Source organism: Martes martes (genome assembly GCF_963455335.1).
Source record: "Martes martes genome assembly, chromosome: 2".
NCBI classification, from domain to species: Eukaryota; Metazoa; Chordata; class Mammalia; order Carnivora; family Mustelidae; genus Martes; species Martes martes.
Genome location: NC_137889.1, coordinates 140,821,589 through 141,104,799, shown reverse-complemented (window position 1 = coordinate 141,104,799; position 283,211 = coordinate 140,821,589). Strand labels below are relative to the sequence as shown.

Genomic DNA, 283,211 nt, shown 5'->3' with positions numbered 1-283,211 from the left:
CCACACTTAAGAGGAGTCACAGAGTGCACAGCCTGCCTGATGAAGATGCGCTCTGTAGGGACATCTGGAGGGTTCAGTCTGTGACACGTCTGCCTTTGGCTCAGGTCAAGATCCTGGGGTCCTGAGATTAAGCCCCGCCTCGGGCTCCCTGCTCCATGGAGTCTGCGTCTCCCTTTCTCTCTGTTCCTCCCCCCTGCTGTTCTCTCGCTCCCTCTCTCTCTCAAATAGATAAATTTAAAATCTTAAAAAAAAAAAAAGTATTCCAAATATTATTTATGCCCCACCTCCAAACTGTTTTGGAAAAATGTGTGTTTATTATTTATTAGTTAATTATAAAGTCTTCAATGTGAAGGCTAGTTAAAAACTAAAAACTGTAAATGAACAAAACATTCACATCACAAGCAGAACCTCTCAGACTGGATCAATGAGCAGGACTCAAGCATAATAAGACGCTGACTCTGAACATCTTAAGAACACACACAGGCTGAACGTAAAGGACCAAAGAGCCAGGCCACGGAAATCGTAAATGGGAGAGAGCCGTAAGCGTTCTCAGTATGGGACATGAAAGGCACCTGGGGGCTCAGTCGGTTAAGCATCTGACTTTCGGCTCAGGTCACAATGTCAGCGTTGTGAGAATGGGCTCGTGCAGAACATGGAGACTGCTTGAGATTCTCTCTCCCCGTTGGCCCCAACCCTCTTCTCTAAAAAAACAAACATAAGACATCAAGACCAAAGCCCCATTCATCAGCAGAATCACCATCACCGATATGTGCGAACTTAATAACAGAGATTTGAACACGTGAACCAAACCAGAAAGGAGTAAAGGTAGAAAGAGACAAATACAAGCTGTTGGAGATTTGAGAAAACCTTTCTCAGGAACTGTTAGAACAACCCAAATCCCTACCACCCAAACAAAAGAAATAATACAGGAGATGTGAATGCTATATGGTGTTTCTTCTAGGTGCCAGGCATAATCTCAGGTGTTTGAAGTTAGCCATGAATAATATTGAGGGAAGAAAACTTGGTCTCATGGAGGATATAGCCTCATGAAAAGTAGAGGGAGGAAAATAAGAAAACAGAATAACAATTCAAAGTTATGTTTATTATCTTCTAAAAAATAAGATCTTGCATCTCTAAATGAAGAACAAGATTATATTTTTTAAAAAAGAAAAGGGAAATTGGGGGGCACCTGGGTGATGCAGTCAGTTAAGCATCCAAGTCTTGGTTCTGGCTCAGGTAATGAGTGATCTCAGGGCAATGCGATCGAGCCCCACGTCAGGCTCCCTGCTCAGTGCAGAGTCTGCTTAAGACTCTCTCTCCCTCTCCCTCGGCTTCCTCTTCCCACACATGCTCTCTCAAATAAATAAATCTTTTTCAAAAAGGAAAATCAAAAAAGAACGCTCAAAAACCGAAAAGGATAACAGAAATGAAACGACTAAAGGAAGAGCTGGAAGACATACACAGGTGTCTCCCAAGAGTCCAGCAAACATCTGTCTGAGACCAACAAGACTCAGGGATCAGTAGTTCAGCCAGGAGATCCAAACTCCAAATAAAGGGAGTTCCAGAAAGAGAACACAAGACAGAAAGCAAGGAATTCTCTCAGGAGTAACAGGGTCCCAGCATGTGCCCGGCACAGTGATGACAGCAAGCACTGTCAGAGGCTACTTCAGAGCACAGGGCCACGAGGGACATGCCTACGAGCTCCCTGGGGCCACATCATGGACAGAGAACTGAACTCAGAATGGCACCCGTGCTAGAAACCGAAGGCAGTGAAGCAACAGCTTCAAGATCCTGAGAAAATACTTTTCAGTATTTCAATATTCTATACCCAGCTAAACTAAAAGTAATTGAGAAGCAAAGATATTTTCAAAATAAAGACAAAAGGAATATCCACACTGGGGTGATTGGGTGGCTCAGTCAGTTAAGCATCTGACTCTTGGTTTCAGCTCAAGCCACAGTCTACAGGGTCATGGGCTTGAGCCCTGTGTTGGACTCCGTGCTCTGCTGGGAGCCTGCTTGAGATTCTCTTTCCCTCTGTCCTGCCCCCTTCAATAAATAACATCTTTTTTTAAAAAGCAGTATCCATGTAATACTTCTAGTCATCCAGACTCCGTTCTTCACCAAAACAAGCATCGAGCGCAGGCAGAGGAGAGGGGTCCAGAGCACAGGGACCAATACAGAGGGAGAGCAGTCCAGGTAACCTTGTGCAGCGGCTGGCCATGGGCCCCCCAGGACAGGAACAGACTGGGGCAGGATGCAGGACTCCGGGAGAAGAACAAGAAGCACAGCCACAATAGGGGTGCAGAGGGATGCGTGCTGGGTGTAAAGCAAGAGTCCTTCCATAGGCGGGTGACAGGGCTGGGCAGGACAGCGGCAGTATGGGGTGTCCGTGTGTCGGACTGGGGGCGGTGTGCTATGTGGGTGTGTCCATCTATAAATGACTGTGTAAACAAGAAAAAAGATGGGAAAGGATATATATTGGGGATCACCACAACTGCAGGGTTGGGGACAGCAAAACCACTGGACGGGAGATGGAATGAGAGCAGAAAGGACAAACTACACGTTTTCTTTGGGAAGGTTTAGACTTAAGAGCTCTGCCTGGAGCACAAGTCCGAATCAACCTTGTGAACCTGAGAACTTGGGCTGGATGTGGGGACATGGGGACAATCATGGGGAAACTCGCGTCCACGATAAAATCACGCATGTCTGCGTATAGGGTGCACTTCTCAAGAGAAACTAGTTTTTATCAGATGGGGAAGGGAGTAGGGGACCATCACCTCCCAAAAGGTAAAAGCAAGTCCTCTAGCAGCCTTGAACCCTGGGCAGGGCTTATCTTCTTTCCCAGGCCACCGAGAAAGGTACGGGAGATGGCTGCTCCTCAGCGAGAAGGGGGAAGACCCAGTCCTCCCAGAACTGAAGTCAGAAGCATGGTGGGAGGCTAGAATGGTCCCCTAAGACTCAGGTCCTAGCTCCCCAGACCGTGAATGTCACCTGAGAGGCCCCAGGGACTTGGAGGTGTGATTACATTCCGGGTCCTGTGACGGGAGAGGACCCCGGGTCTGAGTGCCATCATGGGGGTCCTCATGGGAAGGAGGCAGAAGGAGCTGGGGAGATGGGGGCAGGGGAGCAAGGACAGAGGATAGCCTCCAGGAAGCTGAATGGGTTCTCCCTGGCCCAAGCGCCACCTTGGTCTCAGCCCCGGGACACCCATGTCGGACTTCTGGCCTCCAGCAGCTTCCATCGCTAACTGTGTGGTCACTTGTCACAGCAGCCATGGGAAACTCAACTGCCAATTAGAAAGTAAAACATTTCTGGGCATCCCACCCAAGTCAAGGAAAGCATGAGCAGTGACACATACAAGGCAGGTCTGTCTATACTCCACTCCCTTCTGCACCCACCCGCCCCTAGCATGTGAACCACCCCCCCCCTCCACCAGCTCTGCTTTCCCTGCATCCTGACTGTTCAGCTTGGCCTGCTTCGGGCACAGACAGACAACTGAAGATGGTCACCAGAAAGCCAGCTCAAGATCACCTTCGTCCGGACCTCCCAGGGAAGCAGGCAGCGCTTCTGTCCCTCGCGTCCTGTAGCCTCTCCCGCAGCCCCTCCACTCCTCCTTTGCCTGGCCACTGGCCCCTACCCTTAATCTGGCAAGAGGGGAGGAGGAGGCCTGCCCTTGACCCCAGGGCCACCAGCCCACAGCCGCCTTCCTCTTTGCCACGCAGGCCAGCTCGGTGCCTCCCTCCTCACCCCAACCCGCCCCACAACACTGCCACCACAGTCACTCCCCACATCCAGCCTAAGTCCGTGGCCTTCCCTCCAGTCACCATGGCCTCCTCTGCCCCGTCCATCCCAGTGGTCCCAGACCTCATCGCCAGTCAGCTAGTGCTCTTGCTAAGGGCGCCCAGGCAATAGGCAGCCCGCCTGAGAAGCGTCCCTCCAGCCCGGGTCCTGAGCCAGGCCCTTGTGCCACCGTCTCTGGTCCTCAAACCCACTGGGTGAGGTGGCATTTTCATGAAACTGCACACGGTGACAATTATGTCTCTAAAGTGAAACCGTGACCACATTCTTCTACTCCTCGCCTTCCACCCACAGCATGTTCCAGACTCCAGGACCGCTCCCTGTGCCTCACCCCAGGCCAGGGTGGGGGTGCTACCCCCCTCCCCACTGTGCCCTTCCTCTCTGGAGCACACACTCCTGCAGGACCCCCGGCCTCACACAAGCCCCACTGCGACCACAGAATCACCGACACTGGCTGCTCCCAGGGCCTCAGACACACCCCTGAGAATCCTGAGGGGCCCACCAGCAGGCACCATTCCCACAGCCATCCACCATGAGCAACAGAGCAGGTAGCCACCTGCCCACCGGCTTATCCCAGGAGCATGGCCAGGCAGGGCACACGGGGGACCTCTGTCTATACCCCATGACTCCAGGGCTGCTCACTACCTACACCCGACAGTTCTGGGCCACTCTGTCTACACCCCACAATTCTGGGGCTCTAACTACACTCCACAACTCCAGCACAGCTGTCTACACTCCACAATTCTGGGCCACTCTGTCTATACCCTACAATTCTGGGGCTCTGCCTACACTCCATGACTCTGGGCCACTCTGTCTACTCCACAGCTCTGGCGCTGCTGTCTATACACCACAATTCTGGGCCACTCTGTCTACACTCTGGCGCTGCTGCCTACACCCTACCAACTCTGGGTCGCTCTGTCTATACTCCACAACTCTGGGTGGCTCTCTCTACCCCCAACTCTGTGGCTCTGTCCACACCCCACAACTTGGGAGTCGCTCTGCCCATGCCCCACAGCTCCGAGCCGCTCTGGATACACCCCACAACTCTGGGGCTCTGTCTAGGCCCCACAGCTCCAAGCCGCTCTGTCTACACCCCACAACTCTGGGGCTCTGTCTAGGCCCCACAGCTCCAAGCCGCTCTGCCTACACCCCACAACTCTGGGGCTCTGTCTACGCCAGGACCCCCGAGCTGGCAGCACAGCCGGGCCAGGGGAACCCGCAGGGCGGCGGCCCCGACGCTGCTGCAGTTAACCGCCGGAGTCGGGGTCTCCGGAAGCAGCTCTGTCCAAACAATGCGGCCGCCGGCCGGGGCGGCCAGGAAACTAGAGACCCCGCGCGGACTCGGGCCCCGCGGCGCTCCGGCTCCGGCCCAGAACGGGGCGAACGCGGCGGGGACAGAGGCCCGAACCCCCGGCCCGTCTGCGCCGCCCCGCGCCCCCCGGCCCGGGCCCTCGGGTCCAGCCAAAGAGCGACGGGCCCCTCGGCGACCCCACAACCCAGGCTCCGGGCGGAGTCCGCGCGCGCCGAGCCTACGACGAGTCCCGCCGGAGGCCCGGGAACAAAAGGAGAGCGGCCGGCGGCCCGGCGGCCAGGGGGCGCGGGGTTGAAGGGCCCAGACAAGTCGGACGCCGGCCGTACGCCCCCGGGCCCCCCCGGCCGTGCTGGGCGGGGGCGGGGCCGGCGGCCGGGCAGCGGAGGGCGCGAGCGCGCGCCCGGAGAAGAAAGAAACGGAGGCGGGGCGGCCCTGCGTCCGGCCCGCAACCTACCGGCCGCTCGCTCCGCGGGCGCGATCCGCTCCGCCCGCGCGCAACGGTCGCTCAGCCGCCACCGCCCGCCCGGGGGGCGGGGCTCGGGGGCGGGACCGACAGGGCGGGGCCTCCTGGGGGCGGGACCGGGAGGGCGGGGCCTGAGGGGCGGAGAGAAGGCGTGGTCTCTAGGAGCGTGGGCGAGTCTCGGGATAGAACCGGAGTCCTCTGTTTGTGGGGCGGAGCCTCAGTGGCGGGGCGGAGCCGCCGGGGGCGGGGCGGAGCCACCGTGGGTGGGGCGGGCCTACGGGGGCGGTGCCTACAAGGGCGAGATAGTGGGCACACAGCTGGGGCTTCCAGGGGAAGAGTGCGGAGAGAATGAGGGGCGAGGCCTCAGCCAAGGGCGGGGCCAGGGAGGCGGACATGGAGGGGCGAGGAGGGGCGGGGTCCCGGCTCCCCCGGCCCCCACTTCCATACCCTGGACGGGACTTCCGCTGCCGGAGCTGAGGTGGTGGGTAGTCCCCGCGGTGGAATCCTTCCAGATCCCCCGCTCGGGTCCTCTCCTTTCTCCCGGCCCCGGTCCCCTCACACCGGTGCCTGGGTCCCCTTCTGTCCCCTCGGGCCCTCCTGCGCCCCCGCCTCGAGGCCCTCCTGACCCCCTCACACCCGGGTCCCCCGCAGACCCGGTCCCTTCCTGCGCCCCCGCCCCGTGTCCCCTCCCGTCACCCAGCCCCGGGTCCCATAGAAGGTGAGCGGGCACTTCCGCCGCGCTGCTCTGGCCGCCCAGCACCAGGGATCTCACACCCTCGGAAGACCTTGATACGCATCTAGACCGTAATCCACCGAAATGCTTTTATTTTTAAGGCAGGAGAGCAGATGAGAAGTGTGGTGTCCCCTGCGGAGCACGGTCAGCCCCTAGTCCTCCCAACAGGTGTGACAGCCAGGCAGTTTCTCCCTGCTGTCCTGGAGGTCCCCTCCCCTCCTGTGGGGGACCGACGGAGTCCTTTGGAAATTACTTTCCCTGGAGTCACAGCGACCAGCTTGAAGAGTTTGGGGAAACTGTCCCCTGAGCATTTGCTATACTATCTAAGCCTAGAAATAAATCAAGTCCAAGACTCCTGACCTTCCATGACACAGCCAGCTCCCAAATGTGGCTGGAGCCCCTTGGGCTTTAACTCATCATGACAGATACACCAGCATCACGCAGCCAGCTCCCGCCCCCCAACCCGAATGGAAAAAGCAAAGAACGAAGTTAGGTTTCCTATTCCTTCCAGTACTCCCGGAGGATAGCAAGGGTGATCCTTCCCCTGGGGCGTGTGCATCTTCCCCTCACTGCAGATGAAACACCTGGAGAGTGGACTGCACTGTCAGCCTCACACAGATGATGCTGGGAGCCATCAGCGGGGGGCTCCCAGAGAGCCCCAAGGCCCTGGGCACCCTGGGGGCCGATCATTCCCACAACACTGCTACGGACTGAATGCGTACCCTGGAAATCCACACATTGAGGCCTGACCCCCAGTGCGAGGGTGTTAGCAGGTGGGGCCCTAGGGAGGTGATCAGGTCATAAGGGTAGAGCCCCCATGCATGGGATTAGTGCCCCATAGAAGATACCCCAGAGAGCCCCCTTGTCCTTCCACCATGTCCATGAATCAGGAAGCTCTCACCAGACACGGAAGCTGCTGATGCCTTGACCATGGACTTCCAGCCTCCAGAACTCTGTTGTTGATAAGCACCCCTGCCCAGTCTAGTATTTTAGTTATAGCAACCCAGAAGGACTGAGACAAGCACCCAAGCCCTCTCCTGCATCCAAGGGCCAGGGGCTGGAGAGCAGGGAAGCAGTGTCCTGCCCCATCGGAGGCCACAGCCCCTTTGGAGATGATCTTGTGTCCCTCCTGCCTCCTGAAAGTCTGCCTGCCTGGCCTGTCTCAGCAGCTTGCTTTGGGGGACTGGGTGGGCTGCTCCTTCCTGCTTGCCCTTGACTCCTCCTTCCTCTTAGGCCTTCTTTTCCTTCAAACCTGACCCTCACTGCCTGCCACCCTCCTGTCCGCTTCCTTTTCGGAATGGATCACCTGCTTTGTTTGGCTTCAGAAATACTTCTCTCCCCACTCCATGCCACCCCCTTCAAGTTTTCCTTTTCAGCAGCTCTTCCTTCCGAGTCCATGGAGGGAACCTTCTGGAGGCAGGGGCAGCCCAGCCTCCAGGCCCTGGGCACAAGGCAGAGGAGCGGAGAGCCGCTCTGCGAGGAGCTGCAGCCTCTCTCTTGTCTTCGGCTTGCTTCCCCACACTTGCTCAGGGCCCACGCGTGTGGCGGGCTTGGATGGGAAAGGAGGCAGCCGAGTGTGGGGTGGTGAGCCGGGGATGTCCAGGAGGCAGCACACGGGGAGGAGAGTGGATGCTGGTCCAGCAGGGGTGGTGCTGAGGGGCTGCTTCTGGGGTAGGCAGCATGCCTGCCCACCCCTGCGGAGTGATCGGGAAAAGTTGTGGGAGACAGACATGCGCCGTGTGTCAGGCTGAGTAGAGAGGTCAAAGGGGAAACTGAGTCCCAGTGTGAGCAGATATGTCTTCTCAATTAAGTGAGGTTCCTTCTGCCCATCCTGTTGTGGGCAAGGACAGGGTCTGCTCCTTGCTCTGGTCCCGCTGGCCCCAGGGCTCTCCTCTGAGCAGCCCTCACCCTCGGGATCTGGCTCCCAGCCTCTGTGGTCCCCACCTCTGTGGTCCCAGCCTCCAAGGTCCCAGCCTCCACGGCCTGATCCCAGGACAGCTGCACCTGCCCAGCAGCAGCCACACCCCGGCAGACACAGAAAGAAAAGATGTGGCCACAAATCTGGGTGCCCCGTGATCTAGGCTGGCTGACCTATAGTCCCCATTGCAGGTGCGCGGATGACCCTGTGTGGAGGGGCCCGGTCTGCTGACCCCGCCGTCATTCCCTAGCCCCTAAATGGAACATTGGGCAGACACCCTGCCCCACAGCTAGCGGGACACCCTGGCCACCCACTGCCCTGTGGGCTCAGGGATTCCAGGGCCGGAAGGTGCTGACTCCCTGCCTCCATCAGAGGCAAAGCCACACTCAGAAGGGCCACTGTGTGACCTGTGGTCCCCCAGGGACCCGGATGCTGCATGAGCCACATTCTATAGCCACCACATGGGAGGTGCTGGGGGAAGTGCTGGGGGGAGTCAGGCCACACGGCAGTGCTCCTGACCCTGTTCACCCTCCTTTCTGTCCCCTGGGATGAAGGCCCACAGGAGAGGATGCAGCCCCCGGGGTCACAGGGTCCAAGCCAGCAGAGGTTCAGTGAGACGATGGCCTCATCCAACTCTGGACGATGGCCCATCACCTACTCTGTGACACCTCTCACTGCCTGCTCCCACTGACCCCTTCACTGTCCCCCTTACTGTCCCTCCTGACTATCCCCTCACTGTCCCCCTCGCTGCTCCCTCACTGTCCCCCCTCACTGCCCCCTCATTGTTCTCTTCACTGTCCCCCTCACTGCTCACCTCACTGTCCCCCTGCCCCCTCACTGTCCCCCTTGCTGCCCCCTCACTGTCCCCCCTCACTGTCCCCTCTGCCTCACTGGCCACCACGAAATCGAGGTCAGTGTGCCCAGCTGTACTCAGCATTGCTCGCATCAGAACCGCCCACCTCCCTGTGCTCTGGGTGTGAGCACCAGCCCATTCTACAGACGGGGACTGAGGCTGGACAGGCTCTGCAAGAGGTCAGCACTACATGATACCCAAAGCCTGACACAGCTGCTCCCTTGCGCCTGGGTCACCGCCTGAGGCCAACCCCATGCGTGACCTGGCCCACCCCCCAAGCCCCCCTTTGCTGTGCAGTCCCTGCTGGCAGTCCCTGATCCCTACTCACAGTCCCATGGTGGCCTCGGCTGCAGGGAAGAAAGCTGACAGTCCAGTTCCCGAGGCCGGTGCTCCAGCTTCCCTGGCACGGGGCCCCTTTGCGCTTCCCAAGATGGGACTGTGGGGCCCTGGCTGGGACAGACGAGGCCGGATTGGGGGCCTGGGGTCCAGCACCCAGCAGACCAAGCTGAGCCCCAGGCCCAAGTTCTCTGCTCTGTCTCCAGCCGGGCTCTTCCTGTGGGCCTGTCCTCACGGGCCTGCTGGCCGCTCACCCCGGGGGCCTTCCTCCTCACCTGTTAGGGCTCACTTCAGGGGTGTCAGCCCCAACACCCCGCCCAGGGGGAAGGGAGGCCCATTCGTGCCCCCATCAGACCCCCACCCCACTTGTCATCATCCTGTCACTTCATAAAGAGGTCAAGCTCCCATCCGTCCCATGCCACCCCTGCCTCCAGTGCTCATGGATAGGGAAGACCACGGCCGACCATCCGAAGGGTAGACCCCCATCACCCAACTAACCCCGGGAGCTCGCCAGGCCTGGGGACACTGTCCAGAGCTGGAGAGCAGGACACTCCAGGACATCCCAGCAGACCAGCCCTGCAGGTGTGTCAGCCTGCAGGGCCACACACTCAGAGTTTGGGAACCATGCCTAGGAGACCGGGCAGATTTGCATTTCCAGAAGGGAGCGGCCCTGATGCTGGGAAACAGGGACAGTGACCGAGCCTCAGAACCGACTGCACCAGGGGGAGCAGCAGCAGGGGAGCTGGGGGCCAGGGAGAAGCAGGGCTCCCAGCACAGGAACCAAGGGGACAAGTAGAACCAGAGAAGGATAGGGCCCGTGCGGGAGCCTGAAGAGACACCAGGGAGATGCACGCAGAACTTTGGGGTCCCAGCCCAGCCCAACTCACACCTACCCCCCTGAATCACTCTGGCTCTAGGTCCCCACCAAGGCCCTCTCTGACCTTCTGGGGGGCAAGCCACCCCTTCCCAGAATGCCTGCCGACCCCGCCCGCGGCAGGCTGTGGAATTCATTAGGGCCAGTGAACAGGGGATAAGTCATAAGAAGCCTGATGTTTTTACCCAGAACACATGAAATTAATTAAATAAAGCATATTGTTACTAAATGGAACTCGTATTAATTAGGGACATTGTTACCAAATAGAATATGCATTAACTACGTAGGACCACATCGTTCCCAAACAGAACCCACACTAATGACCCAGAGCCCACTGTCCCTGCACGCACTGAACTTTATTTCCCTGGGGTTCCGGGGAGGACTGCACAGGGCCGCCGGGGGCTGGGGACAGGGAGGCCCCCCAGGGAGGCCCGCCTCCGGCACGGTCACGGGCAGGAAAGGGAGTCCCCAGAATGGTGTGAACACCGCCCTCTTGGACAGACCTGGCTTAGTGATGTCTCCTCTTCTTTGGGGGAAACGTGTCTTTGGAGAAAGAAAATAGTCATGAAGTAATTCAGGGAGCATCATCTCCAAATAGGATATTGACAGCGGGAGACATTTCTAAATGTTGCGCTTTGAGCCCTGCCCCTCAGCGACTCCACAGTGACCACAGGCTACTGGCACGTTACTCCCAGGGGATGCAGTGGCTGCTGCCTGTGGCTCGCTTTTTTCCCCTCACCATGAGCAGGCAGCACCCAGAGGTCAGCCTTCGGATGTGAACGTTTAGATGAGAAGAGATGAGCGTTCTTTTTAATAAAAATGGTGGATTCCTCTTTCTGAGTCACTGACACGGCAAGGTACCAGCCCGGCCTTCGCCCAGCAAGACCCAGGTCAAGGCCACGTCCTAGAGGAAAGGGCTCCAAGCTGGGCACAGAATGGCCTTCGGCCACAGCCGGTGAGGCGGCACTGGGTGCTTTCCCCATGGTGGCCTCCTCATCCCCACGCAGCCCTGCATATGCCCATTTACAGGTGTGGAGACTGAGGCCAGCCACGGATGTACCACTGCCCAGCCTTCCCCATAGCCGCCTCACCGGTGGCAGGCGGCAGGCAGGTGGGCAGGGGTCTCCCACCATCCCCCGCCCTCTCACGCACTGCTAAGGACAGAGGAAGGTTTGGGAGCTCTTAGGGGTGAAAGTGTGACCTTTCCCTTTTGGGGGGCCCCTTGTCCAGGTGTGGCTGGGCCTTGCTGGATTTGGGTGGTGGAAGTCCTGCGTCTCCAGAGCCTGCAGCCCAGGGCCCTGCCTCCGTGCCCTTCATGGCTAGCAGGACACCCGTCCTTCATGCCTGGAGGAAGCAGGACCCTTCTCCACACCCCCAGTCTTCTGCTCCCGATAAAGCCGCCCCAGCAGGCCACCTACCCAGCGCCTGGTGTGGACAGCCAGCATGGACGGCCGCAGTGCCAGTCCAGGCCCTACAGGACCCTTTCCGGCCTGGAACACATGGTCTCTGTCCAGGAAAGCTTCCATCCTCCTCCTGGGAGATTGGAGAATTCTACCAAGCCCTGGGCCCCAGTGCTCCCAAGAGCAGACCTCAAACACTTTCTGCCTCACCCCCTCTCGGATCTGCAATGAAAGGTGGGCTCCCAGGGGTGTTCCCTGGGCGGCAGGACCGCACTAGCTCCCGGCCCCAGGAGGGATGAGGCCTCAGGCGCAGGGTGCTGCTGGCCCTACACTCGGAACTTGCTCACCCGACCACCCGGCAGGATGGCCCCGGGAGGCCCCCGCTCCTCTGAGGTCTGTCCCAATGTCCCAAACTGAATAAGCTAGACAGTAAAATGTCCTGGACAAAAATTCCTATAAAACCACAAAATCGAAAAGACGAGCTAAGGCGACAAAGTCTTTTTCCCCAGTTATTTTTAATGTGGTAAAAGGGACACACAAAGTTTACCACAACTATTGTTAACTGGCTTTAAGTACATGCATAATAGGCAGCCGTCCCGCCCTCCAGCCCAGAACTCCCTCCGTCCCACAAAACTGAGCTTCTGTCCCCATTAACACACTCTCCATCCCTGTCCACGCCTGACACCACCATCGACCTCTCTGTGCTTTGATGGCGGGGGCCTCCTGTTCGCAGGGCCACCCAGCATTTGTCCCTAGGGGACTGGCTTCGTTCACTGAACATAATGTCTAATGTCCTCCAAGTTCATTCATGTGGCAGCAGGTGTCAGTGTCTCCCTCCCGGTTAGGGTTGACTAACCTTCCATCATGTGGATGGACCACGTTCTGCTTCCCATCCATCCGTCTGTCCTCAGACACTTTAACTACTGTGAATAATGCTGCTGGGAATATGGGTGGACCGACCCATGTCCCATTCCTGCATTCAATTCTTTTGGGGATGTACCCATGCAAGAGCATGAGCAGGTGAGAGGGGCAGAGGGAGAGGGAGAAGCAAGCTCCGCCCTGAGCAGAGAGCCTGACACAGGGCTCGATCCCAGGACGTTGAGATCAGGACCTGAGCCCCATCAGTGTGGTTCTGACTTGCAATTCCCTGAGGCAGAAGAAACCAGGGCCATCCATAAAATTCTTAGAGCAAATATTTATAGTGGGAAAAGAACCACAGATTTTATATATCATGTTCAAACATTGTTATGGGGTTGTACATGAAACGTTATCACAAAAAATTCGGCAAACTAATCTCATCGTAGAAATCACTGTTAACAGCAAGATTTTCACCAGACCTTAAAGCAATAGCTAAATTCATGCGGTATTTCTAAAGTTCTTCCTCCCAATTTGTTAACACTGAGACATTGTTTCAGAAATACCCAAATGAAGGGACGCCTGGGTGGCTCAGCTGGTTAAGCAGCTGCCTTCGGCTCAGGTCATGATCCCAGCGTCCTGGGATCGAGTCCCACATCGGGCTCCTTGCTCGGCGGGGAGCCTGCTTCTCCCTCTGCCTCTGCCTGCCACTCTGTCTGCCTGTGCTCGCTCTCTCTAACAAATAAATAAATTAAAAAAAATAAAAATAAAAAAAAGGAATACCCAAATGTTTTCCAGTTTATTCAAATCTCTCATCAATCAAGATCATATCTTCACCTAAACTGACAGTAACTATTCTCTATGGAATTGGTTGAGATTATTTTTAGGTGAATCATCTCCTTCAACTTCATGCAAATGATTTCATTTCCTTGTTCTGATTTCCTTACATTTTCTAGAACGCTATTTTTATTGCTTATTTCACAGATGGTTTGTTTTTGGTTTTTTGAGAGAAGTTATTATCTCTCCAATTTAATTTAAAAAAAGGCTTAATTTTTAAAAACATTAAGTGGTCAACCTGTTTTTTTTTCTTTTTTGGCAAGCTTTTCTTAATATTATCAATAGCGATGGACACACCAAATGACCGCGACAGAGCAAACAATTCACTTTCCTCTGAAGACCACGGTTCCTCCTCATCTGAGGTTAATCTGCTATTTTACTTAACTCTTCCACACAGCTGGAATCTTGGGTAAATTAAATCTAACTGTTTTAACAGCATCTAGTTGACATTCTTTTTGTGTTTCTGAGGGCGATTATAAGGTCAAATATGATACATGTCCCATCAAGCGTTTCCATCTTTGGGCAGATGCAGAAGCTATCAGCTAGGACCCTTGAATTATTCCAAAGCATATCATCATTGTTGGCATCCTCAAAGCCACGTATAACAAATTCAGATTCTGTGCCATAGCTGGCACAAAGAAGGCTTCTGGGTTTCTGGCCAAAATTTGAGCTTGTTTACCTTTTCCTTTATGCATTGTGATAGCACCATTATTAGTCTTCTCTTGGCAATTTTTAAAGTATTAAATGAAGGCAAAACTGTTTCATTTGATTTTTTAAAGTTTAATGGAATCTTCTTTAAGTAAAATGATTCACAACCTCCACATTCAATGCCAATGCCCAGTAGAGGTAGGCCACTTCACCATTCAGTCCAGCCCAACACACATGGGAATGGAAGAGTAGTATGAGTGCTCAATAGTGCAAAACCGATCCTCAGGTGCTATTGAAACTGTAATGAGTGTTCTCCTGATTTCTGAGAACCTCTGGAAACAGTCACAAATAGAAATATGAAGAAAGGCAAGATGAATGGCGCCATGCCGGAACAGTATTTTAGGTTATGAAAATCTATGACATTCACTCCACCTTAGAGGGAGGATTTAACAAATGTACTAATTTGTCTTTTCCATCAGCTGAAGCACTTTCAATGGGGAGCATAATGAATAAAAGAAAATGGGACGTCTCCTTCCACCTGGGGTGTGGATGCAAAAGACGTTCATTCCCATAGTGCAACGAAAGAAACAGGGGGAAAAAATTGTACTTTTCTATGGAGTTAGGAGGCCAATACAGACATTTTAATGAACTGAATTCCTGAGAAAGATAAGCTCTTCATAGAGAACAGAATGCAGTAGCAACATCCATGCCTGGAGCAGAAGTCTGGTTCTCACTCTGGTGGAAGAGGAGCAGAGAGGAAGAGAAGCAAACACAGTCTTAGATGATAAGTCAGCCCCATTAATCTACCTTCTCCCACTCAGACTCAGATTTTGCAAAGAAAGTAGAAAACAGAGTGAACAGTAAAGTGAGCACTTAGTCCTCCACATTCTGGAAGTGCTGAGACCCCAGGCCACACCAGGATTAACTCTAAGGTGAACTAAATGTATCTGAATTGGGCTTACGGATCAAATTCTGACAAGATCAAAAAGGTGCAGTGGAATAGAGGTAGAGGGCTGGGCTGAACATACATGAATGCAGTATAATTAAAGCTGTGTCCCAGCTCCAGAGTCAGCTTGACTCTTGGAAGAATCTGAATGGTAAGCCCCTTACCCAAACTCAGGAAATGGCTTGAATTTGGGGGAAATAGGAACAAAATAAAAATAAAACAGTACATAACAATCTCCACCATTCATTTACACATGATGTCTGGAATGGGATAAAAAATTACAAGACATGTGGGGGCATCTGGGTGACTCAGTCGGTTTAGCATCCAACTTTTGGTTTTGGCTCAGATCATGATCTCAGGGTTGTGGGATCAAACCCTGCATTGGGCTCCATCCTCAGTGGGGAGCCTACTTGAGATTCTCTCCTTTCCCTTTGCCCCTCCCCCTGCTTGCATAGGCATCCTCTCTCTCTCTCTCTCTGATAAATAAATAAATCTTTAAAAAAAGTGCAAGACACATGAAGAAGCAGAAAAATTTGACCCATGTCAAGAGAAAACACAATCAAAAGATATAGACCCTAGATGTTCAGCAACTGAAATTAGCAGACACACAATGTGAAAAATAATACAAATATGTAGAAGAATCTGCAGATAAGGATAGCTATAGTGGATAAAGGGATGGGATATTTTGGAAGATAAATGGGAACTCCAAAATTGCAAAGGAATTTCAAGAACTGAACATCACAATATCACATCTGAAATAAAAATATATTGGCTAGGTTTCTGGACACTGCAGAAGAAACTTCCAGTGAACTTGAAAGCAGATCAGTATGAATATTCCAAATTAAATCACAGAGAAGAAAAGATTGAATAAAATAAAAAGAGCACTTGTGACCTGTAGGATAACATCAAGGAATGTGACATATGTGTTAAGTCAAATCCCAGAAAAGTAACATGGGGAAAATATATTTGAAGAAATAGTGGCCAAATTTTTCTCAAATTTTATTTTAAAAAATCAATTCATAGAACCCCAAATTCAACAAACCCCAAGCAGGATAAATACAAAGAAAACATACCGAGTCACAAATTGTTGAAAACAAAAAACTAATATCTTAGAAGCAACCAAAGTGGAAAAGAGACATTATATACATTAGTATGATAATAAAAATGGCTGAGTTTTTATCAGGAATAATAGGGAACCAAAGACAAAAGAAAAACATCTTTAAAGGACTGGGAAGAAAAACTGTCAACTGTGAATTCTACATCCAGTGAAAATACACTTGAAAAGGAAAGGCAAAATAAAGGTAATTACGGATAAACAAAAGTTTATTTAATCCATTGCTAGTATATGCACACTGCAAGAAATGCCAAAAGAAGTTGTTTAAGCTGAAAGGAAATGACACCAGATGGAAACTTGGATCTATGCAAATGAATGAAGAGCACTAGAAATGGTAAATACATCTGTAAATATGGAAGACTACACTTCTATTTTCTTCATTTTTTTAAAGACAGTTGAACATTTTTTATTTTTTATTTTATTTTATTTGACAGTTGAACACTTTTTAAAGATTTATTTATTTGAGAGAGAGAGTGACCAATGGGGAGGGGAAGAGGGAGAGGATTAGAGAGTCTTAAGCAGACTCTGCACTGAGCATGGAGCCAAACTCAGGGCTTGATCTCATGACCCTGAGATCATGACCCAAGCTGAAACCCAAAGTCAGACATTTAACCAACTGTGCCACCCAGGAGCCCCAAGACATTTGAACATTGAAGCAAAAATAGTAACAATGGAGTCTATGTTTATTTTTATAAGTACATGTAAATTATAATTTCCATTTGGAAAGGTATTATATGTTGAAAGGTATTTATTTATACATGAAGTAGAATAGTGTGATTTCAAATAATTTTGAGGCAAATGATACATATTGGAACCCCCTGAATGAACTCTAGAAAATAGTAAAAGGGTATTGCAGCAAAAAACGCAATAGAGGAGATAAAACTTTAAAATTTAAAAATCAGTTAATCTAAAAGAAAGAGGGAAAGAAGGAACAAAAGAGCAAAGAACAAGCAGGACAAATAGAAAACAATTAGCAAGAATATAGGTAGAGGGGCACCTGGGTGGCTCAGTGGGTTAAAGCCTCTGCCTTTGGCTCAGGTCATGATCCTGGGGTCCTGGGATACAGCCCCACGTCGGGCTCTCTGCTCGGCAGGGAGCCTGCTTCCCTTCCTCTCTCTCTGCCTGCCTCTCTGCCTACTTGTGATCTCTGTCTGTCAAATAAATAAATAAAATCTTTAAAAAAAAAGAATATAGGTAGATATAGACCTAACTATATCAATTATTTTATATATATACACATATATATTTTTAAGGATTTTATTTATTTATTTGACAGAGAGAGACAGTGAGAGAGGGAACACAAGCAGGGGAAGAGAAAGAGGGAGAAGCAGGCTTCCTGCTGAGCAGGGAACTTGATGTGGGGCTCGATCCCAGGACCTTGGGATCATCACCTGAGCCAAAGGTAGACACTTAACCAACTGAGTCACCCAGGTGCCCCATATCAATTATTATATTACATATAAATGGGCTAAACACCCAAATTAAAAGGTAGAGCATGTCGGGCAGGATTTAAAATATATACTGTTATATTCTGTTTAACAAAGACACACTTTAAATATAAAAACATTTATGTTGGAAATAAAAGGATAGAAAAAGAAATACTGTGGGAAAAAATAACGTTAAGAAAGCTGGAGTGGGGTGCCTGTGTGGCTCAGTTGGTTAAGCAACTGTCTTCGGTTCAGGTCATCATCCTACAGTCCCGGGATCGAGTCATACATCGGGCTCCCTGTTCAGCAGGGAGTCTGCTTCTCTTGCTGACCTCTCTCATGTTCTCTCTTTCTCTCAAATAAATAAATAAATAAAATATTAAAAAAAAAAAGAAAGAAAGCTGGAGCAGCTGTATCTTCAAATATTTGAAACAAAAATTATGAGAACTAAAAGGAGACAAATAATAATAGACAAAAGCACACTTATAGTTGAATATTTTAACATTTTTATATCAAAGTTGATGAGAAAATCAGAAAAAATAACCAATAAGGATTTAAAAGATTTGAACATTATTAAACAATCTAACCTAATTAACATGAATAGAAGACCACATCCATCAACTACAAAATACAGACCCTTTTCAAGTGCACAGGGAATATTTACCAAGAGAGAACATATGCTGGGCCATGAAATAAATCTTATTAATTTTAAAGGATTGAAGTCATCCAATATAAGTTTTCTATCAACAATAGAAATCAATAGTGATATCTAGAAAAGCACTCAACTTTTGACAAGTAACATGCTTCTAAATAATTCACAAGTCAAATCACAAGGGGGAATTAGAAAAAAAAATTTTTTAAGATTTTATTTCTTTATTTGACAGAGATCACAAGTAGGCAGAGAGGCAGGCAGAGAGAGAGAGAGAGGGAAGCAGGCTCTCTGCTCAGCGGGGAGAGCAGAGAGCCCGATGTGGGGCTCGATCCCAGGACCCTGAGATCATGACCTGAGCTGAAGGCAGAGGCTTTAACCCACTGAGCCACCCAGGCACCCCAGAAAAATGTTTTTAATTGAATAGTAATAAAAATACAATATGTCAAAATTTGTGGAATATATAGTCTTATGGAAATAAATTTATAATTTGAAATGCTGATACTAGAGATGGTTTAAAATGATCTAAGCCGGGCACCTGGGTGGCTCAGTGGGTTAAGCCTCTGGCTTCGGCTCAGGTCATGGTCTCAGGGTCCTGGGATCGAGCCCCACATCGGGCTCTCTGCTCAGCAGGGAGCCTGCTTCCTCTTCTCTCTCTGCCTGCCTCTCTGCCTACTTGTGATCTCTGTCTGTCAAATAAATAAATAAAATCTTAAAAAAAAAAATAAAAAAATAAAAAAATAAAGTGATCTAAGCCTCCATATTAAGAAGCCAACAAATACAGAGCAAATTAAATAGAAGGAAGAAAATAGTAAAAGAGTGGAAATTAATGAAATAAAGAGGCAAACCATAGTAAAACACTGAGAGGTGAATGTTGGTTTTTCAAAACAAATTAATGAAATTTACCATCCCCTAGTAAGACCATCGAAAAGGAGACGGAAGAGACAAATGACCAATACCAGGAATATCATTATAGAGACCACAGATATTTAGGACATTAAGAAAATAATATGAATAACTTTGTTACAACAGATATGACAACACATAAAGTGGAAAATTTTCTTTAAGAACACAACAAAATTACATAAGAGGAAATAGAAAGTTTAGCCCTATATTGGTTAAAGAAATTGAATAATTAAGAACTTGAAGGAGAAAGTGCTGCTGTCTACAACTTCACTTTAGGAATGTACCAGAGTGTAAGATTGACTGATGGATACAGAGAAGGATATTTGATTAGGAAAGTATAACAACATGTTAATCTAGGAAATGGAAATGACTATCATTATCCAATTCTTTTTTTTCTGAGTGGTTTAAACTTTTCATAATGTAATTTTAGGTAAAAAAAAAAAAAAAAACCAACCAACATGTTCCATAAAGAAATTAACCCACAGGTAAATCCCCAGGACCATATGGTGTTGGAGTGAGTAAAACCACTTAAGAAAGAAACACCATCCTTAACACACTTTTTCTCAGAAAACAGAGAAAGATGTACTACTTTAGTACTCATTTAATGAGACCTGCATAACTCTGATACCAAAACCTGACAAGGACATCACGAGAAAAAGAAATCGTAGACTCATGTCCTCATTAACATGAGCACAACAATCCTTAGCAAAATATTACTACATTGAATAACACACCATGAACAAGTACGGTTTATCCCAGGAATGCAAGGTTGACTTAACATTTAAAAAGCAATTTTTGGGACACCTGGGTGGCTCAGCGGCTGAGCATCTGACTCTTGATTTCATCTCAGGTCATGGTCTCGGGGTCCTGAGGTCCAGCCCTGCATTGGGCTCCATGGTTAGTGCAGAGTCTGCTTGGGATTCTCTCTCTCCCTCTCCCTCTGCCCTTCCAATTTCTCTCTCTCTCTCTCTAAAATAAAATAAAATAAATAAAATGCAATTGTTCCTTGTTATTCATAATATCAACAAAATAAAAGAGTAAAATCTTGTACTTATCTCAGTTAATGCCGAGAGAGCATTTGTCAAAATTCAACACCCATTTATGATGAAAATTTCTAAACGAACAAACTAAAAATAGGAACTTCCTCAATTTGATAGATTGTGTCTGTGAAAAACCTACAGTTAACATTCTACTCAATGGCAAAAAACTGAGTATTTTCCCCTAAGATCAAGAACGTGGCAATGATGGGGCTCTCCTACCTTCTTTTGACGTGGTACTGGAGGTCCTAGCCAGAGGAATAAAACACAAAAAAGGAATCAAAGGCATACAAATTGAGAACAAGAAGTAAAGTCATGATTCACAGAAAACATGATTGTGAACCTAGGAAACACTAAGGAATTTATTTAAGAAGCTATGGGACTAATAAGTGAGTTTTAAGAGTTGTAGGTTACAGGGCACCTGGGTGGCTCAGTGAGTTAAAGCCTCTGCCTTCGGCTCAGGTCATGATCCCAGGGTCCTGGGATCGAGCCCCGCATCGGGCTCTCTGCTCAGCAGGGAGCCTGCTTCCTCCTCTCTCTCCTGCCTGCCTCTCTGCCTATTTGTGATCTCTGTCTGTCAAACAAATAAATAAAATATTTTAAAAAAAAGAGTTGTAGGTTACAGATCCAAACACCAACAAACAATTAAAAAAATAATATACTGAGGAATAAATTTAACAGAGGATGTACTAGACTTTGCCAAAGGAAGACATATCACCTGTTCATAATTGCAGGACTCAATATTAATTGGTAACCTATCAATTCTCTTCAAGTTGGTCTATAGATTCAATGCCATCTCAATAAAAATTTTAGCAGGTTTTTGAGGAGGGGTTTCAAATTGACATGCTGATTTAAAACTTATATGCAAAAGTAAGAGATCTGGGATAACCAAAGCAATTTTGGAAAAGAAGAACAAAGTTGGAAGATTTGCACTTTCTGACCTCAAGATTTTCTAGAAAGGAAAAGAGTCTACAGTCGTGAGGGGAACGTAGCCGTACAGACCAGTGGAACCGGGTCTAGAAACAGACCCTCTCTTGTTCAGTGAATTGATTTTTGACGATGGCCTCAGAGTAACTCAGTGGGGGAAAGGAAAGTCTTGTATCTAATCTTGGAGTAACTGTGTGATCATGGGGGAAATGATGACAGATTTGCCACTCTGCCCACTGCAAACTGAAAACCAGACAGAATGTGTCAAAAGGCTGTTTTCAGACTTGGGACTGTGCCTCCGAGACAGGACAGGAGGTCAGCACGGCCCCGAGGTGTGGTGTGGACACTCCAGACATGCAACCCCACTCCAAGGAAGGCTTCTGTGGGCACAGGCTGTGGGAGCCAGGGATGGGGGGGCTCTGACCCCCCCCAGGGAGTGTGGCAGCGGGAGAGCTCAGACCCAAGCAAGGAGGCTGCATCTCCAGGGGGACATGCGCTGGATGTGCGGTCCCCTGCTCCACAGGATTGAGGAGTCCCACAGCCTCTGAGTCTCACTCCCTTCCCCTTGGGTACCAGAACGCTCAGCAGGGACCGTCCCCCGCCCACACACACACACACACACACACACACACACCCGCCGCTCCTCCCAGAGGCCAGTGCTGCCCCGGGCTCTTGGATGCAGGCTGGGCACGGAGCTACTATTCTTGGCTGTAACCTAAGCCAGCTGCCCATTAAAATTCCATGAGTTTCGACGGCTTGAGCTGCAGTTGATATTTCCAATTATTGTGAAATTAAAATTGTCCCTGTGCTTTAAGGATGATTGCCGGCAACAGCAGCTGGCAACCCGGGGCCCCGCGCTGTTCCCAGGCAGAGCTTGGAAAGTCTCTGGAAAGTTCTCAGAACAGGAAAAGACAAAGGGCGGTCTGAAAATGAAGGAGGTGGGGGGTCATGCACGCGGTTGGAATCTGAATTTCCATGTTTCGGGCTTCTGGGACCAGAGCACCCGCAGCAGGCAGGCTGCTCCCAGCCCCACAGCCAGACTGAGGGGTGGTGCTCCCCGCAAGCATGGGCTAGACCTGGGGTTAATTTGGACGCTGACCCTGGGGGTTGAGGAACCCAGGCAGGTACAACAATTCAGGGGGTGTCTGGAGGTGGCAGAGAGAGGCGGGCTCGAGGGTATGTTGGGAAAGGGACCTGAGGTGACAGCTAGAACAGGAGGGCAGTGTGTCTGGGAGCCCAGGACAGCACTCCACAGTGCTCCCCTGTACGGGGTGGGGCGTGTTGCCCTCCCCCACCCCTGGAACAAGGCCTCGGAAGGTGCTGGCTGCCGACCACAGCCTCTGTGCCCAGCCCCGGCTCTAGAAGGACAGAGCCCAGGAGGGGTGGGGGGACTGTGGGCCTCCCCAGAGGAGGGGCAGAGCCAGTCTGGGGCTCCAGATCCCTGGCTTCTCCAGGGCTCTCCCCCACACCCGGTGGCCCTCCTGCCTCCCTTCTGCTTCGGGTTCCATGTATACAGGGTGTGGGGGCATTGGCCATCAGGTCCTGCACAACCCCCGCTCCTCTTCCCCTGTTGGGTCCTGACCTCTCCTGAGCACCCCCTGGCTGCCTCCCAGTACGCCCGCATCGCCCCTGCCCTGCCGGCGGGTACATGGGCCTCACGGCACCTCCCACACTGCCATGATTCTGTGAGGAGCCCCACAAAGCTCCAGGAAGAGCCCAGGTCCGCCTTCCCCTAGACACCCCCACTCCCAGGCCTCGAGGGCACAGAGGCTGGAGACCAAGGCCCAGGAGCAAGACCTGGGATCAGATCCATCAGGCCAGTGGGCACGTGGGTGAGCACTGGGGCCAGTGACCGCGGGCGTGCAGGGGAGGGAGGGTGCTTACATGGGGAGCCTCTCTCCCATCTGGGGGCTCTGAGCAACGTCCTCTTATCACAAATCTGTGACCCCACACACAACACACTCTCCCGGGCTCCATGAGCCCCTCCAGCCAACAGTCAAACCCGAGGAAGGGGCTGTGGGACCCCTAGATCCACGGGCAGGAGGTCAGAATGCGGGTGACTGTGGGGTCTGAAGTGGGGAGGCGGCCTCATGGGACTGAGCCCTTCCCCGTGGGGCCTGACGGCAACTCCAGGAGGAGCAGGTCAAGGCTGAATTAGACTGGGGGGGATCTCAGTTGGTGTCAGACACTTGTTTGATGATGTCTGGGGGGAAACACATCAGAATTGGGTGCAGGATCATACACTGAAACCCCTAACATCACACCCTTGATCCCCAGCCCTAACCACCCCACAATCCAGGCGACCCACAGCCCTGATTCCAGCCCTGACCCAGAGCCCTGGCCCCAGTCCTGACCCCCAGCCCTGACTCAGAGCCCTGACCCCCCGCCTAACCCCAGCTCTGATACCTGCCCTGATACCCAGCCCCTAACCACCTGCAGGCTTTAGCGCTACATGGTGTCTCCACCACTTCCACCTCCCAAGCCTCACTCGGAGCTCATCTTGGACCCCATCTATTCTGGAACCATGCAGGGAAGGATCCTGGGAAACATGGCTCCCAGCATAGAGAGCATGGATAGAACATTCCAGAACACACAGTGTCAGATATCCACCTTGGGCCCTTCGAGGAGCCTGCTGCAGAAAAGAGAGGGCAGGCCCTGAAAGAGATGGCCCTATCTGCTCTTGGGGGCAGAGGTGGACTTGGGGGGCTGGGGAGGAAGCCCAGCCCTTCCTGGGGTGAGTGGGGCTGCCCCTCCCGCACCCCTCCCCACCTGCGCCGCCCCCCAGCCTCAGCTGGCTGGGCCAGGCCCCCAGCCCCTGCACATGGGCTCACAAGGAGGGAGCTCCTTTGTCTGTCCTGCCTCCTAGAGGCCCCACCATCTATCGCACATCTCAAGAGTTTTTGAAGCTCTTTGTCATACACCATTTTGGAATTTTATTAATCAAATTCGGCCATTTTATCCTTTTATGGTTTGTCTCATCAGAGAGGTCTTGGCCCCAAGGTCATGTTCTTCCAAAATTTCTTCTAAAAGTTTTCCACTCTTAACATTTATATCTTTAATCCATCCAAGAAGACCCTTATGGGAGATCAGAAGATGATTGTCCCTGTCTCCTTGCCAGTCACAGACAACTATAGATCCCTGAATATTGGGTGCGCAGGTCTCGGCCCCTACATCTGTCAAATCCCAAGGCTGGATGAGTTGGCCCATTCTGGATCTTTCCCCACCAATACTGGTCTCTCCCCGAGGCAAGTCCACGTGGCCCTGAGTGCTTGGTTTTATCACGAAAAAATGAAATTCAGCTGAGTATGTTTGAAGATCTAACTGGCTTCACGTAATGATTCATGAACCAGACAGTGTCTCGTCTTAGGAAAGGGTCCAAGGAGATTCACAAAATGGAAGCTATCTGCAGGCCCAAGTGGGGAGACAGGAAAGAATGTGCTGTGTCAGGCAAGACTCCTGCCAGAGACATCCTCCCCCACCCAGGGATGTCCTCCCCCACCAAGGACATCGTCCCCCGCCCAGAGACATTCTCTCCTCCCAGGGATGTCCTCCCCCAAGGAACATCTCCTCTTCAGAAACATCCCCCTCACCAAGGGACATCCTCCAGAGAAACGTCCTACCCCCAGGGACATCTTAGTCCCCCTGGGACATCCCTCCCCCCAGGGACGTCCTTCCCCCTCCCTGGACATCCTCCCCAGCCAGGGGCGTCCTCCCCGCCAGGGACGTTCTTTCCCCCCCAACCCTGGGAGGATTTCGCCTCCCCCAGGGACACGGCCTCACACCTTTTGTCCGAGTGTTCCTCGTTCTTCACTCTGATTACAGTCCTCTCTGTTCCCATTTATCCATAAGCACTTCATAGCTTTGGTTGTTATGAATGTCAGTTTTCCTGTTTCTAACAAGTTATTAATAATGTAGAAAAAAGGAATCTTATGTACTAATTTTATATACTTCTCTCCTATTAACTTCGTAGGGTTTGTTACTGGTGTTACGATCATAGCATCGGCAAAAACAGATAATCGTTGCCTCTCCTTTTCCAACATTTGCACCATGATTTTGTCCCTGGCTGCTGATGACCCACAGTGACAGTCCTACTGGGTGTGGCTCTCACTTGTTTGCTGGTGGGCAGGGGGTAGTGTCACCTGTGTCCCTTTCCCGACAAGTCTTGTTACGCTGGGGGCTTTTCAAGGGACCATTTGCGCGCGGCAGTCTGATGGAGTCCCACGCCAACTTGGTGAATTTGGTAATTCTGCTGGAGGTTCTCTGACTGCGAAGGCCCTCACTTTTCTCAAAGAAGCCTTACTTGGTTGTGGTATCTTATGTTTGCTTGTATTTTATTTAGACTTTCACTTTATTTTGCTCTTCTTTTTTTTTTTTTTAAGAATCAGAATGGGGGCGCCTGGGTGGCTCAGTGTTGAGCCTCTGCCTTCGGCTCAGGTCATGATCTCAGGGTCCTGGGATCGAGCCCTGCATCGGGCTCTCTGCTCAGTGGGGAGTCTGCTTCCCCCTCTCTCTGTCTGCCTCTCTGCCGACTCTGCCTGATCTCTCTCTCTGTCAAATAAATAAATAAAATCTTAAAAAAAAAACTTAAAAAAATAAAGAATCAGGTTGGTATTAAGGCTTTGGCTGGTTCGGACATGAACTGGGATGTTTTCATCTTTTTTAGGGTTTGCAATATTTCAGACAGCATCTTGGGAAGGCATTTTGACAATTCCTATCCTGATCCTGCGATCCTGCACATAGGAATTGACTGCATAATATATACGAGCTAGTTACAACTCACATAGAAAAAAAAGCTAATTAAAAAATGGGCAGAGGGGGCATCTGGGTGGCTCAGTGGGTTAAAGCCTCTACCTTTGGCTCGGGTCATGATCCCAGGGTCTCAGCAGGGAGCCTGCTTCCCCCTCTCTCTCTGCCTGCCTCTCTGCCTACTTATGATCTCTGTCTGTCAAATAAATAAATAAAATCTTTTAAAAAAGAAAAACGAAAAAAAAAAAAACGGGCAGAGGATCTGAACAGATGTTTTTCCAAAGAAGACACACAGAGGTCAACATGAAAAGACACTCAGCAGCACTCACATCAGGGAAATGCCAACCAGAACCTCACCCCGTTAGGATGGCGCTCATCAGAAAGACCAGAAAGAACCAGTGTTGGCGAGGATGTGGGGAAAGGGGACCTACGTGCTGCGCTGGTGGGCACGTGGGCTGTTGGGTCTGTTGCCACACGGGTGAACGTGGAGGATGCGTCCAGACGTACGACCCTCTCATGACAGCCTGGCCTGGGAGAGTCGAGTGCCCGGAGGCAGAAAGTCAGGTACGGGGTGTCAAGGGCCAGGAGTGGAGAAGGGCAGGATGCTGCTCCCTGGGGACACAGGGTCAGTCGGGGAGGGTGGAGGGCAGGTGTGCTCGCCACCGTGGGAACAGACTTGCTGGTTCATGGAACTGGATCCTCAGAATGGTTAAAACAGTAGATTTTACGTTGTGTGTCGTTTACTATATTTAAAAAAATTATGTGGAAATGCTAAGGACTTAAAATATTCAAGCAATTTGTAAAAAGAATAACAAGGTTGAAAGATGGAAAACGTCAGATTTCAAGACTTACCGTAGTTAAGACAGTTATGTGTTGACACAAGAACAGAAATCATTGCTCACAGACAGAAGGCAGACTGTGGATGGAGACACACACATCTGGGGGCAATTTACTGGTTGATTTTTAAAGTTTATTTTTTAGTAATCTCTCCACCCAGTGTGGGGCTTGAACTCACAACCCCGAGATCAAGAGCCATTCACTCCACCCACTGATCCAGCCAGGGGTCCCTGGGCAACTTATTTTTAACAAGATTCCAAAACCATTCGGCAGTGGAGGGCCAGCCTTGTCCTCGGACAGTGCTGTGACACTGGACCCCTCCCTCACCTGGGAGCCATGGAGCATAACGTGGGGACTTTCCTGGTCAACTTTGAATTCCCCTAGACCTGTCTTATCTGTTTTAAGAACGTCTGCTAGCGAACACAGTTCACACAGAGATGTCCACCCTGGCACTCCCAAGAGCCCGGAAGGATCTGCCCCTCGGCAGGGGAGCGGCCCCACAGATGGTCCCCGGGGAAGGTGTCTGTGACCCTAGTCAGGGCGGGCACAGAGGCTCGGTGTGGAGACAGATGCACATGCCCACTCCCCGAGCGTGTCACACACACACACCAGGGTACCCAGGAAGGGCTCACTGGAGACCAGGAGATCCCTGGTCGCCTGAGGCCAGAAAGCCTGGCACCAAAGGCTGTTTTCCAAAAGGAGAGCGGTAACCTGCAAAGACGGCATAGCCCGCTCCCAAACGCGGGGTGTCCTCCACCTGTCCTGGCGAGGGTCAGTCAGCATCTCCTCCTGCCCCGCTCACTCGCAGCTGTGGTCAGAACATCCGCAGGATGTTCAATGAGGTGCATGTGGCTGCCCGGCCCACAGAGGCCAGCACACTCTCACCCTCGTCCCAGGGAGTGGCCGTGGCTCTGGAGGCTGCTGAAGTCCCACAACGCTCCTGGGGAGATGACCTCTGCATTTCCGGGATTCTCTCCTCCCTCCTCTTCCAACACACATGCATGGTTCACCTTGGGCCCCTGCACCTGCTCCCTCCTCTTCCCCTGCCCTGACTGGTGGCGGGGTCACCACTCTGGATAAACAGGACATGGTGGGGGGGTCCCTGAAGACCAGCAGTGGCACGGAGCAGTGATATCGCCTGGGAAGACAGCGGTGATGGTGACCTAGTGCCCTATGAGTTCCGTGGGGGACCGCTGCTCCCGGGGCCTGTGGGTCTGCTCCAGTAAACACACCTCGTGTGGGACAGTGGCTACAAATGGTGTCTCCCATCGACAGAGCTGGAGAGTCCCCCGTTGCTCTCAATGACGCATCTGTGTTTCGGAAGCCAAGCCGAGATGTGCCAGGAAACCACAATCCTGGAAGGGAAGGCATCTCCGGAGCCGTTCGGGGGATGGGACCATGCTTTGGTCTAGTTACACCTTCGGGAAGTAGGTAGGTGACCTGAGGGGGGCGTGTGGGGTCCCACTGGGCCCACCCGAGACGGACGGGGGCTAGGTGTGAGTGTCTGGACTCAGAGTCCTGGAGATGGCTGCTAGCGCAAGGTCGGTCAGCGCGGGGACTCCTGCTGGACACCAGGGAGCTCTTGTTGGACAGCGGGACACATTCTTCACGGGAACACACTTTTCACCTGAAGGGACTTGGGTGCCTCTTGGAAACAGACAGCTGTCCCCACCAGAAGAACAACTCATGTGGTCGTGGTGACCAGAGCCAAAATTCCCACTTTCGCGCGGAGATCAGAAGGAAACAAGCTGCCCCCACAGCCCCGAGCCTGACCACCTTCCCCAGCAACGGCTCTGCTGGTTAGCAGCCGGGAGAGTGATGAGAGCACATTTCTGTGGGAGACTGCCATGCCGTGGGCACAGAGACGGGCCTGACTCGGTGCAGTGCCCAGTGTATGGCGGGACTCCCCAGGGCACCATACGGACTGAGTTCACATGGCGACCTGCCTGCACGACTGGGGAGTCCTCCAGGAGGGGTGTGCACAGTGGCCCGCACGCGTCAGCAAAAGATCCCTTTTTTTTCCAAATACCTATCCGTGCGGCGTGGGATCTTCTGTGAACGGTTGCACATCCTGTGGCCCACGGAATCCAGAGCTGCTCAGGGCAGCACTGGGGGCAGCCTGCTGCCGTCTCTCCAGCCAGAGATTGGGGGGCGTGTAACACAACGCCCTTCTTCTCGCGAAAACCTTTTGTTTGAGAAAATGTACTTTTCATGCAGTTGTCGTTGATGTCAACATATAATGGGTTTATTATTATTTTGAAATGAGTACAATTTTTAAGTCTTAGGTTTAATTTCTCATATAGTCATCTGTTGGGCGTCAGTGTTGGTCGTGAGGGTACACAGGAACACAAGCAGTGACATCTTCAGTCCCCCCCAGAGCATGGAGGGGCTCTCCACCCTCCCGCTCACGACAGGGCCCACCGCCCCTCGCAGAGTCTGGGCTCCTGTCTCTTGACGTTTTTCTGGTTCAGACAGCACGGCCTTCCCAGTGCTACATGAGGTCTGGCTGATCTCCTTCCATCCTTTGGCCTCAGACTCTTTGCCCCATTCCTTTCTCATCTGAACTTACAAACACTTTCTTCAGGGCTCGCTGGGGCAGCTCAGTCCGTGAAGCACCTGACTTTTGATCTCAGCTCAGGTCATGATCTCAGGGTCGTGAGTTCAAGCCCCATGTTGAGCTGTGCGCTGGGTGTGGAGCCCACTTTAAAAAACAAAACAAAAAGCTTTCTTCCATTTTAAAACAAAAACCCACAATGTTACTGAGAATATTGTTGGAATTACATTAATAAAATGATGACACTACTTGGGAGCATTTAGGGGTATGTGGTTTCCACACACGCTCAGGAATTGTTTTAGATTTTACAGTAAAACCACAGTTTCCTTTGTGTCGATCCTGGACCATTCTGGTTAAACCTGTTCATAGATTCCCTGCAGTTCTCAATCATGACTATGAGTGGAATATTCCGTTCTCATAATCCACACGTTCAGGGTGGTTTAAAGAGCTCTTGATCTCTTGTGTATCTGCTTTCTGGGAATAGAAAAATATCATCTGAAAATAAAGGTAATTTTCATTTCTTTTATCCTGCTTGTCTTGTTTGTCTTAATGCATTAGCTAAAAATGCCAACGTTAAATAATAATAAAGGTGAAAGGATGCACGTTTGTCTGGTTCCTGATTTCAGTTTTTGGTATTACCAGGCGGTCTTGCTGGATCTTATCAAATAGCTTAGCATTTACCAATATGGCCACATCCCCCCACACAACATCCTTCTGTAACTACAGAAGAAATCATAGACTTGCGACGGATACAGTTTATGGAGGGCGCGACGTGGGCAGTTGCACTACTGACCTCCGCCAGACTGCGCCTGCCCTGCTCCAGCCCAATGGAGTGCGTGGCAGCACCGATTCAGCGAGACATGGACAGAGTGAGCATGGACCCCATGCTCAGAGAGACAGCCGGGAAAATAAAACAGTGCAAATGACCCCTAAGTACAAAGGCAGAAATGTTACATAACACATGTGCCTTCCGCAGCTATGGGAACACTGGTGCTCCACGGCCATGGCCCCAGGAGCGGTCTGTCCCCAGGCCGCAGTCTGTCGCCACCTAGGTGATACTCAGGCACAGCCTGAAACCAGCCCCCAGCTTGGGTCGGCAGCACACGACGCCCCTGAGGTCTCCGTTGCAGCGGTTGCTGAGGCTTGTCCTGTGCTCACCTCCCCAGCACGGGTTCACGGACGTGCTGGTAGCCAAGACTGGCCTTGGTGGGAACACTGGCTATTTCGGCAGAAATTGGCAAGTTCACACTTCAGCAGAACCACCGGTCACACTTTCACTGCACCACTGCCTTTGGTCCCAAAGCAGTGTGGTTGGAGTCCCTGGTGTGTGTGCCGGGGGGTCCCCAAGGTGGCCGAGCTGGGGGCGTCTGGCCCCTCTGGGCTCCATGGCTGCCTAGTCCCTTGCCCACCACCGCAGCCAGGCCTGGGGCTGGCCTCACCCCCTGGGTGACCACAGCAGCGTCAGATGAGCTGGCTGCTATCACACCGGGATGGCTGGGAAGGACTCCTGGCGGGACCTCTGCCTTCACCCAGAAGGCGCTTTCCTGGATCGTAAGTCAAACCACGTCACCTGCTGGGTCGTCTCAGAACCCTGCTGTGTGGGCAGCAATATGCCAGTCCCAGGCAGGGAGCCCTGCATCCCTGGCAGGTGGGAAACCAAAGCCCCAGTGGCCAACAAGACTTAGGAGGAAGCCAGCAGAGAACAGTCTGGAAAGGTTTTCCTCCTGGTGACAGAACAGAGGCGGGGAGGTGAGCTTGTCCCTTCTCATCCTGCTCTTCCCTCCTCGTGCGGCGCCGACCGCAGCCTGCTGTCATGACTTTGCCCTCTTTGCTCGGCTGCCTCCCCAACCAGAGTGTGAGTGCATGAGGCCAGGTCTCTGTCTCATCAGTGCCACCTCCCTGGGCCCAGAGGACCAAAACGCGGGCACTGGGCCTTGCTCTGTTAGTGTCCTCATGGGGAGGACTTCGGAGGACCTGGCACTCCAAGGAGAGGGCGGCGGGCTCTCTGGGCTTTGGCCCGGGGTCAGACGAGACCGCCGTCTCCCTCACGGGAGGCTTTCTGCTCCGGGCATGAAGCTGTCACCGGCCTGTCCCTGTTCGTGTTCGTGTTTGGAACAGACCAACCTGTGAGCTGAGAATGTGAGCTCTGCTTCCAGGGAGTCACGAGAAATCACACAGTGAGTATCAAAAGCCATTGTGAGTACCACCGATGGTGACGGTGTTGGAGGACAGACGCCAGGAGTTCTTCCGAAGGACCTGGCCGGAGTGAGACTTGCAGCCGCGGCCTCCCTTCCCCAGAGCAGCCCCAGGGTGGGTGGCAGGCCATCCGCTCCGACCCCGGACCCTGGCCTGGCGCAGCTGGCCTGCACGGTGTCGCTGGCCCTATGCGCTGGACTTAGCGATCATCTTCTCCAGCAGGCTCATCATGCGCTCCTGCAGCTGGAGGCTCTGCACCTGCAGCAGGTTCTGCTGGTCCAGCACACGGCGCACCTCGCGGCACGTCTCCTCCACGGCGCGGCTCAGCCTCCGCTGCTCCTCCAGCATGGCCTCCAGCAGCCGCAGCTTCTTCTTCTGCAAGTGGCCGCTCTGCACCTTGCGCTTTTTCACAGGCCGCTCATCCGACCTGGAAGGACAGTGCCGCGTGGGGATGGCGGGCCGCAGGGTCGTGGCTCCGCCCGCCTGACGTGCCCAGCACTGCCCTACCCCCACCCCACAGTGGCCCTGGGCCACAGGTGAGGAGGGACTGTGGGCACCGCCACCCTGTGGGACCCGAGGCAGTCAAGTGACCTGGGTCCTAGGGCCATCCAAACCCCCATAGCCCGGCTGGACGGGGTACACCTTGCCACAGGAGCAGCCCCAAACCCACGGACCGGGTAGGGGGGGCACAGGCCTGGTGTGGGGCTCAGTGGAAGGGGTGGGCAGTGGCCACACCAGGGGAGAGACGAGAAGGACTGGGTGGCCAGGGGTACTGTGGCTTCTCCCATGGGGACTGGAACCTCTGGCGGTTCCAGGGATGCGAAGGCAGCGGTTGCTACAGCCGGGCCCAGTGCTCTCTGCTGGGGGGCAGTGAGCACCCCAGTCTAATGGGCCACCTCCCACCAGGCCCCCCAAGGCCTTGGCCAGTCCCCTTCTCTGAGCCTTGTGCTTTGAAGCAGAGCAGCACCCCAGCCAACCTCAGAAGCAGGACAGCAGCTCCCATGTCCCAGCCCTGGTGCAGTGCCTGGGGGCAGCTGTGGGTCTGGGAACCCGGTCAGCCCATAGAAACACCTGGCCATAACCCTCAAGTTTCTAGCCGATTCCGTCTGGCCGTCGCAAAGGCATTTTTGTTTGGGGTCTTTGCTGAGAAATCTACCTCAGGGAAGGGGCGCCAGACAAAATGAGCGGCAGCCCCAGATTTCACACTCCCCAAGACCCTCCTCATCTCACCTCTGTCTGACATACCTACAGCCCACGGCTGAGGAATAAACAGGGCCACACTCAAATCTGCTCTGTGCCTTCTCTTCCCCAACCAGCCAACTCCTAGTCACCCCTGAAAGCCAGCTCCAAATGTCCCTCTGGTTCCCCAGGCCTCCACACCCCGGAGCTGTGCTTCCTGTGCACCTGTCTGTGGGCCTCCCAAGGGCAGGTTCATGCAGCTGGTGCTGGCCAAGCAGGACGTTTATGAAGGACAGCAGAGGGGACAGGCACGCCCACTGGTCTCAGCTGAGGAGCATGCTCTGGGGGTTAAGCCCAATTCCCCTCCCAGCTGGCCTTGCCAGGGCAGGGAGGAGGAGGACCCCAGGTCAGGGTCTGCTGGGGGTGACAGGGAGCCCAGGAGCCAGAAACTGGGGGGGTTGGTGGGGGAGCAATTGGTCTTCCTCCGTGTGCCAGGCCCCACCCTTCTCTCTCGTGACACTCCCAGCCATCCTCGGACTAAGTGCTGATTTATTCCCATTTTACAGAAGGAGACTGAGGCCCAGAGAGGTCAAGGACTTTCCACACAGCTAGAAAGTGATAGAGCCGGGAGACGAACCCAGACTATGGACATGACAGCCTGAACTTCAGTATCTCCTGCCTCCCAGTCTGACCAGCCTGTCCGAAACCTCTCTCTTTGAGGCTTCCCCCTCTGAGGCCCCCCGTCTGCAGTGCCCCCATCTGAGCTCCCCCTGTCTGAGGCCCCCCAATCTGAGGCCCCCCGTCTGAAGTCCCCTGTCTGAGCTCCCCCGTCTGAGGCCCCTCGTCTGATGGCCCCCACCTGAGGCCCCCCCGTCTGTGGCCCCTGTTCTGAGGTCCCCCCGTCTGAGGCCTCCTTCTGAGGTGCCCCATCTGTGGCACCCCATCTGTGGTACCCCCATCTGTGGCCCCCCGTTTGAAGGCCCCCATCTGAGGCCCCCCTTTGAGGCCCCCCATCTGAGGTCCCCCCGTCTGAGGCCTCCCCATCTGAGGCCCCCCGTCTGAGGCCTCCCCATCTGAGGCCCCCCCGTCTGAGGTCCCCCCATCTGAGGTCCCCCTGTCTGAGGGCCCCCTGTCTGCAGCACCCCCATCTGTGGCCCCCCATCTGAGGTCCCCCGTCTGAGGTTCCCCTCTGAGGCACCCCCTGTCTGAGGTCCCCTGTCTGAGGCCCCCCATCCGTGGCACCCCCATCTGAGGCTCCCCGTCTGAGGGCCCCCCACCCGTGGCGCCCCTGTCTGAGGGCCCCCTGTTTGAGGCCCCCCGTCTGTGGCCTCCCGTCTAAGGCCCTCTGGTCTGAGGGTCCCCTGTTTGAGGCCCCCCGCATCTGCATCCTCCCTGTCCTGGGTGCCCTTGCATACCACCTAGGCCTTGGCAGCCAGCCAGGGATGGCAGAGGATGCCACCGCCCCAGAGCCGCCGCCCCTCTCCTCTCCCAGCCCCCTCTGGCCGCCGGGCTCCTGGCCCTGCTGGAGATGGAGGCAGGGAAGGAAGACACACACTACCTGAACTTAAGGGACAGTAAGCTGGAGGAGCTGTCGGAGCGATCGTCTTGGAAGCGGCCTTCGTAGGAGCACTGGTTATACGGTAAGTACAGAGGGGTGGACTTAGCAGACGGCGACAGGGACGCCTCGGTCTGGGACGTGGAGGGCCCCGGCTGCTGGCCGTCCGGCAGTTTGCCATCACAGGACTCGGGGACCTTGGCCAGAATCCTATCAATGGCTAGGTAATAGGGCCAGTCGGGCGGGACGGACTCGCTATCTGTCATGCATTTTAATTTCCTGAAACGAGAGACACAAGAGCCAAGGGTGAGAAACGGAGCTGCTCCCGGCCTGTTCCACCTGGCCCTTGGCTGAGGGGTGCTTGGGGGCACTGGGGCCCCAGGGAACCACTCTTGGCCAGACAGCCTCCCCAGAAAAACTGGCCAGGCTCCAGGGCCAAGGTGACATGAGACAGGGAAAGAAGTCAGGCTGGGGACCTACCCCATGGTGGGCACTAGAATCACGCACCCCAAACATGAGTAAGGTCGTCTGTGAGCTCCGGGGCCCAGGGCTGTGCTGTACTGTTTCTGTCCTTGCTGGTCTGTAGTTTCTAAACTCCCTACAAGGAACAAATCCTGCTTTTAAGTTAACCAGCAATAATAAAATACATCATACAAACATAGGAATAAAATCTTCTGATAACTATCATATAAAGCAAACGTAAAACATGATAGAAAGAATGTGTTTTTCTAAAGAGAACGCCTGAGAAGTGAGATCCACAGAGTAAAGAACGCAGGCTTCAGTGTCCAACAGACCTGAGCTGTGGCTGATCTCCACCACTTTGCTGTGTGACCTTAGACAGGTTCATTAACCTCTCTGAGCCTCCATTTTCACATCAGTAAAATGGGCATGAGCAAAGTAAACTCCTCACAAGGTTTAGGGAGAATTTAATAAGACAATGCCCAGTTCTGGCAAACAGCAAACCGACCAGATAACATTCCTGACTGAAGGTACCAGGAGGCAGCAGGGCTGGGCCTGACATCCCCCATTCCTACTTAGACTCAGGGGCCAAGGGTATGCACAGCACAGCTCTGCCCATCGTAAGCTGGGCACCTACCCAGCCCTGCATCCTGCTCTTCCCTGCAGACAGACCTTGTAGGTCCCTGCGCCTTGGCTGAATTCTGGGAGCTCAGGGAAGGGAGATGCAGCTACAGGAGAGCTGGGCAGCCCTGGCCAGGCCTGGAAGGAGGCCACAAGTTGGGGGGGTGGTTTGCTGTCTGCCCCATCTGACCCAGCCTTAGTCTGTGGCCCTCCCAAGTAGGGAGGCCCTCAAGCTACAGAAACCCTTGTGGCCGGATGGCTCCTCCTCCTGATGTGGGGTTCCTGCCAGCATGGGCCCCTGGTCACACTGGTCACTGGAAATACTGAGCTGACCATCTGAACTAGTTGCTTTCTGTAAATGGACCCACCTGGACAGCATGGGGGTCTATGGCTCAGGGCAGTAAGCCAAGGCCAGCCACAGCAGGAGGTGGCCTTAGGAACAGCATCCACTGAGCAGAATGTCCTCAGCAGAAAGCCAAGCACAGGCCACAGAGGGAAAGGCATGGCTGCTTCGTCTCCTGACCCCAGGACCACCCATCACCCTGGAGGCCTACACAGATTCCAGGTGCAGGAAGTAGAGGACTGTGCCTGGGGCCCACATCCAGCCTCTGCCTAGGCTCCCCTCCAGCCCCTCCGGAGGCCCCCCTGTGCTTGTTCTGACCATGGGCCAGGCTACTCCCTGGAGAAATGAAGGAAGGCCTGCCTCTGACACAGGAGACCCCGGAAGGGTATTCCAAGAAACCATGCTTCAAGGAATGCAGCTACTCAGGTTTCCTTACCTTGACAACCTTAATATGTAAAGAGCTATAGTGAAAAAATAAGAAAAGACTTTGCTGTGGGAGGCTTTCTGGGTGTGGATGGGAGGAAAGAGATAAAGAACTAGTCAACCAATGAAAGCATCAGCCTGTTAAAGGCTTGGGCAAGTCCCTCCTCTGCTCTCGGCCTCAGTTTCCCCCTCAGGGAACGGGAAAATAAAGTGTTATATATGTGTGCAACCCTTACCCCCAGCAGCATCTGGAATGGAGCCCCACTGGAGGGCCCAGGCCCCAGCTCTGCTGCATCCTCCTCTCCTATGGCCTCCTTGGCCCACAGCCCCCACCTCTAGGAACGGAACACAACACCTCCCCTGAGACTCTGCAGAAGGCTCTCAGGATAAATAATTAATAACTCTGCCAGACACCAATCAGAGCCCATGAATTTGTGAGTCAGATGGGCAACCCCCCCACCAGGCATAGAGGGGTGCGCCGTGTGCTTGTAGGAGGGGGGAACGGGGACACACATGTCTACGGACAACTCAGCCCTCAAGCTGGTGGTTGGAACTGAACATTGTTTATGTTGTGACTGAGGCCTTCAGGCCCTTAGTGGCTGCCTCATTTCTGGCCCCTGGGCCTGCCTGGGAGCTGGGGCTGTAGGTAGAGATGGGCCTTCCAGCAGGCCCACACTCTGGAACTACTCCTTCAAGGGCCATGAAAAGTTAACAACTGAAAATGGCCAACTGGACGTCAGAGGCCCTGGGAAGCCTCTGCATGCATCCAGGCCCCAGACGGGCTGGGAGCTGCAGGCCAGGAGGGGCAAGGGGTGGCCCCCTGTCTACTGTTGGTAGGGCAGGTCCCCTCAAGGTGCCCAGGGCAAGCCTGCAGGCCCTGTCTACATCCAGCCCTGACAACGCCTCTGCCCTCTGCTCACAGCAGCCCATAGGAGCAGCAGGAGGACACTGGGGCTGGGAGCTGCTGGGTACTTGCTTGTGCTCCGGGGACAGCGCTCCTCTCAGGGACACTGACAGGTCCATCTCTGCCAGTATGCCCTAAGCGCCCCCCCCCACTCTCACTGCTGCTAGTTTCCCCCACAGCCCCTAGCTCTGGGGCAGCCTTCCTCCCAGCAGGACCCTGGCATGACCATGACCCTAGCCCTGCCCATGACCCTTGCCACGGCCATGACCCAGTCCACACCTGTGACCCTGGCCATGCCCAGGACCCTCTGTACACAGTGACTGCCTGCAGACAGACCTGGATCCCACCCCCACCCCCGAGGTGCTGGGCCTGTGGGGCCAGGGCTGTCTCCCCACGGGGTACCAGAGTGCACCCGCCTGGGAACCCTGTCCACAGCCCCGACCCAGCAGCCTCCCTCAGACTGCCAGGGCAAGGTGGCCACAGCAGGAAGGGTAGAGGCAGATATGGGGCCAGGCCAGGCTTCTTTCCACAAATAAGGCCCCTTCCACGAGTGGGGACCTGCTAGGTACCCCAGCATCAGCCCGACGACACACCTGGTTCACCAATCATGGACCATGCTGGCTGTGCTCACAGCTGGGCTTGGTGGCTGCCGGAAAGGACAGAGTGTGAGCACCGGGTGGGATCTGCAGGCCTGGGAGTGGAGCCTCCTTCTTGTCCCTGGCCTCAGTTTCCCTGCTTAGCCGAGCCATGCCTGGGTGGCCGGCACGCAGTCTCACCGAGTGGGAGCTGCCTGTGCGTGGCTTGGGCAGGGGCCTTGGGCGGGGTGCTGCCAGGCGACGTCCCGCCTTGCTGGGCCTCAGCTTCCCCACCTTGGCGACAGGAGGCAGCGGTTCACACAGGCCCCGTGTTGCGGCCAGGCTCTGCCCACACAGGGCCTTCCTGACTCAGCTCCGAGGGGCCTGTGGCAGCCCGCCGATGCGGGGCCAGGGCTGGGCCAGTGCGGGGCTGGGGCGCGGGGCGTGGGGCACGCAGGCACGCGGCGCGCAGAGCCCACCTGTACTGGAAGGTCATGTTGGTGATTTTGATCTTGATCTCCTCACCCAGCCGGCGCTCCCCCGTCATCTCCAGCAGCTTGCTGGCCATCTTCTCGTACACCTTGGCGTTGCGCTTGGTCTGCTTCAGCTCCTCGAAGAACTCCTCCCAGACGAGCATGAGGCCGCGCATCTCGGCGTCCGTCCAGTTGCGGGCGCGCCGGTGTTTCTCCGTCTGCGGGGACACCAGGTAGCTGGGCACTTCAGCCGCCGCCATGCTGGAGGCACCTGCGGGGTTAAAAGAGGGCGCTCAGGCGGGCCCGTGGCCTGCACACCAGGGCGGGAGCCCCACTCCTGGAAGGCAGCTCGGCACTCAAAATGGGGCCTACATCTGACAGGCAGGAATTTAGTTAAAAGCTTTTAAACGGGAAACGTCATTTTGATGTCACGTTTCCATAGCAACAGAGCAACTGCATAAGCTACAACAACAGAAACCTTTTAACTGAAAGCGCAGGAATCAGGGCTGCCCTGACGGGCCATCAATATTGCAGCAAGCGGGCCAGACCCAAATCTGGCGGCCCGGCGCCAGCCCCGCCTCCCAGCCCGGCCCGTCGGGAGCCTAGCGTGCAGTGGGCTCCCTGGATTCAGGGGCTGGGGACCAGGCCACGGCCCCCTGCCCCACCCCGCCCCACTCACACAGGCCAGGGACCCAGGAAGTGCCCATAATGGGGGGAGTCAGGGAGGGACAAAATGAGGGCCCGGGGCAAATGAAGAGGGAGATGCAGAGACAGAGAGGAGGATGGGCAGTGAGGCGGATGCCTAGGGGAGACATAGAGGAGCAGAAGCCGCCGGGCACCCGCAGCAACACACACACACACACACACACACACACACACAGACCCTCACCTACCCACAACATGCTCCATGCCCAGTGTGCCTCTGGCCAACGCACTCCCACTTCATTATGGGAAATGCACCAAGGCCAGGCCAGGCAGGATGGCCTGTCTCCCTCCGTGAAGGTGGGACTGGTAATGTGGGGTGAGTGGAGAAGCCAGGCAGTTCTCAAGGCCAGGGAGTGGTGGGCAGCAGGTGGCTGTGTCTATCTGTCCCTCCCATCCTGGGCAGCCCCAGCACAGCCCTAACCTCATCCTGCTCAGCGCCATCTGCCCTTGACTTGCTTCTGCCCAGTGGGTGGCGTGCTCCTTGCAACCCCAGTACCTCACGGAAAAGGGTTTGCTAAAGTCTTGCTGGGTAACTACATGAGCAAACAAAGGGACCAATCTCAGGTAGCCCCTCCCTTCCCAAGAGATCACCTAGACTTGGCCTTTGGACTTACCGGCAAACTCCTACTCATTCTTCAAAGCCCTATTCTGACATCACCTCCTCTCTGTAGTCTTCCTACTTGGTTTTGGTCTTTCTTCCCTTTTTCCCTCATGACAATTGGATCTACATCGAGCCAGGCCATTTTATTTTCTACTCTAGCTGTGTGATCCTGGGTTCAGAATACTTGCAAAAGTGAGAACATAATAATTTGAGTATTCTCTAGATCCTGGGCACTGTTTTAAGAGCTATAGACAGTATCTCCCATTTTGATCCTCATGGTTATTCCCATTTTACACATGAAAAGCCCAAGGGGTGGAGAGGTGAAGTCAGCCTGTGGGCAAGGGCCTGGCTTGGAACTGCGTCTCACCCTGTGCTGTGTTGTCTCCTGAAGGAGCCCAGGCTGGCAGGCTCCCAGTAAAAAACACCTGTCACCCCTCCTATGTGCCCACGGTCCTAGGCAGGGCACACAGGACGTAGCCAGTGCAAACTGCTGTGTGCCTGGCCAATTTCCCCACCATTTCCTGGGGTCTCCTGGGAGGCCCCCCAGTGCTGACAAGGTGGCTACTGGCCATGGCTGGGGTCCTTGGCCGTGGGACCCTCACCATCCCTCAGCAGGTCTCCACCAGGGCTTGACAGAAGCTCATCCCCATGTCTTGAGGGCTGGGGCCACAGATTGCCAGCATCAGCAGGGCTGGGAGGGCACACCACAGGACAAAAGTGAGCTCTGCATGGCGACACAGGGGTGCTCACCAGGGGCCTGGCTCACCAGGAAGGCAGAGGGCACTGTGGGAAAGAACCAGGCTCACATCCACAGCAAGGCCCGCTTGCAGGAGCACAAAGAGGAGCCGGCAGGGAGACAGCGTGACCATCCCTGGGGGAGTGTGGGGACAGGGATGGGAGTAAAGGTGGGCTTGAAAGCCAGGCAGGGGGTGGGCTGAGGTGCTCCCTGGGGCTGGCCAGCTGACGTCAGCGGGAGGGTCCACCAGGGCAGGAGACCAAGGCAACAAAACCCATGGGGACTATGGAGAAAAAGCGCCACCTAAAGGCACCAACATTCAAAATTAAAAGGTAAAACCCCAGTGGCTTATGTGCAGGCGCCTGCCGCACCTGCTGGACAGGCCCCAGCCCCGTCCCCCAGGCATAGGCGCCCAGCCAGTCTCTGGTATCCACGGGCCGTCAATGAGGCTGCTTGGCATTTGTGGGGTTCTGGCGATGGCCTGAACCCGGGGGAGGGACTCCTGAAGTCCAGGTTTTACGACGGCTAACAGAAGTCCTCCTCAGACCCAGCCATGCACCCAAGAGCTGAGGTTGGAATGGGAAACTGTCAGGTGGAAGGGCAGGAGGTGCCCAGGCTGGGTCAGAAATGGAAGTGCATTGGGCGAGGGCAGTAGGGGCACGTGTGTGGGCACAGAGGAGCCTCTGCCCCACCTTCAGCCGGTTCTTGGTTCAAGGCCTAGCCCTGCCATCAGCTCCCTGTAGGAGCTTCTTCCTCTCCGGGCTACTGGGGTCACCTGGGGCCATAGGGACACAGCTACCTTGCCAGGCAGCACCCCCCAGGAAGGCTCAGGGCTGCTGTACCCTCCAGGAAGCCCCCAGTGCTCAGGCAAAGGCTTTCAGCGCTCCCTCCCTTGAGGGCTTTCCCCCATGGCTCCCAGGGCTGAGCAGGGCTGCCTCCAGGCACCTCCTGAGACAGGGGTTGGGGGCCCGAGGGAGAGGCCAGCAGAGCACTGAAGAGGACAGAGACGAGCAAGCTGGCCTGGCTGGGGACAGTGAAGCCAAGTCAGAAAGCTGCTGCCCCGAGGCCCCCAGCCTGCAGGCTAGCTGGTCCCACTGCTGCTGAGGGGCAGCCGCTGGCACACAGGCATCACTGTGCTCAGTGCCCCGGCAAACAGGGGCCCCTGAGGAGGGGTTGGCGTGTCCTGCTTTCCCTCCAGCTAGTGTGTCCAGAGGGGTCGGGGCAAGAGGCTGGAGTCCAAATGTCTTTTCGGGTTTCAGGGCGCACTGAAGCCCCCAAAGAGGGGAGTGCTCAGGGGGGCCCCCAAGCACAGCCTTGGCTAGGTCGGGGGGGGGCCCTGTCTGTCCTGTGCTGGGAGGGGCTTCATACCTTGGCACAGCTGCATGGCCTCAGTCTCTGAGGGATGGGGAGGCAGAGGGCCGGGGGCTGGGCATCCGGCAGCACCTGCGGGAAGAAGGGTGGTCAAGCCTTAGCGGGAAGCCAGGGCACCTGTGTGGCCACACGCTGTGGGCCCTGTGAACTGTTGCTCGGTAGGAGTTTCTCCGCGTGCTGGGGGCCCAGCCGGGCAGGCCCAGGGTAGGAAGCAGGTGTGCCCACAAGAAGCCTCCGGCACCTGCCAGGAGCGGACACCTACGAGCTGAGCCCAGCCCATCACAGTGGGCAGGTTCGTTCAGCAGTGGAAACACTCCGTCCTGGGCAAAGGCAGGGAAGCTCGAGGAATGTGGCGGAAGTATGGTGGGGGGCGGGGAGGGCATGGTTGAGCCCTGGAGGGCAGGGCCAGAAGGTGGGGGCTGTCCCAGTGGAAGGGGGCAAAGATTGCCTTGGATGGCCCAGCTCACAGTGGGAGGAAGCTCCAAGCTGCGGCCCCAGCGCTGTGTGGGTGGGTGCGTTCTGTGTGTGTGGGGGGGTGGGCAGGGTGCTGCAGGCCCAGCTCACCAGACTAGCACCATTGCCCTTTTCCCTACATTCCTGGGGAGCCCAGACCCTTACCTGTCAGCCCTCTGCCTCGGTGGGCAGGCCCCAACCGTGAACCAGTGGCTCCCCTGGGCCCACCCAAATCCCAAGTGCCCCTTGGCCTGGGAGCCCCAGGCTCCCTAAAGGACATGGCCGGCAGGGAGCAGGCCATTGGGAGTGGCCTCCAGGCTTCCTGCTTGGGAGGCTGGTGGGGAAGTGCCATCCAGGCAGACAGGGGCCGGGCTATTGAAGCCTACTGCAGGAAACGTGCTCATGGCTTTCCAAGAGGAGTCGTGGGGATGCCACAAAGCAGGAGCACGTCTGCGCCCAGCGGCCCAGGTGGAATGCTTCCTCCCGCGGTGCTGCATCCCACGAGGCTGCCTCAGGGGCGAGGCCAGACACCTCCACCACGCCCAGCAGGGCTCCAGAGGCTTAGAGGAGGGTGCCTCTGCTACAGGGGTGTGGGCAGCAGCAAAGCCCACTCATGCCAGAGGCTCTGGGACCCTTCTTTCTGGAAAGAACAGTAGGTCAGGTGTGCTCAGGTGCCCCAGGCAGTGTCTGGCTGTCTGTGCTTGGACCAGGAAGGGGAAGAGTCTTGGAAGCTCATAGGGCCCGTCAGAGGCCTTGGAACTGATCACTGAGCAGTCAGATCTAGGGAGCTGAAGTTGTCCCATCAAATGTGTAGGGCCGCTGGAATGAGGAGCCAGCACCTGCTGCCCAGTGCTCCAGCACGGTCCCAGTGCAGGGCAAGGCAGTGCGTGGGGCTGCCACTGAGCCTGGGGAGGTCTGTGCATTCAGCCACACTGCCACCCTGAGGGCAGGGACTAAGCTGCCTGTGTTGCCCGTCTGGAACCCACTGTGGTGCAGGCTGTGGGACCACACTGCCGACGGGCAGGAACCTATGGGACTGGAGTGAACAAAGACGTGGTACCCTGCCAGATCAGCCTGCCGCCTGGGGGTGTGGTCAGTGCAGGCTGGGGGTAGGACAGCTGCACCCCAAGATTACAACACCCACTGCCATGGCTCCCGAGCAGGGGCCCATCCAGAGCTAAGAAGTGCGGCTCCCCACTCAGCGGAGTAGGCAAGACTTTGGGGACCTGTGAGGCCTTCCGAGGTGAGACTTCGAAGTGCAAATAGGCAGGCCAGGCAAATAGGCAGGCCAGGAGCTTGGGAGCCGACAGGGCCCTGAGGGGAGCTCAGCGGCCAGGTCCCAGCCCACGTGAGGGCTCCAGCCCTGTGCCAGCCCTGATGACCCCGCAGGGCCCCAGACACACGTGGAGTCAGATACAATGCCCAAGCCATGTGGCCCTGGGATGGCCAGATCGCAACATCCCAAGTGGCTCACATCTGCGGGGCCCTCCTGGACACACCCGGCCAGCCCGCACCCAGCCCACTCCCTCACCCCAGGCACGGGCCAGTGTCCCTGGCGGGGGTTCTCCACGAGCAAGCATGCCTCGCACAGCAGCATGTGGTGTTATTTCCCTTTAATTCAGATATACAACATTTGCAGCAGTTTAAAAAATTTTAAATACATATCGCATGTCAGTCCTTCCCTCTCTTCTTGGAAGCGGACAGTCAGGTCCAGGTCAGGGCTCCGGGACGTGCCCCTCACAGCCTTGCTGGCTCCCCACGTCAGGGGGATGGTGGTGGCGGCGTGGCAGGAGTGCACAGCCCGCTGACCGGCACCGCACCGTAGTGTGTAGCAGCGAGCGTGGACAGGGGGCTCAGCTCGGAGCTCAACCACCTGCATCCATGACAGCCACGATCCTCCAGCACCAGTGGTCACCACCCAGTTTGTACTGGGAAACAGCAGGGACTGTACAGGGCCAGGTGCTCCCAGAAGCACTCGGAGGAGGGGAGGGGGTTCCTTCGACTACATTGAAAGTGACGGGTGCACGGGGGAAAGTGACCCCTGAATCTTTCAGGCCAGCAGCAGCAGCACAGCCCTCCTGAGCTCTCCAGCAAGGCAGCTCCCCTGCTGCTGCCCCCTGCCCCCCACAAAGAACCACCCCACAGTCACCCTGGCCGGGAGCCATGGCTTCAAGGGCTCACTGCAGAGCGAAGGACACAATGGAAAGTGAGTACTGGGAAGGTGCTCACAGTATCTGAACTCCACTCCCCCCAATACCAGAGACACCCCCCCACCCCCACCCCTGCCAAAGAAAGCTTCGTCAGAGTCTGTTCCAAAAGAACCCACAACAAGGGCCCGTTGCAGCTCCCTGGGAAAAGCTGCCCTGGGGCCCTGGGGCCTTGGAAGTGACATCTGCAATGGAGGGGGGGGCCTGGGTGCGGTGGGGATCCTCTAAGAGGCAGGGCCTTCTGATGCTACATTTGGGGTGTCTGGAAGGGTCAGCTTCATTCTTCCTCCGGATCCATTTGCTGGCAAAAATAGGACAGGGCAGGAGACGTGGGCACTGGCAGCCCACAGTGGGGCAGCGGGGAGGGGAGGCACGTTTCTGGGGAAGGCATGCAGAAGGACATCGCCCTGGTTTCATTCGAGTCTGTGTTCAAAGTGTCAGCAGGAAAACAACTCCCCCACTGCAAACAGACCTGCCAAATTAGCATTTTCAACAACATCTGGATTGATGACTGTTGCTTGCCACAGACTTCTAGGAACTTGATAGAGTTTTAATTCCTTGTGCAGAGAGCTGGAAAGGCGGACCCTTTTCTCAGGATTTTAACAAGCAATGACACGGTTCCTAGATGTCTCAGCCATGCAGCCAACTCCACATGGCCAGCTAAGAAAAGCCAAATTCTGAGAACTGCCTCAGCCATCCTGGATAGCCTTGCACATTTGCATATGGAGACATACGTACAATCACAGGTCTGTGCAGGCACACACGTATCTACTCTCCACAGCTAAGAATTGTGCTCACCAATTCCTGTCTGTCTCTGAGCACACAGCCCAGTCTGGGTCGTCGCCCATGGCCAGAGCGGGGCTCCAGGCCCCCTTGTTAAGAGATGACAATCTTGGGGTCGATAACAAACAAGGGAAGATGGTGGCGCCCACAGGTGAGCCCAGTGATATGGGTCCTAAGGGGAACAGCTCCAAACCTCCTATTCACAGTGCTACCGCCTACAATGTCAACGCCTCAGCAGGAAGAGCACGTGGCCTGTGGTGCTCCCATCTCATTGCCACGGAGGTGATGGGGTGGGTGGGGGTGGGGGGACACTTTCCTGCACTCACAAACATCCCAGCAGGCTTTTTATGGGAAATGGCAGGTCAAGAAATGGGAGTCCAGTGGGGGCGGGGACAACGGTGACTTACTTTCCATTAAGGTTCCCTTCAGGTCCTGCTCAGCCATGGAACCCATTTCTACCACTCACGCACTGGCTCGGTGGGGCCTGTGTGGAGGCTGGTGGGAAAACCCTGCACCCCAGTAGGTCCCAAACCACAGCAGCAGGAAAGGGCAGAAGGAAATGGGAGCTCTGGGGCAGACGGTCAGCTCAGGAGTCTCTAGGCAGTTTGGCTGTGTGTTATGGTGGGACGTCAGGCCCGTGCTGGCCAGACATCAGGGTAAATAACCATGTACCAATACTCCTCCTCTGCAGACTCTGGAAAAGGGCTTCGCTGTTCTCTTCCACTTACCCCATGAAATACCCCAAACGCTGCCTGCACTTGAACTCACAACCAAGCTGAATGGCGTGGCAGTCACCACGTGACCATATGCCCATCTGGGGGCCAAGAGGGCAGAGAGCCCGCCAGCCTAGTCAGACAGCAAGCACGGGCCCACTAGTAGGCACACCACAGCTCTGTCCAGCAGAGGTCAACCCAAATGGCCAGGCCTCTTCTGCACTGGACAATTTGGCTACTTTGGGGCTAGAAACAGAAAGCTGGTCCTGTTGCCTGGGTCTGGGAAGAAGCAGTGGCTCTGAGGGGCCATGGGCCAGCCAACCGCTGCCCAGTCCTGTCTCCTTCCTGTTCCTTCCAATCGAGCCCCATCCTGGGTCCACTGGGCACAGATCTGCACCCTCCCAAAAGGAGGCCCAGTGTATAGGCTGAGCTGGGAAGGGTGCCGAGGAGGTGCTGGAGTCCTTCTTGAATGGCTGCCAAGGTGCCAAGCTTTGCCCTTGACCAAGAGCCTGAGCCCTAACACACAAGAGGGACTGCATGGGAACCAGACCCCAAGAACGGCCAGTCGGCCCCTGGGCAGACGGCCGCCCAGACTCCGCTCGGGACGGGACCGCAGGCCATCTGGGCCGGCATCACTGGACACGACAGACTGTCAGAGCCGGGTGGGCTGGCCTTGTCAGTGAGGGACCAGCACAGCGGTCCTTCACTGGGGTGGAAGCTCTGGAGCCGTCCAGGTGGGAGGAGAGGCCCCACCTGTGCACGGGACAGGGGCTGGCACTTTCCAATCCCCAGAGAGGCTGTGTGCGTTCCTGACGCAGACACCTCAACGTTAAACAGCCCTAAATTCTTACTAGATGTGAATGCGTGAGAAAGGGTGAAGTGCGCCACCGAGCGTGGCTGGCGTGTTAATAAGGAAGGCAGGTGTCCGGCAGGAGGAGCTGCGAGACGGAGAGCAGGTGGTGGCGGGAGCACCCCAGTTCAGGGAGGCCTCCGCTGGCGCTGCTCCGTGCGGCACAGACTTGGCAATGCACATATTCTACACGGGCAGAGAAAGTTACCTTAAAATTAATCTCTTTACTGATATAATTAAACTTTAAATCCTGAGAAGAAAACAGAGAAAGGGAAGTATGGCGCTGGGTGTCACGTCCCCAGCAACCCCCCCCCCGACCCGCACACACCGCAGAGCCCGGGGGAGTGCTCCCCACAGCCCGCTGGCACCACCTCCTGCCTGTGGGACAGCAGAGGGGCCCGGGCCACCCTGCAAGTGCAAGGACTCCGCCCTGGACACAAGAGCAGCTGTGGCCCGGCAGCCTCGAGCAGACTGGGCGCGGGGAGGACGGGAACGGCTGGTTAGCTGGCATCTCGCACTAGCCGCGGCACAGAGGGTTAGTGACACAGCTGCCCTGCCCTCCGCAAGGACTCAGGCTCAACCCCATGTTACTGCGTATGTTCCCTGCAAGCAGCCTCACTGCCACAGAGCTCCTCCATCACGTGGCAGAGCCGGACACCGCCTGCCCGGCCACAACGCGACATGGGGGAAGGGGGAGGCCTGTGTGCAGAGCTGTGCTGACGCGGGCGGGATCCCCAGTTCCAGGGCCACTACCCAGCGTGGGTGCTCAGCACGCAGCGACCTTGTGGACATTCCGCAAACAAGTCAGCAGTCGATGATACGGGTTTCCTGGTGCCGCGACCACCTCGAACACGGACTGGAAGGCCCGGCGGTCCAGCTCCTCTTCTATCTGGTGTCTGTAAAAGTCCGTGGCCACCAGGCAGAAGAGGTTAATGTCCACTTGCTCCAGCTTGCCCATCCTGCTGATGACGTGGGGAAGGCTGGCAGATGAGTCAAGGGAGCAAGGCTCAAGTGAGGGAAGAATGAATGGTCTCCCGTCCGAGCCTCTCCAGCCTCATCAGGCTGTACTTCCCCAACACAGGTCTACACAAAGGCCGCCCGGAGCAGAGGCAGGGCCCCTGGACAGCAGTAGCAGCTGCCTCCCACCTCAGTTCCTGCCAGCCAAGCTGGGAACGGCCAACAGACGCTACTGCAGCGGCCAGAACCCTGGCTCTGCCCTGAGGGGAGGGGGAGCCCCAAGGCGGGGGTGCTCCACTCCTCAGCACTTACCTGGCCTGGCTCCCCGCACAGTTCTGGCTGCTGATGCTCCCACGGGCACTGCTCCCACAGAGGGAGGCCAGAGCCATGGCCCCCTAACCCGGGCCCTCCCTGGCAAAGCTGAGCAAGGCCAGCCGCCAGCACCAGGACCGCCGTCTGCTCAGAGGCTCTGGTCTGTCTTGGGGGAAGGCTGCCAGAGAAGAACATCCCCTTTTGGCAGCCAGCATTTTTGGGGTGGGAACTGGATCTTTACTTAAGCCTTTCACCCGCGAGGTTGACACGAGGCACAATGGACCAGGAATAATGAAAACCAGCATCAGCCACACAGCCAACTGCACAGGGCCCGAGGGCAGGCGGAAGGAGTCCACGGGGACCTCCTGCTGCCCGGGGCACCCCTCCCACCCCACCTCTCCCAGCGGTCCTGGTCAGTGTGGTAAACATTCGCCTTTCTGTTCCCTTACCAATGCTGCACTCTCTCGAGGCTTAAGATAAACGTCATTTGACAGCTGGGTTCCTTGCAAAAATTCTAACAGAAAACAGGAACCCAGACGCTGCAAGAGGAGTCTACAGGACTGACAAACAGAAACTACCGCATGCCGGCCTGGACCCAGGGAAGGATACACAGCTGAGACCCATGGGCTGGTGGAAGCACTGACGAAGAAGCAGGAGAGGCTCCATACGGCCATGGCCACTGGGGTCCTCTGCGTGAAGTTGGAGAGGGACAGCATGACCCAGTCCCGGACCATGGATGACTGCCCAGTGGTGTGTAGAGTCTGGAAAACCTGAGAAAGATGAGAGGCTGAGTCATGGCATGCTTCTGGTTCTCAAAGGTGAGGAACTAGGCCCACGGGCAAGTCCACCGGGTCAGCACACTCAGATAGTAAAAGGCATTCAGTCTGAAAAGTCTGGGTGAGTCAACCTCAGGGGCCCCAGCTCCAAGACCCCATGCCCTCACCTTGTACACAACAGTGGCCATGAACTGTGGGTACGGCTGCTGGTTGGACAGAAATTCTCCAATGACTTTGTTCATGACGTCCTGGGGTGGGAAGAAGTCATCTAAAAACTGAGGAAGGATCCGTGCCACCACTCTGGCTTCACAGGGGAACCCTTTCCTGACCCTAAAAGGAGGGGACACAGGTCAGAGTCTGGCCCCACCCTGAGAAGGCCTCATGTCTGAAACCAGTTGGGAGATGGCCTGGGTCCTAGGACGTGACCTTCAAGAGCAAACAGGCGAAGCCCTCCCACCCCTGCTGACCTCGCTGGGGACCTGCAGGTGAATGTACAGATCCAGTGATCCCACCCCATGGAGGCGGGGGGTGATGACTCGGAGAGGGGTTTCCAAGTCATGCCAAATAATAAGCAGAAAGGGTTGCAGATGGTGCCATTGGAGAGTAAAAAAAAAGCTCCTAAGAATCCTGTCTACGTTACGTTCGTTTCCGTCCACATCCAAATGCTTTATGACCTTCTTCTCAGCCCCTCATTCTGCTGCCACAGCACTGCAGTCAGCAAGGACCTTTCTTCTTCCTTGACTGGGCCCGCAAGCATTCCTGCTGACACCCCTCACCCCCAAGACTTCAGTCTGCACCCCGAGGGCTGCCACGCTCTTGTGAGTATGTATGGAGAACCATACACTGCGGAAAGCACCAGAACTGACCCAGAAGCTGGACCCGTGCCCCCTTCTAGGTGTGCTCAAATCCCCCTGCTGCAGATGCCGGCTACGGCCTGGCACATGTGAGGCTGCTGCTCCGGGTGACGCCCAAGGCTGTCCCCACCTCGTGTCTGGAGCGTGACCAAGTAGCACACCTGAGGGCACTCGCTAAAACACTGGTCTATTTGGTTAGCACTGGGGCACAAGGTCCATGAAGACAGGGACCTGAATGTGGGCTCCCCTGCCTGCCACCTGGCTGTGGCCTGGCTTGACAGATCTGTGTGGAATGGAAGAATGGCTATAAATACTCATTTTAAATTTCAACACAGAAATAGACTGCAGTGCTCACGGCCCAAGTGGACACAGGGACAACCTTGCTCAGTGTGTTCCAGTGAAAGCCAGATGCTTCTGGCAGACTGAGTGCAAGGGACAGGACAGGCTGAGCGGCACACAATGGGCCTCCCAAGGCCACAGACGCATCATGTCGCCTGGGCTGGGAGGCCTGGGTCAGAACCGGGGACCTTGTCCTAGGGAAAGAGCCTGGCAAGGTGCCTAACCCATTTTCCAGAACTGGCAAGCCGAGCCAACCCTGGACACAAGCGCATGCAGCAGGGGAAGGCGGGGATTAACTACAAGCTCCCAGAAGCACTTCTGTTTACTGTCTAAATGTTTGTCATAGTCCACTCAACACTAGCCCCGAAGCTACCATTAATGCTGCTCAAAGGCCAGGCCCCCACGCCCCAGGGGTAGGCAGCTGAGCCTGCTCTGACCACGAGGCTCTTCTCCCACGAAGGCAGCAGCGTGTGATGGATGTCTTCAGGACTGCTCAGAACTCCATGCACAGGACTTGTCTCATTAACAAGCCCCTCCTAACACCTCCACGCTGACGGGTGCTGCCTGCCACCTTCATGAGACGGGCGAGTGCTTGGGCTGGCCTCAGAGCTGGTCAACCCCAGTCTCCCGGGTGCTGGGCTCCAAGGATGGCCCACTGCCACAGAGCCCTGAATGTGGTGTGTGCCCGGTCGGAACACAAGTGGGAAGCTGGAGTACCACAGGGGCAAGGCTGAGAGGAGAGCAGGTGCATGGGAAGGCAGGTGCCTCCAGCGAGCACATCAGGGCAGCTCAGGGCAAAGGTGGGCTTCATTTCTTACCTGTCAAAAAGAACAGACACGCGCTCCATTGCCACAATCACTGACTCGCTGTCCGGGGTGGCAGGGCTGGGGTCTGAGCTTCTGCCCGGACTGAGTTTCTCCTTTCCTGAAACAAATCATTCTGTACTGTTCTGTTTTGAAGACTGTGCCTTGAACTCACAGCAGTTCAACAAACCCTGGGAGATGCTGTGAAGCCAGCTGAAGGGAACTCTCAGCAGCCCAGGGCCCGACCCAGGTACAGGGGACTCCATGGTCAGTCTGCAGACCTGCTCCCCAGGCCCAGCTCTGAATGAAGCTTGTACAGCAATGTGACCTTGAGCCCGTTACCCCACGATCCCATACCCTAGATCTCCCCCAAGTGCCAGTGAGGCCCCGTGGTCTGTGTCCCAAGAATGAGAATGCTTCTCTCTCACAGAGACAGGAGGCCCGTGTGGCCTGGAGCTCAGGGTCACTGACCTGCCGGGCCCAGGTGGGCCTGAGCCAGTCTCTGGGGCCCCGCAGCTCACCTGTGTACATGCAGGTAAGCATCAGGCCCAGGGCGGCCATGGCCCGGTGTGGGCTGTGCACATTCACTCTGTCCACACTTAGCTTGACCAGGGACTCCGCATCCAGCCGGCAGAGTTGTTCGGAGAGCAGGAGGCGCTCCAGGCCCCGCAGAACGCAGTGGTAGATGATGGATGGGGTGGATTCCTCACTTCCGGACAGCATCACCCCACACATCTGAGTGAGAAGAAACACTTCTGGGTCAGGCCTCTGTGGCTCGTGCCTACTCCCCAAATCAAAAGGACCTGACCGTGCCCCCCCACAGGTGACCGTGTGTGCATGCCCACTCCTGTTCCAGAGCAGGCCGCCCCAGGCCGCTCACCTGTATGATTGAGGCTGAGAACTCTGGGCCCACGTCCAGGGGATAGTTCTCGATCAGGTAGAAGGCGGTGGCGCACATGACCAGCACGTGCTGCTGGCTGTGAATGTTCACGCAGCTGAAACCACGAGGTGAGGACCAAGCTGACGGTGTGTGCTGTCCCTGTGTCTCAGGGACCTCGGCCCCCGTCCCCACGGAAGGGTGCCACCCTGGGCCCCACCACCTGATGTGTGACCCGCCCCACCCTATCCCACATGGAGACCCCACAAGGCCACTCATACTCACTGGGCCACCCCCTTGAGGTTGGAGAGGAGATAGTCGCTGATGACTGGGACGAGCTGCTTTGCCGTTTCATCCAGGAGGTCGCACTCCAGCACATAGAGCGCACCGTGCAGGGCCCCAACCTTGCTTGGCAGGTGGCTGCTCCTCAGTGTGCTCTCCAGCAGCCGGCTGACTGGCTCTGCCACAGCCTTGTCCTAGGGCATGGGCACAGGGGCAGAGGTTATACCACCACAACGGGAGAGACCGAGGAGGGGCTGACCTCATGCTGCAGAGGAAGACGGTATGCTGTGGGGACTTTGTGGAGAGGCCCGCACAGCGCTGGCCCTAGGCAGGTGCCTGGGCTCCTGGCCATCGGGAACCTTCTCGGCTCCTCAGACGTGTCCCCCACCCTCTCCGCACCCATGCTGCGGTCAGTGCCGACACCCCTTCCTCCTGTCCCCTTCCCATGTTGCAGTCAGCGCCGACAGCTCTGCGGTTGGGGCTGAGCCACGGAGAGGGGCCTGCAGGACTAGCCCTGGCGAGAGCCCTGCCCTGCGTCTCTCAAGAGCTTCCCCAGGAGAAGGGACCCCACACGTGTTGTCACATGGCGCTGCTGGGAACAGAGTGCGTCCCACCTGACTCCCTGGGAGAGGATGCTGGCTGCTGGCGCCTGTTTCCTCTGGACTTTGTCCCTCCAAGGACCCCCACCCCGTACCTATTCCCTTCACTGATTTTGCCTTGTCTGTGTTCACCGGGATAAACCCCCAGCCATGAGTATATGTGAATCTTCCCAGCAAAAACCCAGGGTGGTCTTGGGGACCCTGGACAGTAGTCTACACTGACCTGGACCAAAATGTTACCTGTGTTCTTTCAGGGCCCGAGACCTAGTGGGGCACCGCAGAAACCAAGCATGCCACACTCCTTCCTCCAGACTCACTCCTTCTTGGGGAAGAAGCTGCTGCAGAAAGCAGCATGGGGGTGGGGCGACCCTCATGAGCCACCCGCCTGGCTGGGAAAGGTGGCTCTCACCACCAAGGGTTCCTGTGAGCCAATGTGCACACGCCGGGGTGGGATGCCGCCTTCCCAAGGAACCCCCCACCAGAGGCCAGCCCCCACCTCTGCAAACCCCAGCAGGACCTGCCATGAGAGGCGTGATCCCCAACGCTGTGGAAATATGTAGCTACGGAGCCCCCACCTTCATGGGGACATCTGTGAGCACGTCAGGACGGGGACAGTGTGAACATGCAGCGTTTGCCTCAGGGTCTTCTGAAAAATGCTTTTTACTTATTCAATTTATTGACAACATGACATTTGTCTAGGGGGATCTGGGCCTGAGCACAAAAACACAATTAGGATGAAAATGCAGCTAGCAGCTGAAATCCCCCACAAAGACAAAAAAGACCCTTTCAAGTCCAGCTTTCACGTGTCTCTCAACACCCGCAGAGCACACACTTTGAAGTGATGTGCTTACGGGGGCAAGCTGATGGGCTCATTGTTCCTGCTCCTGGATGGTGGCTCCACGGCTGACAGCCACCCAGGATGCAGGGTACCTGCCCGGGCACTTGGGGTCAGAGGCACAAATTCAACAGGGGCCACAGTCAGGAAGGGGCAAGAGGCAGGGCTGCAGGCCACAGATGTGGGCCCACACCTCTGCCACATCCTGTGTGACCTGGTCTTGGCCTTCTCCGCAACAGGCTGGGTGGGGGAGACCTGCAGCAGCACCAGGACAGACAGAACCGCATGGGGATGTGGGGGAGGCAGCCCCCACGTGTGGGGTAGATGGAGGAGTCCCTGCTGCCAACAGGAGGCTGGGTCCCAGGGTCACCGGTGGCAGCTATGCAGCCAAGAGCACAAGCCAGCTCGGCGCCGTCTGGAGGCTGAGCTTTAGTCCCTGACCAGCTAACAAAGGCAGGGCCTGTGCACAAGCATGTTCACGTGCCCACAGCCTGTCTGGTAAGCAGACACCATGTGAGGGCGCTCAGAGAATGGCGTGTACCCCACCGGCCCAGTTCTCATCAGTTAGCTGCAGAGTAAGAAAAGACTCACTAGTAGACCGCGTGCCCTCCTGCCAAGAAGAGACCAGAGCACCCAGACTATGGGAGAGGAAATGCAGGGTTTCTAGGGTAACACGGCCCCCAGAAGGGAAGCTCCAGTGAGAGGAAGCATAGGGGTCTGTGGGGGGGGCCGTGCGCAATTGGAGAAGCCACCTGCACCCCTGGCTCCTGGGGGAGATGGGTCACTGTGATGACCCGGACCCAAGGGGTACTAGAGCCCCAAGCCGAGGCTCGCCCACACAACACACTTCACCATGACCCACGGAGAGGTAGGGATGACCTCCAGCCCGTGCCAGGTCGTCCAAGGCCGAGGCTACACCCATGGCCGACACCAGGGGGCCGACCCCAGGTGGCCCCCACGGCAGCCCTCACTTACCATCCCGAGGACAGCAGCTGCCTTGCAGGTGGCAGGCACCAGGTACTGAGTGAGAATCTCGTCTTCAGCAGGGTGCACCCTCCGCAGCTCCGTGAGCGCTGAGTACATCATCTCAAACTGGGTGCGCTCCGTGAACAAGTCTGACACCACCAGGAGCTGGGGGCACAGGGTGTTCAGACAGCAAGTAAGCAACAACGTCTAAAATGCACGTGCTGGGTACTCAAAGGAGTCCTGGCCGGGTATGCAAGTGGCCCCCATGGAAACCTACAACAGAGGCGTGAACAGACCAGGCGAAGGACTGGTCACCGAGTAGCCTCTGAAGAACGTTTCTGCGTCTACACTGCCCAGTGAGAGCCGACGCCTGGATCTGTCACAGCTGCGGCGCCACTGAGAAGCCCTCCAACTGCTTTTCTGTAGAACACCAGTCACCCCCCTACCCCCCCCCAGGCCCCATAGCACTGGGGGACAGGCTCTCCAAAGTCCTGGACAGAGAAATGGGCCACCATTTCAGAAATAAATGCTTGGATGATTCCATCTCCCCAAAATATTGAGTTCTTGGAGGCTCACTTCCTCCCATGTCACCTGGCATGCAGGCAGAAGCGCTGCCCTCCTCAGAGGCCCGGGTGCAGGCCACACAGGGCTCAGTGAGACCCCGGCAGCAGCGGTACCAAAGGCGGACACAGCGGACACTGGGGTGCCTCCCAGGCCTCTCGAGGTCGGAACTGCTTCTGTGGTAACACAGAGACCCTGTCTGCCTTTCTACTCTCTTCTGACCATAGAGAGGACTTTTATAGAAATCCTTTGATATTAGACTGAAGGCAGAGCAGACATAAGAATCCAACTCTCGGGGCGCCTGGATGGCTCAGTGGGTTAAAGCCTCTGCCTTCGGCTCAGGTCATGATCCCAGGGTCCTGGAATTGAGCCCTACATCGGGCTCTCTGCTCAGCAGGGAGCCTGCTTCCCCCTCTCTCTCTGCCTGCCTCTCTGCCTACTTGTGATCTCTGTCAAATAAATAAACAAAATCTTAAAAAAAAAAAAAATCCAACTCTCTTTTAATAAATCAGTCAAGAGGGGCGCCTGGGTGGCTCAGTAGGTTGGGGCCTCTGCTTTCGGCTCAGGTCGTGATCCCAGGTTCCTGGGATCGAGCCCCACATTGGGCTCTCTGCTTGGTGGGGAGCCTGCTTCCCTTTCTCTCTCTCTGTCTGCCTCTCTTGTGATCTCTCTCTGTCAAATAAATAAATAAAATTTTAAATAAATAAATAAATCAGTTAAGAGATTTGCAAAAATGTAAAACAAGGCTCTTCTTACTAATTATTTAAAAAGTGTTATTTTTAGGGATGCCTGGGTGGCTCAGTTGGTTAAGCCGCTGCCTTCGGCTCAGGTCGTGATCCCAGGGTACTGGGATCGAGTCCCACATTGGGCTCCTTGCTCGGCAGGGAGCCTGCTTCTCTCGCTGCCTCTGCCTGCCTCTCTGCCTGCTTGTGTGTGTTCTCTCTCTCTCTCTCTCTCTGGCAAATAAATAAAATCTTTAAAAAAAAATAAAAAGTGTTATTTTTAAATAAAAATCATTGTTATTTTAAATGGATAAATAAAAAAAACCCTTATTACAGGTGCTTACTATTTATTAATTTTTGTAAAAAAAATCAAGTTGTAAACTTTCACTACACATTAAAATTAAGGTTTTTGGGATCTCCCCTTGACGAGGTATCTAATGATTTAAGAACCATAAAAGCTGTGTACTGGCAAGAACCAGGCTCAAAGTCGTCGCCTGCCGTTACTGGATGGAGGCATGTTGGGGCTGGAGCCCCCCATGGCAGAGACCGTGCAGATGCCTCCAGCCGGCTGGTCCATGGGCAGGAAGCAGGGACTGAAGTCGTGGGCTCCAAACTCTCGCTCACTTCCTGCCACGTGATGGTATGGAGGTGAAGACAGTGGCTCATGAGGATCTATTTGTAAACCACACGACTCCACTACCAGTTTGGTGAACAACGCAGACCCAGTCCTCGCACAAATGCCCTTTGGGGTCTTTGATTGTGCAGGAGGCCGAGTGCACAGAGAGAACAACTGCCCGCACAGGAGCTTCTTGAAGGGGGTGTGGAGGCAGGACTGAGAGTCTAGGTCCCATCTAATAAAGCAAACGGTTACGAGATAGGCCCTTAAGGTGGACATGGCTAAGCAGGAGGGCCTTCAGAGCCTCCCCATGTCATGACGCACATGGCACTCTCACCGGCCATAGATCAGAAACGTACAAAGCAGCCCCTCCCTGGGCTGGAGAAATACGACTTCACCCTCCTGCACCTGCGAGCCGCTAAGAGTGCTCTCCCAGGTTTCCAGAGATCAGGGACTACATATGTGCAGCATCTGTACTGCTGTGGACGTGTGAGCGCGTGCACGCCAACCACCCGAGCACCAAACCTGTGAGGGAGCAGGGAAGGCGGACTTACGGATCGAACCACTTCACTGATCAGGATGATGGGCGTCCTCCGGGCTGAACCTGATGGCAGGATCCAGCGACTATACAGCTCGAGCAGAAACTGGGAGCAGGAATGGATATCGACCCCCGCCCGGTGCTTCCTGCAGAGTGAAACCAGAGGGGCGACCGCCCCACACACAGATGAGACGCTCATGTCAAACAGTACCCCAAACAAATCAAATAACCCAGAAGAAAGCTCAAACTGTAGAAATGAAGGGCAGATGGGAGACCTGGAGTTGACAGGTGACGTGGGTGGTGACACCGGGGCAGGGACATCGGCTTCCTCCTCTTCCTCTTCCTCCCACTCCTCCTCTCTCAGGGGCGTGATGCTGTTCCCCAGCCACACGGAGTGAATGGACACCTTCAGGAGACAAGGCCGTGGGCTCAGTGCTCAGGCGTGGGGCCGTCCCAAGCTGCAGGCCCCCAGCCTCCTCTTGCTTCTGGAGATGGTGGCAGAGTGCTGGAGGAGTCCTCCCGTCCACCAGGGCACCTCCCCATGCATCCAGTTCACACAGGCCCCATGCTCCCACACGTCTGTTGGCGTGGAAGTCCTCTGGCATGCAGCACAGACCTCACCCAGCTGGTGAGCCCCATCCACACACCAGCCAAACTCCCACTCAGCACAAACACCGTTTCCCCCTCAGATCCCATCAGCCGTGGGGGTCCTGGCACAGGGGCGGGCAGTTTGGAGGCAGCTGCCTGAAGGCTGCCACAGACGGACTGGGAACCATGAAGCCTCAGAGCCAGCTTTGGGCCTTGAGAGAGGGCGGCCCTTCTGCTCCCTTCCCTCCCCAGCAGCCAGTGATGGCTTGGCAGAGAGGGATGCGGGAGCCGCCTGGTCGTCTAGTCTTCGGGGCGGGCAGCCTGCGGTTGGGGCTCCACTCCTGGTGGCTATGCGTAAACACAGAAGCTCAAGAAGGGAGGCAATGGGGCAGGCTACTGCTTCTGGATCCAGGAGGAGGTCAGGCACCACCAGAGAGCCACAGGTAGCTCCCTTGAAGCCTGCGCCTCAGAAACCTACTTCTGTAGAACCGATACTGAGCCCCATTACCCGGATTTATCTCGGGCAGAAACGTCTTGGCAAGGACAGCATGGAGAGCCTGGCTGTCACTCCTTGCTCCTTGAGAAGTGCGTGTGAGCAGGAGAGGGCAGGACAGAGTGGGCCTGGGGGCTCTGCCACAAGTCTGTGCCCGGGGCCACAGGGGATGCCCTCGGGACAAACAAGTGTTTCTGACCCCTGCTCTGGCCAATGTCCCCTGAAACAAAAGCTAAAGAGGAAACAGTCCTGTGTAACTGCTCTCTAAGTAAACCAGTAAGGTGTGAAAGGACACAGACGTGGACAGGGCAGCCGGCGGGCCACCCATGGGCGTCCCCTCCACCCGCACACATGTCCTCTGGCTCCTTGGCCTGCACTATCATATGTGTCACTGACCTGCCTTTCTCACAAGGACACAAAGCACACAGCTCAAAGTGACCCGCCCAGGAAGCTGTCGCCCTGGTGCCCAGAGCCGCCCCATCTGCTGCACTGGGTTGTGTGGCCCCACTTCCCTCTGAGCTGGCAGCAGGGAAGCCCGGGGCCCAAAACGTGGCCCACCAGAGCAAGGGCCCTACTGAGCCTACCCTATCCGAGCCTGGTGGTCTGACGCCTGACTCATACCACCTCGCTGCACTTATATACACACTCATATCACTATGGACACAAGATCCTTAAATCATCCTTGGAGAAGAGAATATAAATGAGAACAAATAAAAGAAAAGCCCTCCTTTTATTTAAAAAATGCATGTAATTTTTCTGGATGCATCCAATGGCCCAAATTCAGGGCAGACAAGAGCGAGTGAGGATAGCAGGGGGACATGCCCTGGCTGCGAGAGGGAGGGGAAGCCGCCGCGGACACTGACCTGTCCAAGCTTGTAGCTCATGTTCCCCAGCTCCCGCTCGGGGTTGATCTGTAGCAGGAGCTTGTCGTGGCTGATGAGGGCACCTGGGGGGCGACAACACCGTGAAGGCCATCCTACATGGAGCGTGGTGCCCAGCAGCACCCGCCCCGGGAGGCAAGGAGGACAGCTCTGCAGAGCTCTGAGGGCCTCTGGGGCCTTCTCGGGCAGGCCAGCGTGGCCATGCTGAGTTGGCTCCTTCTGTAACACAGCAGCGGCCAACTGCCCGGGAACCCTCTGGGGGTGAGCGGCCAAGACGTCGGTCAGTAGCTGCAGGTGGGGCTGTGGCCCAGCAGGTCTGCACTCTGGGGGCCCTGACAACAATGTCCGCGGGCAGCACCTCCTGGGACCCTGCCCTGTGTCCAGGCTGTCCAGCTGCGCCCACCAGATGCCCCCACTCAACCCATCTTCTCTACAACCGCTGTCTTTCACACACTCTGCACCCTAAACAACCCCCAGCCAGTGGTCCCTAGCTAACCCTCCACCAGATCCAGCGTCCACGTGCCCCATCCCAAGAGACTCCTGCCCCCATGCCCTTGGGGTGTTCACACCTCTCCAGGCACCCACTTGCCCCAGCTCCTGTGACAGTGAGTGAGGCCACCTCTCTCTCCCAGGGGCACAAGCTGCTCAAGGGACCCAGGACCATCGAGTGCACGCTCCTGAGCGTGGTCCAGCGCTCCAGTAAATGTCTAGTGTCTGCACGGCCACACAGAATGCTCTCCAGGTAAAGACCTCAGGATGCTTACAATCACAGGACCTAACAACCCCTAAAATAGACTAGGTAATCAAAAAAACGCTGTCTGTTCAACAAAAAACCCGTGTATTAAAAAAATAAAAAAAATAAAAAAAAAAAAAACCACCACCAAAGTTCCTTCTTTTAAGCCTGCGTGACAAACTCCAGTGCCCATTACATAGCAGGCACACAGCCTACAGGCCCAAACAGAACAGGTGCCCCAGGCCAGTGGCAGGTATAGGGCGGGGAGGGGAGGGCGGCTGGGGGTGGGGAGCTCAGCCCCAGAGATGCCCAGCCCCCAGGGTCTCTCGCCATAGTGCTCTCTGCTCTGAAGCTGGAGAGTCACAGGAGTCACTGAGGAACTCTGCTGATTTTTCCCGGGAGCAACTAGTTCAACTTCTACCCTCCCAGGAGCACTGCCTGTCTCAGGCTGAGACCCGCTCTGCTCGCCATAGCCTGACTGGTGAGGGACAGCATTCCGGTTCAGTTCCAGACTCGAGCTCCTCAAGACCACTATGCTCACCTAGCCCTGAGTGAGACAGGTACTCATAAATTAGGGCTGTGCAGTGAGTACCACAGCCTCCAAAGACACCTCCAGTCCTCTGCCTGACCAGTGATGTTATTATCTTGGTCGCATTTTAGTTCTGGCCCAGGGACAAATGGCCCCTCTTCCCACAGGTACCTGTTGTAGCTGGAGACAGAGAAGGGACGGGGTCCCACGCCTGGTATAAGTGATGGGTGGCGATGTTCTCTCTCTTTGAAACCATCGCTTGGATTTCCTGCTCTACAATTCCTCGGATAATACTCAGCTTCCTCCCAAACCTAAAATTCAGAACAAAGGTTAAAGAATATTTTGCTTCCTTTCAAAATCTTAAAAGCAAAAACCTCAGGGCTTCTTCCAGCTTTGCCTACAGGAAACAGAAGCCTCTGTGATCAGAAGGGACACTCCCTCTGAGGGGACTCCTGTCCACGTGGCCTTGTCTAGTTCTTGCTCTGCTAGTCTGCCCTAAACACTCAGCGATCTCAACTGCCACAGGTCACCGAATCCCTTCTGGATTTGCACTGTGTATGGTGAGGCTACATGCTACATGCATAAGTGTGCTATTTGTCATTCTGGAAACAGACCACAGGGCCTGGGGTGAAGGCGCTGGTCACTCTGGGCAGGGCGGACAGACACCTCACTGTTCCCACCTGGTGTCGAGGGCTTTCAGGGGCTTGTTCCGGGGCTGCTGCTCCAAGCAGCTCACAGCAGGATTGCCGGCCACAGGCACGGTCATTGCACTCAGCACCAGCGACGTGATGGCCTGCACAGCCAGAACATTGATCTGGGTCCTCTCTGTGTCTTCCTGGAAGGAGAGTCCACACTTCATCAAGTCACGAGTGTCCAGACACTGGAAACCACTTCTGCCCCTACCTGCACGCAGAACCCGAAGGCCGTGGTTCTCAGGTCGCAGGGTCTTATGGGGAGCCTCGAGTGCTGTAGAGGGACACGCCTTCCCAGCAAGGATCCTGTTTTTTGGTTTTGTTTTTGCTTTTTTTTTGAAAGATTTTATTTATTTATTTGATAGACAGAGATCACAAGTAAGTAGAGAGGCAGGCAAATAGAGAGGGGGAAGCAGGCTCCCTGCTGAGCAGAGAGCCCGATGCAGGGCTCGATTCCAGGACCCTGGGATCATGACCTGAGTCGAAGGCAGAGGCTTTAACCCACTGAGCCACGGAGGCATCCCAAGGATCCTGTTTTGTCTGCCTAAGTTCCCCACATCTGTGACTTGAAAGAAATCTGATGGCTGATGTCTGCCTTTCAAGGCAAGGTCACCTATAGGGACAAATCTCCAAACACAAATTACTTTTTAAGAAACTGCCCTTCAATTTCCTCCCTCATTTTAGGAACTCTGCATATGACAACTTGTTAGTTCTATGCATGAATTTAAAGACACTAGTGATTTCTGACATGTTTACTCTTTGAACTGACATTTCTATGAGTTTGTGCCACACTTCTAACCAATGGCTTTCAGTATCTCAGGCTTTGCCTTATCAGAACATGGCTTGTACTGACAGTATAGGAATGTGATGCACCTGAACATTCTGAGAAGCCCCAACAAACAGTCAAAGGAACACAGGTAGGTACCCGTATCCACGGCCTTTACCACGTGCCTTTTCATTCTGATCCAACCTACATGCTGTACGTGAACTCTGATAGGCAGACCTCAAACATACCTCCAAGAGAGGGTGTAACCCTACTGACCCTGAATGCGGAACTCGGCAGCCGCTGGCCATCAAGGCCACTGCAACTTCAAGGGGATTTGCTCCTGCTCTGCAACGTTAGTCTAGGCTAGACTGGCCACCCTTGTAAACCTAAGTCAAGACCAAAACAACGAGCCTTCTGCCCTTCTTCTGTCCCCCATAAACAGGTCACCAGCTGCCTCGACTGCCCAGGTGCCAGCCAGTGGCCGTCTGGGCCTGCAAGTGGCCTTACCTCTGGTGGGCTCTCCTCCTGCTCCATCACCAGGGGCTGAGTCACCAGGACACCAAGGAGGGTGGCCCACGTCTCCTCGAACTGGGTGCGGCTGGTCCAGCCTAGGAATGCAAATGTTATATGAGACAGAGTCACCCATTCCCCAGCCTCGATGTGACATGGCAGCTGGGCTGCGTGGCTGCAGCTGGAATAGGCCCCGCCCCTGGGGTCGACATGCAGCTGCCCCCTTGAGCCGCATGCCGGTTCGGAGATGCAGCCACACTGCCAGCTCCATTCCACTCACAAAGAAACAGAAGCACACACATCTGAGGCCACATGACAAGCAAGGGGCACCATCTCCACCCCTGCTGTGGAGACACAGTGAAGGGAAGAGATGTCCCAGCAGCAGGCCACATCCGAGCAGGTCTGACCTGCTCCTGCCCTGCTCACTGGAAGGCTCCCAGGTCCTTCCCAAAGACAGAGCACAGTCTGGAGCTGCAAGCTGCACAGCCATGTGCAGACAGCAGGCCCCCAGACCGCACGTTTGGAGCGGGAGCCATGCGTGCACTGTGAATTCTCAGAGAACCTGCTGAAAATAAAGAACTTAAGGTGATGGTTTCTCTGATTCTGACTAAAGAACAGATCAAAAGGGTGTGACCCAGTGCGGGTACTTGTGTCTGGCAGAGGTACGCCTATAGGTCACCCTCAAGCACCGTCACCACCAGCGCCACTCAAGGGGAGGGCTGAGTGCCATGCTTCCTATTCCCACGCGTGGCCTGGAAGGTGGCTGTGGCCATGCCACTTGCACTCGGGCTACGAGGGACAGGTGGGGGTACTGAAGGCCGGAAAACAAGAGCAACAAACTTGAGGATCTCCTTGTAAACTGGATGTGGAGGGATTAGGTACAGACAGACAGATGTTTACACAGTTTATTTAGGGGAAAGGAAAAGAACGGACAAAGACAAAGGCAAGGGCAAAGGCAACAACAGAAAGAGACTGTGGAGCTGCCTAGGGTCCCTCCTGCAGGTCTGAGTGAGGATTCGAGCACGAGGGTGCCTGAGCAAGGAAGGGAGGGACCACACACAGGGGCGAGCCAGGAGACCGCCTGGGAACCACCTCAAGGACGGGAGAGAAACGAAGCTGCCTGAGGTAGTCTTGGGTCACTGCTGAGACTGCACTTCAGACACGGTAACCAACTGCCTGCTTCACTCAAAGGAAAAGGAGAGGCAAGACGGATCTGGCTGCCTGAACCTTCTGGGATCGAGAGGAGCACAAATTCTGTAGAAGCCTGAGAGCACAGGGTCACAAGGACTAAGGGTGTACCTCATGAGCAGGTGGGGTGCCCACTCCAGATGCTCCAGGAAACACCATAGCCAGACATAGCCACTCGGGACCTACCAACTACAGCCCTCCCACTGGACCGGGCCTCCAGCCATGAAATGAGGACAAAAAGGCAAGGCACTCTGGGCTGCAGGAAGTAGAGAAGCTGCCCCGCGAGAAACCACAGAGGTTGTCCTTTACTGATGACGGCGCCAGTCGCGTCTCATTTGGCTTCCGAATCTATTAATGATGCTAAAGGCACGACACTGGGGGTTCTAGAGCCTAAGACACCTGTCCCCACCGCCCGGGGCCCGCGGTGTCTCACACAATGAAGCCCCCTTCCCCTGCTCCCTCCACCTGCTCGCCCTGCACCCAACGAAATAAGAGCAGCTGAGCTGGACTGTGTATGATCTACCACCAGGGGACTGTCCTGACTTCCGACAGGCCTGCTGTGTGAAGATGTGGGGTTAAACACCCATCCCGTCTCTCTCACACCCCCAAACACCACACCAACCTGGGGAGCATTTTTCACGGTGACAGTTGGTATTCACCGCGGAATGTACTCATACATGATCGTATCAGGCCCCACATCCCCTGTGGAACAGACGAGAAGAACTAGGCACTCTGAGGACTAACAATTCTGGAAGAAAAACCTAGGCTACCTAGTGCATTGATGCGGTAGATGAACTCTTTAAAGACTTCCTTCTCCTGGAGGAACTCCACTGGGATCTCAGGGAAGGCTGTGCCAAAGTCCCCTCCTGGCTTGGGTGACCATCCGAGCTTCCAAACCTGAGAAGACAAAAAAGAAACAGAGTGACCCCAGTCAAGACAGGACAGCCACACTTTGAGGACACCATGAAGCATCCTTTCTCTACCCACGGTCTCTCTCTGAAGGCCACGTGCCTACCGACAGCTCACACAGACATTCCTAAAAGCAAGCACACCATCCTTCCGAAAAACAGCTTCCATGTGCTACCCGAGATCTTCTACCCTCCCACTTCCCTGACCCAGCCTGGCCCAGCCCCTCTCCCTGACTGCCACAACCACCCCACTCCCCGGCACCTCCCCAGCTGGCTGTTCCCCAGTCGGTTCTCCAAAGTCCACGTTGGCAGCCCCCGGGACACAGGCAGGAGCAGCCCCGCCCCCAAACAGCAGCTGGTGTGTTAGATGAAGATGGGCGTCAGACGAGGTTTGGCTGTGCACAGAAAGAGTCCCTGGCGGGTGGGCACAGAGCTGCACCATCGATGCTTGTCACCTCCACCAACACGGGGCTGACCCCAGGCAGAACTGAGGTGGTCCTAGCAGTTGGAGAAGCCACCCCTCCAGCTAGCGGAGCAGACCCGTCAGCTCCCAATGTCCCAGGCGCACCCGTGGGGGCCTCGGAGACACGGCCAGCCCACCTCCGCAGTGCCACTGCCTCTCAGTCGGCTCAGGAAGACACAAGGTCTCTCACAGCATCACAGACCTGCTCCACCGGTGAAGAGCCCGGCTGGAGGAGCACCCCCTACAGCCCGGGCCCCAGACCCCGTGCCATCGCGTCTGGTCCAGGCACTGCGATCTTTAGGACAGGGCTTTTACACAGCGGCTCCCCACGTCCCTCTAGAGGAGCAAGCTGGCTCCAGACCTAGAGAGACGCCCTGCATGCATGGGGGCGACCCTGCTTCTCCTGCAGGCTCGGGACTGCAGATGTGCCAGCTCAGCACACTAGGCTGCGGCTGCTGCTTGGCGCCAGACCTCCGGGGGCGGGGGCCACCTGCTACACGCCAGTCTAAGGAGGCCTGTTCCGGGGGGGCAGCCTGCCCCGTGTCTCCCTCTCACACACCGGCACAGAGGCTGTGCCCAGGGGCAGGCACAGGTCCTTTCAAGGCAGATGCAAGCCCCTTTCCTCTCGGTTCCTGCTCACCTTGACCTGAGGCCATGCTGTGTTCACCCGGTGCCCCCACTCCTTGTCTCTGCAGCTTCCCCGGGGAGAGGCTGTCTGGCCACCATTGACCCCCAACCCACTCACACTAAGCCCTTCCTGCTACCTGAGACAGAATGTGGACGAATGCCGACTTGAAACTGATTCTGAGGACAATCTAGAATCAGGAGTTTCAAAAGTGGTCATGCCCAGATGGCCCAATGGTATCAGACGGTGCCTGAGCCCAGAGGCAAATACCCCAGGGGCACGATTTCCATCCACCATTAACCAAGGGCGCAGACTTACCCTCTAATTGCGTCTGACCCGGAGGACCAACTAGCAGGAGATTAACCCTCACTCCGACATGCAGTGTGTCACCCCGTGCTGCAAAACCCAGCACTTCTACCAATGACCGCTGGACCTTGTGCCTATCTGGGACCTTCCCCTATCTGGGGAAGCCAGATAGGGGCCTGGCTCACGCACCATGCAAGGCTCTGGCCACCCGGGAGAGGCACCTAAGTGGTGAGCTCCTGCTCTCCCTGCCGGGAGCCTCCCCACCCAGGGCCAGCCCATACATCTCGGTTATTCCAGTTTCTGTGCAAAGCAATGAGCAGACTCACCAAGGGGGGCACGCGCGTGTAGCTGTTGACGAGGGGTAAGCGAGCCAGGCTGATGATGATGTTCCTGAGCACCGATGTGAGAAACGCGGGGGTGTTGCTGTTCCTTTTGTGCCCCAAGGCTAACACCGATGGCAAAGACTCCACCATCTCTGCCACCATCGCACAGGCCGCGGTGATGTACGCCGGGTCTAAAAACAAACACCGGGGTTGCGAGGCCTGTTCTGTTGAGACACACAGCGAAGCCGCCACCTCTGCTCCTGCTCTTCCCACCCCTGCCGAGGCAAAGGCCTAGGCCTACAGCCAGCCGCTCAGCCGCAGACGCAGAGCCCCCTAGACTCCCAGGCGGTACCGAGGGCCTGCAAGTTTCATCTCCGTCCAGTATACCGAAACTGGCCATTCTCTCCGTGCTGGCCAGAACTGTGGTCTTGAGCCCATCTCCCACACCCCACCCCAGCCCCCTGCCCGCCCTGTACCGTGTGGCAGCACCCACTGGCCAACACCCAGGAGCCATCATGCTCTGGCCTTCCCCAGTTCTCCTGGGACTCTGCGCTGCTCTCTCTGCTGGTATGCAGAAAACTCGGTTGTCCATCTCTGGCTCCGTGTATCCTGAGAGCAGGGGCTCTCCCGGGCTGCTTGTGGGATTCTGACAGGGTGCCATGTCTCCCCTAGAAGTCCTGAGGCAGAATGCTGAGAAGCAGCCCACAGCCTTAGACAAGAGCCACAGCATGTCAAGGGCAGGGACCCTTTGCAGTCACGCTGAGTCTGACACATAGTATGAGCCAGAACATTACTGGCTGAGTTGACAAAACGTTCTGGGTCGTGCACAAGTATAACCCATGGTTCAGGAGATTCGACAGGATAAGCAACATCGTCATATGGAAAGGAGGCTCTTAATGGGCTTATGGAGTCAAGTCCCAACGAAGCTGCCTTCGATAATACTTTTTTTAAGTAAACTCTGTGCCCAGGGCTCAAGCTTCTGATAACAAGATCGAGAGTCGCATGCTCTACCGACTGAGCCAGCCAGAAGCCCCAATGGACACTCTGTAAGACCTATCATCCTGTCCAGGTGATAAAAACAGCAAGCTCCTTCCTATGGCCAGGAGGAAATGAGAGGTCTTCACTGGGCCACAGGGAATACACAGGATCGGCATGAACTAGACACACTCCTGTCTGGGAGCCTGTCTGCTCCGACTCGACCCCTTGAAATGCCAGAACTCTTTAGAGAGGAATGGAAATTCACATTATGACTAAAATTAGTCTGCTGAGCGTAACAAGATTGGCACGTGTACTCGGGGCTCTCATGTACATGATCCTCACACCAACCCGGGGTCAGTGCCATCCGTATCTCTACGGCAGAAGCACCGGATAATAACTTGCCAAGGCCATTTGGCTAGAACGTGGCCCAGCAGGGAGGTGAGTGTCTGCACAGCCCTCCCGTCTCAACAAGAAGTCATGAAATCACAAACTCGGGGCTGACGGAACCAGAGAGCTTTGAGGAAAACACCTGCAGAGGAGTTTGGCTGGGTCATGAAACACACTGCTCCTGGATGGTGATTTGATCACAGAACCCTCAGCAGGCGACCAGAAGAAAAATCACCATGCTGACTATGAATGACAGGAAGACATCGTCCACCCCCAGCTGGCACATGTGCCGGCGAAAGGACAAAGCATGTATGTACTTGTTCTGAAAAAAGGCACGTTTCCTAAGCCACCAGAGCATGGCGAAGACTCCAGGATTCCAAGGAAGAGCGCTCCATAAAAGAGGCAGCCAAGAATCGCCAGGGGCACGTGCTTCCCATCTCTGGACGGGCTGCAGGCTGGCACTCCAGCTGCACCCCCGGTGAAGATGCCGGGAGGCCCCCAGGGACAAGCAGTCACTTGGCCAAGAGCTCTCTTCCCGCCCTGCCTTGCCACACTGCCAGCGAAAGACCTGAATCAGGAGAGAACATGCACAGCCATGGCACACGTCTAATTCTGGAAGCCCCGAGGAGCTGGAAGGGGTTTAAGTGGGTGGGATGTGGATGTTTATTCTGCAGGAAGAGCAGTAACTTTCATTTAAAAATCCACCAAGGGGGCGCCTGGGTGGCTCAGTGGGTTAAAGCCTCTGCCTTCGGCTCGGGTCATGATCCCAGGGTCCTGGGATCGAGCCCCGCATCGGGCTCTCTGCTCAGCAGGGAGCCTGCTTCCTCCTCTCTCTCTGCCTGCCTCTCTGCCTACTTGTGATCTCTATCTGTCAAATAAATAAATAAATAAAATCTTTAAAAAAAAAAAAATAAATAAAAATAAAAATAAAAATCCACCAAGACAGAGGCTGAAATAGGCTCTCAGGTCACCTAACATTTGTGTGGGCAGGTCCACGAACTTCAAGTCCCTCAGTATTTCCATGCACTCATTCATCACTCGACAAACATTCATTGGCAAGCACTTATGACAGCGAGCACACAGGGTGGGAGCATAGCCCATGTCCCCCCGGGAGCTCAGGGAGCCGAGTCTGGGGGCGAGGCCTAGAGCCCCAGGGTGGAGGAACAACTATGACCAGGGGGGTGGGGAGCACATGCGAGGTGATGTACTCAAATTGCCCTCAACTCTGGAGATAAGCAACAAAACGTAGCCAAATTAAGTAAGCTTTCAAGTGTCCACACTGACCCTTTTAAGTCTCTTTTATGAATAAGTTTCAAGCCCTCAGAAAAACCAGGTAAGAAAGAATGGGTCTTGGGGCACCTGGGTGTCTCAGTCAGTTAAGCATCTGCCTTCAGTTCAGGTCATGATCTCAGGGTCCTGGGATCGAGCCCTGCATCGGGCTCCCTGCTCAGAGGGGAGTCTGCTTCTCCCTAGTCCACTCTTCTTGTCCCTGCCTGTTGTGCTCTCTCCCTCGCTCTCTCTCAAATAAATAAAAAAAACTTAAAAAAAAAACAACAGGAAGAAAGGAAGGAAGGATGGATGGATGGAATGAATCTTGAGACTTACTTTGTGTGTCTGAATCTACTTCGTTCTCTCTGGAAGCCTTTGGGGTGTTCATCCTTCTTTCTGGACTAAGAAGCTGGTCCCCAGGCTGCACCACAACTAAAAATCACAACAGAACACACAATTTCCAAACACTTTTACTATTCCTTATTATTCAAATTTTCACATTCATGCAAAGATTTCAAAATGACCGACTAAGTCAAATGAGGTGTAGATTTCCTATAGTCAGTTTTAGACAGTAGCAGACATGGGCATCAGTGTCTGGGCTAGTCTGAAAGGCACATGACTTGACTTCTACACTGAGATTTCCACGGCTCTCCACTGCCTGCTGCTTGCCACCTCCTTCCCTGGAGGTCTTTATCAGACAGCTCGTGACTCATTACTGCTAAAAGCATCACTGCGATCCCCAAGAAGTCCAGCTTTGAAAAATTACTCCCTAGATCTTCGTTTTCAAGCTGACTACAAATGCACAGATGAAAACAATTTAAACAATGAAACTTCAAAACACCCTCTAACATGTAAACTATAATGTCCAATTTTTGGGAAATTCTGGCTAATGACCCTTGTTAAGGACACTGTCCCTTGAAAAGAATAAGTCATTTTATTTTATAATATATTACTATTACAATGCATTATAGAAACAAGCATTTTGACTATAACAGAAAACAATCTTCCTAATGTAATCTTATTAAATCTTATGGTCATGTGGGACTAAAAGCATGAAACAGTCAAGTAGGACCAGGGATCAAAGGGACATAAAATTAGGAGTATTTTTTATGAAAGCTGGAACTCCAAAATCTAAGCAAAATGACTACAAAAGCAAATTCAAATCCAATTCTAGTGCAGAATCCAAGCCCCTGGAGATGAACACGAGGCCTATGTTTTATCCACCAAGTCACCCCTGGTTCCTGGTTCGGCCCCAGGTGGGCCGAACAGGTGGCATGAAATAAAGGCATGTGCTCTAATCTGCAAAGCTGAGTGCTGGTGCCAGCGACAGAGGAGAGAAATGTGCTGTGGCCATGGACTCACCAGCTTCCAGAACGAAGCGGACACAGTGAATGAGAGAGCAGGCATGGGTCACCATCTCCGGGGAGGAGAGTGTGCTCCAGAGGCTGGGGAGCTGCAGGGCCAGGCAGCAGCAGTCCAGGCCCGCCTGAAGGTCCAGACTCAGCGGGATCTGCTCATGGATCAAATGCCAGGCCAGGGCCTAAAGGGGAGGATTGGCGTTACCAAGGCTCAGGCCCGTTTCCTTCCTGTCTTCAGGCTGTCAGGGAAGCAAACCACCCCCAGCTCTCCGGGAACTGGCCCAAATACGAGAGGCTGGCGGGCCTGACTGCATTCCCAGAGGGACGGGACCCTGTTACCCACTCCCTTACATTCAAGCCTGACCACCTGCTCCCAAGGGTGCCCGGACTTGCTTCTCTGCCAGGATAGCCACCCTGATCTCACTGCTCCTCCTTCCTGCAGCTTCATGGACTCCTCTAGAAGTCCTTCCCTGGCCACATGGTCTCTAGGCCAAGCTCCTCAGGGCTCCCAGGGTGCAGGCAGGGTGCCTCGGTCAGAGCCTGAATCAAAGAGCATGGGGCCTGGAGACAGCCAGGCTTGGGTTCAAATGCCCATGGGCTACATCTTAGTGGGTGAAACCCACACAACCCACCAAACCTAAGCCCTGCTTTCCTCGTCTGTGAAATGGGACAACAGAGCCCATCTTGCCCTGCACACGGTAGGCACGGGACTGCTGCTGGCAGTGACCATGTTGTACCAGAACTGTCCGCTTGCCGGCTGGCCTGAGCACCACACCAAAACCTCCAGGACCAGTGTCAGGGGCCATCTGACTCGGCCCGGGTCCAGACCGGGGCCTGTTGGTTGCGCGCCCTCCTCACAAACCTACCTCTTTGCCGGCTGGGAAGTGGCGGGTGGAGCTGAGGCTGAGTCAGCCATGTTCTGCTCAGGCTGACTAACAGCTCGGGCCCTCAGGGTGCAAGGATGCAGGCTAGACTGTTTGCCACAAGTTGTATGGAAAGGCGATGCACCCACAGTATGTACACATTTGGGGGGTAATCATAAGTGTTAACACAGAGTGCTTAATTTCCCATGCCTGAAACATCCAGGTTTTTACTCTATTTAAAACATACTAATTTTCCCAGACTAATTTCTTTAATTATCTAAAATTAGGATCCAAACTACATTCACAGTGTTTCCTTTTCCTTAGAGAAAACATATTTAATGGATGTCTATCTTGAAATCAAAGGCATCTTAGAGTCAAGGAAAGAGACCCACACATAAGCACAGGACTCCAACCACTGTTTGGGAGACCCTGGAAGGTTTCTGCTCACCTCTCCAGTCATCCTTGCTTCTCCCCACCAGACCCTCCTCTAAGACCCATGCCCCTGCCCAGACACCCCTGGGGGAGACGCCATGGGTGGGAGCCCAGGTCCCAGGCCAGCTGGAAAGTAGGCACAGGAAGTGCTGTGTGGCCAACATCACAAGGCACCTGTGAGGAGCCCCACAGCCAGAGGGGTGAATGGGCTCAGGAAAGTAGGGGACGGATGCGGTGCTTGACCCCTCGAAGTTATCCCCCCAGTGAGGAGAGGAGGTGCCCGACTGCACAGCTCCTGGGTTTCCTACTTCTCCAGTGACAGTCTCTCAGCACAGAAGCACAGACTTACCTCGAGGGTCATGACCACAAACTTCACAGTGTCCCTCTCCTTCTCAGGGGGGAGGTGCAAATGGCTGGGCAGTTTGGGGAACACGAGCAGGTACTGGGCCAGGGCCCGGGCCAGAGTGGTCAAGGACCGATACAACATGGCATCCCCTGAAACACAAGACTGCGGGTGAACACAATTCCAGCAGGAGCTCATGACCCGGGAAAGGCAGTCAGCCCATTCTCGGAGAATCTACGAGATTGTGTGTGTGACTCGGGACACGTTGTCCTCTGAGGCCTATGCTAGTGTTCCTCTAGGGCGAGGCAGAGGAACGGCAAAGGAGCAAGCACACCAAAAGACAAGCAGACCAAGGGTCCCCAGCCCTATCTCTCGGTCATCTCTGCACATGCTTTCAGTTTATCAACAGCATTTATTGTACTTTTACTCAGTGCAAAGAACAATACTGTTCTAGGGCATTTTTTTAAAAATAAAAGAAGTTTTAATTTTAACTACCAAATAGATCATTCAACTTGTTCCAGTAGGCAGTGGGCTCCACACGCAGGAACGGCTGGAAGACATGATGGGCGGCAGGAAGCCGCTGAACCAGGCCAGTCACACGGTCCAGAGTTGCTAGGCGAGCTGCTTCAAAAAGGGGGCTTCTCTGGCCCCCGGAGACTTCACGCATGCCCAGGCCCAGGCATGGGGCCAGCAGGCTTAAGTTGAATTCCTGAATTAGGATGTTAAAAGTTCAACAATTACACACTTTCAATCAGGCAAGAAAAACACAACAGAAGAAAGGATAATGCAAACATTTTGGAGAAAGCACAGATGAGTAAACCACAGCAATGTATTTTGAAGAATAGTCTACTTCCCAGAATAAATACCATATGCTCTGTGAAGCATACTTCTGGTCTCTTTGGGGTACTTTAGTATTAAAGAAAGATTTTAAATTTTTCTATGCCTTCAGATTTGTTTGAAATAAGAAACTGAACATATGTAATTTTTAAGTGATGAAAATACAAAATGAAGCTGATATGGCACCAAGAAATCTGGTGAAACACCAAACACTCCCCGAGTTTGAGAAAGATAAGTTATGTCCAAAGGCAGCCAAAATAAACCAAAATGGCCACAACTGTTGGTGAGAAGCAGCATTTCTATGACAGTGGATCCAGTTGTACTGGGTTTTGCCAACTTTTAAAAATCACTGAAGGATTTTTTGGGCCAATTTTCAGGTAGAATACTCATCTCAATTTAGGTAACATTCAGAAAAGCCTATGTCATCATCAGTAACCAAAACTGAGCCTTTCTGCTACAGCCAGAACTTTCAAGCTATTAAAAAGTCCAATTACTGAATTTGAGAAATTCAGTAACTGGATCGTTAAGCAAATTTATCATTCAGCAAATCAGCTTTCACTGAATGGAGCTTAAATTGATTTTAGCAAGCTGATTTTGAGCCAATGCTGTTTTTTCAACACAGCTCCTGCTGTCAAAGTGATGAAGAATCAGTACTTGGGAACATACGGCTGTGTGCCTCTGCCCCGAGTCCCTTCACTCACACCCGGGCCCTCCTTTGGCTGCCTGCCCCCCAGGGCCCTGCTGCTCCCCATTCCCACGTGGCCCATCAAGGCTGCACTAAACACCTGAGGGTTTAGCCAGCTGCTCATCCTTGGAGGTCTGGGACAAAAGCTGCCAAGGCTGTGGCTGGTGCAACCGGGGACTCCAGTCCTCACAAGACCTGCCCAGGAGCTGAGGGCAGAGACACAAGGCTCTGCAAGGCCTCCCAGCCTGCATTCCTGCACGACATCAAGGGTGGGGATGGGGACCTCATGATCTGTAGGGTGTAAGCTTAACTACACATCATGAATGGTTACATACACCATAGGTATCAGGGAGTGGGCCTCACTGGATGAAGTAGGGGTACAGGGACCTCACCATAAGTAGTGGGGGCAGGAGGACCTCACCACATAAAACAATGGAAGGGGTCTTACTAAAATCAACTTCCAGAGTACCACGAGGGTCAGTTAAATCATCTACCATGACACCATTTTCATACCTATCCTCATGATGATGAGGGCATACGGTGAGAAAAGACTGCAATCTAAGAGAACCTCTTTCTTCAAATGCATGGGAAGCTGAATTAGACACAGTTTACCTCCTTTTGGATTCTAATGCAGCTGAAATAACGTCCTGTCCCACCTGGATTAGACATACCCTGCGTCCTGTCCCATCTAGACTGGAGTCTCCCAGGCTCCAGCTGTATCAGTCTCTGCCATTAAGGCAGAAAAGTGAGTGGCCCATGCCCTAAGCTGGTCACATGAGGATAAAACAAATCAGGCACCCTGCCAGCACTCTGCTGTTCTCCGCCATACCGAGTTCATCATGAATGTGCTCATGTCACTGGGAGGAAGCCGATTCACCAGTTCTGCCCCTTCCAGCAGCGCAGAATCTGACCTAGTCCAGCACTGGGATTTGACTAGACGCAGGTACCAGTCCTGGGAAGAAGAAAAAGGTGGATAACCCAGTGAAATTTGGCATGGCTTTTAAGGGGCTTCAACTCTACTGATATGTGCTGTTTCTTTACCCTCTGCCCCTCAAATCCTGTGGCCCTAGACCGAAGGAACAAGTGGCCTCCTGGGAACTAAGAATGCAGCTTCTGTGAAACTGGATTCCAGCTGGATTCTAGGTGGCGATGTGGCCACTCACCAAACCACTGGCCTTTTCCATGGGAACCGCTACAAAGGCTATATCTTGGACTTGCTGTTACTACCTGGACAGCCTCTGCTTCTCCCCTCCCCTGGTGAACACTCACGTATCCTACTAACTCAGGTCAAGTACTAGGGCAGCAGGCCCTCCACTCTGTGCCCTCCTCCTCTGTCCACCCTCTGCCTGGTGCTGCTCCCAAAGTCTTCTACTGGGGTGTTTGCAGTGCTCCTCTCTCTCCAAGGACAGTGCAGCTTTCACCCTAGCACTGCGTTCTGTGCCCAGACTATGGATTTCCAAACTCCAAGCTCATGTCTACACTGACCTCCCTCCAGAAAGCAGGGTACCAAGGATCAGCCAAGGCCCCAAACGGTCCCCAGCTCTGAGATGTGAGTAGCAAGGGTCGTGACCACGTACCAGGGTCCTTGGGAAGGTGCAGTCACCACACAGGAGGTCAGCAGATTTAAGGAGAGGCAGACAGGCCAAGTGGACGTGCACAACCCTATACAGGCTACGGCCACTGCTTTCCTGACTCTCCCATCTCCCTGATGCCAAGATGCCAAGCCAGCATTTCCTTTTTCACCCCACAGTTCCTGTTCATGACCTAGGCTGGGCCTCAGGCATCCTGTCAGTGATGGGACCCTGTCCACTGCTGGCGAGGAATGGCAGGTTGGGAGCCCCTGGGGACCGCACCAGGTGCCGGGATGTCCTGCTGCCTGAGCTGCCTTGCCACATGCTCTGGATTTGCCAAAGATGTAGAAGACGCACAAGAATGGCTGGTGTGCAGAGTGGGCCCCTCATGCCCCATGCACATGGGCTGGACACGTACTTTGTCTGGAACCACGGTCTCCAGTGCCAGGGGCCCATCCCCGTCCAGCGGGTGGGATGTGACCGGAGGAGAAGGGCCACGTGAGCCAGGTGCGGTGGCAAGACGAAGCCTGTCCAGCAGGGAGTAGAGCCTCTGGTGTCTGGAATCCGATCACATGTGGGGTTAGAGCATAGTCTCCCAGGTTACGAAGTGACAGTGGCTTCTTAAAGCGAGATGCAACATGTTTGACACTTTCTCTTCAGAGTTGCCTCAACAACACTCAGACAAGGCATGATGCAAATTCAGGCTCTAGCTTATTTTTAATAAACACAGTTCACACCCCACAAATGTTCTGCAGACATTTCATTTAGACTCAAACACTGTAGCAGGCAATACATGGTTTAACAGCTAATAAAAGCATTCTTTACAAATGCAAAAGAGATCACCTATTCTAAGATCCAAGCAAACAAAATCTCCCATTGATTCTCCCGACGTGATACAATGTATACCAATCTGTGTTCACTTCACAGAGGAAGCACGCATCTGGCAAAAGATATTTATAATCTTCTTCATCTGTGCGGAATACTAAGTCTGGAGTCAAAAAATAAGAGTCTGACCTTCTACCATCTGCTATGAGAGCAACAACTTCATGATGCAAATCACAACACAACTGGGCCCAGCAGACTGGAAAATCACGCAAACCGCGTGCTGCCGAGCAGGCTGGGTGCCCGCCCAAACAAGGAGGCTGGCAATGAGCTACCGTGTGGCAATTCTGCTCTGTTCTTGCTCTCCTGCGTGCACTCCTGCGAGCGCGCACACACCCTCCCCCATGTGGAGGGAAAAAGGTGAAATTCAAAGGTAAAATGTATTTTATTTACTCATGCAAACAGATAATAGATGTCACGATCTCTGATAAAGGCTTCTAAAAGACTAGGCAGCGGAATGAAGTGACAAACACTAGAATGAGATCACATTTTAACGAGACATAGATGTCATTTTTGCATGCCAGGAGCCAGGTAACGTCTTTCAGACTCGCCCGCTCTCACGTGGCAGCTAGTTACATGCATTGACCTGGCTACGATCAAGCCGGTCACTCCCATTCTCCTGTATCACAGGTGGTAGACACGGGCAACCTGGACATGCTCGGGCCTCAGCCAGCCAACAGGATGCAGGCATGTCCCTGTCACCACAGGTGACAGGTGGTGCTGCCCATTCAGCTCCCTTTTCATAAAGTGAGAGCCCATTTTGTTGAATTGAGGAAGGTTTTCTATTAGGGCCTTTCCGCAGCGAACTCGTCTAGAAAGCACATCGGTCTCCCATTCTGAGTTCATTCCCTTACAAATATAAGTGTTTCTATGGAGAAGGAAGGGAGACCTGGAGGGAGCATTACCTCTGTGCCAGCCCGCTGCTCTGAAGGTACTCCTGGATCCTGCTCAGCTCCTCCGCGGGCAGCTGGGCTGCACTGCTCTGAAGGAGACAACAACACATCAGCCAAATGTGTGCCGTGGAAGGAGTCAGAATAACCCTGCGCTCACTTCAGAGGGAAAGACCACAGTATACAGTTTGTTGTAGCAGAGGCACACGGGCGGAAAGTACAAGAAGTGCTCTTGTCGGGCTCACAAAGAATGACCGACTCGTGCACCTCAGACATGCTTCTCCCAGGGGTGTGTGAAAAACTTGCCCGGGGAAGAGAAAACCAGGCAAGGGTTCTGCCAGCCCTGCTAAGTTCTCAGTAAAAATCAGTGTCAGTGTTTTTCTGGTACCTGTAAATTTGCGGCCAGAAGCATTTCCACCCGGCGACAAGCCAGCGTGTCGACCATGCGAGCCAGCACACGGAACGGAGTGCACAACAGCTTGTCCACGTACAGCGTCAGCACGGCACCTGACTGGCTGAGGTGGATCCCTTCCAAGCACTGCAGTGTCTTCTTCAGGGTGGTCGGCTGGCGGGGGGTGCAGGAAAGCAGAAAGAGCACATGATGGGTCAACTGGAGTCAGCGGTTTAAAAATTCCAATAGTACATTTTTATGATGGGGAAAAAGCCCCTGACTGGCTCTGCCGGTACGAGGGAGACTTACGGTAGAAAGATTTTCGCAGCGGGACTGAATTGCCTGGATGAAGAGGCCACTGGCGGCGGAGTTCCGGTGAACAGCGCTAATGAAATCCTGCACAGGAGGCTCGTGGGACAGACTGATGAGGTCCTGGATATGATTCACGATGAGCCACGTTAGGTGCTCTGAATCGTGCAGGTTCTGACACTGCAGAGAAGGAATGACAAGACTCGTTCTCAAGTAGACAAGGACAAAACAGACGTGGATGCCTCAGAAAAGGCCAGAAGAGGTGAGAAGGGAAAACAAATTCCAAAGTATAATCCTAACTGAAGCTATCTAGTGTCTGACCACCAGTGATCATCAGGGTCGGAACTGACCTCACAGCCTCTGGCACCTTCTACCCTCCACTGGGGCTGAAGTGGTTGGTGGTTGGACCCCACCCGCCATGGGTACCTGCCAAGGATCGGTGACCCCACGGCAGAGGACCAGTAGGGGCAGTGCTGCCCTGCCCCCGGGTGATGACCCGCGAGAGCAGGTGACACAGCCTGGTCTGTCCAGGCTTTGGTCTGGCCAACAGAGAGTGCTCCCCAGTTCTTCTCCAGCTCTGAGACAGGCCAGTGGGGAAAATGGGTTCTCTCTACCGGCCACAGTTTTGACAGAATTCCTGAATCCAAAATATGAATAGATTCCACGAATCAAATGGACATTAAGGGGAGAAATTTAAGATTTATAAGGAAATAAATATCCATCTTTGAGTATGTATGTTGCCTTTTCATCTTAATTCATAATCCTCCTAGGCAGAAATTATAAAATGAGACCAATTCTTTGACATCTGGTTAATGATTAATATTTTCCATGTGGTATAATTTGATAGTATTAGTTTATAAAAACTAGTATTTTCCTTACATTTCTGTGAAAGACATTATACAATTATACTAAATTATTTCTCAGAAGTAAAACAAGATAGAAAAACTAGTTCAACATAAAGAATGCTAATAAAAAAATGAGTATCAATAAAAAAATAACAAAAAATCTGTATGACAACCACCACTTGCTAGAAGGAGTGCCCTTCCTTTTCCAGTTGAGAACGTCACACGCTTTGCTGTGTGAAAACAGTATGAACATGGCGCCGTGTTTGTGCCAAAGAAACACAAATGCTGTAACCAGTGGAGAAAAAGCACCAAATCCCAGCCAAAATCCCACAACAGGTTTTTTGAATAGTGCAGTTACATGGAGGCTGTATTTTCTTGTTTATTGGTTTTTGTCAATTTTCTATGTTAAAATGTGCTGCTAGTTTTATGGTCAAAAACTCTACAAAAGTTATTTTTAAAAAATGGATGATTCCAACAAGAATTCATTTTAAAATGCAACAATGGGCACCAACCTCCTCTACACAGATGGGACGTTTAAAGCAGAACCCCACTCCAAGTCACGCTCACCGAGGCAGTGACAGCGGAGTGAAACCTTCCATAGACAAACCTCCATATCTGTGACCGGCCGGAGAAGGACAGGACACCAGCTGTGGCCCCGAGGCGACAGCGGCGGGAGGTTGGTCTGCAGGAGCATCCCCCGCACTGGGGCTCTCCAGCCCCCTGCCCACCGGGACCCGTGTCCTGACTTACGACATAATCGCAGAAGAGAATGAGAGCTCCCCTTCGCACTATCTCTCTATTGCACATCCCAAGCTTGCAGGCCGCACCAGGGTCCTCCTCCTCTCCAGGCATCTGGGGGCTGAGTGACTTCGTACTGGACAGACTGCGTCTCCTGTAAGGAGCAACAGACGCACTGACCATGTTTCCGGGATGAAAACAAGCTTATCTTCAAAGCAGAAGACGACTAGAAGCTCAGTTCCCGCTCTAGAGCAGACAGGGTTTCAGCCCTGCTACACACCCTTAGCGACCGACTTCTGAACCGTGGCAAAGCACGTGTGGGTGTCCCAAGAACATGGAGATCTCACGGGTGAACAGTCCAATGCTCGACTTAAGGCAGAATCTGCCATGAAGCTGCGCTTTCCACTGGTGCTCAGGCACCAGGCTCCCCCTGACCATCTGCGATTCCCAGCGCAGATCTGTGTGATTGCCGTGCTCTGCCGGGACAGAGCCCTCATGCAGCCGGACTTGACCACAGGACGAATGGCGAGATGCTGCCACCCTCACCGGCCCACTGAGGACGTGCCGCTACACCACTGCCGGAGAGCACTTCTGCAAAACTCGCTCCCCACTTGCGAAGGTTACTTCACTTCTCAGTCGATGCGATTACAATCTTGGGAATCCCCGATGCTGCCACAAGCCCTCAGACGCACATGTCGCCACACCTGTGAACAGCCCCTGACTGCAGAGCCTAACTGGGGATGATACCCCTTCCTCAGCGACAAAGAGCCTGTGCATCTCTGCTGAGGCTTAGCAGGGACAGAGGTCACTTGAGGACAAGAATATTCTGAAATGTTTCAACTTTTCCTACAACACCTCAAAATTTACAAGAGAATTGGTATAAAATAGTCTGCAAGTTAAAAAAAATGCTCCAACTGCAATTTCCCTTTTCTCAGCTGGTGAGTGGATGCGCCCACGACTATTATCCTTACAATGGAATACTATTCACTGGTCCGAAGAACGCACCACTGAGCCGTCCAAGGCCATAAATGAGCTTTATATCTCCTGCGCTAAGTGACAAAGCCAGACTCAAAAAAAGCTACAGACTGCAGAACTCGATCCATACGGCATTCTGCAACAGGCTGAACACAGGAATGGAGCACAGACCAATGACTGGGGGGCAGGGGGCCGAGGGTGACCACAGAGGACAAAGGGGACCTTCTGAAGTTATAGAAAGATCCTATGTTGTGACTATGGCGGTGTTCACCTGACAGTATTTGGTACAAAAGAGTGTGTTTCCGTATAGCATTTAAGTCATAGGTCAATGAAAAACCCACCAACAGAAACATCTCCTCTTCTCAGCCCTCCGGCCAGCCCCCATTTCACGATGGTACAGCTACAGGGGAGCCTCTGCGGGGGAGGGGGCAGAGCCTGCAATTCAATTTGAATGTCAACCCATGTCAATCCAAACTGAGTCCTAGCTTGTAGTGGGCAGCCCTAGAGACCTCAGGACAGATGCAGCCAGACACTGACGGGGAATGAATGCCCCAAATCCAGGGGGCCATGCCACACCCCCAGTGCCATGGCACATGCAAGACCATAACAGGCCACCAGAAGGCCAGGCAGACTGGAAACAAATCAGTGAAGACAGAGCCCCCCCAAACAAGAAGTGGCCAGAGCACGGCCTCTCCACTCGCCTGAGAGCCTGCCTCCGAGCTGGGGAGGTCACTGTCGAGTGGGACCGCATCTATTTACTGAGTCTCCAGATACAGAAAAATGGAGGCCAGTCCTGTAGGGAGGGCCTGGTCAGTGTCCTGAGACAGAAAAGACAAAAAAGAGGAACACAGGTGGGGAAGGAAGAAAGGAAGTCTGACCTGGGGATGATACTCATGTGGTCACAGAGCACCATCCAGAGCCCACGGAAAGCATCCTGGGGCCGCTGCGTGAGCCAGGCCAGCTCTCAGGATAGGAGGTCAGGACAATACCAGCCGCACTTCTACAAGCCAGCAGCACACCACGGTACCATTTAAACAGCATTCCAAAACATGAAATGCATTAAATACGAGAAATGCTTGCACACGACACACTACGAGATGCTGTTGTGGCAAATGTGAGACTGAAATACCCGAAGAGAGACCATGCTGGAAGACTGAGCGTCTGGACGCTGGATGCCAGTGCTCCCTCTGTCCCAGACCAGCCACGAGCCAGCGGGCTCTTGTGGATACTGCCAAGCCGACTCTAAAATGTGTCATGGAAACGCAAAGAACCTACAGGAGCCAAAACTATTTTGGAAGTCAAGAGAGCGGAGGACCTGGCAGGGCAGCCGAGGCGACAACACTGTGTCAGCAGGGGAGGTGCCGGTTGAGGGGCGTGAGTGGAGCCCACAGGCAGGTCCGTGCATCTAAACTGCATCGTGTACTGAGAAAGTGCCCAGGGAACTCACGAGAGAAAGTGCAGTCTTTTCACAAAAAACAGTGAAAGAACCACCCTTCAGGGGGTGGGGTGGGGAGAGCACTCTTTACCCTCATGCTTTGTCACCCACAAAAATTAATTCAGAATGGTAAACGGCAAAGCTACACAATTTCCGGGAGAAACCATAGAGGAAAATCGCGACCCTGGGGTAGGCAAACATTTCTTGGATTGAACAGAAAAAGAATGAAAAAGAAAAACTGATGCACTTGTTTTAATAAAAACTTAAAAATTCTGCTCTTGAAAAGAAACCATTAAAAAAATAAAATGGCAAACCACAAATCGAGAAAAAACATTTACTTAGATCCAGAATATATAAAGAACTTACAACTCAACAAGATAGCAAACAGCCTAATTTCAAACAACCGGCGAGTATCTGAACATATGCTTTACAACAGAAGATCCACAAACAGCCAATAAGCACACGAAAACGTGACCGCCTTTACTCGCAAGCAGTGAAATGCAAACGGGGACCCCGAGAAGCCTCTGCAGCTGCTCCGAGGGCATGCAGGGAAAGCTCCCGGGCACCGCGTTTCAGTGAGGGCCTTGCGCCCCATCTCCCACATGTCCTCTCCTCCAGAGCAAACCTCCTCCTGGGGACTATCCAGAGCTGTGTGCTCCAAAATGTGCCTGCTTCTGTGATCCCTCTTCCTCAACTTTTACTTGGAAAACTTTGAAGCCAAGAGAAAAGCTGAAAGATGAATTCGATGATGTCACACCCTCTTCACCTAGATTCAACCACTATGTTGCCACCTTCACGCACACATGCACACCCCACACATGCACTCACACGTACGGCTCTACACACATGCTCCACATACATATACACACATGCTCCACACATGCCCACACTCTATACACATGTGCACACCCCACACATATGCACTCACACATACGCACATACTCTACACACACGCATGTACTCTGCACATACACAAGCACATGCCACATGTGCACTCACACATATGTACACTTTCTGGCCTGCACCACCTGAGAGTATTCACGTGGGTGAAGACACTTCACCCCAAAGTACTTCAGCAGCAGTCCCTGAGAACTCATCACCACAAAACAGGTCTCCTAGAACTCACATTCAAATTCCTTCCATTATCCCAATAGTGTTCTTTCTGGATGTTTTACCCCCAGATCTGTGGAAAGCCCTTCCTAATCAGACTGGGGTCCACCCTCCCACTTCCTCTTGACCCCACTCTAGGTCCCTCTGCCCTCACCACCCATCAGCCAACAAAAGGAGGACAAGAAGGAGGAGGAAGAGAAGGTGGGAGAAGTAGAGGGGAGGTGGAAGGGGGAAGGAAACTCAGTGACTCACACACCCATGGGGTGAAAGACGATTTCTCACCTTCTGTCCACCTGCACATGCCTGCTAGCGTCAGCGGCTAACTCAAGCCCCAGCCCACCAAGTCCTCCCCACACAACTCAACCTCGGGTGACCAGGGGAGTTTCCTGGGGAGACTGTGAGAACACAAAAGCCCAGGATCCTAATTCCTAAGGTACCCAGCTGCCAGGTCCAGTAGTGAGCTGGGCGCAGTCCTGGTCCCTGGAACAAACCCCCAGTGGCTCTGAGGCACAGTCCCTAGGGACTCGGGGCCTGGCCTGGATTCCTGGGTTCCATGGACCAGAGCACTGGCAGTACCCGGGACCCTAGCAGAAAGGCAGAGTCCCAGGTCCAAGTAATGATCTGCTGAACCAGAACCCGATTTTAATAAGCTCACTGGGGGATTTATATGTACAGCAAAAAAGCACTAAAGCAGACACTCGTTTCTGTTCCTGACTCTCACAGGACGTCATGTTCTCGAAGCATTTCCAATGTTCTCACTGGTCTGTCTCCCCCAACTAAACTGTAACCACGTGGAGAGGAAAAAACACATATTATTTTTCTTTGCACATACCACAGCATATAGCACAGACATTGAAAGATGCCTACTAACACTGGGTTTTCCAGCTGAAAGCAATGGAGTGGCCCAGCTAGGCCCCCAGGCCTCACACAGCTCAGCCTTTCCACAATGAGCAGAAACTAGCTGACCCCCGCCCTGCTGCTCTGGCCTTCTCTCCTCACCATGGGCTCTCGAGCCTTCCAGAAACCTGGCACTGAGGACTCAGCTCAGCGGAAGGGCATCAAAGGTTCTATTCCCACATGCGTGTTAAGGTCTGAGCAGGACAGTGCCCAGAAATAAAGGCTGAACCCTAAAAACTTTTTGCATAAAGGGGGTCACCCCCAATCAGATACTTCACGAGTCTTTGTGAATGATGAAAAATTGTGTATTTCCAAGCAGTTTTGAAATGCTGCTCAGTAATTACTTCATTATCTAAGAATAACCAGAACCACATTTAACTTATAATGAAGTTAAGATGTTGCAACATGTCTGGCTCTGGAAGCAATTTAAGGACGAGAGCCTAGCAGGAGGGACATAGCATGACAAGAACGACCCTCAAGAGAAGCCGTGTCAAAGAGATTGTCACAGAAACTGTACTTGGAAAGCCGCGGCCATACCGAGTGCCTTCAGCCCGACCACATCTCCCCTGCTGTGCAGCACCCACGGGAGGAAGGCAAAGCCGCGGCACAGTCTGCACGAAGCCTCGAGGAATTGGAGCCAGAGCTTGGGCTGCCCCAGTGTGAGAGCGGGCTGGCCTTCAGGCCACAGGTCAGACGTACCTGGGGGTCTGCTGCACCTCTGCCCACCAGCGGTAGTCGGTGTGGCTGACCAGCAGCAGGATCTGGCACCAGAGCAGCACCAGGGCCGGGTGCGTGGGCACCATGGCACGCACCCGCGCGTTCAGCCTCTCCAGGCCGTAGAAACTGCCATCGGCGCTGTCTACCGTGAAGAGTCTGGAGGCAGCGGCTGTGATTCTCCGGAACATTCCTACAAACAAACCAGAAGGAGAACTAAGAGGGCAACATCTTTGCTGCTCGTTGTGTCCACAGGAAGATCTTCCAGAAAAAGATACACCCTCGGCTCTTTCCTACACTCACACATTCAAAGCATTTGGCACTTAGAAAATCAGGCTTTCGAAGCAAAAGCCAGATAGGCTGCTTATCTAATGGAGCAGCCAAGGACACTAACATTCTCACTCTCCCGGGTACTCTCCCTACTGCCGTTAGCAAACTGTTCAGGAGCTCCACGCCAAGGGGCATGCCCGCATGTGACAGGGGACCCAACTCCATGGAGAGCAGGCAGCCCACACTCAGCCCCCGGGACAGTAAGGCCTCCATAGGGCTGGTTCTCTCTGGCGGGAGCCTCTCCACACACTCCTCCTGCTGTAACAAACATTTCCTTGGCTTCCAAAGAAGTACGAGGGGCCTCGTGGGCCACAGCATGTGCCAGAGGAAGAAGGCAGGCAGTGCGGCCCACCAGGCCCCAGCTCACAGTCCGCGGGCCACCGTCTGAGAGCAGAGGGCCATGCGCTCTGTGCGCCCAGTGCAGGGCGGCCCAAGGAAGCGCAAGCCCACAATCAGCCAGCCACACTCGTCTTCGGCACGTCAGGGGCATACCCAACAGCATTCTGCCCACAGCCTGTGTCATCCTCCTAGGGGCTTGGACAAATCCCTTCCAGGAATTCACCATTTCCTTCTATCCCTTCCTTTGGATCAATAAAAAGTCAGCTCAACACGCCTCTTCCATCACCGGCCACAGCATCACGATGGCTGGCCCTCACTGCGAGAACCCCGAGACAGACACATGCTGCACAGCACATCAGGAAAGACAGGGCATGGATGAGAGCAGGCCGAGGGCTCCCCGCCCTCTGCATCTTCACCCTCCTGGCACCACAGCTGGGAAGTCAGAATCTTATTTCTGATTTAGGTTTCAACACATCCCAAATGCAAAGGGGTCCTAACAGAGGCAAAGACAGACGACAGACCTATTCCCTACTACTTTGTGACCGCCTCTGACCTGAGGCAGAGAAAGAGAGCTAACAAAAGTAGGACAGTCACGGCCCACACCACCAGGATGGCCTCCTGGGATAACCAGGGAGCAGAACACACATATTCAGAACAGTAGTTCCAATGAGAAGATGTCCACTGCTCGCCTGGTCTCTGGCCCCATATCCAGGTTCTTCTCTGGGTGCTGTGCGGACAGCATCACCCACCTCTGGCCCACCCAGCCTGGGCCTGGTTCTTCTCTGTGCCCCCCATTACTGTGTGGGCTCCTTGTAGGGCCAATGGACCCAAGGGAAGAGGCAGGTGCTGCCGTGGAGGAATGGGGAGCCAGGCCACAGAGCAGAGGGAATGACAGAGTGCTGCTGTGGGGTATTACTCAACAGGACGGAAAACCATGGTCAGAGCTGTGGCTCTACCATTTACCTGGCCCTAGCAGTACATTATCTGGGGTCTCAGGTTTCTCACCTGCAAAATGGAACGAAGAGCAGTAGCTACGCACAGGGCTGCAATAGGATCCAAGAGTAAAACCGGAGTGAAGTGCTCAGTAGGGCGCTGGGCAAAGCAAGGACCAGCAAGCAGGGCTGCTGCTGGGGGGCTGTGAGGAATGGTCGCATGGCCTCTGGAGAGGCCACAAGAGCAGCGAGAAGTCAGGTGGTTCACTGGGGCAGGGAGTCCACAGCGATGCTGTTTTGTTTTTAAAAATTTTATTTATTTATTAGAGAGAGATCACAAGTAGGCAGAGCAGCAGCCAGAGGGAGAGGGAGAAGCAGACTCCCCGCTGAGCAGGGAGCCCGATGGAGGGCTCGGTCCCAGGACCCTGGGATCAAGACCTGAGCCAAAGGCAGCCACCCAACTGACTGAACCACCCAGGTGTCCCCACAGCGACGCTAGGGTTTGAACATCCACGATAGTGTGGAGCACATTGGCCAGAAGAAGCTAGAGTTGGGAGGCCAGAAGAAGCCAGAGTTGGAAGGCCATGCCAGGTGAGGAGTTCAATTTTTATCATGAGTGTGAGGGGCTGGCAAGACACCAAGTCACAGGCTAGAAGGAGAATGGACATGAGAGCCCAAGGCAGCCAGGTCAATGAAGTGACCTAGGCTCTGCAGCCAGTGACGAGTTGTCTCTGCAGCAACAACTGGACCAGGCCACCAAGGGGACAATTCTATTGAGTGAGAGGAGGGGGACAGAGACAGGGAGAGGGACAGAGGCAGAGACAGCGGTAGAGAGAGAACAGAGATCAGCATGGAAACCAGGACAGAGAATACTCGATGATGAAGAAAAGACTTCTCTTCAATAAACGGTGTTAGGAAAACTGGATATTCACTGACAAAAGAATAAAACTGGACCCCTTCCTTCAATAACAGCAAGTACCTCGCCATCAGTGAGACTTAAATGTGGAACCTGAAAGCACAGAGCACCTTGAAGAAAGCAGAGAGCAAGACTTCTGACCTGGGTACTGGCAACAATTTGTCTGGGTGTGTCACCTAAACCACCAGCAACAGAAGGAAAGATGAACAGGGGGGACTGCCTCCAACTGAAAGCTTCTGCACAGCAGAGGAAATGACCAATGAAATGAAAAAACAACCCACGGAACCGAATACCGATAAATTATATATCTGACAAGAGGCTAGTATCCAAAATATCTAAAGAACTCATACAACTCAATAGCAAAAAAAAAAACCCCTAAAGAATCCAATTATAAGTGAGCAAAAGACCTACACAGACATTTTTCCAAAGAAGACACACAGATGCCCCAAAGGCACACGGAAAGATGATGGGCATTTCATCAGGGAAGTGGGAATCTAAACTGTAGCGAGATACCACCCCCCACCTGCTAGAAAAGCTAGGATCATAAAGGCAAGTGCTGGCGAGGACATGGAGGAAGGGGGACCCTTGTGCGCTACTGGTCGGCACACAAACTGGGGCAGCCGTGGTGATAAACAGTGTGGAGCTTCCGCAGAAAGTTAAAAAACAGAACCACCACGTGATCCAGCAATCCTGCTACTGAGCATTTACCTGACGGAAACAAATGCATCCCCATGTATAATAGCAAGACACGGAGACAACGTAAGTGTCCAACAGCATATGAATGGATAAAGATGGGTGTACATACACAATGGAATATTACTTAGCCATAAAAAAGGAAGGAAATCCTGCCATTTCTGACAACATGGACAGACCCCGAGGGCATTATGTTACAGGAAATAAGTCAGACAAAAAAGGGCAAATACTGCGTGATCTCACGTACATGGGGAATCTCAAAACACCCAACTCTGATGCAGAGAACAGACTGGTGGCTGCCAGAGCCCAGGGTGAGGGGTGGGGGAACGGAGAGAAGGAGGTCAAGAGCACAAATTTCCAGGTGTAAGTTCTGAGCTGTCAGGTACAACACGATGACCATAGTTAACTCTGCTCTATGATGTTCTTGAACGTTGCTGAAAGAGCGGATCTTCAAAGTTCTCATCTAAGGAAAAAGATGTCTACCTAAGTGAGGGATGGACGGTACCTGAGCTTACTGTGGAGATCATTCCACAACAAGCTCACACATCACCTCACCCTGTTGTGCCCCTTCGGCAACACAGCATTCTGTGCTCAGTTCTACATCGGGAAAGCCGGGGTTGGGCAGACAGAAGGCAGGGATGCATGTAACTAGGAGGCTGGGAAAAAAAGATGATCAAGCCAAGCGGTGAGAGGCTCAGTCCCCATGCTCAGGCCTGGTGCCTCAAGGTGAGGACGCAGGACAGAGCACATGGGGCCTCGCATGCCACTCCTGGTCAAAGGGCTACGGGGGGAGAATCCAGAGGGAAAGACCAGCTTGAGAAACAACAGGAATAAACTCCAGAGACACTGACTTTGAAAAGCCATGTAGTAAACGTGGGCAAGAGAACAAAGGAAGCCGCAGAGCAAGGACAGTAAGACAGGATGGGTTGTTCCCCATTAGAGACGGGCTGATCTGCACGGCTGCAGGCCAAGTGGAAAGCCCAACGTGCGTGCTGCTCCCCAGCGCAATGGGGACTAGTGAGCATGCTCAGGGAAGACTCAAGACGCAAACTGGCAGGAGGTGATCAGGGCAAGAGCAGACACCGGGGGAATGGAAGGAAGGGCCACAGGGCTGCGCCTCCTGGTCTTGAGAAGCCAACCCCCAGGTGAGGGAGGGGTGTGGGCAACACCTGTGGAGATGCTCCACCCCACCGGCAGAGCACAGGGATGGTGGGGATGCCCACGGAGCAGCGAAGGCTCTAGAAAGCCCCCTGGCCCACCCGGTGCCCTTGGCAGATGGCTGATGGCACAGCTAATGCTGCTATGACGCCCGCCTTGGCTATCCATCCCCTGGAAACTCCTGGATGTCATCCCTATGGCTCTGCCCCGAAGCTCTGTCCCCCCGCCCACAGGGCTGTCGCGGGGAAGCAGTCACCCACTGGGGTGAACGAGCCTTTGGGTGGGGGCTGCCAAGAGCTACACCACAGAAACACAAGCAAAAGGGATGTGGGTCACTTTCAGCCCAAGGCGACGAAGCCTCTTCTCCCTTCCCTCCCCTCCTCAACCAGCAAGGCCAGGGTGCTTTGCCCCAGGCAGCTGAGTCCCAGGAAGGAGAGAGGCCTGGGCTCCAATCTTCACATGGAGAAGAGCCAGCAGGGACCAGGAACAGCCTCCTGCATGGGCACAGATACAAGACCAGCCCTCTGCTGTGGTAAACCACCGAAATGCTGCTGTCCCCTTGTTACAATCGCTCCATGACCTGAATTAACAGGTGGGGAGCATGGGTACTGGTCCTGGACGGGAGAAGTGCGGGGCAAGGTCTCCCCTCCCTGTCTTCTGAGCAGCGACCACAGGCTGAGATAGGAAGAAGGCAGGGACCATAGCCCGGATGATGTCTGACATGACTGGGAGGCGAGAGAAGCCAGGAGAGTCGGGACCTGGGAGAAGGGACAGGGCCTGGGGCCAAGTGACAGTGATAAAGCACAGATGAGCACCTGAGCCAGGAAGGCTCCCGGAGACCAGGAGCGCAGGAAGCAGGGCTGCAAGTGGCAGCCCCACGTCACTCAGGAAGTGCTCTGCACACGCGAGCCACCGCCCGCACCACGAGCAACCGAGCAGCGGTGTGGCGTAAAAGAACGAACAAAGGGCGAGAAACAATGGCTGGTTTGCAATCTCGGTTTTATCACAGGACCTTCTGGAGCCTGAACCCTCTCTTCAGTGGAAAGGGGGGCTATTTCGCAGAGTTGTCCTAAGGACGAAGCGGGGGTACCATCGTGAACACTGTGATTCCCGGCAGGGTGGCCATCCTTGTCTTTGCCCAAGTCTGAACCAAGGCCAATCTTACTGCTGCAAGAAGAACTGTTCTTGAAGATGGTAATTTTCAGTGGAGGGCTGGAATTCACTGCCTTTTTTTAAGGCAAAGCATAAATAAAAATCACCAACTTTGTATGTTCTATGTACCTCTTTAACATAGAAGTACAAGATGATTTACTTAAACTCTTACCTCAAAATCAAACACAGGAATTCTTCCCCCTAGTATCATTAGAGGAAATGTGGTCAAAATAAACGACATGGAGACAGATGCTCAGAAACACAGACACCTTCTTCTCTGCAAACACTGAACCACACAACAGCAGGAACAGACACTGCGCAAAGCCCATGTGGCCACGTGGCCAGTACCAAGGCCTGAGCTCTGCCCCCATACCCTGTCCTGTCTGATGCAATGACCACTGGTCACACGGGGCCATTCAAATTTAAGTCAATTAAAATAAATAAAATTAAAAAGTAGCTCCTTAATCCACCCTAGCCACATTCCAAGTGCCCAAAACCACACGTGGCTGGAGGAAACTGAACTACGGCAGACACAGAACGTTCCCACAAGGCAGGCAGCCCTCGTGGACAGTGCTGCCGTGGACCACACACGCTTCCCCTGATATCTGAGCTGAGGAACAGGAGGAGGCAAGGGGGTGAGTCCGTGTGCGCCTGGAACGGCACAGAACTCCACGGGATACGCAGGAGGTCACCCCTGTCCAAAGAAGGAAGCAAGCAGCCCTTAGAGATGACGGTGTCCTTCTGCTATCAGATCCAGACCAGTCAGCGGCCAAGTATCAGAATGACCGACATACTACAAATGACCCATTATTCATGTAGCTTAAGTCTTTCCTCAACTTTAAACTTATTACAGTGCGTCAGTGAAACATAAATCAAAAGTTCTTCAGAACAAATATTCTTCCCATATTACTAATGAGGAGGGCTTGAAGCTCTTGAGTCCACTTGATAATTAAATTCTGGCCATGCCCCTGTCCAAGGGCAATAGCAATTAAATGAGCAGCCACGAAGACGCCTCCTTCTCCGTGCCCCCCACCCCTGCCCGCCTCCCTGGTCGCCCTCTGACCCTCACCCCTCTGACCCTCGCCCGTGCGCTCTCAGCAGCCATTTGGTGGAGCATGGTGTCTCAACTTTGGGCCTTAGCTTAACATCGCCTCCCAGGGACCCTGTCCTCCCTCCCCACCCCCATTCTGCCTATCGCTGCGCTACTTGCTTCCTTCACAGGAAACTTCCAGACTCAAGAGTCCCTGCCTGTGTATCATCCTCCCCACTGGCCTGTGAGCCCCACGAAAGCAAGAGGCACACCAGCCCTCCTGAGCACCACAGCCCCGGCGCATGGCCTGCGGCAGGCTCACCTGCTGCCTCTTTGCCAAGCGAAGAGAGGCTGGAGATGAGCATAGTGTCCTTCCCGTGGGACCTACTTGGTGCGTGTGCGTGTTTTCATTTGTACTCAAGTAATATGGACACGACTTAAAAGTCCAATAATAGAGAGGGGCTTCTGATTTTACAAATGCCCTGCCCCACACCTTTTCAGGCAACTGCTGTCCTGCTTCTAGTTCTGACAGTCACCTCCGAAGTTCAATCTGACAAAACTTTATCAGCTGTAGCAGTCCATCTATTATTCTATCTGTTCCTCTTGCCTTCCTCATGAGGAAGTGGCCCTCGCTCCCTCTCAGTGGGTGCTGCCCGATATCTCACCGGGCCCACGTAGGCCACAGCACCCAGAACTCACAGGACTCACGCTGGGGTTCAGACCACAAGTGCCCGGGGGTCATCCTTTCTGCCATGGGGAAGGAGCCCACCAGAGAATAGAGCCAACACAGATCAGAGCTGAAACATGGAAATACTCGACAGGGCAACAGAATCAAAGCGCCTGAGGTCATCATACCTAACGAGAACAGTGACCTCTGCACTTCCGGGAACTCTAAGCAGTCGTTCCTTTTCTTGTTCTAGCATAGGACAGGGTCCTGCTGAGTGACGGTTCCAGACTCTACCCTATTAGAGATGACATGTACCTCATTCATGCCACCTATCCATTTAAGTTCCATTTTTGTCCTATTTAGTTACCTCTGTAGCCTCTATTTCCTGTTGTGTCAACTTTAGATAGGACTGTATAATCCCCACAATGCAAGATGAGATTAGTGACCCTTCCGTCCCTCCACCTTCTTCTCTATCTTCCACTCCCAAATTAAGTTGGTTAGTTTCCCTTTTATTTTTCTTGGAAATAAAAACATTTTCATTCTGTTCTGAAACCAAAATTAAGTAAGTCTTCAATGTTTTATTCACACATTGACTTAAAAACTCAATTGAAAAATCAAACAGCATTTATAATTATGTGAATATAGTTTCCCACAAAGTCAAGAAACATGAACAACATTTCCTATATGTCCTTGGTCACGACCCCTGAGCCACTTAAAGCAGCTTCTTAAAGTCAAGGCTTTCAAACAGATTGATTGTTGAAAATCACACCATGCTTTGGTTTGCTTTGTATTTGGACCATGACTTCCTTGCTGTTTGTTTTTCCTGGAGATCAGAACTGCCTCTCACTTTTCCTGCTGAAAGAAGAGCAAGCTATAGCCCGTAACTAAAGTCTTCCAGCTTCTCACCCATTTAATCCAAGCCAAGGCATTCTTCTCAAGAACACTCATTCCTCTTTAGAAAGCACTGACTGTCCTAATATGGACTTCGTGCTTCCTATGCATGCTGCAAGGCTGCCTTCTTGTGACTCCTCTCTTGGGTTCACTGTCCTTTTAAATTCACAATCACATGTGAAAGTACAAAAATATCTTGGGCTTCCAAATGTTGAAGAGAGGAGGAAGCCCTCAGGTTTACTTCTTCTCACCAATAAAACATTTTCAATTTTTTAAAAATAGTATGACTTTTTAAGATTTTTATTTATTTATTTAAGAGAGAGAGACACAGCATGAGCGGGGATGGGGGGAGCAGGCTCCCCACTGAGCAGGGAGGCTGACGTGGGGCTCCATCCCAGGACCCTGGGATCATGACCCAAGCCAAAAGCAGATGCTTAACCGACTGAGCCACCCAGGTGCCCTAACAAAACCTTCTCAAATGCACATTACGCACCACAGAGCTTACACCGGGCAGCAAAGTCCCTACCTCTGAGAGCATACAGTACAGGATGCAGAACAAACAGATGCTCTGTGAAGACCAGTCTGAAGCACCTACCAGACTTGAAGATGTGAATCAGACACATCAGCAGCGTGCCTAGCTCTTGACAATAGAAAGTATGTTGCTGTTCACTCATTTCCACTTTGAGCTGCTTTGTAACAATATCCTCCAAAAGAATGCCAACTAGTTGTAGTAGAAACCTTCAAAGAAAGGGAAAAGTCTGACATCAATTAGGTGACTGTTTTATGGCACTTACATGAGGTCTACTGTAAAAATACATACGTATGGTAGACAGAGCTGGAGCAAAGTGCAACATTTAATACCATCTCTTTGTATTAAGTCTGTATTACCTGCCTCACTATATTACCTGCCTCACTTATGAGATGGCTGTAAACATATCACCTGCAGGGCTGTTAGTTTAAAGCCCTGAAAACCATGAAGCATCACAGAAGTCCAAGACAACAATCCACGTAGGAATTTAGTGCATGATCCATTTTAGCCCTCTGCTTAACTGCGGCAGAGGAAGCCACAGGCTACCTGGCTGAATCTGCAAACAAAAGGGTGTTGGGCAGGTTTACTGGATTTCTCTCCACAAATGCACAGGCACCCCCACCAATGACCAATAAACGGAAGGCTGAATGGATGTTACGTGGGCCCGCCTGGAAGGAGCACGGCCACATTAACCACACTCATGGGACATCCCACCAGCTCTACCTCACTGAGTGCCCCGGATCCGGACACTTGTGTAGGCAATAAGCATTTACTGGGCGTGACTTCTGATCTGCCCTCAAGGAGCTTCCAAATAATTTGTGAGGATAGACACAATTTGCCACCACAAGTACACCAAGGGGAACACAGTGGAAACAGTCACCCTGACAGGAGGAAAGATTTTATTACTGATTGTTTAGAATGGCCCGCACACATGAGAATAAAAATGAGACTTTTAGTTGGTTTTCAGAGATTTTTAAATTCTTTGCAGGCAACACAACACACATCCTTACTGCTGGCACCTAGGTCAGGCTGGCCTCAGCCTGCACTGCCATGGCGAGCCACTGTGTGGTCCTTAACAAGGATATGGGACGGGATGTGACTGAACTCTAAGAGACATGAACCCAGTGGCACAGATGAGGCAGGTCGGGGATAGAAAGCATACCCACGCAGACTACTTTACCCCTACTTACAGCACTGAAGCAAGACCAGGAGCTACTACAGACTTACTGTTCACAAAATGTGACTTCCTAAAGGCCATGGGATGGGTAAAGGCTTGGATAGACAGCATACCTTGAAAACGTTTCCTCCGGCAAACTCTTGATTTGCCTCCCTTCACTGTGTTCTTCCGGTGTTGAAGTACTGTCCCCGTCTCTTAACCTATTAATTACTGGACAGGAGATTAAATATGGGGAGAAGGAGAGCTCCTGAATACGAGAGAGAACAATATCTTCAGTTGACTGGGAAATCAGAACCCTCAAAATGGCTAGGATTCCTGAGATCCACAGTTGAACAGTGCTCACAGATGCCTAAAAGACAGAAAATAAGTGACAGTTAAAATAAAAAGAGAACTAAAAAAAAAAAAAAAACTTACCATAAAGCTAGTATCACAATAAAAACAAACGAGAGAATCACATTTTTCCTGAGTGCCAGTCTCATGGATGAAAATTATCCCTATTTTACCATTCTATCAATAAAGCCAATAAATTATCATCAGTTTCAAAATGTGGTCCCAGATAAGCAGCATCAATACCATCTGGGAACCTGTTTAAAATGCAAATTCCCAGGCCCCACCCTGCCGGCCCGAGTTCCCACCTAACTCTGATGAACGCTGGACTGCACAGTCACACATCGAAGGGGCCACCACAAGGCAAGACACTCACCATTGTATCTGGAGTGACAAACATACTCCGTAATAGCATGTCCACAGGACGGAGGGAGGAAGGGGCCAGAATCTCAAATAAAGTATTTAACACTCCAAGGGCTTCATGAGAATCAATGTGCATCTGTTGCAATTAAACATCACAAAGCCAAAAAAATGTTAACATTTCTACGTCAAGTTAGGCACCTCTAGGCCAGATGACCTTGACCATCCAAGACTTACCACCCCTGCCTTTAAAAGCATCCTTAGTAGGGAACCAGGCACACAGTTTTTAGAACACTGTAGCAGCTACATTTTTCCCACAAGGGAAATCTTTTCATTTAAATTTTTATTATATAAACAATGTACATTTTCTGTAAAAGATTGAAACATTTAACAGTATGGAAAAACCAGCTGGAATCCCAGCACTTGATATGAGCACCACCCACACTCCCGGACCGTCTCTCACGCCTCTCTATACACACACAGAATTTACCAATAGGGAAATCACACACACTCTTTTCCTTTCTTCGCTTTATCTGCACCCCATTCCTACTCAGCTGATTAGACCAAAAGTTAATAAACAGGTGTACAGCTGACTTTTGAGCAACATGGGGGTCAGAGGCACCCACCCCCACAGAGCTGAACATTCCTGTGTAACATCGGCTTCCCCAAACGAACTACTACTAGCTTACTGACGACAAGAAACTAACCAGTAACAGAAACAGCTAATTGACACATATTTTGCATACAGATTACATACAGCATTCTTACAATACAGTAAGTAAGAGAACAAAATGTGATTAAGAAAATCATAAGGAAGAGGAAACAGATGATGGACTGTTCTGTACTTATGCACAAGCATCCACATGTAAGTGGGTCTGCACAGTTCGAACCTGTGCTGTTCAAGGTTCAACTGTATTTCTCTTTATCTTTCTCCATGTTCCTATAATCCTATATCCACACATGTAGAGAAGTTTTTGTTTAAGTTATTTTGAAACATTTGTTATGAACGTCTCTGCTTTCTTCCTTAAAAATGGAATGGAGAACTCCCAAGGCAACAGGATTTGAAATCTAATGTTTTTAATGGATGCAAACTATTCTGAGCTTAGTGTCTCCCTCAGTGTGTTGAAGCACTGCCTTCCTGCCGGGCTCCACTCTTCCCACAGAGCACATCCCTAGCTAGGGAGCCCGTCTGACCTGTCTGCAGAGATGCACTGTTCTCAGGGGCCCACCTCCATGGTCAGGAGAGCCACCGGAGAGCTTCCGCACTGCTGGCATCCGCCCTGGCCTGCACCTGCCCCACCAGCTCTGCCTCTTCTGGGTCTTCAGCAGGCATACACCGGACCCACAGCCAGGGCCAGGCCCAGCCCTATGAGGGCAGTAACCTCCGCCTTTGGCCTCAATGTATGCACAGGAACTGCCTGACCTCTTTCCACCTCTGGCTGCCACATCGCTTCTATTCCTTCTCAGAGCCTGTTTCTTGCCTAGGCCTCTCTCCCATCACTCCTGAGTCAGGCTTCCACACCCTCCACCTACCCAAACCGCTCCCCGGTGGCCACCAGTCTGCCAAATGCATGGTTGGCTCCCAGCTCATTTGCTCAGCCAGTGAGCAGCTGAGAGCTAACTCCTCCACAAGATGCCTTCCTTTCTTAGCTTCGACACTGCCACTCACCTGCTCTTCCTTCCCTGCCTCCTCCACAGGCTCCGCCTCTAAGCTCAAAGCTCACCTTGCCCTCCTTCCCAGCTACACACGGTCCCATGGTGACCTCTTCCCATCCCAGTGTTCACCTTCTACTCAGCTCCATCTTGACACCTGCAGACTCGTGCATCCAAACGCCAACCCAGCCTCCACAGAGTGCCTCCCAGGTTGCTGGCCACACACACCCAGACCAGGATCTCTCCTCCTCATCCCCCCACCTCGGCAGATGGGAGGCCCATCATCCACGAGTGCTCCTCCTCCCATCCCCGTGAAGCCAGGCCAAACTTCCCAGCTCTGCTCCGCACCATCTATGGCAGGTGGCTACTGCTCGCCCCTTCACTCCCCACCCTGGGGCCCACGACCTCCGTGCCACAGGCCGGTGCCCCTGCTCAGCCCTCAGTCCCACCCTGCGGCGATCCTCAGCCCCCAAATCACACCACGCCACTGCTTTGTACCAAACCCCTGACAGGCTCCTCCAAGTCTCCACGCTGGCCCAAGAGGCCGTCCACGCCCCCCAGACCCTGGCCATCCTCCCTGCTCCACGCGCACAGCCTCTCAACATCCTCTGATCACAGTGGGCAGGCTCCCACACCTCAGGGCCTGCACTGCTATTTTCTCTGCCTAGAAAGTTCTTACCCATGTCAAGCTTACGCAAACTGAGCAACACAGCCCTGCCCAGACACTGCCACCTGTTGTCTCTCCTTGGCCCACCCCACACAGTGCCTGCTGTCTGGGGTCTCACACACGTCACTGAGTTACTTCTGTGGTGGATCTCCTCCACCTCCATCCGGTGAAACTGTGACTCCCCAAGGCCAGGCTTTTCGCCAGCTCTGTTCATTCCCTATTTATTGCTCTTACTGAAAAGGGCTCCCACCACCTGTGCGTGCAGCGTGCACCCGTGCAAGCCACTCAGCGGGCCCCATGTGGCGGTTCACACGGCTTCACGGGGGCGGGGGTCACCTGCACAGTCACCATGCCTTCCAGCCCCACCTTCCTTAGATTGTGTACAAGACAAATGAGAGACTGGAATAAAGTTTCTGGAATAGTGTTCTAAAAATACAGATTCACAAGCATAGAACCCAAGACCATGTTAAAACACCACATTCACCAACTTATCAAAACTGCCCTCTGTCAGTGTCACCGGAAGTCAAGACTCCCTCCCTGTAACGTGGCTGCTGGATGACAAGTCCATCAGGACCCAGCATGGGGCTGAAGCTACGAAGACAGTAATGACTACCGTATCCCGTCTACACATTTGCACCAGCTGCCAAGAGTCATGGACACTGCCTGTCCCCCAGAGTAATTGCTTCCTCCACTGGGACAATTGGGATGAACCAACAGTACCGCCTGGCTGCATCCAAAGCGCTTGAGGCCCAGAGGCCTGCTGACCACTGGTGAGGTTCCTGGCAGTGGCATCCCCTGCCACCCTGGGACACCCCCAACACCGCATTTACGAAGGTGCTGCTGTACCTGCACAGGGCACCCTATCCTTGGACACCCAGTGGCAGACATGGTTCAGAAGCTGTGTCAAGTGGGCTCCACGCCCCACGGCATGGCTATCACCTCGCTCCACTGTAGTTACGGAAACAACTGATCACATCGCTCGATTACAGAAGTTCTGCTTAAATGATGGACCACGGCTGATCAGGGACAACAAACACCTCAAGTTCAAGTACCAACGCCTGACTGAGCAGAACAAGGGAGGCAGGGCAGCCAGATGGGAAAGGACACGGCTCTGGACTGAGACAGGCTGGCTCTGCCTTGGCGCCGGCAATCTCCGGCCAAGCAGCTCTGGGTGGGCGTGGGCTCCGCTCTTGTGAAGCAGGAGACACAGCAACCCAAGAATATCACTGAGAATGAATGAAATCCTTTCCCTGTTGAGTGGCACTGAGGATGACCACAAACTGAATTTGTTACGACTCAGTGAAATGCCAATCCCAAGTGCCATCTCCTAAAGGAATCTTTGCCACTTAGGAAGGTGCCCCAGGGACTCCACAGAATGAAGCAGACGGGGACAAACCTGCTGCTTGGCTAACATCGGGAGGATGACGTCGGCGATCTGCCGGGAGAGTCGCTTCCATTTGTCTTCGTTCTCCTTGTGGCACTGCTGCAAGACCAGGATGAACATCTCCAGCACCTGCAGGGGGTGTTGGGGGGGGGTGCGGTCAGAGTGCTCACAGATCACACATGCCTACCTGCTGCACTGACCCCATCTCAGCAGGAGGGCTCCACAAGGCAAACATGGTCCCCGGTGAGGGCCTGATGTACCCAATGCCAGCCTGGCCCACGGGACACAGAACACATGGGAAACCAGAAGAAAACGCAAGGGGCACACTCCAACTGCCCACTCCTTGGGAACACGAGCCATCATTATATTTCTATGCTTCTATGGGGTTTACAAGAATTCACAAACAAAAGGCACAAAAAGAAAATCAAATTTATACTAACTTTTGGAAAAATGCAAACACAGCCCTGACTAGCCCACAGATGCCTCCTGACTTTCGTCTACGTTAATTTCAACTTTGCTCTTCGCAAAGCTAACCTCCTACTGAGCCGCACTTACTCTCAGAAGAGTTACCCAGGGTCGAGCACGAATTTATGAGTGATCAGTTCTGAGCAGAGACGACTAAATCTGTTTTGGTAAATAAGTTTGATCGGCACACTGGCTGGGACAATTTTTGTCCTGAGCAGCCAACCTGGGTTATTGCAACCAATGCCCAAGAACCGGCAAAAGTGAAAATACTTATCAGCTGCTTGTTGATAAAAATGCCCGGCAGCCTGGCCTGTTCACCAGGAGTACTACAGAGAGAGCCAAGCCAATCCAAGCCCACCCTGTAAGAAGCCTGCGCCCCTACAGCCATGCCTCGGCTCAGTGGCCTTGGCAGCGTTCTCCCACAAGAGGGGGGATCTGCACTCCATTCTAACTCTCCTCAGCAGAGCCTAGCCGACCCTCTCTGTCCTCTCAAGAAGCAGATGAAGAGCTCCCCGAGCGCACTCCCCGGGCCTCCCTTCAACCCAGTGTGCTTTGTACTTTTCATTGTAATTATGGGATTTAATTAAACAGTAAGCATTTAATTAAACATTACACAGATTAACCAAAATGAGAATGCACAAAGAAAGTGTTTCCACGAGAAAAGCTTATGACTTTAATATTCAAAGACAAACAGCTACCAAGAATTACACAACAGCAAGGGCCACGAAAGCATGCACGCTAAGAGCGGCATCACTGCGAGCTACATCTCTGCACTGAGGCCCCCCTGATCGACCCGAAACTGCTCCACCTTAAGGAAAACAAAACCACACTCTGCACAAAGGAGAACAGCCTGGCCCTGCTTCAACATATGGATGGATGTACAAGTAAAGTCTTCAGATTATTTCAGATGTGAGGGTTTTTTTTAAAAGATTTTATTTATTTGAGAGAGACAGAGCACAAGATGGGAGAGGGGCCGAGGGAGAGGAACAAACTCCCCGCTGAGCAGGAAGACCGATGAGGGACTTGATCCCAGGACCCCAGGATCACAATCTGAGCCGAAATCAGATGCTTCATTGACTGAGCCACCCAGGCACCCCTCAGATGTGGGATTTTTCAAATCATCTTTTAGAATTCTATCATTCTGATCAATGTCAATTAACAGATTTTGGAGAAGAGGGTCTCCAATTTATTAACGTCCTTGAATGACCTAGGGACTGTCAGCCAGGTGGCAGTCAATGTCCCCAGGTGGCCATACAGCTTTAAATCAAACCCCGCAAGCCTAGCCCTGCCTGGCAGCTCCCCAAACTGAGCACCCCAGGCAACATGAAGGATCACCTGCAAATTAGCGGACAGTGGGCCACAGGCCATATCCTCCTGCACCTGCTGGAAGTGCCCCCTCCCTTACCTGATGGTGCTGGACAAGTCTCAGCAGCATCGACACCACCACCTCTTTTTGGGTTTCAAGCTCTTTTCCAGCGTCGGCTTTGTTGGTCCCTCTCAGTACAAAGAGGTCATGCACTATTGGCTGCAGAGCTGGAATGGCTGTGGGGCACAAAAGGAGGGTCAGAAGGCATCACAAACCATGAGACTGCAGATACAGCTTAACACCTCCAAAATGTGTCCAAAAAATAAGAAACCCTAATCCGTGCACGGCTTATGATATGGGATGAATTCAGGCTAGCCCTGAGTGCTATGAATTATCAGTGTGCCACCACGGAGGCCACAGGTCTTCCTCAGACATTTACTGATTACTCCATGAAATCTTAAAAAAACTAGGGTGTCTTTGATGTAACATCACTTCTGACAAAAAGAGATACAAATTCAAAAGTGAAATTCAAACTAAAATCTTCTAACTAAAAGTAGCAACACCCTATTTTAATGTGTACTCCACTTAAAGATTTACCTGAAGAGATGACTGTGTTTAAAGTATTAGATTTCTACGCCGTTTTAAGTAATAACTCACTCTCATTAGATAATGCCTTTCCCCCAAGTTTTGTCCTTTATCCGAAACAGCAGTGAAAGTAGTTTGCTTAGTCTAGCACCACCACAGAGACAAACCATCTAAGAAGCGTCTTTCCTTGGGAAGGGTGTGGCCCAAACATGTCACTGATGTCACTGCCAGGCACTGTCTGCCTAGTGGCATGTACGCCCCAGCACACGCAAGCCCTGGGCACAAGCAAGCCCCGGCACATGCACGCACAGCATACTTGCTGACTGTTCTACAGATGACCAAGTCTTCCATAGCAAGTACAAGGGTTTGGCTGCCCACTGATTTTCTATCCAAAGACCCTCTAATCTAGAGGGCTTTTGTCATCCCTCTATTTGACATTTGCACCATGGACCCCAAATTCCATACGTATACAAGTGTGAACTTTTGCTGTGGCATGAATCTCAGCCCTTGTGAAGCCATGGCAAAGGCGACTCCAGAGACTGTGAGGATCAGACAGCCCTGAGTGTCTCCCCCTCAACACATTACCTGCTCTATCCTAAGCATGTGGAACAGAGAAGGCTGCACATCACAGTGCCCTCCCCACATGTGGGGTCTGCAAAAGTCTGAGGAGGTCCCCCCACCAGGTTCAAAAACCTACTGTTCCTGACAGTAGAGCCAGAGAGGGGTCAAGAGGAAAACGCTGAAAGATCTGTTTGAAAAGTTCAGCGATTTACAGTTTATTCTTCGAACCGCAGTCTCCTTGCGCAGGTGGGGCCTGCTTGAGAGCAGCACGCTATCTGTGCTCCTCACTGAGGTCTCCGCAAAGAGCCAGGCAGCACAGAAGGACCTTCCCGTACCAGGACACAACACACCAAGTGTCCTTCCAGAAGGTGGATTTCTCAGTTTCTTGTGTTTCATGTAATTAGATGAGAGTGTTTATGTCAGGCTCTATCTGTCTCTCAGATCACCTTCCTGCTTTTCTTGTGTTTTGACCTTAGAAGATTATAAGCTCCTGAGATATGGCGGGGGTAGGGGGGGCTCTCTCCCTTTTATGACATCTCTAAGCTGTGCATACGTGTGCACATGCATGCACATGCACACAGAGGCATACACATACAGGCGCACGCATGCACGTGCACACACAGGAACACGCATGCATGCACACGTGCGCATGCATACATGCACCTGTGCACATGCACACACGCACACATGCATAATGCACCTGTGCACATGCACACACCGGCACACGCATATATGCACACACAGGCACACACATGCACGCGCACACACAGGCATGTGCATAGATGCACACGTGCACATGCATGCACACAGAGCCACAAAGCACAGAGCAGCTGTGGACACAGTTGGAAGTTGGTGTAATGAAGACTGACACTGTCCAGCACATCATTACTGACGACCACAGGGAAAAGTTTGTCCCGTTACCATGTGTCACAGCCTTCCTCCCACTGGCCATGATGCCATCACACAGCTGAATGATTTTAGGAATTCCAATGATCTGTTTTGAATGATAGCGTTCGTAAGATAGTAATACCAGGAAGAAAAAGATGTTTGGAATAATTGCCTCTGATTCCCTAGAAACAAAAACATCCATTTAGATACTTCCTATTAAAAATTAAGATGCATGATCAATATAAACAACATGAAATTACTCATGATTCCAAATTGAGAGCAAAAGAGAAAGGGACAGAGCAGGGGGGCTGGGGGGGTAGTGGGGAGAGACTGAGGGGAGGGAGTGAGCAGGGAATGAGGGGAGAAGGGGGAAGGGAGGGAGGGGTGGATGGGGAGGGCTGAGGGAGAACCCCCAGAAAGCACTGGGCGCCCTGAGGTACGATCTTCTGAGCTCTCTTCCTGCCCCTTCTCTCTTTAATTGAAGAAATTAGACTCCAAGGAGAAAAAGTAACTTCTCTCAAATCACATAAGCAAAATGTCACCTAGTTAGAGTAAAAAAGTACTGGGTCTCTAGTCCCAAGGGACACTGAGAACGCATCGGTCTTCATCTACTTAGAAAGGACAGCTGAGCCCAACTACTTGTGAAGTTAGCATGGGTTTGAGCTGCATGGGTCCACTTACATGCACGGTTTTCATAAATACAATACTGTACTATAAACACATAGTGCCTTCCTGACGTTACTGTAAGAATACACACAATACACAGAACACACAGAATGCAAGTTAGCCGACTGCTGACGCCATTGGTAAGGCTTTTGGTGAACAGCAGGCTCTTGGCAGTTAGCTTTTTGGGGAGGCACAAGCTAAACGCGGATTTCTGAGCGCGTCAGGGTGGGTACCCCTGACTCGGGTTGTTCAGCTCGGACACTAGAGAGATCTTATCTTCAGTAACTACACTCACACGCCCGTCACTGGCCCAGGAGAGAGTGTTAAGGCTTCACTGTCCAGCAAGGGAGCTCTGCGGCCCCTCTCGGGAAAGTACACAGTAACCGCGTTTACTGAAGACAGCCACATTTAAAGCACGTTCTCTCTAAGAAGTTCAGAAAACGATCAGCGTCCCAGCCAACGGGACTGCATTACCCGTCTGTTCTCATAATTAAAGGCTCTGAAACGTGAGAACAGACACGTCTAATTCCAGCTGCACAACTATTTCTAAATAGGTCTTGAGACACTTATCAATTTTTCAGAGAAATAAAAACACACAGCGTTGTTAATCAGAGTTCCACTTAAAAAAAAAACTAGCAAAAATGCTTCATAATTCTTTAAAGCAAATGTTCATCTTAATAATCTAAAGTCCCATGTAAGTGCATTAATAAGGACAGAGAGTCTAAAAGAACAAAAAGCCATTACCTGAACTGGCCCACTTCAATGTATTCAAACTGCTTCAGCACGAATCCAATAAACACCTACAGGCAGGAAAATAAAATTTTTCACATCAGTAATTACAACATGCAAACCAAGTTGCTTTCCTCCCTACTTATTTCTGTCCATTTTTAACCAGTTCCTGGTAGCCAACGTATGTGCACATAAGAACGCAGCCGTATTCTATCAAACGAAATGACTTAGGACGCCCCACTGAACGGTGGAGTGGGAGCCCCCCGGGAGACACGGAGCAGACCCAAAGAGACACACACGGGGCCGACTTGCTCTGGCTCCCCACCAAGCAGCATGGACGCCCCAAGACTGGCTGGGTGAGAAGACACCCACATCCACTCATCCTCTCCCCCCACACCCCAATGTTCAAAGGAGCTGATGCAGAAGGCTACTGTCTGACAGGGAAGGGAACCCTGAGGGCACAGACAGCTCTTCAGGACTAGCTCAGAGCCAGTACTGTGTCCAACTCTGTTCCAAGCTCCTGCACTCTCCCAACCTCAAGCTTGGAGCTTACGCACCACTGTGCTCCCAGCAGACACAGACCAGGCACTCTGCAGACCACGACGGGACGGGAAGTGAATTCAATGGTCTGCCTGTTCTCGCTTCCTATGGTCATTGTACTGAAACCCTCAGGACTGGGGAGAAAGGGCCCTGAGTGACACAAGCAAATCCAAACAAATGTGAGTCTAAAGCACTCATGGCAAGAAAAGAGAGCAGCAGTCCAGGAGAGGGGGCTGGGAGGCAGCTGTGCATGAGTTCTGAGGCTGGCCCCTTGCCATATCCACACATCAGGTGGAGACAGGAGTCAGACAAACAGAAGCACCAAAAATCACAGCATTTCTGAGAAGAGAGTCTATGTAGGAAGACTGAAGAGAGAATGCGATCACACTGAAGCCAGCCCAGGAAGAGAGCAACCTCTCACTTCCGCAGTAGAACATCGAGCTCTGCCTGTGAGGAGTCAAGACTGGATGCCAAGGAGATGGTGGGGTGCACCTCTTGCTGTGGACCCGAGATTCTGCCCAGAAAGCCCCCAGGGCACCCATATTCCTCACGCTCTGGTCGGCACGCACCTGCCTCCCTCTGGGCCACCACCACCCGAGGCTTCAGATGAGGCCTCTGCCTGCCAAGACCCCTGTGTCAGAGGAAAGGGCATGTTGTCCCTGACCGCCCTCCAGTGAGCATCTGCCCGAGGATGGCAGCAGACCTCCCGGAGGATGTTCTGATAATCTGGCAAAAGGAGGATGAGTCCAAATGTCAGCCACCATGAAGCCCGGTCCTTTAAGCCCTCCTTCATCAGAGGACGGCTTCCTACTACCCCTGGCAGGGAGATGAGCATCCTGAATGTGTTTCCTCGTTTCTCTGGGCAACAGACCCTCTCAGGTGAGTGCTGGTGCTGGCAAGATCTACAGACACACCATGTCTACCAAACATTTCCTGCCTCACTTAGGAAAGGAGGCCAAGGTCATGGCCCAGCAATGGCCGTCACATTTCCATGACTCAGAGGCAACTCTATCTGTAGCGTCCCAGAGGTCTGGGACTCCGGAAGCACTTCCCCACGGCTGAGTCCCAGCTGACCAGGGCAAGTCCACACTGTGTTGGCCAGATAGGCGCCAGGAGGGCCTCTTGAGACGTGGCACCAACCCCCACTGCCTTGTACCAAAGTCTTCTTTACAGATGGCGCTGATGTCGGCTTGTTTGAAACTACATGTCAGAATTGATAATCTGTTCAAAATAAGTCCCTGCATTTTGCAAAAATGCCCCCCCTCAAAGAGTAAGTCTTAACTGTATCTAAAATTTAAATCCCCATATCTTGGGGTGGGGAGGGTAACGGCCACCAGGAGCCAGTCCCACCCTGGCGGCCAGCCCTAAACCCGGGAAGGTGCAGCGCAGGCCCGTGCCCTGGAGGCAGCCTACGGGCTCTCACAGGTGACTGGTGCTGACTCGCCAGCAGCTAAGGCAGAAAGAAGCTGCCAGGGACCAACCTGATCAGAGTCCAGCAGACAGTAATTGACCCGTAACTGCACCAGCTGCGCCAGCAGGTCCAGCACCTGCCTCTGCAGCTGCACGGACGTGGTGGTCGTGTACTGTTTTAGAGCCTTAATAACCAGAGGCTCGAACAAGCGGATATGATTATGAATAGCATTCTAGGGAAAAAAGGAGAACAACAAATCGTAAGTTAGTCTTCAACTGAAAACTTGAAGCCCCCAACCTGGGAGGCGCCAAGCCCCGTCCTCCCTTCCGGCACCCAAGCCTGCCGCCTCCCCTCACCTTATCCGCGCGGTTCTTCGTGGCGCTTGTGAGGTTGGTCTTCAACTGGGTAGACACCTTCTGAAGCACATCAAACCACCTGCCAAATGGAAAAACAGGAGCAAAGAGTGGCCTTAAATCCTCTCCTGTGTCCCCAGCCGCACTCGGAGCCAGAGGGCCTGGGGGGCCACGCCCACAGTGGGATCCCCTCCTTTTAACACTGACGGTCGGACTGCAGCGGGACTGCAGGGGGTGGCCATCCCAAGCCTTGTCTGGGGCAGCAGGCACCCGGAGAGAGCCCGCCCAGTGCAGGAAACCCACCGCCACCCAGCCCAGGCTGCAGTGAGGCTGAAAGGGGATGCCCACTGGAAAGATTTAGTGACTCTGAAGAACTCACTTGATTTTCTTAGAAGAAAGTTCTTTAAATAGTCACATTATGACACGCTTTTCAAGAAACACATTCAAAGTTAGATGACAGTTCACACACACACACACACACACACACACACACAGGCTTCCTTACTTTCTTATTTATACCCCATATCATTAAACAAAGCATTTGAAGAGATTGATTCCTGGGAACTGGATATACTGTGGGTAAGCCACCAATGTAAAGCCTGGAACGAGGGCATTTTCCTGAGCTTCTGACTCTAGTAGGTTAACCAGCTATTTATCACTACCCATGTAAAGGAAAAAAACCAGGAATCCCCTTTTTACTCCACTGAGCAGTACTTCAAATACCTCCTAATAATTAGAGGAATTTAAGCAACAACTACTCTACTCTAGGCACCAAAAACACAACCATAAATTTAAATGGAGACTTCTAGCCACAACGTTATAAAACGCCAAGTACTGGGGCACCTGGGTGGCTCAGTGGGTTAAAGCCTCTGCCTTCGGCTCAGGTCATGATCCCAGGGTCCTGGGATCGAGCCCCGCATCGGGCTCTCTGCTGAGAGGGGAGCCTGCTTTCCCCCTCTCTCTTTGCCTACTTGTGATCTCTGTCTGTCAAATAAGTAAATAAAATCTTTAAAGAAAAAAAAAAACACCAAGTACTGTTACAGGAGACACGCCCATGCCCCTCAGACACCTTCAGATGCCAGCACTACCGCACCAACCTGAGTGCAGACCTGAGCGGTGCCCCCTACCGGCACCTGGGGCCAGCATGTCTCACACCCCACTTCCCACACTGCAGCCCCAGCGGCCTCCCAGTGAGTGGGCCTGGTGTTCCCACACCGGCCTGGTCCCCGAGCCCGCACACTCCCCCATACGCCATCTTACTCACTGGACCATACACTTCTTAGAAGGCGGGGCCTTGGGGTGCCTGGGTGGCTCAGTGAGTTAAAGGTTCTGCCTTCGGCTCGGGTCATGATCCCAGGATCCTGGGATCGAGTTCCGCATCGGGCTCTCCGCTCAGCAGGGAGCCTGCTTCCCCCTCTCTCTCTCTGCCTGCCTCTCTGCCTACTTGTGATCTGTCTCTCTGTCAAATAAATAAATAAAATCTTTAAAAAAAAAAAAAAAGGTAGGGCCTTGCCTCCAGCGTCTTGGTAACAAGCACACTTTCCAAAGTTCTTCAGACACAGGGGAGTATGAGAAGACCATGGCCATTTTTTTTCTACTTTTTATAAACTGTCGTCGCTCGCTCGCTCTGTCACGTGTCTACTGGAGATGTCCTGCCCCCACCCCCACCCGCTGACATGAGCACCCGGGCCAACACAGCTGGAAGGTTACCCTGAGGGGTCGTGGTCCTGCTCCGCCTGTACCATGTTCCTCAGGCTGGCATCAGCTAAGGCCTGGGTGAAGTGCGTGTATGGAGCCATGAAGCAGTAGTGGTACAAGCCCGGCCTCACACTGGAGGAGCCCAGACGCTGTGCTCGGCCCTGAGACTTGCTGGGGTTGGACGACAAGCCATCAAACTGGGAGGCCAAGTTGGTCCCAAAGAGAGTCTTCAACAGCTAGAGTGAGAGAGTTGAAGCCATCAGCATCTGACTGAACACAGCGTGAACAATACACAGAGCGTTTCCCAGGCAGAGTCTACGCAGCTGAAGCTAACGGGGCACGTCAGCAAAAATTCAGACAGAAATCCTTGCTGAGAATCACCATCAGCAGCATGTGAGACCGTGTGGTGCCAGGCAAGGTAAGGTCGTATAAAAGAACCTCGGGGCTTCAACTTCACTGTGGTTCTCAATGAGACCGAGCATTCCAAACAAAACCCTGGGGGGACACCGGCGAGAGTCCAGCTGCCCTCGCCAGTGGTGGGCCTCCTCCTCCTGAAGGGGACTGGGAAAGGGATCCTTCTGCCTGATAACACAGTGAGCCAACACAGGATTGGGGGCCACCATCACGCCCCCAGCACCACCTTCTCTGGGACCTGCAGCATCACAGCCTCCTTCCTGGAGCTATGGCTTTCCAGGACAAGTCCTTTCCAGGAAAGGACTTTCTTACCTGCTGAACGCAAACAGTTGCCATCACTGGTTCCCGACTGAAGCAGGATTTCAGATACCCCAGGATCTCTTCAACGCACTGCAGAAGAGCAAGTAGTGAGACACCGAAGTGAGCAACTCGCAGTGGCTTCCTCCAGCTGTGAGCCCCACATGGACAGCAGACACATGCGAGTGTCTGCGAAACTCGTAAGTGTCAGTCAACGCGGGGGAGCCTGCAGTCCATTGTTGGGAACAAAGTCAGAGGAAACCACAGGCAGCTGCATCGTTGCCTGAGGCCTCTCTACCAGGCATGACCGTCGCTTGCTGGCTCGCTTGTCTGCTCGGGCACTAACTGTTCACCAGGTACTTCCTGCCCCTGTGCTCAGGGCAGGGATGCAGAGTATGGAGGAGTCAGGAGCCCTCCAGACATGCAGCCGAACACAAAGCCCAGGCCTCGTGTGATCTACTATGGAACGCCCCAGGGGTCTCACAGGGATCTGCAAAAGTGACCAAAATGACTGCCTTCACGTGACTGCTCGCAAACTACTTTTACCACCTAAAACATGAGACCCAGGGCACCCAGTGTCCTCTGGGGCATCGGGAAGGACAAGGACGTGAGCTCTCAGGATGATGCCAGCCAGGCACTTGGCACCAATGGCCCAACGCCTTGGTGCCTGCAGGGTCAGCAGCTGCTGCTTCTGTCAGCGGGGCTGGACTTCACAGCAGCCACACTGCCTCTCACTTCCCTTGTGAGGGACAGTTTCCAGTACTAAAAACAACAGACTTGCATTGGTTTCAAATGCAAGGACCATATATTTTTAATATTCTGATTTACTAAATTAAATTAGACTCCGAGCATTCCAGGTTGTATTCTGCAGGCTGAATTTGCGACACATTGCTTTTGGGTTTTACAAGCCCACAGCTGGTGTCTAATAAATGTTAACTGGAAGAATTACAGCTCGAGCCTCCAGATCACGAGGTGTCTAGCAAAGGACCAGGTCTCCTAACAAACATGCACGGAGGACTTGGTGACACCAAACCCTTCAAAAGGCACAGGAAACTGGTGAGGAACGAGGCCGTGGAGGCCTCGGAGACCCACGGAGCTCCAGGAGCACGTCCTAGCACAGGCACCAATGTGCTGTGGAATACATACTTGCACTTCTGACAAAACAGGGCACCGGGACCATTTATACCTGTCACCCAAACAACCAGAAGAAGCGTCAGACCCTGGTGCAGTTGCGGTGACAAGATATCAAAGGGCAGGGACTGGAGGAGAGTAACTAAGGGGCAGGGACAAACACTGCACTGGCCCACTGCCCTGGGAGACTGTCCAGGTCAGGGCAGCAGAGAGACCCCAAGTCCGAAGGAGCTGTGAGTCCAGGGAAGCTGAAGCAGCAGGGGTCTACAGGGCAGCCCGCCAGAGACAACTGCCCGGGGTGGGCTCTAGAGATGTGGGGAGTCGGCAGGGCATCGGTCAACAGCGTGTGAGGGGAACCCCACCCTACCCCGAGACCAGGGGAGAATCAGCAGGAAGGGTTACAGGGCAGTGTTTGGCACCACAAAGGGCTAAGGACAGTTACTGTTCCCCCCAAACTAGGGAGAACAGGAACTCACGGGGCACCCTGCCTCTGTCGTGGGAACAGTTAGTCCAAGACGGAGCATCACTCCAACCCAACTAACAATGCAAATGCAAGACCCAAGAGTAAACTTCCCACACAATTTAAACCTATCTCAGAATAAAGCTCAAAAAGATTTACAGGAGCACAGAAAGGCCCAGGACCCAACATTTCACTGTGCCTGGCATTCAGTTAAAGATGACCAGACATGCAAAGAGGTAGCAATCTGTGATCCATAATGAGGAGTACAACCAAGCAATCAAAAATGACCTAGAATGGACAGGATTTTAGAATTAGCAGAGAATGACATCAGAATTCATCACAACGGTATATTCCATGTGCTCAAAAACTTAAGTAGAAACACAGAAGATCCAAAAAGAGACCCAGGTCAGACTTAGAGACGAAACCACCATGTTGTGATGACAGAGCGCGAGCTGCGCTGACAGCCTGGACACTGCAGAGAATGGAATTCAAAGGCCTGAAGACAAGAGCAGTGCGAGACCAGACAGAACATGAGAAAAACACCCAGAGGAGCCTCAGGGAGCCCCGTACAGGACACCCCAAGCAACCAAATATGCAGCTAACTAGAGTCCCCTTAGGAGGGAAGAAAACAGTGGGCAGGGCCAGAAAAGATATCTGAGGAAATAATGGCCCCAAATTTCCCAAACTTTAAGAAAACTATTAAGCCAGAGGTCTTAGTTCAACAAAATGAAGCACAAGAAACCTAAGGAAAGTTACCCTGAGGCACATTAAAATCAAATCACTCAAAACCAGTAAAGTGGGGCGCCTGGGTGGCTCAGTGGGTTAAGCCTCTGCCTTCGGCTCAGGTCATGATCTCAGGGTCCTAGGATCGAGTCCCGCATCGGGCTCTCTGCTCTGCGGGGAGCCTGCTTCCTCCTCTCTCTCTCTCTGCCTGCCTCTCTGCCTACTTGTGATCTCTGTCAAAAAAAAAAAAAAAAACAAAACAAAAAAACAGTAAAGTGTCCAGAAGCCAGAGAAAACAAAGGAACAATCCGAAGAACCACAGGGAGTTACATGGAAGATGAGCATAAAGGACTGCCCCAAAACAACACCGACACCCAAATCACAGCACATTTCAAGGACATAAAAATGGAGTATGGAATAAACAAGGTCTAAAAAAGAGGAAAAATCAGGAGAATTATTTGAATTATCATTATTATTAGAATTGAGATTATTTTTCATCCCTAGTGTTACTATTTAGGAAAACAGAAGAAAACAACTCTATTTTTAATTCTAAGTCTGTCTTTGCCATACCTTGCTATAATCAGATGAGCTCAAGGAATCTGAGGGAAAGCTGCTGGTATGGTTTGCAGGTGGCATCGCTCCTCCAAGCTGTGTGTGTGGGGCTCAGGCCCCCCAGAGCCAGAGACGGCATGTGTCCTTGCATGTCCCGTGTGTGCACGGCGTCGAGGCTGCATCTGGTGGGGGCGCCCGCCACAAAACCACAAGCATCAGGTCGTGGGTCTACACCCTGATCTTGCCACCTGGGCCCCTGGACAGGCTTCGCCCCAGCTGGGTGGCATGTCTAGCCGGAAGGGGTCCCAGCCCTCCCCGTGTAGGGACTGGCCAAGGAGACTCCTCACACACAGGTGTCCACGTGCAAAGAAAATCCTGGGGGGTTCCGCCATGCACTCTCATTCAGAAGACCAGGAAGGAAGACTGAGCATTTAAGCAGAAGAGGCTCCCAGAGCACTGACGGGAGATCAGGGAAGCCAAAACCGTGGCTGCAACAGGCCTTTGTCATCAACAGCAAAACAGATCAACATGGAACAGTAGGCAAGGAGGGGGAAGCAAACTCTCTTTATCCATAAAGACAAAGGCAAGAAGCGGCAACGCGCGATCACTCCTGCCCCAGATACAAGGATGTTGGGAGATGAAGTTACTACACACACCTCTGAAACCTCCTGTTTTCAGGAATACCAGGACCCCTAATGCCAACCCTCACTAGACTGGGACTTCATTATTTACTTTCCCATCTGGGGATGAATGCACCAGGGGATAAATTCACTGGCTGCCACAGGAGAACAATTACTTCTGTGTATGTGGAAATCATAATAAAAAGATAACAAGAGAAAAGGAACCATGCTCCTAGAAAATGAAAAAATACAAAAACAAGAAACTACAAAGTCACCTGAATTCCAAGAAAAACAAAAGTTTTACTATTTTAAAAATCTCATATATAACACTCAAAGTTAGATATCTAACATTCTAACATTCAAAGTTAAACTGTACTGTATTTCCCATTTTGCCACAAGATGTTATAAGCACACAGACCACAGGCCATAAGATACCTGTCGGTAAGAGAGACGAAAAACAATGCGTTGCCAGGACTGAGGACCCTATAGGAGAGAGCCCCATGCCTGCAGACGCATAGTAGGTCTCCCCAGGAAGGCCGGATCAAGAACAGCTCTGACAAGTCTCACTCTGAGGGACAACTGAGCATCAGTTGCAACAGCACACTATCTAGCCATAAAAAACAAGTTCATGCACTAAAAAGACATGAAAAAACCATGAGAGAGAGCTGAAAAGAAACAGAATACCGTATGTAATCACAAAAAAGTAGGTGTGCTTATGAGCCAAGAGAAAGACTGAGAGAAATAAAAACAAACGAATTTCACCAACATACTGTACTTTGCTTGACAGACATGTTTAAAGGGGGAGCAACCCATCAGAAGAAGGTAAGATGCCCCCAGAGCTGGTAGGTGGATACATAGTCAAGGCCCTGGGGCGTGGACACTCGAGACGGGCACTCACCACACAACTCCTGGAACTCTCATGTGTCCAAGCGCCTGCTTGTCAGACGATGGTGGGGCACACAGGGCTTGGGGCTGCGGCAAAGGAGCATCTACCACTGCTCTGCAGCTTCCCACAGCCCAAAGGAGCCAGCCTTGCACCCTCACCACATCTGTTGTCACCCTTTCCGCTTGCAAAGATCAAATAAGAACACAAAGGGACTGTCAGCAGTTTAAACCCACTTATATTCTAGAATAAGCTGGTCTAAGCTAATGCTCAGAAAACAACTGAAGAGAGGAGAGAGGCTCAGAAAACAACTGAAGAGAGGAGAGAGGCAGCCTGAGGCTAAGACAAGCATCAGAGTCCAGTGCTACAACATGGTGCAGGGGGTGGGGGTGGGGGGCACACGCAGAAGCTTCTCAAGCCACTACTGCCTTCCGAACGTGCCTGACCGCTGGCATTCCAGCTACATAGGTCCTCGTGTCAGTGGCTACAGCTCAATGACAAGAAACCAAACACCCACCTTCCCAATGTCCTGTAGCGTCGCCAGCTCCAGGATCTGAGAGAGAACATCCAAGGCAGAGCGCAGAAAGCCCCCAAACTTTTCAGTGCTGTTCTGAAGATCCAAGGTAACCTTGGGAAGGTGGAGGAAAAGAACACAGGATTACTTGCACCGTCCCGTCTGTCACGTAAAACAAAGACATGCGCCGTCCATGTGGTGCGAGGTGTCCTGCTGTGCAACCCTACACACGTGCCATGTGGGCTATCTGTTTGCTATCAGTGTGGGGAAAATGCCTCGGAAAGGAAACAACTCTTCCAGATAGCTCTATAAAACTGGCATCTTTCAGAAGCATCTTCCAACTTATATCGATGCTATTGAAAGAAAGAATTTCTGAGCTTCTATCATGAGGGGAAAAAAATGTAAATGTCCATTATAACCAGTATCTGATAAGCACGAGATCAAAAAATATAAAATACACGACTTGTTCTAAATACATGAGTATCCCCGAGGAATCATTATCAAATCCAGAAACCGCCTTTCAGCCTGGCTATGGCAAAATATTAAATTCATCTTAAGGAGGATTAAATTAGGATTCTAAAGGGCCCAGCTGAATTCAGTTATGCAACTCCCCTACTTAACAGCCTAAGAGAAGGGGTCAGCTCCAAAGACAAAACATGGAAGAGCAAGGGCAGGGGGGAGAGATCAACTACGAAAATAAAAACCAGCAAAAACGCTGCAACAGAGAAAAGAATGTGCTCCATGAACTCAAATGTAGCCCCTCATGATGAAAGAGAAAGCACTCCTGGGCCACGGGGGAGGGCAGCAGGTGAGACACACATGGAGGACAACCATTGGCAAGCCCAAGTCCCGTGGCTGCTCTGTGTCACCAGGAGGGGCCTTTCCAACAGTCTGAGGAAGGACAAGTAGAGCCACGTCCCACAGGGGCAGGACAGAAGGGGCTCACCTCCAGTAAGCAGGGCAGGGCGAGGGGGCGAGGGGCATGCACACAGGAAGGCCGAGCTTGAAGAAAAACAGAGGTCACAGGAGAGAACCAGGCCACAGGACATGGAAGGGGGCTGAGAACAGAGCCAGACTGGAGGGCCACAGACACAGCCACTCAGGAGGAGGAATGAAGGAGATGAAGAGATGCTGTGACGAATCTCACATGTGCCAGGCACTCCAAACACGCCAACGAGGTGGGCGTCGGAGATACTGGGGGGCCACGGTGCATGGGGTACAGCATGAAGCCCAGGATGCTCCAGAGGGGAAATGCACTTGATCTTAGCTGAAAGGCCAAGAAGCGATCCAGAGGGGAAATCACAAGGATGGAGTAGATGCCAGGAGCATCAACAGGGTCCCAGGACCCGAGACAGGAGTTGAAAACAGGCAGAAAAAAACACCTTCTCTCTGCCGGATTTCCATCGTGTCCCCTGCCACTTCGGTGGGTGACAGGAGAAACACAGACTAAAGAGAGCCTCTGAATCTGCTGCAAACACAGCTGAAGATTCGTATCTTTCAAAATCATCAATATTCTTCAGAAAAGAAGCCAGATGAGGTTTATATATGGTTTTCAAAAAAACTGAGAAATATTGATCAGTAACAAAAGATGATGACCATCTGGGGACACATTTATCAAGAAATATATAAAATCTATGTGAAATAATCTTCAAAAATTCTTTGTAAAATTCTTTAAACTTTATGTACATCTGAGGCACATAAAAGAACGTTTCAATAAACAAAAAAGCGTCCCACACTCTGGACAGGTGTATTTCGCATCTCAATATTGGTTCTCTCTGAATTAATCTATAAATTTAACATGACCCCAGTGGAAATATTCTCAGGATCCTTTGGAACTAGATGAGCTTATTCTAGTGCCCAAATACAAAAATAAAGGAACATCAAGAAAAGATTCTAAGGCAGAATAGGGGAACTGACTGCCTCAAAGATGTACATCAGAGCTATTTAATGGGCACGCATGTTTCTAACAGAGGAACAGATGGAGAGACTGATGTCACCAAACAGCAGATGAAATACAGACCCGTGAGAATTCAGCATCTGGTAAAGGCTGTGTTTCAGATTAGTTAGTGCAGGAGAAACAGCTCACTAGGGAAACAGTGCCGGGGGCAACTGAGCAGGTAGCTCACAAGTGAAAAGCCCTAAGAGAAACACGGGAGATTTTTCCTTCATTGTTTCAGCGTGAGAAAGCTGAAACACACCTGTGCAGAAGAGTGGACAAGCAGACTGCTCTCCCTGCAGACACCTGTCTGTAAGGTTGGCCCTCAGGGGCATCTGCACACCTGGCCCGTCGGCAGGCCCTACACTGCTGGCGGGGCTCCCTGGGCCTGGACTATGGCAATGAAGCCCATGTTTTCGGCTGCACACCTGCATTCCTCTGTGAGCCCTCGGTTCTGCTTCGTGTCAGGCAGAGAAGCCTCCATGGTTTGGGGACAAGTGTGGGGGAGACAGAGCACACACAGCAAGCCTGCACCTGGATTCCTGCAGACCACGCCCGTGTGTCCTTACCACAAGGCAATAAAAAAATCCCAGCTATGAGAATGTGTACACACCGAGGCCCAAGGCCTGCCAGCCCGTACTGGACTGTGGGGCAGCCCGGGACGCCCAGACACAGCATGACTAGACCCAGAGATCGCTGCTCCCATGCTCGTGTGATGAGAGCTACCATAATCAAAGCTGAAAGACAAACTGGGAGAAACTACTGATTCGCATGGACTTCCTTGTACGCCCATCTATGTATGTGCACAAGCGATCAATCTTAAGAAAGACTCCCATGATTGATTAGAAATTTGTGTGCATATTTTCACAAAAGGAGCCGCACCTTGTAGTTGGCGTGAGTAGCTTTCAGGACGTCGTGCAATTTGAGGTACGAAGGAAGGTGACAGAAACTTCCCAGCGATGAGGATTTATTTGCTGTAACAGGCCCTGGGGCATCAGATTGTCGAGAGGCTTTAAAACATACAAAATACGTGTTGAGCTCAAAAGTACACACTTGCCAAGTTAAAGAGATTACTGGCAGTAACACTTTTTAAAATATATGATAAGAGAATAAATTCAAATTCTTCCTCTGACTTTTTAATTACTTAGAAGTAACAAGGAATTGACATAAGCATAAACAGAGTCTGAGTATCTTCCCCAAAATAATGAGGTGAGATGAGAAAGAAGAACAGCAGCATGCTACCATCCAGCACAGTGTGGCTGCCTGGCTGCATGTCAGAGGAGCCGTGAGCCGGTGGCCTCTAGCCCCCCACGTGGCCCCTAGCACCTGCGGCTCCCAGTGGCACGGTGGGGCTGAGCCCGGCCAGGGTGACCCAGGAGCCCCACTCGCCAGCAGCGTGCTTCCAGACTGGAGAGAGCAAATAGACCGTCACGCAACCCAAAGTAAATACTAAAATGCCAAGCACTAAGTAAAACTGTTCTCCTCAAATTTTAAAGATTAATTTTAAAGATTATTGACTCGCAGCCCCCTCTTTAACCCACAGGAAGACGATCAGTGACATACTACATTTGTCAAGTTCAGAAGCTTTCAAAGCTGGTAAAGCTTCCTGCGGTGCCCCTGTCAGTCCTCAGAAAGGAGCACTTTTCGAAAGCCTTAACATCGTGTGTCTCATGGGAGGATCACGATTGACCCCCAAGCGCTGTGAGATGTGCCAACGGGTCCAGTGGGAGCGCGACAGCACAGGTCAGTTGCCTCTCACCCTGCCTAGGCCTTCCTGTGCCCATCCACGGCCGGTCCAGAAGTCGCAGGGCCCCATGCAAACCCCGGCCCCTCCCAGGGGTGGCAACCCCACCACACATCTAAGTTTGTCAGGTTCCTCTCACTCAGATGATTGTTCCCCACGTCGGCACTTTAGGCTTTAATCTTCGCATGTCAGAACCAACTCTTTCATCCACTAGCTCTGTTCCTGGCTATCCATACTTACCTCCCTGACTGAAATCGTAAATGGAGAGAGGGAGAAGAGGGGCAGGGAGGACGGCAGGCAGGACGGCTTGCTGGGGGCCAGCAGCCCACAGACCGCCATGGCCACGTGTCAGCCAGTGACACAGAGTGATGCCAAGACGGGAACATGTCCACACACATTTAGGAATTAATATTTAACATCTGAAACCAAACCAGGGAAAACTCCTTCTCTGGCTTCACTGCCGTGAACTTTATTTTCAAAAACTACCAAGCTATTAAATTAAGCTGGGCATGAATGTGATCTTGCTGATACGCGGGCGCCCCAGCCCCAACCCCAGCCCCAGCCCTCCCTGTCGTCGTTTCATACCTGGACTGGCTTCACTGCCTTTCTTGGGGCTCAAGGGCACAGAGGCTGGCTCTCCGGGTTCTTTCTCCTTTCCCTTCCGTCGGATGGGACTCAGAGACGGAGGGTTTGTCAGAGATGGCAAGGCTGCCTATAATAAAAATAAGAGTCCATGAAGGGCGCCCAACCAACACGGAAACTGAAAGTCACACACAAGGCTTTGCATTTCTTAAGCACAACAACATGTGATCATTTTTTTCTGTGAGTCCTCATTCACAGAGTTCAGACACGGTCCACAGAGCACCTGCTGTGGCCCTCACAGCCATCACACTGGCAGGTATTGACCTAGAACCTTCTAACAGGTGCGCTGTGAGTGACCGAGGATGCAAAGCCCCTCAGGGAGTCAGGCGGGGCCCACTGCCCCCAGCAGCAAGCAGCCAGGGCACTCTGCAGGAGCCAGGTCGTGACAAATGTATGAAGCAACTCTGTAAACCTGTTCTTCAAATGAAGAAATGGGCTCAGAGACGAAGTAACTTCTTGAACACTAAGGCTAACAAGCCACCCAGCTCGGGGTCCACAGACCCTGTACACAGGGCAGAGGACGTGCTGTGGGGGCGCTGGCATGGGGACATGGTGAGGACCCCAGGCAGGGATGTGCCCAGCAGGCCCCAGCTCTGCTCCTCTCTCCATGGTCTCAGAGAAGTGGATGGAATGGGACAAATGGCTGCCGCAGGAGAGCGGACCGAAGGCAGCAGGGACAGACAGACCAGCCAGGACAGGGGCTGCTGCATCCGGAGCGCCTGCCAAGGGAGGGGAGACGGATGCAAGAGATTGCACAGTCCCTTCCCATGAAACGTCCGGGACGGGCAGGTCTGTAGAAACACCAAGTAGCTGGTGGCCACCTGGAGCTGGGGGGCATGGGCAGGAGGTTTGGGGGGGGTGACACCTAAATGGCATAGCATTCCTTCCCGGGCTCTCAATGGATTGTGGTGATGGCCACGTGACTGTGGGCACAGGAAAACCCACGCAATCCTATGCTCCGAACAGGTGAGCTGTAGGGCACAGGAACTGCGCTGCAACTGAGAGGATATAAAGAATGCCGTCTGAAGCAGGAGGAGGGAAAAAGAGGCGGCGGAATGTCCACCAGGCCGCCAAGTGGCACCAGAATGGGGAAGCCCATGCACAGATGTGCATACATGCTCAGCTACGTGTGATCTGCACGTGCGTGCGTCCGTGTACACACCGGTGCACACGTGCATAGGGTCTGCAGGACATTTAGCAGGGAAAACTCAGGACTTGACAAGCAACAGTGAAGAGCTAGGAGACTGCCATGCTCCCAGCTAACAGAGCACAAAGTGAGGGGAGTGCAGCGGGCAGGGGTGAGGCTAAGCAGCTCAGACTCATGTCTGAGATCTGCGGGCCTTCCCAGCAGAGGCGTCACACATCTCTGCAGATGCGCCACGATGGAGCTGGGGCCTCGGACGTGTGACCATCTGTGCTGCCCACCCATACTGGAGCCACGGTCCACACGTGGTCACTTCCACATAATGACAAACAAAATTAGCAGCTCAGCACCTCAGCTGCACTGGCCACATTTCAAGTGCTCACTCTCCGTGTGTGGTTAGCAGCTGCCGCCCCGGCTGGCTGAGACACACCGCGTTCCCATCGCTGCAAAGCCACACTGGAGGGCACCTGCCCAGGAGTATCGAGACAGAGGCCAACCTAGGACAGAGCCTAGAGGCTCTCTGTGGTGGGCAGAGAGATGAAACCAGGGTAGAGAAAAACTAGAGACAACCTGGAGGCCAGGAGGAGCACCCATGTCAGGACCAGTGTGGCAGCTCCAAGGGTGTGGAGCAGCAGTTGAGACAGGACCCGAGAGGCACCCACAAGACTCAAAGACTGATCTTGGCAGGAAGCACAGCTCTGGAGAATGGTGGCCGAAAGCCGACCTGCCGGGTTTAAGAATCGGAGCCCGGAGCTGCGGATGGCGTCCAGGCTGGTGCAGCAGGAAGCACTAAGGTGTTAAGTGGGGAGACACGCCTCTTTAGAAAAGTCTGTAGTGATAGGGAGACCAAATGGCCACTAAGGGAGAATGTGATGTTTGAAGAGCTTTTTCATGGTGGAAGTAACTTCAGATGGAAAATACGGGAGAGCAAGAATCAGGTATGATTATAAGTGAACTCATCTATCTGAAGTTCACTGTGCAAATGGTTTACCATTTGTTCTGAAGTTCATTCTGTGGAACTGTGCTTCTCAGAGAAGCAGAATGGTCTGCGGACGTCCCAGGACATGGCAACATCAATTCTGAGCTTTCTCGGCCACTGCCGAAAGCCTACAGACGCAGCTAGTTCTTTCCCTCTTAGAGGCGATGGTGAACTAGGATGGTACCGAAAGAGCTACAAATTGGAGGACACATTTTGGTGTTAAATTTACTGTCACCCTGGGAGCAATTTTGTTCATTTAGAGCAAAAGAGAGTAAGGAAGAGGTAGATGAGTGAGCAAAGGCAGGTCTGGCGCCCTCGGGGTCACCAAGGCTGCACTGACGCAGCTGCCCAGCGTGCAGTTACCTTTATTGCTGGTCCGGGAGCCACGTCGTCCAAGACGTGAGCACAGATATTAATCACCTTCAGCAGGTGGGAGAAGAGCTGTTCCACCATGGGCACCAGGGTCCGGTCACCCAGAGCTGGCCAGACCTCTTCCTGCTTGGCAGCTGCCGGGCTGGCCTCTTCTTCGGAGGTCCATGAACTTCTCAGAGATTTGGGGGCACTGGCTGTGATACAGTACAAGGAGGGGGAGAGATATCACCAGGGAAGCTAAGTCACTGAGACTCGCCCCCTTTGAGTTTGCTGGACAGCTCCACTGTGTGGTCACCTGCTCCCTCCAACCACAAACGGACTTGCATGAATGTCACCCCCAGATGCACACCCACTCCGGATGTGCCAATCACCTCAGGCCCTCCGGACCTTTACAGCCAAAGTTCCACTGGTGGCCACGGCCTGCTGCTCCTGCCCTTCAGAATCCTCCCCCCCCAGCCCACAGCCGGGATCTCGTTGAGACTCTCTCACCTCGACCATGACATGAACCTTCCAAGTGGGTTTCCCTACCTTGTCCTCCAAGCCACACTCAGGCCCTCGGAGGGACCCTGCCCTGGGCTAGGCTGTGAGGCAATTCTGTGACCTCCCACAGCAAACACACAGTCCTCTGTAATGAAGCAGCACCCCACACCCACCAACTTCAGGGCCCTCCTTCCTCACGGGCCACACTCTCCATCCCGGCCCTCACCTGACATCCCAGATGACTCACAGTCCTCAGATGTCACACAACTTTTCATGTCTCCATGCCTTCGAACAGGCTATGCCCTCCACCTGGGGTGCCCTTTCCTGCCAGCCCCTAAGACCTGCCTTCTGTGCTGGGCACCCACAAGAGAGTGGCTATGGCCTCTTCGTGCTGCCCGTGGACTACGTGTTTCTCCACTGACCCACAGCTGACTGGAGAACAGCCCACACAGCATGCTATCTTACAGCCGTGGTGCCTGGCACATGGGGCCTGCTGAAATGAAACTAGAAATAAGTTCACCTGTAGCCAACTAAGGGTCTGCACAGGGAAAGGCTCCTTCAAACTACTTGGTCAGAACAGCTGCCCATAGCACACACCAGTTGGTCACGTTGGATGCTCCAACTAGAGGATCAAACCATCACTGGAGTAATTTCCCTCCGTGTGTTCCATCACCCCACCCCCAGAAGGAACCCGAAAGCTCTAGACCGCAAGTCCCTGTTTCAGCTCAGTACCAGTACCTGCAAGCAAGTTTCCAGCTAAAATCAAAGCATCCTGATGGGCTGAGAGATCCAGCGGGAACCATGCTGACGAGAGCAAGGTGAGGATCATCGTGGCCATGCCAACAGTACAGCTCTTTCTCGACTCGTCGGAGGCGCTCAGTGGGGGCACCCTGGAAGCAGACGTGTGCCAGGTCAAACGACAAAAATTTTAAATCAAACAGTCCTGCCTTCTTGAATGAACCAGGAAGAAGGCACATCACTGTATGTTTTGTACTAGCTCATAAAGTGACTTCACTATTGTTAACTAACATTCTGTCAGTAAAGCACAGCTCCATGAAAACCAATGACAAAGGAAACCAGGCAGCAGATCTGATTAAAACCACTGAAACTGTTTTTTATAACTTTTTCGCTTTCTCTGGATTTTGACTTAGCATATTTTACTCCAATGCCAAAGTTGCTCAGAGTCAGATCAGGTGCTGGAGCTCTGACTGGAAACTGTAGTTGCTCAGTAACCACCCGTGGACAAAGGGAAGCAAGCACTCCGGACCAGCAATCCAGCCGCTCCACGCAAATGTTAGCCGACCACACGCTGACACATGCAAGACGTCTGCGGATGCTTTCAAACATGATGGTGAGTCACCAAAATGCTTCTCAGAAATCAGTACACATAATAAAAGCTTACTCCTTAGTACTGTAAGAGATTTGAAATTATTTCACAAATGCTATTAGGGCCATCTACTGGAAGAAAGTCATTTTTAAATAAAAACTGCTCAGATGAGCCTGACAGTTCCTATAGTCCATCAGGATTTTGTACAACAGGACACGTCTGATTTCAAACAAAGAATGTTCCTACGTTTCTAGTACGTAGTGTAGACATTTTGAGAGAATCAAGCCAATCAGAAACATCTTGCCTGGGGCGCCTGGGTGGCTCAGTAGGTTAAAGCCTCTGCCTTCGGCTCAGGTCATGATCCCGGGGTCCTGGGATAGAGGCCCACCTCAGGCTCTCTGCTCAGCAGGGAGCCTGCCTCCCCCCTCTTTCTCTGCCTGCCTCTCTGCCTACCTGTGATCTCTGTCAAATAAATAAATAAAATCTTTAAAGAAAAAAAAAAGGAAACATCCTGCCAGTATATGTGAATTCTCCAAAATGAACCTACAAATGACACCCTGAAACCCTCCAAGACACTGAAGAGTGAACATCTGACACCCATGAGAATCCCAGCAAATCTAGACTTCCCGAGAGCTTTATCCCTGGTTTCCCATACAGCTAACAGGGCAAAAGCAAGGATTCCACTGGGTGCTTTTCCAAAAGGTCACATTGATAAAAGATTTAAGAAAGAAAACAGGGGATTCCAACTATAATGTCTGTATCACCTGAGTATAGATAACCATATGCTGAGAAAAATACATACCCACAATGCCAACCTAAACTCCAAATGCAGACAGGAAAGGCTGCTGAAAGGAGACACAGAGCTTCGCAGCATCCAAACTAAAGGAGAAAAGGACAATAACATCACACCCATGCACACAAAGCATTTATTAAACTGAACGTTTCACCCTTCATAAAAAGTACAATGAACACATAAATGAGGTCCGTGTCTGACAATATCTATCCTACCTTGGTACCAATTCATCCTTCCAAGACAGAGTGGGACAGGCAGAACACAGGCTCTAAGGAGGGCCCATCATGTGCCATAAAGACAGGCCTGCAGCAGGCACAGCCCTTCCGCTCAAAATGGCAATGGTCCGGCATCCCCTCCCTGCCTGAGCGCCCTTCCTCCCCGCCACTGCTCTGCTCCCGCACCCGAGCTCACTGACATCCATCTCCTGACCTGACTGCAAGGATCACAAGGGCAGAGACCCTCATGTGTTTACATCTCAAGCCTAAAACAGTGCCCACCACATGAAGCCACAATAGATACAGTAAGTGAAGTTTATGATATTTTAAACAAATCAAAGGAAGACCAAACCAGAAAGGCCAAACAATATTTAGGTTTAAAAGGCACTTATGTGGGGCGCCTGGGTGGCTCAGTGGGTTAAAACCTCTGCCTTCGGCTCAGGTCATGATCTCAGGGTCCTGGGATCGAGTCCCGCATCGGCCTCTCTGCTCAGCAGGGAGCCCGTTTCCCCCACCTCTCTCTGCCTCTCTGCCTACTTGTGATCTCTGTCTGTCAAATAAATAAATAAAATCTTTAAAAATAAATAAATAAATAAATAAATAAAAAATAAAAGGCGCTTATGTACTTAGGAGGATAGCCTAATCCTAATTGTTGGCATTTTCTACAACAGGCAAGCATTTCTTCCATCACATAAAACAAACAAGGTTTAACCTAGTGATCCGCAAATTAACACTACTTTGTACAACAGTCTCTATTTCTGACTATGAAAGTTACTCTTGTTCATTTTAGAAAATTTGTAAATATCTGAAAAATATAAAGAAGGAAATAAAGATCACAATCTGAAAACTGGCCATTTTCAGCCAGTCAGTCTCCTGAGTATGTGAGGAGGGTACATGTGTGGCTAGGACTTCGCAGAGATGGGATTACACACAGGCACACTCCCAACCCCACCGCCCTGTAGCACTACACCGTCCCCGAAGCCCATGTCATCTACTGTGTAATAAATATGCTACCGTATGCAGAGTTTGGTCAGAATCAGAACTTAATCATCGTGCATTCCTGGACATCACGGTCCTTTTCCAACGTCAGCATCACAGGAAATGATACAGGTGAGTACATTATACAAACACCTTTGCTGGCATTTCTGATTTCTTCCCCTCAGGGCCCATCACACATCACGGACTCAGTTATAACAGAGGCATTCTGAACTTCTGACGTATTACCAACTCTGATCATGGCAGTTTTTATTCTCATGTTTATGTCCTCCTGTACTGGTTGAGTTTTTTTTACAAAGAGCACTATTACTTTAATAACCAGGAAAAAAAAATAGTGTACTTCTCCATTAGAATACACCAAGATTCTGTTCCCAGAACCACCAGTTCTTAGCGAGCCCCCAAAATGCGAGGTCTTACGCAGCAGCTCACTGCAAAGAACCGACTGCACGAACCACCCAGGGTCAACTTCGCCAAGGCCACCCAAGGAGACTTACAGTGAGTGCGCGCGTGGTGGACGTGACCAGTTCTCGGGAAACAGCCGCGATGACTCTGGAGAGGTTGTTTTCCACCGTGACGTCTGTCATGGTTGGCAGTAAGTTATAGCCTCTGTATATTCTAGTGAGTAAAACACGGAGACTTAAAATTCACTATTAAAGCTTATGATATTTCCAAAATTCAAAAGGCATTTCTAAGTTTGAGATTAAGACCTATGAGGCTTCCTAAGCAGTCTTGACTTTGATGTGAAAGACAGACAGGAAGTGAACCTGGGCACTACAGTGGTCGCAGGAAGTCCCCTCCAGGCCCTGGCCTGTCCTGAACACCCACGTCCGGGCATCCCCCCACGCCCCCCAGCGTTCCCCTGCCATAGCCTCGCAGCCACCTCTCCACGTGACCAAAGCACCCATTTTTCAAACTTTAGGTCAAAAAACTCCTTGAAGCTGGTCCTGATTCCCTGAAAGATGAAAGTGCCCTTCCCAACGTCGTCCTCACAGCACACCCCGATGCCAGCCACTTGCTGAGGTCCCGCACGGACTCTGAGCCCCTGGCCCTGGTTACCAGCGGCGCCCGAGCAGAACTAGTGCTGGAGTCACTTCTGAATCTCCAGGTATCCTCAGAATACAACAACAAAACTCAGAAGACTTTTCTTCCCTCACCAATTCTCAGACAGCGGGCAGCTAAGGTGCCAAGGGTGCCGCACAGCTGGCCACGGAGCTTTCTATGTAAGAACCAGGGCAACATGGCCTGAGGCCAGAGGCCAGCCTGCGTGTGAAACTGGAGAGACTTTCAAAGTTGGAGCAAGGAACCAATTCTAACACGATGTTAGACTTATCTCTGCTGGCATTTCCTGAGATGATGCTCAGAAACAGCGACTTACCCTAAGCTTGTCCAACTCCGGGTGAGATCCTCTCACACTGCTTTTCCGATCTTAAAGGAATATTTAGCCCGAATCTTCTCAGAGAGAAGAAAAGGCCACTTCTTAGGTTTACATAAAGGGAATTCTCTGAGAAAATTATTTCCATGTGTTTTTTAAAAGCAATCTTTACATGAGAAGAGATGACAGCTATCGAGGGAAGAGCTTCTACGTCTGATTGGCTGAGTTCCAAATCCGTAACAAAAGCAACCAAGCAAACACCTCAGACCTGATGTCCAAGCTTTTAAAAAAAATTTCTACTAACAGAAAGGAGAGCTACAAGTAAAACTCATTTTTAAAATAACATTTAAAACAAGGAGTTAAACCTGCATGACAGTCTTTTACGATCATTTCTGCAGCCTTCTTTGCAAACTAAGATCTGTAAGACTGACTGGTTCATTAAAGCATTTCTGGGCCAACGACTGCACAGTGTGTGCGCTGGTCCAAGAGCTGAAGAGAGCGGGCTGTGTGCGCCCACGGCAGCAGCCACTAAAAGCATCTCCCAGCCAACGTGAACAGCAGGAACTGCAGAGATCCACACTAGTGGACAGTCCTAAATAACACAGCCCAGGCTCCTGAAAGTCGAGAAGATGACAACCTCACCATACTCTTCACCGGCAACACATATGAAGTGAAAAAGTTACCGGACAGGTTTCTAGAAAAGACACAGCCTAAGCGTCACACACAAAAATACACTTTAAGAACTTGTCTGGTAGTGAGCGGATTGGATGATTCGTGAAGTCTTGCTGTGACTATGCCAGAGCTTCCTAAATGAAGACGGGCGGCGAATCCCAGAAAGGATGGACACCTTATCGAAGGGGACCACCTACGCAAAAGCCCTCACCTGACCCTTCTTCTCTGGAAAGCACGATGTGTCAGGAAAGCCCCCCATGACACCCCCGCACACCGCACGCGTACCTGGTGATGGTGCTGACAGAGAAGTGAGATGGAGGCTGCGTCTCGTGCATGAGGAGCTTCAGGTAAACACTGCTCTGATCTCTCGCCACAGCCACGACGGGGTCAGCTTGTCCTTGGTCGCATTTATAGAACAGCTTCGGGACGAGCCTGACACAGAAGTGGAGTGCATTCACTGACGGGGTCTGAGCCGCACCTGCGCTGCACCACCCTCCTGTGTCGAGGTGGGGAGGCCTAAAACGCAGTCCAGCCGCAGAACAAAAGCTCCCGCCTCAGGGGGTCCCTCAGCCCAGCGGAGGGGGCTGCCGGTCCCAGGACCAACCACCCACGTACCAGTCCCGCCACCCCTGCCATAACCAGGCACCGCACTTCCTTCTGCCTGCTGTACACTTTAGCAGCTTTCTCTACATACAATAAAAGGCTCGGATTTCAAGTTCTCCTTCTGGTCCTCTTCAGTAAGATGAACAGGTACGTGACTCCCCCATCCAGGGAGAGTACCGAGCACAGAGCGGATCTGAACACCAGGGGCCGGCCCTTACTTGTTTTTGCAATTCTGCCTGCAAATCCATCCCACACACTCCCAGATGGCAAAGCTCCAGCGGAAGCCCCTCACAAATCTAAACTCCACTCAAAAGCAGAATACAGGGGCGCCTGGGGGGCTTAGTCATTGGGCATCTGCCTTCGACTCAGGTCATGATCTCAGGGTCCTGGGATCGAGCCCCATGTTAGACTCCCTGTTGAGCAGGAAGCCTGCTTCTCCCTCTGCCGCACCCCCTGCTTGTGTTTCCCTCTCCCGCTGCGTCTCTCTCAAATAAACATATAATATCTTTAAAAAAAATTTTTTTTAAATGCAGAATACAGGCAACATTTCCTAAGAGAACAGAAGGGCCCATTTCTGCAATCGGCAGTGTGTGTTCTGCAGGAGTGTGCTCATATGCTTTCAGACGGGGCTCATAACTCGTAGAAACAATCAACTACCTACTCACATTGGTCTGCAAACCCCAGTATCTTTAATTAAAATCTCTCTTCTATGGAGACCTGGTCATAAGCACAACTTCTTTCTAAGGTAAAATAAATGGCTATCATTTGCAGAAAGAGGGAAAGGACCAAAATCGTTATAGGCAAGTCATGCTAATCCAGTTAAGTGCAAGAAAAAGTACACCTCACAAGTAATCAAAGAAATATGCAAATGACAACACTGAAAACAGAAAAGATACACATCAAAATGAAACCTTGGTTTTCAGTCATTTGATCACAGAGATTTTGATTTCCTATTTTGTCTTTTCCCTAAACTTTGTTAAGTAAACACGTATTACTTCAAAAAGATGAGGTATTTTTCAGGACACCTGGGTGGCTCAGTCGATTAAAGTGGCTACCTTCAGCTCAGGTCATGATCCCAGAGTCCTGGGATCAATTCCCATATCGAGCTCCCTGCTCGGTGAGCCTGCTTCTCCCTCTCCCTCTGCCTGCTGCTCCCCCTGCTGTACTCTCTTTATCAAATAAATAAAATCTTTAAAAAAAAAATACCAATTTCTGCTTCAACAACTGATACATACTTAACTTTTTTTTTAAATCTTTTTTTGATGAGAAGAATCAGGCACAATCATATTCTGGTCACTAAGAGACCAGTATGTTTCTGGAGAGCAATTTCACAGGAAGTACCAAAATCCATAAAAAAATCCACTTCCAGGGGCACCTGGGTGGCTCAGTTGGTTAAAGTGGCTACCTTCAGCTCAGGTCATGATCCCAAGGGCCTGGGATCAAGCCCCACATGGGGTTCCCCGCTCACAGGAGAACCTGCTTCTCCCTCTTCCTCTGCCTTCTGCTCTGCCTACTGTACTCTCTCACTCTGTCAAAAAAATAAATAGAATCTTAAAAAAAAAAAAAAAAACCACTTCTAGGTACCAACCCAAAAGAAATGAGAACATGTGTCCACACAATGTCTTATGGGCGGATGTTCAGCCAGTACAATCCACAGTAGCCACAAAAGTGGAAGTCATATCAGCCATGTGGTGATGGGTTCATGGAAATGTTCTAAAATTGCGACTGTGGTGATGGTTACACAAATCTCTATGTTTACTACAAATCACTAAATCGTACACTTAAAATGGGTGAATGTGAACGGACACAAAATCATACTTCAGTAAAGCTACGAAAAATTAAAAAAAAAAACAAAACAAAAAAACCCACAACACCAGAAAGCTTGGCCTAGTAACTAAACTTCCAGGAATTAATTCTCAGGAAAAAATGTATACATCAGCATTTGTGTATAACAATATTCACAAGCATTATTCATTATGTAAGTCAAAGAAAACTTACTGTCCAACCAAATAATATTACATAAAAGCTTATCACAACTACAGAATAAGACACTGGCCACTAACTATATTTCTTTTTCTGAAATAGTATGCGTGGCCTTCACCAATCTCACTCTGTAGGACACGTCGTGTACTCCAGTGCAAACATACGAACATATCTGAGTACGGGGGGCGGCTCCAGATATCACTGGCAGAGTCAGGTTTTTTTTTTTTAGAAGAGTCTGATAGCAGGAAGATGTGATAACATAGTACATAAAAATGATCAGATCACTGAATTGCTCCTACGCTTGGTCCCAATTTTGTAGAAGAGACTCATGCTATACAGGCTATACTCAACACATTCACAGTGATTGTCTCCAGAGGCAGAACCAAAGGAGATTTCTATGATCTTCTTTGTGCTCTTCTCTACATTCCAAACTTCTCACAATGAAAGTGCACCACTTTTTGGAGGCTAGCCCTGTTTTCACCCTCACTTTAGACTCCTAGTCTTTTCTGATGCTTTCAGAGGAGCTGAAAGTGAGCGTCCAGGATCCAGGAATGCTGACCTACTCTCAGATGACCGAGCTCCCCTCCTCCTACCACTCTGCACTTTCACCATGAAAGTGAGCAAAGAGAGAAAATGAGTGGTAGATACCTTATTAAGGCCGCTGCAGCAACGTGCCGCACCCTGGGGTCCTCGTCCCCAAGCAGATAGATGACCACATCATGGAGCACTCGTTCTTGCAGTTTTAAAAGCTTCAGAGAGAAGGAAACAAAAACAGATATGACATCTGTCTTTAAGCCCATTTCACGTAAGATAGTTTGGAAGGCCCATGAGGGAGCGCTCACGACCACTAGTCTTAAATTCACACACACAAGCATGACTGTCACAACCTGAATCACAGGGTCAGTCTAGAACAGAGCATGCTCAGAGGAGAGCCACACTCCTGGGAAGGCACGACTCCTGGAAGCTTCGACATGGCCTCACAAAAATGAACTGCTTACCCCCGTGTAATGATGGGTCCCTCTGTGCAGGTTTTCTGCTTTTGCCTCCAAAAAGCTCACCAACCTAACAAAAGAACATTTTTAACACGAAACAATTTAGTGACTCCATGGACACCCACTGTCGGCCTGCACAACCCTGACACGCAGGACACAGAGGGCAGCTCCGGAGGGGGCTGGTCCTGCCGCCCAGAAAACCAGAGAGGGAACACATCCTCAGACCCACGGAAGGACCAAGGTTTTTAAGTAAGTGGACTTCATATTCCTCTCCTCATTTCAGACTTAGTCAACTATTTTCTTCAAAATAAATACTAATAATCTCCTACTGTGAGAGACTCCAAGGGGCCTCAGGGTGAGCTCAGCCACCAGGGGAGGGGTCTGCCGACTCTGGGGAGGGGCTGCACGGCCTCAGGCAGGTTCCTTGCCCCTGGCCCAGGGTCCCTCCCAGCAGCCAGAGGTGAGAGCAACCCCTCATTCACAGAGACATGCTGAGAGAGAAAGAAACTACCCACTAGCCGCTCAGGGGCACTAGCCCTGAGCCTGGCACACAGCAAGCACATTGTAACAGCTGCGTGGAAAACACCCAAACACCTGGATAATAGAAGAAATTTTCCCTCCCGAAAGACATCTTAAGCCAAACGTGTTCTTAGAAAATGCAGAAGGCATCATGTTATTTTTTAATCGCAACAAAGTACAGATGAGCTGTGTGACCTAAGTTCGGTACAATGAGAACGTTCCTTTTGTCCACACAAGCAAGAGTGATGGCAGTCTGAGCTCTCCTGTGCCCTCCATCCAGGCCGCTCAGGTGACTGAGACCACCAGGAAGACCTACTCCTCCACCCGTATTGTAAAACCCCAAGCACAAAGCAAGCTGAGGAGGAAAGCAGCATCAGCTCTCCACGCCACCCAGACTCCCAACTCACAGGTGACTTGATGACCATCACGAATGAGCACCTGAAGCAATGACCCAGGCCTCTCAGTTCCTGGCCCGAACTCCCGAGCAGCTTTGGTTTACAGACCTAAGGAACCTGATTCATCACTCACCTGAAGTCAATCTCTGCGAGAGTCTCCAGAAGCTCCGTCCTCACCAGCCAGTAGGAGCTGTCCCTCAGGGTCAGCACGTCAGTGACCAGTTGCAGCCCCAGTTCGCTGTGGCTGCTGCTGCACAGACTCGTGACACAGTGCTGGAAGACAAGGTCGCCACGTGATGGGGTCGGGCTCAGCACCGCCACTGCCTCCTGATGGCTCCGACAGCATGAGCATGCCGCCGCGTTCCCATTTCCTCCTCCTCTCACCGTGGCAGGGACGCTGAACTTTCCCCACATCCCTCAGAAATGTCCTTAACTCCAGTTTAGCAATAAACATGTCCCTTCCCCATCACCGTATGTCCTCCTTCCTCCCACTGCTGCCTTGGTCAAGGCCTCTACTCCCAGATACCGATTTCGTGACCATGGAGCAAGGGTAAACCGGTTCTAAAACAAGCCTCAGACCTGGGGCCAATGGGGGAGCCGGGCCCTTTGCTAAGCAGCCATGTACTCCACGGCCCCTCAGCCGTGGCGCAGCGCCCCCTCCCCGGGCTGCGCCCTCCCCGCCCGTCGGGGCACACAGCGGACACGAGTGGACTCAAGGTCAGAGACCTGCTGTGCTCCCGCAGACAAAGAGCAACTGAAACCTGGCAAACATCTGGAATTAAGGAACAGTTTCTGCCATGACATTCTGAAAAGGGAAGGTATCCTATTCATGTGACAACTGCTGGGGTTTTCCTTCGATCTTTACTAGTTAACCGTTAGTGTTGGTGACTGGCTAGCTGTGGTTCACAGACCAGCTGATCTAAAAAGGTCCAGCACGCCGCCACGTCCAGACCGGGGGTGATGCAGGGACACGGCACGGAGCTCAATGAACAACCTCGCAGCACCCCGGCCCCCAACTCAGCACCCTGTGGGCCCAAGAGTGCCGGTGGGGTTTAATTCAACAGGTTTTACCCTCCATGTTGGCCAAGTGTATGTCTAAATAGACCCTTTAGGAAAAGGAACATTTCAAACAAACACTCAGAGTACTGAAACTCCGACACCCTAGGAAACAAACCTGACCAGTGACACCTGCTTTCTGCAGCGGCATGGCGGACACACGGACACACGGCTGCTACTGTTTACAGCTTTGCAATTTCTATGATTATTTAGTATTAAGCCCGATTTTAGTTATAACAGTGGCAAAATCTCTGCTAAGCAAAGAACTGACTTCCACAAAAGATGATGTTTACCTTTACAGCTGTACAAGCCAACTTGCAAGTCACAGAAGATTCATCCTTCAAAGTTTTCTGCAGCAAAGGAATGCAGTCCGCCAGAGAAAATGTATTTCCTGACCAGAAGAGCAAATAGCAAGCACCTTTACATAAACTTGAACTTGGGCATTCTACCTAGAAAATGCACTGAAAACTCCACTGTTACCTGTCAAGGCTCTGACGGTGCCCATCCAGTCCCCCACTTGGAAGCGGGACCTGCTGAGGATGGAGGAGATGAGGGTCCCACAGAGAACTGCCGTGGCTCCTCTGACCTGGGGGTCTCCGTGATCGATGTAGTTCAGGATGTCTGACACGTACTGCTCCTCTGTAGAGATAAATTGCCCAGCCACTGTACAAGCCCCTACCATCAACTTTCTAACTCAGAACAAAAGCTTCATTCTCAGGAAAGAGGGAAAAAAGAAAGGTGGTGGGGGGCAATCCAAATCTAGAAGAGACTTGAATATTAATAGCCATGAGCAGTAAAAAAAATAAGGTGAGGTTTAAGGATTCTAGATTCATCACAGGTCTGGTATCACTTCAACACATGTTCTGGACTATAATTCCAGGTTGCCAACCAATAATCAAAATTCTAAGATTTCACTTCAAAAAAAAAAAAAAAGATTAGAGAAATTCAAACTAGTCCACACTTACCTAATATGAATTCAAAAGCACAAGTGTGTCCCCTCGCCCAAGGAAAGGGGGAGAAGGCGGGAGGATAATTTTTAGAAGTGTGGCTCCTCCCCCATCTACTCCACCATGAGAGTGGGTCCCAGAGCGTGTGCTACAGGAGCTGGATCTGCGGCTGCTCTGCTCGTCTCGGCTGCCACTTGTCTCTGAGTGTGAACATCTGGCCTGGCTGAGTGTGACCCAAAGCAATTTTGATTGTACACGATTTGTGCTTTTGGTAAAAATCCAGTATGTATGTAAAGTGGCTCTTATGTTCCCACTTATCTACTGTCTCGTCACGTGTGTTTAAATGAGAAGTTGCATCGACAGGGAGTCCAAAAAGCAAAAAGCACTACTATTTATGTGTTTTATATGGAGCTACGACACAGTTCAAAAATACCACAAATCAACTCAGAACACATATTACTCTAAACCACAACAGCCAAGATGGTCTGAAGTAGTTTCCAAAGTACTGACTAAATGTGAGGGACAAGCTGTGAACTTGTAACATACCAGGGTGCTCCATGGTGTCAAGAGGCACTTTATAAAGTTTGCTGAAGAAGGACTCGGGATGAAGGGCCACAGCAGCTCCCACACAGCTGAGCGCCAGCGCCTTCACACTGACCCTCACGTCCCTGTCCGGAACCAACACTGCAAGGAAACCACTGAGATCACCTTCCAAGCAACCGACATTTAGTTTCCACAGAAACAAAACTAGACCCAGTAACCCTGCTCCCGCAGCATCCCCTCCCTTTTCCCATCAGTCAGTGAAAGCCACCGCTCAGCCTAGACTCTACTCCCTCCCTCCGCTATAGCAATGAGGTGCAAATCAGCCACCAAGGTGACCTTGAGACGTCAGTATTTCCTTCAGCTCTGTACCTGCCTTTCTATACTTACCATTTTTCTCCCCAGTCAGCAAAAATGAAGCAGACAGAAGGCGGACACAATGGACAAGAGGAACAGAATCGTCATCGGTAGACTGCCCTATGTCACCTTTGATCCGGCAAGGCTACAACACAGAAAGCAACACTTGTTGGTCTTAGGATCAAGGAACCAGCACATTCACTCACTAGTGTGTTCAACAAACAGGTCCAGAGCACCAATTATGCCAGGTCCTGGGGACACAGAGATCCCCATCTTTGTCCTCACAGACCACGGTGGGGCCCAATCAGAGCGGTCAGAGGCAGCTGAGCCACAGGGTCACATGGGCAGCGGCAGCGATGAGCTCAGGGTGCAGAGAGGACATGCTAGAGAGAGGGCAGCTGGGAGCTGGCACTCAGGAGAGGTTGCTCAGGCAAGAACAGCATGAGCCACCATCTAGAGGTCAAGGGACAGCTACTCAGGCAGAGGCAAGAGCCCTGCGAACGCCCAGAGCTGAGAGGGGGCACACCTGGCTGGAGCGGGATCTGGAAGGAGGCACGGAAGCTGCAAGATGACTGGGCATCTACAGACAGACTAAGTTTGAAACTGCTCCCTGCCCTCAAGGAATTTAAAATTAACTGGGAAGATAAGCCACTTACAGGTAAAAAGGTAAGCAACTCAGGGATATTTTACAAGCAGTTCAATGGATAAAGTCAACAACAACAACAAAAGCCCAAACCTGATTAAAAACAGCTAAGGACTTGAACAGACATTTCTCCGAAGACAAAATACAATGGCCAGTAAGCACATGAAAAGATGTCCCACATCACTCATCATTAGGGAAACCAAGTCAAAGCCACAGTGACATACAACCTCACTCCCAGTAGGATGGCTGCTCTCAAAAAAAGCCAGAAAATGACAAGCCTAGGCAAGGACCCAGGGAAACCAGAACCCTGTGCATGGCTGGTGGGAGCACAAACTGGTGTGGCCACTGTGGACAATGTGCGGAGGGTCCTCAAAAAAACCTAAAACTAGAACTACCAGAGGACTCTGAAATTCCACTTCTGGGTGTCTATCCCAAAGAACTTAGAGCAGGGTCCTGAAGAGATGCCTGCACCTCCAAGTTCACAGCAGCATCATTCACAACGGCCAGAAGACAAAAGTAAACCCAAGGATCCATCAACGGATGAACAGAACAAAATGGGGTCCACCTGCACAGTGGAATATGCTTCAGTGTCAGAGAGGAAGGGAATCCTGACACCTCCTACAACACAGATGAAGCCTGAGAACATTACACCCAATGACTTAAGCCAGTCACAAAAGAACAAATACCACATGGTTCCACCTGTAGGCGCGTCCTACGGTCCAGGGAGACACAAAGGAGATGGTGGGAGCCAAGGGCTGGGGAGAGGGAGGAATGGGGAGTTAGTGGCAAATGGGGACAGAGTTTCAGTCTGGGGAGAGGGAAAGAGTTCTGGAGATGGAGGGTGGTGACAGCCACATAACGTGAACGCACTGACGCCACCGGGGGGCGCACTTCGCAACAGTCACTCTGGCAAACTTTGTATGTATTTTACCACCATAAACAAACAAATGTATTACTCCACAAACAAAAACAAGACGTGCTGCGAGACAAAGCATGACCATCAAAAGAACGGCCCAAGAAATCAGGCGACGTAGCAATCAGTGTAAGACAGATCTGTCTGGGAAGGACTCTCAGGAAGGCAGAACTTGAGCCAGTTCTCAAGGATCTGGGTAGTATCTGGAGAGGCAGAAAAGAGGAGCACACCTAGGAAGTATGCCCCTACTTAAGGGGAAATAGGTGGGCAGAAGCTCAGAGATGGGAAAGCTAGAAGCAAGGCACACAGACAGTAGCCAGAGTGATCCTAAACACTCACAGAAGCTCAGAATGCCAAGTGGTCTTCTGCCTAAACATCTCACCTTGTTTTCTTGATCTCCTGGTTCAGCAGCTTCATCTTTGGAGACAAATTTATCAATGCTGCTGTCAGAGGCCTGTCTGCTGTGGCCCATGCTTCTCAGTAAATGTGCTTGCTGAAGAGCTTCATAATCAGAGAAATTGAGATTGAGCGACAAGTTTCCAATTAAAAAACCAATATTCATATTTATGCAAAGTCCACATGAAAGTACAGGATTTAGATCAAGAACAAGGACAGTCACTCCTCAACTGACCTTCCTTATTTGCTATTTACAACTCAGAAAACAAAGATACTCCAAGATTTCTTCTTGGAAGCTAAGGTAAAACTGCGATGCCAGGGTTGAAGAAAACATTTCCACAGCGCACCGCTGAGGTCCACCTACCAACTGAAGAGCTTCGGAAAGCATCTGCATCTTCATCCGGAAGGACACCCGTGGCTTCCTCATCCTCGTCCGGTGGCTGTCCGATCTGCATCCCCGAATACTGGCTGTCAGCACCGTCTAACACCTGCACAGTACGAGAGGGGCTGGTGAGGGCTCTGAAGGGACATCACCAAGGGACAGGCTCTCCGACATGGAAAGGCAAAGGCAAAGGTAAAAATCACATGGACCACATCTCTCATACTCACACAAAGGTCATTTCCTGAAATGCACAGAGAGGTGTGCGTGTCCATGATGAAGCTGCCTTGATCACACATTGTTACTACATTACAAATAGCTTTACGACTATACAAATGCCAAAGAAATTCCAACCTGAAAATTTCTCTTTGTGATATTAATAAAAAAAAATCTAAACAAAAATCTTTATCTTCACAAGTTTTACAATAAGTCAACAATGAGAAAAATCTTTTAGACAAATACCTTCTTTTAGACAAATACCTATCACTACACTAGGTTAGCTTCTAAACTGCCAGGACTAAATCAACTAAGTTTTGGACACAGTGTATCATACACTTGGCCGTAAACCTGAATTATGATCCATATCGTGAAACTTTACACATTCACTTGATATCCCATGTAATTTACCTGAAAAACTGAGGGACAGAACCTCAATACATTAGCAGGAACTGAAATAAACTCTGCATCATTTTTAAAAAGTCATTCCAAGTCCCTAGAGTTACCACACGTTCAAAATCAACCAAGAAAGAAATGATTTACCTCCACTGTCCCAATTAGTTTACAAAAAAAACCTTACCTCAGTTAAAAAAAAAAAAAGTATTAAAATGAGAAATTTCACCATAATAAAAATAATACTTCTTGAACATTTTACTACACCCCAGGCAGAATCAAAAATCACTTTATATGCATCATCATAAGTCTTACAGTGCAAGTACTGTTACCCTCCATTTGCAGATAAGAAAACTGAGGCAAGAAGGGTCACACATGCTCCAGGCTACATGGCTAGGAAGCAGCCGAGCTGAAACTCTCATCCTGGTGGCTCTTGGCAGCAGCCCCTTGGCCACCACACTGGGCCGTCTCACGAGGAAATTCTCTATACCTTCACTTGTTTCTTTCCCTCTATGGCACTCATCACCACCTAACCATGTATTTACTTATTGATTGATTACTCACTTAGTATCTGCCTCCACATGCATGCACACACTCTGCCTAGAATAGGGGTAGTTAAGACATTGCCTAATGACCAAACCTGGCCCACCACCTGTTTTTGTAAATAAAGTTTTATGGGAATGCTAGTTCATTTACATATAGTCAATGGCTGCTTTCACATGATAGCAGCAGAGAGGAACACGTGATAGAGGCTATATGGCTTAGAAAACCAAAGCTCTTTGCTGTCCGGCCCAGCATGGAAGGGGTCTCATGACTCCTCTAGAATGTTAGCTTCGTGTGAGCAAGGAGTTTTATATGTTGTGCCCTCTATTTTGTCCCCAGCTTATGAATACTCCATGGAACTTAACAGGCACTCAGTATACTCGTTCAGCAAATAATTAATGACTACATAACAGACACGGAAGCATCCCATAAACCAGGAAAGAACTCCACCAATGTGGGAATTATCAAGGGAAGATGTTCATTTTCTACAGGCCAGAGAGACCTGCAGAGGTCCCGTTCCCAGCACTGTTACCCAGTGAACAACGGGGTAATTTCAAGAGATGGAAAGTTTTCAGAATTTCCTATGGCCTTTCATTCCTACTTCTAACAAATGCACCAGAAACCATCCATCATAAAGAGGCAAGATACCCCATGGAAGCTGGTGCAATAAACACACAGCAGAATCTCCCACACACACTTAACGGCCAGCACTTTCTCTAACCTTCTCGTTTTTCCTGCATACTGTTCCAACTATCCGTCCTACGCTTCCCCAGGTCTTCTAGTTAAAAACCCCAACTGTGAGCTCACAGCTCTATCCGAGGAACTGCAAATCCACGTGGCCATCAGAAACTGAATCCACGTGACAACTCGACAACTGCTCAATAGGGACGTGCCAGCGATTTATTTCATGATTTTGTCATTCGATGCTTCTGCATTCATCCACGTAAAAAAACCCCAAAAACCAAACCAAACCAAACCAAACCAAAAATGTTCTTAATAAAACCTATTCAATAGTAACAGAACACTTAACAGTACAAACTGTTTTTTAAAAAAAGGAGTGTTAAATTCTGTATCACTTTTACCAAACTTGGTGTTCAGACCATCCTTAAGGTGCTTCTTGTCTGCTAGCTCAGAGACCAGAAATATACTTAACTCCATGCTCTATAAGAGGGGATATGTTGTAGAAGGTTTTGAAAAGCCAAAAAAAAAAAAAAAAAAAAAGTTAAATACACAGTGTTAATGTTTTTAGTTACAATGTATTAAGACCACAGATCTGGGACACCTGGGTGGCTTAAGCAACTGCCTTCGGCTCAGGTCATGATCCTGGAATTCCAGGATCGAGTTCCACATCGGGCTCCTAGCTCCGCAGGGAGTCTGCTTCTCCCTCTGACACTCTCCCTCTCATGCTCTCTCTCTCACCCTCATTCTCTTTCAAATAAATAAACTCTTTCAAAAAAAAAAGACCACAGATCTGTTAATAGGGTCCTTATAGATATTTTAAGTAATGATTTAATCTGTACTCAGCAAGTTCTTACTGAATTTAAAATGCATTCAATTTTAGCAAAATTCGTATCATCAACTAATCTAATCTGACCTCCATGTTCAACACAAATGACACTTAGCCATTGTCTTCAGGGAGGGCCTTAGATGGGGTTGAATTTCCCATTAATGACCTGAGCTGATGATCTCTGCTTGTTCCTTAGTGAGTCAGACAGGAAGAGGGAAATAAGCAGGAGGGTCTAGGTCTGGGCCTGCTGGTGAGAGCCCTTCACCCACTTACAATTTCAGAACTGTCCGAAGGGGTCACAGCTGAATCAGGGCCCTCAGTGGTGGTCTGGGAGCTGTCGCTGACTGGGGAGGAGGCCTGAGTGCCATCATTCAGGTCCATGGCTGGGTCAGATGGGACGGCACTGATCTGGCTGGAGCTGTGGCTCAGGATATCCTCCTCGTCCCCGTCGGTGGCCGCGCTCGCCAGGTCACAGCCGGTCAGATCCACCGAGTCTGGCTGCAGCGTATGCTGTGACCGGGGCTGCTCGGTGATGATGTCGTGGCCCACAGAGTCTGCAGCTGAACTGGCAGAGCCAGGAGTGGAGACTCCAGAAGACGCAGCCAGCTCACCACCAATCTCACCTTTGACTGAGGCTGAAGACAAAGAACACACATTCCTCAAAGGGCCAGGGAAACATTCAACAGGGAATCAAATGCTTATAAAATACCCCAAAATTCAATGTCACCAAATGTTTTAACTGCAAAAAATCGTGAAATACAGTGAAAATGTGAACTAGTAAATTTCGAAACCAAGATGAGTGCATTCTTCAAACATTACTAAAATTGCTTTTTACTGTATTCTTGACTTACCCTTCACTCTATTAACATGTCACAGTCATAAAATAAGGATTATCAGTAGGTGTTTCCTAAATGCTATGAATATTCTCAAACGGTATTTCACTGTAAAAACTGTCGTATGCTCAGGAACAATACCACTTCGAGTCTCTGAGCAACTGCTCAGCCTCAGCTTGGAGCAGCGCAGCCAGACTGTGCCCCACAGGCAGGCTGGTCGGGCACAAGCGTGTGGGTGCTCTCGCTCAGCAGGTCGCGCTCAGAAACAGTGGAAAGTCACCATCTCTCTGACATGGGTTTGCCTTCTTCCCAGACCCTGTGCAAGACTGCTTGAAACCGTCTTAGAAGCAGCCAGTCCTCCCCTCCTGGAGCTCAAATGTGCAGCACGTTTTCTTAGCTCTGTTTTTAAATTCTCATTAAAAAAGCCACACACTACGTAAAAATCGCTACAGAAAGATCTACTCCCAGGTGCTAGCAGAGCTCTCTGGGTCAGTAAGCCCTCAAGCTGTATAATGTGGCAGAGAGCTTGAATTTGGATTTTCTTCTTTTACTATTATAATTTTAAAAAAAAAGATTTCTGTTTTATAAAAATGAATAAATGAATAATCACCACTGGAATTATTCAGATTTTCTTTCCCAAATACTTTCGTCTTATTTTCAGTTGTCTAAAAATATTCTTTTGGATAGGATTATATCACTCTCATTTAATCCAATTATTAGCATATTAATCAATACTTCTCTCATAACGTGAATAAAGAATCTGTAAACAAATGTAAATTTCTCTCAAGTTAAGCACAGACAATTTTTAATCCCATTTTCCTCTCACAACCCATATAATTCATGAGACACTTACCTACCATCCCCTACTACATAAGAGTTATGCTCAGGGAGTATAAACCTAATTTTCAAAGAACCTAGGGAAAACAGCAAACATTTGATCCAAGAAAACACACACACACATATTTCAAAGTAAATGTCCTAAAAATAGTATGAATTAGCCACCTTTTGAGCAAGCTGGCTTCACCTCTATCCCCAGGAGCACAGCCCCTCATGAGGGGCAGGAGAAGGGAAGGGGAGAGGCAGGGAAGGGGCCAGGAGAAAGACGGGAGGGGTGGCACCACTGTCCCTCCCTGAGAGCTACCTGTGAAGGCGGGGCTGCTGCCCTCCGATCTGGACTCGGAGTCATCCTCCAAGGCCGCTGTTTCTCCAAAGAGCACTTTCCCTAGGAAATGATGTAGTGAGAGTTCTTAAGCTTGCTATGAGAAGGACTTCAAAAATCAAATAGATGCACATTCTAAGCAGAAAATCATAAGCATATTTAATTCGCTCTCTCATATGGTATATATAAAGTACTTTTGTACCTCTAATGTGCTAAACACAGAGAACGCCAAGATATTATATTTAGATATTACTAAAATCAATAAATCTATACAGCACAAAAAGCAATGACTCTCAAACTATAACACCAAGTATTTTAATAATTAATAAGAATTTACTGACTTAGATCTGTATTACTGTTGGATAATTTATATTACTATTTGATCTCAAAGACCGTAAGCTATGGCTAGAACCGATTCTGTTAGCCCTTAGGACACTGACGTCGTATCTCCAATGGCAATCAGAGCGTACACATAACCGCTGAGCTCCTGAAACAAATAGCACACTGTGTGCCAGCAGCCAACGGGAGTCAAAATAAAAACTTAAAAACAGAAAGAGTTCATACACAGAATGTCACCCCAAAGATCACTTCTACTCTCTTCTCCTTTAAGCTGCCAGACTCTATGGTGTAACCTGGTCAGGTCAGAACCTGAGGCCATATAATCTGGGAGGATGGAATAATAGTTCATCTTTTGCAAAGCTGTAAAAACATATTTTACAGTTCTTGGTTTCTAAATTGTATCAATTTGTGTTATATTGATAAGAAAAAAGGAAAAGAAAAGTCTTAACATGATTTAATTGGACTAGTTAAATCATCATGGTTACACTACACATAAAGGTCACTAAATGACCCTCTAGAAATAATTATTGGCAATTTCCAATGCCTAACTTCAGTAGTTTCCGAGGACTAGGTCACAGGTGTGACAACTTCCAGAAATATATACTGGTGTGACATTAAAGGGGGAAAAAAGGCAAAGAAAAAGCAGAGGAAACCCAAAATCTATATAAAATTCACACAGCACTTTGGCTTATCTAAGTAACAGGGTCATTCCTTGCAAGTGACTGACCCTGAGAAAGCAAGAAAAATCCACCCTGCGCATGGGGGGTTAATGAGAACAGTCTCTGTCCCGAGAATCAGGGTTTGCCCCCCTGTCCCAAGGAGCCCTCCTCAAGGGGTACAAGGTCCCGGATGCTATCAGAAGGACCCCACCAGGCTGCCACACAGCCCCTGCCCTCATCCCACATCCAACCTCAATTCTCCTGTTCTCTCTCACAGATTTACAGATCTCACGTGGGGAAGAAAAAGGATTTTTGCAACCATAACAAAGAAAGCTTAAAAACTGTAGCTCACAATGAGAAAGGAAAACAAAACAAAAACACTAAAAACACAAAAAAGATACTGGGGACATATCAGCTTCCTACCCAGAAGGAAAAGCTCATCTTAACGGTGGACCACCCAAGAAGGCGGCTAAGCAATAAGGCACCTCGGTCACCTGCCTGCCACGGTCCCCTCCTGCTTCCGGAACAGAGAGACTGACTTTGCCTGGAAGCCAGTGGCCTTCAAACAACCTTAGTGTTTCACCAATTTCTCACACTTATCAGTATACTGCACTATGATACCCCAAACACGATGGATTCTAGTTCTAAGAAATGTTTACTTAACCCAGTCAAGGCTAGAATATTAGTCCTGTTAAAGTCCCATTCAATACTGCAAGTAACACTAGGCATTAGGCTCACAAACCCTCAACTCGTGACACAAAGAAATATTCGTATGTTTGTATCGATTATACCTCAATAAATTCTTAAAAAGATTCTTTTAAGATTTCAAAAGAGAAAGTAGGAGCAATTCTTTCCTCTGGAAATCCAGACTGGAAAAGAAAATAACTGGTGGGGTCAAGTGTTCATGTGTACCAAAGCTCTCCGGTTAGAGATCAGAAACACTTAAAAAAAAAAACAAAAACAAAAACAAAAAAAACCTGTTATCAGGATGTTCTGGGATGCACAAAGTTAAATACAGCTGAAAAACTGCCATCAGCCCAAATTACCCAAATAATTAACCAAACATCATTCCTGACTAATGCTATACAGAATTCACAGGAAAGGCAAGTTACCTTTATAAAACATAACACAGTCTCTAAGACAGAAGCAGGCGAACTAGAGCAGGCCTATTTCTGTAACTCCAGTTTCATAGCACGGAAGCCAAAGCCATGAGCTGAGCATCGCCCGTGGCTGCCTTCTGCCACAAGACAGAGCCAAACAGAGCAGAGGCAGGAAGGCCCACAAGGCTAAAACAGGCCCTTTACACAAAAAGTTCACTGACCCCTGACCTAAAGCATTAGAAATTTATGACAAAGCCATTTTGACACACAAGCAATTTTCAAAAGCCGCCCTACAGAACCATTCCGGCCCAGTTATATTTATACATACATCACTCCGTGGAGAAGAGGTACGGGCACAGTCGACAGCATTATAGAAATACAGAAAAAGCAATGGGACTCAACACAAGACTCTGATTTCTAAAATAATCACCTTTTTGTTTCCTTGAAAGGACAGGGCTGCATGAAGAACCCCCTCCAGCTGTAAATCACAGAAAATGACAGATGAAAGATAACAAGCTGCTAAAATACAGTTGGCATTTGAAAATCTTCAAAAACCATGATTCAACTTTAAAACTACAGAGTATGTGAACGTATATCCCCTGGCGAAGCCTCAACACATGAATCCTGACACATGAAAATCCCACCAGCACCCCAATACACAGTTCCAAAAATGGTACCTAAAATGTCAAAGCAGCGCAAAGAATGTGCATTTAATAAGTCAAATTAAAAACATCAGAACTCTCAGATTGCTTGGTCAACTACCAATCAGATATAAATTTTCATTAGCAAGATCATTAGTCATTAGCATTTGCAGGGCACGCATTCCACAGAGCAGAGGCCTCTGGAGGGCCCAGGACGTGGACAGGCACACCCTCACTGTGTGCTCCTGGCTCAGGCAAACAGTTACGTTCAGAGGAGGCGGCAACGAGGCCTCCACTCAAACCCTCCAGGTTGTCAGTGCCACTGAGGAAAGGCCACACAGCATGTGTGCAGTGCTCAACCAGCCCGGGGGAGGCCCGGAGTCCACCGAGGCCCCAGAAGCCTCCTCTGTGCCAAAGCTAGTTCTCAAGGCCCTGCTTCCGGGATCCCAACTCCTCCAGCTCTCAAGGGGCAGGAGGAAAACCAGTGGTCAGGCCGCAGTGCAGCACCTGTGGAGGGATGAGGGCCCAACCCCCAAAAACATAAAGACGAGCAGTGGTGGGGTATAGGAGGGAGTGTCCTAGAGTCAGTGAGGACAGCAAAAAAGGGGCCTTGAGGGCAGAAGGGAACTTGAAAATCCCCACAGGGACCTGGAGGTCCCCACCTCTGGCCCAGTAGCACGAGGGTCCTACAAATACTTCCCCTGAAGCTTCCATTCCACGATGGCCGAGGTGCCACGGAGAGGCAGCCAGGCCAGGGCTGAGAAGCCAGCTTCAGAGGCAGGCCTCGCGCTGTCCTCTGACCTGGCCACCCTGCCATCCTCCAGTCTCCAGACTGGGTTTCCAAGGAGCGGGGCTGGCCCCGCCCAGCGCAGCGCCAGCCCTGAACTCCCCGGGGAAGCAGCCTTGCATAGGGCCTCAGGGCTGAACATACCCAGGAGCTCCACTATGCTGCCGCTGCGGCTCCGGCAGCCAGGCTGGTGGCGCACGGCAGAGAGTGGCCCGCCGCCCGGAGCGCTCAGGGCCCGCAGGAGCTCAGGCGGGGGCGTCCGCAACAGCTGCTGCAGGAGCTCCAGCGCGCCTGTCACCGCGTTGTGGTCTTGGTGCTGAGTGTAGTGCAAGGTCAGTTCATAGACCTGGAAACAGAGGTACAAGAAGGATCACCGTGGTTGTTAAAATGTGTCCGAGGGTTCACAGCTTTGTGTTTTGAGTCTGATGCCGGCAAATTGTGTGCCTCCGTTTCTGCCCCGAGGAATGTCTTCATCATGTCTACCGCTGTGGTCATGGCTTCCGTGACAGTTTCTAAGTCCTATGACAACCACTGTGAGAGGAAGCCCTTACAAATCAGGAGAGCAGCCCACGAGGGCAGTGGCATGCTAGCGAAGACCGTCTGCCTAAATGCCGACCCGGAAATGGAGAACAGAGCTCACGTACAGGGCAAGGACAGCTGGTCTACACAGCCTGCAGGGAACCCTGCGCTGAGGACCACAGCAAACATCTCCCAACATATTAGAGGCATCACGTCAAAGTTTACCAGTGCTTTTAATATCGTATTACCTTATGTGAACACGCTGAATGTACTTTTTCTTTGTATATTTTTAATTTTTATTTTATTTTAAGATTTTATTTACTTACTTGAGAAAGAGAGAGCATGGGCGGGAGGGACAGAGGGAGAGGGAGAGGGAGAAGCAGACTCCCCACTAAGTAGGCAGCCTGACACAGCGCTTGATCCCAGGACTCCAGGTTCATAACCTGAGCTGAAGGCAGATGCTTAACTGACTGAGCTACTGGGGCGCCCCTTATCTTAGTTTTTTTTAGTAATCTCTACACCAAGTGGGGCTTGAATTTATGACTCTGAGATCAAGAGTGGTGCACTCTTCAGAATGAGACTGAGCCACCCGGGTGCCCCTCTTTTTCCATTTCATTAGCATTGTCCAATAAAATACTAATACCCAGTTAGATTTGAATTTCAGATAAATAATTCTGCATCCTAACTACGTCCTGTAAAATTTCAGGCATACCTGCACCACCAAATTATTCCTGATTTCTCTGCAACTCAAACTGAACTGGTACCCTGTAGGTTTATTTGGTAAGTCGGGCAGCCCTACCTTTACTATCATAAAAGTTAACACACATGTTTAAAAAAAAGACAGTCTAGAAGGGTATAAAAAAAAAGTCAAAGTCTGGGAAGCAGCACCTTTTCATTGTCACTGCCGCGTCCCTCTGAGGGGAGCCGCTATCACAAGAGCCGCAGGTCCACAGTCACCGCCCACAAGCCAAACCTGTCCCAGCCCCCATGTGCGCCAAGCTCTCTGGGAGCACAGCCACCTCTGCCTGTTGTCTTCCGGCTCTACTGTTGCAGCTCAGTAGTTGGCCCACGGCAGAAAGGGCTGCTGCGTCCTACTCTGACATTCACCAGCACCCCTGCTCATCGACAAGAAGCCCTGGGCCCTTCCCAGGACCCGCACTGGCGCCCGTCTGCTCACTCCTCAGACTGCGCAAAGGCTGTAGTCTGTCTACAAAACCTCTCCCAAATCCCTGTATCTGGTCCAATCCCACTCACCCATCAGCACTGGCTCATCACCATGCTTCTTCCATATGCCTCACTGACCTTGGCCAGACAGGGGCTCCCCACTCTGGGCCCCTATAGCCTACCAACCCACCACCTTACCACACCATTTAGGGATTGTTTGCTTGCTTCTCCCAGGCTTTTATTAAAAAACAACACAAGAAAATTCTGAGTATGTAATCCCAATACTTATGTATTTATTTTAAAATATTATAGGGGCTCCTGGGTGTCTCGGTTAGGCATCTGCCTTCGGCTAGGGTCAAGATCCTAGGGTCCTGGGATCAAGCCCCACGTCAGGCTCCCTGCTCAGCAGGAAGTCTGCTTCTCCTTCTCTCTGCCCCTCACACCCCCCATGCTCTATCACTCACTCTCCAGCTGAAATAAATAAAATCTTCTCAAAAAATATTACATAACTACTACAGAACTCAGATATCATGTACATTATAAAATGTACACTAGGTGCGCCTGGGTGGCTCAGTCATTAAGCATCTCCCTTCGACTCAGGTCATGATCCCAGGGTCCTGGAATCACTGGGCTCTCTACTCGGCGAAAAGCCTGCTCCTCCCTCTCCCACCCTCCCTGCTTGTGTTCCCTCTCTTGCTGTCTCTCTCTCTCTGCCAAATAAATAAATAAATCTTTAAAAATAAAAAATAATAATAGTAAAATGTACACTAACTCCAACAAGACTCTAGCGTGTTACCAATTTATAGGAAATACAGACAAAGAAACATGTTAATTGGGGTGCCTGGGTGGCTCAGTCATTAGGCATCTGCCTTCTGCTCAGGTCATGATCCCAGGGTCCTGGGATCAAGCCCTGCATCGGGCTTCTTCCTCTGCGGGAAGCCTGCTTCTCCCTCTCCCGCTTACCCTGCTTGTGTTCCCTCTCTTGCTATCTCTCTCTGTCAAATAAATAAATAAAATCTTAAAAAAAAATTAGTTAGCTTACACAATGGGGTGGTGGCAAGCAATACATCCAACTGCCAGGAGTTCCACGGGATAACCTGCTTCTCCAACAAATGAACTCTCATCTTATTTGCATACTGATTCCAAAAGCGGAGAATAAACACCTGACAGAAGGTGAGTGGGTATTTGATGTTCGGGAAATGTTCCTTTTTTTTTTAGATGTGACAATGGGGGACACCTGAGTGGCTCAGTCGGTGAAGCATCTGCCTTTGGCTCAGATCATGATCCCAGGGTCCTGGCCTGCTTCTCTATCTGCCTCTGCCTCTTTGTCTCTTATGAATAAATAAAAAAAAATTTTTAAAAGTGGGGGGGGCGGCGCCTGGGTGGCTCAGTGGGTTAAAGCCTCTGCCTTCGGCTCAGGTCATGATCCCAGGGTCCTGGGATTAAGCCCTGCAACGGGATCTCTGCTCAGGAGGGAGCCTGCTTCCTCCTCTCTCTCTGCCTGCCTCTCTGCCTACTTGTAATCTCTCTCTCTGTCAAATAAATAAATAAAATCTTTAAAAAAAAAAAAAAAGATGGTGCTGGTAAATGCTAAAAAAATCAGTTCTCCAGGAAAAAAATGTTTATATATTAAAAATATATACATATATATGACAATGTCATTGTCATTAAGTTTTAAAAACAAAGATAAGTTCTCACCTATAGGGATACATACCAGAATACTTAGAGATAAATTAATATGACGACTGGGATTTACTTCAAAAAAATATAAAAACAGGGGCGCTTGGGTGGCTCAGTGGGTTAAGCCTCTGCCTTCGGCTCAGGTCATGATCCCAGGGTCCTGGGATCGAGCCCCGCATTGGGCTTTCTGCTCAGCGGGGAGCCTGCTTCCCCCTCTCTCTCTGCCTGCCTCTCTGCCTACTTGTGATCTCTGTCTGTCAAATAAATAAATAAAATCTTTAAAAAAAAAAATAAAAACAGAGAAGGATGTGGGATTATAAGTGAACCATAACTGGCCCTGAGTTGACAATTATTAACATGGGTGATAATTACTGAAGGCGGTTTACAATGCTTTTCTGTCTACTGTTGTGTCTGGAAATCTCCATAATAAAAAGTAAAACAAACAAGATGAGGATAAAATAATCTCTTTTTTAAATGCATTAGTACCACTTGAATACCTGTTTTACTCACTAAAACAACCAGTAATGTTTGTTGTGAGGACAGTATCACTAAGCACCATATCTCAAGAGAATGTCATTGCTTGTATTCTGTGGGACAGCTGAAGGGCAGCTAGCTGGAGCAGGTTGGTCAACCCTACAGATTTTTAGAGCCCACGCCCGCTCGGTTACCCCTCATCCACCTGCACTCCCAGGGCCTCACCGTGCACCAGGAAGGAGTCTAAGCACTTTGTAAATACTGCCTGACTGAATGCTTAAATCATTAAATCATCTTCAATTCATGATTTCTAGGCAAGAATTATTTTAAGCCACTTATAATCTTATACCCTACAAAATTTAGGCAAAGGACACAACTCCTAAGTCTACTTGACCAAAATACCTATGAACTGCAATGTCGCCAATATGGAAAACAAAGCCAAGGCATCCCACTCAGGATCCCAGATTGTGGGTCTCAACTCCTTCCTGCATGTGCCATGAGACCATGAACGTACAGAAAGGGTAAGGCCTTCAGTAGCACCCAGTACTTTAAATATGCTAAAAACCCTAACATCTGAAGCCAAGTTCACAAAATCCAAAGGCTTAAAATGTAGCTGTCCTATTTCAAGGTTAAGAAAATAACCTGGATGAGCAAGCTACAAAGAAATGAAGTCCATCACTGCCCTCAGATGCAGACCCCATTGGATGAGAATGCACACGGGGTTTCTCTGTATTGGGAAGAGAAGCTTTAACATACTGTCCCCACACTCCAACGGACCGTGTCCCTAACTCCCTGGGTATATACACTAGTGCAACAGATCACAGGTTCCAGGGCCAGAGACCACAGCCAAAATGCTCACCAATGTGTGCCCAGCACACAGTAGGTGCTCAATAAATACTCAGAACTGATCTCATGAGTCCTGGCTTTGCAAACAGGGTAAGAGCATTCTCTGTGGCAGGCAGGAGCCTAAGGGACGCGTGTAATACTCTCGGTAACCTCACAAGAGATTACTCTCTCTGTACTCTGATGTCACTGCCATCCAGAGGTCACACAGCTAGGGGTCGTGATCCAGGATCTGAACCAGGTGGCCCAGCTGCAAAGACCAAGCTCTTAACCCTCAGTGCTGCCATTTCTCTTCCAAATGTTTCGATTCTTCCAGTATCCCTCATTTACATACAGGCACCAAAGTAAAGCACATGGCTCCTACCTGGATGAGCTGCTCTGTTGAGGGTGAGACTTCCAGTTCCTTCTGCGTCACCCCAAAGCTGCCTTTCAGGCTCGTGTCCTTGACCTGAGGCTGCAGCAAGGGCACCAGGTACCTGAGTGTGAGCAGCACCCCAAGAATCAGGAGGGTGGAGTGTTCACTCTCAACGGGGACCAGCAAGCCTGTAAGGGACCAATGAGATCTCTCAACATCACCACCTGCTGGGGGTTCAGGGCTTAAACTGTTTAAAACAAGAGACTCATAGCAGAACCATGTTACAAAGTTGGTAGTGAGGGATAAAGACGGCACAGACACTGCTGTGGGAAAGGGTACAGGAACCTCATCCTTGGGCCAAAATCCGGGAAAGGCTTTAAAGGGTAACCATCACATCCTGAGCTAAGCAAGGCCTGTCAGCATGAGTTCGGCTGCATTTGTAAGTCAGACAGTTCTTTCCTATCAAATATCCACATGCTCCCCTTCCGCCCTTGCTAGTGCTGATCACCATGAATGACTCCAAGTACGGGAGAAGCCGTCAGCACAGAACCTGCCAGGACCCCAGACTCCGCATCTAGCCGCAGAGACTCACACTCAGAGCCCACAAAAACAGCCACGGAGTGTGCCACCGAGGAAGGCGGGTGAGGCACCTGCACTTCTGCAGAGAGAAGGCTCTTTGTCCTCGTCATCACAACACCCACCATGGGCACATGGCTGCCTCAACATCGTTCCCACTCACTAGTTGGCCAGAGCCAAAGGGCCCGGGCTAGGAGCTAAGGGACTGCCTGATTTTAAAGAATTTAAAAGATGTGTCTCAGGTAAATGCTAGCAACTCCAGCACACCATGGGGAAAATCACTCTTACAACTAGCTCTTACCCAAGAGCACGTTCAATAGCCAGCTGTAAAAGTACTGGGTCCTTCTCGAGTGCTGGCAGATGCTCACTGCTGAGCCAGCCGCCGTCCGCCGAATGGTCGGGGAGCTTGACTTCAGATTCGCTATGAAAGCCTTTAGTAGAACCTAGGGCAGCAAAAACCCAAGTAGATAAAAAAGACAAAACTCCTATGAAGCTTATCACGTTATTTCACAAAATTAGTCCAGATTCTTACAGAGTGAAGGTTATGAACCACTGGACTTTCCTACAGCTAAATAAAAGCACCCCAAATTCGGGATATACCACAGCAGTTTGCAGAAGTGGTCTATTTACTTCCTTATTTTAAGTACGGACTTGCTCAGTATCTATGTCCTCTACCCAAGAGTGAAACCCTAAGCTTCTAGAAAAGGGGGACCCACAGCATTTGGATACAGGATCAGTCAACGACGCCATGCAAAATAAAGACAGTAAAAACAAAACAAAACAAAAACAAAACCACCCAAATAATGAAGTCAAGGAGAAGAGCGTAGTAGTCAGCTACAGCCACGTCCCAGCCTGAGAGACGGCTTGCGGACGTGCAGTTAATGCCACTAAGAGATGCTCTGTGGTCTGGAAAGCATGTGGGCGAGCTAAACCACAGCAGCATAGCACCCACGAGCATGTTCCTAAGGAGAGAAGAAGACCTTGTCACGGAACCTCAGGATAACCCAAAGGAGACCATGCTACAATTCCAACGATGGCCATCTAAGTGTTAAAAATTTTCAAAGAATGGAAAGGTGTGGGTCGCCTGGGTGTTTCAGTGGGTTGAGCGCTCCACTCTTGGTTTCAGCTCAGGTCATGATCTTCTGGTCAGAGGAATGAGCCCCCACGCTGGGCTCCGTGCTCAGAGGGGAATCTGCTTCTCTCTCTCCTTCTGTTCTGGCCAACTCCCCTAAGCATCATGTGTGTGTGCGCGCGCTCTCTCTCTCTCTCTCTCTCTCATAAATAAATCTTAAAGAAAAATAGAAGAGGAAGAAAAGAAAAGGGGTAACCACTGAGCTTCGTGAGTTTGGGAACTAGCTGCCATAAGAACACCCAGTTCCATCACTCTCAACCCCACTCTGAGCAACGATTTGGTCCCCATTACTATGGGCATGCACTGAGCAAAGTTATGTGGGCTGGGGACGCCATTACGGTCCCACGAATGAGGCGTGACCCCAGGCAAACGAGCAGCACATTAACAGATTGGCACCTGACTTATAAAGAAGCTCCTTCTTAACAGTGGGGTTAGCATCAGCTGGTTCTCAGAGGCTTGTCTATTCCTGGTCAAGTTACAGACTAGATCTCTGGAACCAGAGAGGTAGAGGACCAGACCCTCAGCCCCTGGATGGCTCCCATACTTTGTGGCCTCCAGTGCCTCCTGCAAACACCACCAGGAGAACCCAGTCAACTTATCTCAGACAAACCTTAACTCTGAGAAAAGATGCCGGTAGCTTCAAGTAACTCATCTGAGTGAAAACACACACACATACATCAATGAACTAATACAAATCATTCCATGTCAGTCCACACTTACAAGCACAGTGAAAGCTGAGCATTATTTTAAAGAGTGAGCCCAGAGGAAAGTTCAACAGTTTGGAATAATAAAATCAACTCTCAGAGTTTGAAGGGGCATCTCAGGTCCAAACCCCATCATGCTGAGAACACCCTGGAAAAGGCAGCTGGCAGCCTCCCGGACCACGTGTAGGCCCTTCTCGGAATGGGAAGAAAGCGCACTAGACTGTAGGGCGGACACTTTCCAATAAATGCATAGGACAGATTTCTAAGAGTACTTCCCGAGGGGAAATATGCAAAATCACTCAGCTTTAGAGTCAAGAGTACTGCAGGGGATGGAAACGGAAATTAAAATTGAAACACAACACCAGGGCACAGCCATCAGAATGGCTAACCTGAAGGGCCCCACAGCAGTGAGGTCCGGGAGGAGGCAGAGCCACGGGGTTCCCACACGCCAAGGACACTGGCACAAGCAGGGGCAAGCACATGAAAGAGCTTTCTGGCAGCATCTATAGCAGGTGACACATGTTCCTACAACCCAGCAGCCCCCCGTTCCAGGATCTGCCACCGCAGGCTGTACCCGTGCTCCAGATGACATGCCCAAGGGCAGGCACGGCAGCGGCGCTCACAACGGCCATGAGGTAGAAACAGCCGGTCGCTCAGCTACAGTACGTGGTAAACCGTGGTGTGTTCACACAGCAGGGCACCCCACAGGTATGAACACTGCATGAATTACCCACTGGTGACAGGGAAGACGCTTACCAACTTAATGTGTAGCAACAAACAAACAAAACCAGACAAAAAGAATGCACACTGCACGGCTCTGCATATGTCGAATTTAAAAACAGCCCCTGTGGCTTCAGAAGCCCAGTCAGCAGCCCCTGCAGGGGAGGAAGGGAGTGCAGCAACGGGGGCAGGCATGAAAGGCACCTGGGGTTGGAAACGTGCTACTCCACTTTGGGATGGTTTGCCAAGGGCCACAGCGGCAATTCCCGTGCTGCCTGTGTGTGCGCCACACGTGAGTGAAACAAGCCTCAGGAGGCATCTCAGTCCCTGACAGGCCCTCCTGAGTATGAAAACACACCAGAGGGGAGGAGACTTTGGAACAAAAGGGTTGCGCTGGGCGTGTGAACGAAACTCTGCCGCCCAGACGTTCCCTGAAAATCATGCACAGCTCTTAAAAACATTGACTTACAAGGACAAAAAGAGGACAGGGACAAGAGCAGATAAGAGGCATCCACAAATTCTGCAAGCTGGAAAGGAGACAAGTGCTGAGTGCCCACCTCGCGGCCCATGGGGAAGACACTCACAAGTATACTTTCCGGTGAGCTGGGGCGGGGAGTCTGAAGGCCACTAACAAAAGGCCAGCTCACTCAAGCCACAGAACTGCAAGAACAGCTCGTGCTCGGGAGGCCCCAGAGACATCGGAAAGCAGCCTGTCTGCCCCGGTGCGCACTGCCGGCCACTCAGCCCTGGGTCTCCTCTCCCCCGGGGTGGCCCAGAAAGGGTCTTCACTTCCCACCTCCCAAAAAGACTGAGGGATAATCTCCAGAGATGTTGGCATAGCCAAGGTCAGACATGGGACACAGATAGAAAACAGAGAAATGAAGAAAAAATATGCATTCTGACCAGGGAGACCGTTGGCCCTGCCTATCCCAGGATTCCAGGACAAACGAAGCCAGGTTTACCCCTCCAAGCAGGAGAATGAGCAACCTTCCTCTAAAGATACTCACCACCTCAAAAGGAAAAGGCTTACTGAGGCTGACACTTAAAGAGACGCAGTAGAAAAGCAGGCTCACCATCTATCACCTCAGGAAGCCCACCATGGGACAGACCTTGCAACACACGCTTCCAATAAGCTTTTTAAAGTCACACTCAAATCTAAAGGACAACTTTCAACATAAAAGTGAAAGACCAGAACAGAGAGAACAGAGGAAGACAGAAGAAACAGACAATTCAGAAGTCAAAGAAAGTTCTTAAGAAAACTGTGATTGATATCCTTAGAATATAAGGAGTGTATTCACGAAGCAAGAGGAGGATGCCAGAAAACATAAACATTCTGAATACAAGAAGCACCTCTTAGAAATTAAAAATATAACAGCAGGAACAAAAACTCAACAGAAGGGATTAAGATAGACATCTAGAAAGTATAGAAAAAAAGAAAAGGAAAATAGAAATAAAATGTAACACAAATTCCATCACAACAAGGGAGTATGCCTAGAAAGGTAAAGACATGGCATCTAGAAATCAGGCATCAAACAGGAGAGCACCAAAAACAATTCCTAGGAGGACAGCAAAGAAAAGTCCTCAGACCTAGAGAGCATCTGAATCAGACTGGGGCAAAAAGCTGGAGAATTCTAAGACAGAAGACTCCAGTGGAGAAAAAGGACCCAATACATTATCTGTCATGTGGAGAATTGCACTGAGACACATTTTACAAAGCTGTTGGAAGGTATGAGAAGACATAAATGACCAAAGAATAACAAGCAAAATAAAAAAGAGGCAATTGTTTACTCCTAAAAAACTAAAAAGTTCAAGAAATAGAATCCAAGAACAGAACATAACTTGTTGTGACTATTACTTGGGCATGATAATGTCACACTGAATACTGATAGAATTACATTAAGAAGTTAAGAACCTGGGTTAGGGCTAAATTTATCTTTCATAGTATAAAAAAAATTTTTTTTTAAATAGCAGTACAGAGTTATAATTACATGCTATACAGCATGCTATCTAGAAATGTGCAGGTAAACACTAACAAAGGACTGACCCACAAAAAGGAGGAAGTCAAGAATCTATAATCTCCAGACTAAGTGGCAGGGTCATAATTTCTGGACATTAAAAACAAAATACGAATGTGGGTAGGGAGGCTGCTTGTTTTGCTTGTTGAGGCACAGAACAAACAAAAAGGCAAGTGGTCCCCACCGGCTACAAGGCCATCATCAGTGGGCTTCTCCTGCCTGCACCTCTCCCAAGCTAGATTAAAGAGTCAGTCTGATACACCCAAAAATCAACCTGTTCTGGAAAATTGCCTCTTGAATTTGCATCTGTATACCCTCTCCCTATTCGACTCCTCACCAAATGATAAGAAAGCGGAAGTAGAAAGCTTTTAGTGTGCTTCAAAATAATTGAAAAGATTTTCGTCTAAATCATGAAGCACAGTACAACTCAAGAAGCGCTCTCAAATGACTGCCTGTCTGAAAGCCCTAACTGCATACCAGACTCATTCATGTTTGTGACTTGAGGTAATAACCGTACCTTAATTTCATTGTCATTTGCAAAATTGCCAAAAGAAGCCATAATTTTGGGTACAGCTGCAGCCAAGGTCTCCTGAACAGATTCTTCAGATCTCTTGCATATTCGGGTCAGGCAAGGCAAAAGGTTTACCAAGTAAGGCCTGCATATGTGAAAGGAACAGGAATTATTCTTCCAGGTCTACTTTGGTGAGAAATATAAGCAATATTTAGTACCTGTAGGGAACAGCCATTTTTTACATATAAAACAGTCCTTAACAGAAAGTAGACAAACCTCAGCAAAAAGAACAGGAGGGCTAAATGCAGACTAAGTTCAACTGCTGGGAGACACTCATCTTTCACTTCTCCTGTGATCACAGAGGACTCTCAAAAGCTTGTTTTAAAAATTGTTTGTAGTAAATTGTAACAGTAAAATACTCATATTATAAATTAGAAAATAATAGATAAGAAAATACCAATAAAAAAAAAAGAAATGAAAAAGTTTTCTTGAACATGGAGCAAGGAAATACTTCTAAGTGTTCAGACTAAATAAGGCCTTAGAGGTAAGACCTGGCCCTCCAGAGAGGAGGCGCAGACGGTGCACAATGCGGGAGAACAAGTCACCGGGCAGAAGGCTGAAACCACACGAGTCCCCTCAACAAACACGGGACTAACGTGACAGGAGCCTTTGCATGGCAGAGACAAGCAGGTCTCCACCTGGGACTATAGCAGGAAAGCTAGGCTGGCTTAAGGAGATGAACATTTTGCCAGGAAAAAAAAAAAAACAGGCATGACGAACAAGAGAAACCTGCCTGACTTTTTGAAGAAGCAAAATCAGGCCAATGAGTCAACTGAGAGTGTCTGAGATGATGGTGGCCACTGAAGGCAAGACCTGCCTGGGTAAGGAGTCTGGAATTTATCTGAACACCTCTGGGAAATGAATAAAAAGTTTAAGTAAGGGTATGACATGAGCCAATCACATTTTTTAAGGTCACTCTGGCTGCTATGTGGAGAACTTGGGATGTGTTGCTTCGGAAGTATAACGAAATTTTCAAAATAAGAATAAAAGAAAAAGGTTCTATAAAAAGAAATTTCCTTGGTGATGCATCTCACAGCAGACACTTAAGATTCTTACTAAACTCAAACTCAGTGGGATAAACCGCTGGTTCTTATTAACAGTGAGAGTTTCGGCCCCTCCACCGGTTCCTCGGGGACACAGCCAAGGGTCTATGGACATGAGTTTTACCGCTTAAGGAGAAGGAAGGCACAGATGAAAACTGGGGTCTTCTGATTCTCAGTCCACTGAGGACAGACTGTTCCCACCAGTCAGATTTTATTCACAGTTTAAGAGTCATAGTTTTAACTCATGTGAGAGACACAGGCATATCATTCTATAAGCAATGATGAAACTGGTTCTCAACCGTCGACCATATGACAACATCTTGTCAGCAAACAGCACATGCTGAAACGGCTCTCGGGCTGGGCTGCTGCAGAGGACAGACAGGGGAGACCCCTGCTGTCCTGGGGCGCACACCTCTGTCTCTTGGGGAGGGGGGCTGATAGAAAATAAACAAGCACACTGATTGTGTCCCCAAGTATTTCTGAGAGTGAGAAGTGCTACGAAAGGAAGACAAGCCAAGAAACATGGGTTGCCACTAGGAGGGCAGAGGCGGACATTAGAACTCGGGGAAGTCCTCTGAGCCAGCGACACCGCAGCCAAGAGGGAAGGAAGCCGCAGGCGCTGGCCTCCCCCTCAGCAGACAGTAAGAATATTCCAGAGCATACAACTTACCTGCACTTCTGCGGCCGGACCAGGTGCGCCAGCTCAGCAAACCTCCACAGGGCAGCGCGCAGGCTCCGGGGAGCACCGTTCTGAGCAGGATGAGAGTGGTGAGTCACGCTTAAGAGTCACGGACGCTACTCCGAAAGGACTTCATAGGAACAAGAGCATTTAAGTGATTGCTTGTTTCTATGTTTAGACACAAAGCCACATAAACTATAACTGCCGCAGAAGCATCACAGTCTTGGGGCATCAATTACAAAGACGGAAAACTTAATTCCCATCTCATCTCATAAATAGTGAAGAGGAACCTTGTGAAGGAAAATAAAGCGGTGAAGTGTACTTTACCAGAAGCATCTGCGTCTAACATTCCCACTTAGTAAATAAGACAAGATTTCACACATGCTGCTCAATCCAGGGAAGCAGCACCATTGGCTCAGTAAGAGAATGTCAAAGCCTACCTTTTTGATTTCCTTATACAGCTCTAACTGCAGCCTCGGCAGACTGGAGTCCATCAGGGCCTGCAAAAGAGCACCAGGACTGAGAAGACTCACTCCGCCAGCCCGGCAGAAAACGAAAAGGCAACTAAAATTTCAACCTGGGGGCAAAGTGGAATTTTAGCAACTAAATTTAGCAAATTAAGCTAAGAAACTGCTCGTTGAGAAAGAAGCACATACATACAGGCAGCCACTGAATAAACCAGCCACAGGTCTCCTACTCGAACAAAAAAAACAGAAGGGAAAGAATTTAACTTGATGCACAATGAAATACGACATAATACTGAAATCCAATGGTAGATGGCCCAAATTCATTCTAATGTTCTTATATTAAATCTTAACATTCAAGGAGAGGAGAAAACACCTGAAAGGTTTGCCTTCTTCATTGAAGTGCACACTGCTGGACAACCCAACATCAACAATGGCCTGGAGTCTGTGGCGCCAGCAGGGCAATGAGCGCACCTGGAAGACCAGAGCCCCTCGCTCTGGCGGGCAGGGCCACCGTCCTTTCTGAAGGTCCTCCCTCGATGCACGGGTGCTCCCAGTCCCGTGGTTCAGAGCTTGCAACCAGTAAGGAACCTCGTGCTCCTTAGAATGTGCCCCCATCCCTGCTCACCTCTGGGCCCAACCAAAACTGATGGCCACCAGGCGAACTTCAACCCAGCAAGAATGGCCAAGGGCTACCACCACTAGTGGCAGAGCCCGTGTTCGAGAGGGTTTCTCAAGATGGAAGGAAGGGAGAGGAAAGATTCCTGGCCCCCACTCTCGCCCGCAGGAACCCTCTCCTCTGAAATGGTACTGCCAATGGTGGCCTGTCCACCAAGAAGAGCGGAAAGACAGAACCGAGCTGCAAACCAAGCTTGTTTCATGTGATAGAGAGCACATACTGTCTACAACCTGAGCTGCTCATAGTAAAGCTCATATGGGTACACCTACCGATTCAGTGAATTTGAAAATCAAAAGCAGAGGCACCTTCGGGAGCTTCTGAAGTATAACAGTGTCTCAGAAATGTGTAAATCCTAACTCTTCAATTTCAGTTTGTACTAAATCCTTAAGCAAGCACATCGAAACAGACATATATTAAAGATGCTACTTTGCAAATAAAACCAGAAGCCACATCCAAGTTTTATTTCAATTTGTTTTAGAAACCAATCTCAAACTTTCTTTATAACAAGAGAAAACTAAACCTCAAACCCCTAATAAGAGCACAGAATCAGGGTTCCCAGTCACTGCATGATAGCAATCTGATACCCCCGCCCCCAAATCCCTTCCTCACCAAAGCAGACACACCCACTCAGCTGCCAGGTGGAGCCCCTGACAGCCCACCTTCGCCTCCTTGCTCCCCCTCCCACAGCCAGCACCCTCGCTCAGACCTTACTCTCCCAGGACAGGACTACTACGCCTCCCACATGGATTCTCAGTACGTAGGTCCTTCTCTACTCTAAGGCAGGCCATACTCTGTCACCAGGTTACTCTTCCAAAATAAAGCACTCCACTGACCACGTCAAAAATCTTTGAGAGTTGGCACCTGGGTGGCTCAGTTGGCTAAGTGACTGCCTTCAGCTCAGGTCATGATCCCAGGATCAAGTCCCGCATCTGGCTCCCTGCTAGGCAGGGAGTCTGCTTCTTCCACTGACCTCTTTCCACTCATGCTCTCTCTTTCTCATTCTCTCTCTCTCTCAAATAAATAAATAAAATATTTTTTTAAAAAAATATTTTAAAAAAATAAAGGCCAAGCCCCCCTGAACCTACCCTCAATGCCTCCCATTCTCCTAGGGCACACACCAGAGCCACTCTCCTCTGTGAGCCTACAGAGGCTTCCTGGAGCCCCTGAGAGACAGGGGGCTGTGGGAGTTAAGAGGATCTCTAATCTCCTCACTCACCTACTAGCCACCACCTCCAAGAAACCTTCTCTGGCTCCCAGACAGAAGACATCTCAGTCTCTGGAGTGCCATGATGACTTGCTAATGTCTCTCAGAACTTAGAGTTCAGTGCCATGTACTGAGTGATTTCTGTTTGAATGTGCTTCCCCACCTGAGCAGGAGCACACTACCAGGCTGAATCAGATCCCTACTGCATTTTCCTATATAAATGAAAAGCAACGTGTCCCCTTGGCTTGGGCCATGAGTCTGGTCTCATCAGAAGCATGTAACAACACACAACAGAAGACAAAAGTCAAGGACCTGACTCCCAGGTGACGTCTGTGTTCTGCCCCTCCCTGACATCTGAGCCAAGGAATCTCTGCACCAGGAGGCCTGACATAGGGGAAATAGGACAGGAGATGGCCAGAATGACAACTCTGGCCTTAAGTTATGACCCAGGGTCACAGCTGACAACCACCATACATACACCAAGCTATTCAGTCCAGCAGTTCTTGGAAATGCATCACTAAAGAAGAAAGGCTTGAAAACAGAACAAAGCCTACATTGGACATCCAATGGCCAGAGCAGTCTGGGGTCATACTATTCCCTCTGCCCTCCTGAATCCCTCTCTTGCCATGAAGCAAGGCATGGTGCCCTCTTTAGGTATTCTGAGTCTAAGCAACAAGTTCAAGAACTAAAACATCAGAAAAAACCCAGTCTGGTCCTGCCAGTAGGAATAAATAAAGTAAGCAAGGACATTTAGGCCTGGAGAGAAGAAAACATGACTGAAAAAGACCATCTGTAAATATGCTGTGGGACCCCACACACATGGACCCCACACGCATGTGAGTATCACTAACCGGTCACCGGCATGGAGAGTAAGGACAGGGCCGCTCACCGTAAATTGCTGGTGAAGGTGGGGTGCCAGAAAAGCAGGAAGTGCCAGCAAAAGCAGAAGAGCAGGCAGCTACCTACAGATGGAGGAGGGCCTCCCTAAGGCTGCTCCCGCCTTGGAGCTTCCTGCCCAGCTCCCTGGGCAGGGAGGCTGCGGTGAGAAGAGCCCGGAAAGCATGGCTAGCCAAGTAACATGCTGGTGGGGGGAAGGACCCCTGGATGACAGGAGACCAAGGAGTCTGTGTAACAGAAGAGGGAGCGCAGCTGGTGTTCTTCCACACCCTGCAATCTCTTTGGGTGAGAATATAGGAATCTCATTATTGGGGCACCTGGGTGACTCAATCAGTTAAGCATTGGCCTTCGGCTCAGGTCATGATCTCAATGTCCTGGGATCAAGCCCTCCATTGGGCTCCACGCTCAGTGGGAAGTCTGCTTCTCCCTCTCCCTCTGCTCATGATGTTCTCTAAGAAATAAGTAAGTAAGTAAATCTATTTATAAATACAAAATGTAAATTTTTTTTGAATTTCATTTAAAAAAAAGACTCATTATTAATAAGAGTCCTTCTCACAACTCGGAGGACCAGTGAGTGGCCAGGATGGTGCTAAACACACCGCCTTTGATCCTCACACATGCTCACATATACCACCGCACTCTGTCTGATTCCCTTTGCAGGGAAGGAAACTGAGGCTCACAGAATTAATACATTTCCCAAAGTTGTTCAGTGAGTAGGGGACAGAGGCAAGATTCAAACACATGTCTCCTTGACTCCAAAATCCGTGTATGCCCTATCCACCTGGCAGAGGGCCTCAATCTCCTTGAGCAGGAAGGGGGAGTGATCCTCTTGCTGAGGAAGGCAGGGCCCTCGAAGGAGAAAGGAAGGGTAACTGCTTGGCCAATGTAAAACGTAACCACTCTCCAGAGAAAGGCCTGAGAAGGACTCCGAAGAACAGTTTTGTTTCTTGAGATCCTAACGAGAAAGGAAATAGTCACTAATCTATGTTAGCTTGTAGTCCTTGGTTTATCTGGCCATGTGAGAATTACTAAGAAAAGAGCCTGCAAGGAAAATGAAGAGATGCAGGCTCTTCTCCAAGACTTATCTAAATTTCAGGGGTGGAACTGGAAGCCGCAGGGGAAAAATAAGAAAACTGGAAAGGTCCAATAAACAAGAATCCCTGCAGAGAAAGAAACAAGAAAAAAACAATTCTGGAGAGACGTACAGTGCTAACCCCAACGCCGGCGCCCCGAGAGCAGGGGCGCTATGAGTCTGCACACACAACCCGAAAGCCCCATCACTGACAAAGGTGGCCTAGAAGAAGGTGACCAGGATGACCTGGGGACACAAAGTAGGAGAAGGGCAGAATGAGAAAAACAAGGATAGTTTTCCAATACATTAAGAACTGTGGAAGAAGGATTTTATCTTCAAGGGCAGCAGAAAACAGGAGCTTAAAGCTCTGGTGGTCCTGGCCCCAAAGTCAGCCTCAGGAAGCAGCAGGGGAAGAAGACGGTGTTCCCTCTCCGCTCCCTAGCTCGCCTGTGGCCCAAGGGCTTTGGCTTTCTGGCTCTGCCATCCTGCTCTGGGAATTCCTTCCCCCCAGCCCCGTCACACCAGCCCCAGCGAGCGTCTTATGGGAGCCTTATCTTCTGAGGAAGTCTCCGCAGGGGCCGGGAAAGCAGACAAAGGAAGAGAGTCCAGACACACCATACAGAAACTACAAATGGGAGTCCATTAACCCGTCCCCTTCCCTTCCAGGGCTTCGTGGCTGCTCTAGGCTCTGCCCAAACAAAAGTTGGTGCCTTAGTGACAGCTTCCTCAAGAACACCCAGCAGTCCCCAGCAGTACCCCCATGACCTATGCACGACACAGACAGAGCAGGGGTAGCAAGCACACAGGCAGATACAAGCTCCGCCAAAGCACACGCCAGGTGAAACAAGCGCAAACATCCAGAGAGACCGTGGCACTCAAGACAGAAGGAAGGTACGTTAACAGCTACTCCCCCAGCCACAAGTCCAGCCCAGAGAGCGTGGCTCATGGGCTTACTTTGATGACTCTGTTGAGGCACTCATCAGCCACCATCCGGACATCCGACTCTGCATCATCACTGCACAGCAGGAAAAGTTCCATAGCGATGCCCAGAAGTTTCTGAAATTCTGGAGAATTTCTAAGTAAAAAAAAGAGAGAGACAGTGTCACAGCCCAGAGGAACCTATGAAGACATGACACCGAAATGCAATGCGGCATCTGGTATCCTATACGGGATTCTAGAACGGAAAAGCAACATTATGAAAAAATGAAGGTCGATAAGTGTATTAATACTGATTTATTAATTGCGAAAAATATGCCATAGTAATGTAAGGTGCTAATAACTGGGGTAACTGAATGTGGGGTACAGGGGAACTCTCTATACTCTCTTCACAATTGTTCCGTAAATCTAAAGCCATCCTAAAATGTAAAAGTTTATTTAAAAAAAGAAATTGTATTTGCAATACAAATTTCATTTTTTAAGGGTTTTGTTAAAAAACCTTAAAAAGAACTGTTTTATACATAATGAAACTCAATTAAAAAGGGGGGGGGGCGAAAAGACACTGCTTCACTCCCAGAGAGCCCCCTGCTCTCTGCCAACAGGTTACTTTTACTCTTACAATATGCTTGGAATCCTGACCACAGTAAACCAATATAACTGTTTCATGCCTTTTAAGTCGTGCTTTCGATGTGTTCCAAAGCACAGCCATATTGCACCGTAGACTACACACGACCATGGCCAGGCTGTGGTCTTGCTCCTCTAGCTCAGTCCTACGAAGACTAGAGACTACGTAATGCTTGCAAGTGATTTTGAAATGTCTGACTGAGAGAGCTGGTCTGGGCTGTCACGATCCACGTGGCTGAACACAGCCAAGACAGAGACAGGCTGACGGGCTACACTCGAGGAACTGATTTCACAGCACCACGGAGAACTGAAAGCCAGTAATACAGCCCCTGTATAATGTTGTTATTTCTGAATCCTCAAAATCCAACTGCTGTTTTACCATCTCAGCCTAGAATACTCTGAAATGGGGGTTGATGCCCAATTCCCACCATGTCCTAAATCCTACCAACAGTCAAAAGAAACATAAGCCTAAGAGAATCCAAAGGACCACCTTAGCAATGATCAACAAATACAAGCAAGACACAAAACACGCCACCCAGCAGCATGTCAGACCTCACCCAGGCAGACCACAGCTGTGATCCACAAGCAGGAAAGGCCTCCCAGAGGTGGGCACAGCATTCAAATGCCGCCCAAAGAAGCGCTTAGCTACAGAAGCACAGCATGAGTTACAGGTCTGACTTTGTGCTTTCTAATGGATACATCAAAAATAAAAAGAAACAGGTAAAATTAGTTTTAGTAACATATTTCATTTAGGGGCGCCTAGGGGGCTCCGTCAGCTGAGCATCGCCTTCTGCTCAGGTCACAATCCCGGGGTCCTGGGATCAAGACCCATGTCGGGCTCCCTGCTCAGCAGAAGCCTGCTTCTCCCTCTGCCTGATGCTCCCCATGCTTATGCTCACTCTCTAACAAATAAACAAATTCTTAAAAATGATAAATAATATATTTCATTTAATCCAACATACCTAAAATATGACTATTTCAATATGTAATCAATATGAAGAAATTATTGATAGACATAACAATCTTTTTTTTTTAAGATTTTATTTATTTATTTGACAGAGAGAGATCACAAGTAGGCAGAGAGGCAGGCAGAGAGAGAGAGAGGAGGAAGCAGGCTCCCCGCTGAGCAGACAGCCCGATGTGGGACTCGATCCCAGGACCCTGAGATCGTGACCTGAGCCGAAGGCAGAGGCTCAACCCACTGAGCCACCCAGGCGCCCCAGACATAACAATCTTTTTTACAGCACATCTCAATTCAAACACAAAATTTTCATCAGTGGTATGTTATCTGTGTTCAGAATTTATAAAACCCACAGTTAGAAGTAGGTTCACTTGCAAGTAACAAATAAGTTCTGAAGATCCAATGCACAACATAGTGACTATAATCAAGAATACTGGATTATGAACTTCAAAGTTGCAAAGAGACTGGATCTTACCTGTTGTCAACACAGAAAAGAAACAGCAACCCTGTGACTTGACACAGGTGTCAGCTAAGACTACTGTGGCCTCACACTGTGGTACACCCACGCATCAAACCAACATGCTGTCAACCGCAAACACACTGTCACGGGTCAATCATATCTCAATTAAAAGAAAAAAGCAAGTTCAGATACCATTTCGAACCATGCATCAAAGTTCTCCAATAACTAGACTGAATATTGATTTTTAAATTTTATTAATAAAACAGACATTGAGCTAATGAGGTTACAGATTTCTTCTTGAGAGAACTTTAGAAATGTGTCTGTCATGAAACCTGTCTATTTCACCTAAATTGTCCAACAATTGCATAAAGTTATCCTAATAGATAATCCTGTCAATACCTACAAAACCCATATTAAGCTCATCCCCCTCACTCCAGACACTGGTAATGTGTGACTTCACTCCTTGCCTGGTCGGTCAGTCTGATGACTCTTATAGACATTCTCAAAGAACGTGTTTCTGGCTTTATTGAGCTTCTACAGACTTCTCTGTTTTCTATTTTACTGACTTCTGCTCTCTATGTCCATTCTTCTGCTAAATTGGGGTTTCATCTACGCCTGTTTATCACGTTTCCTGACATGGAAGCTGAGGTCACTGCTTTGAGACCTTTCCTTTTTTTCTACGACAGGCACCAAGTGCTGCAACCCTCCCTCAGACATGCCGCAGCAGCATACCGCAACTTTCAAAATCCTCTGCTTTTATTTTTCATCAATTTCAGAATGCTTTCAGATATCCCCTTTGACTTCCTCTGTGATCCATGGGTCATGTGGAAATGAGTTACTTGTGTTCCAGACTATCTTTCTGGAACAGATTTCATTGTAATGGCATCAAGGTCAGAGAGCATACTCGTGTATGAATCCTTTTCCATTTATAGACTTGTTGTATGGCCCAGGGGGTCTCTCTTGGCAAGTGTGTTGTGAGCACTTGAGAAGAGCGTGTCTTCTGCTGCTCTGGCTGGAGTGCCTGTAAATGCCAAACAGGCTACATGGGTGGGTAGTGTTGTTCAAGTCTTCCAGACCCAGATTTTATGTCTGCTGCTCTAAAAATGTTTGAGAGAGGCTACTGAAATCAGACTGTAATTGTGGCTCTGTTTCTCCTTACAGTTCAATCAGGTTTTGCTTCATGTATTTTTGAAGCTCTGTCCTTAGCTACATAAACATTTAAGATTGTTATGCTCCCTTGATGAACCAGATACCTTGATCATTATAAAAGTGACCATCCTATTTCTGGTAATAACTTTTACTTAGAAATCCCCCGTCTGATGTTAACACAAGCACCCCGGCTTCCCTCTGATCAGTGCTAGCGTGGTCAGCCACCTTCTTTAACTTTTAAGCTATTTGCGTCTTTATACTTAAAATGGGTTTACTGTAGGCGGGATATGCGAGGTCTCAGATCTGAAAAAACTTGTCTCTCTGTTTAATGTCATTATTGACGTAAGCAGATTTAAATCTACCATCATAGTATTTCTTTCCTTCTTACCCCAGGTGCTCTTTATTTGCCTTTTCCCTATTTCTGCTTTCTTTTGGGGTATTTTTAGGAACCCCTTTTATCTCCTTTTCTGGTTCATTAGCTATAACTCTTTGTCGAGCTTTCAACTGTTGCCCTGTTTATAATCTACATCTTTAATTTACCCCAGTCTGCCTTAATGGTATTACACCACTTCACATACAGCGTAAGAAATGAACAACAGTACTGGGTTCTGGGGCTGCTGTAACCAGCTTCTAGAAACTGGGTGGCTGAAGGGGCGCCTGGGTGGCTCAGTGGGTTAAAGCCTCTGCCTTCGGCTCAGGTTATGATCCCAGGGTCCTGGAATCAAGACCCGAGTCAGGCTCTCTGCTCAGCGGGGAACCTGCTTCCTCCTCTCTCTGCCTGCCTCTCTGCCTACTTGTGATCTCTGTCTGTCAAATAAATAAAATCTTAAAAAAAAATAAAGAAAGAAACTGGGTGGCTGAAAACCACAGGTGTCCGTCCTCTCGCAGTTCTGGAGGCCAGAAGGCCAAAATCAGAATCACTGGGCCAAACATCAAGGTACTTCCCTCCAGAAACTCCAATGGAGAAGGGCTCCTTGCCTCTTCCAGTATGGCAGCGGCTGGCACCTCTCAGCCTATGGCCTGATCTCCATGCCTGTCTTTCTCCATCTTCATGTTGCCACGTGCGTGTGTCTGCTTCTGTGTGTGTGTGTGTGTGTGAGAGAGAGAGAGAGAGAGAGACACCTCCCTCTGCCTCCCTCTCATAAGGATATATGTGGCTACATCTAGGGTGCCCCAGGACAACTCAAGATAATCTCTCCATCTCACAACCCTTAACTTAATCACACCGGGAAGACCCTTACCCTTCGAGGTACATTTACACAGGATTCAGGGATCAGGACCTGCCATCTCTGGGAGCAGGAGCACTATTTGGCCGACCATGAGCTATGAAACAGCCTTCATGCTGGTGTTGTCCCACATTCTGCTTCTGCCTGTCATAAAGCCCCAAAATCCATGGTTATTATTTTTGCTGCAAGCAATCCATTAACTTTTGAAGAGATGAAAAACGAGGGGGCAAGTTTCCAGTCACATGGCACGGTCACCACTTTCACAGGAGCTAAAGACTCAAGGATCAGTCCCTCTACAGGCTCCAGGGATCATTCTGTGCAGCTCTCTTCTCCGGGACTCTCCCCAGCTGGCTGTAGCTGACAGCTCTGTCTGTCTCCTTAACCATGCGCCCAACAGCTCTGCCTGGGTTTCCCCTCCCCACAGAACTCCTTCCACACAGTAATAGGAAGAAGTCATATGGCTCCCACACTAGTTTTCCATTTTTCGAGGACTGCTGTTAACTCTTCGCCTGATGTCTGGAAAACCACTGTCACATATATTTTACCCATTATCAATTGTCAGGCAAGAAAGTAAATCTGTCTTTGGTATTTATCTTAGCCAGAGCAAATATCTTTCTTAATATTTTACTTTTTTTAAAATTTTATTTATTTTATTATTTGACGGACAGAGATCACAATTAGGCGGAGAGGCAGGCAGAGAGAGAGGAAGGGAAGCAGGCTCTCCGCTCAGCAGAGAGCCCAATGTGGAGCTCGATCCCAGGACCCTGGGATCATGACCTGAGCCGAAGGCAGAGGCTTTAACCCACTGAGCCACCCAGGCACCCCTCTTTCTTAATATTTTAAACTTAAGTTATTAATATAGTATTAATAAATTTTCTGGTCACAAATACACATTTCTAACAATCATCTTTTATAAAGTTAATTAACATTCCCTTCTATAAGTATATTTTACTTTTTCAATTCCCCAACTAGTAAGTCATTAAGATTATTTTTAATTTTCTAATGGGTGAACAATACTGCACTGACATTGTCACACACTTTCCCAAAGATAACGTCCTCAGGAAACGCTGCCACAAAGATGACCATCTGAAGCTTGATATTTTTGTCAAACTGCCTTTAAAGAAAGATTGCCTCACGTCTGACAAAAATCCTTAGTATTTCTTAATGTTTGTCAATTTGACAGAAGCTAATCTTGTTTTTGTTTGTCTCTTTCCCCTGGCTAGTAAGTATGAGTATTTTCCCACAGGAAACAAAAAAATACATGTCACCTGTCAGGTTCACTGGCCCACACATATTTCTTACCTCCTGAACTACCTAGCCATGTTCTTTGCCTACTTTCCTAATAGGCTGATAGTCTTTTCCTTAATGATTTATAATTGCTCTTTATACAGCTATTAAGCCTTTGAGATACATGCTGTCAATACTATCCCCAAGTTGAATTTACTTTCAAGTTTAAGATGGATTTTGACATACTGAACTATATTCCCATCAAAACAATATTTTCCTTTATATTATTAGCCTTCCTCTTCCTAAAATCAAAAATCCTTTTTCTTAATAATAATTTTGGGTTTTTTTTACATTTAAGTAATCGACCTGACATTTAGGTCTGTTTGCAATATAAGGCACAGACATAATTCTCAAGTCATTTGGTTCAATAACCCATCACTTCACTACTGATACAAAATGTTATCTTTACCATAAACTCACACACAGAGATGTACACATACACTCTCCTTTCTATCCCATACCTTCTTTCATGTCTGACAGCTAACTTAATCTTGTATCACCTCGCACCATACTGCTGACCTGTCAAATTTTCTTTTTTTTTTTCCCCAAGATTTTTTTTTTTTTAATTTATTTGACAGACAGAGATCACAAGTAGGCAGAGAGGCAGACAGAGAGACAGGGGGAAGCAGGCTCCCCGCTGAGCAGAGAGCCCGATGTGGGGCTCGATCCCAGGACCCTGGGATCATGACCTGAGCCGAAGGCAGAGGCTTTAACCCACTGAGCCACCCAGGTGCCCCGACCTGTCAAATTTTCTTTGTAACATTCATGTATTTATTCTTGCAGGTAAACAAGTTCAAAAATACCCCTACTAGAACTCTGATCAAGGCTATTTAAATTTATGGATTTATTTAGAGAAAATTCAGCTTTATGATAAAAAGTCTTCCATTTAGGAAGCAATGTAGTCATCTAAACCTTTCAGGAAAGCCAACAGCAGTCTACATATTTTCTGCATATTTCTTGTCAGTTCCTTGAAATTTTCTATGTTGGCGCCACTGTGAATTGGATCTTGAACCCCGATATTTTCTAACTGACCTAAACTAATATATAGGAAACCTAAAGATTTCTGTATAATTATTTTTACCCAACCACTTTATGAAGGTGTGCACACTTAGATAAGGGTTCCTAGGTATTCCTGAGAGGAGACTTGTTAAGAACAAATTCCCAAACCACATGTGAACAGAAAATATAAGTGTGTTTGGGAAAGAGGGCAGTGAGGTGTCTTAATTACTGTATTTCTGACAACTTTTCTGGATGATCATGATGCTGACCCATATTGAGGAACTAGTAAGTTAGACCACCAAAATAGGAGCCAAAGTACACTAATGGTCACAATATCCATGAAGTTTTAGATGACTTCCCACGTTAAAAACTCCGGAAGCTATCACTGAAATAACCCCACTAGAAAAAAGGTTAGTATATCACAGAACCTACAGAAATGTACCAAAGATTTAGTTATATTTATATTCAAGGAGAGATCACAGGAAACATCAGCTATTAAAAAAAGATTTCAGGGGTGCCTGGGTAGTTCAGTGGATTAAGCCTCTGCCTTTGGCTCAGGTCATGATCTCAGGGTCTTGGAATCAAGTCCCGCATCGGGCTCTCTGCTCATCAGGGAGCCTGCTTCCCCATCTCTCTCTGCCTACTTGTGATCTCTCTCTGTCAAATAAATAAATAAAATCTTAAAAAAAAAAAAAAAAGATTTCATGAAACATTGTGTGTGTGTGTGTGTGTGTATTATCTACCTGAGCTCCACACTCTGAAATTCCTGCGAAGTATGGAAAGTATCTTAAAAATAAATTGTTCTTTGATCTGATGACACCAGAGATGATCTCTCTGGATCCATAAAACATTCCATCAACATGTCCTTCTGTAGAACAAGAAGTATGACTATCAGCATTACTCCATAAAAACAGAAGAAATACACCCCTGTGAAAACCACTAATGTCTACCATTTTGATTTAAGATGGCAAACTGAGCCAAACCAATCCTAAGATATCCCAACATACATTTCTAGTATGAAAATCTAAGCTGACATCAATTCCACTGAGAATGATCAAAGAAACTACGTAAGTACAGAACAGGAAGCATTCCAAGTGGAAGAGAGCTTGTCTCTGGATCCATAAGCTTTCACAGTGAAATGTTCCTGGACTCCTTGATGCTGGAGGTCAGAGCAGCAAAACTCTGCGGCAGGAGAGCAAACGTTTGTTAGGGATCGAAGTCACTTCGCATGAAAGCTGGGACACCTGAGAGCTCTGGATGAGACCTGTCATGACCGCAGAGAGCTCTCGCTCCCACGTGGCTAATAAACACACGTCCGCAGTGTCAGCTTATCTCACGAGAACCCTAAAAACCAGGACTTACAGTTCACAAATGCAGCAACAGAGACGGAAAGAAGTTAAATTTATCCAAAATCAGCTGGCTTCTAAGGAGCAGAGATGGATTCAAAGCTTTTTTTCCCCTACTTTTATCATAGTGTTGTTTTCTACAACAGCATGCTAACTTAGAATTTTTATTTTCAGCACATACTCTCATTTGTTATTTCATCTGCTTCCCACATTTCTACAAATTAGAGAAAAACAGAAATCATCCAGCACATTTCCCAAACGATGGAACAAGTTCAGCTAAAACGAGCTATTATATGAGAAATCACACTGAAAATATAAAATACAAATGCAAGGTGCCATTAAAAATAACTGGTCACTAAGTTTCCATCCAGATTACTATTCTAACAGATTAGAGAGAGCTCTTTCCAGATTCCAAGCAGCACAATAACATGAATTTTTTGTTCCGAGAGAAAGAAAAGCAAGGAGAGAAGTATCTCACCCATATCCAACCAAGTAGCAGAATTCAGAAATCTCAGGTACATCTGTCTCCTACTCAGGCCTAGAAAGAGGCCTAAAATACTTACCATCCACAGTCTCTAGGAACAGTGGTTAGAAAGACAGACAACTGAAAGCAAAGAGAATGCGGAGACTTAGCAAAGACCCAAAAGAAGGTGCCTTGAGTTCACCCCAAAAGAAACATGAAGCAAGGGAGACTGGCCTATTCCACTGCTCAGGGCCCCGAGATCCCCACGCACAGGTGAGCAGGCATCGGCCACGGCTGGGCATGCCCAAATGGCAACCGGATGCCAATGAGAAGCAAAGGCAAAACATGTCATTGGACAGTCTCCTGTTGTTCCGATTACTGCAATAATGTAAAAATACCAACCAGAAGATTTTTCAATGTTCACAGTTAGCAAGAGTGCTAAGTAAATATAAACACCCTGTTCAATTATCATAATGGTTACAACTGTTGTTTGTAAGTTACAAAAAGGAAACATGACTTTTTTTTTTTTTTAAGATTTTATTTATTCATTTTACAGAGAGAGAGAGATCACAAGTAGGCAGAGAGACAGGCAGAGAGAGAGGAGGAATCAGGCTCCCTGCTGAGCAGAGAGCCCAATGTGGGGCTTGATCCCAGGACTCTGGGATCATGACCTGAGCCGAAGGCAGAGGCTTTAACCCACTGAGCCACCCAGGCGCCCCGGAAACATGACTTCTTATAGTGACAGCCAGAAATATGAGAAAAGGGGCCTTTAAATATCTTCAGAAACCTGGGGAGACAAAGAATATTCTAGCCCATTAGGAACAAAAATAGAGTCTCAATTTTTACTAGAAAGTTCAAAATGCAATTACCTGAGTGACTGTGCCACTATGTTTTCACATATTGTCAGACAATGGTTCACGCGGTCTTTCTTGGTGGCTGAGAGTTCTTTCTTTCTAAAAGAAAACAAAGGAGAAGTGAGCATGTGTTGAATTAGCCACTCCACTGACGTCCACGCATCAGTCACTCATTCCATAGCACTTCCAGACTGCCACAGAGAAACCACACTCCACTCTCAGGGGCGGACTGGGGTCAGCTCAAGGAGGCACAGATGAGGTCAAGCGAAGGCTTCCTGAACTAGAGGTCTCCACAGAAAAGTCAGGTGATGTAACTGATGCACCTGTTTTTCCCATTTTAGAGGAGAAACTGCAGTGCAGACAGTGACTCGCCCAAGAGCACACCAATGCACGGGGCACGTGATTCAGGGAAATACAGCATCATCCCTACTCTTCATACAAAGCTGCCTCCACTGCTCGAAATCACATTGTAACTGAGGGCAGACCTCGTGCTCTCAGGGAGAGACTGACTGCTTCTACACCCAGACAGCTTGGAAGAAGCCTCCTGCGAGGACTTCTGGGGCAACACAAGGAGACAAATAGCCCGCTCAAGATCAGAGTAAAGGAACTTGCTTCCCACCCAAACTTGCAGCTTCAGATGCCTTCGAGGTATGTAACCTTCAAAACAGGTGACAGAGGTATGATCCAAAGAGGAACCCCAAAATTAAACCAGGCTGAAGAACTACATCCAGAGAAGTATTTGAGTGTGGTTACCAGTACACTGTACTAGAAACAAACCGGAAGACTACTAGTTTTGGGGGGAATTATATTATCAAAGGGGCAGTGGGTCTAACCTGCGCACACCTGTGACTATTTCATCCCCAGGGCAACCCTCAGGCTCCAAAAAGTGTGTCTGAAGGAAAAGGCTATTACAAACTGTACAATCCAATGAAACCAACACCTCCAAAAGGCACTTCAGATGTGGCTGGAGAAGAAAAGGAGTAAGGATGAACCAGAAGCCAAAAAGAACAGACTGGGGTTTCAACAAGAAAAGAATCAGGACCTGAGCAAGACACCTCCTTCATGGCGGGGGGGGGGGGGGGGGGGCGGTGCTTCCCAAGGACTGGCCAACTAGGGTCCATCATTACAGGGACTGGTGAGTATGTCTTTCCCACTGGTCTCTTTCCTGAATGGGACTTTTACTAGTAAGTTAATACTGCAGACTTCCTGCTCGTCATCCGCACAAACACCAATCTTTCCTTCTTGGACACACGCCCCCCAGTTAGAAATTCCATTCCTTAGCCTCCCTGCAGGTAGGGAGAGACACACACCTCATTCTCACAGATGAAACAGAAATGGAAGCCTCACCTCACCGGCTTACCCTGGGTATCTCCCCATCTAGTCCTCCAACTAGAACAAACATGCCTAACACCTAGGTTTTGATTGTACAAATAAAGACAAGAAGATTGCAGAACCAACAGGATGAGAGCAGCCTGGGTCCCTAAGGGACCACAAGAGGCAGAGGGTTCTCACCCCCCATCCTAAGGAGCCACCCACTTCAAAAGCGCTCCAGCGGAAATAACCAAAATATCCTTCACCCTGCGGACGGATGAACAAAGCCCCACAAGTGCACGATGGAGCACTGCCTGACAGAACGCTACCACACACAAGGTGAGTGTCAATGTCCCAAACTCTGGGCCACACAGCGGTGGATTCCATCTCTAGCATGTCCTGGGAGAGACAAACTACAGGGACAGGAAGTGGTCAGTAATTTACAGGGGCTGGAGAGAGGTATGGCAGCAAAGAGGCAGGGGGAGCTTGAGGGGGTGATGAAACTGCTAAACCCCGACTGTGTAGTAGGCACACAGCTATGCATTCGTCAAAGCCCAAAGAACTGGACGCTAACCAGGTCCCTGTGCTGTGCATAAACCATACCTCCGTTTAAAGAAGAAAGAAGAGAATGCTATGAGAAAATTAAAATGTTCTCTTCTTTAAAAGACCAGATTAAATTAGAATTGACCCAGTGTAAGACCACCACCAAGAAAATTAAAGAACATTGACTGTTTTAAGCATTTAGGAAGCAAACTAACTCACCTACCCATCACCTTTTGATTTCCAAAGTGAAAATCTGCCTAAGGCCTTAAATGAACTGAATTCACATATCAGGGTACCAGAAAAGAGGGAAAAAGTCACCAGCTTCACACTAATTACATGCATGCCTGATGGAGAATTGGCCAGGCCAGTGGAACATTTTAAATACAAATACGAGTCCTAACAAGAACTCTGTCTCCCTCTTCATATATGGGATAAGCCGAAAGAATACAGTGAGCAACAAAACAGCACAGCTGTCAAGGCCTGCGCCTGACTTCACGAAGACCTAGCTGCGCTGTTGCCCCTCACCAGAACCGGAGTAAACGTTCCTGAAACGAGCAAAAAGTCAAGGACAGAATACAGATCTCACCCAAGAAAATAAAAATACATTCTACTGTTGTCGGTTTCCCTCTTGCTCCTCTTCGTGGGGCTCCTGGTAGGGAGAGCCTGTCCTATTCCCTTGGGCTCTCTTCCCAGGCCCCGCCAGTCAGCGTCCAGGCCACTCTGATAACAACTGCTCCGGCAGTGGCCTCCCCAGGACAACAGACTAAGAGCAAGGCCCACGGCACGTCTCTGTTCCTAGCACTCAGCACAACGCCTGCACTTCACAGATGTTCATAAAAAGCCGATACGGAAATGGGTAAGTCAACATTTTCTGTAGAAGAATAAGTAAAATACACATTAAAACAGACTCAAAAGTTCTTGAGTCAGTCTTACAGATAAGATTCAGAAGACAAGTGATAATTACTTTGAATCTAAATTTCTAGAACCCAGAGATGGAAAAAAAAGAAAAAGTAGAAACAGCAAAGCTACTAAAAAGCAGCAGCAGTGGCGCCATCCCCAAGTGCTAGAGCTCATGGGCTGTGGGAACCGGAGCTGGAGCCCGGACAATCCGGCCTGCCACACTCTAGACAACCAGGTCTCTTAGCAGCACCTTCGATGAATCTTATTCTGAAAAAGAAGACAGTACTCTCTCACGGTCGGCTAAGAAGAAAGCACACATATTTCGAGTTTCTACTCTTACCGGATTCACAATCACTTGCTAGCAATGAAGAAATCTGAATCTTTTCCACACAAAAACTGATAGCCCAAGAATCACAAAGTTCTGCAGACAGTTTTCAACGGTTCCTAAACTCGCCATTAAAATTCAAACAATAATCAGTAAGTACTTGTTTTGTGTGAGGAGCATAAACACAAACCATCTAATTGCTACCAAATGCTTTAATTCTGCTCCATTTTCCTCAAACCCATTGTCATTGCCAACATAGCTAAACGTGCAAAATTGACACACTATCATTAAAGAACTACACAATTTTTTTTAGAACTACACAATTTTATGACATCAGAGTCAAACCCTAAAAAATGCCTGCTTAAAAAGGCAGACAAGTGTAACCAAATCCTGTAAAAAGCACTCCCTCTTTTATCACACTGAAGAATACCCACATTTTTAAAGTGTGGGATCAGACTTTACCCACAGACACCCCAACAAAGAGACATTAACCAAAACTATCAGGAACGGGGGAAAAAATAATCCTTCCAGTATTACCTACTGAAAGCGACAAGTATTACCTACTAAAAGCGACAAGTGGTTTGTACACAGCACAAACCACTGCCATGGGGCACCCACTCCCAAACCTGGTCTAACCACGCCCACCAGGACACAGCCTCCGGCTACTTCCCAGATGTCCACATTCCCCAGCCCTCAGGGAACTCTGGCCCCTCAGAATAACTCAGTAGTTTAGGTCTTGCATCTTCAAGCTCAACTCTTTTACACTCTATGGTCCCTGCCTGAAACACCTCCTTCCTACCTTACTTTGTCCAATAAGCAAACTGGGAAATTTAAGAAAACCACAACCACTTCATTCCCCCATGGAATTTAACTTTGACTGATGAACAGAGAGGTCAGGCTGGTTTGTTCTACGTGCAAAGTAAGTATGGAAATTAAGGTAAAAAGGGAACCGCCTTGTTCTGAGCAGGAACTGGATGAACAGGGCAAGCAGTCCAGACTCTTCCAACTTTGGTAAATGCAATCATGTTAACTTCACCTTCAAAACACAAACAAACTTCAGTCAGCCCCTCTTCTGTACTGAAGTGATCTGCACAGAAACATGCATTTGAAAGAGGCACATAAAAAAGGCCAGGCCCCTACAGCACCCTAGGACCACATTAAAACAATTACCGGAGAATGAAGTCTAAGAACGGAATTCAAGCCATCTTCCAAATTCTTATTGTTTAATATCATATTATTTTAAGACTTGGCATGAAAAATGTGGTTCCAGGTTGAGGGCTGGCAGGGGAAAGGCCTGGACTCCACCAGGACTTGAAAAACGCTGCTCGATCTTGGGCTTTTCGGGCTCTAAACACTTACCTTCCCACGGCACCTGCACAACCCAGCCGGCAAGCAGGACTGAGGCCTCCCCACACACACACCGCCCCCCACCCCCACCGCCTCCTGCCGTGGCCACTTCACTTGCAGCAAGTACAGTACTAATGTGAGTGCCCCTAAAATGTTAGAGCTCCTTCAGACAGATCTTAGGAAGGAGTGGGACACCAGAAGTCACTTTGGAGTTATGTACCATATCTAATTTAAAAATAAAAGTGCTGGGACACCTGGGTGGTTCAGTGGGTTAAAGCCTCTGCCTTCGGCTCAGGTCATGATCCCAGGGTCCTGGGATGGAGCCTGCATCGAGCCCACATTGAGCTCTCTGCTCAGTGGGGAGCCTGCTTCCTCCTCTCTCTCTGCCTGCTTCTCTGCCTACTTGCGATCTTTGTCAAATAAATAAATAAAATCTTTTTTAAAATAAATAAATAAATAAATAAAAGTGCTGGGACACCTGGGTGGCTCAGTGGGTTAAAGCCTCTACCTTTGGCTCAGGTCATAATCTCAGGGTCCTGGGACTGAGCTCCACATCGGGCTCTCTGCTCAGCAGGGAGCCTGCTTCCCCCTCTCTCTCTGCCTGCCTCTCTGCCTACTTGTGATCTCTGTCTGTCAAATAAATAAATAAAATCTTAAAAAAAAATTTAAAAAAGTGCTGTTTGATTAGGGGGACCAAGGACTAAGACTCCCCAATCCACAGTCTGTGTCATAGAAAAGGACCATCAAAATAAAACCTTTCTTGGAGCACCAGGGTGCCTCAGCCGGGTAAGTGTCTGGATTCTTGATTTTGGCTCAGGTCATGATCTCAGGATAGGGAGATCAATCCTCCCCGTTGGGCCCTGCACTCAGCATGAAGTCTGCTTGTCCCTCCATTCCTCCCCTCCCTGTTTGCTCTCTCCTTCTCTATTTAAAAAAAAAAAAAAAAAATCTTTTAAAAAATAAAAAATATTTTAAAAAAATAAAGCCTTGAGGCGCCTGGGTGGCCCAGTGGGTTAAAGCCTCTGCCTTCAGTTCAGGTCATGATCCCAGGGTGCTGGGATCAAGCCCCGCATTGGGCTCTCTGCTCAGCAGGGAGCCTGCTTCCTCCTCTCTCTCTCTCTGCCTGCCTCTCTGCCTGCTTATGATCTCTGTCTGTCAAATAAATAAATAAAATCTTTAAAAATTTAAAAAAATAATAATAAATAAAAAAATAAAGCCTTTCTTACTGGTGATCTAATCAAATACAGTTAACAATCACTACCTTAAAAAGGTGTACTTCAAAAAACCAATGGGTTAAGCTAAATGAAAAGTCTTTTTTTCGTGTGTGTGTGTGTGTGTGTGTGTGTGTGTGTGTGTGTTTAGTTCTATACAATTTTATCAGCTGTGTATGTTTATGGATCCCCCACAGACACCGAACATTTCCATCACAAGGGCTTCTCCTAGAGCCACAGCCACACCCCTCCCCTCCTCTCTACCCACCACACTCTCCCTAACCCTGGTGACCTCTCAGCTAGTCTCCTTTCCTAAAACCCCATGATTTCAAAAATGTTACATATTAAAGAGTTTGCACCCTTTCAGGAGTGGCTATTTTCACTGGCATGACTTCTGTAGGAGTTACCTAAATTGTGGCAGGTGTCTGGAGCTGAACAGTATACTTGTCGGAGTCCAACTGCCAGGTCAAATAATGATTGCACACTCTGTTCTACAAGAAACTGCAGGACTGTTTTCCAGAGTAGACATACCCTTCTGTATGCCCACCAGCAATGATTAAGTGACCGACCCAGTTTTGTCCATGCCAGCATTTGGTGCTGTCAAAGTGATCGTTTAGAAACATAAATCAGATCACTTGTTTCACCACACAAGTATGCATCTTGGGCAGAATAAAGTCCTTATTGCATTGGTGCACAAAGCCCCATTTGGCTGACCTTCATCTCTAATCTACCATCACTCTAACCTCATCTCCTATTTCTGCCCTTCATTTTGCTCCAGCCGCTGGCCTCCTTACTATTCCTCAAATACGAACGCACACTCAGTTCTCTGTTGTCTCCCTGAACCTCCTCTCCCAAAGGGCTTGCTCCCTCCACTCTGCTCCAGCAAAGCCTTCTCGGTGCACTTAGGCCCTACATAAAATTGCACACCTCTTCCCCTTACTGTTTTGTTTTCTCCATCGTATTTGTCACCACTGGTCTTGCTCACTGCTGTAACCCCAGGGCCCAGAAAATGGCCTGGCACAAAACCAGCACTTGGCTGAAGGGCTCCTCCCAGGTCATCGAGTCCAGTCCCCGCTTAAGTCCCCGCTCCCCCTGGGAGCTCTTTCAGCCCACTGCGGCTCATGTGTCAGGGTTACAACCCACTTTGGGGTTGCATGAATGCTTGATGGCCCTGGGACAGAGAAGTAACACTGCATCAGTAATGCCCTTACACAAGCAGCCCAAGTCTTCCCTCCCACATGCTGACGGCAGTGCTCGCTACGGAGCCCGGCCATCCCCAGTGCGGCTCTTCAAACTTCAGGGTGCACACAGATTGCTGGCAGGACTTGTCAAAATGCAGACTCTGATTCGGTACATCCCAGGTAGGGGAAAGGGTCTGTACTCCTCATAAGCTCGCAAGCAACAGCGAACTCTGGCCCAAGCAGCAAGGATCTACAGCAGATCATGTCTCTGACCCGCACTCCAGCACCCGAGCTGAGTCAACTCAGAACGCTGACCACCATCTTATGCGGTGTTTTGTTTTTCCTTCTTGTCCGAATAAGACCAATGTCTTGAGGCTGGACCCACCACCCCAAGGTAGTTTAGCAGATGGCTGGCTCACTTTCCGGAACTAGAGGTAGCAGGAGTGGGGACTCTCTTAGGTGGAGAGAATATGTCAGCAGGCTATTTGAAAGTTAGGACAATGCAAAACCTCTGCCTTTACAGTTCCAAGTCCTTTTAAAAAAAAAATTCTTGATCCCAGGGTCCTGGGATCGAGTCCCGCATCGGGCTCTCTGCTCAGCGGGGAGCCTGCTTCCCCCCCTCTTTCTCTGCCTGCCTCTCTGCCTACTTGTGATCTCTCTGTGTCAAATAAATAAATAAAATATTTTTTAAAAAAAAAGAAAAATTCTTGTCCAAGAACAGTCACTGAATTATATACCTTAAAATGCTTCATTTTATGTTATGTGAATTTCACCTCCAAATAAATAAACAAACAGGAAATTCTACACTACTATACAGCAATTAGCAAGAATTACATGTACGGCTATGGAACAATGTCTACGATATTACTGCTCTTGGAGAAATTCAGGGTGAACTCAGTCATGCAAACAAAAAGAGACATGTTTAAATGTTTAAATATGCATTAAAAAACAGAGAAGACAAAAAGAAGTTTAATAACTGTCATTTTTAGGGAATGAGACTAGGATAGATCTGTGCTGTTTGAAAATGTTTTATGATATATATATGTGTAACTTTTATTAATTTTTTAAACTAGTTAATAGGAAGTAACTAGACGGGGCACCTGGGTGGCTCAGTGGGTTAAAGCCTCTGCCTTCGGCTCAGGTCATGATCCCAATGTCCTGGGATCGAGCCCCGAGTCAGGCTCTCTGCTCAGCGGGGAACCTGCTTCCTCCTCTCTCTGCCTGCCTCTCTGCCTACTTGTGATCTCTGTCTGTCAAATAAAAAAAAAATAAAATCTTTAGAAAGTAACTAGAAAATAAACACGTCACAAAAGTGGTCCGATCATATTTAATCTAGGGATACGCAAGCTACAGCCTGTCTGTTTTGCTCCCATTTGCAAGCTAAGAAATGTTTTCACATCTTTAAATGGTTAATAGTAATAATAGTTCGCGACATATGAAAATTACATGAAATTCAAATTTCAATGTCATCAATAAAGTGTTACTGGAACACATCCACACTCATCCATTTATGTATTGCCTCTGGCTGCTTTAATTCTACCACGGCACAGGTGAGTAGTTGTGAGAGACACTGTGCCCACAAAGCCTAAAAATGGCCCCCCTCTCACTCTTTACATAAAAACTGCCAATGTACATGAATCAGAAGACTTGACATAGTTAAGGTGCCAATCCCCAAATCAATCTAGAAATTCAATGCCATCCCTACCAGAATCCTAGCTGGCATCTTTGTACAATCTGACAATCTGATCTTATAACCATATAGAAACTCACAGGGCCCAGGATAGCCAAAACTATCTTAAAAAAGAACAAAGTTGGAGGACTCAAATTTCATGATTTGAAATTGTGATTTAAAAAAACAAAAAAACAAAAAAAACAAAAAAACAGGGCACCTGAGTGGCTCAGTGGGTTAAAGCCTCTGGCTTTGGCTCAGGTCATGGTCCCAGGGTCCTGGGATTGAGCCCCGCATCTGGCTCTCTGCTCAGCGGGAAGCCTGCTTCCTCCCCACTCTTTCTGCCTGCCTCTCTGCCTACTTGTGATCTCTGTCTGTCAAATAAATAAATAAAACCTTTAAAAATAAATAAATAAATAAATAAGCCAAACACAACTGTGGTCATCAAGACTGTACTTGTATTGGTAGACCAACTGAAAGTCCAGGGGCACCTGGGTGTCTCAGTCAATTAAGCGTTTGACTTCGGCTCAGGTCATGATCCCAGGGTCCTGAGATCCAGCCTTTCATCAGGCTCCCTGCTCCTCAGGAAGACTGTTTCTCCACCTGCCTCTGCTGCACCCTCTCCCCAGCCCCCTGCTTGTGCTCTCCTGCTCACTCACACTCTCTCTGTCAAATAAATAAATAAAATCTTAAAAAAAAAAAAAAAAGAACTGAAAGTCCAGAAATAAATGCATATACTTACGGGCTATGCATTTTTAACAAGGGTTCCCATACAATCCAATGGGGAAAGAAACGTCTTGTTGATGAAAGTGCTGGCACAGCTGGGCAGCCGCACACCAAGGAATGAAGGTCCCTGACCTCACACCATATATAAGTTACCTCAAAATGGATCTGATGTAAATGTAACACTCTAAAACTCTTACAAGAAAACACAGGAATAATACATCTCTGTGACCTTGAATTAGGCAAATTTCATAGCTCTTACTCTTAAGGCACAGCAACCAAAGACAAAAATAGAAACTGGACTTCATCAAAATTGAAAACTTTTGATCTTTCAAAGGGCACTACCAAGAAAATGAAGAGAGAATCCACAGAAAGGAAGAATGTTTCAAAAATCACATATCTCATAAGTGTCCAGAATACATAAAAAGTCGTTTCAATTCCACAACAAAAAGACAAATTACTCAACTTTTAAAAAATGGGCAAGAATGAGGACAGGGCTTACAAACTAAGTGTAAGACTGGAGCGCTTGGGTGGCTCAGTCAATAGAGCACACGACTCTCGAACTCAGGGTCCTGAGTTGGAGCCCCATATTGTGTGTAGGGAAGGGGAGGAAGGGGGGAGGGGGAAAAGAGGAAAAAGAAAGGAAGTTAGAAAGGAAGGGGCCACGTCCCTCATCTCATTCAGCCTCCTCACACGGACTCACCTGGTCTTAGAATGAACTCCCACCTGTGTGAGCCACCGCAGTAGGGGTTCCCGTTATTAACAGCTGAATATATCCTGACTAAGAACACGAACCTCAGCTAAATCACCTCGCACTTAGCAGAGAGGAACAAGTCCCGTTAGTTCTACCTTCAAATTCAGTCACGTTTCACCTCACCACTGACAGCATCACCACAGAAGCCTGGAACACCATCTCTCGCCAGGCCACTTCCATAGCTTCCCAACTGGCTTCCTGCTTCTGCTGGTGCTCCCCTTCACTCCTTTCTCAACATATTCACTGTAAAATGGAACTCAAATCCTGCCCTTCCTTCCCCCCATTCCTTCCTCTAAGATAAACGCTGATGTCTTTAATCCACCTACAAGGTGGGTGGCGCTCATCCGGGGTGCTGCTCCCACTCTCTCTGGGACCCCACCCCCTACTGAGAGTCTCTCACTAATTCAACCAACCGAACCAACCTCTCCTTGGTATTCCTCAAACAGGGGGCCTTGGGACCTGTTTCCCTGCCGGGAACGCCCTCCTCCATACACCTTCACGACTCTGTCTTTGAGCCCCTCCAGGTGTTGACTCAAAAGCCACAATCTCAGTGGCCCTTTCCCTGGACACCCTATCTAAAATGTCAACACCTTATCAACGCTGACATTTCCCACTTCCTTTTCCTGCTTTGCTGCTCCTTCTTCATTTACCACTCATAAACCCATGTTCTACTTTTCCATCTTGTTTACTGTCTATGTCCCTCCCTGAAATGAAAACTTCACAAGGCAAGAGCTTTATCTGTTGAGGCTGCAACCCTGCAGCTATGACCACAGAGGCACTTCTTAGATGTTCAGTAAACATCTACCGATGAATAAAGAATTAAAGTCAGGGGGAAACCAGGTGGGACTCTGAAGGACGGTAAGAAAGTACCAAATGCAAATATCAATTGCCTCATAATTCCAGTTAGGACTGTCCCCACCCCTGGCACCCCCCTGCAGGCCAACCCTGCTGAGACGGTAGCCAGTCCACCCCGGCACCCCTGCACCCTCCATGCTGAGCAGCGAGCAGGCACTCAGACACTTCAACTGAAGCCCACGCACGGCTGTGACACTGCAGCTCTACACAACAGAGGAGAACCATAAAAATAGAACAGACACTTAGATTGTTTTTGGACAATTCCTACTTTGGCGAATGGATTTTTCAGCTGAAGCACCTGAACAGAAATGCCAAAATCCAAACTCGCAAGCAGAGTTTGTTATTCAAAATTAATGAATACTTGCTTTCTCAAAGGCAGTGTCTACAAATATGATATTTATGCACTTTATTTAAAATAACTACAATTAGGCCAATGTAGTTGATTTCAGAGCATGCTAAGAAGCTTTAGAGGTTACTATTCTGAAATACTTCTGTTCTAAATAACTTAAAACCTGTCTCCATATGTGCATGGTTTGTACCTGTAAGGACACACAAGGAGGAAGGAGAATAGTGCTTGCCTCTGGGGACAGAGTTAGTACTCAGGAGAATGGAGTGGGAGAGAGACATTTTAATTATTACCTTTTTGTAATTTTAGAATTTGCATCATGGGAGTGTACTACTTACATGAAAATAATAGATTATACTTTTAAAATAAGTCAATCACATAATACCTTAAAATAAAGTAATAAAACAGCATCTATCTACTTTTGTCAAGGCAGCTTGAGAAACCTCTTTATAGCCATATTTTGAAGATAAGCAAATTCAGGTTCCCTCAAATCATCATAAGAAACCGAGGGCAGGGGCGCCTGGGTGGCTCAGTTGGTTAAGCATCTGCCCTGGGCTCATGTCATGATCCTGGGGTCCTGGGATCGCATCTGGCTCCCTGCTCTGTGGAAAGCCAGCTTCTCCCTCTGCCCCTCCCCCTGCTTGTGCTCTTTCTCATGATCTTTCTCTCTCAAATAAATAAATGAAATCTTAAAAAAAAATGTTTTTCTCTAAGCACCCAAGCAGGTTTTTCACCTCTTAGAAGAAAAATTAATTTATTTATAAATTTTATTTCTAACTTAGATAAGTCAACATTACTCCCCAAATTCTCATCTTCTATTTAAACTCTCAGGACATAGCAAGGATCACATCAGAAACATAACGAGTAAGAAAATACTACTAAAAATGAGAGGTTTGGGCACCTGGGTGGCTCAGTCATTAAGCGCCTGCCTTTCGCTCAGGTCATGATCTTAGGGTCCTGGGATGGAGCCCCGCATCGGGCTCCCTGCTCAGCGGGAAGAATGCTTCTCCCTCTACCGCTCCCGCTCCCCCTGCCTGTGTTCCCTCTCTCTCTGCCTCTCTCTGTCAAATAAATAAAATCTTTTTTAAAATTCCTAAATAAATAAATAGATAAATATGAGAGGGAGCTTCTTAAAGAGGCTGCCCCCTGAACACTGTCCTCATTAAATGCCGCCTTGTGCACATCCAGATGGAGGATGCAAAGCCCCAAGGGGAGATAAAGGCCTCGCGGAGACTTCGGGGGTAAAGCACGTGGGTTCTGCTGGAAGGTATGGTCTCCAGGCCCAAGCAGCAGACCCCTAGCTTTCAAACAGTAGCAGGCCGTATCCAAAGAAGGAAAGAGGAGCCGCCCATGGGGGCCGCAGGCAAGCTGGACCACAGCGCTGGTGTAATGCGCATCCTCATCCCGGCAGCAACTAACCTCTCCCTCGGCAACGGCTGGTTTGTCCGTCCAGCTGAAGACGGACAGGAAACTAAAGGCCGACTTCTCCTAATATTCAAGTCAATTTTATTCTCTCTCACGTCTTAATAACGACCTCCTAAGCAGCTCCCCATTTACTTGGCTCCCACTACTCAAGGGCCTGCAGACCATCTGGAGCTGAGACCGCGGGTCTCTTCCCGACTCTACCCGTGCGATTCCCGGACTAGCCGACACGCCTCGAGAATGCGGGAAGCCAGCTTCGAGGCACCGACGGCGCCAAGAGCCCCCTTGGACCGGAATCCCGCTGGGCCGGGACCGCAGTCCGCCATCCCCGCCCCCGGCGGCCTCCAGGCATGATGTCATCACCCCCTCCCAGCACCCCGGCTCCCAAGCCCGGCTGGTCTCGAGGTGTCCGGGACCTCAGCGCCCCTCCCTCGCGGGGACGCCGAGAGGGAAGGGAAGTGGCGGTCTCGGCTCACGGCACAGCCCGGTCCTCGCAAATACAAAGCAGCGAGTTCCTCCCCTAACTTCGCACGCCAGGAGAGGCGGGGGTCCGTGCCCGCCTGCGGACCCGGACAGGGCCCCGGGACGGGGTTAAGGGGGACGGTGCGCGCCGAGTCCGGGGGCCGCGGGGCCGGGAACTGCAGCGGGCCGGTACTCACGGTCTGTGCAGTGGCTCCTCGGCCACGGCCGGGCCGGGGGGCGGCAGGGGCGGCGGGGGCGAAGGCGGCTGCGGCTGAGGCGGCGGCGGCTGCGCCTGCGGCAGCGGCTGAGGAAGCTGAGGCGGCGGCGGCGGAGGCTGCTGCTGCTGCTGCTGTTGCTGCTGGAAGGACTTGAGGGATTCGAAGGCCTTCATGAGCTTCTCCAGGGTCGCCATGGCGGCCTCCCGCCCCGCGGGGACAGACCCCGAGCCCTCGAGCCGACCCGCGGCGCCGCTCAGCAGCGCGGCAATGAATGGGGTTCGACGCCGCCAACAGGAGCCGAACCGAGGCGCCCGGCCATCTTGGACCCGTCCCGGCAGCCCCCACGGCCGTGCGTCCCTCGACGCTGCGCCGGCGGGGCGGGGCCAGGCCGGGCCAGAGGATTGACAGCCAGTGGCGGCGACCTCTGCCAATGGCTGGCCGAGACGCCGGCCCGACCCCGCATCCGCCGGTTGGCCTCCCAGGGCAGCCGGGCTGCTGAGATCACAGCACCACTCTCGGGTCGGGGCGGGCCGAGGGCGGGGAGCGGGGTAAGGAGCGGGGCGGGGTAGGGGGCGGGGCGGGGTAGGGGGCGGAGCGGAGGGTGGGAGGCGGGGCAGGGGGCGCGGCAGGGAAACACTAGCAGCGGGAGAGGCGGGGCGCGGCGAGGCGGAGGACGGGGCGGAGCAGGGGGCGCAGCGGGGCAGCGGGCGGGATGGTGGCGGGGCGGAGAAAACCCCTGCGGCGGGAGGGGCTGAGCAGAGGACGGGGGCGGAGGAGAGGGCACGGCGGGAGGGGCGGGGCGCGGCGGGGCGGAGGCGGGGAAAGGGGTGGGGCGGAGAGGGCGGGGCGCGGCGGAGGTGGGAGGCGGGGCAGGGGAGCGGCGGCGAAAAACCCCTGCGGGGGAAGGGGCTGGCAGAGGACTGGGACGGGGCAGAGTGCATGGCGAGAGGGGCGGGGCGCTGCGGGAGCAGAAGGCGGGGCGGGGGCGGGCCAAGGGGCGGGGTGCGGCAGGGGGCGCGTCCGGGAAGGTCCCCCCTGCGCAGGTACCCTTGTCGCCTCTGCCGGGGGTTGCAGGGAGGACGGGCGGTGGGCTGGGAGCCGGAGACCCCCAGCGAGGCGCGCGCTGAGGGAGGGACTCAGCCGTGAGGGAAAGAAGGGCAGAGTGCGTGAGCCGGGTCCAGCCCGAGGGTGCGCGTCGGGGTGGCAGGGAGCCCAGGCGCCGCCCCTCGCTGAGCCTGCCTGCGGAGGGCAAGGAAGAGCTTAGGGCAGGCACGGGGTCAAAACCTGCGGGTCAGTGCCTGCTGCCCGCAGAGGCTGTGGCTGGCGCACAGCCTTGACCCGAGAGGCGCCACCCACAAGAACCACTGCCCGACCCTAACGGGCAGTCCTTCAAAGAGAGGACCCCTCCCCCGCCCCCTGCCGCAGAGGTCTGTAGGGCACCTCCTGCTTAGGGTGGGGCAGGCCCGGGCGAAGGGTCCAGGGCTTCAGAGCCGCACCCCCTGGAGGGGAGGTCAGTAAGCCAGCAGAGGACCACAGAGGACAGTCGGTCATCGAGGGGCTGCTGTCCCGCCCGCCAGGCAGGGAGTGGGTTGGCCGCAGAGAGAGGGGCTGTGGTGGTGGGGGTGGTGGTGCAGGTGATGAACACTGTATGAACCTTCAGGATCCCGCTCAGGGCAGCCCTCTCCTCCCGGCCCACAAGCCACAACTCTACCTTCTCTCACTGTGGTCAGTTGTCCCAGGCAGTGGGATAAAGGGAAGCCCGGCAGCACCACAAAAGCATTACCCCTGAGGGGATAGCGAGGGGGCCCCCTTCAGGAAAGGGACATTAAAGAATATGCCACCGGCCTCAGCCTCGAAGTCCCCGTTCCCTGACGCCTTGGGGACCACAGACTGCAGTGTCCGCGCTCCAGGCTGTCCTGGGCTGGGTCCACAGACAGGACAGCCTGGTGATCCCTCGTGATACTGATGCTATTCGTGCCCTCGGATAGTCCCCTCCGCTTGAGTGTGACCTGATCCTGGTCCCTTGCTCGTAACCAACTAAATAAGGCCAAAGTGGCACTCCTGGGATTGGCTTACAAGAGATGGAGTCTTCCATCTTGCTGGCTGCCACTTTTTTGGCCTGTACACGTTCATGAAGCAAAAGCTGCCATGTCTGTGTTGCAGAGGCCCATGTGGCCAACAGTCAGTGAGAAACGGGGGGGCTTTCAGTCCAAAAGCACACAAGGAACGGATTCCTGCCAATACCATGTGTTTGGAGTGGGTCCTGGCCGAGTCAAGCTTCTGGGTGAGCGGGGCTGTACCCGATTGCAGGCTTTGCAGTGGCGCTGTGCCTGGAGTCCTGACCCACAGCAGCTGTGGTCAGCTGCGGTGCTGTGTGTTGATAAGCCAGGAGGTGGCTGGATACACAGCAAAGGGTAAGTTTGCTGGGGCTGCTCATAACAAAGCTGAATGAACTGGGCTGGTGACTGCCAGATCTTCCCACCATGAAGGCTTTGGTGGTGGTTCCCTTCCAGTCCCGGAGGCTGGAAGTCCAAGATCCAGGTGTGGGCAGCCCTCTCTCCCTGCCTGTAGACGGCTGTCTTCTCCCTTGTCCTCACATAGTCTTTCTCTATGTGTGTTTGGGTCCTGATCCCTTCTTCCTATAAGAACACCCACAGGCCATATTGGATGAGGGCCCCCTCTGAAGACCTCATTTTATCTTGATCACCTCTGTATAAAGGCCCCATCTCCAAATACAGTCATAATCCAAGATTGCTGACACCTCCTGACAGGACACACCTGGGTGAGGATGGTCGCTGGCTACAGCAACACTGGGAACAAAAACGTGGAAACAACTGAAGGAGCGACTACATGAATCGAGGTACACCCACATGACGGGAAACTATACAGTCATTCCGATCCTGTTTGAGGAGAGCGCTCATGACACAAAGGTGTGCAATGCATGAGCAGACCGCCATGGATGGCAGGACCCCCCCCCCATTTTTATTTTTTTAAAGAAAGATAAAAACAACCCACACATACATGGAAAAGGGATCTGGTCATTAAGTCTATAACAGTGACTCTCTGTGAACAAGGAAATTATAGGTGATTTATATCTTAATCCTTATGCTTTTCTGTATTTTCCAAGTATTCTGCAACAAAATTGTTACTGTTTGAGGGGGGGATGTAAAAGGATAGGTTTGGTGGGGGCTAGAAATGAAAGCCGAGCAACACACCTGTGGTGATCCTGCAGAGGAAGGGGGGAGGTTTTTTTTTTAAGATTTTATTTATTTATTTGACAGAGAGAGAGAGATCACAACAGGCAGAGAGGCAGACAGAGCGGGGAGGTGGGGGGGAAAGCAGGCTCCCTGCTGAGCAGAGAGCCCGATGAGGGGCTCGATCCCAGGATCCTGAGATCATGACCTGAGCCTAAGGCAGGGGCATAACCCATTGAGCCACCTAGGCACCCCAAGAGGGAGATGTTTAAAGCTCCCAGTGGCCCCCACAGATGGGGTACTGCAGCTGGGGGAAGGCACCCACTCTGAACCCCAAAGCAGGTAGGAGCCCGTGGGGCATGAGGCAGAGCCACAGGGAACAAGGCGAGTGGGCCAGGAACCCCCGAGGGTGCCTTGGTGGCTCCTGCCTGTCTCCCCCAAAGCTTCTTCCAGTTGAGAGTGTCATCGCTGCGTATTTTAATTCTATGTAAGTACACACGCATACCGCAGAGGACACAGACACAATCATGGCTGGTTTGCACAATCCACATTTGTTCAAATCAACTCCCATATTTACCCGTTTTCTTACTCTTCCTTCCCTCCTACATCTCCAATCTTCCCTCTGGGCTCATTTTCCTCTGCCAGGAAAATACTGTATGGAGTTGCTTTTAGTGCACCTTTTATTGCTGAAATCTCTATTTCAGTTTTTCAGAAAAAAATCTTTACTTTGTCTTCATTCTCAGTGGATTTTTGGTTGGGTATAGAATCCGAGGTTGGCAGATACTTTTCTGCAGCAGATGAAAGATTTGGATTTCACTGTCTTCTGCTTTTCATTCTGGCTGTTGAGAAGTCAGTTGTTGTTTAAAGGTCACTCCTCTGAGCGTGATGTGTCTTTTTTGCCCCTCTGTCTGCTTTTAGCACCTTCTCTCAGTCTTTGGTTCTCTGTACTTGCACTGTCCCATGTCTCAGTGTGTACGAAGAGATGAGCCTGCCTCTTGACGGTGACCCTGGGGATCCCAGTCAATCTGTGACATAGCAGTCGGCTGCCCAGCAGGAAGGGCTCGAAAGTCTGGCTGATACCCATTCTGAAAGTTCTGGAATGCCTGATCCCTGGTGAGAGATGTCTGGGACCAGGATGTTCTTTTCAGCAGCAGAGCCACTGCCCAGAGCCTAAACTCAGCCAGCACTGGACATATAGCCAGGTGCTCCCTGTTCCCTTCGAGTCCCTGCAGACACTCACAATGACAGGGAGCATAGCCCCACACTTCGGCCACATGTGGCTATCACGCATTTGAAAGGTAATAATTCTGCATTAAGATGTGCTGTTAAGTGTAAAATACACACCAGATTTCAAATAACTTCATACAAAACAATGTAAAGCATCTCATTCTGTGTATACTGATGGCATGCAGAGATAATATTTGGGTATATTGGGTTAAACACAAGATGACTCAAAGCAGTTTATTTTTACTTTCTAAAGATGACGTACGTGAGTTGCATATTTTATGGTATGGCTGTGGTGTGAGGTCAGCTAGAATCCACCTGGCCCTTTAGGAAGGAGGCCTCACAGGTGGGGCTTGTCCTGGAGTCCATCGTCTTCGGGGGGCTGGGTTTGGTCACTCTGTAAAGGCGGTGACTGCCAGATCTCCCCACCATGAAGGCACGTTTTCCTCCATAATTAGTAAGTCCTTGGTGGTGGTTCCCTACAGTTCTATGGACCTCTGAGAATGTCCCGCCACCTGGAAGCCTTCCACCCATGGGTCTGGCATCCCTGGTCAACCCCAGCCTGAGTCATCTTTCAGGCTGGGAGTTAAGAAGTGGTGTCTCGGGGCACCTGGGTGGCTCAGTGGGTTGAAGCCTCTGCCTTGGGCTCGGGTCATGATCCCAGGGTCCTGGGATCGAGCCCTGCATCAGGCTCTCTGCTCGGCAGGGAGCCTACTTCCTCCTCTCTGCCTCTCTGCCTACTTGTGATCTCTGTCAAATAAATAAATAAAATAAAATCTTAAAAAAAAAAAAAAAAGAAGTGGTGTCTCTTGCAACTCCCTTGTTTCTTCTGCCCTAAGCTCCTCACACTTCTCTCTGAGGAAGAGCTCTCCGCCCCCCCCCATATCGCATCCATCCATTCCCTTCCTTTTCTCCTCTGAATCTTAAAAATTATACGTCATAACCAGTTTCATCACAATTCTTTTGTTGAAGCTCGAATCGTCCCCAGTTCAACAGAAGCCCCTTCAAGGTAGCTCCTGTGTCCCTTTGCCACATCCCATCATTCCTTGAGCACTTTCTTGTTTTATGTCACAGCAAGATGCTCCCAGCCCATCCTCCCCTCCTCAAACCTGGAATCAGCCACTTCTCTAAGAAGCCCTGACTCCTCGGAGAGGAGCGTGGTCTTTAGAAGCCAAGAACTGGGAGCCAGGTGTGCTCATCACTGTGGGGGCGTCATTGCTTCTGTGTCTTTCAGAGAACAGAGTGAGGGAATTAGGAGCTTATATTCCAATTCAATTATTTTCATTCTTTCTTATTGTATTAAAATACACAGGACCATTTTAGCCATTCCTAAGTGGACAGTTCGGTGGCTATAGGTACACATTAATTCAAATTTATACTACAGGACTCTTGATGTCTTTAAAATGCATCTTACGAAGAACGTAAAGTCAGAGTATCTCTCATTTTCTCTGAAGGAAACCAGTTTCCTTCTGGTTTATTTCATTTTTGTCCTTGGCTGATTTCATTCCTCTTATCTCTGCCCCCTTACTATGCTCTTGGTTATAGGCTCTTGGGACCCTGGTAATTTAGTATCCATGAATGAGATGTATCCTGAAGATCTTCTTCAGGATTTTCTTTAGTTCACTTAACTGTCCATTACTCAGATAATTAGGATTAGATGAGATCAAGAGGATGGACCCCCACGACTGGGTCAAGAGCGACCTTGTTTCCCCTCTCTGCTCTCACCCATGTAAGGACAAAACTGTGGGAAACACATTTCTGTGGTTTATAAGCTGCCAGGTTCAGGGTGTTCTGCTACAGCAGCCCAGACGGACTTAAGACAGGGCCCTGGTTCTTGATGACCTTAAAACTAGACTAAGAACATAGTAAAGTTACGATCATGTCTTCAATTTCCTGCTAAAAGCTCCAGCCTGGGGAGGAGGGTCAGGAAGACTTCTTGAAGATACCTGGCTGGCATTGACTGCTGTGTTAATAAGCAAGGTCTACACGGGGTGTCATACTCCTTCCGCTAGGACAGCTCTGTTCTTTCCTGAGCAAAACCTCTGACATCCAGTTGTCCCCTTATTAGATGATCAACATTGGAAATTCCATGTCCTATTTAAAACCGTGCCTACAGGAGCTTCCGGGCCATGACACAGAACAAGCAGACCCACCCCCAGGGCACAGAGTGGGCTCTCCACTGGGCTCCCACTCCCACAGAGAAGGGGAAGAAATGCGTCCTGATGATAAAGAAGAGTGTTCAGAGAACTTCAGTTAAATACTCAGCTACCTGCAGTTAAGAGGAATAACACATGGCGGGGCACCTGGGTGGCTCAGTGGATTAAAGCCTCTGCCTTCGGCTCAGGTCATGATCTCAGGGTCCTGGGATCGACCTGCATCAGGTGCTCTGCTCAGCAGGAAGCCTGCTTCCTCCTCTCTCTCTGACTGCCTCTCTGCCTACTTGTGATCTCTGTCAAGTAAATTTAAAAAAAGAAAGAAAGAAAGAATGACACACAGAAGTCAAAGAGAAAGGGGCCAGAGCCTGGTTGAGAAGAAGTTCTCTGAGATGGGCTCAATTCAGAGTCGGGATATAAAAGAAGGGAATCTTAAGACTTCAGAGAATGAGTTAAAGGGAAATCTTTCTCACTCTACATGCCTCGCTCCCTAGACAGGAAACCACAGACCCAGGAGGGGAGGCGGCATGCGATCCCATGCTGCGTTCGGATCCCTGCGTCCTGACCTTGACAATGCAGCTGAGGTGAGTGCTCACAGCAAGTTTTGACTCAGCAAAGTCAAGAACAGCACACTCGAGGTTCAGTAGGAGCCTAAGAGGGCGAGCAAAGATTAGAGAGCGTGCTCACGGGGACTGGTAAGGACACAGGGAAATAGGACTTCCAAAAACTACTAGTTATAACAAATCATGAATTACTTTCCTGAAGAGTAACTTGGCAGCACCCATCAAAAGATGTAAGGATGCAAACCACTTGACTTAGCATGACCTTAGGAGGGCTGCTCTGGGGACGACATTATTAGATAGGCATTCAAAGATGGAGGCCCAAAAATGTTACTGAAGCAATGTTAATATCGAAAAGATGAAACAACGTCAACGTCCAACAACAAGGCAGTGGTAAAAGCCTTTGTACCTTGTGTATTAGAACAATGCCAAGGAGCCATTAGAAATGAAATGTTCAGGAAGACGTGGGGAAACGGGAAGCCTACGCAGTGTTGGGAGTGCAAGCTGCTGCAGCCGCTCTAGGAAACAGTATGGCATTTCCTCAAATAACTAAAAATGGAACTCCTGTAGGACCCAGCAATTCCACTTCTGGGTCTTTACCTGAGAGAACTGGAAGCAGGGTCTCAAAGAGGTATTGGTACACTGCACACAGCAGCATGACTCACGACAGCCGAGGGCCCGTCAGCAGATGAAGAGATGAGACACAGAGGGGTCCATCCACATGGCGGAATGTGGGCCAGCCTTTAACAGGAAGGGAATCCTGACGCCTGCTAGAACACGGAGGAACCTTGGGGACATTACGCTGAATGAAATAAGCCAGTCACAGAAGAACATATACTATATGATTCCATTTATAGAAGGTTCCTGGGGGAAGTCCAATTCAGAGAGACAGAAAGGAGATGGTGGGCGCCAGGGGCCTTGGGGAGAATGGACAGTTAGTGTTCAGGGAGGACAGAGTGTCAGATTCACAAGATGACAGATGGTGGGGACGGGTGCACGGCCACATCAATGTACTTAATGCCACTGAACTGGACACTTAACAATGTTAAAAGGGTAAATTTTATGTATATTTTACCACAGGAAAAAGAAAGAAAAAGAAACTCTTTGTTTCTAATGAAACTCTTCACCAAGACAAAAATCTAGCTTTTGGTGAAACTAACAGGAACCTGTTAGACATTTTTGGTAGTAGAGGAAATTTTTTAAAATTTTCAGAAGGGTAGGGGCGCCTGGGTGGCTCAGTGGGTTAAGCCTCTGCCTTCGGCTCAGGTCATAATCTCAGGGTCCTGGGATCGAGCCCCGCATCGGGCTCTCTGCTCAGTGGGGAGCCTGCTTCCCCCTCTCTCTTCTTCCCTCCCTCTCTGCCTGCTGCTCTGCCTACTTGTGATCTCTGTCTGTCAAATAAATAAATAAAATCTTTAAAAAAAATTTTTTTTCAGAAAGGTAATTTGTTCACATGGGTATGTAACATATATTCTTTTAAAATGCCCACACATCTTTTTTAGAGTATAATTGTGCTTTATTTTGGGAAACAAATAATTTTCATAATGTGATTTATTTTTATCTTAATAATACACATCCATGGTCAAAAGAACAAGTTAGACACAGTGCTATGGACAAGAGCTCTCCTTTGGCCCACTGCTGCCCATCCCAGGGGAAACGCCTGCCAGACAAAGCCACTTTTAATCCTTTTAACTCTTTCTCATAGGATTTACGCCAACTGTTTATACACTTCTTTTTTTTTTTTTAAGATTTCATTTATTTATTTGAGAGAAAGCAAGAGCAAGAGAGATCACAGAGAGAGAACAAGAGGGAGGAGATCCACCGCTAAGCAGGGAGCATAATGTGGGGCTCAATCCCAGGACCCTGAGATCATGACCGGGGATCAAGGCAGATGCTTCACCGACTGAGCCCCCCAGGCACCCCTGTTCATACATTTTAACCAAGGGATTCCCTGCTATGAATCTACCCTAAAAATATTATCACAGATGTGCACAAACACGTAGGTACAGGGCTGTCCATCCCATGGGTGTTTCTAATAACAAGGAAGCTGGAAGCAACAATTGTTTGGATTGTTTGATAACTGTTGTCCTAAATGTGCAGTAAAAGATTAAGGAGACAGATATATTTAAATGAAATGGCAAGAAATATGGGGCGCCTGGGTGGTTCAGTGGGTTAAGCCTCTACCTTCAGCTCAGGTCATGATCTCAACGTCCTGGGATGGAGCCCCACATCGGGCTCTCTGCTCAGCAGGGAGCCTGCTTCTCCCTCTCTCTCTGCCTGCCTCTCTGCCTACTTGTGATCTCTCTCTCTCTCTCTGTCAAATAAATAAATAAATAAGCCTTTAAAAAAATAAATAAATAAAATGGCAAGAAATAAACAAATACAGATTACATAAATATAGAATAAAATGCTGATAGGGATTATCTTTGGATAATCGCTGATACTAAAGATGAATTTTTCATTGTGTACGCTTTAATTTCAAAACTCTCCTTAAAAAATATGTGCTTGCTTCTAACCAGAGGGGGAAGACAATGACAGATCAATACATGAAGGTGCCAGCTTGTAAAATCCTTTCCCAGATTCGCTGTATTAGGACGCTTCCCTTGAGCACGGGAGCACTCAACTCAGACTAGCTTAAGCAGAAAAAAGCCGGGGTGGGGGGTGGCAAAGGCCTTCACTGGTTCCTGGAGCTGTGCCCTGTGGGCACAGATGGGCCCCCCAGGCTCCTTCCCAGCTAGAGCTAGGCGGGCAGGGGCCCTCCACCCTGTGGTGACTGGGCAGGGACCGGGCAGACAAGCGCACCACTGCCCCCGTGTCCACACTGGTAACAGAAGGTCTGAAAAGTCTTCGAATATAAGCAGGTGGTAGGAATACAGGTGATTTCTATTTTCTTTAAACCTGCCTGCATTGCTCAGGGTAAGCATGTATTAGTTTTCCACAATTCCCGACAGATTTACTGAGCGGGTAGCACATACCGGACGTTCTACTAAATGCTTGACGAAGGCCTTGGGTCTTCGTCCCCACCTCCTGCTGTCTTCAAACCGAGATGAGGCCCCCATCGGAAGAGAAGCCATCCCTAAAATAAAGGCCCAAGCCCCAAGGTCACTCTTCCCTCTCCCCACCCAGGTACAGAGCAAGCTGAGGATCAACTTCTATTGGTCTCGAAGGGCATGACCCGGGGTGCTTCCCTGCAGAGCCTGGCCCCAGCACTGCTGCCCTCCAGACAGCCCGGAGCACGCATGCAGATGACACTGGCACTCCCGGAAGCACCATCTGGGTTGGCGTGGCTAGGGACTTGCGGCTGCAGGACAGCAACACTGAACCCAGGCACGTGGCTGACCCTGGCTCACTCTCCGGCACGCAGCAGTATGGCAGGGTCTCCGATCCAGACCAAGTCCTTGCTGTTCGGTGAAAATGCAGAGGCCTGGCTTCTCACCCCACCCCTGCTGCAGGCCTCGTACACATAGATCCAGGAGAAACTCGGGTTCTGCATCTCTGGGCTACCTTCCCGCAGAATCTACAGACCACCCCTACCCCCCGGTCTTCACAAGGCCTGCGGGTGCCAACACCCCTCCCTAGGCAACAGAGCCCACATTCCCACCATGGGGAAGGGACTCCACTTTCCTCTTCTGGCAGCCCTGGCTGAGGGAAAGAGTTACTGACCCCAGAATCCCGGCATCCCTTAGCCTGTGTGGGAAGCGAGCTCTCAAATACTAAGCACCCACCAGGGCCAGAGAGGGGGCTCCTCGCCCCCAGCCCAAGCTCAGGGGGCTCCCAGCCCCATCTTCCCCTGTGCTTCAGGCCGGGAGGCACCACACAGACCCCCAGGCTACCGACAGCCAAGCCCTGGCCCGGGGTCCTGCACACACCCTCTCTCAGCCCGTGCCCAGGAGTGCCACAAAGATATACACACACGAACACGCACACCTCACCCATGAGAATCTCGGTGAGTGAGCAGATGTCAGTGTGGATGCAAACGGTCCAAGACCTTCTGGGGAAAGCAGGACCCTTCCTGCCTCCTACCACGCTGGGCACCGGAGGACACTCTAGGGGGAGGAACAGGACCCTTGGCCCTGGACACCGTTAGGCTGATGTCCCAGCCTACTCCTCCCCACCTCTGTGGGCACACGTGGGACTTGAGCCCCCGCCACTGGATGTCCACACTGGGGGCTTCTGGGCACCAGGGCGGTCCTCAAGTGCCCTTTCCTACAGCCCAGCTCTGGTGCTAATATGACTCAGGTATGAACACAGAAATCTGCAGACGCACATGGCCCATGTTAGGCTGTGACACGTATTTATTGTGGCTCTGGACAGCACGGAACACTGAGCGTGGGCTCCTCGGCACGGGGTCGGGCTCTGCAGCTGTGGTCACAGACTGGTGGGCAGCTCTTCCTTCTAGCTGGGACCACTGCTAATGCAGCCCTGCAACACGGCAGAGCGCGGGGTCAGTCACTCAGCCAATGTGCGCCTGCTCTGCTCCCCAGCAGTGGATACAAGAGGTGACAGCCACGGGGCGGGGGCACTGACACTAAGGCTGACTTCCACGCTTCCTCCCACACCCCCCACGGTTCGGAGGATGCTCAGCTCACATGCACACGCACACACACACACAGTGTCTCAGATTCGCTTTCTCTGCTGCACATACAACGCAATTACAGGACTTGAGCTGAGTGCTGGAGGGGAATGAGGGCAGTGGTGCCACGTGGCTCAGCTGGCAGCATGTCATCCACGGCTGTGGAGTACCCGTCGGTGCCCCCTGCACAGGTCGGGCCTGCGCAGAGCATGTCCGGGCAGGACTTCCCGAGCGCGGGGAGCCCGGCTGCCAGGGAGACCCAGGCGCGAACCCACACCTGGCCCCTGTTCTCTGAGGAAGTGTGGTCCCAGTGGACGCACCTTCCCAGACCTTCCCCGCCTAAGGCTTGCTTTTCATACTGAACAAAGATGGACTGAACGTTAGTGGACAACCACAGGGTACGAAGCAGGGCAACGCACTCTTGTAGGGAGAGACAGTTCACTAGGAACAACATCCTAAGCCTCCTGTTTCCACACCCCGTGTGAGAGCAGGCCTGCGAGGGGGCAGCAGCCAAGTCGGAGTGGGAGGGCAGCGATCAACATGACCCAGTTGCTCATGACAAGTCTACGCAACCCCCAGAGCTGTTTGTCCTTTGCGCATCAGAACAGGGTCTTCATACCAAAAGCAAACGACATAGTGAGGATTTTTCTGGTGGGGCTCAAATCGCACCATAGGGCAATTAAATTATGTGAAATGTCTTAATAAGAAAGCTGAGAAAAGAAAGTTTTTACCTTGGTGAAATATTTCTCTTCTTTGAACACCTCCCATTAAAAAAACCCCGACGTAACAGAATGCTTGTTACCCTTACCCCTCTCCTGAAGAGTCTGTAGAAGAAGCTTCTCTTCGTTTTAGAAACCGGGTATCGCGTTTTCTCTTCTACATTCAACACCATATTTTCTTCAGGCTCCACATCATTGATGTCCTTAAAACAACCCGATTCGATCATCTGTGTCCATGTAAGAGGAGAACAGAGAGGGAGAGAGACACCACGAGGTCAGTCCGCCACGTCCCGCCCTACACCCAGCTCAGGGCAAGGGGAACGCAGCCTCTTCCTCCTCCCTCCCAGGGCACCCCCAGAGCTCGTAAGAGACGGGTGCCGGCCAGTCCCACTTTGAAAGTGGGACCCAGGATGGCGAAATTTCCCTCTCCCGTGCAGGGACTAGGACAGCACCAACACACATGTGTGCACACACACGTGCACACACATGCACACAGGCATGCACAACTCTCCAGGCGCCGTACCCGGGATAAACCGGCAGTACCTCGTTCTGCCAGGGGATGGAGACACAGCCCGTAGCAAACTGACTGTAGAACGTGTCGTCAGCGGTGTCCAGGTAGACGCCTCTCACTGCGGAGAACTGCTCGATATCCACGATGTCCTTACAGTAAATGGCCTGCGGCTGTGCACCAACAATGAAGAGGCATTGGCCTTGGGGATTACTGGAGTCCTTTTCCGTCTCCTTAGTGACTAAGAACGCCGCGGGTGTGGAATGGATTCATTCACACTGTTTGAAGCCTTTCCCTCGCTCTCAGGAGCTCTCCTGGGTCACAGACCCTGTGCACACCCTCTGGCCACAACCCTCCCGAGGACCTCACCCTTCCCTCTCCTGCAGTGGAGAATGTGTGACAGGCCAGGGAGGGGAGAAGGGCTGTTGGACCCATGGCCTCCTTCACATGACGTGCCCCATGCAAAGTCTAAGTGAAAAAGGGCAGGTCCCGCTTCGTGACCTCCTGTCGGAGTTCATCTAGTGGCCTCCAGCCGCCCCTCCTCTGGGACAGGAGTCCCAGCCTGGGGCACCCACCCTGGCCCTGCGGCCCTCAGGGGCAAGCCAACGAGGCGTGTCCAAGCCTGGGCCACAGCCCCCTCTGTGCAGCCTCCTGTGCTCCTGGAAATCAGGAACAAAAAACACAGGAGTCCAGCTACCAGCCCAACCATGATCATGCAAGAGGCACCCGGCAGTTCTGAGAAATGCCCTGCCTACCTGCTGGAACCTGCCCGGTCCAAGAGGGGACATTCCGTAGGCCACCAGTCGGCACATCTCTGAGCAGCTGCTACCCGTTCAGTCCCCACATAGCGGGTCCATGGAAGCAAGCGGGGGCCCCACTCAGGAGACAGTCTAGGGGAAGGTTGGTGAGGACTGCACCCAGGCTGAAGGCCAAGAACCTTGTCCTGCCCCCAGTCTTGGACAAGACTGCCTGACCCATGACCTCGGGACTTCCCCATCTGCGGGCCCCCACGGTTCCTCTAGTTACAGTCAATAGAATACCCAGAATGTCAGCCCCAGGGCGGCAACCTGGCAGGCCCTGCCCCAGGCCTCTGAGCACAGCAAGGGGGGTCATTACCACTCCCTGGGAAAGACTGCCTTCCCTGCTCCTCTCAGACCCCACCGCCCCTGTCAAGTCCCTGGGGTGAAGCATCCCCATCCAGGGGTTCGCTCTGTGTGTCCTTTGTTTGCGGCCTGTGTCTGCAGGCTGGAGCGAGTGTCACAGCAGCAAGACCTTGCTTTCTTGTGCCCCCTGGGGTCCTCACACCTCGATCCGTGCCTAGGAGGTGGTAGATACTCAGTAAATATGTCATGTGTGAACTGATTCAAAGGAAGGCGGTACTACCACAGCACACTGGAATCTAAAAACATAGTCAGGCCTGACTTGTACAACTAAGGATGTTTTTATCATACACCTCAGTTCCATCATCTCCTGCAAAATTATCTCCGCACTTCTGGAATATGCCGGTAGTGTGTTAAGGAGAGAATCCAGACTGCTGTCTGTGCATTTCTGCCTTGCTCAACAGGAATTTCCTGCCTGCAGGTGTTCCCACCGAGCACCGACCCAGGCGGGGCCCTGTGCTGAGCACACGAACACTGCCCTTGAGTTGGCCCCACGGCAGGCTCACAGGAGGCTCAGTGACCCCCAGGACTCCCTGTGGACAGCGTGGAGCCCGGACCTTGGAGGCACGGAGAGGGGAAGGGCTTCCCAGACTAAAGAGGTGGGCATGGTAGTAAGGACACAAGATAGGGGACTCTGTCACACAGAAGGCCTCCAGGGCCTGGCGAGGAGGATGTGGGGTGGTGCTGGGGCTCTGAGCACGGCAGAGCCAGGATCGGCTGCCAGAAAGGCCTGGGGGGACCTGTGAGGACGGTGTGATGAGTGGTTGGGGGCTGGGAGGGAGCACCCGAGCAGCAGCACAGCCAGGTGGCACCCGTGGTTCTCTACTGCTGGAAAATCACAGGCTTCCGCGGACCCATTTTCTTGGACACCCTGCTCCTGTCTGGGCAACATACTTACATCAGGACAGAATGGCGGCTCTAACATATTTGCTTCCAGCCTCTTGAAGTTAATGTCCTTAAACACAGGGTGAGCCTTCACTTCCACTGCTCCTGCCTTGCTGCCCAGCCGTTGTTTGGGATTCTTGGTGAGTAACTGCGCAAGAGGCAGAAATGGAGTCAATTTAGTCTCCTAGGATAGGAGAGAAAACTCGGAAAGTCTCCATAATAATAAGCAAAGAATCAGGGGTAGCAAAGAGTGTCTCTCTCTAAACAAAGTTACTCAAATTTCTCTCTTTTTTTTTAAAGATTTATTTATTTGAGATAGAGAGAGACAGAGTTCGAGCACAAGCAGGGAGAGTAGGAGAAGAAGGCTCCCCACTGAGCAGGGAGCCCAACACAGGACTCAATCCCAGGACCCTGGGATCATGACCTGAGCCGAAGGCAGACACTCAACCCACTGAACCACCCAGGTGCCCCAAAGTTACTCAAATTTCAAAGATTCAACCAAACCTCCTTAATTCAGATTTCACAAATTTAGAACATATGAGGTTTCAAGGAGTGGAAACTAATATAATAGCCTTTGAGCTACCAATAAATAAAGGTCAGCTAGGTAAATCCCTTAAGGCAAAAATTCCAGCCATGTAAAAATGAGGGGGCTCTTTAAAAAGAAATACTAACTGTCAAGAACTTCACAGATACCATTTTATTTTATTTTATTTTTTTAAAGATTTTATTTATTTGAGAGAGAGAGAGAGAGCACAAGGTAAGGAAGGATCAGAGGGAGAAGCAGACTCCCCGCTGAGCAGGGAGCCTGAGGCTGGACTCGATCCTAAGACTCCGGGATCATGACCTAAGCCGAAGGCAGATGCTTAACCAACTGAGCCACCCAGGCGCCCTCACAGATACCATTTTAATGCTAAGTTACGTTTACAATTAGAAGCTATTTTAATCTACTCATCAAGTAGATCTCTAAGGAGCTCAGATGAGACAAAAATTTGGCAAATCAAGTTTTAGAAATTACATATTCTTAAAATGAACAGGCAGTATCACTTTCGAGAGTATTCCTTACTCATACCTTCATAAGTTTCACCAAATAGGCCCTCGTCCACAGTTATCATCAGTCCGAGGGGTCTGGCTGCGCCCAAAGCAACACAGGACAGGTGTGGTCGGGAAGCTGCCTTAGCTCAGCAAGGAGCTTTTAGCACAACACAGCTTTAGCACAACACACAACGGTCTGTGCTGTTGCCTTACCATGCGGAGCCCAACAGCTGTGGGAGGGACCTGCCAAGCCTAAGCATCTGGCCACTCAGAGAGAAGTCTGCCCACCCTGGCCTTGCCTCACGGCCCGCACCCACCGCTCTTCTGTAGAGAAACCAAAGTCGCAGGCACAGGGCTGAGCACATTCTGCGTCTGGCGCATGTGCACCGGCCCACACACGCCTGCAGCCTTTGCTGGGTGGACTCTGGATGCAGCACACACCCTTCCCTTCTCACCTCCTGGTACACATACCATGCCCTCTGTCTAGAAGACCCTTAGCCTGGCTGTGACGCCATCACCTGGGTGAATGCTCAGGGCCAGTCCCTCCTGCAGGACCCAAGCCTCCAGAGGCAGGGCCGTGGGACTCCCACTGGCTGCTGTAGCCCCCACACCTCACCAGGCAAGGGCTCTACAAGATTCGTTCAGTGGGGTCTTCTTGGCATGCTTTGCTCATTAAAAATAGATCTGAGAATTCCGTGTGATACCAAGCACAATCGCAGAGTCTCAGGGGCTCTAGGACTCCATCATCAACCCTGCTGCTGACACACCCCTTTGGAAGGCCTTGGACTTGTGATCAGAACGCCTGGGTTCAAATTGGCCCATTGACACTCCATTATGGGATGTCACAGAAATCACACTCTAAGGGCGCCTGGGTGAGTCGGTTAAGCTACCAACTCTTGATTTCAGCTCAGGTCACGGTCTCAGGGCTGGGGGCTCCGTGTTCAGCGGGGGTCTGCTTCTCCCTCTTCCTCTGCCCCTCCCCACACTCATGCACACCCACACTCTCTCTCTCTCTCTCTAAAATAAATAAAATCTTTTTTAAAAAATCACATTCTTAATTTTCCAACTGGGAGGCTAAGAAAACTCCTTAGAAGTCCACTCTGAGGGTCAGATGAGATAACCTATCAAAGAGCTTTACAAACTACAGACAGGTGTCCACACATCAGGCACCGCTCTGGCCGCTTGTTTGGGTCCATGTAAAGAGCCGGCCAGTCACACCCACTCCCGCATCAGCCCTTCCTGGCGAGCTCGTGAGGAGGAGGCTATCACCATGCACACGCCAGACAAGAAACCAGAGGCTGGACAGGGAAGTCGGGCACGGGGAGCTGAGATGTGGCCCCTGAACTCCGAGGCCCAGCCCTGGTTCTCACTCAGGCACTGCCTGCCTTCCCTAGCACCCTAACCAGAACACAGCAACTCCCCATCCTGAAAACCCTTGAGCCCTTGTTTCTCTCTTGTTAATGGCACCCCTCAAATTCTGCTTTTTCACTATAGTTATTTTTCGTGTTTGTTCATGGCCTGCCATTGAACTGTGAGCTCCTTGGGGGCAGGCTTCACTTCCAACTTCTATCTTCCTGTAGCCCTTATCAGAGTATCTGGCAGGTGGCCAGCATGTGGTCGAATAGTGGCATGGCCCAAATGCTGTTAACCTTGGAGGAGCTGGCTAAGCACTGCCAGCTCCACGCAGAATGAGCAGGCGGGAGGGAAGGCCAGCCTCATCCCCCGGCTTGTGACAGGCCACTAACACTCATCACTCCACATTTGGCACCAACAGGGAAGGGGAAACAAAATCTCTATCTCCAGCCACCGACAACTACCTAAGTTACTGACGTTTTCAGTAATGGGTACAGCAGCTGCAGGTTCCAGCAGGCACCCACTCGGGGACCTACGGCCTGCCTCTCTGTGGCCTCTGTCCCCACCACCCCCTTCACTCTCCCCCTTGACTCTTTATGACCAGCCAGCCCTGCTTTCCTCTCCGTGCGCTCCCAACTCTCCAACTCTGGCGAGAGGGGCCATGGCTCCAACCAGAAGTGCTCACACCTTTGCCTCCAGCCTCCTGACTCTGTCCTGAGCCCCTCTTCCACATCCTCCCATAACCCACCATGATTCTGGCCCCCATTGTTCAACCACTGCTCTGCCTGCCCACAGCCTCCGTCCTCTTCTCCCCGCTGTGACACGCAGCCTCATGGGGCCCTTAACACATCCAGAAAAATGGGAGACATGTGGCGGCCCATCAAGTTGGGGTGTCTATCATGACCATGACCCCTGGCAGCCAGTTAAAGAGAAAGAAACAAAGAAACATGGGCAGAAGGAAAAACCTCACTCTTCCTAAGAAACAAGGTTCTGTTTGATCTTCAGTTTCACAGGAAATGAGTGACCTTGGCACCACTCTTCCCTCTCAGAAGAATCTTTTGAGAAATCAAATAAGGTACTTTTACACTTTGTTTCCATTGGTTGGAAGCCCAATCACGTCATTTCCTGGTGAGGACCAGTGCAGAGACTGTTAGTGGAAACAACCCCATAAGCTAGGGGTTCCACGCCGACCTCCCCAGAGCCCAACCCACCATCTTGCAGAAGGACTTGGCATCCTCTGAAAACTTCTCCGAATACTGCTCAGTGTCCTTCCTCACTCTTCGGTCCACCTCCTCTCGCTTGACTTTCTCTTTGAATTTTCTGAATGGAGAATGTCCCTCAATCATTTCATACATCAGACAGCCAAGTCCCCACCAATCAGGACTAAATGTATAGTGTTCATTATTGATAACTTCAGGAGCTACATAACAAATACAGGGAAATTTAAATTAAATTTTGGTTTTAAATTTTCTTGTAATTAATTCCAAATAACACATTATAAAATTAATGTTTGTTACAACATGAACCCAGGAAATGTGTTAAGGGGCAGAAGACAGACACAGAAGACCCAAGAGTGTGAGATCCTATTTACATGAAGCAGGCAGAAGAGACAGTCCGTGGAGACAGAAAGGGGGCGAGCAGCCACAGGCCCGGGGCTGGAGGGGTGTTCATGGGCCCAGGGTCTCTTTCTGGGGGTGGTGGTCGCACAGCTCCATGCGCATGCTGATATCCACTCACGGATATACTTCAGAGTGGTGAATTTTAGAGCATGTCACTTATAGTCAACAAAGGGGTCACAGGAAACAGTCTGTGCTATCCCCAGGGCACGAAATGAGCAGGCACAGAGCCACACCCACGGGTGCCCCAAGGGCACCGACCCCAGCAACAGGTGGGGCAGGGATGTGACTGCAGTACTCTATAGAGGCCCTCGGTGTCCCTCATGTCAGAGGCCATGCCTGGTCAGGCTGGCACTGCCAGGTGGGGAGCTGACCCCACACCAGGGCCACCCAGTCACAAAGGCTTTGCAAGAACCAGGGAACTATGGGTGCGGAAGGGCCTGGAGAGACCGGTGAGCCCAGGACGGTGGTAGCAGCAGAGCAAGGGCCCCATCCTCTCCTGATTCTGCCCTCACTCAGCTGCATGACCTCTGCCGGCCTCACCCCGGTCTCTGTAAGACAGGATCGCAGACAGGAGGACTCCTCAGGAGTCCCAGCTCTGGCCAGGTACAAACTTCCAACACCTGTGCTCCCTCCAAGATGCTTAGAACTTCTCTGTGCTGTGAGGATGTGGGTACCCCAAGACAAAGCGCAAGTATCCAGAAGCAGCCGTTCACATACCCATGTAGCCGACAGTCCCCACTCTTCCTCGGATGGTCTCCCCTTCTGGGATCTCCGTGGCCAAACCCAGGTCTGAGATCCGGATGTGCCCTGTGTGTGTTCAAGCATATTACAAACCACAGGGGGCATGCTGACACATTTAGGACAATAAACAGTAGAGAAAAAAATCTAAAATTACATCTAACTTCTCCACAATTACTAAAGTACTATGCAGAGGGGTGCCCGGGTGGTTCAGTGGGTTAAAGCCTCTGCCTTTGGCTTGGGTCCTGATCCCAGGGTCCTGGGATCGAGCCCCACATCAGGCTCTCTGCTCAGCAGGGAGTCTGCTCCTCCTCTCTCTCTCTGCCTGCCTCTCTGCCTACTTGTGATCTCTATCTGTCAAATAAATAAATAAAATATTTAAAAAATTAAATAAAATAAAATACTATGCAGAGTGTTCAGGTCCACTAACACAACAGGAAATCAGATTTATAGCTGGTTACTAATCAGGAAGTCCCTTAACCATGACAACCACTTGGTAAGGTAGAAGCTTTGCATTTATTATTTAATTTCCTATAACTACCAGAGCCATAAATAGAACTATAATGAATAGTACATGAACTACACAAGAGAAAATAAGCACTTTCTGTCAGAATACCAGTAAGCTTATACACAGGAACAGCAGATGAATAATAAGGAACTTTTCTCCGAAGAATAAATCATCATAGTAAAATCATAAATAAAATCAAGGAAACTCACTGAAAGACTTCTGTTATGTTTTAATGCCTTTATATGGAAAGATTTAAATGGTTACTAAATTCAGTACGAAAATAACAAATTATAGAAAACTTTCTTTTGAGAGTCTGGAAAGATAAACCAGCCCTGGAGGCAGATGCCCTGCTCACCTTGTTGGCCATGTGTCTCCAGCTCCTGACACCCTACCTACATATAGTAGGTGCTCAGTAAACATTGAAGAAATGAATGAACCAACCAATAAGTATGTGCTCAACACTGAAAATCCACAACATGCCATTCAAGGCACTGATTTTGCTTTAACATAGGCTGCATTATGCCTCAGACAGGAAAATTGACCTTGTCCTTTGCACGGCGGTACTGAGTCACGTTACTCCCAGCCGTGCGCCTGCACTGGGGGAGGCACGAGGGTAGAGCCCTGGGAGCGGAGTCTGGAACCACACGGCCTTGGGTTTGAGTCCCAGCTCTGCCATTGGTCAGTGTGTCTAAGTTTCCTGCTTTTATACAGGAAGATTTCCTCAATAAGTCAGATTTCCCATATGTTATGTTTGAGTACTGGCATGTTGTGAAATTTTAAGTATCCTTTCTTATTTTTTTTTTTAAGTGATTTTTTTCCACTGAGAAATGAAAAGTAAAACTACCAACAAACTGACAAGAGACTCAGTATGAGAATGCAGTCTGTGGCTGGGGTCCTGGGGAAGCAGGGGCACAGGGTGCACACACAGACCACCACAGCTCCACCTCAGGGAGTTTTGCAATGTTTGCGAAGCCCGAGTGAACTTATCCTTCAACCTCACACCCCTCCAGGGACACCTGCAAAAAAAGCAGGAAATGACATGCCTAGAGGGCCAGGTGTGGCCCCACTAAACTGGAAGAACAGAGGGCTGGAACAGCCCGCTACCAGGCAGCGTGGACCTGGCAGTTCAAGCCCGTCCATCCACAGGCAGCTGGAAGAAAAAAGCAAGATCTCCATTCGGTGTTGTAGATTAGTCTATGCTACATATTTTAAAAGCAGAGAAAAATACGGTAATGATGCAAATGTCATTAGGAGAAAAAAGTCACAAATGTGAAATGAAGAGATATAATGAGAATTAGAAATATCAATATGAATCCATGATGAATATTTTCTTTTATTTTTTTATTTTTTTAAAAGATTTTATTTATTTAATGGATAGAGATCACAAGTAGGCAGAGAGGCAGGCAGGGCCGGGGGAGGGGGTGGGGAAGCAGGCTCCCTGCTGAGCAGAGAGCCTGATGCGGGGCTCGATCCCAGGACTGTAAGACCCTGACCTGAGCCGAAGGCAGAGGCTTAACCCACTGAGCCACCCAGGCGCCCCAATATTTTCTTTTAGAAAGACAAGAACGGATGTGTTCTCTCCCAGAAAAGGCCGGGGAAGAATGATGAGCAGGGCAGCAACGGCACCTGGCTCCACCCCGGGGCTCCCCACACACCAGGCCCCTTGGAGACACGGCCGACTCCAGGTCTCCGTCATTGCACGTACAAGGTCATCCTGGAATATCTTCAATAAGAAACAATAGCAGAAAACAAGGAAATCATAAGAGGCTACTGGACATCCATTGGCCAAGGAAGGGACAAAAATCATTGTAAAGAATAATTACTCCAATGGATTAAACCCTATTAAATCGTTAAAATCCATACATTTATTAATGATACCAAAACAGAATAAAACAAAAACCTCCTTGATCATCTTGGAGAATGAAAGCGAACTAACACAATCTCCTGGAAAGCAGAAATAAAAGGAAGCACTCACATATTTCACCTGTTTTTCTTGAACCAACAGGTAAACAAAGAAAGCTCTTTTTTACAGATGGGTCTCAACAATTACGTGCACCAGGGAGGGCAGAATTCAAATGCCCCAGTGAAATGCTGTATCTTGATACTGATCCTTCATCCATTAAGTGAAAAGCTGGTGGGAAATGGATAATGGAGAGATCAGGCTGAGCAAGGAGTGAAACCAGTCATCACTCTGAACACCGTAAAAGGAGAGACGCTCAGTCCTCACATGCCTCCTGATGTCACACAACAGGAAGGACACACCAAGTATGCTCACCAGAAATCAAACCTGGGCCGATTCCAGCCTCCAGACTGAACCACCTGCTTACCGGAAGAATAGGGGAGGCAGGGAACATGTTAAATCCAGCCAAATCCACAAGCTGGGAACTTCTCTAGGGCAGATGTCTATGTTCTAGCCTGCCAGGGCTGCCATTACCAAAGCGCCAGAGCTGAGGGCTGAAAGGACAGATGTTTATTTGCCCACAGCCCCGGACACTAGAAGGGTGGGCCTCTCTGCCCGGCGTGTAGACCACTGTTCTTGCCCCGTGTATTCACAGCCTCTTCCCTCTGTACCTGCCTGCATCCCATCTCCTCCTCTTAGGAGAACACCAGGCATATGCAATTAGGACTCTCCTTAGTGACCTCATTCAGCTGTAATCACATCTTTAAAGACCTCCATTCCAAAAACGGCTGCTCCTTGAACACCACGGGTTTGCACTACATGGGTGCACTTACACACTCATTTTTTTCAGTACAGAACAGCACTGTGAATGCATTTGCTTTGTTCTTCCTTGTGATTCTCTAACATATTTTGTCTAGCTTACGTTATTGTAAGAATACTGTATATAATATACATAACATACAGAATATGTGTCAATCGACTGTTTAATGTCATCAGTAAGGCTTCTGGTCAACTGTAGGCTACAATAGTTAAGTTTTGAGGAAGTTGAAAAGTTGTATGTGGGGGCACCTGGGTGACTCAGTTAAGCATCCATTTCTTGATTTCAGTTCAGGTCATGATCTCAGGGTTGTGAGATCAAGCCCGGTGTCCGGATCTGCCCTCAGTGCAGTCTGCTTAAGACTCTCTCTCTCTCTCCATCTACACCTCCCCCCTCTCCAGCTTCCTCCCCCCACCCTCTCTCTCTCTCTCTTAAAAAAAGGAAAAGTTATGCAGATTTTTGACTGCATGGGGAGCTGGTCCCCTTAATCCCCACATGGTTCAAAGGTCAGCTATACAGTCACATTCTGAGGTACTGGGGGTTAGGGCTTCATGACATGAATTCTAGAAACACACACTGTGACCCATAACACTGGTTTCACAAACAAATGACACAAAGAAGCAGGGAGGATGAACCTATGAAAATTAAAACTCAACAAGATACCAACCAAATGGAATATGAACTTCATGCTACATTTAACACACAACTATAAAAACACTTACAAAATAATTAAGGAAGATTTAAAGCTGATGGGAGGGGCAGAGGGAGATGGAGAGAGAATCTTAAGCAGGGTCCACACTCAGCACAGAGCCCGATGCAGGGCTCAATCTCAGAACCCTGAGATCATGACCTAAGCCAAAATCAAGAGTCGGACGCTTAACCAACTGAGCCACACAGGTGCCCAAAGAATTGTTAAATACTTTTGGATGTGATAAAAGTATTGGGTTTGTTTTAAAAATAGTATCCTTATCTTTGATATATATTTTATAGATAGAAGAATATAATATATAGGATTTCCTTTAAAATCATTGTCAATAATAAAATGCTACTAGTCTTTACATAAAGATTCACTGCTCATCCTGCTTTTTAGGAATATACCTATTTCATAAAACTGAAGTCTCTTGTATAGAAAATATAGGCATGATAGTTTTCTTTTTTATCTCAACTACCAGTTAAATTTCACAAACCTAGTCCCACTTAATTTATGTTTTCAAAAAAAAAGGGCTGGGGTGCCTGGGTGGCTCAGTGGGTTAAAGCCTCTGCTTTTGGCTCAGGTCATGGTCATGGTTCCAGGGTCCTGGGATCGAGCTCGGCGGGGAGCCTGCTTCCCTCTCTCTCTGCCTGCCTCTGACTGCCTCTCTGCCTACTTGTGATCTCTGTCTGTCAGCTCGATCCCAGGACACTGAGGTCATGACCTGAGCTGAAGGCAGACACTTAACCAACTGAGCCACCCAGGCGCCCCAACCAGCCTTTTTTAATTTAAATTTTATTTTAACTCCGGTATAGTTAACATAGTGTTGTATTAATTTCGAGTGTACAATATGGTGATTCAACACTTCCATATATTACTCAGGGCTCATCAGGGTAAGTGTCCTCTTCATTCCCCTCTTGTTTCACCCATTCCCCCACCACCTCCCTCTGGTGACCTTCAGTTATCTCTAGAGTTAAGAGTCTGTCTTTTGGTTTTTCTCTTTTTTTTTCTTGGTTCATTTGTTTTGTTTCCTAAATTCCATGTATGAGTGAAATCATACGGTTTATTTGTTTTTCCTTGACTAACTTATTTCATTTAGCATTATACTCTCTAGATCCATCCACGTTGTTGCAAATGGCAAGATTTCATTCTTTTTATGGCTGAATAATATTCCATCAAATATATATGTATCACCTCTTCTTTATCCATTCATCAGTCAATGGACCCTTAGGCTGCCTCCATAGTCTGGCTATTGTAAATAATGCTGCAATAAACATAGGGGTGTATGTATTCCTTTGAACTCGTGCTCTCATATTCTTTGGGTAAGTACCCAGTAGTGTGATTATTGGATCATATAGTATTCCTATTTTTAATTTTTTGAGGAACCTCCATACTGTCTTCCACAGTGGCCACACCTGTTTACATTTCCACCATCAGTGCATGAGGGTTCCTTTTTCTCCGCATTCTCACCAACACTTGTTCTTTATTGTGTTTTTTATCTTAGCCATCTGACTGGTATGAGGTGGTATCTCACTGTGGTTTGGATTTGCATTTCCCTGATGATGAGGGATGTTGAGCATCTTTTCATGTTTCTGTTGGCTGTCTGGATGTCTTCTTTGGAGAAATGTCTGTTCATGGCTTCTGCCTATTTCTAATTGGACTGTCTCTTAGGTATTGAGTTTTAGAAGTTCTTTATATATGTTGGATACTAACCCTTTATTGGATGTGTCATTTGCAAATATCTCCTCCTATTCAGTTGTCTTTTTGTGTTTTTTTGTTGTTGTTGTTGTTGTTGTTGTCTTTTTGTCTTTTTGTTTTGTTGATCGTTTCCTTTGCTATGCAGAAGATTTTATTTTGATGTAATTCCAAAACTTAATTTTTGTTTTTGTTTCCCTTGCCTTGGGAGGCATATCTAAAAAAAAAACAAAAAATACATTGTTATGGCCAATGTCAGAGAAGTTACTGCCTGTGTTCTCTTCTAGGACTTTTATGGTTTCAGGTCTCATATTTAGGTCCTTAATCCATTTTGAGTTTATTTTTGTGTGTGGTGTAAGAAAGTGGTTCAGTTTTCCCAACACCATTTATGGAAGAGACCATTGCATATTCTTTTTCTCATTGCATGTTCTTGCCTCCTTTGTTGAAGATTAATTGTTGAAGATTAATTAAATAAACCCATAAGTATATGTTTATTTCTGGGTTTTCTATTCTATTCTATTGATTTGTGTGTCTTTTTTCTGTGCCAGTACCATGCTGTTTTGATCACTACAGATTTATAACGTATCTTGAAATCTGGAATTGTGATACCTCCAGCTTTGTTTTTCTTTTTCAAGATGCTTTGGCTATTTGGGTCTTTGTGGTTTCATACAAATTTTAAGATTACTTGTTCTAGTTCTGTGAAAAATGCCGTTGATATTTTGATAGGGAATGCATTAAATCTGTAGATTGCTTGGAGCTAGTTTAGACATTTTAACAATATCTGTTCTTCTAATCCATGAGCATGTAATATCTTTCCATCTGTTTGTATCATCTTCAATTTCTTTCCTCAATGTTTTAAAATGTTCAGAGTACAGACTTTTTACCTCCCTGGTTGAGCTTATTCCTAGGTATTTTATTATTTGGGGCATAATTACAAACAGAATTATTTTCTTAGTTTTTCTTTCTGCTGCTTCATTATTGGTGTATAGAAATGCAACAGATTTCTATACACTGATTTTGTATACTGCAACCTTACTGAATTCATTTATCAGATCTAGCAGTTTTTTCGGCAGAGTCCTTAAGGTTTTCTATATATAGCATCATGTCATCTGCAAATACAGAAAGTTTTACTTCCTCCTTACCAATTTAGATGCCTTTTATTCCTTTTTCTTATCTGACTGCTGTGGCTAGGACTTCCAGTACTATGATGAATAAAAGTGGTGAGAGTAATCCCTGTCTTGTTCCTGGCCTTAGGGGAAAAGCTTTCAATTTTCCCCCACTGAGGATGATATTAGCTGTGGTTTTTCATATATGGCCTTTATTATGTTGAGGTATGTTCCTTCTCAATCTACTTTGTTGAGGGCTTTTATCATGAGTGGATGTTGTGCTTTGTCAAATGCTTCTTCTACATCTATTGAAATGATCATGTGAATTTATCCTTTTTCTTATTGATGTGATATGTTACGTTGATTGATTTGCGAATACTGGACCACTCTTGCATCCCAGGAATAAATCACACTTGATTGTTGTGAATGATTTTTTTAATGTATTCTTGGATTCGGTTTGCTAGTATTTTGTTGAGGATTTTTGTATCTATGTTCATCAGAGATATTGGCCTGTAGTTCTCTTGATAATCATCTTTTTTAAACCTAATTTCACCACAAATGTCAGGTTATGCTTTACAGACAAAAACAGAAACCACGACAAGCTGTCAAGATGGGAAAGGAGAGAGTTGCTCCTATGTTCTATGGTTTCTGGTGGAAATTAGTTCTTGGGAATTTTAAGTGCAGGATACTAAAAAACCTACAATCAATTGTATTTGTAAGTCACAAAATATAGCTAGGATTACACTTTTAAAATTAAAAGAATAGGAAAACAAAAAGAAAAGATTGAAAATCTCCTGAAATCAAAAAAGTAAAACAAAGTTCTGTCATTCCTTTCCATTCTTAACAAGAATGTGACCAGGTCCACAGTATCTAAAGAATAAGTAACAGTAAGCATCAAAGAAATGACACTTGGCACCTGCTTTGGGACAAGGTGGCCAAGATCATGGTGGCCCATACTACTACTGACCACAGGTGCACATAAGTTATACTTTAAGGGCATCCGTGAGCCACGGCAGTTCCTGGATCCACTTCACTGAGACCCTGTGTGGAGAACCAACCAGAGGGGAGCTACAAGGGACACGAGTGTTTTCCCAGAAGCATTTACAAACCCTGGTCAAACCAGAGGCTATTCACTAGGCATGGGAGACAGACAAAGCCACTCTCCGGTTGCTCCCACCTGGGACTCTTGCGGAGGCTGGGAGTACCTGGGAGCTGAGCCGACACTTCTGGGCTCCCAGAGAGTGTGCAGGGACACAGACACAGCAGGGCTCTGGTGCTTCCAGCACTGCAGAGACATGGTGATCCAGGGCCCTCAAAAACAGAGCCAGCCTCATCTTCAAAATGTCAGAAGAGAGAAACTAGCAATCTATGTAAAGAATAACTCATTATGCCCACTTTGGATTTATTTCAGAAATTATAAGTTAGTTTACTATTTGAAAATTAACCATACTAACAGAAAAAAGAACATATAATTATTTTGATAGAAAAAAGCACTGACAAAATTCAACAACCATTTGTTACTTTTTTTCTTTTTAAAAAGGTTTTATTTATTTATTTGACAGACAGAGATCACAAGCAGGCAGAGAGGCGGGGGTGGGGGGGTGGGGTGGGGAAGCAGGCTCCCTGCTGAGCAAAGAGCCCGATGCGGGACTCGATCCCAGGACCCTGGGATCATGACCTGAGCCAAAGGCAGAGGCTTTAACCCACTGAACCACCCAGGCACCCCTCACTTGTTATTTTTTTAAAAAGGAAAATTCTTAGGAACTCCTGGGTGAAAATACACTTCTAAGGGAAAAATCAAGATGTGGACCAACAGCAAGCAATATGAGAGAGAAAAATGTTCTTACTGTGAATTTATTTTATTTTTTTTTAAAGATTTTATTTATTTATTTGACAGACAGAGATCACAACTAGGCAGAGAAGCAGGCAGAGAGAGAGAGGGGGAAGCAGGCTCCCTGCCTAGCAGAGAGCCCGATGTGGGGCTCGATCCCAGAACCCTGGGATCATGACCTGAGCCGAAAGCAGAGGTTTTAACCCACTGAGCCACCCAGGCGCCCCGTGAATTTATTTTAATATGCTTTAAAATTCAATTATTAACTGAAAATTATGACCAACTTTGCTTCTTGCCTAAATACAGGGGAATGGCAATGTTATCTCTGTTGTATTTTCAAAAGAACACGTACCAAAGAGCTTCCCTTTTCGTTGTTTCTGTTCTGCAACAATGGGCTAAGCCCACATTAACTTTCTGTAACCAAGTCCCTCTTTTTTTTTTTTTTAAGATTATTTATTTATTTATTTGACACACAGAGAGAGATCACAAGTAGGCAGAGAGACAGTAAGAGAGGGGAAAGCAGGCTTCCCGTTGAGCAGAGAGCCCGATCGGAACTCGATCCCAGGACCCTGAGATCATGACCTGAGCCGAAAGCAGAGGCTTAACCCCACTGAGCCACCCAGGCGCCCAACCAAGCCCCTCTTAACAAAGTCTTACGCTTTAGATATGAAAAGCTCACTTACTTACCGCGGTCATCGAGGAGGATATTCTCAGGCTTTAAGTCTCTACAAAGGAAGAGACAACAACAAAAAGCTCAATTATTCAGACGGCAACACTGATTCATCAGATTCAGAAGGCAACACTGATTCATTCACCCAGCAGAAATAACCACAGATGTCTCTACTATGAGCAGCGCCTAGAACGGGGGATAACAAAACCGTCCTTTGTGGGTCAAGTCATGAGTCCTTTATGCCATCCCTGGGAAGGACAAGGATGCCACAGCGGTTTCATCCCAGCCAACAGCGCGCGCGTAGCAACTGTGTGCTCCGCCCAGGTCCACGGATCTGAGACAGTTCAGTGATAAAAGTTACAGCCCCATAGTAAGGAATTAGTCCTTAATGAATTTGATTCGATTTATTTTATCATTCATACACTTTTTAAAATGTCAACAACTGAAAATTTCTCATGCCAGGAAGAACTCAGCTTTGGGGGGTCAGATGGGCACAGATTCAAATCCTTGTTCTGCCGCTCTTCCGCCGTGTGACCTGAACCATTCTAGGCGTCAGTGTCCTCCCCTGGGGCGTGAGGCAGGGCTGGGGGAGCTCAGCCTTGCAGCAGGAAGCCTGTGATCAACTGCCGTGACTGTTCGAAGTTTATTGTGAAGGAGGGATACCACAGACTTCAAATAAATACAGGTCGATAGGGGCGTCTGGGTGGCTCAGATGGTTAAGCAGCTGCCTTTGGCTTTAGGTCATGATCTCAGGGTCTGGGATCCAGCCCTGCATTGGGCTGCCTGCCCAGCAGGGAGTCTATTTCTCTCTCCCCCTGTGCTGCTTCCCCTGCTTGTGCTCTCGATGTCAAATAAATAAAATAAAATAAAAAATACAGATCACTAAAGACTATAATATCTTAAATGTAATATTCCAAACTGCTTATTTGTTTCTTCCCTTTGAAAGAAAAAAATTTACTTTTCAGAGGATTTATATTTAACTGTGGTTTCAAATGCAGCCCTATCACAACACCCCATCTCCCCTGAGCATTGTCCCTCCCTCTGTGGCCAGATTACTAGAACCTCCACACAAGAGCAAGAGAAGATGGAAGGTGGATGGACTCAGGAGAGCTGTGTAAAGAGCCAGAGGCAGGAGCTACCTGAAGTGAGCCCTTCCAGAGGCCACAGCTAGTATAAAATCTGCTCAGGCCCAAACCCACATCCCCAGGAAAAGATGAGAAGCAAGCCTGGCAGCTGAGGGACATGTGAACACAGCCTGAGTGGCAGCAGAGAAACCCTCCTGTAGGGACAGCCATGCCACCGCCATCATGGTCCCCTTGGGGGAGAGGAGCCACAGCGGAGGGGCAGGTGGTTTCTGTGTTTGCACCTTCCAGTCACGCACATGTGCTCCTGCACCATCTGGGTGGGATGGCAAGCACTTTTGCTTTTCCCTTTATTCTTTTCTGTATTAAAAAAAAAATCCTTATAAATGTTATTAAGAACAAAGTAGCCTTCCTTAACCTGGAACCGCCATAGCCTCCTCGCTTATGTAGGCTGATGCTCAACATCAACATAGCAGCTGCCCCCCAAATTACTTAAACGTCTCCCGGGACGTCCTGCACCTCCCTGCTCCAAGTGTGGGCCAGCCGTCCACTAAGCTATCCCCACGCACTGTGCGTCAGCGGGCTCTGAAAGGAAGTGTGTTGTAACAGCCGCAGCAGGAATGATGTCAGAGATGCACCCAACACCTGCCCTGCACACCACCACTGTGCCCATGCATACCACAGGCACCGTCTCCTATCAGGGCCGCGAAATCTCTGGGAAGCAGCTGAAGACAGAGTGCTGGTCTTGAGGACCAGCCAAGTTCGGTGGGTCACATGGAAGCTAAACCACAAGCTGGAACACAGTGCTTGCCCCACCGCAAATGCTGGACATTGGGTATGTTCGTGTGTATAATGTGGCCACCACATTAGGCCAATGTATTGTTATTTCTCACACCTTCCTTCAAAAATGGTTTCTCCGGGCTTTTAATCAACTTCACAGCTCTCTTCGCACATCTCCAAGCTTGGGCATGGGCCTTGTGTGGAGGACACTGGACAATGCCTCGTCGCTGGTCAGCCACTCAGCCTCCAGGACGTGGCTTCCTCAACTGTCCAGGGAATGGCTTTCCTAGTGATCTTGTCAGTTCCTCTTGGATTGCTAAGTGATGATCTAATCATGGTCTTATGCCAGGAACACAAACGAAGGCCAGCATACTCAGGAGGGTCCAACCAATGCTAAGATGAAAAGAAGTGAGATTGTCTTCTTACATCGTACAACCTTCCGCCCCACAGCCTGCTGACTTGGGTACAACTTGTGTATCATTTGTTGTGCTCTCGAGCCATTTATAGCTGATCTTATACCTTCATGCTCTGGGGCACCAGAAACTCATTTTGCTGGTTGCATGCCCATCCTCTTCTTGTTTAAAGAAAAAAAAAAAAAAACACTTGCCTTTGGATCCCATTTCCCAGCCTGTTACTGAGGCATGAATGACCATGAGAAGCCAATTTCTGGAGCCCGAGGCTTGAACCTCTGCCTGGTCCACGGTTTATCTGCATGACTCTCCTCCCTTGTCCCAGCACACACCTGCATCCCAGTACCTTGCCTTCTCCTGGTGACCCTCTGTCTCTCACTATCCCCTCCCTCCCCTCTGGATCCTGCCAGTTACCCAGCCTCTCCTGGGAAGTGAGGCTGTGCGCGCACAGCCTGCTGGGCACACTTCGGGAGTCAAGTGAAGAGAATGGCCAGGGCCAGCCTGGCCACAGGTGAGGGTTCCCTAAACCCCAGCATAGCCAGAACTTCAGTGCAGCCTCAATAGACCATGGTCTTGGGAAAGAGCTCCAACCCGATCAGAAGGCATCGGGAGCAATGTTCTTGATCAGGAAGGGGCAGAGTAAGGGAACCAAAGCAAAAAGAACTTTGGCTCACTCCCTAGTGTTCCCTTAAACATTCCTCAAGATAGTATGACTCACTAACCTTGGGGCAAGAATCTAAGGTCTGTTCTCATTACCTGTCATCCCACCATGCTCCCCACCTCAGAAAAGCTGACCTGCCTGTGAGTCTCCAGGGAATGGGTCTCCTAGTTACTGTTGTTTTTAGAGACAGGTACTGTGAGGCAGAAATTTCCAATCTGGAAGAATGTGGGTCATAGACAGATGAACATTTCTTTTAAACACTAAGACCTGCCTTTAAATTAACTTCCATGTTTCAAAAATGATGGAAACAAGAGATTATCCTTTGAGCACTTACTGTAAATGGTAAGCATACTTCCATTTCTGTGTTCGTTTGCATACCCCTTCTAGCCTCTAGGTTTTAAGTGTCCTGAGAACAAGGATTTCAAGATCCAATTTGTTCCCCACCATGTGCGTGTTGCATGCAACTAAGAAGTGTGTATACATCTGGGATCCAATATTTATTTCTGGAATGACCAAACAATCCTTCCTGCTACTGAAAAATCTAATGTGATAGCAATAATCTGTACAGTCTAATGGCTGGTATGGGCCAATTCACTACTGAAAAAGTATAGGTACAAAATGTTTCTTTCCCACCGCTATTCTGCACTGCCTTCTCCTTACGGTGGATGATATCATCTACTTTTCATTCCACAACTCATTCACTAGAAAAAGAGATCCAATGCACAGCTAAACACCCATTTCCCTTAATAATTTCCAACTACAGCCTTCCAGACAGGTAGAAATGTCATCCTGTTGAATTAAGGAAGAGCTCTTGAGAAATGTAATGAAACAATAAAACTGCCAAGTCAAGATTCAGGTTCCCCTTCCTGTTATGGAAAAGAGTGAGGGGCCCAAGCACAGAACACAAGACCTGGATCAGTATCCATCACTCATGAGGAAGGTGACCAGAGATGATCTCTCTTATCTGTAAATAGATATGATTCCTCAAAAGACTGTCAGGTCGCTGCGATGAAAATGTGTGCCAGAGTGCTCTGTATCTTGTGACTATATCCAGCAGCATTTTTTGTTATTTATATGATAGTGAGGGGTTTTATTCAAATACGGAGCTACATGAAAACAAAGTAAAAGGGCACAAACCACAAGTTTAATTTGTTCATCATCATAAAATAAATCTCTAGGGGCCGGCTGGGTGGCTCAGCCCTTAAGCGGCTGCCTTCTGCTCAGGTCATGATCCTGGGGTCCTGGGATCAAGCCCAGCATCAGGCTCCCTGCTCGGTGGGAAGCCTACTTCTCCCTCTCCCACTCCCCCTGCTTGTGTTCCCTCCCTTGCTGTCTCTTTCTTTGTCAAATAAATAAATAAAATGTTTTTTAAAAATAAAATAAAACTCTAAAAATCATCCTGATTGAACAAGGACTTTTAGTGTTGTGAAAATTAATAAAAGGGAACTTCATTTAGAACGGAGTCTGGAGGCGGGTGGGGGAACTCCCGCCCTACGCTCCGGGTCAACCCGGGACCCAACAGGAAGACATGCACCTTACACCTGCTATTATCTTAGCTACCACTTTACTATTCCAGCAGGATGAAGGAAGGTTTCCTCCTCCCCCAGCAACAGCCCAGCCAATGAGAGACCGCCACAGCTCAGTCAATGAATGACTGCCACACAGCCAGCCAATGAGACACTGCCACAGCCCAGCCAATGAGAGATCATCACAGCTCAGTCAGTGAGAGACTGCCATAGCCCAGCCAATGAGAGGCCACCACACTTCCAGCTCTCAATTTACCCCAATGGACTTTCTGTTTATAACAGTCCACCCCACCCCCCTTCCTCTATAAAAGAGCCCCCTCCCCCCCCCCGCTTTGTTCTGCAGACTCTCCTGTGGTTTTGCTAAATTTGATTTTTCCAGAATGCACTTCTCTGCTATTCCTGAATAAACCTATTTTTGATGGGGAAATGAGGGCAGTTTTACTTTAAAGTTAACAGTTTTGAGCATTTGACAACTGCTCTCCCAGCTCGTGTGGGCATCAGCTCAGGGTAGATTCAGGACCTCTACTGTCTCCAGGAACACACTGCAGAAAACCGGGGTCATAATACATTACTCCAAACACATCCTCCCCTGAAGCAAGAGATTGCATCCTTCCTCCCTTAAGTAAGCAAGAGGCAAGGAGCTTCTGTTGTAAATAATTTTCTATCTTAAGAGAAGAAAGCTCTTCCCAGAAGATGGCCTAACCCTTTGGAAGCATCCATACCAGCTCCCTGCATAATGCCCCTCCTTCATAACAAAGAGTTGTTTCTTGATCCTGTTGGCTCACTCCTGACCCACATGAGTATACTGTAGAGTGTCTAGATCCACTGGGAGCTTCTGAAAGATGCCATGATTGTCAAGGACAATGTCAGCTAACTCCCAGCCAGAACAGTGAGGGAGCATGGAGCGCCACTTTCCGGACAAGTGCATTATCTTTCAGCATTTAAAAAAAAAACACAGTAGCCTGGATTCCACAATCACTGTAGTGTTAGCCCTGGCAGTTTTCCTTTTTTTGTAAAGCCAGTGTTTGACTCCAGCTCTGGTGCCTGAGGTATCCACTTCAAAGAGGTCTCTCTCAATAAACACATTGCTGGCTGCCTGGCTAGAAAAACCAGACCACCCCCATCCCAGGCTCCTCTGTTTTAGAGATCTTGGTTTATTTAAATAACTGACCATTTGGGTGGCTTGGTTTTTTTCTCGTCTAGTGTTTTAAGTTCCCATTCTTATCTTTTAAAATCACCGATAAAGAGTGAGACTATGAGACTCTAGGCCCCCACGTTCGCCCCCAATAACTGCAAAAGCCTAGGCCCACATGCTCATGTGTTTCCTCTCCCCCACCCCTGCACATCCAGACCTCTCTGTGTGGTCCCAGGTACTGCACAGAATTGCCAGAACTTAGAAGAAATAGCCTTTTTCTCTTACAAAGTTTCTTGATGGCTACTGCTGCATCTTGTAGTTATATAATAAGGATCACAAGGGCTGGTCCAGCCATAAGACTGGTTGTTGATGGGCTGAAACCAGCATAGAACACTGGATTTATTGGTAAGAGTACACAGTAAAGCTGTCACTGCAGAGCAATGTCTTGAGAAGATTCTGGATCACAAATCAAGACAAAGCAAAACTGATGCAATGATTAAGGTAGGTATCAAAATTCAACTCTCAATCTGAGAACCAGCTTTGTAACCCAAAGAATCTACATAAAAGAAAAACATAAAACAAAATCAAACCCAAGTGAGTGAAAAATAACTGAAGACCTTATTATCCACTAAATATCTGAACTTGGTATCAGCTAAAAATTACAACCTCTACGTTCTAAAATATAAAAGAATTACAATATTAAGCCTGACCCTCTAGTCTGCAAACTTGAGATTTTGACTCTGACAGTGACATGGAGGACACCTGATGGGAGGGAAGGGACAGATCTGACCTCAGTGACATCATTCTCAAACAGTCTTTTCTCTGTATTCATTGTATATAAATGTACACAGCATTCATCAGGCTGGTTTTTAACTATTGCTTTTTCTAGTCTGCTTCAGAAGACTCAGGAGGGTGCACTGATTCAAGCTTTTGTATGTCTATCCAAAATTTCCCTTTCATGAAGTACCAAGAAAAGCAGCAGGATTCTAGCTGGGAAAGAAAAAATAAGCAAACATGAGTCTATTTTCTTTATTCACAGGTGACATGATTCTACATATAGAAAATTTTAAGGAATTCACAACAAAACTTCTAAAGCTAATAAAAGAGTTGAGAGAGGATGCAAGATCAATATGCAGAAATCAGATGTATTTCTACACACTAGCACGAAATAGTCCAAAAACAAAATTAAGAAAACAACTATAGGGGCACCTGGGTGGCTCAGTTGGTTAAGCATCTGACTCTTGATTTTGGCTCAGGTCATGATCTCAGGGTCATGGGATCGAGCCCCACATCAGGCTCCACACACTAAGTGTAAAGCCTGCTTAAGATTCTCTTTCTCCTCCTCCCTCTGTCCCTACCTGCTCATGCTCTCTTTCTAAAAAAATAAAAATAAACAAAATAAATAAAAAGGAAACAACAGTATTTGAAATGGCATCAAAAACAATAAATTCAAAATGAAACTTAACAGCAAAAAAAAAGTAAGTATAAGATATATATACTGAAAAGTACAAAATACTCCTGAGAGAAATTTAAGCATATCTAAGTAACTGGAAAGACATCCTGTGTTCATAGGTCAGAAGATTTAGTATTGTTCAGATATCAGTTATCCCCAAATTGAACTACGGATTCAATGCAATCCTTTAGCAGCAACTGTTGTCCCAGAAAATGACAAGCTCATCTTAACATTCATATGGAAATGCAAAGGACCCAGAACAGGCAAATCAATCTCAAAAAAGAACAAAGTTAGAAGCCTCATGCTTCCCAATTTCGAAACTCACCACAAAGCTACAGTAATCAAGACAATACAGTATTGCCAGCAGGACAGACATACAGAGCAGTGGAATAGAATTGGGAGTCCAGAAATAAACCTGCCCTCTTAACAGTCAATCAGTTTTAGACAAAAGTGCCAAGGAATTTCAATGGGGAAATGACAGTATTTTCAATAAATGGTGCTGGGATGGAGACTCTTCACCCACCTACACTGTACTAAAAACTGAACATGGGTCCTAAACTTAAAGATAAGACTTAAGGGGCGCCTGGGTGGCTCAGTGGGTTAAGCCTCTGCCTTCAGCCCAGGTCATGATCCCAGGGTCCTGGGATAGAGCCCCACATTGGGCTCTCTGCTTGGCGGGGAGTCTGCTTCCCCCTCTCTCTGCCTGCCTCTCTGCCTACTTATGATCTCCATCTGTCAAATAAATAAATAAAATCTTTAAAGAAAAAAAAAATCTTTAAAGAAAAAAAAAAAGATAAGACTTAAAACCATAAAATCCTTAGAAGAAAACACAGGACAAAATCCTCATGTTGCTGGTTATATAATGATTTCTTAGAGAAACACCAAAAGCATAATCAACAACAACAAAACTCTGATCAATTGAACCTCACTAAAATTAAGAACTTTTGTGATTCAAAAGACACATTAAGAACATGGAAAGACAAGCCACAGACTGGAAGAAAGCACTTGCAAATTTTACATCCGGTAAAGGACATGTGTCCAGAATATATAAAAATGTTTGCCATTTAATCCTGATAAGACAAAATAATCCAAACTGAAAGTGGATACAGTATTGGAATAGACATTTAACCATCAATATGTAAAGATGGCCAATGAGCATATGAAAAGATGTTCTATATCATCAGTCATCAGGGAAATGCAAATCAAAACTACCAAGAAACAAAACAAAACAAAACAACACAAAACCCACCATGAGCCGTCACTTCATGGCCACTGCGGTGGGCTAGCATTAAATGGGGAGATACTAACAAGTGCTGGAGACGACGTGAGGGGTTGGATCCCCAGAAGGAATGTAAAATGGTGCAGCCTCTTTGGCAGAGAGCTTGAAACGGTCTTAAAAAGGTAAACATGAATTTTCCATGCTCTTGAGAAATTCCACTTGTCGGTATCTACCCAAGAGAACGGAAAACATACATCCAAACGAAACTTCATACACAAATGTTCACAGCAGCGTTCTCCATAACAGGCAAAAAGTGGAACCACTCTGAAATACCCATCGACTGGCAAAAGGGCAATGGGATTATTCCAACATAAAAAAGAATCAGGTACTGATAAATGCTAACACATGCATGAACCTGAGAAACATTATGGTAGTGGACAAAAGCCAGAACCAAAAGGCCACATGCTGATCCTACTTGTATGGGATGTGCAGAAAGGTCAATGTACAGAGACAGAGAAATGATGCCCCTCCTCCCCAGTGTGAGCTCTTCAAAGATGAACGTGCCCAAGAAAACATGGCCATGGTTAGGAGGGAGCCTGGAGGCTGACCCTTCTGGAACATGACAGGTGAGGGCACTGAGAAACAGACAACACAGGCATCTCCGGCCCCTCACTCATTTATTATTGGTTTTAGGTGTTTTTGTATTCTTTCTGTAATTGCTAGAAAATGCAATGAAATTGAAAACTTTATTTCCCCTTAAAATTGTGAAAGGATTCCCCCACACCATTTAATGAACACGCTCACCACCTCACATTTTTTGGTGTGAGAACCTTAAAGTCTCAGTCCCTTAGCAAATTTCAATTCTTCGGTATAGTGTTACCAACTCTATTTTCATATTTTACATTATATCCACAGCTACTCATCTTATAGCTGAAAGTTTGTGCCATTTTTCCAACCTCTTCCTATCCCCCACCCCCCAGCCCTTAGTGATTTTTCTGTTTCCACGAGTTTGACTTTTTTTTTTTTTTTTAAAGACTCTACATACCAGTTGGGGTGCCTGGGTGGCTCAGTGGATTAAGCCTCTGCCTTCAGCTCAGGTCATGATCTCAGGGTCCTGGGATTGAGCCCTGCATCGGGCTCTCTGCTTGACGGGGAGCCTGCTTCCCCCTCTCTCTCTGCCTGCCTCTCTGCCTACCTGTGATCTCTCTCTCTCTGTCAAATAAATAAACAAAATCTTAAAAAAAAAAAAAAAGACTCTACATACCAGTGAAACCATGCAGTATTTGTCTGTATCTGGCTTATGTTATGTAGCATGAGGCTCTCCAGGTCCATTGGGTTGTCACCCATAACAGGACCTCCTTCATTCTCATGGCCAAATAATAACTCCATTGAGGATGCATGTACCACATTTTCTTCACCCATCCACCCACCGATGGACATGTAGGTTGTTTCCAGATGCTGGCTATTCTGAATAATGCTGCAGTGAACAAGGAAATGCAGACCTCTCTTTGACATACTGTGGATATATCCTTTAGAATACACCTACAAGGGACGCCTGGGTGGCTCAGTTGGTTGGGCGGCTGCCTTCGGCTCAGGTCATGATCCCAGCGTCCTGGGATCGAGTCCCACATCGGGCTCCTTGCTCAGCGGGGAGCCTGCTTCTCCCTCTGCCTCTGCCTGCCTCTCTGTCTGCCTGTGCTCACTCTCTCTGACAAATAAATAAATAAAATCTTTAAAAAAAAAAAAAAAGAATACACCTACAAGTGGGGTTGCTAGGTAATATGGCATTTTTATTTTTAATTTGGGGGGGAACCTCCTTACTGTTTTCCATAGTGGCAAAAGTGAAACCATTTTAAAAAGCTAAGTCTTTAAAATTTTCGTAGCCTTGTGCCATATTCCCCTGCATACAGACTATACATTATTAGGTAAAATAATTCTTGTAATTTAAAAGACACTTCACTACCCAAATGGCAAGCAGAATATGCCATCCCCAGAGCGGCTGAAGAACAGGGAAAAGGTTGTTCTCCACAGCCAGCCACTGCTAGGCCAGACTTCCCTGATGCTACGGGCCAGTCTTGGGAAAAGCTTTTACGTGAAAAGAAAGTGTAGCTGGCCCTTGAACAACATGGGTTTGGACAGCTTAAGTCCCCCTACATGTGGGTTTTCTTACAGTCCCAGTGCTGTGATGCACTTCCTTGATTTTCTAACATTTCCTTCTCACTAGCTTGCTTTATGGTAAGAGCATAGGGCAGAGTCCATAGAACACACAGAATAATGTGATCAGCTGCGTGTCATGAGTGAGCTTTCCAGGCAACAGCAGACTATGAGTAGCAAAGTTTTGGGGGAGTCAAAAGTTATATATGGATTTTCAACTGGGTTGATGCTCCAATCTCCACCTGTTCAAGGATCAACCACACTGCCCATAGACTCAAGTGCTATTTAATAAGGAATTAGTCATTCCTGCATTTGAATATAAATGGTGTTAGGGCACCCATGGGGTCTGTCCCTAACTAAAAGCATTTCAGTTGATCTGATTTTACAGAAACTATGTTCCTGGGTTAATTTTTTAAAAGATTTTTATTTATTTACTTATTTTACACATGGGGGGCGGTCAAGCAGGGGCAGTAGGAGAAGGAGAAGCAGGCTTTCTGATGAGCAGGGAGCCCACTGTAGGGCTCAAACCCAGGACCCTGAGATCATGACCTGAGCCGAAGGCAGACGCCTAACAACTGAGCCTCCCAGGGGCCTCCTTCCTCGGTTAATTTTTAAAGGACATTTAAAACCCCAAAGGCAAGAGTCCCCTTCCAACTTCCGCATAATGAACAAGCAAAATGTCATGAAAAGATGCTGGAAGGGAAAGTACCCAGCTGGACTGGAAATGCATGCCCACACCCATGTCTTTATGTATTGTTTTGTTTGAATCAAACAGCTGACTTCTTAGATATATGGTTGCACACTGAAAACTATGATCTTTCAAGGCTCTCTCTATATGCACACTTGATTTCTTTCCCTTGCTTTTTCTCACCGAACAATTTACACAAAGCCATGTTACAAGTAGACGTATCTAAAGGTATGACACAAACTACTATACCCCAAAACCACACACCAGGGCCACTCACACGGTTGGACGCCACCTCCCTGCTGTTCACCCACCCTCCTGGAAGGGCTGTGCCCACACTACCCTGAGCCCAGCACTCCTTCTGTGGTTCGTTGTGATGTTGTTTCAGGCATTTTATCTGAACAAACAGCAGAGGATAACAGACAAAAAAGAAGATGAAATGCTCCAGGAAAATCATATCTGGAAAAAAAAGGGGGGGGCTCTAGGATGCTACGACATTTTAGCAACTATTTTAACACGTTCTCCAAATAAATAACAGATGCAAAGGGCACAGCCTAGGGCCTGGTGGGCAACAGAAAGCCAACAAGTTTGCTTCTTCCTTCCTCCTGTCTTTTTTTTTTTTTTTAATTTATTTATTTGACAGACAGAGATCACAAGTAGGCAGAGAGAGAGGACAGGAAGCAGGCTCCCCACCGAGCAGAGAGACCAATGCAGGGCTTGATCCCAGGACGCTGGGATCATGACCTGAGCTGAAGGCAGAGGCTTTAACCCACTGAGCCACCCTGGCGCCCCATCCTCCTGTCTTTATGACCACTCTGGTTTACGTGGACTCCTCTGCTCACTTTCTCCAGTAGGCACACACGGCGCACATCTCCCCCAAAAGAATGATCCCTTTACCCTCTGCTCCGATCTTAGCCATCTAGCCAAGCTGCCAGGTGAGTGCCAGGTCCTCCCAAAAGCCTTCCCTGATCAGGCCTGGGTCCAGTTTAAATCATTTATACTAGAAAGAATTCTGTGAGCCTGTGAGGCCTGGCACACCTGGAGCAGCTCCCACAGACGAGCGTAAGAGGCCCCCGGGCTCTCCTTCTGACTAGGAACATGCTCAAAGCCGGGTGGCTCAAAGCCGGGCCTGAGTGCCTCCTCTCTGACCTGAGAGTGCTGAGATGATACAGCGTTCTTATTTGTACCATCCGTCTTCAAAAAGAAAGGTCATCTTTCTGGTACCTGGTCTGATAAAGGTTGTCAAGAGGCAACTTCTGACTACAAGAAATAATTTCAAAGAATGAAAGTGGTGCTTGACAGGTCCCTAGGGGAGGGGACGCATGATCAGAGGCTGAAAGTCATGGGTCATTTGTCATTTAACAAATGGCAGGCATCTCCTACTGGTGGGTGCTGTGGTCATGCACTAAGTTCCCACTAAGTGCTGGCCAGCCCACGCCTTTCCCCTGCTCTGTCTGAGGGCAAGTCGGAGCCCAAGGTGAAAGGCTAGGAGAAAAGAAAATCTTCTAACCAATCCAGTAATGAGGCACACCTTAGAGATACAGGGATTTGGTCTAGACAGTCAAAATTCAGTGACTATCACAATAAAATGAGTCAAAACGAATTTTTTGGTTTCCCAGTGCATATTAAAGCTATGTTTGCCCTACACTGAGACCCATTAAGTGTACAGTAGCATTATGTCTAACAAAACAATGAATGCCTTTTTAAAAAAAAAATTTTATTTATTTATTTGAGAGAGAAAGAGTGTGAGAGAGAGAGAGCGAGAAAGAGCAGGAGCAGGGGGAAGGGCAGAGGAAGAGGGAGAAGCAGACTCCCCGCTGAGCAGGGAACCTGACGTGGAGCTAGATCCCAGGACCCTGAGATCATGACCCTAGCCGAAGACAGACGCTTAATCGACTGAGCCATCAGGTGACTCCAAAACAATGAATGCCTTCATTAAAAAATGCTTTACTGCTAACCAACATCTGAGCTTTCAGCAAGCTGTAATCTTTTGCTGCTGGAGGGTCTTACCTCCATGCTGACAGCGGCTGAGTGATCACGGTGGGGGTTGCTGAAGGTCGGGGTGTCTATGGCAGTTTCTTAAAACAAGAGAATAAATTTGTTGCACTGCTGGACTCTTCCTTTCCCAAATGATTTCTCTGCAGCAAGCGATGTCTGGTAGCATTTCACCCACAGCAGAACTCCTCTCCAAACTGGAGCCAGTCCTCTCAAGCCCTGCCACCTTATCAACTAAGGTCATGCAATGTTCTAAGTCCTTGTCAGATTTCAACCATCTCCACAGCATTATCACCAGGAGCAGACTCCAGCTCAAGAAATCACCTTCCTCGCTCTTCCACGGAAGCACGTCCTCACCTGTGCAAGTGTTATCCTGTGAGGGCAGCAGGTCGCTCGCCTCTCCGGGCTCCACTTCTGGTTCTCTGGCTGTTTCCACCACATCTGCAGTGACCTCCTCCACTCGGTCTTGAACCCCTCAACGTCCTCACCAAGGCCAGAGCTCACTTCTTCCAAACTCCTGTTAGTATTGACATTGAGCCATGGGAACATTTTCTTAATGGCGTCTGGCATGGTGAATCCTTTCCAGAAGATTCTGAATGTATCCCACCCAGATCAAGTGGAGGAATCACCATCCATGGCATCTACTGCCTTGCAAAATGTGTCTCTTAAATGATAAGACTTCAAAGTCAAAATTACTCCTTGCTCCGTGGGCTGCAGAACAGACACTGTGTTTGCAGGCAGGGAATGGCACTCATCTTGCCGTATGTCACCAGAGCTCTTGGGTGACCGGGTACAACGTCAACAAGCAGTCATATTTTGAAAGGAACCTTTTTTTCTAAGCAGTAGGTCTCAACAGCGGGCTTGAGACATTTAGTAAACCTCGCTGTGAACAGATACGCTGTCGTCCAGGCTGTGTCGTTCCCTGGGTAGAGCACAGGCACAGGAGAGGTAGCACAATTCTTAAGGGTCCTAAGAATTTCCAGAATAGTAAAGGAGCACCGGCTTCAGCTGAAAGTCACCAGCTGCATTAGCCCCTAATGGGGAGCCAGCCTGTCCCTTGAACCTCTGAAGCCAGGTGCTGACTTGTCCTCCGGCGAAGACAGTCCAGAGATGGCATCTTCTCCCCACATAAGGCTGTTGTGTCTACATGGAGAATCCGCTGTTTGGGAGCCACTTCCATGGGCGATCCAAGCTGGATCTCCGGCAGAACCCGCTGCAGCTTCTCCATCAGCACGTGCTGCTCCCCCCAGCCCCTCTGTGTCTCCTTAAACCTCACGAACCCACTCTGCTAGCTGCAGACTTTTCTTCTGTGGCTTCCTCACCTCCCTCAGCCTTCGTGGACTTGAGAGTCAGGGCCTTGCTCTGGATTAGACTTTGGCTTAAGGGAATACTGGGTGGTGGTGGGGGGTCTTATCTCCTATCAGACCACCCAAATTTTCTCCCTGTCAGCAATGAGGCCGTTTGGCTTTCTTACCATTCATGTGGTCCCTGGAGTAGCACTCTTTTTTTTTTTTTTTGGAGCAGCACTCTTAACTTCCTTCGAGAACTTTTCCTTGATATTTGCAATGTGGCTGTTTGGCACAAGAGGCCTACCTTTCAGCCTATCTCGGCTTCAGACATCCCTTCCTCACTAAGCTTAATCATTTCTAGCTTTTCATTTCAAGTGAGTTATGTGTGACTCTTTTCACTTGAGCACTTAGAGGTATTACAGGGTCATTATTTGGCCTAAGTTCCATATTGTTGCGTCTCAGGGAACAGGGAGGTCCAAGGAGGAGAAAGAGGGAAACAGCCAGTGGGTGAAGCAGTGAGACGTGCACAACACGCACTGATTATGTCCACCATCTTACATGAGCGCTGCGTGTGACGCCCCCAGACAAGGACGACAGTAACATCGGAGATCAGAGATCACGGTCACAAATATAATTATGAAACGGCTTGAAACACTGCAGGAATGACCGACACGTGATGCAGACATTAGGGGAGCCCACGCGGCTGGAAAAGCAGCTCAGACAGGACCTGCTCAGCACAGGGTTGTGACAAACCTTCCGTCTGTAAAAGAGGCAGTGCGTGCGAAGCACAGTAAGGCCACAAGCAATGAAACGAGGTCTGGTGCACGTCTTCACCGGAAGCAAACAGAAGGGCTTACCTGCACTGAACTGCACTAAACTCTGAGGTGCTCCCGGAGTGAAAGAGGAATCAAGCTCCTCCAGGCCTGCTCCCTGCTTCGTGGGCCACCGGTCTCTCCCTGTGAGTGTGGTGACATGGCCTGTGTCCACAGGAATGGCTCCCAAGGCAGCAGTCTGCCCCCAGTGCACCACCTCAGGGGTGCTGCCTAGCCCCATGGCCAGGCCTGTGATCCGGCCTTCGAGAGATCCTAAGGTGCCTCCAGGCAACGTGAGACAGAGCCAAGAGTTGGTGAGAATAGGGATCTGAGAAAGGGCTTCTGAGATGCTTGCGGCTGGAGTGACCAGCCCTCCAGTGGGACAACACAGGTGCCCTGATGATGCCCCCGGGGAGCACACACCCCCATTATCAAGCGTGGGGAACTTAGGGATGAGCTGCGCTTTCTCCGAATGCAGGCAGAGGGGCTGCAGAGAAGAAAGGCCTCCAACCAACAGGCCGCATGTGCAAGGGTATGAAGATGTGAGGACACTCAAGAAGTACGTGTACATCACGAAAGCAGACAGTCCCCATTTGGGGTGCAGGACACCCGGCTGGAGAAATCAGTAGGGGGCAGCACCACACGGGGTCAGGAGAGCCAGGCCCACAGGGCTCCAAGCTAGGGATGCTATGACAGGATGGGATCCACACCACAGGAAGGCCTGTCATCGGTCGCACAGAGCAGGAACCGGGGCAAGACTGGCATCAGCGAGACCATTCAACTGTCTGCCTGCCAGGTAACCTGAGGAAGACATGAACTAAGCCAGTGACCCCAAAGCCTGGATGTAGAGAAACATCCAGGGCTGATTTGGTGACCAACTGGATGGGGCAGGTGAGGGCAGGGGATACACAAACCCCTTGGAATGTAGGGGAAATGGCAGGGTGAGAAACGGCCGTAGGCAATGGTCCACACCCAGAAGTAGATGTCCTTACAGAGGTGAAGGGACAGAGCTACACAGGGAAGGGTCGAGAAGGGTGTCAGAGCCCAGGAGCTCCACACCCAAAGGGTGACTGGAGGGACTGCTTTCCCTAAAATTAAATATTTGATCATACTAATTTAATTCTACCTATTAAATTTTTTAGTGAATTCTAAGATGCAAAATATTAAAATAAAGTATTATTTTGAGACATTTAACTGTTACACTATTTTGTTGGAACAGAGCCCAGAGTCCTAAATAGAACTAATTTAGAAATGGGCTCTTCTCATGCTTACATGAGTAACACTGCCTATATTTGACCAAATTAAATAAAACCGACCTACTAGAGATCAAAGAGAACTAAAATGAAAACCAAGGTCCACTGCTGATTGACCATATTCCCAACAGTGAGAGTGACCAGACCCTATGTATGGCCACCAAGGGCTCCACCACAGCCCTCCTGCCCAGGCACCTGGGTGGCCGGAGGGAGCCCGGTGGGAGCCTCAGGCTCAGGATGAACAGTTTCCCAGGCCCCGGGGGTTCATGCTGTTCTTACCTGTACACAATTCTTTCCCTCTGCAAATCCTCCAAGCCACAGCACAGCTCGGCGGCATAGAAAATAGCTCTCTCCTCATCAAAGCCAGGGTTGCCCAAGTTGTGGATGTGAAACTTCAAGTCCCCTCCATTCATAATGGTTAGCACCAAGCACAAGAAATCTCTGGTTTCATAAGTGTAGCACAAACTAACCTAAAGACAACAGCATCATAAAAAACAAAGCACAGACACCTGCTCATTCCTTGGTGATTTCCTCTATTTGTGAACATTATTCATACACTCCGTGTTAGGTTTATCACGACAACACCGGAATCCCATATGCTTCACCAAAATGCATTCCATGCATCTGGGGCTTCTTGGACATTTTAGCTGTCCAAGATCTTACAGAGTTCTATACTGAGAGGAGAGAACGTTCTATAGCTAAGTGGGTAGATGGCAAAACTTCACAGGGGTGCCTGGGTGGCTCAGTGGGTTAAAGCCTCTGCCTTCGGCTCAGGTCATGGTCTCAGGGTCCTGGGATCGAGCCCCGCGTCAGGCTCTCTGCTCGGCGGGGAGCCTGCTTCCCTTCCTCTCTCTCTCTGCCTGCCTCTCTGCCTACTTGTGATCTTTGTCAAATAAAATCTTTAAAAAAAAAAAAACTTCACAAAGACACTTAGGATCATGATTCATTGAAGGTATGCTCTAATTGTTGAGCACTTATGTTCCACACTTCTAGAACACCCACGTTCAGCATACAAGTTAAATTAAAGTTAATACTCCCTCCCACAGTGCAAGAGAGGTCTTGCCACTGCACATCCTTCCAACATTTCATGTTGTCAGTCAATGCTGCTGAAGGAATAGTTGTCTCTTACTGTGGTTTTAATGTGCATTTCTCTGTATATACAAATACAGGAGACACTTGTCATACTTTTTCATATACTTATCCATTTGGAACTACTTGTATGAAATACCTGTCCAAGTTTTTTGCCCACTGTTCTGTTGGTTTGTAGGACAATTTACACATACACACACACACACACACACACACACACACACACATCCTGCTGGGATTTTGATTGGGGCTGTATTTAATTCATGTAATCTATTTATCAATTTGGGAAAACAAATATCTTCATACATTGCATCTCCTAATCCATAAACCTGGTATCCTTCCATTTATTTCATCTTCTTTAATTTCTCGTAATGGCATTTTACATCACAGTGTAGAAGTTTTGCACATTTTTAATATATTTTTGCCTAGATTATGATGTTTCTTGATGCTATTGTAAATGGTATCAATTACAAGTTTTAATTTTCTAAGTATTTGTGGCTAGTATTGTATCTAATAACTTGGCTAGATACACAATAAATTATATAAAAAGTGTTGGCCTGTCCCCGTGCATTACCATGTTGTGGGCCAGCCAGGGTGGGCTGTGGGAAGGAGGAGGGGATACGAATGACACAGGTTCAGGTCATGACCCATTGATCAACTGTAAACAGAGAGGAAAAAAATATAATCAAGGATGAAGGAAAACTCACAGAGGTAATCAAAAACTACATTCAGACAAATAAAACGGAAATCAACTTTTCAAAACCTATGGGACACAGCAAAAGCAGCTCTAAGAGAGAAGATCATACCAACACAGGCCTTCCCCAGGAAGTAAGAAAAATGCCAAATAAATAATCTCACTTTATATCTAAAGGAACTAGAAAAAGAACAAAGCCCAAAGTTAGTAGAAGGAGGAAATAATAAAGATCAGAGTGGATATAAATGAAAAAGAGATTAAAAACAATAGAAAAGATCAATTAAACTAAAACCTGGTTCTTTGAAAAAATAAATAAAATCAATAAACTTCTAATTAGATTCATCAATAATAAATATATAATTTTTTAAAAAATTAGAAATGAAAGAGAAGTTACAAGTGACACCACAGAAATACAAAGAATCTTAAGAGATCAGTATGAACAATTATACACAAACATACTGGACAACCTAGAAGAAATGGGTAAGTTCCTAGAAACCCAATCTTCTATGACCAAATCACATAAAAACAGAAAATATGAACATACCAATACAAGTAATGAAACTGAAGCAGTAATTTTGAAACTCCTAAGAAACAAAACTCCAGGACCACATACCAAACATTTATTTTTTTTTTAAGATTTTATTTATGTATTTGACAGAGAGAGAGAGAGATCACAAGTAGGCTGGGGTGGGGGGTGGGGAGCAGGCTCCCCGCTGAGTAGAGAGCCTGATGCAGGGCTCGATCCCAGGACCCTGAGATCATGACCTGAGCCAAAGGCAGAGGCTTAACCCACTGACCCACCCAGGCGCCCCCCTACCAAACATTTAAAGAAGAGTTAGTACCTATCCTTTCAAACTATTCTAGAAAAATTGAAAGAGGAAGGAAGGCTTCCAAATTCATTTTACAAAGCCAGAATCACCCTGATGCTGAAACCAGATAAAGACACTACAAAAACAAAGAAAATTACAGGACAGTATCCCCAGTGAACATAGATGTAAAAATCCTCAACAAAATATTACTAAATCCAATTCAAAAAATATATTAAAAGAATCAAGTGGGATTTATTCCAGGGATGCAAGGATGGTTTAACATCCACAAACAGATCAAGGTGGTACACCGTATTAACAAGATGAAAGATGGAAATCATATGGTCATCTCATTAGATCCAGAAAAAATTTATGACAAAATTCAGTACCCATTTATGATAAAAACTCTCAATAAAGTGGGTATAAAAAGAACATACCTTAACATAATAAAGGTCATGTATGACAAACCCACAGCTAACATTATCCTGAATGGTGAAAAGCTATAAGCTTTTCCTCTAAGATAAGGAACAAGACAGAGATGCCCACTCTTGACACTTTTACTCAACATAGTATTGAAAGTCCTAGCCATAGCATTTAGGCAAGAAAAAGAAATAAAAGGCATCTAAATTGAGAGGAAGAAGTAAGATAATTTGCAGATGACGTGATGTTATATATAGAAAATCCAAAAGACTCCATCAAAGAGATCTGAGAACTAATTAATGATTTCAGTAAAGTCACAGGGTACAAAATTAACATACAGAAGCAGATTGTGTTTCTCTACACTAATAACAAGCTGTCAGAAATAGAAATAAAGAAAACAATCCCAGGGGCACCAGGGTGGCTCAGTTGATTAAGCATCTGACTCTTGATTTTGGCTCAAGTCATGATCTCATGGGTTGTGGGATCAAGCCCCACATTAGGCTCTACACTCAGTGGGGAGTCTGCTTGAGATTCTCTCCCTCTGTCCCTCTCCCCACTCACATGTGCACATTCCCTCTCTCAAATAAATAAACTTATCTTAAAAAAAAAGAAAACAATCCAATTTACAATTGTATCAAAGTAATAAAATACATAGGAATAAATTTAACCAAGGAGGTTAAAGACCTATACTCTGAAAACTGTAAGAGACTGATGAAAGAAATTGAAAACAACATAAAAAAACGGTAAGATACACCATCATCATGGATTGGAAGAATTAATATTGTTAAAATGTCCATATTACCCAAAGTAATCTACAGATTCAGTGCAATCCCTATCAAAATACCAATAGCATTTTTCACAGAACTAGAACAAATAATCCTAAAATTTGTATAAAATAACACAAGACTCTGAAGAGCCAAAGCAATCTGCAGAAAAAAGAAAGCTGGAGGCATCGTGCTCCCTGATTTCAAACTGTAATAATGAAAATAGTACAGTATTGGTATAAAAACAACCACACAGATCAGTGGAATAGAATAGAGAACCCAGTAATAAATGCATATATATAGTCCATTAATATATGACAAAGGAGGCAAGAACATACAACGGGGGAAAGAGAGTCCATTCAATAAATTGTGTTTGGAAAACTGGACAGCCACATGCAGAAGAATGAAACTGGACCACTACCTTTTACTACACACAAGAATTAACTCAAAATGTATTAAAGACTTGAACATAACAAGTAAAACCATAAAACTCCTAGAAGAAACCATAGGAAGTAAGTGCTTTGGCATCAGTCTTAGCAATATTTGGGGTGGGGGACACAGTCTACTGAGGCAAGAACAACAAAAGCTAAAATAAATGGGATTACGACAAACTAAGAAGCTTCCACACAGTGAGGGAAACCACCCACAAAACAAAAAGGCTATCTACCAAATGGAAGAATTTTCAAATCACATATCAGATAAGGGGATAATATTAAAAATATATTTTTAAAAACTTACATAAATTAATATGAAAAATAACCTGATGGAAAAATGGGCAGAGTACTTGAACAGATTTTTTTTTTAAAAGATCTTATTTATTTAATTGACAGACAGAGATCACAAGTAGGCAGAGAGGCAGGCAGAGAGAGAGAGGGAGGAAGTAGGTTCCCTGCTGAGCAGAGAGCCCGATGCGGGGCTCGATCCCAGGACCCTGAGATCATGACCTGTGCCGAAGGCAGAGGCTTTAACCCACTGAGCCACCCAGGTGCCCCGAACAGATGTTTTTCCAAAGAAGACACACCGACGGCCAACAGGCACATGAAAAGACTCTCAATGTCACTAACCATTAGGGAAAGGCAAATCAAAACCACCATCAGATTTCACTTCACACATGTCAGAACGGCTAGCATCAAAAAAAAAAAAAAAAAAAAAAAGAAATAACAAGTGTGGGTAAGGATGTGCAGGAAAAGGAACCCTTGTACACTGTTGACGGAAATGTAAGTTGGTGCAGCAACCATGGAAACCAGTACGGAAGTTGCTCAGAAAAGAAAAACTAGGGGCACCTAGGGGGCTCAGTCGGTTAAGCATCTGCTTTCAGCTCAGGTCATGATCCCATGCTCCTGGGACTGAGCCCCACATCGGGCTCCCTGCTCAGTGGGAAGTCTGCTTCTCCCTCTCCTCCCTGCTTGTGCTCTCTCTCGCTATCTCTGTCACTATCTGCCTCTCTCTCACAAATCAATAAAATCTTTAAAAAAAGAAAAAACAGAAATACCATATGATCCAGCAATTGTACCTCTAGGTGTTTATCCAAAGAAAATGAAAACACCGATCCAGAGAGATATCTGCGCTCCTAGGTTCATCGCAGCCTTATTTACAACAGCTAAGACACGGGAGCAACCTCAGTGCCCACCCACAGATGAAAAGATACAGAAGATGTGGTCCATACATACGATGTGATATGACTCAGCCATAAAGAAGGCTGAAATCTTGCCACTTCCAAAACGTGGACAGACGTAGTGGGTATGATGCCAAGTGCAATAAGTCAGCCAGTGAAAGACAAATGCCATATACTTTCACTCATATGTGGAATCTTAAAAACAAAACAAACTAATAAACAAAACAGAAACAGACTCTGGCATGGAGAATGAACTGTTGATTAACAGAGTAGGGAGGGGCTGGGGGACAGAAAGGAAGTGGAAGCGATTAAGAGGTACAAACCTCGGGGCGCCTGGCTGGCTCATTCACAAGAGCACACAACTCGATCTCGGGTTCGTGAGTTCAAGCCCCATGTTGCGTGTAGAGATTACTTAAATAAATAAGCAAACTTTAAAAAACAGAGGTACAGACTTCTAGTTATAAAACAAATAAGTCAAGGAGATATAATATACAACATAGGAAATATAGTTGATAATATTGGAATAACAGGGTGGTGATAGATGGTAACTAGACTTATCACAGGAATCATTTCATAATGCATAAAATATGGAATCACTATGATGTACACTTAAAATTAACAAGATATTGTCAAGTCAATTATATGTCATTTAGGGAAAAAAAGGATGAAGGAAAATATTTCTAGGTTCCTTGGGAGAGGCCAAGAATACAGAAACAAAAATCTTTCCTTTAAACAGAATAAACCACTGACTGGTATTATGTCCCTTTCACAAAGGTAGATTATGGATTTCTGTGTTTCAAGGTAGTTACACAAGCATATTGGAAAGAACTCCATGACGAGCCAGTTGTATTAAAGATTTTCGTGGAATGCACGAGGAGAGACCTGTCACACCCAGAGGTAAATGTAGAGGATGGCAGTGCAGGCCACTCTGTGCAAAGTCTGTCCCCCAGCGCAAAGCAGCAAACCTCAGTCCTAAGAAGTGATTTGGAGGAGGTAAGCATGATACCACAAGTCCTTTCCTAAATTTTCTTTCCCTCTCCCTCTTCACACAGACCCGCCTGTTGCCACAGATGCTCCAGGAGATACAAAGTGGGGGACAGTAGCTAAGTTTGGGGATGAACATCACAGCACCTCATGCACAGCACAGGGCATGGGAGAGTCCCGGTTTCACCCCAGCACTACTCGTCCGAACCCTGCCTGACACAGTGAAGGTGGGACTTGACGCTCCATACGTTTGGGGAACCCTAGCCAAAAGTAAGCAGTACATTGGGCCGGTGTCAGACTGCAGCCTTGCTGAGACAAGGACTCAGGACCGTGCCTTCAGGCTCCAGAGGCAGTGGTCCCACAGCCCAGGATAAGCACTGCCTCCCGGGAGAGGGGAGGGCCCTGACTGGTAACAGCCTGCTGCAGGGTGTAAGGAGAAGCCCACAGACCAGGCCCCACTGCTTTGTGTGTGTGTTCAGTAAGAAATGGATAGGGAAGAGGCCACCAGCACAACCAGACTGTCCTCGGTCTCCATCCCCGCCACCAGCCCAGGCAGCCCAGCCCACACCCCTGCCGGCGTGGAGGCAGTGCCGGTGGGCCCAGCAGCAGGGGGGCCCAGCAGCAGGGGTGCCCAGGAAAGCGGTCCTCACCGCGCCATCCCCAGCAAGGACTAAACCTAGATACTCACTACAAATCTGCTATGCACTTTTTCTAGGATTCTCTTTTCGTTGAGAGCCATGGCTTCACCTTTCCTCCTCTTTATTCTTTTTTTCTCTAGCTTCTTACATGCATACATCTTTCCTGTAGCTCGCACTTGACAGGCACAAACCTAGTTTTTAAAAAAGTGGAAAAAAGGTTTCTACACACCTGCCACCTCTTAGGCCGCCACCACCACCACGACCACCAGCAACCAAATCCCGTTTCTCCAGGATAGCCCCACTGGTGAAGAGTCGCAAGGGGCTAGTGGACTGGACAGGGGAGGAGGGGGTCACGCTCTGCCTGCTGCCCACAGGTGATCACAGCATGTTGGGTCAGCCAGGGTCTCCCTGGGTCCTTCAGTCCTTGCACAAGGCCACAGTGTTCAAAACTAAACTGATTCTTCTTTCTTTTAAAAGTTTAAGAATATAAGAAAAAATATTGCATAGAATTCATAAACTCTCATGCTTAGTTATTAAAATACTGTTTACACATCACTTACCTTCCCACTAGGAAAAAATGTCCAAAATCACAGAAGTGGAGATGGGGCTATAATGAGCTCCCAAGTAGCGATCCCACAGCTTCTGGGCTGTCAACATGGGGCTACCTTGTTTCCTTCAACTCCCATCCACTGCCCGTGCACACATACACACAGACACACACACACCACACACCTACACACACCTGCCACAACATACCGCACACTCACCACATGAACCTCAGACATACCCACCGCGCGCACACACACACACACACACTCCCCACACACACCTACTGCATACCACAGGCACGTACACACCTCACACACATAACACATGTACATACCACACATATACAGATACGGTCTCCTTATAAGCAAACATGAAACATGTATCATTTTAATCCATCAATAACATGATCTTGTTTGTTTTTTTTTAATTTTTTAATAAACATATAATGTATTTTTATCCCCAGGGGTACAGGTCTGTGAATCGCCAGGTTTACACCTTTCACAGCACTCATCATAGCCCATACCCTCCCCAATGTCCATATCCCCACCACCCTCTCCCGACCCCCTCCCCCCAGCAACCCTCAGTCTGTTTTTTGAGATTGAGTCTTTTACGGTTTGTCTCCCTCCCGATCCCATCTTCTTTCATTTTTTCTTTTCCTACCTCCCCCCAACTCCCCCCACATTGCATCTCCACTTCCTCATATCAAAGAGATCATATGATAGTTGTCTTTCTCCGATTGACTTATTTCGCTAAGCATAATACCCTCTAGTTCCATCCACGTCGTCGCAAATGGCAAGATTTCATTTCTTTTGATGGCTGCATAGTATTCCATTGTGTATATATACCACATCTTCTTTATCCATTCATCTGTTGATGGACATCTAGGTTCTTTCCATAGTTTGGCTATTGTGGACATTGCTGCTATAAACATTCGGGTGCACGTGCCCCTTCGGAGCACCACCTTTGTATCTTTAGGATATATACCCAGTAGTGCAATCGCTGGGTCATAGGGTAGCTCTATTTTCAGTTTTTTGAGGAACCTCCACACTGTTTTCCAGAGTGGTTGCACCAGCTTGCATTCCCACCAGCAGTGTAGGAGGGTTCCCCTCTCTCCGCAACCTCGCCAGCATCTGTCATTTCTTGACTTGTTCATTTTAGCCATTCTGACTGGTGTGAGGTGGTATCTCATTGTGGTTTTGATTTGTATTTCCCTGATGCCGAGTGATGTGGAGCATTTTTTCATGTGTCTGTTGGCCATCTGGATGTCTTCTTTGCAGAAATGTCTGTTCATGTCCTCTGCCCATTTCTTGATTGGATTATTTGTTCTCTGGGTGTTGAGTTTGATAAGCTCTTTATAGATTTTGGATACTAGCCCTTTATCTGATATGTCGTTTGCAAATATCTTCTCCCATTCTGTCAGTTGTCTTTTGGTTTTGTTAACTGTTTCCTTTGCTGTGCAAAAGCTTTTGATCTTGATGAAATCCCAATAGTTCATTTCTGCCCTTGCTTCCGTTGCCTTTGGCGATGTTCCTAGGAAGAAGTTGCTGCGGTTGAGGTCAAAGAGGTTGCTGCCTGCATTCTCCTCAAGGATTGTGATGGATTCCTCTCTCACATTGAGGTCCTTCATCCATTTTGAGTCTATTTTCGTGTGTGGTGTAAGGAAATAGTCCAATTTCATTTTTCTGCATGTGGCTGTCCAATTTTCCCAGCACCATTTGTTGAAGAGGCTGTCTTTTTTCCATTGGACATTCCTTCCTCCTTTGTCGAAGATTAGTTGACCACAGAGTTGAGGGTCTATTTCTGGGCTCTCTATTCTGTTCCATTGATCTATATGTCTGTTTTTGTGCCAGTACCATATTGTCTTGATGATGACAGCTTTGTAATAGAGCTTGAAGTCTGGAATTGTGATGCCACCGACTTTGGCTTTCTTTTTCAATATTCCTTTCGCTATTCGAGGTCTTTTTTGGTTCCATATAAATTTTAGGATTATTTGTTCTATTTCTTTGAAAAAAAATGGATGGGATTTTGATAGGGATTGCATTAAATGCTAGAATAGACATTTTCACAATATTTGTTCTTCCAATCCATGAGCATGGAACATTTTTACATTTCTTTGTGTCTTCCTCAATTTCTTTCATGAGTACTTTATAGTTTTCTGAGTATAGATTCTTTGCCTCTTTGGTTAGATTTATTCCTAGGTATCTTACGGTTTTGAGTGCAATTATAAATGGGACTGACTCCTCAATTTCTCTTTCTTCTGTCTTGTTGTTAGTGTAAAGAAATGCAACTGATTTCTGTGCATTGACTTTATATCCTGACACTTTACTGAATTCCTATACGAGTTCTAGCAGTTTTGGAGTGGAGCCTTTTGGGTTTTCCACATATAGTATCATATCATCTGCAAAGAGTGATAGTTTGACTTCTTCTTTGCCGATTTGGATGCCTTTAATTTCTTTTTGTTGTCTGATTGCTGAGGCTAGGACTTCTAGTACTATGTTGAACAGCAGTGGTGATAACGGACATCCTTGCCGTGTTCCTGACCTTAGCGGAAAAGCTTTCAGTTTTTCTCCATTGAGAATGATATTTGCGGTAGGTTTTTCATAGATGGCTTTGATAATATTGAGGTATGTGCCCTCTATCCCTACACTTTGAAGAGTTTTAATCAGGAAGGGATGCTGCATTTTGTCAAATGCTTTTTTAGCATCTATTGAGAGTATCATATGGTTCTTGTTCTTTCTTTTATTAATGTATTGTATCACATTGATGGATTTGCGGATGTTCAAACAACCTTGCAGCCCTGGAATAAATCCCACTTGGCCATGGTGAATAATCCTTTTAATGTACTGTTGGATCCTATTGGCCAGTATTTTGGTGAGAATTTTCGCATCTGTGTTCATCAAGGATATTGGTCTGTAATTCTCTTTTTTGATGGGATCCTTGTCTGGTTTTGGGATCAAGGTGAGGCTGGCCTCATAAAATGAGTTTGGAAGTTTTCCTTCCATTTCTATCTTTTGGAACAGTTTCAGGAGAATAGGAATTAATTCTTCTTTAGATGTTTGGTAGAATTCCCCTGGGAAGCCGTCTGGCACTGGACTTTTGTTTGTTTGGAGATTTTTGATGACTGTTTCAAACTCCTTACTGGTTATGGGTCTGTTCAGGCTTTCTATTTCTTCCTGGTTCAGTTGTGGTAGTTTATATGTCTCTAGAAATGTATCCATTTCTTCCAGATTGTTGAATTTGTTGGCGTAGTGTTGCTCATAGTATATTCTTATAATTGTTTGTATTTCTTTGGTGTTGGTTGTGATCTCTCCTATTTTATTCATGATTTTGTTTATTTGGGTCCTTTCTCTTTTCTTTTTGACAAGTCTGGCCAGGGGTTTGTCAATCTTATTAATTCTTTCAAAGAACCAGCTCCTAATTTCGTTGATTTGTTCTATTGTTTTTTTGGTTTCTATTTCATTGATTTCTGCTCTGATCTTTATGATTTCTCTTCTCCTGCTGGGTTTAGGCTTTCTTTGTTGTTCTTTCTCCAGCTCCTTTAGGTGTAGGGTTAGGTTGTGTATTTGAGAAATTTCTTGTTTTGTTTTTTTTTTAAAGATTTTATTTATCTAGTTGACAGAGATCACAAGTAGGCAGAGAGGCAGGCAGAGAGAAGGGGGAAGCAGGCTCCCCGCTGAGCAGAGAGCCCGACGCGGGGCTCAATCCCAGGACCCCGGGATCATGACCTGAGCTGAAGGCAGACACTTAATGACTGAGCCACCCAAGCGCCCCGAGACTTTTCTTGTTTCTTAAGAAAGTCTTGTACCGCTATATATTTTCCTCTCAGGACTGCCTTTGTTGTGTCCCACGGATTTTTTTTTTTTTAAGATTTTATTTATTTATTTGACAGAGAGAGAAAGATCACAAGTAGGCAGAGAGAGAGGCAGAGAGACAGGAAGGGAAGCAGGCTCCCTGCCCAGCAGAGAGCCCAGTGTGGGGCTTGATCCCAGGACCCCGGGATCATGACCGGAGCCGAAGGCAGAGGCTTTAACACACTGAGCCACCCAGGTGCCCCTGTCCCACAGATTTTGAACCATTGTGTTTTCATTATCATTTGTTTCCATGAATTTTTTCAATTCTTGTTTAATTTCCTGGTTGAGCCATTCATTTTTTAGAAGGATGCTGTTTAGTCTCCATGTATTTGTGGTCTTTCCAAATTTCCTCTTGTGATTGAGTTCTAGCTTCAGAGCATTGTGGTCTGTAAATATGCAGGGAATGATCCCAATCTTTTGATACCGGTTGAGACCTGATTTATGACCCAGGATGTGGTCTATTCTGAAGAATGTTCCATGTGCACTAGAGAAGAATGTGTATTCTGTTATTTTGGGATGGAATGTTCTGAATATATCTGTGATGTCCATCTGGTCCAGTGTGTCATTTAAGGCCTTTATTTCCTTGTTGACCTTTTGCTTAGATGATCTGTCCATTTCAGTGAGGGGAGTGTTAAAGTCCCCTACTATTATTGTATTACTGTCAATGTCAATTTCTTTGATTTTGTTATTAATTGGTTTATATAGTTGGCTGCTCCCATGTTAGGGGCATAGATATTTAAGATTGTTAGGTCTTCTTGTTGGACAGACCCTTTGAGTATGATATAGTGTCCTTCGTCATCTCTTATTATAGTCTTTGGCTTAAAATCTATTGATCTGATATAAGGATTGCCACCCCAGCTTTCTTCTGATGTCCATTAGCATGGTACATTGTTTTCCACCCCCTCACTTTAAATCTGGAGGTGTCTTCGGGTCTAAAATGAGTTTCTTGTAGGCAGCATATTGATGTGTTTTGTTTTTTTATCCATTCTGATACCTGTGTCTTTTGATTGGGGCATTTAGCCCATTAACATTCAGGGTAACTATTGAGAGATATGAATTTATTGCCATTGTATTGTCTGTAAGGTGACTGTTACTGTATATTGTCTCTGTTTCTTTCTGATCTACTACTTTTAGGGTCTCTCGTTGCTTAGAGGACCCCTTTCAATATTTCCTGTAGAGCTGGTTTGGTGTTTGCAAATTCTTTCAGCTTTTGTTTGTCCTGGAAGCTCTTTATCTCTCCTTCTATTTTCAATGATAGCCTAGCTGGATATAGTATTCTTGGCTGCATGTTTTTCTCATTTAGTGCTCTGGATATATCATGCCAGTTCTTTCTGGCCTGCCAGGTCTCTGTGGATAAGTCTGCTGCCAATCTAATGTTTTTACCCTTGTATGTTACAGACTTCTTTTCCAGGCTGCTTTCAGGATTTTCTCTTTGTCGCTAAGACTTGTAAATTTTACTATCAGGTGACGAGGTGTGGACCTATTTTTATTGATTTTGAGGGGCGTTCTTAGCATCTCCTGGATTTTGATGTTTGTTCCCTTTGCCATATTAGGGAAATTCTCTCCAATAATTGTCTCCAATATACCTTCTGCTCCCCTCTCTCTTTCTTCTTCTTCTGGAATCCCAATTATTCTAATGTTGTGTTGTCTTATGGTGTCGCTTATCTCTCGAATTCTCTCCTTGTGGTCCAGCATTTGTTTGTCTCTCTTTTGCTCAGCTTCTTTATTCTGTCATTTGGTCTTCTATGTCACTAATTCTTTCTTCTGCCTCATTTATCCTAGCAGTGAGAGCTTCCATTTTTGACTGCACCTCAGTAATAGCTTTTTTTATTTCAACTTGGTTAGATTTTAGTTCTTTTATTTCTCCAGAAAGGGCTTTTATCTCTCCGGAGAGGGTTTCTCTAATATCTTCTATGCCTTTTTGAGCCTGGCTAGAACCTTGAGAATCGTCATTCTGAACTCTAGATCTGTCATATTGCCAATGTCCATATTGATTAGGTCCCCAGCCTTCGGTACTGCCTCTTGTTCTTTTTTTTGTGGTGAGTTTTTCCACCTTGTCATTTTGTCCAGATAAGATTTGCTTTCTCCTCCTTTGGAATTCCGCCGTTCTCCTTGGTGAGTGAAGTTGGTCTTGGCTGGGTTTCTTGTTGATCTTCTGGGGGAGGGGCCTGTTGTAGTGATTCTCAAGTGTCTTTGCCCCAGGCGGAATTGCACCGCCCTTACCAGGGGCCGGGCTAAGTAATCCGCTGGGGTTTACTTTTGGGAGCTTTTGTTCCCCGAGCGCTTTCCGTACAGTTCCAGAGGACGGGAATGAAAACGGCGGCCTCCCAATCTCCATTTGGAGGAGCTGAGAGCTCGGGGTCCCGCTCCTCAGTGTGCCCTCAGAGAAAAACGCCCAACCGCCCCCGTCTCCCTGGCCTCTGGTCGTGCTTGGAGAAAAGCTCTCAATTGCTCGCACTTGGAGAAAAGTTCTTGGTCACTTCTGTCTCCCTGGCCTCCAGCTGCGCACTTGGAGAAAAGTGTTCAGTCACTCCATCTCCGTGGCCTCCGGCCACGCTCTGAGCCCACCCAGCCTGTGACTGGTTCAAGGTAACCCCGGGCTGAGAGCTCACTCCTCGGCTTTGTTGCTGTAGCCAGCTTCCCCACTCTAATACCTGCGAGCTCTGTGACACTCAGACACCCCTGGTCCTTCTGTGACCCCGCGGGACCTGGGGTTATGCTGGCCCCACGTGGGCTTCCCCCCAGTTTAGCTTCTGGAGCGATGTCCCTCTGTGGAGCAGACTTTTAAAAGTCCTGATTTTGTGCTCCATTGCTCCGCTGCTTGCCGGGAGCCGGCCCCTCCCCCCGCAGTCTATCTTCCCGTCACTTTGGATTCACTTCTCCGCAGGTCCTACCTTTCAGAAAGTGATCAATTTTCTGTATCTAGAATTGTTGCTCTTCTTCTCTTTGATTTCCCGTTGGATTTGTAGGTGTTCGCAATGGTTAGATAAGCTATCTAGCTGATCTCCTGCTACCTGATGTCATCTCAGCCTGCTACTTCTCCGCCATCTTGACTCCTCCCAATAACATGATCTTGATGATAAAATATAAAGTTCATTGTGGAAATACTGGAAGTATTAGTAAGGACAATGATAAAACTGACTGGAATTCCAAGATAACCGTGTAGCCATGTGAGTCCTCCTGAATTTTGGGTGGAGAACCTGACCTTATGTTATAGAATAGAAAATATTTTATAATCTCCTGTTTTCACCTTACAGTGTGACTGTTCTCTCATCATTAAAGTTCTCCCAATATCCGACTTCTCCAAAATTTATTTACTCATTTTCTCACCATTAAGTCTTGGCACATTAATCTTGGCATATCTCTTTATCATAGATTCTTTTTTTTTTAAGATTTTACTTATTTATTTGACAGACAGAAATCACAAGAGGCAGAGAGGCAGGCAAAGAGAGAGAGGAGGAAGCAGACCCCCTGCTGAGCAGAGAGTCTGACATGGGGCTTGATCCCAGGACCCTGGGATCATGACCTGAACCGAAGGCAGAGGCTTTAACCCACTGAGCCACCCAGGCTCCCCTATCACAGATTCTTTTAAGTGGAATTGCCAAGTCAAAGAGAGAGAAGGGAGAAGAAGTAAGAGGGCCGGACACTGTACTCTCACCTGGACACGAAGACCCATTCGCTGCCCCACCAGCCAGGGCAGCAGGGATCGTCTCCCTGTTGTGAGGAGGAGGAAATGGGAAGCAAGCCCAGCTGCTGCCTATGAGTCCTCTCCACAGCTCTGCGCTGCCTCTGCGGCAATGTGCGCAGAGACACCACCAACTCTCTCCCCTTGGTGCCGCCGCAGGACCCCACAAATCTATTCTGGGGGACTTGAAGCCTATGGGAAAGCACTGTGGTCAACAAAGTTAAGACCAAAATATTTGTCCTTGCAAACCCGCTGGAAGAGGTGTTAGCATTTGGAAAAAGTAAATCCACCACTGGAATTTGCACTTCAAAGGCACTGAGGCTGTCCACATTAGGGTCACAGGGCTTCCTCCAACAGGGACACAGAATGGAAACAGACTATTTGCTCCCCCACAGACGCAATGTAACAAATGGCACGTCCAGAACAGGTCTGTGAAAAACCAGAACGGTGTATCCATCTGTACAATCTTTTGTGTGGAAACACAACTAAATGTGTTAAAAAAATAATCTATAAATATAAATATACCAAGTCTTTCACAACAGTTAAAATTTGCTTACATGTTACTACTGCGTCCGTGGCTAAAACCTCCATGTGGCTCTAACCAGAACTACATTCTTTTGTAAACACAAGAGCTCGGACCATCCTCTGTTCTTGGAGAGAATCTGAGTTCCACACTTGGACATAATGAAAGGCAGACTAGCACGAATTAAAAATCACGAGTAAATTGCCTGCTTGAGGAGGTATTCAAGCAGAGGATGCATTTCTTACAGATCTCTGGCCTGGAACGGTTACAGCAAGCATGTGGAAGGCTCACTGGAAATGCTCCAACAGGTCTCCAGAACTGTGTCCGGCACAGCACTGCTCTTCTTCCCCTGAGGTAATGGTGACATGAGCCAATGTCTCGCCACACCCAAGCCCAGATGGAGGACGGGCTTCCCTTGTGGGATGAAGCCTCTTAGGTCTGCTTCCTAATGCACGTTGAGGGATCTCTGAGGCTTTGGTTTAGGCCTTCCCTGGGAATTTGGGAGCACAGGTGATTTCAATCAATTTAACTTACTTCTGACCATATATGCAGCTTCGGTTCCCAGCGGCTGTCTCTGCTCTGGGGAGTCACAAATGCTGTGACTGAATATGAGCACTCCAGATAATGAATGAGGCAATTAACACCTCTTTTAATGACCTAACCAGAACTGCGTGTGATTCTTTGTCCGACCTGCACAACAGTCTCGATCTAGAAGGGCCATCATACTGGATTATCTACCAACCAACCATCTACCACCAACTACCTAAGTAGTTTTCTTGGGATTTTCCTAAATTTACACATTTTCTAGTATCTTTTGATATAGGTGTGGAAGCACATACATGTCCACATAGAGTTGAGATCAATAAGCACATTCAATAATATACTCTGTACTACATCAGCTTTTAGGCTAGTTTTAAATTACGGAAATAGAGCAACAGAAATTCGGCAATCAAAAGAAATGAAATCTTGCCATTTGAATGATGTGGGTGGAACTAGAGGGTGTTATGCTGAGCAAAATAAGTCATCAGAGAAAGACAATTATCATATGATCTCCCTGAAATGAGGAATTTGAGAGGCAAAGTGGGGAGACTTGGGGGGTAGGGAAGGAAAAAATGAAACAAGATGGGATCGGGAGGGAGACAAACCATAAGACACTCTTAATCTCACAAAACAAACTGAGGGTAGCCAGGGGAGGGGTGTGTAAAGAGGGTGGTTGGGTTATGGACATTGGGGAGGGTATGTGATATGGTGAGTTCTGTGAAGCGTGTAAGCCTGATGATTCACAGAACAGTACCCTTGGGGCATATAATACATTATATGTTAATTTTAAAAATTTTAAAAAAGAGAAATTCAGCAATATGGAAAGAATCATCTTTTCCATCAGGACAAACTGAGCTTGAATGTCAAATAATTGGATGCAGGGAAATAACTTTTTAAGAAACATACTGAAAGAAAAAAATCACAAAGACTGTGACCACAATCTTTGTGATTTTTTTCCTTTCCAGATCTCTGAATCTTCTAAAAGCAGGTAGCAAAGTTCTTTTGTTTGAAGTTTCAATCTTAATTCTCGGGGTTGTCTAAATCATTCCCAAAATACACAGTAAGGAAATAAAGGTATTGGTAAAGCTGACACACTCATGTCTCACAAGTACCTTGCTGTTTTACTTTTCTAGAAGTATTGCTTATAGCTAGTCCCGTATTACTTACCTCACCAAATCCGCCTTTTCCTAGAACTCTGTAATGTCTAAATGTGTCCTTTGTTACTGGTTGCCTAATTAATTAAAAAAAAAAAGCTTCAGCTTCAGATGTCACATCACATTGTTATTTTAAAGCCAAAAGCCTACCTAGCTCCTGTCCTGGCCTGCCTTATGACACTTCGCTGTTCAAAGGCGGTGCCTGAGGCAAGGGTTCCCTTGGGTAGGACTCCTTCCATTACATTAAGAGAAGTAAGCAGGGGCACCTGGCTGGCTCAGTGGGTTAAAGTCTCTGTCTTCGGTTCAGGTCATGATCTCTGGGTGCTGGGATTAAGCCCTGCATCCTGCTCTCTGCTCAGCAGGGAGCCTGCTTCCCTTCCCCTCTCTGCCTCCTTGTGATCTCTGTCAAATAAATAAATAAAATCTTTAAAAAAAAAGAGAGAGAGAGAGAAATAAGCAAATGCTAACATTGAAGATTGACTGAAAACACTGAAGATAGATCTAGAACGGTCCGATTACCCTGACTAGTTGAAGGAAGGTCAGCAGCTAGTCCCCATCACGACATGGTATGTATCGGGCCTATCGGAGAGCCTCGGAGGAAAGCGACAAATCTACAGTGCAGTGCCCTGTGGGAAAAGAACCTCAACCGAGGCGTTGATACTCAACGTCTCAAAAGAAACATGAATGAAACAGAGCTGGAAATCTAACCAATCAATAACCATTTTCACAACCACACTGACTGAGCATGCCCTTCGTAGGCGGCTCTAGAATTACCTCTGTTTTCAAGGACCTGATGCTCACGAAGGTCAAGTCCCTTGACTGAGTCTATGCGGCTAGTCCTACAAGACCGAACCAGTGCACCTTAGGTTCTATTTCTGTGAATCTAGGATATGTTTTATTTTCTAACTACTGTGTCCATAGGGCTGACTGTCATTTTAAAAGGAGAGAACAGAGTCAACTAAATCAGAAGAAATTACATAACACATATCAATAATTTCTGTACAATACAATATCCAGCCCAAGATTTCCAATATTATCTTGAGAGATGGAAAAGTATACATTAATCAGTATATATTGTGAGAAGTTACTACTTATTTCTGTTGAATTTTAAATCAGAACATACCTTTCCAGGCACTTCCACTGTAGAAATCGAGAAAAATATGAGCTTTCTTGGTATGCTTCAAATGGTTCTCCACTTAAGTAGTTATGGACAATTCTAGAAAAAGATTTTACATAATTATATACATTTATTGCATTACAATATGAAAACAACTGTGTTTCAGCATATTCATCAACATTGGGTATGGGAAGTTAATCATTTTACATAATTAAATACATCAAATTTTGCAATTATAGAATTCCACACTCATTTCTGATGTTATCAGTAAAAATATGAAGGCAAGAATTCAAAAGAAATGAAATTGTTTACCCTCCCAAAGTCAACGTTTCTTTTTACATATATGTATTCAAGGGGTGTGTGTGTGTGTGTGCACACATGCATCCAAACAACTGTGTTTCAGTAGGGTTGGTAAACATTTGGTATGTAAGATTAGAATGAGTATCTAAATGATTATAATAGTCATATTGTAGAAAATGTTTATATGTGACAGAACCTTTTTTTAACATTGAAACTAAAGCACCCAATGAACTATGTTTTTATTATTTTTTTAAAAGATTTTATCTATTTGACAGAAAGCGAGCAAGCAATCACAAGTAAACAGAGAGGCAGGCAGAGAAGGGAAGCAGGCTCTCCACCGAGCAGAGAGCCCCATGTGGGGCTCGATCCCAAGACCCTGAGATCATGACCTGAGCCGAAGGCAGAGGCTTTAACCCATTGAGCCACCCAGGCACCCTCCAATGAACTATTTTATGCTATATATTTCCAGAAGAAATTTTAACAATTAGCCATGCTCCTAAAGTTTTATTTAGAAATTTATATAATTTTATATTATTACAAAATGTATACAATTTGATATTGTTAATATTATTATATCATATACAAATATTATTTTATATCTATTACAGAAGTAGTAAAATTCTTATTTGTAGAGTAGGTAAGGGACAGAATGTAGTCTATTATTTAAAACAGTTCATTAGGGGCGCCTGGGTGGCTCAGTGCCTGGCGTGCCCAGAACACCTTCCCTGGGAGAGGATATACTCGGGACACTCTGGTGAAGGTGGTGTCTGAGTTGAAGTAGAAGTCACCCAGATGAGGAAGAAGAAAAGGATCTCCCAAGCATGGACAAAAACCCAAATGGGAAAAGATCATAGTTTTCATGGGGAGCTGCTACTAGACCAGTAATGCAAGAGGCTTGGGAATAATTCCAGCATTTTTACTGATTGTTAGAATTCTTAGCAAGCCACTTAATTTTACTTTATTTTGTTAAAGGAGGTTATTCAAAAATTCTTGGACTAACTAATATTATAGCACAGTGATCCTCAAAATATGTTCTAAGGATCCCTATGGATTTGGGGGGGTTAACAACGTAACTATATTTGTAATCATGCTAAGACATCATGTGCCTTTAAAAACCAAAAACCTCGTTTTCACAGAGGGGTTTTCCAGAAGCACAAGACATGTGACATCATTGCTCTGATGGCTAGTGGAAGGTCTGTGTTTTCTTTTTAAAAATGTAAGCCACAGGGTTGCCTGGGTGGCTCAGTGGGTTAAGTCTCTGCCTTTGGCTCAGGTCCTGGTCTCAGGGTCCTGGGATCGAGCCCCGCATCGGGCTCTCTGCTCAGCAGGGAGCCTGCTTCCCCCTTTCTCTAGCTGCCTGACTCAGCCTGCTTGTGATCTATCAGGTAAAAAATAAATTTTTTTTTAAGATTTTATTTATTTATTTGACAGACAGAGATCACAAGTAGGCAGAGAGGCAGGCAGAGAGAGAGGGGAAGAGAAGCAGGCTCCCTGCCGAGCAGAAAGCCCGATGTGGGGCTCGATCCCAGGACCCTGGGATCATGACCTGAGCCGAAGACAGAGGCTTTAACCCACTGAGCCACCCAGGTGCCCCCCAAAAATAAAATCTTTTTTAAAAAAATGTAAGCCACATACACAAAAGCTCCTTGGGTCCTCAATCATTTTTAAGAGTGTAATAGACATCGGAAGGTGTCCAGACATCAGAAGGTCTGACACGGCTGCTACGTACACCCAGAGACCTGAGCAGTGTTCTGTACGCTCCCTTGACCACCTCCTCCTGTCGCAATGGAGCGAGAGGGAGGGCCTGCTCCCTGCCTTTAGGAACACCTTTCCCTCCTGAGCACGTGAGCAGCCCAACTCCAAGACTTTATGGACCAGGGCAAGGATTCTGATACTGTCGGCTTGGTTAAATCATCCTTGCAGAGGCGTTTGCGCATTTCCACAAGAAGGAGCACACCATATCAACTTATTCTAATATAATTGTCTATGTCAGTCTGTATAAATTAATAAGTTGATGACTACTTACCAGTGCTTCTCAGTTTCACTTCCTAATACTCCTCATCTCAAAAACAACAGACTCTGCCCCACTGGTCTAGTCCAAGAAATAAACCTACTGAACACAACTTTTTTTTTTAAAGATTATTTATTTATTTATTTGACAGACGGAGATCACAAGTAGGCAGAGAGGCAGGCAAAGAGAGAGGGGGAAGCAGGCTCCCCACTGAGCAGAGAGCCCAACGTGGGGCTTGATCCCAGGACCCTGGGACCACGACCTGAGCCGAGGGCAGAGGCTTTAACACACTGAGCCACCCAGGCGCCCCTGCACACACCTTTTTAAAAAAGATTTTATTTACTTATTTGTTTGTTTGAGAGGGAGAAAGGGACAAGCAGACAGTGCTGAGCCCCATCCTGGGGCTCCCCACTAAGGCAGCTGTGCTGCCTCTCACTACAGCTTCTTCCAGAAAACAGCAGGGAGTCTAAAGGAAACATTTATGCTCATTATGCGGCATCAGTACTCTGGAATCCAAAGTGAGGAACAAGGCTTTCGGGGCAAGGAAGGTTTACAATACAGAAATGAGCCAGAACAGCAGGGAACTCTGTAAGTCCTCGTTCCTGCACCGGATTGTGCTAAGGTCCCTATTAGCCAGAGTCTGGCACAGCAGCTGGCCAGTGACAGGCACTGAGTAAGAATGTAAGGAATAAACCGCCATCAGGTGAGCTAATCAAAACAGACTGAGGACTGAGAACTAAAACTTATTTAAATATGAGTGACTTTTAAGTCCCTATCTTGAAGTGGATACACAGAGCAGGAGCCAGACCTGTGGGCAGTCTGACACGGTCGTGTATACCACCCCGTTCTTGAACAACAGGATGGAATTGGAGAAGTGCCTAACCAGAGGGTTAAAAATACGAACAGAATTGGTGAACAGATGTATCAGTGAAGAACCCTAAGGCTAGAGGTAAAAAGAGAAATTAGGAAACCAGCTGGCAAGTGCTAGGAAGTGAAATGTCGTCCACACTAGAAAGCTGGATCCCAGCGACAGCACAGGGAGCCGTGTGCGGACATGCAGCCCAGACCTAGGGGCGGGAAGGGACCCTTCTGCCCTGCGGCCTGGCCAGCCCTCTAAGCAGCGTGACTTTCCCCACACAACCTCAAGGGCCTGCAGACATTGGTCTTTGTTACTCACAGTGTGTACTTTCCACAGGTGAAAATGAGATGTGTGTATTCCCTGGCACGTGGGTGCCTGGCTTTCAGAATGGAGAGTCACAATGATGTGTGCTGCGGACTGAGTGTGTGTCCCCCCAGAAGTCCTAGGTTGAAACCTAAACCCTAGGGTGATGGTATTTGGAAGGTGGAGCCTCCCTGAATGGATTTGGATTTGGGCTCTTATGAAAGAGACCCCAGAGAGCTCCCCAGCCCCTCCTGCCACGTGAGGCCACAGAATGCTGAAGAGGGGCCTCCCCAGAGCTGGACCACGCTGGTGCCCTGGCCACGGGCTTCCAGCCTGCAGGGCTATGGGAGACAGATGCCTCCCTGTCTGTGGTATCTGGTATAGCAGCCAGACAGACTGAAACAATGTGCTTCTGGCGGTGACCTTGAAAAGGCCAATAACAGATGGCCTGCCTTGCCCCAGTGAAGCTGCTCCTGGAGGAGGTCCTGCTCTGCTGCCTGTGAGTATGTCAGCACAGGGGACTGTCTCCAGCCTGTGGCTATCCCCTTCCATCCTGCTCCTGTCTCTAGGGTGTCTTCCAGGGGTTGGGCCAGACCCTCAGCCCAGGATGGCTTCACTGAGGCTCTGCCCTACTCCCGTCATCCTCAGGAAACATGGACGGGGCAGTATTGTCGCACACTGCCTACAAAGAGGCACAGCCACATGGAAATGACTGACGATGACCTGAGATGTGGCACAGGGGCGGCCTGGCTGCTGGCACCCTGTCTCAAGAGCACAGGGGACATACCCTCCACTCCACAGCTGCTGATCTGTACACCAGGGAGACACACACCTCTGAAACAAGATGCAGTTCTTTGGTAATTCTAAATCACAAAGGAATATTCTGGGCAGCACAGAGTGACCGACCACAACCACGTTCTTCCAGTTGCCAACGCCAACTGTTGTGCACAGGAGGGGAGAAGCTGAGGTGCTGGAGCCAGACAGGCCTACGCCCACACTGTGGATGTGCCCCACACAGGTGCCACCCCTAGGAGACGCCACCACGAGGGCCTACGGGATCTGACGCTCTTTCCCGTGTCTACAAACTAACACAAAACATCCGAGAGGGCAAAAACACAGCATCTGAAGTGACTACTTAGGAATTCTTAGATTTTTTCTAGCAGTTTCTGCAAAATGAAAATGGAACCAAAAAGTGGGATCTTCGCAAAAGCGGCATGCAAACCAGGTTGGTGACGCCCTTCTCAGGGAATGCATCCGTGGGTGGGTGTAGGCTGCTCTGTCCTCAAGCAGTCTGCCTCCCAAGGGCTGAAAGGCCTGGGGCAGGTTACCAAACCTCTCTGCCCTCCATCCCCCAAGCTGCCGAATAAGGATAACGGTAACGCCCACTTCCTGGATCACTAGGAGGAGCAACGCATTCCTAAGCCTCCCTGTCCATTGTTACCGTGGGGTCTCTCACCGCACAGGTACAGGAAGGAGCTCAGGACGTGTGCATACCAGGGAGAGGACTCAGAAGAGCAAAGGCATGCATGCACTCAAAGATTGGCCCCTCCAGTTTAGCAAATGGCTCATGTGAAGCCAAGGAGAATTTTGATTCTTTTATTTTTTATCATCATTTTTTTAACTATAAGTCCAGTATAGTTAATATATTTACTTCTCACTACGAAATCCCAGGACTACAGTCATCAGAGACCCAAGGCCATGCCTGTCTGCTCTACCAGATAAGCGGTCAAACAAGCAACGCCTTCTCACAAAGGAGGCCCACGGCACAAACCCTAATATTCCACTCATGGAAATACCCAACAAGAGCCAGTAAAAGTTGACTGGAGATTACCAGCCTCAGAGAACAGCCCATCTTGGCCATTTTCAGAGAAGGAGGCTGCTGCTGGCCAGAGAGGAGGGCTCTAGTCTAATACCACACAACTGCCCAGTAGAAAGACAGAAGTCAAAACCGTTTATCTAGGGCGTATGGAGCTGGTCATTTGACATCCTCACTAAGGGAATGAGCATCTCGCCCATGCTATAGCTAGCTCCAGACACTCCCGGTGCACAGGCCAGGTGAGCCATTCCCTGCCTCAAGTGAGCTGCATGAAGACAGGAATTGTCTGTAGTGTTTGCCCATCATCCCAAGCTCTTAGGACAGTGCTTAGCACATAACGGGCCCTCAGGATTATTTGTTGAATGAATGAATGAATTCAAATGTCTGTGTCCTAGTGTCCTGAAACATCAAGATCAGACCATGTGCTTAAGACCTCCTTGGGCATTAAATATAAACAGGAAAGAGCTTTAAAAGTACTAGCGTATGAGTCAAAATGCAATTCCTGCTCTTGGTCCCTGAATGGGTCTCTCTCCCCATGCACTGCAGCTACTACAAACACCTCTGTTCTCCCGAAGCCTCCCACCCTATCCCTGTCCCTGCTGGACCCCACCCTTGGCCTCTTCAGAACAGGGATGTGACCTCTTGTGCCACTGTCACTCTGTCTGGCATCTGTCCCCTCCCTCCTCCAGTGCAGTTCCAGCTTGGGGCCCTGTACTGGAGGGAGGGGACAGAACCAGGCAGTAGGAGCAGAGGGATGCAGAGGGGGAGAAGAAGGGGGGCTGTGCCTATCTGCTCTCAGTGCACTCCTCTCTTCAATCCCCACTCTGTGCATGCGCCCAGGTCTTGCCTCCACCCCCATGGCCTTGGTCACATCTGCACGGGGGCTATGACCCCAAATACTGCCTCCTGTTCCTCTCCAGGAACACCCCAGTTGTAGCTGCTGACGTCTCAGTTTTGCTTGATGTCCAGAAAAGAACTCAAATTCAAATGTGTCCAAAAGAAACTGTATTGTCCTCCCTAGCCCAGCAGCCTCACGGATTTCTCTGAAATCCATTCATCTGTCTCCATGATGACTGTCACCAGGCAGGCCAGGCCACCATCACCTGAACAACTGCCGCAGTGAAATGGGTCTCACTCTAATTGCTCTCCCTGGCTCCCTGGGCCTCCGTTCCTCTTCTGTCAAACGAGGGTTGACCTCCAGAAGGTCATGTGAAGACTCCTGTGTGAACACTTGCCAAGTGACAGAAAGGGCACCTGGGAATAAGGACCAGGGAGAGGGAACCATGAGGACCCTCTTCCTGGCCCTCTTGGGGTGAAGCAGCAGCAATCCTCGACCAGCCCCTCCCCCTGCAGGTCTCTGTGCTCCCTGGCCTTCTCCTTAGCCTGCAGGGAAAGGTCTCTGTGAAGGCTCTTCTCGGGGCCCCAGGTTAGGAGACGTGCCCTCAGTGCTCCCTCCCTGGCAAATTACTCAGCGCCTACGGTAGGTTGAATAATCAATGACCCAAACACACCCAGATCTCCATCCCTGGAGCCTATCACCCTTCCTGGCAACAGAGATTTTGCAGATGACTGAGTTAAGGGGCCTGAGATGGGAAAACGATCCTGGATTATCTGAGTGGGCCCTAAATGCCATCACATGTCACTGTAAGAGGGAGGCCAAGGGAGATGTGGACGTTATAGAGTAAGAAAAGGCTTTCAAAAGTCAGAAGCAGAGAGAAAGTTGAGGACACTGTATGGCTGTTTCTGAAGGTGGAGTAAGGGGCCATGAGCCAAGTAACGTACTCCTAGGAGCCGGAAAAAAACACAAGAAACTGGATTCTCCCCTAGATCCTCAATGGAGCAAGGTCCTGTGGACAACTTGATTTCTGCCCAGCGATACTGCTTTCAGACTTCTGACCTCCAGAACTGAAAGAACATAGATGTGTGCTGTCTTAGGCCATCAAGTCTGTGGCAATCTGTTATGGCCCCAATAGGAAACTGACACAGATTTCTCTGTCATTCCACTTGGGTATAAGCTCCCTAGAAGTAGAGAACCAACTCATTCTTGCTTATCATCTTACTCCTGGAAACTAGATCAATGACAGCACAAAATAGGTGCTTAATATTTTCCGAAAAAATAACAATAAGCGGAGGCTCTGCAAGTCCATTTTAAGGCCTGTAGGAACGAAAACTCAGTCCACAAAGTTTTATTTTGTTCTCTAGCATAACCTCGACCCAAAGAAGCAAACTATTATGACTTGAAATGCTTCTCTCAAACAGAGATGTTGAGTCCTAACCCTGGTGTCTGAATATTGGCCTTACTTGGAATAAGGGTCTTTGCAGATACAATGAGTTAAGATGAGGTCATACCGGAGTGGGGTTGGCCCTGATCCAATGGGACTGGTGCTCTTCTAAGAAGAGGAGAGAACACAGGGACAAAGACAGCAGAGACTCAAATGCTGCAGCTGCAGGCCCAGAAACACTAGGGAGATAAGCAGGGACAAGGAAAGATCCTGTCCTCAAGAGACCTTGACTTCAGACTACCAGCTTCCAGAACTGTGAGAATAAATTTCGGTTGTTGATTTGAGAGCAAGACAGAGACAGTGAGAGAACGAGTGGCAGGGAGGAGAGGGGAAGAGGCAGAGGGGGAAGCAGGCTCCCGGCTGAGCAAGAAGCCCAATCTAAGACTCCATCCCACGACCCTGGGATCATGGCCTGAACTGACTGAGCCCCCCAAGAGCCCAGAGAATACATTTCTACTGTTTTGTGCCACCAAAGTTTGTTGAACTTTGTGATGGCCGCCCCAGGAAATGGACACAGCACTGGACAGTGAACCGGCATCAACCAGCCTCTGTTGAATGGATCTTAGGAGAAATGACACCCAAATGCTGCCTGACTGGACAGAGGACTCCGTGTTCTGGGCCAGATCAGTCCAGAAACCATTCTTTCTCCCTGTGTACATCAGAAACCAGATTTAGTTAAAGTGCTTTCACTTAGAATTTTCCTGTCTGTATTGCAAACATCTAGAGAAAAGATGCAAGTGCCTAGGGCTTTAAAAAACAACACTTTATGGGAATCTTTTCATCCCAGACACACGCATTTCAGAAGGCCGAGTGGAGGGTCAGGGACCCGCAAAGCTACACACAAACACTGGGTCTCCACGATGTGACCCATTTACGATGTGACCCACTTCAGTGTGTCCCTTCCATCTGTGTAATTGTCACCCCTCGTGCGCATCTCTCCAGTGAAAGTGACTGCGTTAACTGGGAAAGTTCTGTAGTAAGAGCTGGTGTCATGCAGAAAGAGGCCCTGTAAGCCCCCGCCTGCTGTCAGTCACATGGCTGTGTGGGGTGGCGTGGGCTGCTTACCTCGTGCATTCCTCAAAGACGTCCTTGCCGGGGTTCTGCTTCAGTCTCAACTGACATTCTCTCAAAACACGGGCAGGTATTTCTGGTAAAGGGGCTGCTGCCTTTTTGATACAGCACAAACCAAATGCATAATAGTTAGTGATTTCATAATTTACCAGCTATAAACAGAACCGAATGTTTACTGTAAAAAAAAGTACAACAGGGCCCCTGGGTGGCTTGGTGGGTTGGGCCTCTGCCCTCGGCTCTGGTGGTGATCTCAGGGTCCTGGGATCAAGCCCTGCATCAGGCTCTCTGCTCGGCGGGGAGCCTGCTTCCCCCTCTTTCTCTGCCTGTCTCTCTGTCTACTTGTGAGCTCTGTCTGTCAAATAAATAAATAAAATCCTTAAAAAAAAAAAGTAAACACATCCACATGGGCACAAACCCTTGGAAATACACAATTTTTTATCACACAAAGGGGATAAAAATATATATGTAGTTTTGTAAATATGTGCTGCAACAGAGAAAGCTACTGTATTTTCCTAAAGACTGCATGGTTTTCCAGAGGATGTGTTTATTTGTCCTTCTGACACATTCTAGCTGCCCATTTCCTCCTCTGCAGACACCACTGCTATGCATATCTTTGTATCATGGTGTTTTTATAAGACAGATTCTTGGAGGTAGAATTACTAGCTCAAAGGATACCTGTCTCTTAAAACATTGATATTCATTGCAAAGCTGACCTCCTAAAAGGCCCTACCACTTCACATTCTCACTAATTATGTGCCTACATACCAGCTTCCCATTCTCTTAATCCTCAACTAGAGAATTCCAGAGAAAGAAAACACATAACAAAACTATTGTCCAGAGTTATTGAAAAAGATACCCAGATCATGTTCAATTACACATTTAGTTTGTCATTAGGCATGAGAAATGCATTCTAGACTGATTTCTGGCAGTGGTATAGCTAAGCTAGCACAGCAAAACTGGGTTTTCTACAAATCAAAGAAATACTTTCATCAAAGTTGAACTAGTGATAGAAATATACAATATAGAAAACTCATTTTTAAAAATGAATAATACTGATATAACTGTAGTCATTAATAGGTGTCATTTAAATGATCTAACAGAAATGAGGCATTTTTCCATCTTTACTATGTCTGCCTTTGGCTCAGGTCATGATCTCAGGGTCCTGGGATCAAGCCCCGAGTCAGGCTCCCTGCTCAGCGGGGAGCCTGCTTCTCCTTTTGCCCCTCCCCACCCCACGCCCTGCTTGTGCGCCCTCTCTCTCAAATAAATAAATAAAATACTTATTAAAAAATAAAAAAGAAGGAGAAATAAAGATTCACCCAGGCAAACAAAACTAAAGGAGCTTATCACTAAACCAGCGCTGCCAGAAATATTAAAGGTGACTTCAGTGGAAAGGAAAGACCAAAAAGGATGGTATGAAGGGAGGAAACACAAAAGCAGTAAAAATGAATACTTCTATAAAAATAGTCAAGGAACTCACAAGATAAAAAGATGTAAATATTACATCATAAACTCAAAATGTGAGAAGGAAAGGAGTAAAAAATGGGTTCAAACTTACACGACCATGAACTTAATACAGACTGTTGTATGACGGTGTTAAGTAGCACCCTAATAGGAACCACTAATCAAAAATCACTAATAAATATGCCAAGAGTAAAGAGAAGTAAATTCAAATATATCACTAAGGAAAACCAGCAAACTATCAAAGAGAGACAAGAAAGGATGAGAGAATATCTTCAGAAACAACCAAAAAAGAAGCAATAAAATGACATTAAGTACAGATCTATCAATAGTTACTTCGAATGTAAATGAACTAAATGCTTCAGTCAAAAAACACAGGGTGACAGAATGGATGAGAAAAGAAGACCCAACTATATGCTCCCTACAAGGGACCCATTTTAGACCTAAAGACACCAGCCAGGGAAAGTGAGGGGACGGAGAAACAGCTATCATGCAAAGGCTTGTCAAGAGAAAGCCGGAGCAACAATACTTATCCCAGACAAAACAGACTTTATTTTTTTTTTAAAGATTTTATTTATTTGTTTGACAAACAGGGATCACAAGTAGGCAGAGAAGCAGGCAGAGAGAGAGGAGGAAGCAGGCTCCCCGCTGAGCAGAGAGCCCGATGCGGGGCTTGATCCCAGGATCCTGGGATCATGACCTGAGCCAAAGGCAGAGGCTTTAACCCACCGAGCCATCCAGGTGTCCCCAAAATAGACTTTAAAACAAAGACTATAATAAGCTACAATGAAGGGCATTATATAATAAATACTAAAGGGACAATTGTATAAGAGGATATAAGAATTGTCAATATTTATGCATCCAACCTGTAAGCACCCAAGTACATAAAACAGTTAATAACAAATGTAAAGGATCTAATCGATAATAACAGATAATATTAGGGGACTTTAACCCCCCACTTACCTCAATGGACAGATTATCGAAACAGATAATCAACAAGAAAACAATGGCTTTGAATGACACATCGCACCAGATGGATTTAACAGATATATTCAGAACATTCCATTCTCAGAGAGCAGAATACACATTCTTTTCAAGTGCACATGGAATATTCTCCAGAAAAGATCACATGTTAGGTCACAAAATAAACCTTCACAAATTTAAAAAGATCAAAGTCATGCTGTGTGTGTATCTTTTCTTGACACAACACTATGAAACTGAAAGTCAACTACAAAAAAAATCTAGGAAGACCACAAATACAAGGAGGTTAAATACCATGCTACTAAACAATGAATGGGTCAACCAGAAAATAAAAGACGATATAAAAAAGTACATGGAAACAAATGTAAATGAAAACACAATGGTTCAAAACCTTTGGGATGCAGCAAAATAACTGCAAGAGAGAAGTTTATAGGAATACAGGCCGACTTCAAAAAGCAAGAAAAATTTCAAATAAATAACCTAACCTTATATCTAGAGGAGTTGGAAAAAGAATAAACAAAACCTAAAACCAACAGAAAGAAGGAAATAATAAATATTAGAGCAGAAAGAAACGATATAGAAACTAAAAAACCAATAGAACAGATCAATGAAACCACGAGCTTGTTCTTTGGAAAAAAAATCTATAAAGTTGATTAGCCTCTAGCCAGACTCATCAAGGAAAAAGAGATAAAGGATCCAAATAAATAGAATCACAAATAGAGAGGAGAAATACCAACAAACACCACCAAAGTACAAACAATTCTAAGAGAATATTATGAAAAACTATATGTCAACTAATTGGACAATGTAGAAGAAATGGATAAATTCCTAGAAACATATAAACTACCGAAACTGAAAGAGGAAGAAATAGAAAATCTGAACAGATCAATTATCTGCAAAGAAACTGAATCATTAAAAGAAGAAAAAAAAAAAAACCTCCCAACAAACAAAAGTCCAGGACCAGATGGTTTCACAATTGAGTTCTACCAAACATTTAAAGAAGAATTAATACTTATTCCTTTCAAACTATTCCAAAAACTAGGTAAGGAAGGCAAACTTCCAAATTCATTCTATGAGGCCAGTATTACCCTGATACCAAAACCAGATAAAGACACCACAAAAAAAAAAAAAAAAGAGAACTACAGGCCAACATCTCTGATGAACACAGATGCAAAAATCCTCAACAAAATACTAGCAAACCAAATCCAACAATACACTGAAAAAAAAAATTCACAATCATTCACAATCAAGTGGGGTTTATTCCTGTGTTGCAATGGTGGTTCGATATTTGCAAATCAATCAATATGATACATCATATCAACAAGAGAAAGGATAAAAACCATATGATCATTTCAACAGACACAGAAAAAACATCTGACAAAGTACAACGTCCATTCATGATGAAAGCCCTCAACAAAGTAGGTTTTGAGAGAACACACCCCAACATAATAACAGCCATGTGTGAAAAACTCACATCTAACATCAACCCTAATGGGAAAAACAGAGCTTTTTCTCAGCAGTTAGGAACAAAACAGGGATGTCCACTCTCACAACTTTTATTCAACATAATACTGGAAGTCCTAGCCACAGCAATCAGACAAGAAAAGGAATAAATGGCATCCATATTGGTAAAGAAGAAGTAAAACTCCTATTTGTAGATGACATGATGCTACATATAGAAAACCCTAAAGACTCCACCAAAAAGCTACCAGAACTGATAAACTAATTCACTAAAGTTGCAGTATACAAAATCAATGTATAGAAACCCATTGCATTTCTATACACCAATAATGAAGCAGCAGAATGGGAAATTAAGAAAATAATCCCATTTATAATTATGCCAAAAATAATAAAATACTTAGGAATAAACTCAACCAGGGAGGCGAAAGGTCTGTACTCTGAAAATGTTAAAAAAACTGAGGAAAGAAATTGAAGATGATGCAAACAGATGGAAAGATATTACATGCTCATGGATTTGAAAAACGAGTATTGTTAAAATGTCTATACTACCCCTAGCAATTTAATGCAATCCCTATCAAAATACCAACAGCATTTTTCAAAGAACTAGAATAAACAATCCTAAAATTTAAATGGAACCACAATGACCTTGAATAGCCAAAGTGAATTTGAAAAAGAAAAACAAACCTAGAGGTATCACAATTCCAGATTTTAAGATACATTACAAAGCTATAGTAGTCAAAAAAGTATTGTTACTGCCACAAAAACAGACACACAGATCAACAGAACAGAACAGAAAACCCAGAAATAAACCCACAATTATATGGTCAATTAATCTTCAACAAAGGAGGCAAGAATATGCAATGGGAAAAGATGGTGTTGGGAAAACTGGACCACTTTCTTATACCACACACAAAAATAAACTCAAAATGGATTAAGGACCTAATTGTGAGACCTGAAACCACAAAAATCCCAGAAGAGAGCACAGACAGTAATTTTTCTGACATCAGCTGCACCAACTTTTTTCTAGATAATTTCTCCTGAGACAAGAGAAGCAAGCAAAAATTAAGTATTGGAACTTTATTAGAATAAAAAGCTCCTGCACAGTGAAGGTACCAATCAACAAAACAAAACAAAACAAAAAGATAACTGACTGATTGGGAGAAGGTATTTACAAATGACACATCCCAAGAAAGAGTTAGTATCTAACATATATAAAGAACTTCTAAAACTCAATGTCCCAGAGACAAATAATCTGATTAGAGACAGGCAGAAGAAATGAAGAGACATTTCTCCAAAGAAGACATCCAGATGGCCAGCAGATACATGAAAAGATGCTCAACATCCCTCATCATCAGGGAAATTAAAATCAAAACAACAGTGAGATACCACCTCACACCTGTCAGAATAGCTAAAATCAAAAAGACAAGAAACAAGTGTTGGTGAGGATGTGGAGAAAAAGGAACCCTCATGCATATTGTTGGGAATGCAAACTGGTGTGGCCACTGTGGAGGACAGTATGGAGGTTCCTCAAAAAATTAAAAATAGAAATGCCATATGATCCAATAATCACACTACTGGGTACTTACCCAAAGAATATGAGAGCACTAATTCAAAGGGATATAAGCACCCGTTTATTGCAGCATTATTTACAATAGCCAAACTATGGAGGAAGCCTAAGGGTCCATTGACTGATGAATGGATAAAGATGTGGTCTATGTATGTATGTATGTATCTATCTATCTAGGAATATTACACCATAAAAAAGAATGAAACCTTGTCATTTGCAATGAAATGGATGGAGCTAGATAGTGTTATGCTAAGTGAAATAAATCAGATAGAAAAAGACAAATACCATATAATTTCACTCACACATGGAATTTAAAAAAAAAATAAATGAGCAAAGAAAAAAAAGAGAGAGAGAGACAAACCAAGAAACAGACTCTTAACTATGGAAGACAAACTAATGGTCACCAGAGGGAGGTGGGCTGGGGGGATGGTGAAATAGGTGATGGGGATTAAGAGGGGCACTTGTTGTGATAAGCACTGGTGATTAAAACTTAAAAAAAAAAAGCTCATGGAGAAAATGAAATGTTTCATATTTTGACTAATCAGAATAGAGTTATAAAACAATGTCAATGTCAAAATTATTTTTAAGGTAAAAAAGTTTTATTTCTGTTGTCAAAAAAATAAAAAATATAAAACTATTCAGTGATTTAAATTAAAAAAAAAAACACAATGGAATTAGGTGAATGAAACATCAACTCCTTCCAGTCACTGGGGGTACCTGCAATTTACGTGGATGCTGTAGCACCTGTGTTGGAAATGATCTAGGAGCCATTGTAGTCTGGTATTGATGCTGGTGGCTAAGGCGAGCACAGGCTTTGGAGTCAAAACCTATTTGGTCTGAGGGAAACTCTGCCACCACTGGTTATGTGTTTATCTTTGCGCTCACTTGCCAATCCACTGGCCTTCCCTGCCCCCCACATTATCTTTTGCACCAGTGAGCTTCCCCTACCATCTTCAGTGAGCTAGGCTCAGAATCCGAACATTTTTGACTCATTCTCACTATGCTATTCTCCAAGCACAATTTCTCCATGTTTGATTCCTGGCTCCCGCACTTAACAAGCTGTGCGACCTTTGGTGAGCCATTTAACTACTCTGATTTTCAGTCTTACCTACGACAATGGACATAATAATGTACCCATCTCATAGGAGTATCGTATTAAACAACTCACATGTACACAGCTCAGAGCAGTATTCACTAAGTGTTAGCTATCCTTGTTACTGTTCTCCTCCAACTCTACAACACAGAGGGGCTTGCCCAGGGTTTAGGACTTCTAACAGCCTACAAAAGAGAAGTCATGTGAAGGGAAGCAAGTGACAGCTCTCATTTCAGGGACACAGTAAACTGTAAGGATAGTCTACTGAATGAAAAAGCATAAAACCGGGACGCCTGGGTGGCTCAGTTGGTTAAGCGGCTGCCTTCGGCTCAGGTCATGATCCCAGCGTCCTGGGATCGAGTCCCACATCGGGCTCCTTGCTCCGCAGGGAGCCTGCTTCTGACTCTGCCACTCTGTCTGCCTGTGCTCTCTCTCTCTCTGACAAATAAATAAATAAAATCTTTAAAAAAAAAAAAAAAAAGCATAAAACCTAAGACCCATTAAAGCTGTTAGGAAAAAAATGTTATTTTCAGTCCAAGACAAATAAAATCTCTAATGCTGTTTTCTGTTTGAGGAAACATAGAAACTTTTAAATTCTTTGAATTAATTTTCTAAGAGATTTGTTAATTTCCTCACCGACTCAAAAGAAAATGCGTAAGAGGATTATTTATAAGAAATTAAAGATGTTAACGTACTTGTATCTTATCCAACTAAGTAAGAAGGGCAATGTACTCTAATTATTTAATCAAGCATTAACAATCTTTGCATTTAAGGAAGAAAACACACCTCAGCATCGAAGAACATGTGTAGGATTTGCAGTCCACAGCTTCTGCGGTCCTCGTCAGCGGCCACTTCGTATTCTGCCTGACGGTAGAGATGAGAACAAAGAAAAATAGTAGTGGAGCTTCTTCACTGACTTCACAGGGTTTCAGATTCTCTGAAATACAGAATTGGCTGGGTGACCTACGAACCACAGAGTAGCTCTAACTGATCTGATACTGACCGAGTGTCTGCAGCTCTTCTTTGGGAAATTAATGGCAAGGAAGGGAAAAGACCATTAAGGGTGAACAATGCAGTAAAGCAACACATTCCACAGTGCTCTCTGTCATATTACACTTTCAGCCCTTAAATGTGGCCAAATAGAACCAAATAAACAGGTTGCATTGCTCTAGGCAACAGCATTTTAGAGATGTCCAAGAGGCACCTGGCAGACCTGAGTGCAGAGCTCCCAGAGAAGTCAGAGCTGGCAACGCCAAAGCAGGAGCCATCCCTGTGCAGGCATCAGGCAGGGGACTGTTAAGAGATGCTGCTACCACATAGGCCAGAAGCCAAAGGAAGGGTCAAGGCAAAACTTGATCAATATCTAAACCTCTACAGAGGATAAGCAAGGAAGAAACTGCAAAGAAAGAAGAGAGAAAGCCTGAGCAGAGATCATAAAAGCCCGGCTAAGAGAATTTCAAGCAGAGACGGCTCCACAATGTCAACAGACTTGGAGACTCAGGCACAAGGAGGCCTCAGGGAAGCCACTGGATCCTGCAGCTCGGGGCTGAGAAGAACAGCGAAGCTAATAGCCAGATGGGCTTGGAGTGATTAGTGAGGAAACCAAGACCAAAGGAAGTTCATGTACTGAACACGGAAAGCCCTTGTGGGGCTCTCTGCTCAGCAGGCAGCCTGTTTCTCCCTCTCTCGTTCCCACAACTTGTGTTCTGTCAAATAAATAGATAAAAACTTAAAAAAAACCAACTTAATAAATCTCTCCTATTGGTTATTTCTCTCACTGAACACTAATTGCCAAAGATGCCATTAATTCAGTCAACAAACACTAAGCGGTAAAGAGCAAACAATCACTGGGTGCCATGAGGGAACTAGGCAAGGTGGCAAGATGCCATCTCTCCACTGCCAAAGCTCCAAGAACCTGCAGTCACCTACCACAAGGACAGTCCAAGCAGCACATACTGTACAAGTGGCATAACAAGGCGTTCTTCATTAACTCACACAGCTGCCATCAAAAACAACACAAAACCGAACAGAACCTGTCATTGCAGTCAACTGGTGGTCACATAACCATTAACAGGTCTCATGTCACTATCAGAAGATCCAAACCATGGGACGCCTGGGTGGCTCAGTGGGTTTGGCTCGGGACGTGGTCCCAGGGTCCTGGGATCAAGCCCTGCATCAGGCTCTCTGCTCTCTGCTTGGCAGGAGGCCTGCTTCCTCCTCTCTCTCTGCCTGCCTCTCCACCTACTTGAGATCTGTCTGTCAAATAAATAAATAAAATCTTAAAAAAAAAAAAAAAGAAGATCCAAGCCTGAAGGAACTTTAACAATACAGTTTAGCCATTTTTAATTATAGAGCTGGAGGTCCCTAAATTCTTAAAATGTAGCAGCTCAGCAAATAGAACCCAATACACTAAGACATATCTACATTTTACTCCTGGAACTGACAAGGCCCGTCCCACTACACCAGAGTTCTAGCTTAAATTAAAAAACAAAAACAAAACAAAAAAAACCTCCTTTCAAAGCTTTGTCTTATTCTAGTAAAGACACCAGGAAGGAAAGGGCTGGGGAGCTGCATGGAGGATAGGCAAGACCCTCAAATGTCCTTCTGAAAGAATACAGGCATACCTCGTTTAATTGCGCTTTGCTTTGTTGCCCTTTACAGACAATGCACTTTACAAATCGAAGGTCTGTAACAATGCTCTGGCCAACATGTCTATTGGTGCCATTTTTCCAAGAGCATTTGTTTATGTCCTGTCTCATAATTTGGAAATTCTCCCAATATTTTAAACCTTTTCATTATTATTATATTCACCTTGGTGATCTGTGATCAGTGATTTTTGATGTTCCTTTTAACTGTTTTGGGGCTACCTGAGCCGCACTCATATAAGGCAGTAAATTTAATAAATATTATGTGTGTTCTGACTGCTCCGCTGACCAGCCCTTCCCCTCTCTTTCCCTCTCCTCAGGCCTCTCCATTTACCAACACACAATATCGCAATTAGGCCAGTTAATAACCCTATGATGGCCTCTAGGGGTGCCTGGGTGGCTCAGTCAGTTCTGCCTTCGGCTCAGGTCATGATCCCAGGGTCCTGGGATGGAGTCCCACAGGCTCTCTGCTCAGGGGAGTCTCCTTCTTCCTCTGCCCCTCCCCTCCTCATGTTCATGCCCTCTCTCTCTCTCATATATAAAATTAAAAAAAAACAAAACAAAAACCTATACTGTGTTCAAGTGAAAGGAAGAGTCAATTAATGTTGCAAACCTCCATCTTGTTTTATTTTAAGAAACTGCCACAGACACTCCAACCTTCAGCAACCCCTACTATGACCAGCCAGCAGCCGTCAACATCCAGGCAGGACCTTCAACCAGCAAAAGAGATGATGTCTTGCTGAAAGGTCGAAGCACGGTTAGCATTTTCTAGCAACAGAGTGTTTTTTTAGATTAATGTTATGGTACAGTTAATAGACTATAGTATAGTGTAGACATAACTTTTATATGCAATGGAAACAAAAAATTTATTTGACATGCTTCATTGCAATATTTGCTTCACTGCCGTGGTCTGGACATAGACCCACAATATCTGAGTGTGCCTGCACTGACCACAGGATGGAAGGCAGACCATCTGCTTCCAGACTCCAGCTGACCTCAGTTAACTGAAAGCACAGAAAGCAAAAATCGCAGATATGGAGATGTATCATTTAAGGACTTCCATACCGAGGTAACGCAACACCAAAAAACCAGTTTTTCTACTCTTACTGTCATTGCCAAGGTCTACTGAACTTAGAGAGACCTAATTTTTCGGATCTAGTCTGTTAATTTTCAAAAGCACAAGACTGGGTAGTTCAACACGGAGCTAAATTGCTTACCACTGCATCCAGGAATTCAATGCATCCCTTTAGATCTTGCTGTGTATCACAGAATTGCCTGAAGAGAAGTCTTCCTATTGGTTGCTTGTCACAAAGACTGCTATAATCCTTTTCTAGGTGAGGGAAGGAGATAAGAAATAAACCAATATGATCATTACAATTCAGAAAGTTTTTTCTGAACTGCTGTTTTCACCTGATTAAAAAAAAAGTCAAAAATAGTATTTGTGGTGTTTTTTTTTTTAAACTACTCGTTTGTTTACTAATGTAGACTGGGTCATCATGAATGTTTATAAAATCTGGACAGAGCCAAAGGAGCTGGAAGAATTGATAAAGAGGGGTGCCTGTGTGGCTCAGTGGATTAAAGCCTCTGCCTTCGGCTCAGGTCATGATCCCAGGGTCCTGGGATCGAGCCCCGCATCGGGCTCTCTGCTCAGTGGGGAGTCTACTTCCTCCTCTCTCTCTCTGCCTGCCTCTCCACCTACTTGTGATCTCTCTCTGTCAAATAAATAAATAAAACCTTAAAAAAAAAAGAATTGATAAAGAAAGGTGTGTGACGCATAATTGGAAATATCCCTGCTGCTCTCCAAAAGGAATTACACAGGGGAGCAGTACTCCTGGGGAACTGAGCAGTCAAGGTCACAGCAGAGAGGAGAGGGGCAGAGAAGAGATCTGGCTCCATCCTCCCATAGGTCTGTCCCCACCCCAAAGTGTGTTTGGCCCAAACTGCAGGTATGTGAAATACACCACAGGAATGTACTTAAGTACATTTTTAGAAACTCTTTTCCATTTTGCTACACTCTTACCAGTTACAAACATTACATATGCTTAATTATTTTAAAACAGCTCTTGGGATTTTTTTTTCTTTTCAGTGGGGTAATATGTTATAAACCTTAACCTTACCACACACACTGATATTGTTTTGAGAACAAGGCACTAATATTTAGTCAAAATATCAAGAGGGATATAACAAAGAAATTATGTTATGTTCGAAACAGGTTAATTTAAACAGCAAGAAAATCAGTTGCTCTTTTAGCAGTATTTAAGTACTCCTATAGTGGCTGTAAAGCTTAAGAATTAAATAAAAATTAATGAAAAGTAAGGAAGTGGGGCGCCTGGGTGGCTCAGTGGGTTACGCCTCTGCCTTCGGCTCAGGTCATGATCTCAGGGTCCTTGGATCGAGCCCCACATCGGACTCTCTGCTCAGCAGGGAGCCTGCTTCCTCCTCTCTCTCTCTCTGTCTGCCTCTACTTGTGATCTCTGTCAAAGAAAGAAAGAAAGAAAGAAAAGAAAGGAAGCCATAACAAATTCCTCAATTAAAGGGTTTACCCATGCCAAGTAGTTCTAAGACGCTAAATCATCCTACTTTAGGTGGCTGAGACTCCAAATGAAAAAGTATAGGTAAGGAGAGAAATACTTTGGTTGCCAGTGCATAATCACTTGTTTCAACAAACAACAGTTTTGCAAATTATCTACCACCCACTGTGTCCAATTTTACGAGCACATTTTATTTTAGGGATACTATATTTAAAAAAAAAAAAAAGACGGGCAGTGAAAAAGTTACATTTTTATAATACTGAGAGTTTTTAACACTTTCCTCCCACATTCAAGGGTTCGGGAATGTTCCTAGTTTCCAGCTAAGGACTGCAAATGGAGCATACAGGTCTGCCTACTTTTTCTCCTGGATTCCTACGAATATGACCAAAAATTCAAACTAAAACCAAAGCCACAACAGAAAGACTGAAACCCAACATGGAAAATGAATACAGGGTATCCACAGGAGTCTGAAATTTGTGGATAACCTGGAAGAAAGCACGCCGATGGATTTGTTGAAGAACCCTCAGTTTAGGGGAGGCGTCAAGATGGCGGAGAAGTAGCAGGCTGAGATGACATCGGGTAGCAGGAGATCAGCTAGATAGCTTATCAAACCATTGCAAACACCTACAAATCCAACAGGAAATCGAAGAGAAGAAGAGCAACAATTCTAGAAACTGAAAATCAATCACTTTCTGAAAGGTAGGACCTGCGGAGAAGTGAATCCGAAGCGACGGGAAGACAGACCGCGGGGGGAGGGGCTGGCTCCTGGCAAGTGGCAGAGCAACGGAGCACAAAATCGGGACTTTTAAAAGTCTGCTCCACGGAGGGACATTGCTCCAGAGGCAGAAACCGGGGGGAAGCCCACACGGGGTCAGCGTAACCTCAGGTCCCGCGGGGTCACAGAAGGACTGGGGTTGTCTGAGAGCCACAGAGGTGGCAGGTATTAGAGCGGGGAAGCCGGCTACAGCAAAAAAGCCGGAGTGAGCTCTCAGCCCGGGATTACCTTGTGTCGGTCGCAGGCTGGGTGGGCTCTGAGCGCGGCCGGAGGCCACGGAGACAGAAGCGAATGGGCGCTTTTCTCCAAGTGCCAGCAATTGACTGCTTTACTCCAGGTGCGACTGGAGGTCAGGGAGGCAGAGGCAGTTGGGAGCTTTTCTCTGAGGGCGCACTGAGGAGCGGGACCCCAAGCTCTTGGCTCCTCCGGGCCGGAGACTGGGAGGTCGCCATCTTCATTCCCGTCCTCCGGAACTCTATGGAAAGCGCTCGGGGAACAAAAGCTCCCGAAAGCAAACCTGAGCGGATTACTTAGCCCGACCCCTGGCAAGGGCGGTGCAATTCCGCCTGGGGCAAAGACACTTGAGAATCACTACAACAGGCCCCTCCCCCAGAAGATCAACAAGAAACCCAGCCAAGACCAACTTCACTCACCAAGGAGAACGGCGGAATTCCAAAGGAGGAGAAAGCAAATCTTATCTGGACAAAATGACAAGGTGGAAAAACTCACCACAAAAAAAAGAACAAGAGGCAGTACCGAAGGCTGGGGACCTAATCAATATGGACATTGGCAATATGACAGATCTAGAGTTCAGAATGACGATTCTCAAGGTTCTAGCCAGGCTCAAAAAGGCATAGAAGATATTAGAGAAACCCTCTCCGGAGAGATAAAAGCCCTTTCTGGAGAAATAAAAGAACTAAAATCTAACCAAGTTGAAATAAAAAAAGCTATTACTGAGGTGCAGTCAAAAATGGAAGCTCTCACTGCTAGGATAAATGAGGCAGAAGAAAGAATTAGTGACATAGAAGACCAAATGACAGAATAAAGAAGCTGAGCAAAAGAGAGACAAACAAATGCTGGACCACAAGGAGAGAATTCGAGAGATAAGCGACACCATAAGACAACACAACATTAGAATAATTGGGATTCCAGAAGAAGAAGAAAGAGAGAGGGGAGCAGAAGGTATATTGGAGACAATTATTGGAGAGAATTTCCCTAATATGGCAAAGGGAACAAACATCAAAATCCAGGAGATGCTAAGAACGCCCCTCAAAATCAATAAAAATAGGTCCACACCTCGTCACCTGATAGTAAAATTTACAAGTCTTAGCGACAAAGAGAAAATCCTGAAAGCAGCCTGGAAAAGAAGTCTGTAACATACAAGGGTAAAAACATTAGATTGGCAGCAGACTTATCCACAGAGACCTGGCAGGCCAGAAAGAACTGGCATGATATATCCAGAGCACTAAATGAGAAAAACATGCAGCCAAGAATACTATATCCAGCTAGGCTATCATTGAAAATAGAAGGAGAGATAAAGAGCTTCCAGGACAAACAAAAGCTGAAAGAATTTGCAAACACCAAACCAGCTCTACAGGAAATATTGAAAGGGGTCCTCTAAGCAACGAGAGACCCTAAAAGTAGTAGATCAGAAAGAAACAGAGACAATATACAGTAACAGTCACCTTACAGACAATACAATGGCAATAAATTCATATCTCTCAATAGTTACCCTGAATGTTAATGGGCTAAATGCCCCAATCAAAAGACACAGGTATCAGAATGGATAAAAAAACAAAACACATCAATATGCTGCCTACAAGAAACTCATTTTAGACCCGAAGACACCTCCAGATTTAAAGTGAGGGGGTGGAAAACAATGTACCATGCTAATGGACATCAGAAGAAAGCTGGGGTGGCAATCCTTATATCAGATCAATAGATTTTAAGCCAAAGACTATAATAAGAGATGACGAAGGACACTATATCATACTCAAAGGGTCTGTCCAACAAGAAGACCTAACAATCTTAAATATCTATGCCCCTAACATGGGAGCAGCCAACTATATAAACCAATTAATAACAAAATCAAAGAAATTGACATTGACAGTAATACAATAATAGTAGGGGACTTTAACACTCCCCTCACTGAAATGGACAGATCATCTAAGCAAAAGGTCAACAAGGAAATAAAGGCCTTAAATGACACACTGGACCAGATGGACATCACAGATATATTCAGAACATTCCATCCCAAAGCAACAGAATATACATTCTTCTCTAGTGCACATGGAACATTCTCCAGAATAGACCACATCCTGGGTCATAAATTAGGTCTCAACCGGTATCAAAAGATTGGGATCATTCCCTGCATATTTACAGACCACAATGCTCTGAAGCTAGAACTCAATCACAAGAGGAAATTTGGAAAGACCGCAAATACATGGAGACTAAACAGCATCCTTCTAAAAAATGAATGGGTCAACCAGGAAATTAAAGAAGAATTGAAAAAATTCATGGAAACAAATGATAATGAAAACACAATGGTTCAAAATCTGTGGGACACAGCAAAGGCAGTCCTGAGAGGAAAATATATAGCAGTACAAGCCTTTCTCAAGAAACAAGAAAGGTCTCAAATACACAACCTAACCCTACACCTAAAGGAGCTGGAGAGAGAACAACAAAGAAAGCCTAAACCCAGCAGGAGAAGAGAAATCATAAAGATCAGAGCAGAAATCAATGAAATAGAAACTAAAAAAACAATAGAACAAATCAACGAAATTAGGAGCTGGTTCTTTGAAAGAATTAATAAGATTGACAAACCCCTGGCCAGACTTGTCAAAAAGAAAAGAGAAAGGACACAAATAAATAAAATCATGAATGAAAGAGGAGAGATCACAACCAACACCAAAGAAATACAAACAATTATAAGAATATACTATGAGCAACACTACGCCAACAAATTCAACAATCTGGAAGAAATGGATACATTTCTAGAGACATATAAACTACCACAACTGAACCAGGAAGAAATAGAAAGCCTGAACAGACCCATAACCAGTAAGGAGTTTGAAACAGTCATCAAAAATCTCCAAACAAACAAAAGTCCAGTGCCAGACGGCTTCCCAGGGGAATTCTACCAAACATCTAAAGAAGAATTAATTCCTATTCTCCTGAAACTGTTCCAAAAGATAGAAATGGAAGGAAAACTTCCAAACTCATTTTATGAGGCCAGCCTCACCTTGATCCCAAAACCAGACAAGGATCCCATCAAAAAAGAGAATTACAGACCAATATCCTTGATGAACACAGATGCGAAAATTCTCACCAAAATACTGGCCAATAGGATCCAACAGTACATTAAAAGGATTATTCACCATGGCCAAGTGGGATTTATTCCAGGGCTGCAAGGTTGTTTGAACATCCGCAAATCCATCAATGTGATACAATACATTAATAAAAGAAAGAACAAGAACCATATGATACTCTCAATAGATGCTAAAAAAGCATTTGACAAAATGCAGCATCCCTTCCTGATTAAAACTCTTCAAAGTGTAGGGATAGAGGGCACATACCTCAATATTATCAAAGCCATCTATGAAAAACCTACCGCAAATATCATTCTCAATGGAGAAAAACTGAAAGCTTTTCCGCTAAGGTCAGGAACACGGCAAGGATGTCCGTTATCACCACTGCTGTTCAACATAGTACTAGAAGTCCTAGCCTCAGCAATCAGACAACAAAAAGAAATTAAAGGCATCCAAATCGGCAAAGAAGAAGTCAAACTATCACTCTTTGCAGATGATATGATACTATATGTGGAAAACCCAAAAGGCTCCACTCCAAAACTGCTAGAACTCGTATAGGAATTCAGTAAAGTGTCAGGATATAAAGTCAATGCACAGAAATCAGTTGCATTTCTTTACACTAACAACAAGACAGAAGAAAGAGAAATTGAGGAGTCAGTCCCATTTATAATTGCACTCAAAACCGTAAGATACCTAGGAATAAATCTAACCAAAGAGGCAAAGAATCTATACTCAGAAAACTATAAAGTACTCATGAAAGAAATTGAGGAAGACACAAAGAAATGTAAAAATGTTCCATGCTCATGGATTGGAAGAACAAATATTGTGAAAATGTCTATTCTAGCATTTAATGCAATCCCTATCAAAATCCCATCCATTTTTTTTCAAAGAAATAGAACAAATAATCCTAAAATTTATATGGAACCAAAAAAGACCTCGAATAGCGAAAGGAATATTGAAAAAGAAAGCCAAAGTCGGTGGCATCACAATTCCAGACTTCAAGCTCTATTACAAAGCTGTCATCATCAAGACAATATGGTACTGGCACAAAAACAGACATATAGATCAATGGAACAGAATAGAGAGCCCAGAAATAGACCCTCAACTCTGTGGTCAACTAATCTTCGACAAAGGAGGAAGGAATGTCCAATGGAAAAAAGACAGCCTCTTCAACAAATGGTGCTGGGAAAATTGGACAGCCACATGCAGAAAAATGAAATTGGACTATTTCCTTACACCACACACGAAAATAGACTCAAAATGGATGAAGGACCTCAATGTGAGAGAGGAATCCATCACAATCCTTGAGGAGAATGCAGGCAGCAACCTCTTTGACCTCAACCGCAGCAACTTCTTCCTAGGAACATCGCCAAAGGCAACGGAAGCAAGGGCAGAAATGAACTATTGGGATTTCATCAAGATCAAAAGCTTTTGCACAGCAAAGGAAACAGTTAACAAAACCAAAAGACAACTGACAGAATGGGAGAAGATATTTGCAAACGACATATCAGATAAAGGGCTAGTATCCAAAATCTATAAAGAGCTTATCAAACTCAACACCCAGAGAACAAATAATCCAATCAAGAAATGGGCAGAGGACATGAACAGACATTTCTGCAAAGAAGACATCCAGATGGCCAACAGACACATGAAAAAATGCTCCACATCACTCGGCATCAGGGAAATACAAATCAAAACCACAATGAGATACCACCTCACACCAGTCAGAATGGCTAAAATGAACAAGTCAAGAAATGACAGATGCTGGCGAGGTTGCGGAGAGAGGGGAACCCTCCTACACTGCTGGTGGGAATGCAAGCTGGTGCAACCACTCTGGAAAACAGTGTGGAGGTTCCTCAAAAAACTGAAAATAGAGCTACCCTATGACCCAGCGATTGCACTACTGGGTATATATCCTAAAGATACAAAGGTGGTGCTCCGAAGGGGCACGTGCACCCGAATGTTTATAGCAGCAATGTCCACAATAGCCAAACTATGGAAAGAACCTAGATGTCCATCAACAGATGAATGGATAAAGAAGATGTGGTATATATACACAATGGAATACTATGCAGCCATCAAAAGAAATGAAATCTTGCCATTTGCGACGACGTGGATGGAACTAGAGGGTATTATGCTTAGCGAAATAAGTCAATCGGAGAAAGACAACTATCATATGATCTCTTTGATATGAGGAAGTGGAGATGCAATGTGGGGGGAGTTGGGGGGAGGTAGGAAAAGAAAAAATGAAAGAAGATGGGATCGGGAGGGAGACAAACCGTAAAAGACTCAATCTCAAAAAACAGACTGAGGGTTGCTGGGGGGAGGGGGTCGGGAGAGGGTGGTGGGGATATGGACATTGGGGAGGGTATGGGCTATGATGAGTGCTGTGAAAGGTGTAAACCTGGCGATTCACAGACCTGTACCCCTGGGGATAAAAATACATTATATGTTTATTAAAATAAATAAATTTTAAAAAAAAGAACCCTCAGTTTAAACCCTACAGTGGGGACCTCCTAAGGGAGCCCCGCCCACACACTCGCAGCACGGCGCAGGAGCCCCACCCACTTGCTAGAGCAGGGAGGAGTGGGGGGGGGCATGCGGGGGCTTGGGGAGCTGTCCCAGTCCTGATCAGAATGACTGGCTAGGCGCCTAAGATTTAGAGGCCCCACGAAATGCTACACATAACCACTGACAGCTGACCCACATCCAGGGGCAGCCCCGTGATACTCCCAACAGTAAGGAGAAACAACGAAACCTCTGAGAAAGAGTAAAACATTAGCTACTAGACCTAAAACACCAGCGACACTGTACTAACACAGCCAGAAACAAGTACACCAATGTTTTCAAAGTTCAGGGGTCAAGGGAGGTGGAAATATTCAATATTCTGTAACTATCAAACACGAAGTCAAAAAAGGGACATTTTCCAAAATTTAAGAACTCAAAACTTTACCTTCCATTCATCCTATACAAAAAAAGAATTACAAAAAAATTACTTCTGGAGTTTTAATAATAAAACAAGAGAAAATTAAAAAAAAAAGAAACCAAAAATGACAAACAGTGGGTACAATACAGAAGCAGCAAAGAAATATAGAAAAGTAAATAACCCTATCAAAATATTGGGAATACTATCCTTGGCAAAGTGTGATCAGTGCAGAATAGTTTCCTTTTATTGGCTCCAACCGCACTTGCTCATTTCCAGATCAGATATAATTATGGAATGATATGGAATATAATTATAATATGTACTACTGTACCATATTTTAATTTTTTTTTAAAGTAGGCAGAGAAGCAGACATGTTGAGAGAGAGGAGGAAGCAGGCTCCCCACTGAGCAGAGCACCCGATGTGGGGCTTGATCCCAGGACCCTGGGATCATGACCTGAGCCAAAGGTAGAGGCTTTAACTCACTGAGCCACCCAGGCACCCCCCATATTTTAATTCTTAAAATAGTCTGTGAACCAAGAGATATAGAAGGTAAGTGATTGACCCAACAAGTATGGCTGAAAAAGGGGACTCGGGGAAGCAAAATATAGAGGCAAATGAAGCTTTACAAAACAGCAGAAAAAGAAAAAAAGACCGAGATTGTATTTTCCACAAGCTTGATATCATACCAAGGACTTTCCTCTACCCTAGAAGGAACAGAGATGAGCGTAACAATGAGTGGTGACAATTCTTCACGTGTGTCAGGTACTATTTTGAGTCCTTTCTATGTATCATTTCATGGACTCTTCACAAGAGTAAGTTTAGCATCTTAAGAAAGCAGAGACTTTTTGGGAAGTGCTTGCTCCTGAGAGCTACCTAGGTCCCAGGGCAGTGGAGGCGAAGTGGGCCAAGGGGACCAACCATCAGCAAGAGGAGCCGGACAGAAACAAAGGCAGCAGAGTAGAAGAGAGAAGCCAATTCTCTGGTAACAAAAGAATTTCAGAAGGCAACTCATTCAACTTCCGTCAAGTCTCCCCCTTAACAGTGAGGACATGATGACAGGAACCACAGGAGCCCTACTCTCAAGGAACCCATCCTTTACTGAGGGGACAATGAGGAAGCTGATGGGGTAAACAGGTAGAAGGCAGTACCCTTCATGGAGATGAGAACCTGTGAGCAGAACAGTCCCAGACTCTGGTTCATACAGTGGGCACCAAGATCTGTATGGTGTAGGTAGCACTGGGGAAAATCGAGATCATTCGCTGGTAGAGAAACAGGAAGAGAGGACGGTTGCGCCCTGTGAGCAGAGGAAGGGGCTGCAAAGCAGGTGGCCAGAGTTACATAAATGGGGTGGGAGACCCCTTTGAGACATCTGGGTTGAGGAATTGCTCCACAGCCCAGGAGATCTGGGGAAGGATGCCACAGCAGGGGGTCAGGAGGGAACAGCCTGGCCAGGGAGAAAACAGTGTACTCCAAATTAAGCTGGCTTATTTGGCAAACCAAATGTCCGAAGTTTAAGTTTATTTGGGGTGTGTGGAGTGGGGGTAGCTGTCGGTATATTTTAGTTTCTTTTGCATTTTATATTTGTATCATCCTCAGATACTAAAAAATATTTGCTTATTAGAGATAGATTCCATTCAAGCTTTCCAGATTTATTTCTTGATCACCCTTAATTTCATCCAGAACTCTTAACGGCTAAATCTGAGTCCTTACTTGTAAAGGAAGCTACAAGTCTTAATTTAGGTGCAAGCAGAAAGAATGTAAGATTATTTGTACATTTTAAGTCTATATCCTAAAGATTAGATACTATGTAAATTTCTATCATAACTGTAAAATCTCTTGAGTAAATGATCACATGATGTAAGCCACATTTTCTGAAAGATCTTTAAAAACAGAAACACAGGTTAAGAGCCCCTTGGGTTTTTCCAGAAGGAAGCAGGGCGAAATCAAAGAGCATGAGGGGGTCTGAGACAAGACCAGGTCACATGGCACACACCTCACACTCCTCTGGAAAACGAGACCGCTGCCCTGCGCCCACAGCGCCAGATCAGTGAAGGAAATGAAGGGCCTCCGCACACCACTTGGCTGAGAAGGCCCAATCAACAGGAGTTTGACCCTAGGGACAAGAAGGTCCTGTGGTGTGATGGGAAGACAACGGGGACATTCAGACTGGACACAGCACAATACGGGCACCTCACGAGAAAACCTCTCATGTTACCCAGTCCAGTTTTTTTAGATTGGCTCAGGTACAAGAAGAAAAATGGTACATGGTTCAAAAACACCTTAATTCCAAAATCTTCCACTTACATTTGGATGGTGGGAATATAGGTGATGATTTACTCAGTAAATTCCTTTAATTATTTCAAAATATTTCATGACACATACGATCTCCTCCATCCTATAGCAACTTCAAATTTTCACACTGATGACATTAGCAGAATCTTAGAGCAATGACAGCAACATCACGGAACCTATACGAAGTAATATAATCAGGGAATTTTAAAAATGTTTCTCTAAATCAATCTTTAAAAATCTGACATTTAAGGGCAACTAGATGGCCCAGTGGGTTAACTCTCTGCCTTCGGCTCAGGTCAGGATTTCAGGGTCCTGGGATGGAGCCCCACATTGGGCTCTCTGCTCAGCGGGAAGCCTGCTTCCCTCTCTCTCTTCCTGCTGCTCTGCCTACTTGTGATCTCTCTGTCAAATAAATAAATAAAATTTAAAAAAAAATCTGACACTTAAATAATCACAAAAACTTTAAATCTCTTGCTTTTTTACCTTATCTGCCTCACAATTCTATTAATGATTTCACTTTTCCATGCATTAGATTTCTTATATTACTAAAATTAAATACTATAAACCAGAGAAATGTGTCACAAAATACATCTCAGAAGCAGCAGACAGCCTCCTTCTGTCTTCCCATCAGAAGCCCTGGTCCTGCAGGAACCAGAAGACCCAGCTTCTTCTTTTGACCCCTTAGAGACTACACAGTGAACCATCTACTGTTCCAGCCATGAGTAAGCAGAATGGGGGGAGAGAGAGAGGCCCCATACCACAGGGAATTTGGGCCACGGGGAGGCTGGAGCCCTGCCACAGTGGACAGGGAGAAGGAGCACAGAAGCCGTCTGGGCCTGGAATGCACAGTGCACCAGAGTCCAAGTCCACTCCTGAGAGGCCCTCTCCTGATGGGCCAAGTTGGAAGGGGAACCAGCTAGTCAAGAGACTGCTGTTTCTAAATGCACCAAATTCCAAGACAAGGATGAGCCATTTACCAGAAGCTTTCTCTCTTGTTTCAAAGTGATTCTCCTTTAGAAAGGACACTAATTCAAAGTTTTATAGCTCATGGATTCTCCAGCATCCACAAATTTAGGACAATCAGAGGATAAGAATCAGAAAAAACCCAAAATATGCTTACTACCACACTAGATCAAATGTACATGTAAACTAGTAAAATAAAGATCTGCTTACGAAGTAGAGGGTAGCTGAGTGGGAACGTTCTTTCATTCAGGGGAAGTCTGCTTGTACATCTGCCTGATGCAACTCCAGCTGAGGTCACCAATTTATTCATTCCTTCATTCGTTCATTTAACAAAACAGTGGCTGAGCACTAGAGATGGAAACAAAGACCCTGATCTTGGGGGCAAAACCAGCGGCTGCTCAACCTCTCTGCTGCATACCCACCTGCCTGGATCCGTCCTAGTCTGCTGGTCTCTTGACCCCTCCACTTCCCAGACTGCATCCGCCTGCTCCTCCTTGGTGTGCTTCACCTGAGCCACATGGGGATGTGAGGGCTCTTTCCCCATCCTCTTGTCTCTAGGAAGAGCTTATCCACTCCCAGTCATGTGATGCCGAGACAACTGGGGACATGGATATCTCCCAGATTGCGCCTATAGCCCAGACTCCTCTGATCTCTAAACATGAATGCACAGATTGCATCCAACACAGCCCCTCACCCTGTGAACCTGATCTTGGTGGGTGATCAGACCTGGAAGTCATCCTTAGGACCTCGTCCTTCCTACTTCCTCATAAATCAACCAGATCCCACTTCTTAGAGATCTCTCATAGTCATAAGGCTCCATGGCCTCCAGCTGACACTAAGCTTCCATCATTCCCGCCAGCAGTAGCAACAATGTCTCCTTTGGCCTTCCCGCTCCCCTCTCCGCACTCTCAATCAGTCCTCACACTGAAATCCCAGATGCCCTTCAAAAACATGCATCCGCTTACGTCATCCCTCTGATGGAAATCTGACATGTCGACTTTCAACTAAGACAAATGCCCTTACCAGGCCCACAAGCCCTGCCTCCCTCCCTTCTTCTCATACAGTGCCACTGTCCTTCTTTGTCTCCACTCCAGGAAGACTGGCCTTTTTCATGTCCCTGGAAATTGTCATGCTCTGTCCCACTTTGGGATCCTGTACTTACCCAAAAGCCCTTTTCCTTCAAAGGGCTTACTGCAGTTTGTAATGAAGTTTATTTCTACAATTCTTTATAACTATCTCTGCCAAGAGGGCAAAGGTCACATCTGTTTCTTAGCCACTGTATTGGTAAGGCCATACCCAGTGCTGGGTACACGGAAGCAAATAAATGATGACATTTAAAACTTAACTGAGGGTGCTGTACAACTTAAACTTACACAACGTTATATGTAAATTACATATCTCATTGAAAATAAACTAATTTTAAAAAGAGCATGAACTGGGGGAAAAAGTTAACTAATGGGACATTTAATGTAATTTACTTCATTCTGTGCACTAAAACTTACCCCCAAAGAATCAGAAACATACTGATGTAATTAATATGCAAACAGACATGAAAATGTTTCTATAACCCTAGAATACGTTCAATAGCATAAATAGTCCCAAAGTAAATTTTATATCTTAACTACAATGCAAATGTCAAATAATGGAAGCAACCTCCATACTAATCACTTGGTGCTATATGTAGAAAATACTATTAACACTATGGATCAAATATCAATTGGCTCAAAGAAGCCCAGCCAATAACGAATAAAAAAGGTGTTTGACATCATTAGTCATAGGTGAAATGTCAATCACACTCACTAGGATGGCTATAATGAAAATAAGTGTTGGCAACAATGTGGAGAACCTGGAACTCTCATACATTTCTGGCGGGAATGTAAAATATACAGTTGCTTTGGAAAACGACTTGCCAGTTCCTCAAAAAGTAAAGCCTAGAGTTACCATCTATAGCAGGCTGAATAATGGCCCTCCCAATGTACCAGGTCCTAATCCCTATAAATATGACCTTACTTTTAAAAAAGAACCTTTGTTGGGGCACCTAGGTGGCTCAGTGGGTTAAGCCTCTGCCTGTGGCTCAGGTCATGATCTCAGGGTCCTGGGATTGAGCCCCACATCGGGCTCTCTGCTCTTGGGGACCCTGATTCTCCCTCTCTCTCTGCCTACTTGTGATCTTGCTGTCAAATAAATAAATAAATAAATAATAAAATAAAAAAGAGCCTTTGCGAATATGATGAAGTCAAGAATCTCGAGACGGCAGACTCTCCTGGATTATCTGGGTAGGCCCTAGATACAAACACATGTTTCCTCACAAGTGTCTACAAATAAACCCTCACCTTTACAGTCAGGGGATTTTTTTATAAAGGCATGAAGAGAGTTCAATGGTGAAAAAAATAGTCATTTCAATGAACGGTTCTAGAACTGGATATCCAATGCAAGAGAATGAAATTGAATCCCTACCTCACGCCATATACAAAAATTAACTCCACCTGGATCAAACATCTAAATGTGAGAGCTAAAACTATAAAACTCTTAGCAGAAAGTATAGGTGTAAATCTTTTTGACTTTGGATTAAGTAGTGGTTTCTTAGATATGACACCAAAAGCACAGCAAAAAAAGAAAAAAATAGATCAATTGGACTTCATCAAAATAAAAACTTGTGTTCCTAAAAGAAATAATCAAGAAAGTAAAAGAAAACACAGAATGGGAGGAAATATTTGAAAAGCAACTGTCTGCTAAGAGTCTAGTAACTAGAATATATTAAGAACATTTACATTTCAACAAAGACAAGGCAAACAATCCAATTAAAAAATGGGCAAAGTGGTGCCTAGATGTCTTAGTCAGTTAAGCTAGCATCTGACTCTTGATCTCAGGGTCATGAGTTCAAGCCCCACATTGGGCTCCACGCTGGGCACAGAGCCTACTTTAAAAAATGGACAAGGATTTGAACAGATACTTCTCCAAAGAAGATATACAAATGGCCAATAAATACATGAAAAGATATTCAGTATCATTAGTCATTGGGAAACACAGATCAAAACACAATGAGATATGAGTGCCTGGCTGGCTCAGTTGGAGGATCAAATGACTCTTGATCTCGGAGCTGTGAGTTCAGGCCCCATGCAGGGTGTAAAGATTACTTAAATAAATAAAACTTTTAAAAAAACATTAATTAAAGAAAAAAAGAAAAGAAGAAAAACCCACAATGAGAAACCACTTCACACCCACTCAGATTGCTATAATAAAAACAAAATGGAAAATAAAGTCATGTTCTCAGAGAGGACATGAAGAAACTGGAACCCTCATATAGTGTTTGTGGGAACATAAAATGGCATAGCCACATTGGAAAACAGTCTAGCAGTGCCTTACAAAGTTAATATAGAATTATCATATTATCCAGCAATTCCAATTCTGGGTATATACACAAAAGAAATGAAAGCAGGGACTCAAACATTTGTGCAATGTTCCTAGCAGCATTATTCACAATAGCCAAATGGTAGAAACAACCCATTTGACAGATGAATGGATACACAAAGTGTAGTACATATATACAATATCCAAAGCAATGCCACTGAACTTTGTATTTGAAAATGGTTAAAATGAGGCACAGCCTGGGTGGCACAGTAGGTCAAGCAACTTACTCTTGGTTTCAGCTCAGGCCATGATCTCAGGGTCATGAGATCAAGCCCCACGTGGGCTCCATGCTCTTCAGGGAGTCTGCTTATCTCCCTCTCCCTTTGCCCCTCCCCACCACATGTGCACACTCTCAATCTCTCTCTCTCTCATAAGTAAAATATTTTAAAAATGGTTAAAATGGTAATTTTTATGTATACCCTACCACAAAGAAAACATGTATACAGGACTGTTTCTAGCAGCATTATTCATAATAAACAAGAAAATTTAAACAGCTCATCGATCTACTGATGAATGGATAAATAAGTGATATATGCATATGGTGAAATGTTATTTGCCAAGAAAAAAAGGAATTAAGTACTGATTCAGGCTACAGCATGGATGAAACTAGAAAATAGTATGTTTACTTCTAGATGATTAGTGGGTTCAAGGGCAGAGGAACATTTACTATATTACTCTTTTGTTCCTTATAGAACAATGAGTACATATTACTTCTTAAAAGGATAACATCTAACAAATGGTACAATGCCAGACACAATCTCCAGGCTGGCACCGCTTACTCACCAATGAAATGTCTAAGCTCGCTGCACTGGCTGACAGGGGGCAGCTTCAGCATTTCCCTCCATTTTTTACTACGACCACTTTTTTTGCCATATCCTCCTGAATTTGGGGGGAAAAAAGTATTTTTTTTAATGATCAGAAATATCCAACTATAACAACTATTTCCACTAATGTATTCCATTTGAGTAGTTTTGTCCCTATGGTGAGTGAAAATACAAGCTTATAATTATTTGTCTTACCTAGAAGGCAGCTTGACAAGTATAAAAATCCCCAGTGAAGCAGTCACTGGCTTTATCATTTACAAACCATGTGACCCTGACCTTCTATAACTGACTCTGCAGAGCCTAAGCTTCCAAATTTGTGAGTTGGACCTAACACAACATATCACACATGGTTGCATCCCTACTAAGGAGCAAATGCCTGCAAAGGACCAGAAATATAATGGTAAAAAGGATAACATTGCTCCCCTCCATTCTAGTGAGGGAGAGTTTTGTTTTTCATTTTCTTTTTTTTTTTTTAGAGCAGGTAATGACAAGTGTAAAAAAAAAAATTAGCCAATCATACAGTACTAAATGATATGCAACAAAATCAAGCATGGCAAAGATGAAGGGGGCTAAGGTGAGATTAGAGAAAGCCTCCCAAGAGGGTCACACTTGAACAGAGACCTAATGGGGGTGAGGGAATGAGCCTTGGGAAGATCTAGAAGCGAGAAGAGAATAGCAGAAAAAGCTATTGGGTGATATTTGAGCAGATTGAGGATGCACTGCAGTAAGCATGGCATACAGTAGAGAAATACTGAATCACTATATGGTACACCTGAAACTAATGCGATATTGTGGGTCAACTATACTCAAAGAAAAGAAAATGTTTAATAAAGTAAAATAAAATTTTCAAAAATAGTTTAGAAAGATCTTTTTATTTTTTTTTAAGATTTTATTTATTTATTTATTTATCAGAGAGAGCAAGAGAGAGAGAGAGAGAGAGAGAGAGAGAAAGGGAACACAAGCAGGGGAATGGGGGAGGGAGAAGCAGCCTTCCCACTGAGCAGGGAGCCTGACGTGGGGCTTGATCCCAGGACTCCGGGATCATGACCTGAGCCAAAGGCAGATGCTTAACCGACTGAGCCACCCAGGTACCCCTAGAAAGATCTTTTTTAAAAAGACCCTTCAAACAAAACTCAAGAGAAGTTAGAACCTTCAATTTTAAGCATTCTGAGGAGTTGAAATTTTATTAAATTTTGTCCAAGAGAAAACATTACAGTTTAGGCCAGTAACAGAAAGGCTCCAGGGCTATCGGAAAGAATAGAGAAATCAAGAGGAAAGCCACGTTTTGGGAAGTGGTGAGCTCTACT

The 283,211-nt window shown here is 48.6% G+C and overlaps 3 protein-coding genes across 7 annotated transcripts; all 3 read right to left on the bottom strand.

The window, feature by feature from the left end:
- Positions 1-31,552: 31,552 nt before the first annotated feature.
- MSANTD1 (Myb/SANT DNA binding domain containing 1) lies at positions 31,553-41,324 on the bottom strand (the record flags this gene model as incomplete). Its single annotated transcript, XM_080797128.1, has 4 exons — positions 31,553-31,793; positions 34,104-34,379; positions 37,905-38,169; positions 41,309-41,324. 4 exons carry the CDS (start codon positions 41,322-41,324, stop codon positions 31,553-31,555), a joined length of 798 nt encoding a protein of 265 aa, XP_080653254.1.
- A 2,043-nt stretch (positions 41,325-43,367) lies between these two features.
- On the bottom strand, positions 43,368-183,534 carry HTT (huntingtin). Its single transcript, XM_080831267.1, has 67 exons — positions 183,184-183,534; positions 169,953-170,036; positions 160,587-160,707; positions 155,757-155,816; positions 155,308-155,387; positions 153,541-153,679; positions 148,754-148,895; positions 147,886-148,064; positions 142,986-143,187; positions 141,844-141,891; positions 139,298-139,378; positions 137,597-137,958; positions 134,650-134,773; positions 134,272-134,390; positions 132,367-132,478; positions 131,983-132,120; positions 130,970-131,128; positions 130,783-130,880; positions 129,567-129,706; positions 128,526-128,589; positions 128,176-128,276; positions 125,227-125,373; positions 123,392-123,512; positions 121,696-121,772; positions 120,305-120,456; positions 119,078-119,280; positions 116,535-116,661; positions 115,088-115,215; positions 112,273-112,383; positions 107,402-107,479; positions 106,688-106,911; positions 104,981-105,059; positions 104,695-104,856; positions 102,689-102,744; positions 101,312-101,460; positions 99,344-99,480; positions 97,486-97,602; positions 93,786-93,908; positions 93,196-93,431; positions 91,972-92,114; positions 83,254-83,461; positions 78,150-78,291; positions 76,555-76,734; positions 76,243-76,419; positions 75,870-75,946; positions 74,501-74,639; positions 73,341-73,463; positions 71,485-71,698; positions 70,996-71,141; positions 69,356-69,533; positions 68,330-68,425; positions 65,363-65,550; positions 63,505-63,631; positions 61,544-61,644; positions 60,259-60,413; positions 59,750-59,889; positions 58,299-58,381; positions 56,630-56,760; positions 56,371-56,500; positions 53,927-54,082; positions 51,521-51,711; positions 51,239-51,353; positions 50,880-51,093; positions 50,374-50,479; positions 48,530-48,692; positions 48,196-48,356; positions 43,368-47,297 (listed from the first exon to the last, which is right to left on the bottom strand). Exons 1-67 carry the CDS (start codon positions 183,396-183,398, stop codon positions 47,084-47,086), a joined length of 9,393 nt encoding a protein of 3,130 aa, XP_080687393.1. The 5' UTR covers positions 183,399-183,534; the 3' UTR covers positions 43,368-47,083.
- A 10,862-nt stretch (positions 183,535-194,396) lies between these two features.
- Positions 194,397-281,930, bottom strand: GRK4 (G protein-coupled receptor kinase 4; the record flags this gene model as incomplete). 5 transcript variants are annotated; one of them, XM_080797067.1, is made up of 15 exons in its annotated part: positions 194,397-194,757; positions 195,717-195,854; positions 196,171-196,308; positions 198,194-198,328; positions 201,777-201,985; positions 202,902-202,991; positions 212,158-212,195; positions 228,874-229,064; positions 235,655-235,795; positions 245,920-245,983; positions 247,030-247,122; positions 255,660-255,756; positions 263,011-263,092; positions 266,091-266,203; positions 281,864-281,915. In XM_080797067.1, 15 exons carry the CDS (start codon positions 281,913-281,915, stop codon positions 194,731-194,733), a joined length of 1,608 nt encoding a protein of 535 aa, XP_080653193.1. In that variant the 3' UTR covers positions 194,397-194,730. The 5 variants fall into 5 exon arrangements, with proteins under 5 accessions (XP_080653193.1, XP_080653192.1, XP_080653195.1 ...); XM_080797066.1 differs by having other exon boundaries at positions 255,660-255,760; positions 263,015-263,092; XM_080797069.1 differs by lacking the exon at positions 194,397-194,757 and having other exon boundaries at positions 194,817-195,854; positions 281,864-281,930.
- Between the last annotated feature and the right edge of the window lie 1,281 nt (positions 281,931-283,211).

Coding starts and splice junctions, on each gene's coding strand:
- HTT (XM_080831267.1), bottom strand. CDS start 183,398: ATGGCGACCCTGGAGAAGCTCATGAAGGCCTTCGAATCCCTCAAGTCC. Junction 170,037..183,183: donor GAGGAGCCACTGCACAGACC/GTGAGTACCGGC, acceptor GTTTTCTTTTAG/AAAGAAAGAACTCTCAGCCA. Junction 61,645..63,504: donor CTACCGCATCAATGCACTAG/GTAGCCTAGGTT, acceptor TTGCATTCCTAG/GCTGGACCAGCCGCACCCAG.